The 280,306-nt window shown below is 41.5% G+C and overlaps 11 protein-coding genes and 1 pseudogene across 19 annotated transcripts; 7 read left to right on the forward strand and 5 right to left on the reverse strand.

Annotated features, from left to right (window-relative positions):
* LOC129107918 (immunoglobulin superfamily member 22-like) overlaps positions 1-6,275 on the forward strand; it is a 9,483-nt pseudogene extending 3,208 nt beyond the window's left edge.
* A 6,390-nt stretch (positions 6,276-12,665) lies between these two features.
* On the reverse strand, positions 12,666-20,545 carry tmem86a (transmembrane protein 86A). Its single transcript, XM_054620707.1, has 3 exons — positions 20,433-20,545; positions 13,978-14,242; positions 12,666-13,488 (listed from the first exon to the last, which is right to left on the reverse strand). Exons 1-3 carry the CDS (start codon positions 20,451-20,453, stop codon positions 13,061-13,063), a joined length of 714 nt encoding a protein of 237 aa, XP_054476682.1. The 5' UTR covers positions 20,454-20,545; the 3' UTR covers positions 12,666-13,060.
* Positions 20,546-22,275: 1,730 nt separating this feature from the next.
* Positions 22,276-27,448, forward strand: spty2d1 (SPT2 chromatin protein domain containing 1). Its single transcript, XM_054620173.1, has 6 exons — positions 22,276-22,831; positions 23,185-23,299; positions 23,387-25,006; positions 26,309-26,468; positions 26,562-26,639; positions 26,759-27,448. Exons 1-6 carry the CDS (start codon positions 22,769-22,771, stop codon positions 26,850-26,852), a joined length of 2,130 nt encoding a protein of 709 aa, XP_054476148.1. The 5' UTR covers positions 22,276-22,768; the 3' UTR covers positions 26,853-27,448.
* A 234-nt stretch (positions 27,449-27,682) lies between these two features.
* Positions 27,683-32,488, forward strand: uevld (UEV and lactate/malate dehyrogenase domains). The gene is made up of 12 exons (XM_054619748.1): positions 27,683-27,885; positions 28,613-28,697; positions 28,796-28,861; positions 28,967-29,130; positions 29,229-29,370; positions 29,459-29,553; positions 29,660-29,765; positions 30,088-30,258; positions 30,365-30,529; positions 30,799-30,886; positions 31,096-31,219; positions 31,594-32,488. Exons 1-12 carry the CDS (start codon positions 27,844-27,846, stop codon positions 31,756-31,758), a joined length of 1,413 nt encoding a protein of 470 aa, XP_054475723.1. The 5' UTR covers positions 27,683-27,843; the 3' UTR covers positions 31,759-32,488.
* Positions 32,489-32,547: 59 nt separating this feature from the next.
* si:dkeyp-19e1.3 (USP6 N-terminal-like protein) lies at positions 32,548-55,307 on the reverse strand. The gene is made up of 14 exons (XM_054619747.1): positions 55,072-55,307; positions 42,875-42,948; positions 42,110-42,195; positions 41,871-41,910; positions 41,679-41,759; positions 41,260-41,361; positions 41,063-41,172; positions 39,414-39,462; positions 37,580-37,700; positions 36,953-37,047; positions 36,625-36,690; positions 36,343-36,442; positions 35,764-35,916; positions 32,548-35,637 (listed from the first exon to the last, which is right to left on the reverse strand). Exons 2-14 carry the CDS (start codon positions 42,938-42,940, stop codon positions 34,211-34,213), a joined length of 2,496 nt encoding a protein of 831 aa, XP_054475722.1. The 5' UTR covers positions 42,941-42,948; positions 55,072-55,307; the 3' UTR covers positions 32,548-34,210.
* A 69-nt stretch (positions 55,308-55,376) lies between these two features.
* On the forward strand, positions 55,377-76,431 carry cpt1ab (carnitine palmitoyltransferase 1Ab (liver)). Of its 5 annotated transcripts, XM_054620843.1 has the most exons (21): positions 55,377-55,470; positions 57,922-58,011; positions 61,424-61,588; positions 62,199-62,341; positions 63,425-63,596; positions 64,085-64,186; positions 64,633-64,770; positions 64,934-65,011; positions 65,939-66,046; positions 66,753-66,840; positions 69,103-69,298; positions 70,453-70,641; positions 70,733-70,838; positions 71,118-71,234; positions 71,993-72,157; positions 72,737-72,868; positions 72,999-73,151; positions 73,949-74,062; positions 74,363-74,455; positions 74,550-74,675; positions 75,124-76,431. In XM_054620843.1, the coding sequence occupies exons 3-20, from the start codon at positions 61,448-61,450 to the stop codon at positions 74,625-74,627; spliced, it is 2,313 nt and encodes a 770-aa protein (XP_054476818.1). In that variant the 5' UTR covers positions 55,377-55,470; positions 57,922-58,011; positions 61,424-61,447; the 3' UTR covers positions 74,628-74,675; positions 75,124-76,431. The 5 variants fall into 5 exon arrangements, with proteins under 5 accessions (XP_054476818.1, XP_054476814.1, XP_054476819.1 ...); XM_054620839.1 differs by having other exon boundaries at positions 74,550-76,431; XM_054620844.1 differs by lacking the exon at positions 66,753-66,840 and adding an exon at positions 67,334-67,418 and having other exon boundaries at positions 74,550-76,431.
* Positions 76,432-82,056: 5,625 nt separating this feature from the next.
* Positions 82,057-102,665, reverse strand: si:ch211-236l14.4 (SITS-binding protein). Its single transcript, XM_054620758.1, has 10 exons — positions 102,195-102,665; positions 100,707-100,878; positions 89,512-89,719; positions 89,148-89,298; positions 86,519-86,716; positions 85,880-86,148; positions 85,598-85,734; positions 84,364-84,485; positions 82,358-82,537; positions 82,057-82,230 (listed from the first exon to the last, which is right to left on the reverse strand). Exons 1-10 carry the CDS (start codon positions 102,663-102,665, stop codon positions 82,057-82,059), a joined length of 2,082 nt encoding a protein of 693 aa, XP_054476733.1.
* An 8,077-nt stretch (positions 102,666-110,742) lies between these two features.
* Positions 110,743-143,899, forward strand: mrpl23 (mitochondrial ribosomal protein L23). Its single transcript, XM_054620361.1, has 5 exons — positions 110,743-110,852; positions 112,358-112,480; positions 121,871-121,953; positions 126,356-126,429; positions 142,891-143,899. The coding sequence occupies exons 1-5, from the start codon at positions 110,833-110,835 to the stop codon at positions 143,053-143,055; spliced, it is 465 nt and encodes a 154-aa protein (XP_054476336.1). The 5' UTR covers positions 110,743-110,832; the 3' UTR covers positions 143,056-143,899.
* An 80,808-nt stretch (positions 143,900-224,707) lies between these two features.
* igf2b (insulin-like growth factor 2b) lies at positions 224,708-230,834 on the reverse strand. 3 transcript variants are annotated; one of them, XM_054619507.1, is made up of 4 exons: positions 230,651-230,834; positions 229,567-229,717; positions 227,874-228,055; positions 224,708-226,447 (listed from the first exon to the last, which is right to left on the reverse strand). In XM_054619507.1, the coding sequence occupies exons 1-4, from the start codon at positions 230,723-230,725 to the stop codon at positions 226,208-226,210; spliced, it is 648 nt and encodes a 215-aa protein (XP_054475482.1). In that variant the 5' UTR covers positions 230,726-230,834; the 3' UTR covers positions 224,708-226,207. The 3 variants fall into 3 exon arrangements, with proteins under 3 accessions (XP_054475482.1, XP_054475481.1, XP_054475483.1); XM_054619506.1 differs by having other exon boundaries at positions 227,874-228,051; positions 229,563-229,717; XM_054619508.1 differs by lacking the exon at positions 230,651-230,834 and adding an exon at positions 229,842-229,913 and having other exon boundaries at positions 227,874-228,051; positions 229,563-229,717.
* A 1,727-nt stretch (positions 230,835-232,561) lies between these two features.
* On the reverse strand, positions 232,562-238,976 carry th (tyrosine hydroxylase). Its single transcript, XM_054619899.1, has 13 exons — positions 238,893-238,976; positions 238,226-238,429; positions 237,023-237,188; positions 236,809-236,897; positions 236,615-236,682; positions 236,475-236,525; positions 235,832-235,977; positions 235,572-235,707; positions 234,815-234,884; positions 234,673-234,729; positions 233,645-233,740; positions 233,401-233,534; positions 232,562-232,721 (listed from the first exon to the last, which is right to left on the reverse strand). Exons 1-13 carry the CDS (start codon positions 238,974-238,976, stop codon positions 232,562-232,564), a joined length of 1,461 nt encoding a protein of 486 aa, XP_054475874.1.
* A 13,754-nt stretch (positions 238,977-252,730) lies between these two features.
* On the forward strand, positions 252,731-263,947 carry nap1l4a (nucleosome assembly protein 1-like 4a). Of its 3 annotated transcripts, none has more exons than XM_054620206.1 (14): positions 252,731-252,796; positions 253,728-253,765; positions 254,328-254,400; positions 255,231-255,375; positions 255,944-256,030; positions 256,985-257,119; positions 257,204-257,275; positions 257,374-257,513; positions 257,750-257,895; positions 259,750-259,769; positions 259,892-260,011; positions 260,174-260,209; positions 260,397-260,450; positions 262,311-263,947. In XM_054620206.1, exons 2-14 carry the CDS (start codon positions 253,750-253,752, stop codon positions 262,347-262,349), a joined length of 1,083 nt encoding a protein of 360 aa, XP_054476181.1. In that variant the 5' UTR covers positions 252,731-252,796; positions 253,728-253,749; the 3' UTR covers positions 262,350-263,947. The 3 variants fall into 3 exon arrangements, with proteins under 3 accessions (XP_054476181.1, XP_054476183.1, XP_054476182.1); XM_054620208.1 differs by lacking the exon at positions 262,311-263,947 and adding an exon at positions 261,879-261,914; XM_054620207.1 differs by lacking the exon at positions 252,731-252,796 and adding an exon at positions 253,466-253,515.
* A 9,404-nt stretch (positions 263,948-273,351) lies between these two features.
* On the forward strand, positions 273,352-274,449 carry phlda2 (pleckstrin homology-like domain, family A, member 2). The gene is made up of 2 exons (XM_054620725.1): positions 273,352-274,037; positions 274,147-274,449. Exon 1 carries the CDS (start codon positions 273,582-273,584, stop codon positions 273,996-273,998), a length of 417 nt encoding a protein of 138 aa, XP_054476700.1. The 5' UTR covers positions 273,352-273,581; the 3' UTR covers positions 273,999-274,037; positions 274,147-274,449.
* Positions 274,450-280,306: the final 5,857 nt, after the last annotated feature.

The following is a 280,306-nucleotide window of genomic DNA, read 5'->3' on the forward strand; positions in this document are numbered from 1 at the left end:
GAATAGCTTAAAATAGAGCAGAATGGAAAAGGTAAAAGTGTAATGTCACACAGCATAGCCATGGCAACGAAGGTATGTCAAGTAGCAACATTCAAGTCAACTAAAGTGAAGATGGGGGAACAAATGACATTTTGTGTGGTGTGTTTGAAATGTACAAGTGTTTGATCTTGTGATATTTTCCAGATGGTACGTGTTCTGAAGCCCCTGGAGGATACCACTTCCACAGCTGGCGCCAGCATCGCCTTTGACACCATCCTGGAACTGAAGGATCCAAACATCAGGATGCAGTGGTTTCTGGTAAAAGCGATGTGTCTGCCTGTTCTGTTTCAAAGTTATACTTGGGTGTTTCAGTTACATAAATCCCTTCCCTGAGTCCCCCCCCTCATCTATGCATTTTGTTTACGATTCAGGGCACAGAGCTGCTGCGGATCCAGTACTCTCATGGGAAATACGAAGTGAAACAGATGGGAACCAAGCACATGCTGTGCATTTCTAGCGTGGCAACTCTGCAGGTTGCAGACTAGAGACTGTCAGCCAGGCTTAACGTCATAGGCAAGTGCAAAGAGGGACTCCAGTCCTTCCACTGAGAGAGATCCTATCACCATAGACTGCTTTATCTACTCTAGGTGTCACCTTCTCTTTTTATTCTCTTGTTTTATAGTGTTTGACAGATAGGGAAACGTTTTATGTGAGTAGAATGAGCAATGTGCATGACTTTTAGCATTTATTGTCAGTTCCTTGCCCAAGCTATCATCCCTCATTCCATCTACAGGACATAAATATACAAAATTAATCTTTCCTTATTTTGGAACCAGCCAGAGACGTTTTTGTCTCTCGGGACTTTCTTAGTTGTCTAAACACCCCAGAACTGATTGACACACATCTTTGGCAGCTTACAAATTATTTGGCATGTAATCCTTTTGGTGAGGTGTCAATATGGTTTAGTCTATACACTTTAAATCACATGATTAGAATGCCTTTTTCTCTTTCAGATGAACCTCTGAAATTCCTGTCTGACTTCAAGCCCAAGAGAGTGACGGAACGCCAGACGGCCACGTTGGAGGTCCGTCTCTCCGAGAAGATCGATGCGCCACTCATCTGGGAGGTTTGTATGTGACTCAAAAAGGCACACCAAAAGGACTTAAATACACAATATCCCATCTAGGATGATATTTAGAATTTGTTTTTGGCATTTAGGTAATGAAAAAACATTCTAGGTAAACATGAACACCATGGACTTACACATGAATGAAAAGGAATATGGAAATAGTTTTCCCGTAAGTGTCTTTTATTTTGGCAGGTAAAGGGAAAGGAAGTAAAAAGAGATGAAAAGTTTTACGTGTCCTTGTCTGAGGATGGTCTGACCTACACTTTGAAGATTAAGGATGTGAAAGTCCAAGACACTGAAGACTACACCATCAGCCTCAGAGACCCCGCTGTCACCATGCCACTTTTCATTGAACGTACGGATAACAGTATTTCAAAGGCTTCACCCACATTCAAAACTTTTTGGGGTTATGCTTTGTTATGTTTTGTTTTTCCCAAAAGGGCTGTGACTTGCAGCTTTAGTGGAACTAGCATTTCCAAGAAAACAAACTTCCCCCTTCCGACTCAGTGGAGATGAGATGTTAATGCTTTATAGTGCTCCCCTGAGATTAGAGGCTCCGTTCCTTCATAGCTATGCTAAACAACATCATCTTCCCTCTATCGTCCAAATGAAGACGTATGGGTAGCATAATAAATCCTCCCTCCTAGTGCTGAGTTGAAAGTAATCCAACCAAATCCCCCCCCCTCACAACAAGCTAATTTATTACGGCTGTGTCTAACAAGATGCTTACTTGCCCAAGGTGCAAGCTGGGGCATGTAAATATCTTCACAAGGACATGTGGCTGTCCTTTGGGGTAGCAGGAACAGAAGCATAGTAATTGAGGTTGTGTTAATTACAGTTATTCATGAGAACACTCTGTATTTCTTGTTCTTTAACTTTATGTATATAATGAAGGTCTGCTGTATGTGTGGGACTGAATATGGGACTGAACAAACCTAATAATTGGAAACAAAATTAAATTCTCTTCACCCTGTAATCCTGTATTACAAGTTATGCATGCTACTAAAGGTCGAATAAACCCTAAAGTGACTCCCTTCCTTTTTATTCCTGGCCTATTTAACTTTTATCCAGGGATTCCCATCAAGTTTACCAGCCACTTTAAGAACGCCCGTGTGCAGGAGAGAGGCACGGACCGCCTGGAGTGTGAGATGAGCTCCAAGGACGTACACATTCGCTGGCGGAAAGACGGGAGAGATATCACAGCGAGTCCTCGATACATCTTCATGCGGGAGGAGAAGAGGACAGAGTTGATCATCGAGGACTGTGAACTGACAGACGAGGGAGAGTACTCGGTCATCTGCACTCGGGACGCTCACCAATATATCACTTCTGCCTCTCTGACAGTGGATGGTAATGAGTCCTTTTTTTATCAGTATCAGTGGTTAAGGTCAAACATCGGGACATTACTGAATAATACATCAGACCCAAAATAAGCATTTTTTGTGTGTTATGCCAGAGCGTTTTGCCTCTCTGAAGAGCGGTATGTCAGATGCTCAGTGTCCTACAGGGGCCCCTGCAGAGCTGTGTGTTGTCCTTGATGATGAGAAGGTGGACGGAGTGTGGCTGAAAGATGGAGTGGAGGTAAGAGATGATACGAGACCGGATGAAATTGTCTCCTTTTTAGTCCTCAAATGCTCCCTTCTTTTTTTAGTTAATGTGGTCAAATATTTTTGTTCTTTCACTCTCATACATAAATGTCATGCAAACACTCGGCAGTAGTGCAGCTCTATTTAAGGCAGTGTCGTCGGCCCACCACTTTGGTCCAGACTCAAATATCTCAACATCTACTGTGTAGTTTGGCACTAAATTCTGTAAAATTAATAATTTCCAGGATTAATCCTAATAGCTTTGGTGATCCCCTAACCTTCCATATACAGCCAGGTTGACTTTTTTTTTTTTTAAATGTCTCAACAACTATGGGATGAATTGATAGATTTTCACATAATTTGGTACCGATATCCACACTGCCTAGAGGATGAATCGTAACGAAATAAAGCCCAACAGAGCCTCCAGCATGACTGTAGATTCTTTGTTGTCTTTAAAGTGATTCACAACCCTTATGCCTGCCATAGTGAAAAAGCTTGAAACCTTTGATATCATCAGTTTTATAAGTTAAGTTCTGTTGCTGACACACACACTTACATTTTTTGTTCATTAACACATCATTTGTGTGTTATATCGACAGATTTCGGAGCAGGTGTGTGTTTGTATTTGTACTTGACATTTAAGTATGTATTCACAGGTAGGGAAGAGACTAATTAGAAGAAGCTTCCTGCCACTGTCATGGAAATAAACACTGTATTCATATTTAAATCCAGACAGTGTCTTTTTTGATGCTACCATTAGGAGGCGACAATGTTAGACAAAACCAATACTCAAAACTAATTAAAACCATAATGAAATAAAACACCCATAAAAAAATCACATCCCAAACAATAATAATAAGAAATTGATTCCTCTGTGCTGGACTTGTTGGGGGCCCGACCTATCACTGTGAAGGCAGGCCAGACCACCACCATTAAAATCCCCTTCAAAGGCAAACCGACGCCAAAGGTCACCTGGTATAAGGACGGCGTGGAAGTCACAGAGGATGAGAGGAGCAAGGTGGAGAGGACAGCTGAGGACACCTCGCTGGTGCTCAGCAGGTGGGTGAGCAGAGAAGGGCGTCATCCACTCAGATATTTTATGATCTTTGCAGAAAGGTCACACACAAATTGAATTTCAGTGAAACATTCTAAACATTTCCTCTCACTCATGCCTGATTTCTAGATGTGTGCGAAAAGACAGTGGAGCAATTATGCTCCGTCTGAAGAGTGACCTGCACCTCAATGTGATCGCTGGGTGAAGACTCATATTTGGCAAACAAGAAGTTAAATCATTTTTCCTTAATTCAGATTTTAAATACTTACAGCAGGTTTTGCCGCATTCCCCAGACCATCCAAAGCCTCCTCAAGGGAAAGTAGAGTTCCTGGAGCTATTGGGAAAGTGTATCAAGATGAAGTGGAAGGGTCCGCGGGACAATGGGGGTTAGTAGGTGACCTGCTTTGTGATTGAACGGCGGTTGGCAGGTAAGAAGTCCTGGACCAGGGTTGGTGAAGTAGACAGCAGCACCACCATCTTCAGCGATGACAAAGGGGAGGAGGGCCAGGCGTACCAGTATCGTAACCTCTAGAGACGGAGCAGGTGCACACTGGGGAGCCCATAGGTGAGAGATCATTTTATTGTATGCAGTTGTTAAAATCATGTCTCAAAACGTTGAGGTGTCTGTCCGAAAGAGAGTTAGAGAGCAGTTTTATGGCTCATCCACTAAAATGATCAAGTCTTTTTTTAAACTCACCTTCTTTACCAACTCCCTTTTGTTCAGAACTTGCGTTTGACCACACTTGTTCTGTTTGAATCAACCTACCCAGAGCCTTCAGGAACAGCGTCCCAGCCCCATGTGTCTAACATAACCAAGGACACCATGACAGTAAGCTGGACACCTCCGGCCCACGACGGGGGAGCCCCAGTTCTGGGCTACGTCCTAGAGAGGAGTAAGAAGGGGAGTAAAATGTGGTTACAGGCCCATAAAGAGCTGCTCACAGGTCAGACTACTAAGCCATCATGGCTTTTTGCTACAGATTTGACATAGTCTTTCACTCTGTTTACACATTTATAGCACAGACATTCCTGAGTAAGGATACAGAGCTTAACAAGTATCAAATCAAGTCATTGCTCTAAACGTCAAACCTGCATGGTTTTCATTTCTTTATTCACGTCACATACATCTGTCCCTTTTGGTTGCATTTTATGAACTGTATTTCTATCTGTATTTTTTTTTTCAGATACAAAATTCATGGTGGAAGGGCTGGTGGATGATGTGGAGTATGAGTTCAGGGACACCAGTATAAACAGGGCTGGAGCAGGCAGCCCCAGCACCATTTCTAATGCTGTCCTTGCCAAAGACCAAAAAAAGTGAGTCCTTCAGTACCTCCTTTATTTTCTTTCCATCCTTCTCTTTCTGTAGCCAAATTATCTAGACTATCAAAAGTATAAAAAAAATACTGTTTTTCTCATTGGAGCTCCTGGCCTGGTGAGGAACCTGTGTGTGTCTGATTCCACAAACTCCTCCATTTCTCTGAGGTGGACTCCTCTCTGGAGCCCTGAGGATGCCACAGAGTGGATGAAGGCCACCGAGATCCCCATTGCTGGTACTGCCTTCAGTGTTGGAGGACTTCAAGAGCGGAGGAAGTACTGCTTCTGTAGCCGGGGTGTTAATGAAGGAGGGCTGGGGGAGCCCATTGAGCTATTGGAGGGAGTACTGGCCATGCCTCCACCTGATATTATGACTGCTTTATCTTTTAGTCTTTTTATCTGGCTTCACCTCCCCAGTGGTAACTTGGTTCAAGGATGGCATCCCCACTACAGGAGGGGAAGTCCTCACCAAGACCAAGAATCCCTCCCAGTTTCTCATTTCCACCTCTCAGCGTTCTGACTCCGGCATCTACCGCGTACACCTGAAGAACGACTTTGGACAGGCTCACTATGAGGTCAATGTCAGGGTTACAGGTAAGTGACAAAGCATCAATATATATGTATCTAGTCTTTAATTGTATGCGTTTTTTTAAACATTATTTTATGTGAGAAGTCTGCTTCACCTACCGCCATGACAGAAGCACTTTGATTGGCCACTGACCTTCTGCTACACATAGCATCGCTTTGTTCAGATTTCAATTGATTTAATTGGGTGAAAATGCAGTTTTTTTCCCCCATCTTCCATCTACTGATTTCTCCAGTTTTGGTAATGCAACAAATAGCCACTAGATGTCAGACCTTCTTCTCCAGGAGCAGATTAATGTTGTGTTGGTGTGCTGGAGGGATTTTTACTTATTAGTCAGCTTTCTCAGCCAGAGAGGTTGTCCTTTCTCCCTTAATCACAAATGCTTTTCCCTCTATAAAAATAATTTGACTTTCATCTTTTCTTCAGGGTTTCAAGTTTTTGCCCAAATACACTTGTTTAATGAGGCTTGTTGTGTGTTGTGTGTCTGTGCATAAAGCTAATTTAATGTGCAGAGTGCATCATATCCACAAAGACATTTGTTGGTTGGTTTGAGGACAGGGACATGCACACTAACAATTACACAACTATCCAAAACCCCCCTTTTCTTTGAGGTGTCCAGTAGTTTAGCTTGTTAATAATCATAACATGCAAGACTTGGGTTTGAATCCATTCTACAACCTTTATGAAACGCTATTTTACCTGTTGTATGGGTGATTAAATACAACACACACACACACACACACACACACACACACACACACACACACACACACACACACACACACACACACACACACACACACACACAAATGCCTATAAATATACTCCAAATAAAAAATTGAAATTATTTCACCTTACCACTGTGGATTTAATGCTGCCAGTATTTATTTTGTATATCGTCTCTGTCTAGAACATTATTGGTATTCAAATGAAAAGAACAAGAGTGAGGTGCTGATTCTCAGCTTTGCAGGTGTTATCATCCACATTAAAAGTAAAAAAAAAACTGTGAAGCAGCTGTAGTCCTTTTTTAAATTAATATCAGTAATGAGTCCAGGTGACAGAAAGTAAATGGACAAGTTAACACAAACTGTCAGTCATTGACAGAAATCCTGCTGCCAATTTCAATTCTAGATTTTTTTCTGGGGCTTTTTGCATTCATTAGTGCAATCTGATCCTCAGTAAGGGAAAAACAGTTTGATTAAGGCCTTGTGATCAACTTGGAATGTCAAATGTTAGCCATTACATTAAGATGTGGGACTACATGTAACCAAAAACAAGGCCTGCAAGTGCTACACTGTTCATCCAATATTTTTTCAATACAGATTTTATTTGTGCCTTTGAGACTGAAAATCTACTTTGACCTCGCTGTAATCGTTAATTTCAACACTAAAGTGTAGAAACAAAACTAAAAGCGTTCTTTAACTTTACCACTGCAGTGTGTGATGGCTTCCCTCACGGCTAAAGAGGCCTGACAGCCTCTGTATAGGCTTTGCCTCTGAGTGGTCTGCTGCTCCTTGAAACAGTGAGCGTGATCCGGTAAGGAGCTGCCAAATAGATGGACAGAGGTCACAACCCCTCTCCGTACTGACGTCACTCTGCTGGCTCAAACAAACTCCGTTTCTAAACAGCCACCAGGGGACTGGTAAAGTCTGGTTGCCAGGCTCAAGTAAATTAGGCACAAACAGGCACTAAACCAACATCACTGGAACCTTCCGCCTCCTCACTACTCAGCTACGGCACAATAAGGTGGAAGGAGCCTGAATAGACACTCCAGGCACTTGACAGAAAGTAAAGGACGCTGCACCCAAAGGGGTCTTAATACATCTCAGATAGTTAACCCTGACATTTTATCACAGAGCATTTATATGAGTAAACCTAAGAGATACATGATGAAAATCTATACCGGGTTTCCAAGACATATCTTGAATGATGCGATATTTTAAGGAAGTAAGATAATTGTGGGGGTTTTCACATTTATTTGGAGATTAAGCATAATTTCATCATGTGTTCATAGAAGACTGGAGATCCTTGAATGGGAACTTTGGCTGCAAACGAATGATACGCATTTAGAAAGAACTGGCACCACACTATGAGATGTGTGTGTGTGTGTGTGTGTGTGTGTGTGTGTGTGTGTGTGTGTGTGTGTGTGTGTGTGTGTGTGTGTGTGTGTGTGTGTGTGTGTGTGTGTGTGTGTGTGTGTGTGTGTGTGTGTGTGTGTGTGCATGAAAAGGAGAAAAAAACAGAAAGAGTAGGCAAAAGGAAGTATTGGTAGCAGTCTGGATGAGTTCCGCAGAGTTATGGTCTGTTGAAAGCACATTTTCCACCTCGGCCAGACAAAAGAGTGCAGCAGTTACTAGAATAGAGTCCTCTGTTGTCCTCAACTCTCTAGGTGCTGAGGGCTAACGGCTTCTGTGGAAACACAAAACACTGAGCAGTCATAAAGATCAGCTGACATTTTAAATGTGGTACCTTTTGATTCTTTTTAAACAAACAGAAAAGACCAGAGGATGTAATGTTGAAGTTGCATTGCAATTGCATTTATTTTTCCTATAGATATTCACATTCAAAACAGTTTCACTACAGCAAAGAAACTATTTCATTCTCTACGGTCATGATTAAAAATAAATCACAAAGTGAAAATCGAGGACGACAAGGTCAATTATATCATAGAATTGAAATAAGAGATAAAACATTTGTTCATAATATTAACTTGGATGATGCATTGTAAGGGCTTTCAAAATAATATTTTGTGGAAAACAAACCCAGCTCTTTCCACAGTGAAAGGCAAAAATAACATTTGCGGCTGTTTTTCTGCAAATAAAAGGATACCAGTTAAAACATTTTTTATATATAATGGTTTGTAACACCTCACCATTATCATTGTCTTTTAAATAAAAATGCTGACTCCCACGCATCAATGCGTCACTTTATTGTGCTTAAATCCTCAATATCAAAACTAACTTCTTTTGTCTCTCTTAAAACAGAAATGCAACAAGTTAAAGGGAAATGGAGCTTATACTTAAAATGATACAGTACACAACAATCCTTTTGTTTTAAACACTATAGCTGCTTAAAGAGAGATTGACTGGCCTTGTTCTGTATACAGAAAACTGAAGCACACAGTAGATTCAGATTAATATTACAAAGAGAAGATGTCATAAGTTTTACACACTTAGGCTCATACTGATGGAGGACTGTCAGTCGTAGTCGTAGCTACACTTTTTCATCACTGTAGATGAGTGTTGACATGGAGGATTCATCTTAGCCTACTTGTCATGCGTAAGTAAAGATACATGAATACTACAGCTCTATGTTTTGAATGTCAGCAGCCGTGTGATTGTGGGCACAGCACATTAACAGCAAAGGCTTCGGATCAAACATCACAAGAAACGACAGCAAAAAGAAAGGGAGGGAGAAAAACTTTCAATAAAAGAAAAGTTCCAACTTATTAAAGGGGGCCGAGTGAAACCACGGGCCCTCTCTAATACAGCTACTGGTTCTGGCTCATTACTCACACCCACACTGGTCTCACACAGCTCTCTCAGATACCTTTTGTCTGCAGGCACAAAGCACAGAACAACAGGGCTGATGACAGGCTGAGGTAAAGAGATGCATCTGATGGCCGGCCATCTGTCGAGAGTAGACAGCACGGAGTCTTCCCCTGTGTGTCATATTTCACCTCCTCGCCTAATTTACAGCTACAGTATCGCTCAACAGATCCTGCATAACAAAAGGTTGTTTGGTACATGAGTAGGCTCCGATGCTCCGATGCTAACGAGATTACCTCAGTGAAATGAGTTCAGTTTTCTTTTATGCTTTCAGCTTTGGTTGATCTGCACCCAGGTCAAATAAAAATAGAAACGATGGAGGAGAAACAGAGTGAGTATTCAAACTAAATCCTCCGGATAACAACAGACGACTTTCTGACTCAAAGTGGTATCTGACTTCTTGCTTTACAGGCTACCACTCATATAACGCTCTCAGAAAACCAACCTCACTCTGCAAATTCATGGAGATGGTCCAAAGTGCGGGGTTGACAAACAAAAAATGATCTCAGAAATACTTCAAAGTAAAGCCTGTCTTCTAGCATGTATCCACTAGGAACAAAGCGCTCACATAGTAAGGATGAGTAAGACGGCTTGACTCGATCTCTTCACTCCCTCATGGTCTGACTTCAGACTGCACCCTAGGTAGTCGATCATGTTAACCAGCATCTCTGCTTGTACTCCGCTAAACCCTGATTGAAGACAGCATAAAGCAAGCCTCTGTCGGTGGATGTCTGTTCGCACAACGGCTAATATTAATTGTTGACAGAACACGTTCTGCTGGGGAGGTGGACGAGATGAGAGGAGGGAGAGAGGGACGTTTCAGCAAGGCTGGGAGGGCAAATTAAAACACTGACTGGAAGACAAGTGGTCACACACAGGGACTTATAAAAACACTTCTGACTGACGAAGCAGAAAGACTAGTGCTGACGAGCATGCTGACAGGCCAAAAGGAGTTTGAGGAACCATCCGGCAGAGCAGCGCTCAGGAGTGTCTTTCCCGGTCAAACTAAGACTTTGTGCTGCTTTTGATAAAATCTTGATGCGTGTCGAGACCGTGGTCTGCCAGCAGATTTGCCATGGTGGCTGATGTGATTCATAAACATGTTTTGATGTGTATGCTTTTTTTTTTTGTTGCATATGCAGCCTTTTTACCGACTGCTCCAGGGGTCATTGACCCTTCAGAAGGAACCCATAACATGGGTCTGTTTCTTTTCCATGCCTGTTGGTTTACTATACAGCAAAATATCTGTGGACTGAACCACTAAATAACAAAAGTTAGCTCTTTGCTATTTGTGTTAGCAATTAATACTTTTACTTTTATGGTGTAGATTTTTGATAAAATTGATTTTCTTTCCAATATACAAACTGTTAGTGGTTTTAATCATAATGCCAGTGATGTATACTAGGTAATAAGTGAGAGTCTAGTCCACCAATAAAAATGATTACTATTAAGGTCAAATTAAACCTTATGAATATATATAAACCAGTTATGAGTATGCTGTACCCAGTCAAATACTACTTTATAGTCACCCCTTAACCGACAACACATTAGGGGATGCTATAAAACACAAATCTCAAAAGGTGAAGGGAATAAAGACGGTTTTTTAGGAGCCTTGAGAGAATACATTATCCCATAGTGTTTCTCCAACCTTTGATGGTTCACAGCATTTCTGTTGGTTCTGACTTGTCACAGGTGCACACTCAACAGCCAAGTCAAGAATACACACTCCCACACATGCACACACACTCAAAACATGCACATACTGTATGTAGACATCTGAGGAAAGGGTTACAGTATACTTGAATACTTCAGTTAGACACTTAATTATAGCATTAACTGTTTGCTAAGGGGGAAACAAATGAAAAGTGAGAGGGGGGAAAAGTGGGATAGATGAAAGACAAAATATCAGCAGACCTGTCGGGGATTAGTCGCAGTGGATTTTGCCGGATTAAAGCTGATGAAATGTCCTGTGAGAAGGAATTATTGGGAATAATGGGATAACTGTTCCCTCACATGACAAGTCAGTTCCCTCATCTCCCTTTTTTTTTCAGTCAGGCTGCCCCGGGGCAACGTGTTTATGGTAATGGTGAATGGTAAATGGACTTGTACTTGTATAGCGCCTTTCTAGTCTTCCGACCACTCAAAGTGCTTTAACACTACATGTAATCCTCCCATTTGCACCAGTCCGTACACTGATGGCAGGGGCTACGATGGAAGGTTCCACCAATTATTAGGTCTAGTTAACCATTCACATCCATTAACACGCCGATGGCAAAGCCTTGAGGAGAAACTTGGGGTTAAGTGTCTTGCCCAAGGACACATCAACATGGACAAACATGCCCCTTATGTGCATGTTTGTGTGCATGAGTGCCTTCTGAGGCCCAGACACGCTCAGGAAGAGTTGATTAACAGAAAGATCCCAGCCGGTAACATAGCACTTTCTTTTCAGTCTTCGAACATGGTCTCAGGCCAATGACAGCATGGGTCAGCTGATCTAGTCCAGCAATAAGAACCCCATGGACTTTCCCTAATAAGTAAAACGGCAGGGGTCGTAGGTGTCAGGTGTGTGAGCATGTCCACATTTGCACCTTCGTTTCAGAAGAATTTGGCAGGCAAAACACAGTAAAACACCTGAAAGACATGTACAGTGTGTGAGAATGTGTAAAATGAAGGGTTCATTTTGCCGGCTATTTTAGGTTGAGACATTAGACGAAAATGCTTATTGGTTCTAGTCATCCTTCATAGTTTTAGACAACAACAACTCAAACCATTTTAGTCCAGTGCACAGTGGTCTTCTGGCATTACAATGTGTACTGTGTTCCCTTTGTGAGAGCAGGACAGTGTCAAAAACATTTCAGCTGAAAGAATCAAGATTTTCCACAAATAACTCCACCTCTTGATCTCTAAAACTACAACACAGCCATTACTGCTGTCAACTTTCCCTTCTCGCCTTTTCACCTATTTCATTTCTCTCTGTCTCTGTCATTCTTTCTCTGTACGTCTAGCTATTCAAGGACATTCTGATTCATTCATCTGGAGAAACTGGATTTTGATTTGTTTTGACACAAAGGCTGAGTGGTTTTTGTTAATGAAATGGAAGGGACTGCAGATAATAAAACAGGTGTGGATATGCTCCTGACTTTAAGAATAAAACCCTTAATTCAACAGAGCAACAGAGAGTGAAAAGCCAAACATTGGCAAAACAAATCCCTTTTCAAAAAGGTCCCAGGCAATGACAGAAAATCAGATGTTAAATTGTGTTATTGGACCACTAAGAGTAGATGTATGAGGTGGGAGACAGTGTGGTGACTGTGTGTGATGGGACTGTGAGGTAAAGAGTGTTAATCAAACACACAGACATGCACACACACACACACACACACACACACACACACACACACACACACACACACACACACACACACACACACACACACACACACAATTGCTCTCCCACACAATTGCTCTCCCACACACACTCCTTGAAGGTCCCCAGTGACATGCTCCCCTTAAATTAAAACATAACAGAGTAAAGTAATACTCTATATATGAAGCAGGTTAATATCACTACGTTTGTCTCCATGGTAGCTAGGTTGAGAGACAGCCACTCTAGGATTGGAGAAGGCAGGTAGGACTGTTGTCAAGGAGAGGTTGAATATAATACTACCGTCGTGGTAAGAAGACAAGTGTGAGACTACCATACTAGTTGGGTAATAGGGTGATAGCCATGCGTAGACTGTAGTGAACCAGTCGTCATGGTAACAATGATGAGCGCCCAATGAGATGAGGGTTGAGGGCTGGGGATCTGGCAGTGAGATGTGTCCATGATCACACGGGGGCTTTCACTGCAGACGTCGCGGCACCTCACGTTCTCTTCCTGGCCACCTCCGCGTCCTGGCACTCGACGGCCGACAGCGCTATCAGCATCTGGGCGGCGTAGTAGGTGGCCATGATGATGGCGCGCGAATGGGGCACGGGGAAGCAGAACTTGTTGACGGCGATGGTGAGGTCGGAGACCATGAAGAGCATGGAGCCCAGGCAGGCAGACAGCTTGGTCCAGGTCCACAGGTCGTTGGCCAGCTGCAGGCCCGCCATGGCTCTCCAGGCCATGAAGCCGATCAGAGCGATGTAGACGGCCACCAGGTAGGTAAAGGGGCCGGACAGGTAGGGGTATAGCAGCATGTAGCTCAGAGAAGAGACGGCAGTGATCACCAGGCCAGCGGACACGTTAATGGGCTTCATCCCGAAGGCAGATGAGTAGAGGATGTGGGTGATGGCAAACATCAGAAGGCCTGCAGGACATTAAACGTGTAAATATGATTTATATCTAAAAACAATATTACAAAGCAGCATCCTCTATATATGCAATGCAAAATTAAGTTTATATTGGTGATGATCCTTTCTGAGAACTGTGAGCACTGTGACATTGCTTCATCTCACAACTAATGGGGGTCAAAATAAGCCAACCATTTTGTCAGATTAGCGGCCTCTTTATTTAGAGATGAAACCAGAAAGTATGAAAAGGAAAAACTAAGTACAGTCGATCGAAGTAGAACAACGAGTGTTTTCAACGGATCTGCGGTTCGTCTTCATTTAGTCTTCGAAGTCGATTTATCTAAGGCGGGGGATTGTTTAAAACCCTGTATGATTATCTGAACGCACATGTCTTTTGCCCCGTTGAACACATTTCAGCAATGTCACTGTGACTTCCCAGATACAATTGTCCTATTACCAACAGCAATGATGTTCACAGCTACAGAAATTGAAATGTTTCTCCTCACCGTGGACGAAGTAGCCCTGCTCCTGCCAGATGAGAAAGGCATCGCCCAGAGCAGAAAAGATGAGGCCAGCCAAGATCTTGCGGGCGCTGGAGTGAGCACCTAGAAAGCTGAACCCATGAGCCAGTAAGAACATCCAGAGGCAGAAGATGGGTAGACATTTGATCAGTGCGCTGAACCAGGACGGGCTTGAGGTGGGCAGCCACAGGACAAAGTATACACAGGTCGCCTTGAAGAATGGCACCAGCTTTGGGCCTTCACTCTTCACCTGAAAGCAGATTGAATATTTACATTATTAATTTAGTCATAGCTGGTTGCACTGATTCTATTCAGTGAACAATGTTGACACTGTTGTCACAACTAGATTCGTCAAAAGGCCATTTGTCTCGAGGCAGACGGCTTGAACTATATCACAGGAACAGTCAGCACTGTGTGTTTAAGGAACAGTATGTCACATCTTTAAACAAGAGAACATAAGCAGCACACTATAAGTGCTTCTCCTTATTTGGCAGAGTGGTTTGGGTTAGGACTGGAACAGTCTTTAGGCTGGCTTTGTGCAGTCACTAGTTTACATCATTGTGTCAGACATGCACGTGTTTTGTGGCTGAAGCGAAACTTTACAGAAACAGCAAGCAGAAAGGGGAAATGCAAGTCTCCACGCTGTTTGACTTCCTGTAACCTTTTCTTCCCCCTCAATTTTTTGTTTCTACTCTCCTCCTTCACTTCACCTTTTTTCCCTGTATCTCATGTCCTTGAGAACTGGCGAGCAAGTCTCCATTTCCTCTTTGAAGCTGTGTTCCCAGTCATATTTCTTTCTGTCCAAATACAAGCACCCTACGGGGTAAAAAAAAAAAGGGGAAAAGAACTCCTCTGGAATGACCACCCACCTATGGCTCTGAGAATTTCTCTCTAGGCTTAAGGGAAAAGGCCACTGGCGTCAAAGTGGGAGAGGAGAGTTTTAGTTAGGAGGTAGAGGAATCGAGTGAGGGTTCACTAGATCTAAGGTCATGGGAGGAGAGATGTGGAGGATACCAGTGAGACAGGGAGGGGAGGACCAATAAGGGTTCATTGTGCAACAGGGAAAGGGTTGCAAACACTGAGCTGCCATCTGAAGTCCCAAATGACTATTTTCCTGTGGCCATTATGCATCCATCTCCTCAAACATTCTGTGGTCAAGTAAAACAATGTGAAAAGCTCTGATTGCAATATTCACAAAATAATGAGCTAGTGGGGCAGACAAGAAGACGCAGGAGAAAACATGGGGGCGTGAAGCTTTAGAGGAATGGAAAGTGAGGAAGATGGGGTTACAAGCATTCAGATGACAGCTGGATTTAAGATTTGACAAGTGAGTTTGTTGGGCAGAGGGGAGAAGCAGAGGAGGTTTGACAAAGTGAGGGGGTCACTCTAGTTCATATGGTTTTTGCTCCTGGAAGAGGGGAGGAAGGGGAAGCGCTCAATACAAATAGCAGACCAAATTATCGTACAGGATGAGACAAAGTGTTTGACCTCATGCCTGCCCTGTTTTCAGTGATATGACTAATACCACAGCAGGAAAACAATTAGACACACAAGTTCACACATAGTCACAAGCCTTTGGAGGACTTATTGCACTCGTATTAGTTGCTGCACTTACTGTATTCGTATCAGTTCGCTGCACTTATTGAATTTGTATTTGTTTACTGCACTTATCCTATTCGTAGTAGTTTGTAGCACTTACTATATTCGGATTAGTCTGTTGCAATTATTGTTTTCGTAGTAATCTGCCTCTGCACTATACTTTTGCTCTGGCTTATGCTTTGAGATGCTTGTTTAAGAAAGGAGATGCACTTATGACTTCTGGTGACTAGTAGTTCTCTTGAATACCTATGTTGAATACACTTCCTGTAAGTCGCTTTGGATAAAAGCGTCTGCTAAATGACTGTAATGTAATGTAAATGTAATGAGAAAAAAACTTCTGAGATTCAAGCTTTATATGTTGCACTCAAGCATGCCAGCATGTGATGTCTCTTCTCACATTTTAAACTCTACTGAGAAGCCACAATGCACAGAATATCTTGAAAAGTGAGGACATATCACTCCAGTTTTATCTGAACTCTCCTGGCTCTCTGTATTTATATATAAGATCTAACTGTAGCGCTTTGGAAGTTCTAAAGTGACTGAGGACCTGCCAAGAATGCAGACACCCTGTTGTTTTGTGTACCGTCACGTTCACTCAGATCTTCCACTGTGATTTTGGTACCAAGAATTGGATATTTTCTTTTCAACGAAGCTCAAACATGGTGGTTCCAATGGATCGGATTTCTCTATCTTACACAAAATAGGACAGTTTCAGTCTTTTTCTTCAAAAGTTTACTCTGTCTACCAAATTGCAAAAAAAAAAAGAGATTACGCCATTGCAAGAGCCCGGAGTGATCTGACAAGGCTAGAGATAAGTATCATAATAAGCTGCTAAAGCTCCACTTTTTCTTTTTACAAATAAAATCTTTTTTTTTTTCCTGCTTACAGTCTCTTCCAGGTGCAAGTAGCATGAGAGGAATCTTTCCTCTGAAGCAAAACTAAAACTAGGTGTACAATGTGAACTAACAGACTCCTCTTCTCTCCATTAATACTTTCAATAGTCTTTTTAAAACAAATGGATACATAAATAAGGATTAAAGCTAGTCTTTGTTTGAGTGTATGGCGAGTGCCAAAGAGATGAGAAAACTGGCCGAACTCCAAGATCAGCCAACATCATAACTCTGTTTGTAGGCCACTGGTGGCTACTTCAGCACAGTACACAGGAAAACACAACATATTTCTGTTGTACAGATAGGTTGTAACTATTATATAATAAAGTAGAATCCTTTGCTTTAGATGTGCAGCTTTAAAGCACAATGAGATTAAGGTTCAGTGATCCCTTATCACAGAATGTTGTTATTCGTCGGGGGACAAAGCACAGAGTATAGTACAGTAAGGGATTTGGAGGGTTAAAAAGGATTCCATGGGGCAAGGCGGGAGGAGGTCAGAGATTCCCATAACCTTTGGTCCTATTCATGCTGCGTTTGAGCCATACTTTACAGCTTCCCTTTCTTTGTTGTTTATGTAAACTTACCGTTTCTACACAATGAGTACACACCTATTGAACAAAGCACGCAAATCTTCCAAGAAATGTTTATCTCATTGTAGGGTTAGCTGGACTGAAACAGTGTTTAGACTTCAGTCTAAATGATGATAACTTTTGGTGAATATTAGTGTTTTTGTCAAACCACCTACCACATTACTACTGTAATAACTGATGCAATTGTTTCCCTCTAACACATTGCATCAAATTGTTACGCCAAGGAGGTCTAATTGCCAAATGGAATTCATAAAAGTGGATGTAAGGGTGTCAGTTCCCTCACGCTCAGCCTCCTGTTGAGTCTTGTACCTGAATGAGATTGCCGGATAACCAACTCTCACATTGATTGAGGCGTCGGTTTGTCTGAAGGGATCCTGAAGGGGACATTAGTGACGGCTATGAGCCCTGTGTGACAGTCAGCTGTCGCCAGCATAAAAGAACAGAGCATGCTGCCTCATTTGGGAAGTAAACGAAATGAATGATTGTGTTATCATATTGCCGTCTGAATTATCACATTATAAATGAAGGCTGTTTGCAGAAGTGCTGTAGCACAGCTGACTGGCTGCAAACACCTGCCCTTTTCCTCTGTTAAACAATGATGTAGTTAATTATTGACTGCATTTGCATGGTCACTAACAAGCAATAGTTGTTTTTTTTTTAGCTGTATAGAATACTGAGCAAAGGATTTTTTTAAATGATTGTTTATTATTTCCAACAACAGAGATGCAATGCTTCTTTAGCTTTGTTACACTAAGACTCAATGTACTTTTCAAGCTAGCAGAACTTAACAACAGCTGTCAGCCACTAATACTTCTGTACGCACAATGAACCAACAAAAGCACTTCATTGAAGCATTGAACAACATCCAGGGTTAACACCTATTCAAGTTTTCTGGGTCATACGAAACATAATACCCGTAAACATAAAAAAGAACTGTAAAGTCTTGTGTACACAATTTGGCAGGGGGGAACTGTAACATAAGTACGGTCCTGGCAGGCACAGCTGGCATGTGAGTCATATGACAGTGTTATTTCTATGTAGCATCACACAACACTGGGAAGGATCCCTCTTACGGCTGCTTTAACTCCAAGGATAACTTAAGGTCAGCTGCGGGCGAGCAGTTCAGTACAGCACAGTAAAATATATGCAGGTGCTCGTCCACAAAAAGGAATACTGATCTCAGTTGAATCATCCACCTAAGTGCTGTAAGAACATTTTGGGACAAGGTACAATACTCAAATTTGCTCGACAATTGCCAGCAAGTGCAAAGTCCACATTAGACAAGGATAGTTTGTGCTGATCTTTGCTCAGAGTGGCGGACTTAGATAGATTATTCGTTAAAAAAAAAGGAGAAAGTTGATCAACTTCCTTATTAGCACAAAAGTCAGTTCACCAGAGCTGTGGTTATTATAAAGTTATAGCAGCAGTATTTTTACCTCTGAGCAGGAATAGAGGGTGAACTCACATACCTTCAACCGACTGCTTTTTTTGTTTATCTACTTTACAATTATTAGAATGTACCCTTTTTTACATGTAAATCAAAATTACAGATCACACAACACTCAGAGACCATTGTACACAACAATAAGGGCACATTAAATGGAAAATTACGATTATCAACTGACTTTTCTTTGCAATGGTCAGTGTTAAGTTTCATGATGATCACAAAGTCGATTTGCTTGCCCATTTTTTTCTTTCCAAGTAGCAGGGAGACAAATGAAGTGAGGTGTCACCTGACATCCCCTCCCATCTAAAATACGTTTTCAAAGTTAGCACAGTATATGCGAGCTATAAGGTCAATTATTACTTGATTTGACAATGCAAACTAACATTGTTTGCCTTCAGAACACATTAAATAATCTTTCAAGTTTATTTAATGTTAAGTAATTAGGCCGCAGAGAGGGTAATTTCACAGCACGGGGTATATAACTCACCTCTTCAAGAAGTACTACCCTGAGCCTTCCTCGTAGCACTTATTGCATTCGTATTAGTTGTTGCACTTACTGTATTCGTATCAGTTCGCTGCACTTATTGAATTCGTATTTGTTTGCTGCACTTATCCTATTCGTAGTAGTTTGTAGCACTTATTATATTCGTATTAGTCTGTTGCAATTATTGTTTTCGTAGTAATTTGCCTCTGCACTATACTTTTGCTCTGGCTTATGCTTTAAGATGCTTGTTTAAGAAAGGAGATGCACTTATGACTTCTGGTGACTAGTAGTTCTCTTGAATACCTATGTTGAATACACTTCCTGTAAGTCGCTTTGGATAAAAGCGTCTGCTAAATGACTGTAATGTAATGTAATGTAATGTAATATATAAATATATATATATATATATATATATATGCTGTCTACAAGGTAAAAATGTGTCCAACAGTCTTTCGTCTCAGTACATGCCTCCACCTTCCCTTTCACTGCAATACAGGGGACAACGCTTTATGGTAAAGTTTTGCAACCTCAGGACCTTCACAGCATCATCATCACTACGGCAACCAGTTTACATGGCAGTCATTCCTTCACACAGGCACCTCTCACATGAGTCACACAGGCTACACATCAGGGTTTACTACAGGCTAAGTTGGCCAACTGCACAAAGGGGATAATATATCATAGCAGCTCTGTCAAAGTAAGAGGATGCTTAAATTATTCATGTGGCTGTCACTGTCACTGTCTTTTTTTTTTTTTTTTTTTTTTTTGGTGTCAGAATGGCCAATTTCCTGGAATGGTACTTTGATCACATGATGTAGATAATGGATTGGCAAACAGTGGAGTCGATGTAAAGCAGAGCTACAGAAAAAGGAGATGGAAAGACAGGCAGCCACAGCGGAGCTCTGCTCGGCGCATGCGTTCCTGAAGGGAAAGAAAAAAGACAAAAAAAAGTCGTCACATGACAGCTTTTTCGTTTTTGTCAGGGGCTTCTTTTGGAAATTTGTGGAAACGTCCTTCTGCCCGTGCAACATGGGGACGGAGCGGTGTGAACAGTGCGACGCTAAACCGGGTCAACATGTCAACGAATCGGCTTCACTGAACATAAAAAGTTCCTGCTTCCAGTGGCCCATTATCAAATAACGAGGAAAGATGCTTTGGACAAAAACGTCGGTGTCCAAGGGCACCGGCTGAACATTTTTCAATTCAGCAGACAGATATTAAGTGCTAATTACATTATAAACTAATGAGCATAAAACATTAAACTATTTACTACTGCATCGACAGTCGGGCGATAGAGAACATATGAGTTGATAATAGAAAAAGTCATGGCTCATTGTATTTTCGGAGGTGCATCGGTAGCTGAACTAGCTGCCATTATTCTTGTTTAGTGAATGTAAAAACACCGACGCTCGCTTGAAGCAGACACTCACCACTGTCACCGGAGAAACCATGTCTCCCCTGGGTGCTGTCCGTGTCGGGGAGGACCGTACTCAGCGTCGGTGTCAATATTCGGCTGTGGTCCTGCTGTTTATGTTATACTGTACTGAGGGATGCCGATTGTTTTGTTCTTCGCTCCGATGGGCGGTCCGACGTCCAGTAGGAAGTGAGAGACAACCCGAAATGTGGGCGGGGCGTTCTCTGTTGACCAATAGGAGCAGAGAGTGGTCGGGACCGGGGCGGGCCATGCTGTGAGGGGCGCCCGGATTGGAGGAGGAGACAGCTGTTTACATATCGGAGCAGATGGCTCTTTATTTACATTTTACAGAGATGGAGCCTTTTAGTAACATTTCTTTAGAGTGTATTATTGATGCTGCTCCAACAATCCTTTGTTAATGGTTCAGATTAGGCGTTATGAAATCTGACAAAAAGCCTGGAAAACATCTCTATGAGATCGAAATGTTGCTCTAATAAAATACCTTGATTGCTGATTGCATTGATTACATCATAAAACCTTTTGTGGCCCTCCAATCTGCTTGTCTTTGATCAATCAGACGTTAGCAAACATTTACCACTAACACCCCACATGCACATGCATATTACAAGATTGCTCTTCAATTTGGTATAATAGTGTTATTCAAAAGATGAGTTCACACTGGATTGAATGAAACTGTGTAACTTAAGTTAGTGACAATTATATTAAAAAAAGTGTATTTCTTTTCTCTCTCTCTCTCTCTCTCTCTCTCTCTCTCATTCTTAGTTATTTTTTCAATTTGTTGCTATATTTCAAATGAATGATGTGGGAGACGCTGCCTAAAATTATAGGTAAGAATCGACGGTGAAAAGTAACTATTTTACTCAAATACGGAAACCTACTTAAGTAGCATTTGTAAGGTACTTGTACTTTACTGGAGCATTTCATTTTAACGATTATTTAGACTTCGGCAATATAACATTCAAGTGGGATATAATTTAATTTACTTAATATATAGAAAAGTTTATACAAGTACAGTTTGTGAAATAGCACACAATATGTATACCCAAACAGGACACAAGGAATTTAAAATTAGAATCGACCAGCTTCAATGCTCTCTTGTGTGGGTGCTATGCTTATGTAATATGATGAGGCTATAACAGGCTATAACAGAAGAATAATCACAATGGTAGCGACATCATGTGGTCTGCAAGTGTCAAAACTCTTTTCGGACGGATATTGCGTAAAGAAACCATAGAGCCGACACATTAACTTGGAATTATTTTCTTTACGTAGCTGATCAAGGTGAAACTACAGTGAAACTTATTTTTACACGTGATTTGTTAAATATTAGCCTACCATTTTGATATTGTACTTGTGAACTGGAATGAGTATACCTCGGTGTAGGTGTTCTCGTATCATTTGTATTTTTATTTTATTTTATTTGATATATCCATCCATCCATCCATTTTCCGTTTTATTTGATATAGACCTATTAAATAAAGTTGAAATGTAAATCATAAATTATGTAATATGCAAGTATTTAAACTCCTCTGAAGCCAGCTCCTTTACACAGTATTATCGTTTATGCCAAACCCTCGTTTCGACACTAATATCACTAAACCGTCACTTAGTCAACATTAAAACGAGTGGGCTACACTTTTTAAACAAAATGTGTTTCTCTGATAGTAAGAGTACATGGTTTACTGTTTGTATCGTTGTGCTTATCAACACATTATCGATCCAAGACCAAAAGCAAAGCGAACTTGATGTATTTACTGACTCTTTGTTATCTCGCGAAGACGGATACGCGCATAAGTGAGTTCTCTCACTTCCTCTAAGTACTCTTTGGACCCTTCGCTTCGTCAGCTCTCTCTCTCTCTCCGTAGTCTCTCTCTAGTCTCTCTCTCTCCGTAGTCTCCACCAGCAGCCGTCTGGAAATCATGGCTGAGTTTTAGTCGTCTTCTCTCACTGCACTGTAATCGTATCGATACTTTGGATGGCTCTGGCTTTAGTTTTGTGTGTGAGATCAGAACAAAGGCTCGTCTTTTCTCAGGCTTCTTGGTCGGCTAACGTTAGTAAACGTATGGTTAGTTATGCTAACTTCGCTAGCATGTGCTAACGTAAGCCGATGAAGTAAAGTAGCGTTAACAGTCTGATAAACCGATTTTCCTCACATGGACTGTTTTTGATTTAGTATTTCCCTTAAAGCCATTGAAGTGCCATTTGGTTACGCTTAACCCCCGTGCCAATTGACCTGGTGTGTAAGCTAAACGCTAACGATAGCATTAGCCCTCCTGGTTGAGTCTTGGTTGATTAATTTCGAGCACCCAGCTTGTGTCACCTGCTGCCAAAATGATGGACTTTGATAATATATTGGACATCGCCACGCAAAACCGGGCCCCCAGCAATGTACAGGTAAGTGAAATACTGCCACTGGCCCTCAATTTACTCAGGCCGGACTGCAAAATGGGGATTTGTGAGCAGATTTGTGAGCACACAAGTGCCAGCTCATCTGTCAGAGGGGGATCTGATGAAGGAGCTAGCTGCTAACTTTTACCCTCGTGACTGACCCTGCATGTTATACAGAAGTTTACAAAAACTCGTGTGCTTGTCACTCTTTAATATTTCCAATGAATAGTGATCTTTAGGCCAACATATCTGATGAATAACTAAGACATTTGAGTAGTGCAAAAAAAAAAGTAAAGAGACCATGCTTCATGTTTTCCTATGCTGTAATTGTTCATGTATTATGTGTCTATTTTGAGCAGAAGAGATACAGTTTACAAGCTGCACCCCCCAAAAAGGACCCGAGGTCAAAAGGTGTCAGTGCTTCAGCTGTGCAGGCGCTTCTGAAGAAACAAAACTGTGACAACAAAAAGAAAGGTAATGAAGATTAAAGATGGATAAACAGGGATTTGATAGCCATATTAAAAACTCATTTTTATTATTAATCTTCTTTTTTTTTTTCAGAAATCCAAATGAAGAAAAAGAAAGAGGAACTACTAGCAAAGAGGGTTGAGTTGAAGTCGGACCGTAAAGCAAGAGCCATGGCTTCCAGAACGAAAGACAATTTCCGAGGCTACAACGGCATCCCAGTGGTCGAGCTTCCCAAGAAGAGAAGGACAAAACACGAGATGCAGCAAGATAGGTCGATGAACGAGGAGGGCTTTAGGAATAACTCGATTGACCCAGACGATGAGGATAATTATGAGTATGAACAGACAGATTCAGAATCGGAGGCGGAGCCAGAGCAGCGGAGACCTGTGAAAACCACAGGTTTTAGTGGAAATAGTGGTAGCAGCAGCAGCAGCATCAGCAAGCCCTCCTCTAAAAAATCCAGCGGGCCACCCAAGCCCGCTCCACCTCCCATGAACTTTGCAGAGTTACTCAAATTGGCAGAGAAGAAGCAGTTTGAGCCAGTGGAGGTAAAAACCAAGGCAGTGAAAAAAGAAGAAAGGCTCCGAACGGCTGACGAGATAAAGGAGCTGGAGCTGGAGCGCAGGGTTAAGAAACCGACCAAAGACTCTAAGCCAGACAGAGAGAGGGAAAGCAAGTCTCAGTCTAGCTCTAGCTCAATGAGAAAAAACACTTTCGAGAAGGAGCAAAAGAGCTGCAAACCACAAAAGACCTCCTCGGAAAGGCAAAGTCTCCCCAGTGGGTCAGGAAAGAAGTTGCATCCAACACTGTCGAATGATAAAGGCCAGTCTTCTTCTTCTTCTAAGCCCTCTGCCGGTGACAGAGAAAGAGAGAGACCCAAGATGTCTCACAGCGATCGAGACAGATCGAAGACAAACTCGTCAAGTTCATCTGGTGCCATAAACGGTAAAGGCACTTCGAAAGCCACATCTTCTCAGGTTTCAGCCAAACAAGGGGGGCTCAAGCCCTCATCTAGCCACAAATCCAGCACCTCAAGTGACCTTATCCTCAAAAAAGAAAGCTCATCAAGAGCCTCAGGTATTCCTGGGACCAGGGCTCCTAGTACAGCTGTGTCAGGCCAAAGATCTCAACATGGGAGCTCCCAACAGACCAGGCCCAGTCCGGGTAGCTCATCGAAGCAGGGGCCTATAGTTGGAGGCCACAAGTCTGGAAAGGGAGAACCATTAAGGCCTGGAATGAACTCTTCTGGGAAATCAAGCGGTAATTCTGTGATGAGACCTTCATCCGGCGGCCCTCCTAAGGCAGGGAGCCGGCCTCAGTCGAGGCCTGAAGCCACACTCCAGGGAAGAGCTGGTGGTGTCCCACAGGCAAGGCCCGGTGGGAGTGGCCTACAGGGTCACCCTAGAGGCGGTGGGTCCCGACCTCCAGGGATTGGACCTGGTCGGCCTGGTAGTGGAGGACCGGTACCTGGGCGACCGACTGGCAGCATTGAATCAGGACCTGGGAAACCCAAGTGCACCGTGGTGTCTGAGACCATCTCATCCAAGAATTTTGGTGGACCCAGACCAGGAGTCCCTCCTCGGCCAGGCATGCCACAGAGACCTGGGATGCCACAGAGACCTGGGATGCCACAGAGACCTGGGATGCCACCCAGACCAGGAATGCCACCCAGACCAGGAATGCCACAGAGACCTATGATGAACAGACCACCAGGTAGGAATCAGGGACGATAATGGGATGATATTACCAGTATTAAAGTACACATTTCATTAGCAATAGTAAGCTTTAGTTATATCGCACATTTAAATACAGTGTGTGAGAGTAATTACAGAAAGAGCTACTAACTGGGTGTCACATGCGACACATTTTAGCAAACTTTCTCTCTCTCTCTCTCTGTCTCTCTCTCTCTCTCTGTCTGTCTCTCTCTCTCTGTCTGTCTCTCTCTCTGTCTCTCTCTGTCTGTCTCTCTCTCTGTCTGTCTCTCTCTGTCTCTCTCTCTCTGTCTGTCTCTCTCTCTCTGTCTCTCTCTCTCTCTGTCTGTCTCTCTCTCTGTCTCTCTCTCTCTGTCTCTCTCTCTGTCTGTCTCTCTCTCTGTCTGTCTCTCTCTGTCTGTCTGTCTCTCTCTCTGTCACTCTCTGTCTGTCTCTCTTTCCTTCTTCTTCGATCTTCCGCTTCGTGAAGTATACGAACAGACATTAACGATAATGTTGATGAAACTAAAATAACATTAAGCTTAACGTATGAATGCGAGTACAATAGAGACAAAGACTGACTTAAGCAAATGTACTTTTACCAAAAGTGTTAAAATCACAGCTGTGCAGTAGATGGCGTAAAGGTTGTGGGTCACAGCATAAAAAGAGGTGTTTTGAGTTTAGTGTCTAGCTCACGCATGTTGTTGGGCACGGAAACTTTTTGTTTTAGGGAAATCACTTGATATTATCACCTTCACTATATGCTGTTCACTCTCTCTCTATATGCTCTTAGCTCTTACACAGTGCACAAAACCAATTTTATAGTAAAGTGCTATATACACAATAAAGAAAGTATTATCACTTATTTTCGGCTCATAACGCGTATACCCCATTAGCAACAAAGTACAATGAACATCGTAAAACAGTGCATGTTTTGAGGTAATTTAGTATAACAAACTGCCTCTGACATTTAGCAAACAGCCTGAAACACGCAATCAGTGATACAGGGCCAAAGGGTCTGTTTGCTGATCTGAATGAAATATGTCAGCAGCACTCAGCAGCCTTTGTCGTTCCTCCTCGGTCAGAGAGCGGCTATCTTTCCAACACATATTTTCAATGTCATTTACCTTTTTTAACCATGAAATTTGCATTTATAAACTCCAAACTTCTCAAATCTCTAGCTTGCTAGTTCAAACGTTCCGTACTTCCACGAGCAAGGCCAAATGTCTGCGTCATACAGTATGTTTTTATTTTATTTTATGTTTAGCAAATGGCCAGAAGCCATTACCCGAATTGAAAATGAATTCATGTTTTTATCATCCAGGTACAATGTTACCGCCTATAACCTCTGCATACAAGAGGAAATACGAGGAGGAGGAAGATGACTATGACTCAGAAATGGATGATTTTATCGACAATGGAGGTGATGGTCAAGACGACATCTCCAGGCACATCAAGGAAATCTTTGGCTATGATCGAAACAAGTAAGTGTTGTCCTCATACATTCTGGTTACAAGTAATTTCACTGTATTGAAAATTCTGTATAAAAAGACTGTATTTACCGTTAACCTCCTCAGGTACAAGGATGAGAGCGACTATGCACTTAAATTCATGGAGAGCAGCTGGAGAGATATGCAGAAAGAGGAGGCCAGGAGGTGAGACGGAAATAAATCTCAGTCCCTAACTATATGTGGACTTTGTGTACAGAGAGCTCTGATATTTATCGCCTTTTATTCAATGTTATTTTTCTCTATCCCGTGCTTTGCTTCTTTAGCCTGAGAATGGCTGTGCAGGAAGATCTGGAGGAGGAGAAAAGAGATCAAGAGGACCTGAACATGCAAAAGGGCAAGAGGAAAAAAAAGAACTGAAGAACATTTTGTCGTTGAGATGAATAAACAAACAATCCTGTGTCTCCTGAAAGGTGGGACAGGTGGTCTGCCATGACGATCAGTGACAGTGTCCAGCTCGACCTCTGTTGCTTTCTCTCCGCTTCTCTTAATATGATTGGACAATAACTGAGTGGCACATGGAATTGGCTCCAGAGGGAAAGAAAAAAATGTTGGTCAAAGACCAAGACCTGAAAATGTCAAAAACAAAATATGTACAATTCATTCAGGTCTGTGATGAAAAAATCTCACAAATTTGCCTGTTCTATTTATTTCCCCCACTGTGCAGTGATCTCAATTTCTTAAAAGGACCTGAGAACTTTAAATATTGAATTGTGAGAATTTGTTTTGTTTTTTTGGACTAACAATGACACACTAGGTTTATGATGAAATGCTATTTTTCAGCAGAAGCTTTTCTAAACAGACTTTGATTGATTTAGTCAATTGAATATGCAGAAAACCAAACCAAGTATTGTGTTGTGCGTTAAAAGGGAGTTGAGATAAATGATTGTTTCAAGTTTTTTTCTTTTCATTGTTTTGCATCAATGTTTTCTCAGAGTAATATATATATATATGGAGCTTGGTTATATTAACAACACCACTAGTGGAGTACATGGAAAATTGTATGATTTAGGTAAATACATATTATCTAGCAATATATAGTGGGTGATATTGTTTCTAAAAAAAAAAAGGTTTTAGTTTGTTAAAATTAATTTAGATGTTTTTGCTGGCATAGACTGGCAACAATGGGAACAAAGTTAGCTTCGCGTTTGCTGTAGGTGTGCTTGACTGTTTTTTTTTCCATCTCGGCTTGCCGTACATGACGTACCGAGTGGGCGGAACCCTGTCGTTTCGATTAGCTACTCCTGAAAGTTTGCGGAAGTTTAAGTTTATAGCTAAAGTTGGAGTCATACGTCAAGAGACTAAAACCAGAAAGAGCCTTGATATTTTTTTTTTAGTTGTACTTCAATAGATGGACCTCCGTTCAGAGAAAATACAGCGGATCCTCTCCAAGGTTAGTTACTCACCAGTGACTCTGCACAGCGTTTATACAGAAACTGTCTGCATGTCAGTGCCGGCTAGCATAGCATGCTAGTCCATATACGCTGCTGCCAGCCTTCACCAACAGGCTGAACCAGCTTGACTTATTTTACAACACAGGTATATGACACAATGGAAGACGAAAACAAACTGATACTTGGTCATTTTTTTCAAAACAAATCTGGTGATGGGGAGTCATGATGAAAACATGGGATGTTTATATCCCCAAAGAGAGTTACAGGATCACTGTGTCCATTGAAGTTCATTCGCCTTCGCTTTGATGACTGCTGCTAAAGTTGCCTTAAGTTAGAGACTGCAGTGTTGCTGGTGAGTCCTTGGTGTCTGGTCAGTGGACTGAGCAGCTCATTTGAATGTGTGATGAGAAGCAGCATACAAACACAATAAAATCCTGAATGATCTACTGGACCCCTCAAGAGTGTAGTGGCCTTGATTAATTGATGGATCTCAATTTTTATCAAAACTACTCCAAAAAAAAAGAAAAGAATCAAAGAGGTTATAACATTAATTGGAAATGGGTGGGCTGAATCTTTAAGGTTTTCCACTCGCCTGTTCACAACATAAACATTGCAAACTTTCCTGTCCAAACAGAAAATAAAAATTAGTCATGCATATACAGGAATACAAATATTCACATAGTGTAAATACACGCCTTCATCTTTCTTTTTACCTCTGGATATTAGTACAAATTCCATGATGTTGCGGTTGAGGAGCTGCAGAAGATCCATCGAATCTACCCTGGGATGCTGCCATCCACAGGCACATACAGTGAGTTTTATTTTGAGAAAAAAGTATTTCGTAGATCTCTACATACATCACATATATTTCTTGCTGATAACTGAGTGTTCCATACTGTCATTTTTCAGCATTTAGCGACAACACCCAAAAAGATCTTGTGAGATTAGTTGGTAACGTCCCAGTCAAGTATGGAGGTAAGTCTGACCTCTGACACTAGAATTGTCCAAATACTCTGTCTGGGACTATCATATCAGTGCGGAGTCATTATTGTGCACTGATGCCAGTGTCTCTATCTTAAGGTCGCTCTTACAACTTCCCCGTTCAGCTGTGGTTGATGGACTCATTCCCCTTCACTCCTCCCATATGCCTCCTGAGACCAACCCCTAGCATGGCCATCAGAGAGGGCAAACATGTTGATGGAGGAGGACGGATTCACCTGCCGGGGCTGCACAACTGGGATTATGTAAGATTTTATTCCTCGTGGATGGAATATAACTTTGTATGGAAGAGGTTCTGAGGTGATCTCATCAGTCTTGCTGTTTTGTTTTTGCTCTGTAACAGCCCAAGTCATCTGTGGTTGGTCTTCTGTCTGAGATGATGGCCAAGTTTGAGGAGGATCCTCCACTGTCCTCAAAGACCACGGGGGAAAACAAAGACCCCCACGAGCTCCTGGCTTTTGTTTCTAATCTGCAGATCAATGACGGTGCTTCATTTAATATGCAGCTTGGCTGGTGATGATCAAAAATCTGATAATTGTTTGCTATTGTTAGCTTAACTCATGTTTATTTCAGGTGGAAACAGACATCATGATCAACAAACTAACAAAGTGTCAGTTATCGGGGGAGGAGATTTAGGAATGGCATCGGTGATGAGCATTTTATCAAAGGTATATGTCTAGGAATTTACTAAACATTTCATATGTTACAATCTTGGATAAGCATGTGAAATTCAATTGTTGACAGTGAATTTTTCTTCTTCTTATATTTATCCAGTGTAAAGTGGACCAACTTGTTTTCATTGACGTCACTGAAAGCTCAACAAAGGGCGGCAGCACTGATCTGGAGATATTCCGACTGCCCCAGGTGGAAGTATCCAGAGGTATGTCTCTTTCTGCTCTGTCACACAGTCATGTCAGTAGTGCCTCTTCATTGAGTCATCACTGATGTCACATTGTTTGGAAGTTAGCATACTGACATTGTTCTTAAGGATACTTTTCTTGATGACTCTCCTCTATGACAGCAAGCAGTCAGTAAATCCCAACCAGGTGTTCTGTAGACCCTGAACTGTTCTTGTCAGAAGGATAAACAGAAAACAACGTATCCATCCGCAATTCATCAAAAAATGCTTTAAAGCTTTGCCTATTTTTCCACAAGGTTCGCTGTCAGACGTGTGTTAACTAATGATGACTCTCCTTTGTTAGATTTGGCGGCCTCTGCGGGCTCCAGGGTTGTCGTGGTGACCGCAAATGCATGGAGCAGCGAGCAGTCGTACGTGAGCGTGGTTCAGACCAATGTGGACTTGTACAGAGGGATCATCCCAAATCTTGCACGTTACAGCCCCAACGCAGTGATGCTCATCGCTTCACAACCAGGTCGGTGTCGGAGAAAAAAAAAGACACACCCTCTTAAGGAACGGACCTGTTTGCTCCTGAACCTTTTTATATCGTCAACTCTGTTGTCTTTCCTGTCAAATTCTAGTCGACATCATGACCCACGTTGCCTGGAGGCAGAGTTGCCTGCCTCCGACACGGGTGATCGGAGCAGGGTGTAACCTGGACTCAGAGCGACTCAGTCACATCCTGGATATAAACCTGAACACTCACAAACCAGCCTGGGTCATAGGGGAACTGTCAGACAGCAAAGGTGAGCCATAAAAGATCAATTTAATAGTTGCATAAAGGCCTTGTGTTGAATGAATTGTCATTACATGAATCCTCTTCATCCCCCTCGCTCTTCCTCTTTTAATTCGTGGCCATTGTTTGGATCATCTGCTTTCTTATGTGTGGTTTTGTTTTGCTTTGTATGCCACACTTCCTGCTTATCTCATACCATCTTTCCGCTCTTGAGACTTGTAAAGGCATCTTTAATAAACGACACACAAGCTTGAGCTTGCCGTTGTTTTTGTCTTGCAGTTGCTGTGATGAGTAACAGTGGGCTGAGCTCCAGCGTGCAGACACAGATCGCAGCCGAATCCAACTCTACCAAACCGTTGTTAGACAGGTACTGGCACGAATTAGTATAACCTCAGGGGAAGAATTTCAAATGTGTGTGTTCATCTGAAATTGTGGACGCAGGTACTGATGAAGACATTTTGGGGAATTAGATATGAAAATGTAGCAATGCAGGTACCTCTCCTTGAACCATGCATCACAAATGTATTATGGTTTTTGTATTTGTATTTAAAGTTGCACATTTTCCTGTGCTTGTAGGGCGTTTGAGATGATGAAGAATCGAGGCCAGCGGTCATGGTCTGTGGGTCTGTCCGTCGCTGACATCACAAACAGTGTCCTGACGGATAAAATGAAGACCCACTCAGTCACCACCCTGGCTCAGGTAGAACCACCGAGTCTCATATCAAAACAATGGCATCATTTTCACCATCAGCCTCACAATCATCACGTTACGTGTGCTGTTTTACTATTCATTATCGGCTGAAGTCGGATGCATCAGTGATTGACACTTAGGTCAATTTGTCTCATCCACAAACAAAACATTTCAGGGAAATCATCAACTTTTTAATTTAGGGTGTTAAAACAATGACACCAGTAGAGAAAATGAAAGTTAAGCTTAGTATTGCAACATCGGATGAACGGCTTTATATGTATAAAAATGATATGTATTCAGGTATTTTCATCGAAAGTACCTTTTCATTGATATTTGATTATAGAAGATGTTACAGGCTCATCTGCATTCTCTGTTTGCTTTAGGGCTGGGGTGGCATAGGTGCAGAGGTGTTCCTCAGCCTGCCGTGCATCATGGGATCAAATGGTTCCACGCGTTTGGCCGGAGTGTCACTGGGGCAGGAAGAAGACGCCAAACTGAGAGAGAGTGTCACCTCCCTTTCTAACCTCATTGGTCAGCTCAAGATATGAAGGATTTGATTGTTTTCCCAGTTTTGGTTTAATTTAACAGTTTGGGAGATAGCAGCTGCTTGTTGACTGTTGTCCAGTCAACACAAACACTCTTCAAATGGACTGTGCCTTTGCTGAATTTGAATGCAACTAACACTCACACTAGAATTTTGAAGTTATGGATATAATTATGGTCTTATATATGTATAGTTTAATCATAAGATTTGTTTATATATTCTTGTTGGATACTGTGTATAAAATATGGGTAAAAATCAGAAAAATGCATGAATGCACTGTTGTATTTTTGGAAAGCCATGAAAATTCTATGCAAAAACATCTTAAGAATAATCTTGTAGATGTGAAATATATTTTTGTCAGAAAGTTGAATTTGGCCTGAACTACATTCACAAAGATGATGTAATTATCCTTACTTTTGTACTGATCCATTCCTTACATTATTCCTTTGGAGAAAACTCAGGGTGTTGGCCTATAAAGTGTGAGGAATGTATACATTATATTCAGGCGCTTGTGTTCACTCAATGATGAAATACAGCTCGTATATTTGAATGGCCTTATTTGCTGTCTTAGTGCGGTTTCCATATTTAAAGCAATAAGCGTTTCAGTGCAATCATTTTAAATCGCCTTTGATCTTTTGTTTACTTTGTGTAAAAACACTTTGCATAGCTAGAACCAAAAATATGTACAGGAAGACGACACGATTTTGTGGGTGTGCAATAAATATCTGAAACCAGATGTGGATTGTATCTGTGGTAAAAAAGAAGACAATGGACAACTAATGTTTATCTCTTTATAAAACCCAAATAAGTAGTTGCAAAAGTGTACATGAACTTTGGTCCGAGCCCCAGCATCACTGATGTCAACCAGCTTCGTGAAAAGGAGCAGTGGTGTAAAATTGGTGGTCAGGTCACATGACTAGATACTCCAGCAAGCCAGACATACTTGTGTGCAGGTCGAGATTCAAGTTCTTGGTTAAGAATCGCAGCATGAGACCAAAGTTTATGAACAAACTGTAAAACATCGGTTAACATCACTTCCTTATAAGAAAATGATTTTTTTTTTAGCAGTAACCTGGAACTCCATCAGAAATCAACTGAATACTTACAGAGAATGGCAAAACCTCTTGGTAATGACAAAGGTCAGTGCAAAAGACAAAACCAATGTTTAGACATAGTATATAACGTAACAATATAAACATGTTTGACTATCAGGTCCTTTTACAGTATGTTATGGCTCAACTTCCATTTCTCAAGATTTTTTTCCTCTGAGCAATTCAAATAAACTGACAGCAAAGTCTCTGCAATGGCTCTAAAATATACCTGTGCATATGAATATTTATTTCCCTGCTCCGTGTAAGTACAGAGCAGTGTAATACGTGGTCTGTCCTTAAAGTCAAAGCTTAAAGTCAGCAACTGTTAATCTGTAACATTTTCTGACCACCAGATGGAGCTACTCTTTATAAATATCTTGAAAAGGGTTTTTACTTTATCTCTGTGCTGACAATATGTCATATTCATGAAATCTTCACGTTATGTCTTATAGTAACACCATATTAATATATATATATATATATATATATATATATATATATATATATATATATACACATGACACAATACATAATTGCTGTGAAGTGTCAGATAAACAGGTACACTGAAACCATTTCTTCGCAATTTTGTCATCCTCACGAGTCAATTTAAAGCATAAAAAGAAGCAAAGTACCCGCAGAGTACCCACTGCTTCCTGCCTGGGGAACAAAAATAACTGACCAGGTTTCATGTGAATGTAACCATCTTCTGTATTCACACCAGTGCCATATTGCACCATGTCTTTCCTGTTGCTGGTAGTCACAACTTCTGCAATTCTGTAAAAGTTTTCATGCAAACTGCGGTGGTACAAACTGGTTAAATAAATCCAGTATTGATCTTAAGATACAGGTTAAGATGTGTGAGCCTGCTCACAGTTTTCCATAAATGCAGTAGAAATGTATAGGCTTTGGGTGCTTCAGCAAAGATGACCTAACAAAAGCAGCCTCAAAAGCCCTTGTGCTAGAGTTGCTAGCCTCAGTGCACCGAGATCAGGTTAAGACACTTCTGTTGGAACTAAATGAAACCAACTGGAGATTTAACCAGCGGTGGAACGAGAGCAGGTGAGTAAATACACTCACTTTTTGTGCAGAAAACAGTAACATGTAACAGACAGCAGTTTTAAATACAAGTTTGAAACCTAGAAAAGTTAACTGCCCTTACAAAAAAAGGTGCAAGTATCACATGAATCTGTACATATCAATGGAAAGAGTCCTTTCACTCTCTCGCTCTCACACACACACAAACACAAACACAAACAAGGGACTGGCCTTTCACCTTCTAAATGGCTTTGAAAATGAATCAAGCATTGACAGAGAGTTTGAATCATATCGGCGTAACCAGTGACACTTGAAAAATACGTGGAAAATTTAAAAGGTCACTGATTTGGGCAGTTGCTGACCACCCGGAGGCATCCGGCAAAAGTCTGGGCTGGATCGGACCAAGGGCACTCCTACTGCTGACTGTCCTGAGGGCCTGGAGTGGCCTGGGGGAGACCCTGTGTACAACAGTGGTGCTGGGAAAGCAGAATGGTCCCTGGGGCCCCTAGAGAAAGGCTTGGAGTAACCGGGTGAGGTGGCTCTGTGTGTGTCTGAACAGCTGGCGGCACTACACTGGAAGGGAACGAGTCTGTCAGCAAAATGAGCTGGAGGAGGGGGGATGATGGTGTCCTCCACCCAGCTGTCCTCTCCTTCATATTCTGGCTCCTGAGGCAAACTGGGGAGACCGCACAGCGGGCGAGGAATAAGAGAGGGCGAAGGTGGGATGAACACAGGAGGTGGAGGCACAGGGTAGAGAGCCGGGTCATATACTCTGCCAGTGGGGTGGGGGGCATCGCTGTGCATGCTTGGTATTTCCTCAGGCGTGGAGCCCAGCAGCCTCTCCAGGTAGCGGTCGTCTTCATCGGCCTCAGAGAGGTTGTCATACTGGGAGGTGTTGGAGGGTCGTCGGTCTCCAGTGGGCACCGGGACGTAGAGAGAGACCGGGAACTTGGTTGGCTTAGGAGGAAGTCTGGGAGAGGAGGAGGAGGAGGAGGAGGAGGAGGATGTGGCGAAGGCACGGTGAGGGGAAGGCTTTGAGGGAGGAGTTTCTTTCTGTTTGAGGAGAAGAGATGTGGGCGGTTTTGGGCAAGGTTTTGGCGATAGCTTCACTTGAGTGACCCGTGGTGAGGCTGAGCGAGGAGAAGGAGAGCGCCGCGGGGTCTCTGAGCCCGTCCCAGTCCTAAGGGAGGGTGATTCACTGTCCCGACACCTTCCGTCATTCTGCTCCGTGTAAAATAAAGGTGGAGGTGGCAGATCTGGAAGGTACATGATCTCATCCTCAGTCTGCACAGCAAGAGCTTCCAAAGCAGGGGGCTCATAAGGTGGAGGCCAATCCGTCGGCTCTTCCTGGGTCTCAGGGTGTCTGGGCTGGCCCTCCTGTTGTCCGACATCTTCGGTCTGGCTAACCTCTGGAAGCGGCTCCTTCACATCTCCGTCCAATCGGACCTCAGCACACGGTTTGCTCGCTTTCGGAGGTAACGGAGCTGCTCTGCAAGGCCTCAGAGCAGAAGGTGTTCCTTGTGTGTGGACTACAACCACGTCAGGTGAAGGCAGAGGAGGTGTTCTCGAGTCCTGGGGCTCCGCAGGAGATGGGGTCTTGTGTAGGGCGATGCTGTCTGTTTGCTGGGTATCCGTGTTGGGTTGGCTGGGGGGCTGCAGATTTGCTTTGACCTCCAGAGGAGAGTCAGGTTGCAGAGGCAGGAGGAGAACTGGTCTCTCTTGACCCAGAGGTTTATTTGGATGCTCTTCTGACTTGGCTAAAAAAAGGTATTGGAAGACAGGGAATATATCATCAAAGGGAAACGTGATACTTTAGGTTCTATACGTAGCTTTGAATGTGAATGTAACTTTATAATGAGAGGAATAAAAGAAGACAACTGCACCTGGAGGAGGTAGGTCCAGCTTTTTACTGCGGAGTTCAGACATAGCAGCCTGTAAGTGTTCCACCACCCCATCATCAGGCAGGAAGAAAGAAACAGCTACCTGCTCCTGAAGAAACTCCCTCAGGTCCTCTAATGGAAACTTCTGCAGGCGCTCTGATTGGACACGCACAATGAAGACACAGAAGGTTAACTTATGGAATGGGTGATGCTAGTCTATGAGGTCACACGTCAAATTTGTGATTTGAACCATGAATAGAAATGATATTGTTAAAAGACTTCAACACAGGCCTAACTTTAAAAGACACAAAGTAAAGAAGTGGCCCGTCAGAAGAATGCAACGGTGCTGAGACGATGCTAGCGCAGGCGTCCAATGAAAAGTCAGCTTTGGATTCTTCTCCACAGCAACTGCCCACTTGCATTATGTAAGCCGGTTAGGGGGCAGCCAAGCGAGAGGCAGCATGCGATGTTACACTCGCTGGTATAGCAACAGCAGCCATGGCTGTATCTGGGCATGAAACTGGTTTGACTTGTTCAGCACAAGCACCACACGAGAGAAAATGTAATCATCCTCATACTCACTCTTGTGTAACTTGAGGGTTGTATAAGCCATGGCGCATAGCATCTTCTCTCCCTCCATTATGTAGATGTCCCATAATCGCAGGGTAAGGGTGAATGGGGTCTGTTATGTAAGCCAGACAGCAGCAGATTAAAAAAAATAATAAAACAACCCCAGATGTAGTTCCATGCTCAAAATAATATATACTGATTAATGAGATTCAATGCAGAATATGTCTGGCACTAGACATGTACAGGCAAGAAGATTCATGCTGTTTGCGTTCTTTAGGAAATCAAAATACTCACTCTATCGATGAAGCACTGCAAAAACCATTTGGTGGTGTAGATTCCTGTTGTCATCTGCTCCTTGTCCTGAGGGGCAAGAATTAATGAGGAACAGTCTCTATGGGACGTCACATCACATAATCGGTTCCCAGTTATAAATCTCACTTTCCAGTTCTAAATCTTGGACTTAGCAGTAATATTCTGAACGTGCGGCCTTTTGCAACATAAATTATTAAAAAAATGATGATAAATGACCCGAATAAACTTACAGCAGCCCATGACCTTAGCCATGCGTCTCTTGCGTGTACAAAAAAAAGCACATCTGTCCTACAGATGTACTTAAACTTACCAGGTGTTTCTTCAGCTTTGGTAGCATTTTGGAGAGGATCAGCTCATGGTGGGCCTGGAAACGATGCAGCTTGGGAAATCCTGGGATGAAGAACCCTAGCACGGTACAAAAAGACAAAAAGACAAAATCAGTTTTTTGTTTTTTTTACAAATTAAAAAGTATTTTAACTCTTACATGACTTGATCTAGGTCACTGAGAACGATTTGGTGAATTTGCTTTCAATATGAAGACAGTGGTTTTATGAAATAGGAAATTCTGTACACATGCGTTTTATTGGGTCAATATTGTAGCGATATTATACGAAAATGTGTGTTGAAAAATGTCAACTGAAATAAATCATCCAATTGAAAAGCACACATGAAGTAGAATTGAACATTTTTGTTTTCCAGCTCTTGAAGCTTAACACTTAATAATAAAGGCAAGTTCTCCCCAGGCCACACATTCTTATAGACTCCACTTACAAATACTAGCACATTTATAGTTCTGTATACATTCACAAACATAAGCACATAACTAAGTAAGTATGTGCGGATCATTTTTGTCCTTTAAGAGTTATTATATTTGATACGTCTACTATTATAAACTCTGATTCATATGTCTGTCTTCATTTCTTCCTGTGTCTCTCACCATGCATGGCATGCTTGCTGTTGGTGAGGAGCTGGGACAAAGCCCAGAAGGCATCTTCCTCATTCAGGTACATGAGCAAAATGGCAGCGATCTGACTCATCCCCTGGCAATAGCTCACCTCCTGGGGGACACAGGAGCGGAGACAGGTTCGATTAAACAGGATGGGAAATGAGAGGAATTATTTATAATTTAATAGAGCACACACACACACACACACACACACACACACACACACACACACACACACACACACACACACACACACACACACACACACACACACACACACACACACACACACACACACACACACACACACACACACACACACACACACACACACACACACACACACACACACACACAGACACACTGAGAGGGCGAGACATGAGTGCACCTGAATGTCTAATGTGGTCTGAAGCAAGACTGTGGATGTGTGTGTATAAACCACACACGAGGACCTACTGTACATGCAGCTCCAGTATTATAAACACTTTTACCAGAGATTGTTCAAATATTTACTGAAGCCCAACATACATTCTCAGTGATGTCATGTCTTCAACTTGAAATAGCGCCAATTTCACTCCACAATGATTCAATGATTTACACTAAACCAATCGCCCTTGGCAAGGACAGATACACAAAACTAGACACACACACTTGGTATTTGTCCATATTAAGGCTGATTTATTGTGCAGCCAAAAAAGGACTGTCCAAAGTATCCTTTCAAGGAAATACAGTAAATATATTCACGGTTAAACTGAGGTTAAACTAGACATTCTCTGCATTCTTCTCGATCATCGCATAGGCAAAAGGACAAACACATACACCCCCCCTCCCTCTGTCTCTCTCCCTCTCTTCTACTGACCCAGTTTCTTCAGAGCAGTGTGTGAAGTGGGGAAAAGGGAAAAACCGGAACAGCACATTCCCGTTTCCTCTGGCTCAAACACCTCCACCACACAGGAACCGACTACCGAGCCCAGTCAGAAAAACAGACCTGGACTGAGTTCATGTGTGGGGAGATGTAAAGTACTGTACGCAAAGCTGTCCTTCAATGGTAATATTTCTATCCCTACCAGACGGCAGCAATCTGTGCTTATAAGATAATTATTATATACCGATTAATCCACATGCATATGTTATGATAGACACACATGGATTTACTGTATTTTAGGAAAATATGTGTTAACACAGAGAATGTTCTCACTTAGTTGTAAAAGCTGGATTCCACCCAACAGAGACAAACTCAGGCTTGTGGTGGAGAAAGTACAGAAGGACTTTAAAGTAAATGCAAGTGATCATCATTATGTCTGACCGCAGCATCCACAACTGCATTTCAAAGTTCTTTACAGCAAAGGCTGTTAAGATTACAAATAAATGTTTTTAAACAAAAATGATGAAACTGACTGGTTTGGGCTATTATGAAAAATCAGAATTTGAGGTGGAACAAAATCTCTGATAGCAAGAAAACCAGGCTCTCTTTCCTTGCCTGGTAAATGATAATCTCAAAGGGAAACCAAGCCTGACGTTGTGAATGCTGACTATGGATGTTGGTTCACTGGTGGTCTGACTGTTACACCGTGTTGCTGTACATTCAGGCAGCAACACGCTCATAAATAAAAGATCTCACCCAAGGCTCTAAGCAAGGATGGGAACAGATGGTTTAAGAGTGCTTTGGCGTTTCCTTGCTGTATGGAATCTAGCGCACTATATGAACTGTTGCGCCACTGATGTGCTGGTTTGACTTCCCAGACAGTGTACAGAAGACTCCTCCATGTTATGTAACACACACCTAGGCATACAACTGCACTTCTGCACACACAAGCACACTTACCGTGTTGTAGACAGAGTAAGCTGCTAGTACGTGAAACAGGGCCTGCTGCCTAGAGAGGGAACAGAGAAACCACCGGTTACAATGAGGACGTGGTTCCTTAGCAACAATCGACATGTTGAAACCGTGTGTCGGAGTGGAGTGAAATTCCCAGAGGCCACACGAATAATGATTTCTCAACCACCTCATCCCCAAATTAACTCCATCAATCAGCACAGACAGCTGCAAATATGTCTGGGGAGGCTGGGGAAGCCTGGCTGCATCGTATCATCCTGGAAGTGTTTGTAAAAATGTGTGTGTGTGTGTGTGTGTGTGTGTGTGTGTGTGTGTGTGTGTGTGTGTGTGTGTGTGTGTGTGTGTGTGTGTGTGTGTGTGTGTGTGTGTGCATAGTGAGCTCTCCAGCTTTGCTTTTAAGTATTAATGAAGGGTGTGTTTGAAAGGTTTTCTGTGATCTATCAATGATGGAGTAAGAAAAAACAAAACAAACCAAAACAAATCTGACTTTATGGTTTAAGCAATTCAAAAAAGGAAAAAGGGTTTTCATCACACCATTTTGTCCAAAGTGTGCAGCTTCTATACAGTTTGTTTGATTTGGTTGCGTGCTGCGTGGTTGATTACATCTGGAGTCTCAACTGTTTCCGACAGTGAACACAAGGCAGCTATTGTGTGCGTGTGTGTGTGTGTGTGTTTCAGTTGAGATGTGGCATTAACACATAATGTAGAAGAGAGAGGATGTGTCCCATCCAGGCCTCTATAGTAAATACATGTCTCATAGACAGAGACAGGAAAAGCAGCTTGAAATAGCTGTCAGTGTCTCGGTGTGAGTGAGACAGCTGTTGACCTGCAGGGAAGGAGTGGGCAACCAAGCAGGATGGAGCGTTGTTTTGGTCTGTTTGGACTCGGTGGCTTTGAATCGAAGGGGAAGTACGTTACAAAGAGCGAGAGGAGAACACTCTGCCTTCGCTCTGTCTGAATTACACTGCCAAGGACAAACCAGTGGCTTTCAGATCACTGTTGTCTCCCATAACTCTGTTATAAAGCTCATTTAATGTATGTTTAATATATCTTTTTTAATATATTAGCATTATATCAATGTGGGCACTGTTATTATGTACATGCACACTTGATGCCGGTGCACATTTCTGTATGAATGCCATATCCTGTGTGGCTTCATACACTGACAGGAAGGCTAATAAAACATAGAGGAGGAAACCACCGCTTTGGTTGCGAGTTTTTTTTTGTGTGTGTGTGTGTGTGTGTGTGTGTGTGTGTGTGTGTGTGTGTGTGTGTGTGTGTGTGTGTGTGTGTGTGTGTGTGTGTGTGTGGGTGGGGCTACCACAAAATGTAAGCGTGAGGTCACACTCAGCTTAAGGGAAAACCTGAACATGTGAGGTGAGAAAGAAAATATAAACCTTAAAGAACTTAAAGAATGTTGAAGACATTTGTTATGAAAGCTACCTAAACTGTGTCAATTATTTTACAGGCCAAAGGTCAAAGAAGTAGTTGTATATGATCCGCAGTAACGTTAGCAGTGTGTTTGCTTATATAAACACTACAGATACTCCAAATGACTCAAGGTTTCTAATGTGACAAGATATATGAAATACAAGCCGTTCAACGTAGCTTTCTGCTAAGTGAAGCTAGGAACTCACTTGACTCCAAAGCGGTCCATGAACATGATGTGGTTCCTGAAGGTTCTGTTGACGTCCAAGTCTATCTGTTTGATCTCTGCGGAGAAGTTACGAGCCTGCAGCTTCATTCTCTGGAGGATAGAAGTTAAAAAACAAACCATCAGAATTTCATAGCGTCCATATTGAAGAGGAATTGTCATCCCTTTTAAGATTCATACCTCATATTTTCCATCTTCTTTGACTTTCTCTATGTCCAAAAGCAAGGCCCAGGCCTGGCCTCTCAGCTGCAGAGGGATGCCTTTATATACACGCTTCACCAACTGAAACACATGTGACATATGAAAAGACTTGAATGGGGACTCTCTTAACATTAAGAGACTTTATGTTCACCACAACTAGAAGTAGAGAGGCAGAGGGTCACATATGAATGCTGCTTCATGGGATGTAGCCTTGTTAGCTCTCTGGAACATCAAGGACTCATCACAGGCACTTATGTGCTTGCTTTAACTGTCTAGACCAGAGAGGAGGAAGGATAAGGGAATAAGCTGTGGTTAAAAAGAGAATGGAAAATCAACAGAAGGGGAAATAACACGGGAAGAGAGGGCTAAATTGAAACGGCATGTCAGGAGTTACACACCTTTTCACTGTTCCTGTACTTGTCCCACTTCTTCACCATCTTCAGCCATTTCTCCACTCGCTCTATCTCCTGATGCTTTTGCTGGGTAGAGGAAAGACAAACATACATGTGGTCCATATGTGAAAGGGCGTAAATATATCACATGCAAGGTCAAAATCTGAACTTGCTACGCAGGTAAAAAAAAATGTATACCTTCTCTTCAAGCGCACTGGGTGTTGGCAGCGCTTCCTCACTGTAGAAAAAAAAGCAGGGATACACAGCATGCATTAAAAGTATGGATATTGAGAGCATAATCTGAGTTTGGCACAAACATAATATATCAGCATAATGTGAAAAAGATAAGATAAGAGAAAGGGAGGAACAGGGACAGATGTAATCTGTATATTATCAAAGGTGTTCTCCTGGTCCGGGCATTAAGTCGGGTAACTTACTGCAGGAAGCCGAAGCGGTCGGTGACTTTATAGATGCTGTAGTCAGCATCCTCCCATGGGTCAATGTTGACACCCTCCTGTCTGCCCTGAAACAACCACATACCATAACTCCTATTATGCAAAATAAACAGTTTAGAGATGACTAACATTGGTGCTCATGTGCAAAGCAAACAAATAAACTGTTATACACAACAAGAAGAATAAATTAAAACAGCCAAGTCTTTCATCAAAACTCTACTAAACACTGTTTTTTTGTCTTCTCTTTGACACGTATTTCTCTTTTTCTTTTCTTAATGGGTCACTTGAAAGTGTTTTAACCCTATTTTGTAAACTAAAGTTGCTGTCCTAAATTGATCATTCATAGTCATCCCATTTCCACTCCCTGTTGGTAATGAATCTACTCTGGGTTCACACATTGCAGGCACCACTCAGACCATCAACTCCCCCGTTTTGATTTGTTACGAAGATGCACCTTAACTGCCCTTCTTGGAGGATATATTACGTTCCAAAGAATCATGAGTTCACTTGTTTACATTTTAAATTGGACCATCTTTAGAAGACGTTAATGAGCTGTGTTACGCCGTCTGAGCCTGATCTTTGGCAGTGGTTGAAATCGGTCCCAAAAAACTGCAGAGAATTGCTCCGCTGTGTAGTTTCCTCAAACTGGTCCATGACAATTGCTTGATTTTGTGCATTATATTTGATTATCATAAATATTTAAGGATTGTCATAGTAAGTTGATGGTATTCCTGTGCACACACTTACCTTGTCATATTTAGAGATGATATCAGTGCGTTCCTCTGCTATGATTGTGTCTATGTCCTTCTTCATGTCAAAATCTAGAAGGAGGCAAACAAAAATGGCATTCATAAGGATCAGGATTGGCATAAACCATATCAATGTGACAGAGTATTTGCGTTTATAAGATATTCTAGCTTGCTGATTTACTGCTGGTTGTTGGTGTGGATTATGGAGACATGATCGTGTACTTGACTAATAACAGTAGCAAAACCTTGTTAGGGTTTGTGTAGAAGAACATTTTATATCTTTAACTTGTATTAACTGTATTCTTTTGGATTGATTTGTATTCCTGCCCGTTCTGTCTCAGTAACAGTAACCTCTGTCCAGAACAGAAACTATTTTACATTAATTAACAACCCTCTGTTAGTAAAACCTTTTGATGCAATGTGAAGATTGCTCAGCGTGTATTGTGCCTATGTTAATCCACTACTACAGACTACAGACTGAATACATCTTGGGTGCCGATTGATCAAAGTTCCTTCCTTCCTGAGAAGCTTAGCCCAACCCACACCATCTGATACCATCTTTCCTGTAACACTGTATATAATCTTGACCAGAACCTACTGTAGTCAGAGAGAATTCTACAAGCATACTGTGGAGTTCTGTCTCCACTGCACAGTGAATAAAGCTCATCTGAACCAGCCTTAAAGAAACTTTTCTTCCACATTTGCTTATGACTGGACATTTTCTGACTGAACTTCTTGTTTTAAGCTAGCTGAGTTTATAAAAATGAGAACAACAAATCATCAGTTCAAGCTGAGGTCAGAGTGCAGATCAACTACAGATCAGTGCTAAGCTGACAGGAGCTCTGACCTACAGATGTGAATACCTCATGCTAGTGGTGGGTACACAGAACAGCCATCATTTGAGGTGGCGTTATCTTATATCCTAAGATGAAAACGACCACACAATGCTCTGCTTTCCATACCTCTCACTATGAAATCAGCTCATTATTACATTACATTACATTACAGTCATTTAGCAGACGCTTTTATCCAAAGCGACTTACAGGAAGTGTATTCAACATAGGTATTCAAGAGAACTACTAGTCACCAGAAGTCATAAGTGCATCTCCTTTCTTAAACAAGCATCTTAAAGCATAAACCAGGGCAAAAGTATAGTGCAGAGGCAAATTACTACGAAAACAATAATTGCAACAGGCTAATCCGAATATAGTAAGTGCTACAAACTACTACGAATAGGATAAGTGCAGTAAACAAATACGAATTCAATAAGTGCAGCGAACTGATACAAATACAGTAAGTGCAACAACTAATACGAGTGCAATAAGTGCTACGAGGAAGGCTCAGGGTAGTACTTCTTGAAGAGGTGAGTTTTTTACTAACTAACTCTCTTAATCACTTATCCATCACCATACCCTAAAAAAGTAAAGAAACACGTCCGACAAATCATACAAATTGTTGCTCTTTAAAAATAAGCATTGCACAGAGCATGATGGAGTCTGGCACAGCCACAAGGACATTAGCAACTTCCTGTTAGTGCGCCCAGAGCTTCAGCTGACGCAAAGCTAGGCCTCAGCTCGAGGTCGATGATTCTCAGCGTGAAGTTATAATTAGTGACATACTGAACATTATTCTGCTATTCTTTTATATCTTTTTTTTATAGTTAGTTGTCAGTGTATTGGGTGCCCTTTACAATTATGCAGACTTTGAGTCACATGGTTAGCAGGCAGTTTATTTAAAAATAAAAAAAGAAAGAAAAGTTTATACAATTCTTATAAAGCATAACACTTACAACCTAATGTTGACCTGATTCTGTAGAAGATATGTGATGTGACTGTCACTGACTGTTTAGGGATTTAAAAAATAGTCTGTTCCTCTTCTTCCAAATTTGTCTAAATTTAAGATGTAAAGTTAATCTTTTTTTTTCATCTCAGGTCAGAATAAAACTGAACGGTTTAGATTGAACTTCTCAAAATATCAAAAATAATCTAAACCTTTTTCCCAATCTTGATCTTGAAATGCAAAAGTACTGTGTAAAACAACCCAATAATCCCCTGGTGCGTTTCCAGACTCAGACAGGTTTATTACTTTTTGATTATTAATTACCTTTAACCTAAATTAATGGAAAAAGTACATTTAGAGAGATAATGAAAGCATGTTTATATGGATATGTGTGTTATTCCAAGGCTATTTGAGCACTAATCTCAAGCAGCCAGAGTAGGCAAGTGGCTCATGTATAAAGTGTGACAGTCATGGCCATGGGACTTTGTAAAATAATACAATACAGAGGCAAGAAAGCAACAGACTGACCAGAGCCCATGAGGAAAGAAACAGAGACATTGGTGAGACCAGAACTCTGATGGTCCCCCCCCCCTTCTTCTCACTGTATCACCCCTCCCTGACCCCAGTCTGGCCCTCTAATCCTGCCTCAAGCTTTCTGGGGTTGATGAGCTCTGGCAGCGGACTCGGCTGTTTAGCAGTTGTCAGGGCTGAATAATCTCCCAAGCAAGAACAGCCTCACCTCTCATTTGCCAGACCAGTATCTCAGAGTGATGTTTGGATATGAAGAATATGCCAGTTATGCAAAGTGGACATGAAAGAAACGGATACAAAAGCCAGGCCAGTCGCACCCTTTTGAATGTACTGTAGGCTGGAAAGCATCTTGGTAAAGAACCATCTGCTATGGAGCAACCAGAGCCTTTGTCATCAGGCTAAAACCATTAAATGCTGTCATGGGACGGATGCCCAAGCTAAGACAATTTAAATGAAAGTAAAATTTGTAGGATTGTCTAAAACACGTGAAAAAGAATATAATCAGCAAAATTAACTGCCAGTAATGACACTCCAAAATCAACATGATTTAGTTCAGAACCATTCAGTAACTTTAGTTTAAGAAGGTCACAGGCTAGAAGGTAAACACTACAGAAGAGCCCAAGGCAACAAATGCCATGACTGAGGAGTCCTTTCACTGACGTTTGACAACATGTGTAGCCAGCTGAGGCCTCAGGCATAGCGCCTGAGGCCTCAGCTGGCTACACATGTCTGAAATGCCTCGCAGCGACAGGTGTGTGGCACCTGCCACCTCACAGAGAGACCCTTTAACGTTTCCCCACAGACCCTTATGCCTTGTGCTGACCATTCACATTGCATGTGAAACAATGTGAAATTTCCACCACATAATTCACACTTTGATGCAAGAACAGTGGGCCAACTGACATCAGTTAAAAGGGGCAGCTCATTGGGCATCAAATTTCAAGATGCAGTTTGTTTAAAATCATCAATGTTTTGGTTCAGAAAGATGTGATGGCTCTATAACACTCTCTCTCTCTCTCTTTACCTAAACTGCAGGTAGGAATTTCATTTCTACAAAGGTGTGAAGAAGAAAAGAGAGTGCACAGGACAGGGAGAAAGTGGAACTGAAGCTATATTTTATGCTTTTCATGAGGTACCAAGCATCCAGTCTTCTCCATCAAAACAACAGCTGAGTCTCTTGTCTAACAGGTGGCTAGTGAAACCAGAACACTGAACAAATGGCCTCTGCTTTTCCATGCTTTCCTTTTTACAATTCCCGTTGTCTTGTTCATCTCAGGTCAAACTATTTCAGGTTTTTCTAGGCGTCAGCATATTTTTCTGGACAGCTGAGAAAACAGTCTGCAAAGTGGTGCCATCAACACACGAACGAAAGTCTGTCTAGTAGTACTTTACATAGACAAGTCTGCCCTCACACAGCTTGCCCTCACAATTAGGTAAATATCAAGCGAGATTGGATGCTGTCTGTATATTGTTGCCCTCTCAAGGGGTTGAAGCGTGAAGTATCAAAGTGATGTCTGAACAACAGAAACGTTGTACATCAGAATAGATGTAAAAAGTTGTGTGTTGAACTGACTTGTAAATACTTCTAAAGACCAAAACAATAATAAGTGCCGTGTTTATGCTGCTTGTCATCATTATCATAAAATAACCTCTTATTTTCTTTCCATGGCTAAAATTCTCATTTCAAAGATGAATCATTTTACCAATTCAAGGCATGGCCACACATGACTAGCAAGAGCTGTGAGACATATCCTTAGAAACGCATGACTAACTTGAAGGCTTCGGAGGGGCCTTGAAGTGATTCATGTTAGTCTGAAAGAGAGGTTTTTTTATTCAAGCTGCACGTGGGGCTTTGTGAACCGTTTTCAATCACTAGTGCTCGTGAGGTAAATTGATGTTAAAAGACTGTTGTGCTTCATCTTCGGGCTCCAGCTGCTCACTTCCTGTGCTGAGTCTCCAGACTGCTGATAGTATTGTGTTGGGATCAGGAAGAAAAGGAAACCAGTGACCGCCACTCCTTTAACAACAGGTTCAATAAGAACTGCGACAAGAGTGGGACAACAAGATTGGTCTTACTCCAACCAAGGAAAACCCTTTTACAGACAAAGCTTCAAATGATCCAGAATTGGTGTTTGGAGTCAACAAGAAAGACGTCAGGAATGCCAAAAAGTGGTCAGTTCACATAAACATTACTGGTCTTTTGCTTGTGACTCACAAACACAGCTGAGGCCCTCCTCAATGGGCGAGCCATCAAGGACATTACAGCTTGTGCTTGGCTCTTTTCAAGTGGGTGCTACAAAAGGTGGCTAGTTGCGGTGGGGATCAGGGTGTCAAACAGATGGAAGTTGGAGGGGAAAAAAAGTGAGTAAGCAGCAGAGAAGGTTACTGAGTGGGAGAGAGATCTTGCTAATACAGTTAAACATCACACCTGGGGGAGAGGAGGATATTCAAATATAGCGAGAAAGAGATTCATTTTAGATGTAAATTATTAACAGCTTTTAAGTAGTACAGATAGATAGATAGATAGATAGATAGATAGATAGATAGATAGATAGATAGATAGATAGATAGATAGATAGATAGATAGATAGATAGATAGATAGATAGATAGATAGATAGTTAGTTTTTTATTTTCGTGTCATGCACAGAACATGCCCAACCCTCATGGGTTTACAAGACACCAACAATACAGTACACAAGCTGAACAAATATAGGTAAAAAGTCTAAAAACAATGCAAGTATTCACATATTCTATATTAAAATATAGCAATCCTTTCACGTGTCTTGAAATGTAGGCGGAGTGAGGCAGAGGTGGTGAGAAAGTAGATTGTGGGCCAGAGTTGCAGATGGCTAATGCACAATGAATATGCAGTGAAAAACCACTATGGCTAAATTTTGACAACCTGCTTGCTTACAGGATACAACACTTTGAGCCTGGGGCCTAGGTGACATCACTTCCTGTTATGACATAGAGCTCTAAATCTAGCTTGCATAAATAAGTTCTCAGTGCACTGTTGTAACCACAAACAGCTTGCACAGCACTGTGAATCACATCTTTCCATGGTGTTCAGCAGAGATGAGGCAGTCAAAACTTCCATTACTGAGTTATCTGAGAAAAAACATAAATACTGAATAATTAGGACAAGTACTTTTAAAGCAGTAAAGTAAATCTGTTGGCTGGTCTCCGCATGGAAACCCCAAAGCCCGTCTATTCCTGTTTGAGAGCCTAGTTAGACCAGCTGAGGGTGCAAAAAATTGAAGAAAGAGAAAATGATACTCAAATCTGCATTGCATTGTCAACATATACTCATTAGCAGAACTGTTGACATTCAATTCAAAAAAGTATGTTACATAAACATTCAACTGTACTTGCTTACTCTCTACCCAATTTCACTGTGATAATAAAGCGCATGTCGTCTTTTACATAAACTTCCACATTTCCTTGTTCCATAATCATCTCTCTTTTGGCACATGATCAATCTTAATCTGAGCGGCAGTCAGAGGATTATACAAGAGCAAACTAAGAATGACAGCCTGAGATTAGGAAGAGTCTGGCTGTAGCCAACTATCTGTAGGAGCATGGAAACTCTGAGTACAGTGAGCTCCACTGGACTGATAGTGAGGGGTGTGTATTTGTATCAGTGGGCAGACACCTTGAGCTGAAACCATTAAAAGAAACTACATCAGGGTGTGGAAAATGTAACCGAAATAAATCCTGGTCTTCATCTTACTTATAGGTATTGCATTAAAACCCCAAGGAACCGATTTATTTATGCAATTTTGATATTTGATCAAATTCTTGATAGAGAATCTTTGTGGTTGGCACGCCAACCCGCTTCCCAGACTGCTGATGGCGTGACGAAGGAGAACATGACAGATGTTTGGTTCATTTTACCACTGAATGATTAGTCAATGCTGCGTGGCCAGCCAAAGGACGCTCTGGCTCTGAGATCAGGCCATGCACTCATTCAACCTGGTTAACCTCACAGAGCATGAACTACTCCAATACCGTGCCTCTCCCATCATGCATCTGTGTCATTTATCACTAAAGTATTGCTGTCCTTCACGTGCTGAGATTAACTGAAATTACCACCCGGCAATATATCTTTTTTATTTTTTTTTTAACCCGCCAATATATCATAGGCAACTACGAAAGTGACCATCTTATTTTGATTATTCATAAATGAGTGACCTTTAAAACTATTGTCTTTGTATTCAAATTTTTACAAATCTAAAACGGAAAATGTTAAATAAAGGGTCCCATAGTGCTACATCAAAGGGTTTCTTGTAGGCTAACAGACAACAAACAGAAAACCTTATCACATGTCCCTCATTTGCGTAATTCAGTCTTTTTCTGTCTGACTACAGTATACCTAAATCCCATGACATCCATGTTTCCGAATGTGTTTGCACATGGTCACATGGTCTTGTGGTGTCCCTACAAGACCATCTTAAGATATCATGAAACACATTAAATGTAGTACCTTTGCAACTATGTTGGTTGTTAATCATTTCAGTAATTATTTCAGTAATTACCCAGTTCAGAGCAATGAACTTCAAAGGATGTATTGTAATGCCCTCTGTGTTATCATCCCAGTCATTACATTAGCTTAATACTTCAGGCTCGTGGTGATTGTGGAGAACAAGCATATCATTCCAGTTCAGAAAAAGGAAGGAAATTTACAAGCTACCACATGTCTCTAATTTTCACATGAAGAGCTCTGAAGTCCCAGATGGCTTCAGAGCTCCAGTTTTCATGGGACAGAGAGAGAAGTGGGGATTGCTCAAAGAGGCGTTTTTTCTATTTCCAGCAGGGGTAAGGTAGCTATGGAAATATATATCAGAAACGTAACCAATTTCTTTGTCGTTGTTTTTGCTGTAAAGTAACTCCTGTCCTGGTTATCATACCCCAGCCACAGACTGTAGTCATGGTGACCCTCAACAGATCTTTTATTCGTTTCCTCTTAACACAATGCTGCGTCGGCAGTTGAAAACAAATTTATGTTATGAAAAGAAAGCCCCTCAGAGACTAAGAGTATAACTAAGTCGCCCCACAGGAAATCTAAGCGGGCTGGTAGGAGATGTTCAACAGCTCGCTCTTTCTTTAAAGGGAGGTATGGAGTCCAGATGGAACTTCAGAGATACAGTTAAACGGCTCAGCCTGGATCACTGTAGGCTTCGGTAACAATACGCGAATAACTGGTATAAAAAACAAATACCAGGTTTTATCTTGTTTGCCATCTTCAAGCATCTTGCCCATAATGATCTATCATTACACATACAGCGGATGACATGTGTATGTAAAAAAAATAGCACAGACACTTCAATTCCATCAGCCTCCAGACAGTAGAAGGATGCAAATGCCAAAGGCTCATGCTACCAAACATGTGTTTTGCAGGTGTGATGGTGCATGGACAATGGACAATTGTTTACCCTTACCCCTGTGGTTCCTCTGAGGAATTGTACATAGCTGCTATTGACTCACAGCAAAGCATGGCAAACAGTGTGCTAACTTGATCTACTCTTGACCGGGTTGGGGCGACCACTGAAACCTAATAAACTAGGAAACCAACTTGGGAACAGGGAGAAGAATGATACCAAATTAGGCCAATAAGAGAAAACAGCTGGGAAGCCTTGATGGCCAGTCACTAAGTCTCCTTAACAAGAGATTCCTTGTCTTTCTTGCTGTCTGAGCCTTTTTTTCCTCCGCCTCCCTCAGATTCTTTTGTACGCTGTAGGGTTTGTGTTTATGCACAGAAAATAGCAGCGACACAGAGACAGTGGGACCCAGGGGAGAAACATCCAGCGCACAGGGACGAGGGAAAAAGCACATGGCTGAGAATAGCTTTCTGTCCCCAAGGGGTTTTTCTGTCCCGCCCCACTCTGTATTACCACTGTCGCTGTGCCTTATCGTTTTTTCCAAAGCTGAGCAATTACAACACAGTTTCACCAACAGCACTCGCCATCCCAAACTACCCGACCTTTCCCCCCCATCTTAAATAAAGGAAATAACAAGTCTGAATCTGAGGACGGAGAGCTCTCTATCACCTCACCCTGCATCTGACCCGGCCTGAGAACTGCCTCTGCTGTCTCCTCTTCCCCCCCCCATTACCTGGGGGGAAGGGGGTGTCTAAATATAACAATGACCACACAAAGTTTTAGATGCTGGAGTCTCAGGCCAGCCAGAGAGGCCTTGTTTCCCAGAGTGGCAGCACATTTCCAAGGGGTGGTATGAGGAGGACAGGAATGTCAAGGGAACAGTATTCATAAACACAAAAACCGCATGACCCTGCTGAGAAAGCCAAATTCTTATAAATGGATCCTCTTTCTTGCAAAGGATTTATAGGAGTCATAATAACATCTGTGAAGCCAGAGGAAAAGCTCTTATCTAGTTTAAATAACTTGTGCTTTACATTACAAACAAGCACTATAATGTTCTACATTAATAAAACTAATTTGATTATGAAGTTTAACTAAAATGCACTGGGGATATACACCATTTAGGACAGTTATGCAGCTTCCCATTGACTCTCATGTTTTTTTTTTAATTCCAGCTTGTATGTCAAAAGCCATTAAAAAAAAATATCCTTACAAACCCCAAAAATCCTCCTGTAATACAAACCTCCTTCACTGCCCTGAGATGCAAATGCCATGGTCAACAAGCGCAAGACAATATGAGATCTGATACAACGTATGACATCAAAGCACCGGTTCATGCCATGCCAACATGATTCAATTATTCAAAAAGGTGAACACGTGGTGTGTTACCGAATGAGAAAGGCCAAACCAGGCCCAAAGCTGATCCCGAGTCAAAAGCTCAGCAGAAATGATGCCAGGTTCACTGATGCACACATTCTACTGTTGATGGGGTAATCATAGTTTTCATGTTCAGATTATGTTAACAAGCACAGAAACAGAGGATTATGGTATGTGTAAGGGGAACAGCCTTACACTGGAGGGAAATTGCAATTTCACCGTGATTCAGTAGCGGAAGGAGGTAAAGTATTTGGAGGAAAAACAAAATCTGAAGTGGCATTTAAAAGTAGACACAATAATAGAGGGGAAATTCCAAATCAGCCTAACTTAGCCTTTATACAAATGCCAAAAGAAAAACAACTATGCGGGCTGTTATCCCATAGAGCCAACACTCGTCTCCTCAGTTGTGGATCTGTCTTCAGCGTAAGTGAGCATCTTCAGTCTTCAACACTAGTGTGACCTAAATTGGGAATAGATTTGGCTTATTTATAGACAATTTCAGTTTATGAAAATGTAGCACCAGCTCTTGGGAGAGGCTCTCTCGGCAGCCCAAATCAATCACTTTGATCACTTTATGTAGCAAGTAGGGCTGCTTATACAGTCCAGTGTTAAACTGGAACTGAAAATAGCACGTAAGGTGTGAGTGTGAGGACCTGTCCCTGTGTACCCCTGACCATCACCCAGTGAAAATGCTCCAGGACCTTGTGACCATGAAAGAAATAAGCAGGGATATGGAAATGCTACACTATCAAGACATCTGGAAAGATGAAACACGTTCAGAAACTCTGAAAAGTAATTTCCTAAATCACACAGCAGGGCTAAAGCCTCTCTGTCTCGTTAATCGTTGTCAAAAGGCTTCAGTATCTGGTGCGTTTTGTGACAGCCAGCATCGGGCATTTGACGGATATCATAAAGCCCCTATTCAGGCAGACAAAAAGGCTATTGATTCCTCTCCACTGAAATAATATTATCACAATAGAATACAAAGAAGGCTGCTTATTGAAGAGTTACAAGAGAACGTTAAATTAGGTCTGATAATGCTAAAACTACTGAATCATATTGAATTTATATTTTTCATCAGTTTTGTTAACCAAAATAAACCTCAACATATCATTTGCAACACTGCTGCAAAACTTTTATCCAGGAAATAAATAGATGTCAATGCTTTTGAAGCCTCATGCAGTGATATTAGAGGCTTTTTCGCCAACTCTGAAAGTAACATAAAAAGGCTGATGCTGCTGACTGAGGTCCATCCACAGGCATAAAAACAAAATAATGGCTCACATGCTCAGCCTCACACGTGTCTCACATCCTGTTGGCATCGGAGAGGGCAGTCAGATCATTGTTCAAGAGCACATTCAAATCCCTGTAAGCTTTCAACACATAAAGCTGGACGTAGCTATTCAGAGATCCAACTTCTCCAGCAAAGCAAAACGTTTTCAAGGCTTTTCTTTGACTTGGGGGTGAAGAAATATAAATCAAGAATAATGTTATTATAAATACACTGATCCAATAAGAATTTCAGGGGAACAAATCTTGTATATAAAACCACCATTTTTGAAATGCAATAAAACGGCCATCACATTAAAACTGGTGTTTGGTTGACTCCTTGGGACTTGATTTCTTAGATATGAAATTAAACCATTTGACACCAACAAACACAGGGAGCAGAAAGGGGAAGGAGGAAAGAAGTGCTGAGGGATGGGTGGATGAGGGCCCTCTCACATGCTACGCATCAGATAAAAGTACACCAACCGTGCTGTCACCTTTCCGGTGTGGGGCTTCCTCCTCCAAACCACAAGCAGAGTGTCACACAATGTCACACACTGAAGACTGAACATAGTAACAATAAAAATAATAATTACAAAACAGTCCATGGGCTTGTCGTTATAGGCTTGTCGTTGGTGCATGTACAGCTAAGAACAAAAAAAATAAAATACTCATCGTAATACAAATATTTTCAAAAGACTAAGATTTTGCTCAGATAATTAGATCATGTGCACCCATAAGCATTCGACTAGAGACATGCATGTGTGCAAACACAAATAATATGAATCCATCTCCTTCAACTTCCCTCACATGCCCTCACAAACAATGATGATACACAAATAATTAATGACATCGCATATCTTAATGTGGGAACATGGCTAGAAATATTGTGCACTCGCATTAGCAACATTCACATCTGCTGCATTACACTGAAAACAAAAAACACAATGAGGGGGGGGGGGGTTAAAATGTCAGCACAATGACCACCAGACATCTGAGGATGAGAGCTAAATCCTGCTGGAGATCTTTCACTCAGACTGTCTGTAACCTCCCCCACTCCATGCATGAACCAGTGAGACGACCAGTTAACCTTTCAAAAGGGAGAGAACACGCATGGCATGGCATGGCATGACATACACAGACCAGTGACTAACTGGCCTACTTCTGGATGCTGGAGCATCTGTGCTCTCTGTTAGGGTAGAAATCCTGCTCGCTCCAACAATGACAACTATGTTTTTCCTGTTAGAATTGAATGAATTATCTCGATCACATGTATGGTTCCTGTTTCTGACACTTGTATAATAATACCTGCTGTGTTTAGCTTTCACAGATCAGTTCAAATGCGGAACTTAAAAGAGTGAGAATTAGATTCATACAGAAACAAACAACACACACACACACACACACACACACACACACACACACACACACACACACACACAGTTTTGTCGGAGTGGGTTAACAGAGAGGTAGATCCCATCATAATTCACATGTTTCGCAAATCCAAACCGGAGTTTTTATGCAATCTCAATTCTGGAGATCCCCCCCCTAGAGAATCGCTCGGTCACTCTTCCTACCACATACGGTCTGTTAAGCCAGCAATGCAATCTGCTCTTACAGTAAAAAATGCATCTGTTTCTCCCAGAACGAAAACACCACCAGCATAAATCTTCTATAAATCACGTGCAACATGGGAGACCAATCTAACGTCATCCAGAGCAGTGCAGCGCGGGAGTAGCCGTCACAATTAGTAACGTAACGTAACGTTAGGTATGGCTTCCGATACGGGTTTGGACTTGATTAGGAGCAAGTTGTAGAGACGCTGATATTCAGCAGTATTAAGCCGTCGTCGCTGCTCACCTTTCGGAGTGACTTCTCTTCTTTCGCTTGGCTGTACCTACAAATAGAAACAAATTCCACTATTCTCATTCTCTCCGTCTCCGTCTCCGTCTCCACAACGCTGTCTCACTGCGCTGAAGACCGTGTCCCCGACTGTCCACTAGCGTCGCTGATATCGCTGCTGGTCAAACGGACGCACCCCCTTAGTCCAGGTCCACATGCCGCCTCAAGCTGTGCTGTAGCTGTGTGTCTGTCTGGCAGGCACACACACACACACACACACACAGGGCAGTGACAGTGGCGCACATGCACGAGCAGCGGCGGGGACGAGCCGCGAGCGTGTCGCTGAGGGGAAAGTTTGAGCTTTGGGTTTCCGTGTTTGATTGATTTGTATGGTGCAGCAACTGGCATAAGAAGACGGTAGGACATCATATTTACTAGTTTACTGTACTGATACTTGCATTTTAACGATGGGGGAGTCGGACTTGTTCGTCCTCGTCTTGCATAACGTGAGCTTTGATGTTTAAAATGCAGTTTGGCCAGTGGATTAATTCCTGCAACGCATTATACGTCATTATTGTAACGTTTAAGATCCATTCATTTTATTCATGCATTTAGTAAATGCCTAAATTAGAGTTTTAAAGGAATACAAATGAAGTGTGAGCGAGTTGGAACAAACTCTCCAACAAGACATGGTCCCCCTGCGCCCTCTTTTGGATAAACACTAGACCTGCAGGTTTCATGAAAGTAAATGAAAAGAGAATTATTAAGAATCATTCTTTTGTGTAGCAAATATATGTTCTCTTTATTAAACCCATTATCTTGTAACAAACGTTAAAAGAAGGAGCAACACCTCTTATTAAGTGCAATTGCTGTAAACAAAAAACTACAGATTACAGTCCAATTTTAATACAAACTATATGTAAATATTCTTCTAATAAGTTACTGTTTTACAGTAACACCTGTACTTTTTATTCTATGACAAGTCAATATGCCTGCTGTGTAAAAGGTACAATTCCAGACTCTCTTTATTACAGCAGCTTGTTTACATGTCATTGCAAGGTAAACTCGATTCCATTTAGGTGGCCCAGGGCCAAGCTTTTGTGCATGCTAGTCAAGGGGGAACCACTGATGCTGATAAATGAAGCCAATGCAGAAGTGCATTAAACTGAAGATATTTGAATAACCAGTTAAGGCTAAAAAAAGACAAGTCCCCACAGCAGCCTGTTGTAAAATGCCCAACTTTACAGTAGAAATAGACTGGTACGAAAAAACGGTTTTGGTCTCTATAGCTAATTATCCCTTAGATGACCGTAAAGAGGGTGAATTTTTGTATAACTCATAACTTTAAATTGGATTAAGGCTTAGAGTTAGGCATAGCCTAATTAAGGGCGTGGCCGCCTTGAGTGACAGGTGGGTGCCTCACCAGGTCACTAGTTGCTGGCTGTTTGCTCTGCTTTGTCATCCGGGCCCGCCTCAGCTCCACCAACGACCCACCTCTTTGCCCATATTTTGATTAGTTGGCAGTGAAGCTGTGTCATCACTGCCAAGATGGTGATGACATGTCAAAATGTCTGCTGTTAAACAGGTGTACAGTAACAGACAAAGTGCAGCCACACACACAGGTGTCTCCCATTATTTGTGGTTGATTAGACCTTGATTAGAGGATGGCTATCCGTTCCTCAAAGACGCAGCAAAACAGAAGCCTCAAAAAGAAGTCTGTCGAACCAACTCTGGGTCACTTTTGTGGCGCTAGGCCACAGTTCTTGCAGACCATTACAGGAATCCTGGTTGGGGTTCCATTAGCGAAACCCCCCAGCTTTGGATAAAAAGAGAGATAGAAATGGAGGATGCAAAATATTCAAATATGTGAGGCTATTGCATGATAAATGTCCATTCCCTGTTTTGAAGGTAGTGCAAAGCTATCACTATGGGGTTGAAACTGATATGATACTATTGTAGGAAACTGTTTTATGACAGCGTTGGATGTTTATATGATATTTATGGTATTACATTGCTGGATTATCCAAAAACATTTACAGACATTCCCATTTGATTATTTGATTAATAATCTGTTTTAAAATCTATTTCCACAAAAGCTTCTATTTTATAGTATAAATCTAATTGAGATTATTTATTTTTTAAACATGCCATAATAGAGGTTTTTATCCTTACTCTTCACTCCTATTGGACTTCATTTAATGGTGCAGATGTTTTTAATATCGTGTCCATCGTTGTTGCTACTCAACAGTCTGGGTACGTGGAGTACTGGGTACTGGTATCCGTGATGTCATTTCCAGCATGCCATATTTTGTCCTCGTACAAGCCTTTCTGTAGCACAAGAGACCAAATAAATATATATCACAAGGGACCAAATAAATATATATCACAAGAGACCAAATAAATATATAAATATATATCACAAGAGACCAAATAAATATATAAATATATATCACAAGAGACCAAATAAATATATATCACAAGAGACCAAATAAATATATATATATATATATATAGATACAGTAACAGTCAAAAGTTTGGACATACCTTCTCATTCAACTACTTTGAAGAATCTAAAATATAAAACATATTCTGGTTTGTTGAGCATTTGTTTGTTTACCACATAATTCCATATGTGTTCCTTCATAGTTTGGATGTCTTCAATATTAATCTACAATGTAGAAAAAAAATAAAAAAAATAAATAAAGAAAAACCATTGAATGAGAAGGTGTGTCCAAACTTTTGACTGGTACTGTATAAACCACAAACCACCTGCGGGGGCGCTGTTTCTACCAGGACGTGTTTCTGTAGGCCACTTGACTAAAAAAGGGGGCAGGCTGTGAATACAAGTCTGTGCTCTCATTCATGCAGAGTTTACAGCAGTCCCCGCCGACAGCCAAGCAGTGACACCTCCTCTTCACAACAGAAAGCTCTGCTCTCCCAGACTGATAGAAAGGGTTGGTGAGTGATAATTCTCCCTTTTTCATTACGTTTCCCCGCCGTCGCTTCGGCTCTTACTCGTCAGTTTTGGAAGTAGCTGTGCAAACATGGCTGCAGTACTAAAAAAAAAAAAAAATATCGACAAGCTAAACAGAAACCTATCTGGAAGCTGTTGTTATCTCTGCGCAGTTTACGTTCATCTCAGTTTGTTGCATTTCCTTGTCGGCCCAGTGCAGAAAGCTGTCCGGTGTTTAGATGACGTACAGTAGATTTCATACCTTATAATCAACATAACCGGACGGCTGGGTGCTCCTTTAGTCTGTAGCAGTCAGAAATGAAGTTTACAGTCAAATATTCACTTGTGAAAGTCGTCACTAAACATCGAGGGAAACTGTCTACTGTACTCGCAGCCATCCGATGGATTTAAGGTTGATCTAAGGTTGATCTAAGGTTGATTTAAGGTTGTAAGGGTGATGTTAAAGAGGCCTCTACTGGATATCTGCATTAAAACATTCAACCTGTTTCGCCTTTACTTATTATGTTGAACGATACAGGTAAGGGACCAGGTTATCATTCCTGTGTCGTTCATGACATGAATGTGGGCAAAGGTCATCCATTGACCACTAAATTACCTTGCAGCTCTGTTAAATACAATCCACCTATGCGTGTTGTGTATATACAGTAATAATACCCAAAGGCTATGATATGTTTGTACTTATGATGTCTGATAGTAGTTTAGGATTAATGTCACCTGCAAGTGAAGGTCAGTCCAATCTGCTTTGCCATGGTGTCCTTGTTGTAAGAGCATCATAAAAGTAGAGATAACACACTTGGTTCATTTGCATACGAATGAAAACGCTGGTTATTTGGATTATTGTATAGAATATTGAATAGGGTGCATATTGAACCCCCCTTTCAAAGAGGCCACGTGGGCATGATACTTGATATAACACCAAAATAAATGTAACCTCCAAAACGTATGTGTAGGGAGTGAATGTGTTGTGAAGTGTTTAGTAATGACAACTGACTAAATGCTTTATGGGGTTCATGTGTGGCGTTTGCGGTCAGAAATATAATGCAGACATAAAGTGCATGAAGACTGGAGTGGGGGGGTACTTGACATGATTAATTAACGTCATTTTGCATGTGCAACTTGATATATATATTTATATATAGAGAGAGAGAAAATGGCCCAAACGCAAATGATACAATATTCAAAACAAACGACATGTTTTGTCGGTGGCTTCATTGTGACAACAATAGGATATGCTTGGTGCCATAGGAGTGTTTGTTTGTGAGTACTACGTTGCCAGTTCTGCCCGGTATCTAAGCGGAGTGCCGCTGCGACCTTTCCCCTAGTTTCTGCAGCACCGGGTGGATCATGTGATGCTGGAAAGCAGCTGGGGGAGGGGACTGGCAGCCAAAACACCGCGCTGTGGAGGGTGCTCCCTCCGAGGACTGGGAACGTAGAAACCGAGACGTGTCCTGCTTTCAAAGTGCCCTTGTTGAATGAAATAGAAATGGACACTTCGAAGCTAATAAAAAAAAAACATTGCTTTTAAAATAACAAAGATAAGCTTTTGCAGAGAAAACGTTACGTGGCTTGTAGTCTTAGCGAAAAGGAAAGTGAAAACCTAATGCATAACGAAAGCATTACTATGCGATGCCAAACATTAATGTTACTGTTAAAACATCCGTTCTGTGATCAGTGTATTCAACGGCAGATTTTTAGAGATGTCTAGTCCTTTTTAGGCATATACCTAAATGTATGCTCATGTGGCTATTGTATTTTTCGACAGCAAGTGAAGGCAACTGGATACAGCAGATTCATCACAATGCCACTACTAGAGTTACATCATTGGTTGGGCTGGTGTGGTCTGTAGCTCACACATACTGCTGGTGTCTTATACCTGCAATGGTCAAATATAGGTTTAATGCATGTTATCTGAGCCTCGAGAACCATGAAAGTTGTCGGTTACTTTGTAGGTTTAAAATGCTTGTCATATACAATACTAGGAAAAGAAAGGATTTCATATCTCATGTCGCGTCCCAGAAGAAGAATTTCTGATGAGAAAAAATCCTTAAGAAACCTCATCAGGGTGTGCATAAGCAATAATTAAATGTGACATGTATTACATATATAACCGAGACCCTTACCACACGTTCACAATCAGTTAATACAAAAAATACCAGTTAAATCTTAATTTTAGAGGCCTTATTAGTATGAGCTGTAGACCAGACTCCCCCTTTATCAAGGTTATTTACCTGAGCTCCCTTTTATTAAGAAGATTTTCTGCCAAGATCCCTTCCACTGCAGAAGGTAGTGGATAATGGCAGCGCGAAGAATAGACATGTCACCTCTGCAGACGTACATGTAGCTCACTTAAGATTTGCAAATAAAAAATAATAGGAGCTTGTAGTTTGGAATAAAATAGTTTTCCTTGTGTCAGTTCTTTTGTAGTCAAGGAGATAATGCTTCACCTGCCTAACCAGTTCAGGGACGAGTTACTGACGCATCATAGTCACCTGCCATCTCCTTTGGTGTCCTTTGGCTCCAGTTCAGTTGATATAGTTACTAGATACAAAAACCTCATCAAACTGTTGATTCATGAAGGTTATCCCTTTATTCATGATATTTACTTATAAAAGGATGTGCAGCTTTTGTAAATAATAAAATGCTAATAGTTAATTGCCGTTACTAAGCATTTTCAATGCAGGAAAAACGCAAAATGTTCGTTCGCTTTCTGAGACATAGTCAAATAATTATTTGATCTGAGAAGGAATCAAAACCAAGTATAGTTGCAAGCAAGACCAAGATGATGCAGAGACTATAAAAATTGTGTCTTGAGACTACAATATGGGCTACAGTAACTAAAAAAAGACACTTCTAGTGCTGGAACAGGTTTTCCTCCGAACCTATTTACTGTGCTTCTGAGAGTAAGCTTGTGGTGATCCATCTAACTAACTAAAGTGTTAACCTGACGTCCCGGATGCTTTCAAAGCCAATAACAATCGACTTCCACCTCCTACAAAGAGCTTAAACTGATTTAATTCCTGGAAATTAGGCAACCTGCAGCGCCGTTGTGGAGTTATGACTTCTGACTTTAAATAACTGTGACAGGAGCTGGTCAATATGAAAGATTGTTCTAATATTTGCCTGACAAGAATGATTTCACAGTTCTCCAGATATCGGGGTGTAGAGATTGTACATTGTTGTTTGTTGTGAGTCAGTATCAATGTTTTGATGAATTTACTAGATGGTAATGCCATCCACATTAACATAAAGTGAGAGAGGATTGTAGGGACAAGAGCGGAGATGTTGATGGGTCAATGTTGTTGACCTAGATCTCCCTCTACCTTTTATGTTTAATGTAAACGTTCTTGAAACTTCCTCTTCACTAACTTTATTATCTTGCTCTTTCCTTGTCCTCAGTGACCCTGTACAGTAGCAGCCACCATGGCAGAAGCTCACCAGGCGGTGGCCTTCCAGTTCACCGTCACCCCCGATGGCATCGACCTTCAGCTGTGCCACGAGGCTCTACGCCAGATCTACCTCTCTGGCCTCCACTCCTGGAAGAAAAGGTTCATTCGCTTCAAGGTGAGAGGCGTTAGACATATGGGAGAGCAAAGTCCAGCGGGTTTCTGTGCAGTATGAGCGGCACATTTTTTATGATCTTTGACTGATTTACTGTTCCTCTGTTTGTTGCCTACTATTAGTATCTCACAGCAGTTTCTGTTAATTTCACTTCTCAGTAAATATTGAGTCGGTAAACTGCATTGTAAGGGCCCCGGTGATGCAATGTTTTTCATTTATTGATTGCTGTCTTACTGTAAATCAGTTTGTTGGGTTACGCTAAATTGCCCACGCTGGAAGGTCACTGACTCTCAAACAAACAAACAAACAAACAAACAAACAGCCAGCAGTGACGGTAACCTTCCTGTCTATTCTTTGTGTTGTAGCCTTTGGCCTAGTTCACTGTCTGTTTTCACACCATCACACTGAGTCACTCAAACCCAAAACACCTGCTAGCATTTTTCTTCATTCCTCTTTGTTTATATTGATTAATGATATCTCTCATAGGTTATCAAGACCCAAAACACTGTGTTATTAAATACATGGTTGTAAAAAAACAATACCCTTAAAGATAATTTGCTCTTTATGACTTGGAAGACGTTTGCTACCTTTCATTTTGTTTACCTTTCCACAGAATGGGGTAATGACTGGTGTGTACCCGGGCAGCCCTGGTGGGTTCATGGTAGTGGTTGTGTCCTACATGTCCATAAATAAATATCAACAGCTGGATCCCTCTTTGGGCATGTTTACCAAGCTGGGTCAGCACATACCCATCAGGTAAGGCCACTGATATCATGAGGCCTTGAATGAAATTGTGTCAATGAAAAAGCCAAAAATCCTCTGTTATCAACCCACTATGGATCAACAGAGCTGTATTAATGTCTAGACAATAGCCATGCTAATTTGTTCACAAGTCGGCACAGTGCTTGAGAGGCAGCCCTGAGCATAAACACTGATGATTGGCTTAGTTCTGTTGTTTGGCTATAAAATAGATGTGGAGTAAGTTGTTAAGTATGATAAAAAAAAAAATACAGCATGTGAAATCTTGTCAATTGCATAGTAATGGCAATGGAATGTGTTTGACGCAGTGTCATCATTTTTGCACACACCTTGGGTATTTACGAGAAAACACATAGGCCTGTTTTCAGTGGCAGCTGAAGGAGGTATTGATGTAGTTACAGATTGATTTTAATTGTCCACCACACCTCAATCTTCTTGTTTGCTAACAATGTTAATCATGTTTAGGGATATTATGAAAACACTTCCTGTCCAAATAAAACTGTTAGTGCCTCTCTTATCAACAATGCTTGGGATTTTCCCTCGAGTCAAGATTATGTTTATGACTGTATTGTTAAGGTTATTATTCCAATGATAATATTTTGCCATACAAACACATCTGTTGTGTACGGTTAGAACACATGTTGGTGTTGCAAACATTGAATTTGCAGAAAAGCCATGCCAAATCATTAAAGACACTGGCTATACTGAGTAATAAAAGGTTTAGGATTTTTCCATTGACAGTTAATCATCATAAGGGTGTGTGCATGTGTTTTAATACCTGTCAAGATAAGTGACATGCACCTTTTCACCTCACATCATGTGACTTTTGACTGGGCCAAGTCTCATGACATTTATTGTCTAATTTGTCCATTGTGTTGTTGTAGTGCACTCTCTCTTAGATTCATCTGTTGGTACTAATTTTATTATATTTATTTATTACACCATATCATCTCATTGATCTTTTTTAATTTCCCATACTATGAGTAAGAAAGTGTTTTGCTAATAACAGATTTGCTAATCTTACATTGACCCCCTCTGTATTTTTCGCCTGGTCACGCCCCCCTTTGTCTCTGTCCACAGTCGATACATGTCCATTGACAGCCAGAGGATGGTTGGAGGCGTTCTGGTGGGCACAGGCCTGTGGGTCACCATAATCATGGTTATGAGGAATGTCCTAAAGTCCCTGTTGTCCTGGCATGGCTGGATGCATGCCCGCCATGGCTCTGTGTCCTTTTCTACTCGTCTGTGGATGGTGAGAGACAATGAATGGGCTCCTCTGTTCAGTTCACTTTAGAGCAGATTCAGACAGGAATGTCTCATGCAATTCTTTTCTGTAAAGAATACATTTTTGATTTTGCCACCTCATGTAGAGCCAGAGCTATGAGAGACAAGAGTTAGAACATACATTTATTTAACTTTTATTTAACTTGGCTACACATTACTAGCTGACAAGGTCTTGACTTGATTGAAGTGGATATTCTAAATTAAACAGGATTAAGTTTTTATACTGTACAGTACTGAACTGCATTTAAGTTGTGATACATCATTAAGCACCAAAGCACTTCATATTTTTTTTATATATATATATATATATATATATATATATAGTAAATATATATATAAATGTTAGATGTTTGCACTTTGCCTCATACCCTAAATGTTTCTGGATGAAACACAATGTGTAACTTTGAATTCCCTTTGCCCTCTCCCGCCTCCTCTTTATCTGTTCTTCTTGTCTAGATATTAGTGAAGGTGTTCTCTGGCAGGAAGCCAATGCTTTACAGTTTCCAGAACTCCCTGCCACGGCTACCTGTTCCCACTATTAAGAACACCTGCAGAAGGGTAATTTCCACTTGTCATGTTACCTCCTGTACAAACTGGTGCTTTGTGCTCATGAGTTTTCAATCTCAAAAAGAAAATCAGAGGCAATTAAAAATGATTCTATAATTAACCAATTGGGATAAAAGCCATTTAATACTACTGAGCTACACGTGCACGTTAAAACAGCGGCCCCTATTTTTCTTTCTAGGTATATGGGCAGGGGGCGTCCATATAGCTGTTCTTTCTGTTGACTCGCTGCAGTATTACGCTTTCTAGTTGTGCTAGTTGCGGCATTTGACATGCAGCTTTTGATGAGCGTCATATGACAGCTTAAGGCAGAGCTGCTTAACAAACTTAATGGGTACCTGTCTCCCTCTGCCTTATCTGTCAGGACGAAAACATAGATGACTGGTTATTCTGGCCTATCTGCTCTCTCCTTGTTTAAAACCGTTGACCCCTTTGCTTAGTACCTGGAGTCAGTGCGTCCACTGATGGAGGATGAGAAGTATGAACGGATGGAGGGCTTGGCTAAAGACTTTGAAAAGAATCTGGGACCCAGACTGCAGTGGTACCTCAAACTCAAGTCCTGGTGGGCCTCCAACTATGTGAGTTAGAAAGACTCTCCCTTTTCTCTGTTTCCTATCTTTTGTCAGTTTTGGACACAGTCCTGAGAATTGAATTTTGACTTTAATCTTTCAAAGAAAAGCAGCTTGTCAATAATATCACCCTCTTTCTCCAACCCCCCCTCCCTCTCTTTGTGTTGCACAGGTCAGTGACTGGTGGGAAGAGTATATTTACCTTAGAGGCCGTGGGCCCATCATGGTCAACAGCAACTATTATGCCATGGTAAGACAACTGTTGTACAGTTGTACAACAAGCTCAATTGTTAAGTTGCAGCTTAATTGTACAGTTGTAGATTCTTACAACTGAATTTCCTAAAATAAGAGCTTTTTTATTGCGTACCACTTGTCAAATCTTGTGTGTGATAGCTATGCAAAGTATGGTAGGAAATGTTTTTCTGTGTAAGGTAACACTCAGCTGGCAGTATAAACCCCATGCATCTATTACTCAGGGGAGCTCATTACAGCTACGGTCTCACAGTCTTGGGATCTTCAGCGTCTCGGCTGGCAAAGCTGCAATCACTGTATTACATTGTGTGTGTTTACCTTTACCAGTGGGCAGGGGGATTGCTCCAAATCCCTGTCAGATTTGTGATCATGGACCCAGTGAACTCACCAGGATACCTATCAAACCCTGAGGTTCTATTATTAGAGGCACTGAAAAACACCAGCGCCATATTTATGTTTCTGCCTGAATGAGTGAGAGAGTAGACTGGAGGGGCTGTTTTGTCTGTGTGCAGTTATTAAATAGATTATGTAAATTAGACGTAATGGGGATAAATGAGACACCACTATGCCAGCACAAAAATGTTTTCAGCTTACACCAAAAGGGATCCCTGCTCTTGCTTACAAAGCCATATCACAAGAACACCTCGCTCAAAGGAGGTAGACTTGGTATGGGGTCAGTGGAACAACATGCTTTAAATATCAATATCTTTAAATGTCATGATGGCTAACTTTATGTGTGCATACAGTCCTTGACCAAAATAGCAACAAAGAATCTATGGAAGGATCATTGAGACATTGTGTTCCAGCTGCTCTGTTGTTTGCATTAAAAAGTTATGTCTTATGCCCTTGTGCTTTTCAGGACAGTAGGACGTGTTGGATGAAATGTGACTATTTATTGATACTTCTCAATCCCCTTTTTTTCCAGGATTTCCTGTATGTGTTCCCCACCTCCATCCAGGCTGCCAGAGCAGGTAATGCCATCCACGCTATCATGCTCTACAGGAGAAAACTGGACCGAGCCCAGCTCAAACCAGTGAGTATAGAGCTCTTCTCTCCATGTTTCACTTCTTAAATGGTTTTGTTTAGCTTTGGTTAATCCACAGACCCTGATACAAACTACAATAGCTCATCTTTGACCATATTGATCCCAAGTAAATGTTTAACTTTCTCATTTATTATGTATTAACTTATCTCAGTGTGTTTATCTTTTAAGGTTACAATGAGAGCGGCTTATCTTTCCCAACCCTTTCTTGTGTAGTCTTAAAGTTAGTTTGTTATCTCACCAATCATTATGTAGATACTTGATAATATCCTCAGAAAACTGTGTCTAACTGACTTTGGGATGTGCCATGCACTGTGCTTTTTGCTTGTTTCAATGGAAGTAGAGCTATGATGGCCGGCAAAGCAAAATCACAAGCATTTTATTAGTGACTAAGTGAATAAGGGTTAATGAATGCTGGTGATTTTAGTGACACACATCGGTGTCGTCTTCTCCCGCTCCTCTGTCAGTCCTTTTCCTTTACCAACCAACCTGCATGATGCAAGTGCAAATTATTTTTACATTTGCACAGCCTGACATACATTCTACAACATGTTGTTATATACAAACAGACCTCTTGCATAGATCCACTGTATGCAATACACAAACTGCAATGCATGATCCCGCTCTGTTACACACTCACATTCAGTTGTCTCTGTTTTACTGTTTTGTCCCTTCGCCGTGTCGGACGCTGCGTTAGATTTACTTGCTGGCGAACAAGGTTCCTCTGTGTTCGGCTCAATGGGAGCGGATGTTTAACGCCACCCGCGTCCCTGGTTTGGAGACAGGTAAGAGGAGGGCACATCTCCGCCATGCCCTCTGAACCCCTCTCCTTTGACCCTAGCTATTGCTGCGGCAACAGCCGCTGGAAACCCTGACTTCTAGTCTCATTCTCAACAGCACAGCCCTGAAAAAATTCACTTCTGATTGGCTTTTGTTAGTTTTATCTATCTGGGAGATTTCAATATTTAAATTTGTTAAGTATAAATATGTAAAACCATCTACATTTTAGTAAAATATCTTGCTGCAGATATAAGGGCTTTGCTGGTGGCATTGAGATGGCAGACCCCTGGTTTCTGGACCCCGCTCATGTCTCTTTTCCTTGCAGCCTTCTCAGGTCCCTTGTCCTCCTTAAGACTGCTTATCAAACCAATCCTCATTGCCCTCTTCCCTTCATCCATGCTCCTCACTGTGTAGGTGTGCGTCCGCTGCACTCTCCGGGGGGATTTTAGTGAATTAGTTTGTCATCTCTGTGTTTGACTCTCCCCTTTTGCTTTTCAGCTCATGCTCCTAGGTACTATTCCCATGTGCTCAGCCCAATACGAGTCTATGTTCAACAGCAGTCGTGTCCCAGGTGTAGAAACAGGTAGAGTCTATTGCAGTGCCGCCTCCTCTGCACTACTCCTACTGTACTTCTCCTTGGGACATTTGTTGATGTGTTTGAATTAGGAATAGTCTGACCTCCATGAATAAATAATGCATGTGTGAAGGTCTAATTTGCATGTGACTAAAGTTTAGTGTTTGAGAAAGCAGAGCAGCAATAATGTTAAGATAAGACCTGGAAATGTCAAACAGTGTTAAGCTGGCCTGAATACATAAAAAGTTATATATATGTATATATATATTTACAAAGGGAATTTATTGGTAATATATCCCATACAGTTCAGTATGTGCTCTTGGAGTTTGAAGGATAATAGAATACTTTTATTACTTTTGGGTGGTGCTCATAGTTAGTTTAGCGTTGTCTAAAATGAATGAATGACCTTTGAAGGGACAGAAAGCCATTAGGCTGCAGAAATATCATGAAATGCTTTTTTAAGCACGTATAGCCCTTAAACAAGAGCTTCATATAAACTTGGGATTAAGTGCTGTTGTTCAGTCATAAAATAACTAAAATTATATGTAACATGCCTGACAGTGTGGAAAGGACTTCTTATGCATGATCTAACACAAGATAACAATAACCGACTATAACCAAGGCAAAGACCATCAGTTCAGTATGAAAGCCCAAAGCGTGAAGCCTCAGGAAAATTAAACTTTGAGCTGTGGTGACATCTAAACATTGAATACTTGAGGCCCAAACAGTTTACTTTATCTTTCTGGCTTTAGAGGACAAGAATGAATAACGATTAAATGAATCTAAATGTATCAGAAAAATGTGAATTCAGTGTAAAAAAAAATGGGAAAATTACTACTTTTGCTATAAATGTCAGCGATGCATTAACAGATTTGAATAAAACACAAAAATGATGATATGTCTTTCAAGTTCACCCGTCAGGGTTGTAAAAGTGGTAAATAGAAATAATTTCTTATTTAATTTCCAAAGCCAGTTCTTTATGTTTATCTTCGCATTGCTGGAGGTGAGGTGGTGGTTGTTCTTGGGGTTGGTCCCAGCGTGAGTATCCCCTCCTTTGTCCTGCCTGTAACGAGGTCAATGCTTGTTTGAATCCGTGAGCATCTCTAAAACAATATCCTAACACTGTATCAAAGTTGCATTGAATTCCTTGAAAATGAATTGGTTTCTCCTTGTTGTGCACAATGCTGTTCAAACAAACATTGCCTCGATTCATTGTATTCCGAACCACCACCCTGTTCTCAAATTACTTTCTCTTTTCATCTCTCTTTCCGCATGTCCCATTTCAAGCTGCTTTAGTTTTTGAACCGGATAGTAGTCCCTTTCCATTATTTTGTATCATTTTGAATTCAGAAGTTTTTTTTTGCCCCACAAAAGTAAAAGATCCACCAAAAAAAAGTCTGTCGCTCTCAACAGAAAGTGTGTTGTGGATATCGCATAATTTCACCACTGGGACCAAGAGCTGGTTACTAACACTTCAATTGTTCCCAGTAATCAAATGCTGTGACATCCACACTCCTTCAAACTGCTGCCTTCTTTTTGAGATTTTAATCATGTACAATTTAAAGATGCACCAAGATACATGTACAAACACAGAAAGCTACTCTCCCTGACATCAGGCAAAACACTCCAATGGTCTTTCTTTCTCTGTTTTCCTCTTTTCTTTTTCTCCTTACCATTGGTCCCTGTCTCCCAGACATCCTCCAGCACGTGAACGACAGCAAACACATAGCTGTGTACCACAAGGGCCGTTTCTACAAGGTGTGGATGTTTTATGACGGACGATTGCTGTTGCCACGGGAGATAGAGCAGCAGATGGAGAGGATCTTGGCCGATAAGTCTGAGCCATTGCCAGGAGAGGAGAGACTAGCCGCACTTACTGCAGGGGACAGGTGGGTGGCATTACAGAGCGAGCTGCAGCCAGTATTGATGAGGTCACACAGTTTTCACCTTGTATTGTAGTACAACAGGAAGTAAAGAAATACAGTACGCATTATAGATGAACATTTATTGCAACGATATGTTCCGACACTGATTGAGTTGAGTAGTAATTTGCATTCATCTGTTTTACAGTGTTATTATACTGAATACATACACTCATAGATTAACCGTTATGCCTCACTAAGGTTCATTTTTCTTCTTTTCAATTTTTCATTCATTTTGTCTGGGTTAATGCAATTAGCATAACATTTTCCTCCCATAATCGGTCTATAATAAACACTCAGACCCTTCAGGAGAAAACATCCCTATTAAAAGCACAATTTCTGACAGCCATTACAGCATAGAATGATTCATTCTTTTGTACCAGGCTTTCACTCTAGAGCCCTGGCTTCAAAATCGAAATGGTAGTTTTAACCATTTTCCACCAGATTGAGCCATTTTCTGATGTTTGCCCTATGGGGTGAAAACATGCTATTTTACTGGTTTCCACATTGCTGCTGTATTACGGAGCACTGTAGTGTCTCATGCAATGCATCAAAATCAATATAGTTGCTTATCGTTGAAATATCCCAGACTGAAAAATCGATCCCCCCCCTAGCATTTAGTATACGGAAACTATTTTGTGTTGTTTCATAAAAACAATAGTGACATCATGTGAACAAACTGGCATTTGAAGGTTTAAAATACAGGAATATTACATTTTATGGCAGTTTTTGACGCTGGTATTGACATCAGAGACACTTTTTTTTATTTTTTTTATTGGATGCACAAGGGTCAATAGTCAGTCATAAGAAGTTAGGAATGACCATAGCCCAACTGATATTGCATTTTTGAGTTATCAATATTTGAGAATTTCGAAAATTTTATAACAATACATTGTCTGATATTCAGCTAAAGTAAATAACAAACATTTTTCATAAGGATCTCTTATTTGATAATAAGAAATTGTAGAGAGCGGGATAAAAGTACAGTACTTCCCTCCTTCACATCACACTTTACTCACACAGAGGACCAACTTGTTTGCACCTGTTACAAGTAGGCTTGATTCCTGTATGCTTTGCATAAAGTCTTACTGAAAAAAAGACTGTTATTTGTCATTCTGCAGGACCCCATGGGCCAACGCTCGAGAAACCTACTTTGCCCGTGGTAAGAACAAGCAGTCTCTGGACGCCATTGAGAAGGCAGCCTTCTTTGTCACCCTTGATGACACTGAGCAGCGCTACGAGGAAAAGAACCCAGTCAAGTCTCTGGACAGCTATGCCAAGTCCCTCCTCCACGGAAAGTGCTACGACAGGTGGGGCAGATAAACCTGATATCATTTGTCTCAGTTTATTAAGATTCATATTTAAATATACTGAAGCTGTGTTTATTCCTTTTTCATTCAGATGGTTTGATAAATCCTTTAACCTGATCGTTTTTAAGAACGGCACCATGGGACTGAACGCAGAGCATTCCTGGGCTGATGCTCCAATCATTGGCCATCTCTGGGAGGTACAACAATGTTGTTTTATCTAATTCATTTTTTTTTTTTTTTTCATTAAAGCGTCTTATTATGTCACAAACAATTTGTACCTCAGTTGATCTTTGTGTATTATTGGAAAAAAAAACCGATTTGAGCTAATACATTGAAAAGGGAAAGAAGTATTTATGCTCTGGTTGGCATGATGGTTTTCCATCACAACTTTTAAGACAAAATTGTGAAATAAATCAATTTAATGTCATCCATTTAATTGAGTTAGTCATGTTAAGTCTTGACTCTCTGCATTGCAGCATGTTCTTTCCATGGACCCTCTTAAGTTGGGATATACTGATGAGGGTCACTGCTGTGGGGAGACCCACCCCAACCTGCCAGGTCCCATGAAGCTGTTGTGGGACATCCCTGCTGAGGTAAGGGTCGAGTTATGCTCAAAAAGCTCTGTCTGCATACGTGTGTCCTCACTTGACACTTAAATGCTACCTGCCTGATTGTATGTTGCTCGGATATATTTTTTGGTCAAAGAAGCGGCTGTAAAACAGTGGATAAGCGCTTTTTATTTCATATGAATTCTCCACAGTAATAGTTGTTTGTTGTTATTGATGCTTGGTAGACTTGTTTCAATGAAGAATGTCCGCTGACAAAAGTTCTGCTAATTCAGTGTATAAGCACATTTCATTATCTAGAAATTCCCCCTGTTATTTTCTCAATGTGAGCAAGATCTGATCTTGGAGCTAAGGGACTTGACAGTTAACCCGTCATGGAATTATCAGATGACAAAGTGACCGCGGCCATAGTTGTGTAAACAAAGAAGGTAGAAAGAGAAGTTTAACTTTCACTTTTGCTCACTTTCTCACTTCCACTGAACAATCACTGTGTGAAGTGGGAGCTGATGTAGCATACTAACCGCTCGGATGTGATATTCACAGGCCTTGGCTTCCCTCTGCTGGTAGCTTGAACTATGTGCATCAGTGTTGGTATTTTATTACTTAAATTCAAAGACGTAGAGAAAGGGCTGTGAGGGTGATGTTTATTGGAAATTCAAAGGTGACAATAACTGGTGTTAAGCCTAAAATCTACAAATGTCACTGATGTACATTCTAAAAATCTGAGCTTTCTCAATAGTTTTATCAGTATGTTGTCTAACATATGACTATGTCTCTTCCTCTAGTGCCAGGAGGTCATCCAGAGCTCTCTGACAGTAGCCAGGACTCTGGCTGATGATGTGGACTCTCACATTTTCCCCTTCAGTGAATTTGGCAAGGGTCTGATTAAGAAGTGCCGCACCAGTCCTGATGCCTTCATCCAGATCGCCCTACAGCTGGCCCATTTCAGGGTAAGTACATCTCACTGGTTTCTAAGCAATAGCAATTGTCTATTTCACTTTCATTTAGTGGCCTTAACATGTACTGCTTATAAATATAATAACCGACACAGCCAAGTGACATTCCTCTGAATTTCCAGCAGAGAGCAGTCTCAACCTGCCAATCAACGTGTCATTGAACTGTCAAACATTGTCAATTAATGATTTAGTCAAAACTTTGTTCAGCTTCACTTTGAGGCTGTTGTTTCCTGTTCGTTTTGCAGTTTATTTGATAATGCGAAACACAGCACACTCAAAAAAGCACATATGAAGGGGGCAATAATCTAAGGTATTTGTCAAGTTTTGTTGCTAATTGGCATTTAGCTTCAGACAATTGCTTGGATAGCAACCTTCGTAATAGCATTTTAGGTTTGGCATTTCCTGTATCAGTTATTTATTCAATGCCTTGTGAGTGTAAATGTAGAGGCTCATAAAAGTCGTTTTTTGTAATGATCAACTAATCAAAAATCTACCGTTCACTCGTTAAACAATTTGTAAAACGGCTTATTGTGGTTCGTCTATTTAATGCTGATCCGTACTATCTCTCAACAGGACAAGAAGAAGTTCTGCCTGACATACGAAGCCTCCATGACGCGTTTGTTCCGGGAGGGCCGGACAGAAACTGTGCGCTCCTGCACCACAGAGACTTGTGCCTTTGTCCGTGCCATGATCAGAGATGAGACAGTAAGGCTAAACAGCAGCCACACACCACACCTGTGATTACAGTGCTACTTTTAGTCACTGACTGTAAATCAGGTATGCAGATCAGGCTCTGTAATAGTTTAACTTACATCTTTTTCCTTGTCCATTTCAGAGAGAAGAGCGTCTCAAGTTGCTAAAATTGGCAGCAGAGAAGCACCAAAACATGTACCGCCTGGCAATGACAGGAGAGGGCATCGATCGCCACCTTTTCTGTCTCTATGTGGTTTCCAAATACCTCGGAGAAGACTCAGCCTTCCTCAAGGAGGTACTAGGTGTTGTTGCAAGTCGTGAAATTATTGCTCTTAAAGCTGAAACAATAGCTCTTGTAAATGTGCCGTTACTGTATTCTTATTTATTTAGAACAATACAAACAAAGTGGCTTTGGTCCAAGTGCATCTGCTCACTTCTTCATACAAATATGAAAAGCCGTTGACAGTGTTAAAAGACGGTTTCCAAGATTTAGGTCTTACGCTGCCTTCGAATGGAACTTGTGAGCTCGTGGTTACAACTTGGGAAGTTGAGTACTTGATATGCTTGGCGTTCAAGTAGAAAGTCGTGAAAACACGGCTGCTAGGCAACAACACAATGCTGTTGGCCTCTAGAAGCCACCAAGGCCAACAACTTAACATGCTCGTGAGCGGGTAAAATAGTGCAGGAAATGCAAAGGCATAATGGGAGTGGAAAAAGAATATCAACATTTTCCACAGGCATATAATACAATTCCAAAGAAAAACTTTGTACAACTAAAATAAAATATATTAACTAACCATACACCAAAAAATGTATGGTTACATTAACAAATGTTCATGTAAAGCAGTTAAATATTGTAACTAAGGCAAGAATAAAAAAAGGCACATTTCTTCACCTTCCACCTATACGTGACATGCTATATTTAAATCCAGCTCATTCCTGTGTTATAATACACATGTCTAAATCTGCTCATTATTTAATCACTTTCCACTGAGTATGAAATAAAGAAAAAACACTTCTATATCAGGCTTGAAAAACTTGTTGATTGGGCTGAGATCTGGTGAATTAAATGTATGTTCCCTCTATGTTAAGGTCCTCTCTGAGCCGTGGAGACTGTCCACCAGTCAGACACCCCTGCAGCAGGTTGAGCTGTTCGATCTTGTCAGATACCCCGAGTATGTGTCCTCCGGAGGTGGATTTGGTCCAGTAAGTTACCCATCACTTTTGACAGTTATTATTATTATTATTTATTTTTTGAAAGAAGGTTGTGGAGTACTTCTGCAGTTTGAAAACATGTAGTCATATAATGTTTGTCCTTTATGGATGGATAAATATTTGTTTCGTCTTCACTAAGAGATAGCATATGATACACCAGTTTTTTAGCTCATATTTAATTAGGGTCTGTATGTTTGTACATGTCCAAACTTTTTGGAAATATAGTTTGAAAACATTGAGACTGTTCTTGATTTAAAAAAACCTCACATTCTTTCCTCTTGTGTCCTAAAGGTGGCCGATGATGGTTATGGTGTCTCCTACATCATCGTTGGTGAGAACCTCATCAACTTCCACATCTCCAGCAAACACTCAAGTCCAGAAACTGTAAGTTCAGTTCAAAAGTCAGTTTAGATTATTTAATATCTGTTACTTAAAGAGACTTATTAAATGTTTCTTCCGCTTTTTTGCCTTACTTCAGGACTCTCACCGTTTTGGCGGCAACATCCGACAGGCCATGCTTGAAATACTGGATCTTTTCCAGCTCGGAAAGAAGTGATAAGCCCTCTCCATGGGTGGAATTAACAGAAGAAGTTGTTTTTAGCAAGTAATGTATTATTTCTGAGGATTGTACAGATCAAATATTGGATTTTGGGTTGTTTTTAAGTTAATTGATGTTACAGAAATATGAATGATTTGAGAGTTTTGTCAATTTGTTTGTGAGCCGTTTATGCGTACTGTATGTATAGGCAAGGTGAGATACTGGTGTCATTGGGTACAGGCAGTGCACAGATCAATTTTTTTATTCCCAGGACTGTTTGCATGGGTGCCTTAGTGACCCGATAATGTAAAAAGGGCAGAAAGGGAGGGGAAATTAGAGCTCTTGTCTAATATCAAGTCTGTATTACCACACTTAAAGACATGTCGGCTAAAGGATTGTTCAGTAGCATCATCCAATATTAGAATCAAGTTTTGAAGTTGAGAGATGGTGCAATATTTTTACTAGTGTCTGTCCCAACTTTTAAACATCCTATTATTTTACTTTTTTTTTTTAGGTTCCTCATTTCCAATTAAATTGCAGCACCCGGGTCATGTGTAACTGGCCAAAGCATTAAATGTGAGGTTAAATATCATCAACAAATTGCATGTTTGCATGGTGTCTATTCATTTCATATGGCTCAGTTTAAATACAGAGTCTGATTCGCTAGCCTGAACAATTTTATCCAGTAATGTTATACCAACGGAGGCCAGAAGGAGTAGAACAGATGATCTGTTATAACGAGAATTACAAATATTCAGCTTTGATCTGGAACGTGACCCTGTAACAGTGAGATCCTGGATACCAACGCAGAAGACAGATATTCAACGGATCAACAAGCTGCTTTGATCTTTTTGATTTAGTGTACAAGCACATCATGGTTGTGTTTGTGTGTTGATCATTTTCAAACTCAGGTTTTTTTTTTACTTGGCCTAGTATTCTAGGGTGCTGGCTACAGCATTGGAAGAATAATGCTTATGTTGCAGAGTACATGTGCAACAGTAGAAGATACTGATATTAATGCAGTAAAATGCCATGTGACCCTGATGAGCTGGTGGTAAGTTCAACATAAAGTCTGCTTTGGAAGTGAGAGGATTGGCAGGGCGGGGCGTGTTTCTTTTTTCTTTCTGTTTCTTGTGTTAAAAAAAAAAAGAGTGGGTTAACAGGACTTGAACTCCGTTTTGCACTCCATGACTGGTCCTTTAGTTCAAACTAACCAATTCCCAACTACCTTGGTAGCCTTTTTTCCGATCAACATGAATTGTCAACTTTTATGAGCGACAGGTTGTCGGTTACAACATAGTGGTACTTCAACTGTCAATATGGGGTGCAGAGTCGCTGACTAGGTTGTGATGTCTCCAGTGACGTATGAAATAATTTTTTTCTCTCAGAGTAATACTTAAGTTCAGATATAGAGGGGCTTTCACTTAGGAATTCATTTCTGTTATTATGTATATGTTGTCAGTTCATCATATTTATTTTTTCATGTTTAAACTTTATTCAAACAAACATGCATATTTACCAGCTGAATGTGGCGAATGATGAGCACTAAGTTAAAGCTTTGCTGATTTAAGATTTAAGAAGTGAAACAAGTCAAAATACTTATTTTTTGACATGACAGTTTTGTTCTCACAGACCTTGCCAGTATGGTGGAAGTGTATGACTTTTTTTCTCAGTAGACCTCACGTTGACACTGCTGCATGTTTTTTTTTTGAAGATGAAGCTGTATATGTTTGCCTTTTAAATCAAAGATGGTGTAAAAAGACAAACAGCTGATATACCAAAATGAGTTTTAACAATAAAGTGAATGTCAGACAGCTGTTCACCGCTGAGTAAGTGATCTCTTTTCTTACAATCTGCTCTTCTATAATTTCATAACTTAGGGAAGAAATGCACTTCATAGCCTCCTTTAATGACACATGTGATGTGTGAACAAAAAGACAATCAAATTTTAGATAAAGAAATGAGACAGTTTTGATAATTGATTAGTTGCTTCTCATGGGAAAAAAAGCCCTAACCTGATAACGGCACAATAGGAAACGTTAAGGGAACACTAAAGGTTTTACAGTTCACCATGAGGGGGACATGAACGTGTGTACCAGATTTCATGAAATCCATCATAATGTCAACTACATGGTGGCACCAGAGGAAAATTCATGATCACAAAAGTAATTAGTGTTCGCCCTCTGGGGATCATAAATCTCTTAACATAAAAGCAATCCATCTGCCACGACACTAGCATGGCTAATAATGTATTGCCGTCCTATTTTTGACCATGTTCTTCAGCCATTAGCTTATTAAATCTAACAGTGTCCATCCGTGAGAACCAATGAGGCTTGAGGTGAGTTGAAATGGGTTGTGTTTAAAGGCTGCATTACTGTCAAGTTATTTTCTAAATTTACCAGATTGTTCTAGCTCTTCTATTATTAACCTTTACCAACCTAGTCACTATATCCACATGCGGATTTATCCAAATTCTCATTGTGTCAATATTTTGAGTAAAAACATCAATAATCATCACTGCCATGTCAGTGCAATATCAATATGGAGGTAGTTGGTCGAAATTTTCGATATATCGCCCGGCCCTACTGTCAAGCACACATGGCATGGACTTTGCACAATGATAATGGTTCAGTTCTTGTTTATTTCAATGTGCAACCCTCATCAGAGAGTTGACTTGTGGTCATGCTTATGTTAATCATTTTTACGCTCTGACAACTTATTAACCTCCTAAAACCGGTCTGGTGTGAAAATGAGGTCTTTCCCTCCTTAGCTCAGTGTTTACTTAAGCAAAGGGAAGCTGTGGCATGCCATCTGGCCAGGTGGTTGAGCTCAAGTGGACGACACCCAAGGGCCAGTTCCATCTCTTGGTGTATTAATAAATCCCTTCACTTACTTACTGCTCATTGCATATTCAGATATTAACCTGAACTAAACCAAAGACGTTTAAAGACATCGCAAGGTGAGACATTTTAAAAGAGGGCGTAGGCAGGAAGTGATTACATGTGACAGTTTCCCTCTAGCTCCTGGCCACCACTTGTGCACAGTCTCTCTCCCTCTCTCACACTCCCTCACACTCACACACCCACACACACACACACACACACACCTCTACAATAGTACACCCGCACTGATGTCACCCTGCCTTTGGCTTCCGATAGCAGGCTAACATTTCAAGACTGCATTCCTGAGGTCTGCTTACTCCTCATCAACTCCGGGAACCTGCAGTCTGGCTTCTTGAGAAAAAGGTTCACTTTCATAATCAGAATTTTTTTTTTTCCTGTTTCTTATGTCTTTATCAAAAGTCAAGTGTGTCCTGGCTTTCTGTGCATTAAGAGATGTTTCATTAGTATTTACAATAAGGATAAAGGCAGTTTCTTCTCTATTTGGAGCACAAGACTACGACAGATCCATACAGCATAATCAAGAGACTTCAAGCGACTGGCTTCTGGACAACAAGTCTTTAGATTGTTCACCTAATTGGCAAGCTGGAAAACCCATTCACTAAAGAGCAGACACTGAAACCTAAAACCTTGACTTGCACTTTCTAAAAGTAGACTTTGGGAGAGATCTGCGGCCTCTGCTTGTCACCAGTTTAATTCATGAACCTCTTGCTCCACAACACTCAAGGAAAAGAGGGGAGCCAATGTTGCCCCTATGATATTATAAGTTAATCATTCACGCAGGAGCAGGGATGTTCCAATTTTGTGTGGTGGACGTCAACGGTAGCTAAATTACATTGTTCTCATTGCAGCTACTGCATGTAGATAATTTGTGTCATTCTTGATTTTGGTTTTGGCAGGACAATTTGTTTTTCCTGCACTGCTGGACAAGGCTTTATTATGCCCAAAGTAATTGGGTTGAATGTTACATGTTGAATCAGTGAATACAGGAAAAAAAAAAAAGAATAATTGTGTCCTGCTGCTTACAGTTAGTTTAAGGGTGGATGTCTTAAACCGCAAGATTTCTGGAAGGAATTGTGTTATTGTGCCTCGATTTTGCATTAAAGCAGACCTCACAAAAGGCTGTAGAGGATAAAGGATCAATACCAGACATTTGACAAACTAATTCAATGCACACAGATTAAAGGGAAATGATGTTGGAGTCTGAACATACAGTAACATTTAATCATATAAAGTAGTGAAGGTCACATAAGGCTCTCTAACCTCTGCTGTCCTCTGAAGCGGTGCTCCTCCAGGACTTTAACACTGTAACTTCATCACCTCACAAACCATGGAGCCCAACTAGTATATCTTGTGAATTTTATCTGGCTGAGAACTGCGCCCACATTTGAAAAAAAGTGCCATATGAATCTAAGTGATTAAGGCGACGGTGTAAACGGAGAGGGCTGCTTCCGAGGCTGGCCAGTTGCACCTGTCTAACTGCCCTAAAGGAGCAGGCGCTGGGGCCCCAATATGGAGCCCAGCCAAGGGGGCAGCAGGAGAGGAAGGTAAGGAAGAGAAGCTTAGCGGAGGTTGAGCTGAATGTGATTCCCCTGAAGATCTCTCCCACTGCATGCTCACCAAATCTATAAATAACTTTTATTAGGTTTAAGTGGAATTAGTGGAGATGTTAGTCGTCAGCATGTTCATGGATATATAGACATAGACTTTCTGACACAGGGAAGCGGAAGAGTGATGGGTGTTAATAATAAGAGCCTTGAATACACATATATACACTCACACAGGAGCATGCACATGTGCAAGCTGACACGGACATGGATGCAACAAACACCACAAATAAAAAAGATGATCCTCATGAATTAATTTCCCATAATTGCATATTTCTTTATAGGGTCATTGTGGGTGTTGAAGTATTTCCCACAATCCATAGCAAAGAGAGTTGAACAAACAGAGGCATATTTTGGACTGGGTAAAAGCCAGATGTTTTCTTAAATAAAGAGCTTCTCCTGCCTCTCAACTGGTCTCCCTGCTTACCTGTCCACCCTGCTGCCCTTTTGTGTTCACGGTATAGAATGGAGATGTCTTGAAATAAGAATGAACTGAATTACTCCAAGTGAAGTAAGAAAATGTAAACTTTATTGAAACTTTGTCATTCTAAGTTCTCTGATTTACAGAAAAGAAAAAAACATTTGTAATGGCACAGTCATCGTAATATGTACATTGCGGATACTGCAATAATCCAGACACGTGAGTTGTCCAGATTTAAGAGTGGCATATTAAGGCGCATGATTCGCTCAGTCTGTAGAGGGAAGGAATAACACATCAAAAGCTTTTCCTGCAACTTATACATGAACATACCACAGCATGACTTAAAAGCATTTCGAAAGGGAACTAGAAAAGCTCCTCGCATGAAGGACTTGGTTGAGAAATCACAGTTTGTCTGTTGTACATTCAGCTCTGGGAGAGATTAAGACGTTTATGTGTTCACAACATACTGCGTTGCACTAAGACATTTGGTGATTTGATAAGCTTCAGTAGACCTGAGTGTTCAAGTTGATACAGTAAACGTGTTAGATCAAAGTTACACAATTAATTTAGTGGTAAAGCATTCACTAAGGTTTCAGAGTCTGTATCATCACTGCTGGCCAGTTAAGATTGTCTGGTGAAGAGCAAATCAATAAAGAAAAGCCAACTAACTAATTAACAATACATAGAGCAATGCATCATGGGGCTAGGAGGGTTACATTTCTCCATGAGCTAGTTTTGAATATAGTCCTAAAAGAAAATCAGTTATCTCATTTACATACAATTTGCTTTAAGCAAAGTCATGGTTGAAACCAAATAAAAAAACATCTTCCACAATTAATCCCACTGAATTTAGGCAAGCGATCGACATGAATGTGGTTACAATTACTCATCAAGGTTAATGTAAAATGGCCACTACCCCTCTGTGACCTTTTATTTAATTATCAAGTATTCATTTCTGATGAATTCAAGAAGGCTGCAGTAAGATGTCTTACACATAGGAGCGTCTTATTTATCTTATTTTGTCTGAGGAGCTCTTTCCCCATGTCATCCTATTAAAGGAATAGTTCGTCATATTGGTAAATGCATTTATTTACTTTCTTGCTGAGACTCAGAAGAGAAGATTGCTAGCACTCTTGTATTTGTATGGTAAATAGAAAGTCTGCAGCCAGAAGATGGTTAACTTAGCACAAAAACTGGAAACTAGAGAAGTCACTGCTTCTGCCCAAGAAATAGTCCATCATTTAACCCTTCTTAAAGTCACAATTCATAATTTATTTTTTTGTACGGATTAAATAAACGAAATATAAAATGTATGATTTTGTTAGCTTTGGACCAGCTGTTTCCCCATGTTTCTAGTCTGTTAACTGCTGCTAAGCTAAGCAGTTCCCTGCGCTTTCTTAATATTTACCATACAAATGTGACAGAAGTATCAGTTTTCTTACCTAACTCTCTGCAAGAAAGCAAACAAGTGTGTTTCCCAACATGTCAAACTATCTATTAAAAGTCTTATTTTGAGCTGTGGCGTCGTCAACAAGGCTCTCTTCAGAGCTTAATTTGTCACTGACTTATTAAAAAGAGCATATCAACACAACATAAGACAGACTTGGTTAAAAAAGTGCAGCCCATTTAAAAGCCCTCACTACAGCAGGTTAGTTAAACTGTAGCATCTAATCTAAATTCTAGATAAAGATAAATATAGCCAGAGTTACAATTACAGTGGCTTGGCCTCAAGTTCATCATCGCCTACAGTACTAAAGGACATTCAGAAGTGTCCAACAGATATGATGAATTAAGTTGAACTCCTCTAAGAATAAGTGCTAAGGGGTGATAGTTTGTTGTGTCTAATGACTCTGTAAAGAAGTGAAAATCCATAATTTGAGGTACATTCAGAAAGAAAATAAGCCCGTTGGCCTTATAAGTTCAAGTAAAAGCCTCTCTGACGAGTGAGCAAAACATACGGTACCACGGTGCGTCAGTTATGGTACAAAGCTTTCTGTGAGCTAATTTCCTCCCAACAAGCCTTTTTTCCGTCTTTCCTTCGTTATCTTCATTTGGTCTTCTTGAGAGATTCTTTGTAAGCAACAAGGGGCTTGCTTTGTTCCTCCTTATCAAGAGAGCCAGCAGCGATTCAAAATTTAAAGACTGTAGAAATGCAGTATGTAAACGCAGAGATTTCTCCGGAACTTACATACAAAAAAAAACAGAACAGATAAAAAAAAAAAAGTCCGGAAACAAATCAGCCAAGAGGTAAAACCGATCATATTTAAAAAAAAAAAAAAAAAAAAAAAAAAAAAAAAAAAAAAAAAAAAGGAAGAATAAAATGTTCACAGAGGGAAAAAAACAAATCGTCTTGAACTATAAAGTGCAAGTATAAAAAAAAATCTTTCTACATATCATCTCAAGCCTTGAGACAGGGTCAATGGTCTTTAGTGGAAAAGTGCAAGTTGAGAACAGCACGAGTAATTAAAAAAAAAAAAAAAGAATTTGATTCAAAACAGTAACAGGATAAGTCATGGGACTCAGCTTCTCCGTAAGAAGACAGCCACATCCTCCAATGGCACAGGGTAGTCCTGTAGGAACGTCCCCCCATCAAACACCTGAGCATTCCGGCTGTCCTGCCACTGGAAGCCCCCATCAGGTAAATAAATATCCCTCTGCACTGCCCCCTTCTCCAACACCGGTGCCACCAGGACCTGGAAACACATCAGCAGCTTGGTAAAAACACATTCAGATGTCAGGCAGATTGTGCACGTAATTAACAAGACGGATGCCAAGTACATTGTAACTCGATTCCTTCCCATTAGAGCATCATTAAGTCACCTCGTCTCCGATGAGGAACTGGTCATCAATGGTGAAAGTCATTGGGTCACTGGGACTGAGCCACCACATCGGCCGGTAGATGGGGTATCCCGTCGTCTGCCACTCCTCTGCATACTTTTCTATCAGTGGGACCACATCACTCTGGTGCTTTGCTATGTAGGCCCGTGTCAGGTTTAGCACCTATGGGAAACCAATGGAAAGAGCAGAAATAACATAATGAGGATTACAGTAAAAGTATTTTTGTATAATCATGCATTTTCATAATTAGGAGGCCAAAGTTCGCTCAGGAAGACATCTATTTAGAGTCTTTGCATGCCCTGTTGGAGAGCCTTATTTTCACTCAGAACCACTTGTGTTTTTTATAACTATTCAGTCAAATATATTCTAAAGAAATCTATAGCAACGAACTGAAACAAAAGAAAATCCCTTTCCCTAGCTAAATCATCTGCCTGGAGGATTCAGGACAAGAATAATGTTGACAATGCGCTCTGCTAAAGCCATTTGTGCCATCTCTACACCCAGACATGCAGACAGAATTTAAGAGCAGCTCACTGTTGACTTAGTGGTTTAACACTGTCCAAGTCTTTCTCCTGTCTCTCTCTGTCTAAACTACTTCAGCATTCCTGGAAGGGTCACATCCTCGTCAGTGTCCCATGACAAAAACAAAACTTGACCACATATATAAAAAATATTTTTATGAGTTGGGATTGCGTACATTTGGGTTTGAGTGGATCTTTCTCTAATTGAGAAGTTGTGTGTTGCCTGTGTGTGGGTTTGAGGTTTCATTGCTATTTGACTCCGATGCGGTCGCTGCTGTGACCTGTCTATGACTGAAGTATCACACATTCTGGAAATAAAGGTGCATCAAATTTAGACCTCACCCATTTAGAACTAAAAGACTCATTCATCATTTTCAATGCAGCAGTCTAGTCTCCTCTAAAATTTCTTTCAGTCTCACTTTATCCAAGTTTGTGAATTGAAGGGCAACGCAAGAGACCAAAATGAAAAACATTGCTGCTGTCAAATGTCTTGCTGTCCAAAAGTCCTATTTTTATCTTTGTCACGCAACACAAGTCACAACCAATATATTTTGCTGCCTCCGTCCTCTCCTAAGAGGAAAAAAAAGCATTCAATCACTCCCACTCCGTCACACTTGTCAATTACTCATGGAAATCTTAATTGCCACAATAAAGTATTTTTCCAAGACTTGTCCTCAAATTCATTATCATTCCGGCTCTTGAGAGTGAGAGTGAGCCATAAATCTCGAGGAGTGATTGTAATTCAGACCAGATGGACTCTTAACCACAGGTGATGTTGGGAGGGAGCCTGGCAGTCGCTCCTATTGAGGAAAGAAGGCAAGGGCAGGGGAGCGGGAAAAATAGACTGAATCCTCTTGATGTTCGTGAACCTGAGCCAATAAAAGTCACCCATATCTGTCACCGGACTCTCTGAGATGCTATGATGTGTTTTCTTGCCATGCACGGTGAACAGTTCATTCCTGATTTCCAGCGGAGAAGGACAGGGTTTAGTCCTGTCTCTTCTGCTGCCAGGTCTGAGTTTTGATAGACCAGGTCCCAGCAGTCCTCATGCTTCTCTGCAAACACACCGGTGGGAACTTCTCCGCACTGACCCTCGAAACAGAGGAGAGGCTGCTGGGTCAATAAACTATCCCTCTCTCGCCTCTCTTTATAAGCAATCTTAACCACTCTGCAAGGCTGAAGGATAATCCAGCATTCCCACATCTCTTGACTTTATCTCTCCACTGCAAATCTTTATTTATTAAGTCGGGAAAAGAATGCGCACCTATTTTGTTATTGCTATTGTAATCATATCTAATGTGGATGAGGCTGATGTAATGACAGCGCCTCAGCCTGGGGCTGCGGGGTGGGCCAAAGTGCAGTCAAGAGGAAAGAGTTGCTGGGTTGGATCGGCTACACGAGGGGCTATAACTGCTGTGTAATGTGTTTTTGGTTGTAGTTTTTCAAAATAGAATTCTAGTTTTATACCCGGTCCTCTCCGCAGACCCAGGGTGGCGTGTGGAAGCTGATAACAGGGAGAAAAGCTGTGATCTCCAGCCAACGAATGAACAACTCCTCATCTGTGACCAGGTCTTCAGACAGAGAGCCACCTGAGGGGAGAGGCAGAGAAAAATTAGGTTTCCTTTGGTTTTAACAATTGATCCTGTATTCACTTTTAAAATCCTAGTATGAGGTGGGTGATTTGCAAGAAGTGGGAAGTCCAAATTTTTCTTTAGTAATGCACAAAGAGAAGCTTAGGAAAAGACTGGACAAACCACATGTTAGTATTGTTTCCACCAACTTGAACAGATATTTTAGTCTTTGCAATGAGGAAAGAGCATAAACCTTACGAGTGAGTAATTACACTAGACAACACTCTGAATGACTGGTATCTAAGTAAGACTGAGTATATTCACTTACGGCTTGAGAACTACCTTTTTAAAGGTGTACCATAATTTTCTTGCAAGCCAATTCAAGCAGACTTGGCTTTTTGGGAGGGGGGCTTAAAGAACCTGCCCTAAAACAGAACGTTTCAGACAGAGGGTGAATACAGGTATATTCAGACACAGTATGAGAAACATATATTTTTTTTAACATTAAAGCTTGTGTTCTAGTAGAAACCAAACCTAAAAAATGGAATAATGTAACCTTTCAAAAATCTTTATGAGAGCGACTGGCAGCTACCGGATCTGAAGACTTCAGATTAGAGTATTTACATATCACACTTAATGATTTTATCTGCTGGCAGTCAACACCAGCAGACCCCGGAACGGACCCAGTCCAATCACGAGTCTTTGCAGTATTCATTTAAAATGTTTATGTAGCATTCTGTATCTGTCTTGTATTAATTGGGGTGATTTTTAAGCCAACGTAGGCTGGCCTTACACGACAATAAGAATTTATTAATTGATACATTGATAAAGGAAGATAGTGGTTGAGTGGGAAAGTTGCAAGAATCTAAAATTAACATGTTTCATGACAGTCTGAATGCAACTCTCTCAGGTCATCTTATCTGTCTGTAGCACTTACACTTCTTCAAAGTAAACAGTTTTCTGACAGAGAATGCAGGAATTTTGAATGATACAGCAATTAACCTTATTTTTGTGTCAATACCAAGAAGATCAGATGCTATCTTTGTCTTGTTTTTTTTGTTTTCATGAAACATAAGTCCAATAATGTACTATTAGAGGTGAGAAAGTTGACCCATAGGCTGTGGTATTACCTACTGCATCAGGAATGAGGAAGTTGTATCCCAGCAGAGTGTGGTGCAGCAGGGAGGGAATGATGCCCTTCAGGCCCATCGGGCTCCAGTCGGACTGCATGGGGGTCATCCTCACAAACAGAGGCTTGTGGTTCGACCTGAGACACAAACAGCACCATAATTATCAGACGCAATTTAAAAAATGTTAATCATCCCTCTCTATAAACAGTGGCAGTTGGTATTGTGTAAAAAAATAACCGTCGATGGAGCATACAAACAAGATAAGATGCTTGAGGGCGTTACCGTGTCCCTGCCGTCACTATGGTGGAGTCTCCTATCCTTGTGGCCAGGTCGGCCAGCAGGCTGATGTACTTGTCTCCGGCGAGAGTCTGCGGCGGCCTCAGGGCTTGCTCCTCAAATAGATTCCCTTCGCCCCCCTCCAGCATGACATACTCCATCCCCAGATGGATCTGCAGGGCTCCCACCCGGTCCAGGAACCAGCTCACCGCTCCTGGGTTGGTGATGTTCAGCTTTACACAGAACTTTCCTCGCCACTGACTCATCACAGGGATCTCAAGGACAGAAGTAGAGTTCATTATACACAACTATGTTTTTCTATTTAGGTCATTGATTATTAACCAGAGTGCTTCTGCTGTTGCAATGATAGATTTTCTGGATTAGTCCATGTTCACTCTGCTCTGCTTTTTATCAAACTGCAACTAGTGAATGGAGAACGGCTGCAGGGCAGATGGAAAGCAACTACTTTGGAAAAAGGCTTTTTTAAGTTTAAGTTTTTTAGATGTGGAATACGTTTCTTGTGATTGGACCAATCACAATGCAGAGGAAATTGACTTTCATATGTAGGAAGGCAACTTTTTACCACAAGAAAACCCTGGGTAAAAGCTAACATGCAGAGGACTTTGAACACCACTCAGGTCTCACCAGCTGTCCCTGAGGGGCTGAGGGGAGACTGAGCCAGTAGTCCTCAGTGCCGTCCATGAGGGAGGTATGGAACTGCGTGGTGTCCACGCCCAGGAAAGGGGACAGGGTGATGGAAATGTTAAGAAGCTTGACAAGTGGGAGGTCCCTGGTCAGTCTCTTGGACATCCCCCTTTTCCTGCTGTTGAGGTATTCATGGTCCTGAAGAGAGACAGAGAGATACACTGATCATAAAATATTAAACTTTGCTTTAGTGAGGAAGTTTAATACCAGCATCACTTAACAGTGATTCTATCAATAATTGCTTATGTTGCATATAACTAATTATAATACAATATGCTACACTAATGTAATAGTTAAAATGTTTATGACAAATATCTTTGTATTAAGAACACTAGCTTTAAACTTGGCTCACTGATGCGGCACAGTGCTTTGTAAACTATATGACCTCTGTCAGAACAATTTAACATATATTATGATCCTTTGGAATTTACAGGGTAAAGTCAAACAGAGATTTCAGGTTACATAACTATGGAACAAAACCTTTTAAGAACACAAAGATTGACCCCAGGAGGTTAACCAGCTGTGGGAAGAATGGGTAGATTAGCACTTATTATGTAAGTTCTTGGAAAGCTTTTCTTTCTGATCTTTCATTTTTTTTCTGCTTCTTAACTGAAATTGAATTCTACATAAAAATGAAAAAAAAAAAGACCAAAACATAAGCTAGCATCTGGTCTTTATTTGTCTGCAAAAAGCTGCATTATTTAGTGTCTTGGTAATAACTTTAAAAAATGCAAAGGCAAACTTATTAATAACCCAAATGTTCCACTCCTTGCAATTCCAAACTAATATGGAAACTGGAAAAAAAATGGTTACAGTGTGACTGATAATTTATGAACGCTTGTAAAACTGGAGTGAAAGAGAAGCCTAGTTTAAAAAAAAAAAGTTTTACAGAGGATCATTGTTGCCTGTTACACCTCTGTAGAGCCTCACATTTCACGGACTACAAGTTCCATGAGTTTCCATGCAGCACTGATTCTATATGGCTTTTATGGAGGGGAACTGGGTGACCAAAAAACTGGCCTGATATCTTTGATGTACCAGAACACATGAGATTGTGGGTAAGGGAAACTCTTGTTCACCAAATGACCTCCATCAACTGACATGTGTTATTCCTCCCATTTCCACCCCCTCTTTTTAACCCTTTCACACCTTTTGAACTGGTAATAGGAACGTACTGTTAGCATAATAAACAATGAACAGTTGGGATGAAACTCCTCCACCTCCTCGTCTGTTGCTGCAGCATCAAGCTAGTGTCAGGATCACTTACTCAAGTTAGTCTTGGCAGACATCCCTTCTAACCTCAACACACCCAATTCTTTGCCATTCAGCGGTTACCACACTCAGAGCAACCTGAGATCAGCCAGGAGAGTCTCTGTTTGTCCTCTCTTGGCTATATTTGTTTTGTAATGGAATATCACTGGACATTAACTCAGATCCACTTGACAGTGTTCCTGCTGGTCTTGTTAGCAGGCTGTTCCCAACAACTTTCAAGGACTTTTTAAGTAACCACCTACAATTTTTTTTACCAGATATGGACTAAACCATGAGGTTTAAAATACCTGAAACATATAACATGAGCATGATATATCACATTAAGGTTTATGGCATAACTCAAAAAGTGGCCTGCAGGTAGTGTGGTCTGGGAAACACATTTTTCAACATGAAGGCATAAAGCCCAAACATTCTCTTTTTCTACGTTGTGACATTTCTGTGAACCCGTCCTCCCTCATTTGCTCCCTGCCGGTCTCCAGCGCTCTGGAGATCCACTTAAGAAAACTCTTTCATCTTTTTCCTTGACGTGTTTTGAGCTGCTGACCGGTGATAAACCTGTAGCAGCCTCACAGCCCAGACTGAAGAGGAGGATTACAGGAATCTACAGCTACACGGCTGAATGAAGAGAGGATGAATAAAAGAACACGTCTACCAGCTACTGTATTGTACATCTTCCTGTGTATACCAATACTAAAGAGGTTCCCAGGGTATAACAGAAGGTTAAACATTAAATATTTGCAGATACAATTTTTTGGGGGGGAAAACAGCTCCTCTTTAGGTACATGTATAAATTAAAATGAGCAAATCCAAGGAAATACTGTTCTTCAAAGTGACAGATAATTAACAAATCTGAATACAGAAGAAACAATTTGGTCTCAAAATATAATGTGAAAGGCCCCCCGAAATGATACCTTCCTTCCTTTCCTTTTTCCTTCCTTTTCGAGTTTTAATATACTATTGAAATTGGGCATAACTAACAGGATATAACTTAGGGAGAGACACAGTTCTTTTGATTTAATGAAAAATGCCATTTAAAGACACACATTTAAAGAAAGTCGAAGATGGGATGCTACATAGTCACAACCTCTTTTTCATGTGCTAGGATGAACATTAAGCTTTGTGTTATTAGCTACATGACTGCCATCTTCACTCTGCATCCATTTAACATAAAACTATGATTCTTTGGCTCTGCCTCTTTGAGGTTTAACTTTTTTTGTGCATCCAGAGCAGGTCTGCTAAAGACTTTGAGGCTGGTGGTATGCAGACGGTACGGTGAGGCACAGTGATGAGCATGTACCATGTCGGAGAGGAGGGTGGTGGAATGTTCATTGAGGCTGATGACTCCCTCCCCTAGCTGGTGTCTCCTCAGACGATTAGAGAAGGTCCTCAGCTCCCTCTCCACCTTCGGCCCTGAATCCACGTTGGTGAGCAGCTTCCAGAAAGGCAGCCTATAGCACACACACAGGGATCATCAAACCCTGCTGATCTCAGGAACCTGGATGGATTATAGTTTATGACTCCTTAAATACCCACAGAATTTCAGTCAGTACTCACTGGACCCACAGATGCACCACTGTTTGATTTATTGCAAATAGCGCAAAACAGACGTTCCCCGTCTGACAAGGAAATCACCGCTAATTTTAAATCTAAATTGAACTAACCACAGTGTATTCATGTTGGGCAGCTCCCTGCTGTGTTGGGAGATTTGTTGCACTGCTTCCTGGTGAGCAGCTTTCACATTGTGGGCCACACACACGGTGTACTGCAGAGGGAGACGCTCCATACTGGGCAGCGACTGCAGGCAGAACTGCTGTCTGCTGTCCAACCCCAGCTGCAGGGGAATATCAGGAGACACAAGCACTGCAACACCTGTGTGGTTGGGAAGCAGACAGGAGAGGGCAGAGGATGTTAGTTTGTTGGAATTTCATGAATTGTTGTCTCAGAGAATCGGATGATATAATGTCTCCCTTTAAACATAAATCAGTTGGGCCTTGATGTAAAGCAATCAAAAGCAGGGTAAGCATGAGACGGTCCATTGCAGATTCCTCTTATATGACATAATGATACTGAGACGAGGGCGAGTGTTACTGATGGAGTATGGGGAGGTAGAGTGTGAACTGTGTCAGCTGATATTGCTCCACTCAGTGGTGAGAAAAACACTCCCTAGAATGAGATATAGCAGTATGCGGTTAGATGAGTTTACACCGGGACTGCTGGCAACTTTTATGTAGGTAGGTTACACTGTACACCAACTAGAGACGGCTGGGATATATATCCAAAGTCACATTGAAGACAAATACTTTGTTTACCTTCAGGGTTTTACTCCTGAGCATATCTCTTATTCACCCTCAGTGTGTTCACCAGCATTTTCTCTATTCTGAATGTATATGCAGCCTTCCAGAGGCTGTGTAAAATTATGAGATTATGCGAAGCAGATAATTGGGTCTGCAGATGTAGCTGCCCTGCAAGGAATGCCCTGTCCCTCTCAGGTTACCCCTACCCCCTATCCTCACCACTTTTCACCCGTCGTGACTCCCACCTTCTCCCTCCCAGCTTTAACCACCTTCCTCTCGTCCTCGCTCTGCTCCACTCTGGTTCCATCCCACCTCGGGTCAGCAGAACCGAGGCCAGTATCGATCAGAGCCTCCAACCCAGACTCTGACCCTCGGCTTTGCCTCGCTCTGCACAATCTGCTGAACAATTTGCTCCAAGTAGCCACACTGGGATTTGGGAGCTGATCAATGAACAGATTAGTGTGCAAGACCTGTTTTCAATGCAGGCTAACAGTCTGAGAACCGGGTCTGAGAGCTTGGCTCTCTTCAGCCGCCCTCTCTAGTTTCAATGGACTCACTGTTTTCCTGCAGGCAGGGACCAGGAGCAGGCAGCACACTCATGTACCGGTCCATAATCGGGTTAACAGTTTCAGAGATCAGTATTAAAGTGCTGCATAAAGCCTAGTGAAGAGCCTTCAACCATAGGGTAATTATCACGTGTGTGCAACGGATAATGTCAAAGAGATACTGGTAACTCCTCAGCTGCCCCTCACAAGGTATTAGGTCACCTCCCAACTGCTTGTTATAGATTCATAATGGCAGATAAATGTAGATTTTTGCTGAAAACACAGTTTCATATTCAAACAGCAGGGGATAAAACTGCTGTTTTTAATAAACTAAAGGTGTCGTGAAATTGTGTATGTCAATAATGTACTAATGTACTAGTAGAAAATGAGTCAGTGGTGAAAATGTTATAGCTTTATGGAAGGATGGAAGTGGAATGCAGGCAGTGGAAATAGAGGCGACCAGAGTACACCAGACACCGAGCAGCATCGTAGAATGATGTGCAGATACAGCAGGCAGCAAACAGTGCGTTTTACAAAAGTGCACACGGGGTGGAAAGTGGAGTTTAAGTTTGCAAGCATGACTTTTTGAGTCATATTTAATTTTTTATGGGAAATGACAATGCAGGGAACAAGGAAATGAGACGATCTGGTCCAAAACAGCTGTACCTTTCATTCCATCTTTGACTAAACATGCAGTTTAGCATGGTAAATATACTAAATCCTGTCTCTTGTGTTTATACAGTTCTACTCAAGGCACTTTACATGTACCGGCATGCATTTTCAATATGGGAGGAACTTCTGATAGAAAATGAATTTCTAACGTCAAAGTTCAGTGCTCTGTACAACACAGACAAACATCTTTGACCGAACACTATCTCAAGATGCATGTACCATACAGGAGCAGGAATCAATAAGTGTTATTTAAAGAAAGTGAAGCAGGTTTGAAGCCTTGAGTTACAACCAATGTGGGGTGCACAGGAGTTAAAGGAGAAGCGAGGGGAAGGATCCTATTTTTAGAACAATTCCTTAAACACTCTAAGCTTCCCCCGAAATATTTTCCACTAGCTCTCAAAAGCCAAATTATATGCCTGACCAACCGTATCTGCTCACCTTCAAAGCAGCAGATACCCAAAGGTAAATAGAATGAAAGTTTATTGAACAGATTTGAAGGATTTGACACACACATGCCTCAATTTTTACAGCTGTTGAACGAACACACAAATCAAGCAACCTTGGGTCGCCTCTTCACACATGTACGTAGGTTCTCACACGCACATAATTTAATGGGAAACTGTAGCCTTCCAAGAAAAACAGAGCAGGACTTATAGGACCATAAAGGTTCAGCACTTCCTCTGGCTCAGCCGGTTTGGAGGTGGTGCGGAGGTGACCCCATGCACCTTCTGATGGATCAGGAAGGTTTTAATGTGGCGTCTAAGCCCTCAGAGAGTGACTGGTCCGGGTGGAAAACGCTGCCGCCTGACTCCCTGCTGCTGTGGGCCAGATGGGCTACACTCTTTTACCTGTCATATTTATACTGTTATTTATGACACCTGTGCACATTTACTGACCTGACTGGGGTTATAAAAAGGTGCATTCAAACGCTAACTATGTGTGTGCGCGTGCAAGTGTGTGTGTGTGTGTGTGTGTGTGTGTGTGTGTGTGTGTGTGTGTGTGTGTGTGTGTGTGTGTGTGTGTGTGTTTAGGCATGCCTTTTCTTAACAATGGAAACTTAGTTTCTGTGCCCAACCTCAAGAAATTGATGGCCACAAAACTGGGATCTTGCCATGGTAGTAAATTTCCAATTCCACTTATTGAAAAAATAATGAAACACTAAAGAGACTTTCTCTGCTTCAATTCCTATCATCAATCAGTTTTATTGTTTCAAGTGTGAGACGCTGTGTTCTGCACAAATATAACAAGAAGAAATGTAAAATTAGATCCGATAAAAATATCTCACATTTGAATACTTTGATGTTGTACTAAGTATTTCTTTTCATTTACTTAAGTCTCAGCTGGTGAAGTAAGCGTCCTGTTAAAGTAGTTCAGTTCTTCTTCATTACTAGATTTTGGTTTATTTTAATTTAAAATTTTTTAAACCAAATTGGTAAAGAGGTATTTAACAAAGTAAACAGAGCTGACTTAAGCAACCACAGACTGATCATGTGTTGTGTTTATGTAGACGTTTTTTAACAAGCTGATACATACTGTAATTACATCAGTGGATAAAAAAGTCTCTCTGCTGTCTCTTGCTTGTTAGGAGTTTGACAGTGGAAAATACTGCGGGATGATTTTCATTTATGCAGTAGGCCTCTCGTACAGGAGATGACAGCTTGCTTTTCACAAAGCTTGAATTGGCTAAGTGAGTCATTGTTAAAGTGTTTCACCTCTTGCTCGTCCTGAAAGAGTCAAGGTTCCGGGGCAGCTGCCCAGGGACCTTCTGGTGACCTGTTGAGTAACACATGGGCAGCTCGTTTTCCTTCTACATGCACGCTGGATTTTTTTGAGAATTTATTTCTGTCTCCACCTAACACCTCTCCCCCCATTCACACCTCTGCTGGGGTCTCTGCTCCCCCTCCCATCTACACCTCTGCCACCTCCCCCTCTCTCAGCAGACTGTTAGGACCAGAGGATGCCCCCGACTCACCCACTAGCCCTCTTCAGACCAACATCTCCACAGATGTGGACCAGGACAGCCCATCACTCCCCCCATCCCCCCCTACAACTGTTCACCCACGGCCAGGAGCTCACAGCTCCCTTCAAACCCCCTCACCACCCAGCCCCACCTTCACCACCATCCAGGTACAGCATCAGCTCTCCAGGCTTCAGATAAGCAAAGCCAGTGGACCTGATGACATCAGCCCTAGGTTGCTGAAAGTGTGTGCTGGACAGCTGGCAGCTCCTCTCAGGCACCTCTTCAATCTCTCCCTGAGGTTGAAGAAGGTGCCCACAATCTGGAAGACGTCCTGCATTGTCCCGGTGCCGAAGAAGAGTCGTCCCAGCGGTCTTAATGACTACAGACCTGTGGCCCTGACATCACATGTCATGAAGACCCTGGAGAGACTGGTTCTGTGGCACCTGAGGACCCAGCTTACAGCTTTCCTGGACCCACTACAGTTCGCCTATCTGCCACACATCGGGGTGGAGGACTCCATCATCTACCTGACACACAAGGCCCTCTCTCACCTGGAGAAGCTGGGAAGCACTGTGAGAGTCATGTTCTTTGACTTCTCCAGTGCTTTCAACACCATCCAGCCCTCCCTACTGAGAGAGAAGCTGCTGGAGATGAACCTGCACCCCGACACCACTTCCTGGATCACTGACTACCTCACAGGCCGGCCACAGTACGTCAGGGTGGATGGCTGTGTCTCTGAGTCTGTGATCAGCAACACCCGCGCACCCCAAGGAACTGTACTGGCACCGTTCCTCTTCACTCTCTACACCTCGGACTTCCGCTTCAACTCTGGTTCCTGCCACCTCCAAAAGTTTTCCGATGACTCCTCCATTGTTGGATGTATCACCAGGGACAACGAGGAGGAGTACAGAGGACTGATTGAGAGCTTCATCACATGGTGCAGCAACAACCACCTGAAGCTCAACATCAGCAAGACCAAGGAGCTTGTGGTGGACTACCAGAGGAACAGAAGCCCCCCTGTCCCTGTTTTCATTCAGGGAGGGGAAGTGGAGAGGGTTGAGTCCTACAAGTACCTTGGGGTGCAGATAAACAATAAACTGGACTGGACACACAACACTGACGCCCTATACAGGAAAGGACAGAGCAGGCTGTTCTTCCTGAGGAGGCTGAGGTCCTTCAATGTGTGCAATAAACTGCTCAAGGCATTCTACCAGTCTGTGGTAGCCAGCGCCCTCTTCTTTGCTGTGGTGTGCTGGGGTGGTGGCATCAGGACTGGAGATGCCAACAAGCTCAACAAGCTGGTGAGGAAAGCCAGCTCTGTGGTGGGTCTGGAGCTGGACAGTCTGGAGTCAGTGGGTGAGAGGAGGATGAAGGCCAAACTCAGAGCCATCCTGGACAATCCCTCTCACCCTCTCCATGAGGAACTGTGGCAGCTGGGCAGCTCTTTCAGCCATCGGCTGATTCTGCCAAAGAGCAGGACTGAGCGCTTCAGACGCTCATTTGTGCCCACTGCCATCAGACTGTACAACAACAGCGGAGACCACAGTCTGTCATCATGCTGACCAGCCCCCCCCCCCCCCCCCATGTGGATATACTGTACATTTTTTATTTGTATTCTTATTTTTTATTTTATTCTATTTTTATTTTATTGTATAATATGTGTATTTATTATCTGTTTCTGTGTAGTTGAGCTGCTGCAACACCCGAATTTCCCCCATGGGGATCAATAAAGGAATATAATAATAATAATAATATACCTGTGACTCAGTGATCTTAGGTTGGAATAAAGAAAAGAATAAAAGGAAAATGCTAAGGAAATACTCAACCATGAGAAAAACAACAGAAGACAACAAGCTTTGACTTCACCTGTGTTGTCAGTTTTTATTTGGTACTTAATTGCTTAAGTGAGTCGCCTCAATTAGATTTTAGGAGGAAGTGTCGGATGTAGTCCACCACGCATCAGCTATGTGCATTCAAACAGCCTAAAAGAGAAACTGCTAGGAAATTTGACTCAAGGTCCACTTAACTTACCATGCAAAAAATATAAAGTAACAGCTGAAATTATTGCTTTTTTAGGACATCATTTCTGTGGATATTGTGTAATAGTCACATTTTCTGTGGTTATCTTGCTTCCTTCCCTATTGCTCACCGATACGCACCAAAATGGAAATGCGCTTTTACTTATTGCTCTCATCCTTGTTGTTATAAGGTTCTGCTGCATCAAATAAAGCTGATTAAGTACCACTATCTGAAAGGAAAAAAAAGAACTACATGACGGTTACATAACTGTTAGGGATATCTGTGTGTTGTGGTCGGCCGGTTCCTTCTGAGAGAGACAGAACAACATTTGAGCAGGAAAAGTAAAGTTTCATTTCTTTGGATCCTGAACGGAAAGACTGAGTCAGAGATAGAAATAAAGGAAAAGCGGTTTGGAGATAGTGATACGAAGGGGAGAAATAAAAATGATTCTAAAATGATCAATGGAGACACCAGAAACATAAAGAGAGAGGAAGAAAGTGGAAATGTGTATCCACATCCACATATGGACTTGTGCATGTGTGTGTAGGAGGTGGTCTATTATCTTAATGTCTGGCAGAAATTATATTTGATTTTAATCTCTGATGCTCACTTCATGAAGGCCAGCATGGAAAAAGCAGATATGAAGAGACAGTAGATAAATTACTTTTATTGGAAACTAAAAAAAGCTAGGTGATGTCTAAGTTAGAGCTATCACACTCTCATTTATCATACAGCCTGCTGTGAAAACAAAAAGTATCTCTCCAAGCCCTTATTTGTAATGATGAGTTGTGGAAACTTTGATGAGAGAAAAGGTATTTGTCTGATGTAAACATACAGTAACTGTATCTGCATGTGAATGGGGCCCTCTGAGTATGAATAACTCCCATATTAAAGGAATAAGAGGAATGTTCCACTCACATATTTTTTACCTTCAAATATGAAAATAGATTTTGGGGTAAAAAAAGCAACAAAAAAAAGTTTGCTAATACCCAAATAGGATGATACAGAACAGAATATAAGCATTCAAATTACAACGATCATATCTGTGTGTGTGTGTGTGTGTGTGTGTGTGTGTGTGTGTGTGTGTGTGTGTGTGTGTGTGTGTGTGTGTGTGTTTGTGTGTGATAAAATAGTAATAAAGTAGCCAGAACTAAAGCTCAACTTGACACTAAATATATAAATATATAGTACGATAATAAACAACAAAAACGTTCATTTTTATTTATGTATTTAGACTTACTGAATTCAAATTAAAGGGTTACAAATAGACTAGCTATGATTTAATGAATAAGATAACTGAAATAAATTTCATTGTTAATATTTGTATATGTAAATTAAATTATTCAAATATCTTTTTTATTTCAAATACTGACCTGACCCTATATGGACACTTTAGAGCAGTAATGAAGGTAACTACATGAAGTAACAAAATAAACTTTGAGTGTGTCTACAGCCAACAGGCAGCACCTGGTTACTGTCATGTGATTTGACCAAGTGCACTCTTTTTTTCCCCAAAGTATAGCTACCTACCATATATCTATACTTTTTCTGCTTACATTTGCTCACTGAAACCTCTTGTACATTGTATCCTTAAGACCTCCAGTTGAGTAAATGGATGTATAAGCCCCCAAAGCTTTGGGGCAACTTAGTCCCCTCTTATATTTTTAATGCAGGATGTAGCTTCAGTGATATCTAATCTGTTCTTAGTAGACCAGTTGTTTTTGTATGGATAAAGACAGGTGGGGCTATGACAAGTTCCTCCAGTTGGCAACAATCTCAAATGTCACTCCACCGCACAGCTGCATATATCTTTACCCCTTGACTCTCCGCTTTACATTGCTACTTCTTCTTTATTTTGCTACTTTTTGCTCTCTTTTCTTAATTCGGTTTAATATAAACTATTACAGTAGAGTATGCATTCATTCTGTTGCTCTGTGGCTCTATGTTTCAGTCCGTTTGTCTTGATCTTTAACCGTCCCCAGGAGTCCCCTAAGCTTAGTCAGTCACAGCTCCATGTTGCCCACCACATTCATAATGTGCTCCAATGCCTAACTAGAGTCAGTGAAGACAGGTCCCATGCACACACACACACACACGCACACACGCACGCGCACACACACATGCACGCACGCACGCATACACACACACAGCAGTGTCAGTGGGGTTACACAGCTGTTAATATTGCAGTAAAATGCTGTTTGTTTTTCACAGTGCAGATTTAAAAAATAAGGCGGCATCATTAAGATTTATGCCGAAACACAGATTTGTCAGTCCATTGATAATATATGCCTTTCACTAAAATGATTAAGACATGTGGTGACTCTTTTATTACCACTGGAGTGCTGCCTTTCATGAATCTGTTTTGAGCAAAACAAACATACCACAGTTCTCTTTTCATCCAATAGAAACTGAAGCCGCACACCTGCAACTCATTTAGAAATGGGGCGAAATTATGATCATAAATGAAAATTGGCTTTGTTAGTGTCAAACATGGTCAATCCAGCTTCTCTCATTTGATTGAAAGAAGATGAGATATGATTGAATGAGAAGTGTAAACTCACATAAATGTATACAGTGAATGTTTTAAGTTTAATACACTTTTGTGTACAGTCACTGTGTGTCAATGAAATACAAATGTTTTTTTTAAATTACATTCAGTCTTCATTAAAAAAAAAAAGAATAGTTTTGGACGTTTTCTTTATTTAACGTGCTGTAAGTGATTTTTACTCTGCATTCAATTAGATTTGGTCGGCTAACATGCAAAAATAATAATAAAGTTTCACTGCCAAAACTAGGAAAAAGTCAATAATCTGATTAAGCCTTCACACAGTTGCATAAACCCACAGTTTCCCATAATGACCCTGTTTACTATCTTCACATAACGGTGGATTGTTTTTCTCCACAAAAGCTGCTGTAATTGTTTCCTGTCCCACAACAATAACACAGTTATGACTCTACCACATCATGCTATTTGTCGCATATTGCAGTTTAAAATGAGATGCTGCAGTTATTACTTTTGTCAGAGCTGTTGGAAAAAAGAGGATGGCAAGTGCAGATGTTGCACACTGACATTCTGATGTTTACAGATGAAGGTAAGGAGAGGTAATGGTGGTCAAACCAGTCCGATGTGCACACGAGCACAGATACGTGTGGTTATTTTGCAGGAGGCTGGAGCTGCGTATACAGGATTTCATCAATGATGAATTCAAGGTAACCAGCGGATCTGATGTGTGATATTTCAATGCGCATAACACAAAAAAGAGACTGTAAATAGACCATGTAACTACACCTGAAATGAGGGGCTCAATCAATCCCCATACAGGATACAAACTGTTGTGGATGCCAGTAATTATCAGACAACTGAAACTGTGTTTTGTATTCTTGTTCTACAAAATGAAAATGAAACATGCAGTATATAAAAACTATTTGTCGGACTATGAAAGGTGCCCAAGCAGCACAAGTATGTTTTGGTGTCGGTCTTAATGTTACATCAAAGTAACATCATTGGATTGTACAGCAGTAGATATATTGTGCTTATCCTCCCACAGGGGCTTATAGTGAATCACACCAAGATACCAAGTTTATGTCACTGCAGTTAAAAATAAATAGCACTTTTGTAACCGCAACACAAGTCTGATGGTTAAACCCTTAGTTTGGGTGATGAAATGTTCTTGACACGTTAGCTAAATCTGAGGCACAACAGTCTACATTGTTGATCTCTTAAATACATTTAACTCATAAGCTGCATGCATGAGAGAAGAAGGACAGTCCAAATGAATTAAGAAGATTTATCAATAGTCATTTTCACTGATCCAAGGAACAGGAAAGCAGCCAAGTAAAAATTGCAATACGTCTTCAGTTGTGAAAAACAATTCTCATGAGGCACATTATGTAAATCTAAGAAGTAAACAAAAACATCCTTGACCTTTAAAGCAAGATATCATGTTAAATAAACCTTTAATGATCCCATAGGCATCGCTGTCATTGCTGAGCATCAGTTTCTCGATTTGGGGTTATGTTCAGTGTGTGTCTGTGAGTGGTTACTTGGCAACGTTCAAACAGTTGTTCTCATCGGGATCCCACCTCATCTGTGTTTTTTTTTTTTCTCTGTTCAAAGCTAAACGGAGAAACAAAGGGTTATAGGGTCCTGGTCATTACTGCCGTCCTCTCACAAGGTGGAAAAGGGATTTAAGTCATGTGACTCTCTTGTTAATCCTGCCACTGTGTTACATAACATCCCCAAATGTGTATGGGTGCACGTGCGTGTGCATGTTTGCATTTGTTTCTGTCAGTATGTGAATGTATGTGTGCGTGAGACTGCTGCAAACAATCAACAAAGTGATAATAGGCGATTGTTTTTTGTCACCTCATTGGCTGATGTCTCACCCATTTGCCCTGATCGCTGTTTGGCACTTTAACTTGGTAGCTACACTTTGCACACACACGTACAAACATGCACAGGATTCCTTAAAAAATAACATGTTGCAATGTGCATGTCTGTAACACGAGATTTGAAAATGTCTGATTGTAAAAAAAATAGTTTTCTTTTCATCTGAAATCATTCAAGATGAAGAAGCTCAGTAAGCAAACTCAACACAAACACAACTTGATAGCAAAGTCCCTAGAGGTTACAGTAACGCTATACCCGCTACCAACCAACACACATGTACACACACACCACACGTTCCTCATCAGTCACATTAACCATTCACATCCAACAGTGGTCCCTGCCCCCTACCGCCCCCAGGATAAAATCTAACACCCTCAAAATAACCTGATGCGTTATAAGAGTCAGCAGGGCCATCATCCAACCTGCCCCTTTAATAAAAACAAAAGGCAATTACCCCGGTATCCCTAAGAGTTAATTTAAGATGCTGAAGGTGGTTTGTCTCCCTTTGTAGTCTAATCTCTAAATTAATAAAGTGAGATGCCACAGATAGTATCGTGTTGCATTCTTTTAGCGGGATGGACGTCCTGTCCGGTCAGTGGTGTGTGTTTTTTGGGGATGCTCTTTCTAGAGGGGGTCGGACAATTTTTCTCAGCTCAAACACAAACAAACACGTCCATGAGGGGGGTGGTAAGAAAACACTACAGAATCCACAGGGCTTCCCTCACGCCCTGGGATTCACGCCACACATCGTACACCCGCTGATGAGGGGTCAGATTTCCAAAGCCCTTGTGCTAACCCTGCACCAATGGCAAGTGTGGAATAACAGCTGACAATGTGTCATCTGACAGATTTAAAAAAGGTCTTTCTTATTGTAACAGACCAAGGTGTGAAGAGGAACTTACTGCTAATGACATAGCCTCCACCAGCAGTAAATCTCAGCTGATGCAAATGATTCGTTCCGACATGGACCTCTCACCTGAAGAGCCCAGGAAGTAGCGTTCAAGGGCAGAGCCAAAACCAGAGGGATTGTCCTTAAGATCGCTCACAATGAAGGGCTGCGTGGTGGCGTTCTGATTGTTGATCGGCCATGTCTGACCCCGGACACTGGCGCCGCCGTACCAGGACACGTTGGTCATGGAGAAGCAGTCCTGAAAGGATGCACAAAAACAAAAAAACTGTGTGAAAAAGAAACTTTTCAAATCATGAAGACAGCAACTAAACATATCAAATGAATGCTGACTGGATAAAAGAAATGTGTGGGAGGGTTGAAAATTTAAAAAGATGATAGAAGATAGTGCAGGTTTAATTTGTTTAAAAAGATAATGCAAATGCTTTAAGCAGACTTAATAAATAATTACCATAAATTCCATTTATGAGTGGATATAAGGTGAATTTCACTGTATTGTGTTTCCAGGGTCTGATGTCTTGGATAATTTAGGAAAAATGTCCCCAGGAGGGATTGAAGGATGAAAACGTGCCCTTCCTCAGAGCGCCTTTACGCATGGGGGACAAATGCGCAAACCGGCAGCTCATTTATTTCACAATCAGCAAATATGGGCTCTGCTAAGGAGCTTCAAAACAGGTGCCAACTGGTCACCTGAGAAGCGCCGGGCAGGATTTGGGAAATTGAAAAAAATAAATAAAGGCGTCTTTAGTTTGGAAAGATTTTCTGTGAGCAGTCGCGCCACATGACAGGGAGTTATGGAGAGGAATGTTCCAGTGGGGACAGATTAACCTCCCCAAACAACCCAATAGTTAAATGCATTTGCTAATTAAGCTGCGGGGGAAAGTACAGTAAGTACTGTGCATGTGAAAAAAAGCATAACAACTGTGACGAAGCAGATTTAACACGAATGTCCACTCAGTTCCGTTCAATCGAGGGCTATAAAGAGGAGAAGGACATGTCAGATCAAATGAGTCAATCAAGCGTCGTGATTGTATTTTATTTTGAATAATTTAATAGGATGTCGTAGTTTCTTCAGAAATGTAATTTCTACAAATCCAACAAAAATGAAATTGACCTTACATCATTGCAGGCTTATTTATTCATTTGAATCAAAAATGAGCCAACATATTTATGAATTTAGATTAAACACCGTCTGCTTTTTAGACGGTTATTTGATTTCATTTGAATGTAGTCTCTAGTGATTTAAAAATGAACAATTCGGTAGTGGCTGAAATCAGGGACATTTATGTAAAATGTGTAACTGATTTATATGAGGGGCAAAAAGCCTGATATCATGTTTTTTTTTAAAAGTGAACAAGGGCCTTCTGCAAATATATGTTTTGTGCATTAATATGAAGACAATCATGCACGGTCACAAGACAATGGATACTGAGTAAACAGTCATTTGAGGCATGAAAGCTCCAAGTGCAAAACTGCTTTTTTTTGCACATAGCATTGTGCGTAAAATGGCATTTGATTAAGACTGACCGTGTTTAGTGCGATTTAGAGAAACCCTACCTTCAGCTCCACATGACAGTGAACCGGCGTCCAAGTCATACTGTAGCACTCCGTCTCCGTCTCCTCATCCACCTCCAGCGAGATCTTAACCTCGGCCACCGAGTCCCACGTATAGCAGAACTCCGTCTTATTCAGCCAGCACAGGTTCCTCACGAAGGGAACCTCGACGTCGGGGTTCCCCACGTTCCCGACGTCTATCTCCACATAGGTCTTGTCCTCCGTTAGGGTCTGTATGACCAGCGAGTGGGTTCTTCTCTCCCAGATCAGTCCGCTAAAAGTCCCCCTAAGGATCCAGTTCTTGTTGGGCTGGTCCACCACCTGCCAATATATGATCCCGATGGTCATGACAAAGAAGACGGCCACCCCGAGACAGGCAATAGCTCCTTTCCAGGTCTCGTTCATCTCCTTCAATCCGGTGTCCCATGTTACCTCTGGGATGGGGCTGGGGTTCCTATTTCGAGCGTGGGGCATGTTGTCTTTGAGATCAACAAAGAATCAAACACAAAAAAATCTGCAGAAATCTCTGTGCGTCAAAAATGTCTGTTGCTTCATCATGTCATGGTGTTTTCAGTGAGGCTACAGTGTAAACCAAGCCTACTCTTTATCTTTACACCGCTTACACTGTTGTTGTTTTTGCGCAATTGTGCCTGCAACAGTGACCTGCCATGTGAAGAAAGCTGTGAGAAAAAAAAAAAAATCCAAGCGAGGAAATAAAACAGTATGAATGAATAAGTGACTTACCACATACTGCTGCTGTTTTAAAAGAGTTGCATTTTGCAAGTTGCATTGGCTGCAGTGAGCTCGTGAGCAGCCCCAAGCCGGGTTTGGCAGCAGTGCCTACGAATAGCTCCTAAGACGCTGTCTTGCTTGCCCTGCACTTTCTGACGTAACGCCGGGTTGTTTCTTCAGAGGAAAGGTAGAGAGAGGGAAGTGGGGGATCAGGAGGGTTTGGCTGAGCCTTGGAACTGCCCGCCGGGGCGAGGAGGCCACGGACAGCCTGAAAGGGAGGGATCCCCATGCGTGCTTGCAAACTCTCCGTGCGTAAAGACTGAGGAGACTTGACATCCAGTGATTTGGTAGACGGGCAGGGCGTCATTTGCCTTGCCCTTATCCAAATTTGATCATGTGGTGTTTCATATTTTAATGGTGAGCAAAGAGTGAAGGTCTGAAACTGATTTCGAAATCACAAGTATCTTAACATTGGAAAAGTTAAGTCTAAGCGAAGTCCTCATGCCATGTGTGTGTTTAAATGAATTGGCTACATCTAAGGGCTTATTGATCAAACTGGCCAAGAGGTAAATAAAACATTTCCAGTGTTTATTAATTGTTTTACTAGTCCCAAGAATTAGAGAATTTAGTTGGTTATGAAGATTTGGTTTGCATGTTGAGGTTAAAATGGCTTTGAGACAGTTTACTTTGACAGTTCTGCTAGGTTGACAGTGTGATGAACCACCTGTCATTCAGCAAACTACCCCGCTGAAGCTCCACGGCCAGTACTCTCTACTCACCATGACCATGTATCTATAACCATAACTTAGTATTCAATTATTTCATTTTAGATTACTTTAATTTGCTTTTACTATATCATTTTAATCTCACAAAAAATTGTTTTACAGTGTTATCACAATTTCAGGATATGTTATGCAAATATTTATGGTTTGTTAACAGCCTTAAATAACAGAAATCAGCGTCTCAACATGTTGCAAGTGACACAGTCTTGACATAATTTGCAGCAATAGTTTAGCCAAACTACACTGAGAATCAAATATGTTGTATGTAATTGCTTGTGCTTTAGGAGAATCACATACAACAAAAAACTAAATGTAAAGCAATTCAAGAATCTTCAGGGAGTGTTGTGATCAATATTTATATCAACATTATAGACTTTGTGAGGTTTCATTTACTGTGTGGCTCATGGGGAGTGAGCCACACAGGCAGGCATGTTGTTTATGAGTGCCTCAAGGCTAGCTGGGAATGGTCTGATTGGTCGAAGGCGGCATACATTTGCGTTTGGATTGTCAACATCCTTTGTGACTGGAGTTATACTGTCAGCATAGTATGGATGGGCTACTGTTTGACTCTAGATGTGCTGAGTCAATGTATTGATGTAAATTACAAACCATTGCTCGACTCTTAGGTCTTCGTGTTCATCATGTTGACTCATTTTAATCCAGTGTCCCTATCCATTTATCTCAACACAGTTCTAACTGTAACGCAGTCATGGCTCTATTGGTATCCAACAACAACTTTATCAGACCCAATAATAAGACAAGAAGAATCATGGCTTGAACAATGTTGTTATGTTTGTAGGTTAAGGTCTCTTCCGCTGTGCTGTGCAAAAGATATCCCAGTGCCGAGTGTCGGCTGACATACCTTTAAGATCAGTTGCCCCCGTCCCCGTTTATGTATGTCAGCCCCCCCAAACCCCAATCCATCACATAACTCTGGCAGGGGCAGGGACATTGGATAAGGCTGTGGGAACCTGTGTGAGCTCTCTACCTAATCTGCCCACTCTGACTGCAGTTGATTTAAAAAAATCTCTTGAAATCAGCGTGTAATTGTGTGTGACTTTGAGGCGTTTTAATGGCAAACTTTCAGGATAGAAGGAGACGGATGATACTGTTTTTACTTTGATTCTTGCAGGAAACAAACTGTCCTTCTTTCTGCGCACCACCTAGTTTGAAAATTTCAGTTAATGTGTCAGTTGTCATATTATAAGAAGTACTATTTTGATGACATATTTATACAGCTATTTGCCCCAATTGTTTCCTGGGTTGCATTTGTGTGCATATACATGTACTCTACTAGATGAATAAATGTTTGCATGTGTTCCTGCATGCTTGAATTCGGACCCCTGAAATTCAAGTTCACATGGGCTTGTGGCAGCCAGGCTCCTGGGTCAGAGGTCAGGCCTATGACATCAACGGAACATCCAGGGGGGAGGGTCTAAATTTACCCGCCATCCAGATTGCCCCTGACTCCATCCCTTGCGGCTATTAATAGACAGAGGACTTCTGCGTGGCATGCAAACGCTCACTCTGGGAGCTTGCACATGGCACATGTAAAAACAGAGGAATCTGACCTGAACTGGCCACTACCTCCGACCACTCATCTAGTGTTGATGGCAGAGGGGCAAGGGTTTAATTAGGTGTGTGGTAGAGCAGCTAATGGTTTATGTTTTAGTGTATCAAGTGGACTGCTTTATTAAGCCAAGATAAAGTTTAAAGTTGCATAAATTGAAAACCTCTTGGAATTAATTAGTTTGGCGTGTTACCATGCTAATATTTGGTAATTGGTACAAAACATTAAATACAGCTGAGGCAGATGAGAATGGCATTATCTTGAAAAGATGATAGTTTTAAGGGTTCTATTTATGACCATTAATATAGAAACAAACAACTTTTTGCTACGTAAAGATATAGTGGAGTAATGTTAACCTGAGCAGAGAATGAAGTCGCTCCCCCTCTGTGTGCGTTGTTATCAGAACTTCTCTGTGCTATGTTTACATAGCTGGGCTGGACGTGCATGCATTTCAGTGCATGTGAGTCTCTCTGGCTAAAGGCCGACACTCTGCACTCAGCGTTGTTGTGGAAGCGTAGCGCCCACCCTTTGGTTCCCCCCCTAGGTAAACACTGTTAGCTCTGACAGCAATGTTGTCATTGCTTGCACTGTTAGCACTGTTTGCACCATTAGCTGCGAGATGACAGCTCAGCCGCCGCCATGTTGTGAGCAGTTGAGAGGCAGCAGAAATGCTTGCCGAAAAGCACCGTTAAATGAAAAATCAGGGTATCACAATGTCTGTACAAAAAAGTTGCCAATTCAATTGGTAGATGTTTAGATATTTCACTGGATAAATGAAAACTTTCAAAGTCAGGAAATCAACATAGTCTACAGATTAAATCTCAGATTAAAATGTCGGTTCCAAAATTCATGCCGATCCATCCAATACTTGTAGAGATTTTCCAGTCAGGACTAAAGCGATGGACCGATAAAGCCATGCCATAAGGATAGCTAAACATGTGATTATAGATCGACTGACTTGTTCAGTGAACTTTGATGGATAACAAGCCTGAGGCCGTGTGAGTCTTGCATCTATGAAACATCTGCTACAGATTGTCATCGGGGGATGAGAATGGTTTCATAAACAACTCCTGCCAAAAATGATAATTGGCTCCCCCGACACAGTTCTGTTCCTCATCCCTGACTGTGGTACATAACAAACATAACATACTGTAGCCCAAGCCTACCGAGCCTCGCCTGTGACCACCGCGGACGTTAACAGGCCACTGTTGAATCGGATCGGGAGTCTCACTAATTGCCCTCTTTGTCTTCGATAATGGTCCTGTACCTGCTCTTCTCATCCACTTCTCTGTAGTTCTATGCAATCAGTTAAGGTGCTACTGCTGCTGCTGACACACTTTGGATAAGGTGTCTTGCGTATAAAAACTCAAGTGATCATTATCACATATCTTAGCTGAGAAACTATTTAGGGAAATGATTCAAGGCGTCAATATGGCCCGTTCCTCATGGAAGGATGAAGTGGATTCACAAGGAAACACTTTAATAGTCCCTTTACATGCAGAACTATTCACTTCAACTGACAAACTTTTCCATCTTCACGTCTGGATCTTCAATTTACTGTTTCCCTTTTTTCTTTTCTTGGATATTCAATACCGACAACTTCTCCTCCGGCTGCCTGAGAGTCGGAGGGAGAAAGTTTCCATGCGGCCCCAGCACGCGCTCTTGGCGGGACAATCCCGCTGTAGACCGAACAGTTTCCGTCTATCCACCTCTGCTGTTAGAGCACTCCCTCCTCCTCTCTTACTTTCTCCCTTTTTTCTACCGTGACACACACAACCACTTTCCACTGCCCCAGACCTGAACCTTCATTCCAGTTCTCTCTCTAACTCTCTCTCTCTCTCTCTCACACTGACACACAAGCGGTGTGAGTTAGGTCTCAATTAGTTGGAAGGATACTGAGTGCATCGATGAGTGTCTGAAAAAAAAGGAATAATTGATTGCTGATGGAACTAAACATTAACCTTACATGTCCAACCGAGTATAGGTGTAACATAAGTGCTTGCATGCATATACACACGTGTGTGAGAGGCTTTGTGTATGTGTGGGTCTTTGCATGTGTATGACACTTACGACTGTAACTATAAAGGCAATGCAGTTAAATGTCCAAGCCATTAACCAGAATATGACTCCTGCAAAACAGAATCATATGCAAAAAAAATGAAAAATAAAAGAAACAAAATTCACAGAGAGAAAAAATAACAAGAGCAGCAAAGCTCTAAAAGGCTTTTGCCCCGGTCATTTGAAAAGCAATAAAACTTCACTTATCGGGTTTGTATTCTTATGGAAACCAGTGAAATTAGATAATGTAGTTAACTTTTATTTTCCACCAAAGAGCCCAACTGTATGCATTAACAAACAGGCTTGAATCACATCTATAAATGGCAGAGTTGGATAACAGTGTGAGACCGGACTTTTGGCTGAAGGTTGCACTGGTTCATGTTGCTTGCCCCCTTCCGCTCCCCTTAGACCTGGCCTGGACTGCACTGGCTATAGCCTTGCTAAACATTGGCACCCTGACAGAGGTAATGAGTGCAGCTACTGCTACTGCACCCACAGCAGTGCCAGGCTTGTGGCCAAGGTAGCGAAAAGAGTCATAAGAACATGGAACTCAACCATACACTTAATTGTGTAGTTAAAAAAAAAAAAAAATCTTATTCTAACTGATCATTCTCCAAGGTAAAGGCGTTACATCATGTTCGGCTGTTTCCTAATGCATCTATCAATGTATGGATGCTTTATAAAGGCCCATTTTCACAAATCATGTCTTTACAACACAAAGACACGATGACATAGTCACAGTGGGATTGACCATCTAGTAAACCCCGAGGCAATAAATAAGCTGTGGGTCCCTATGAACCCTAGTGCACCCCAACATATTTTATTTGTTTATTCAAGAGTGTTGACACATAATATCAACTGGAATATTAAAGCTTTTAGGTCACACAAAGGTCACCTCAACAAGACAGGGTGTCAAGATTAGTAACTTGTGCAGGAGGGTGCCCTAGTAGCCTGGGGGTTTAAAGTGCCAACCATCCCAACATCCCCCCTTCAAATCTAGCCTGGCTTGTTGCATGTTTTTCATTTTATCTCTCTACTGTCAACTGTATAATAATGGCTCAAAATTCCTAAAACACACAGTTGGAATTAAGGCTCTTTTCATTTTACATTAGCTATATTGATCAATTAATACAATTACCATATATTTATTGCCACGCAGTGAGCCTTGGGCATTTTTATTACGTCTAAGAGTTTGGGGCATTGGGGCAGTTGCCTTATGTCCCGTGTTGATAATACAGCCTTGTATTCATTATGTATCAAGTGTATTTCCTCAAAGTCAAGTTAATTAATCAGTACTGTACATAGACTGTATTTAAGAAGTGGACGTAGTCACTGTGACATCACCCATTGGTTTGTAGACTGTCATTTTAAAGCCTTGGGTTCGACATTTTGGCCATCCCTATCTTGGTTTTTGTCCGTCACCATCCTGGCTTTTGGTAACCAAATGTGACACTAGAGGGTGGAGCTAAGCACAAGCATATGCTGAATAAGGTATTTTTAGGCTACCATAATGTTACAATTAACGTTCATGAACTGAAAACACACTCTGAAAGGGTTAAAGTTGTAAGATGGAAACGCGGACAACACCCAGACTAGCAAAGCCGGAAGCGGCCTGTCAATCACAAGGTAGCCACACCCTAAAGCATACCCTGCTTTATGATCTAATTCAATCTAAATGGGAAAATGTTTTGCAAAATAAACATAATGCTGTATTGAATAATACTTGAAACAAGTGATTAAGACCATAAACTAATGTTTACAATGTTTACTTAAGTAATAAATCAAGTGAGAAGTATGGTCATACAAGCTGATCGCTGTGTAGTTGCCCCCTTCTGGCCATCAGAAAAAATGCACGTTTAAGGCACTTGAGCCTTTGGCTTCAATTGTCAGACCCAGAGGTTGAAAACGTGTATTGTATTGGTGTAGGCTTACTATGTTACTATGTTTCACACCGTCTCAGGTACAGCATGCACAGACAATAATCCCGAAAGAAAGGGAAAGGATATTTCTTGTTGATCCAGCAAACAACAAGTCATAAATTACTACTCTTATGTCATGCATAAATTATACGTTACTGGAACAGCTTTACCATTATCGGTGGCACTCTCGTAAACACTCTATATGAATATCGAATCATCGATTTTACAGTTAATCAAATTCAATATAACTTAATAATGAATTTAATTGAACAATCTAACATTAAAATGCATAACATGCAGTGGCCAGCACACATTACAGTAGTTTTGCAAGTAACCTCCACACTTACGCCTCACCAACTTTATGAATCTCCAGAACCGTATGCTCTCATATCAGCTGTCAGATGAACCAATTCCACAGGAAGAAACAAGTAAACAATCAAGGAACTGATGACAGTGAACATTTATTTTTCTCAAGGCAAAAAACTTAAAAATTAAACTGGATTACTGTAGGGATGACAGGACACTCTGATACTGTGTGATAAATACCTGATCCAACTGGTAAACATTACAACAACTGCATAATGATCAAATGACTGCCCCCCAGCATCATCCACGCACACATACACACACTCTATGGCATTTTAACTGATGGAAACTTCCCTTCCTGGCATAGTGTGGGCTGTCAGTGTGGTCCATTTGCTGCCAGGTCTGAACCAGCTGAGCCAGGGACTCATGTTCCACTCAGGGGGCCTTCAATCACTCTTACCCCCGGCCCCCGTTGCAGACACGTCAGACGGCGGGGCAAAGGGACTGAAAGAGAGATGGGACGAGGTCTCCCTCTGCTGCTGTCTCATCACATGTGCCCTGAGAAAGGGAAACCCATTCTTAAAAAGATTATGAACTCCGCTGTTATCAAACAAGGAGATTAAAGTAGTTGGTCCAAATGGGTCAATTGAATATTTTGCATACTAAGGCACTAATTTAGTTTCATTATTACTTTTTAAATGATCATTTAAGGATACCTCTGTATCTTTCCAACTGTAATGAATTAACACGGGACATGTGCATGTATGATTTTTAAAAATGTGATAAAATAAAACATGCTTTGATATAATTTATAAAACACTTTTTGCATGTTTGTATATCTTAAATGGCAAGATCATATTAAAATGGAAGAGTTATTATTCAAGGTGTGCCAAAATGTGAAGGATTAATAGATTTGTGAAACATTCAGCAGAATTTACTTAATTGATATTAGATTGACTCGTCAGCACTGCATCAACAGGTTTGGCTTTAATAACAAAACATCTTCTCACTGGGTTATCATTATTGTAACTATTTATTGTGTGTGCTATAAATACCCAGAGTGTACTTTAAATTCGTATTTCAAAGCTGCAGGCTATGGATACATCCATGCTACAGTCCTATGAAGTTTTCTTTCAGGGCTTAGTGCACATCCAATGCGCATGCGCTGTCCGAGTGCCCCCGGAAGTATATCCATACACGTGTAGATTTTGACAACCTTGAAAAGACTACAAAACAACTACCTGGCAGCTGTTTTGGAACAAACCTTTCCAGTGATGCCAGTAACAAGACTACTGTAAGTGTCCAGTTTTTCCTCCTAATTTCTAGGCGTTAATACGCAAAAGGACGGCCTGGATAGAGAGTAAATCTCTGCTCGTCCGCTTGACTGTCAGATTGGTAAACTAGCAAACCCAGCTAACGTTAGCGTGTCTTTGGGCTTCAAGCTGCCCTCCACCCCCCACCCTCCACCCCGTATGCCTGAAAGCAGCTTTTTGCACACGTTTTCATTTATGTTAAACATCGTCGGCATGCTTAAACGAGTTATCTAAGTTCTCGCTGTCTGTTAGAATGACTATAGGCAACAATAACGTATCCAGCATTAGCCTGCTATGCTAAAAACATACTGCCGGAAACATGTAGCTCATGTCGTAGTAACGTAGCAGTAACTGTTCTGGTTACCATGACATCCAGGTCGTTTAATGACCTTTGGAAAGTGAAGTAACTTACCTAACGCTATGTCTTTACTTATATTGCTGACTCGGGGCAATGATGTAATTGTAATTGATTGAGTCATGTTTGACTAAAACTTGATTTGATTTCCCATAAATGTAATTAAATGGCTGGTTTGATAATATTGTATTCTCCATGTCTAGAGTTTGTTTTTACGTCAACATTATCCCTCTACGTCAGTGGCTGTTTTGTTTTTTTCATGTCTTGAACTCTTGGGAGATGGTGTGACATGGTTCTTACAGCTTAGTAGGCTAGACACAGGTTTAAATTATAACTGTTATGATTTTTTTTTGTAGTTATGACTATCATTTTTGTTTGTAAGGAGAACATTGTACTCCCCAAATTAATTGTTCATTTCCAGTGGGAAAACTGCAGCTACAGTAAAGTCTAAAATATCTAAACCATTTCTTTTTTAGGGTAAAACTGAAACTAGGCGACGTATCTGTAATGTTGGTAAATCCTAATTGTAGTTTGGCCATTACCTTGCCATTACCTTTATTGTCTTTAAAGACACATTTGTAATTGAGGACAAATGTTAGGAAAGACATAACCTATGCTATGTACAGCTGCCCAAAAATGTAAACATGCCATTTTGTGCCATTTTCATGTGAGCTGGGCATTGGCATGAAGATATTTAAAATGTTCTAGCTGATTTTAGGGAAAACGTTCAGCCAAATCCTCTCTACACCGCCTGCCCAGCACCAAACAGCAGACAAAGTTTTTGACCAGCTGCTGAACATAGTGGAGTGTTAAACAGCTAAAGAGCCAAGTATTGCCATACATCATAACATACATCACATCAAGGCACAGCATGTGGTTTGTGCGATTTGGATGGCAAACCACAAACAATGATCACATCCTGTGGGTTTTCTTTACAGAGCTCTCACTTTTTTAAAATTTTATTCTGCTTTTATCAACTTTTGACATCAAGAGGCTATAGAACATTTTCCCACACAATACTACATGATTACGTGTGCAGCTCTAATATCCTCCCAGTTGTTAGTGGGATTGTATCAACTACAGGTTGTCTGTAAGATACTGGAGATGATGCAAGTCTGCCTTTCCCCTCAGATACCCTCTCTACCAGTTGGGAAACCCTCAGCTGAGGATCTTCAGACCCAGCTGGTTCTTGACTCTGGTGAGGCCGGGAAAAGAGCAGCCTCCTGACACTGTCCAGTTTCGCATCCCAATGGAGTAAGTCTTTTGTTATAGATCTTCCTTGTCATTGCACAGATATTCATTAACTATATGGTGTAGTGGTTGAATTATATTATGTTTGAGTCATCTATTTGGAGGGTGGATTGTACTACTGTACATATAATACCACCAGAAAGCTGTGATTGTCCAACATAAATGTGGCTAATGTGTGTCTGTGCAGTATCAAACTGGTTGCCTGACTAAAATAAAAAAACTGGACACTGATGCCAAACTTTGACACTTCTTAAGTGTACAGCAAGTTCTTACACAAAGGTTAATAGATGTTTATTTTCTCTAATTGGAAAACCTAAATACAAAAACTGATGGTTTGCAGATCATTTTAGTCAGTCTGCAATCCCTAGTGCTTCCTACTATTTAAATGACACTATTTATGTCCCTGGAGAAGCTGCACAATTAGTGTATTGCTTGTTTGTTATATAATATTACATTACTACTACTGGGATGAAATGGAGATAAGCAATATTGTAAGTGTTGATGTACATGTATAGAAGAAACGTTAAATAATCACATCATTCGGTTCTCCTGTTATTGCCTAATCCTATTTTATTTAATGTGTTCTTACTTTGCCATGGAATTTCACTTGCAAATTGCCACTATCAGCTTCTAATAACCTCTGTTTTTAATTTCCAGTGTGCATTTCTTACTATTGATTGATAATGTCCATTGTTATAAATTATTACTTATTTACGCAAATATCAAATCTGATTGGAAGCATATGATCTAATGCAACTTTATATAATGTACACTTTCATTCTTAGTATCTTTCTCAAGTCTCCATATAGCCATACTATACATACTACGGTACATTTATTCATCTGAAACTGCTACTTGTCACAATCAGAGCTCCTTATGTTTGAAGCTTATAAATTGTTCCAAAGGTGAGTTTGTAGACCTGCATCAAGCCAAAGGCTTGAACATATTACTTGTACATATTTGGCCTGAACCTGAACCTTGAGGATGAAGTAACTTTACCAACTCTTTCAGCATAATTTATGTTGCTTCTTAATAATAAAAATATACCAAGCTGATTCCCTGTGTTGGCTGTACAATTTACTATTATGAGGCTACAAAATCAGTTATTTAATCTGGCATTAAAGTTATTTCAGGCTATTACTTTTGCTTGAGTATAGTGTACTTATGTTTCACGTTTAAGGCTACATTCATTTGTTTTTACTGGCACTGTAGCAGCTTAGCTGGACCAGTTATATGTAGCTGGAGTTGGGCATCATGACCACCAGGTGGTGTGACAGGCTCAAGAACAGGAAACAGTGGCTGACTCCATAACAGTAAAGGCAGCTTTTATCACCTTACGGCTGTCTCTTCAATGAGCTCAGTTGCAATGGTGAGGTGAGGTCAATAGAGCTTTTATTTGGTGGTTTGAGCCATGTTGTAAACAGCAAGACGTCAAACGTTAGTCATCTAGAGGAGCCATTATTAATATCGACACAGAAAATAAGAGCAAAATGTTCTTGATCGTTTTCCAAAACTTGTGTCCAATAGGGTTTACTAAATACCACTTTACTGCCTTCCCAATTACGGCATAAATGTTCCTTTGCTTTACATATATTGCATATACTGTGTTTGTGTGTGTCTGTGTGTGTGTGTTTGTGGATGACCACTTTATTAGGTACACCTGTTCAACTGCTTGTTAAAGCAAATATCTAATCAGCTAATCACCTGGCAACCACTCAATGCATTTAGGCGTGTAGACGTGGATGGTAGTCAAGATGAACTGCTGAAGATCAAGACAAAGCATCAGAATGGGGAAGAAAGATGTTCTAAGTGACTTTGAACTTGGCTTGTTTGTTTTTTGTTGCCAGACATACTGGTTTAGGTATTTAAAAAACTGCTGATCAACTAGGATTTTCACACACAACCATCTCAAAGGTTTACAAAGAATAATCCAAAAAAGAGAAAATATGCAGTGAGCAGTAGTTCTCTTGGCAAAAATGCCTTGTTTATGGCAAACGTCAGAGGAGAATAGCCAGACTGGTTTGAGCAGATATAAAGGCAAATAACTCGAATAAGAAACCTTAACATCAGGAAAATGAGGCTACAATTGGCACTGGCTCTCCACAATTGGGCAATAGATGATTGCAAAACATTGCCTGCTCTGATGAGTCTTGATTTCTCTTGCGATATTCATTCGTTATTTAAACACCGCAGCCCACCCCGAGTATTCAAGCCCATCCCTTTATGAGCAAAGCTTTCACATCTTTGGCTACTTCCAGCAGGATAACGCATCACGTCTCAAAGCTCAAAGCATCTCAAACTGGTGTCTTGAACATGACAGTGAGTGACTAAAAGCCTCGTCGTTTAAGTCTTATCTTAGTCTGCGAACCATAACTTTTCAGTCAATCGAGTCCAGACAAAATACATCCTGTTGTTTTTCATTGTTAACTTGACCTTAAGTAAGTAACTCAGAGTCCTCATGACTATAATAATAAATATTTTGTTTCCTCTTTTTTGTCATTTTAAAAAAAAAAGAAAGATTTTTGTTTTTTAGAACCAAGATTTTAGTCTTGTCTTTTCTCGTTGACAACATCAACATGGAATATTGTTAACAGTTAGTGTGTTATGATGTCTGTGCAGCCTGGTCATCGTCTCATCTTAGTAACTTGGGGAAAAAAGGCAGTTGACGAACATATTTAGTCATAGTTTTTTGTTAACGAAATGAACACTGGTTCGTACAACACAAATTCTGTCATGAGACTCAACAGGAGGTCGTTACCAGTCAGTACAAAGCAGTGATGAGCTTATTTCGACTACCTCTGTGGGCCAAGGTCACTGAGGTTAGCAGTGCTCCTCAGGTGATGAGAGCGCCAGAGCCCACACTGTGAGGAAAAATTGAAGTTTGAGGCAGATCATCTATGTGTCTCTGGTGGGGTTTAGACCATAATCTGTTCATCCAGGTGCCTGGCCTCCCACTCTGATTCTTGCCTCCTCTCTGCCAAACTCCTAGGGTGCTTATGTAATTGTGTGTGTGTGTGTGTGTGTGTGTGTGTGTGTGTGTGTGTGTGTGTGTGTGTGTGTGTGTGTGTGTGTGTGTGTGTGTGTGTGTGTGTGTGTGTGTGTGTGTGTGTGTGTCTGTGTGCTTGGCTGTGTCTTAGTCAGTTTGTGAAAATGGTGTGTGTCTTTGTGTATATATGCACAAAAGTGGGTAAGTGCAGGGTGCGTGTGTGTTTATAAGGGTGTGTAAGGTTTCTTCCTCGCAGTCTTTGATGCCTGGGAGAGGTGCATGGCTGATTGATATGCTGCTGGGTCCTCGGTGTGTACTTGAAACACTGTTATTTTTTTTAACTTTTCATACACACAATGAAGTAAATGGACACCGATTGGAGAGACGGTGACACAGACCAAATCTCACTCCCACTCCCAGCTTATTGATGAGTCTTGAGTCATTACGGCAGTGAAAGCTGTTATAGTTATGACTCTCGAGGGTAGGCGGTGTTGGCGTGGAGAAGTTGTATTGCAGAGCAGCTGTTAATGAGAAGTGGTAATGTTGGCGTTCTCGAGACAATAACGCATAGTGGCCTTTATCTCATTAACACCTGGTAGCTAGATATATACGTGGTTGTTTTTCTTGGTCTGTTTTCTTGCTTGTTTGCTCAATCACTCACTTGCTATCATCTGCGCATGTCTTTCTCTGTCCCACCCTGGACTCTGCTGTTTATTGTGCTTTTCTTGAACACTTTGCAACGCATCCAAAACCAATCCCTCTTTGGCACACCTTTGAGACACCTGGACTGTGTTCTCTCCTACTTCTCTTTCTACCTGCTGCAGGGACATATTTGTTTGTCTTTTCGATTGTTCTCGAACCTTTTGTGCTATGTTAGTATTTCCTCTCCGCGCTTGAAGGAACATCATCAAGTTTCTTGGGTTAACACCCACACACACACCTCTCGTGCCTCTTGTGCTGACACACAAAGAAAAGAACACGCTGAACGTTGTATTCGGTCAACTACTCAGTCACATTTCATGCTACTATGCTGTCTAATAACTATGAAACCAGACCGTGCTGCGGTTTCTCACTGTAATCGGACTTGAACAAAGTGACCCTGCTACACAACAGCTCACGTTGTCTTTCCACTCTGCCAAGTGTAGAGTACCTGTTGGATCCAACGATGTTATGATCGCTGTGGTAATCGCAGTGTTATTGCTCGCCCGCTCCAATTCATCTACACAAGCTCAAGTTGGAAACCGGGTTATTTTTCACGCTAATTAAACTTGGTTTATGTCGTAGGAAGTTATTTAGCGAGTCAGTAGAGGAGTGTAACTCACTGTCGAGTCTTTACTGTCCTGTCTCTCTGTAAGTAGTGAAGTGACTTCTGGTGACCTGTTCTTTGATCTATTTCTTTTCCATTGTCAGACCAAAACCCAAACAATAAATCTAATCCTTCACACGCTGCTCTTATACTCTCAATTTCTCAACTGTCTCTTCTCTCCCTAAGTCTCAGGTTCCTTAATGGCTTTCCCTCTAAACAAAGTATGCTATTATGATCTTGATACTTAGTGTTGAGCAACTTCTGTGCATGTATTGTCTCCTTAGATGGGAGGGTTAAAGTAGTGAGTGTGTGTATCTCGACCCAAACCCGACAATGGAGCAGGCTGACAATAAGGGGCGGCTTTCTTTTGCCTTTCATCTGCGCGGAAAACAACTCTCCTGTTTCATTCTCACCACTAAGCCGCTCAGACACAATGTACTTTGATGTGTGTGTGTGTGTGTGTGTGTGTGTGTGTGTGTGTGTGTGTGTGTGTGTGTGTGTGTGTGTGTGTGTGTGTGTGTGTGTGTGTGTGTGTGTGTGTGTGTGTGTGTGTGTGTGTGTGTGGACTGGTTGGTGTACCTTGGATGTTCGCTGTACGGTGTGTAAATAAAGGATACACATTAAATGAAGTCTGAGAGGCTTATTAGAAAAACACAGCGTTACCAAATCATAGGAACGATTCAGCATTTAGTTAAAATTCGGTCAACAAATTATAAAAATAACATTTGTGTCAAGCTTGATGGCGGTCCGGCAGTCACCATTTCTAAAAATGAATTTGAAGGGTCACGTGAGGCAACTTAAATGCGGAAAAAGAAGCCACATAGTTGATGACGTTTTGAAGGATTAAGACTCCTCCAAACTGACGTAAGCGCCTGACGCCCTGCAACTCTGCATCACCTGTGTGTGGCTGCAACCTCTTCTTTTCCATTCCCTTGTAATACTTAAAGTTCATCTGCTGACCAAAAAGCCCCCATAAAAAGCCCAAATGTAGATGCAGCCCAGTTTGAATCAAACAAGGAACCACATTTAAAGATTTCAGTGGTTTTGCCAAGTCAAATTGCAAAAACAAGAAACTTTTCCAAAGAGGATTCGTGGTAGCCACAAGAAGCATGATGGTCACTGAATCATCCCTATACAAAGTCATGTTCAACCTAAAACAAGAAAGACATGTCAACAGCATTCTTTGGAACAAATGTTGTTATAGCGATCACTAATTTACAAGGACTGTGGCACGGCATTCAGTTTATACAGACAAGTACACACACTATTTTTAAAACATGACTCGCCATGATGACCAAGATGAAACTGAAGTACCAGATAAAAATAATTAACACATTCAATTTCTTTCAGTTACCCACTTTACCACCGCTGAACCAACTGTTTGTTGTTGGCCTGAAAAAAGGGTCTACATCAGTATATCAGTTTATATATTATATGTTATTATGCGTCATATATGGAGTAAAGCATATGGGCTAACATGTTTGTATTATACATAAAAATCTGATAACGTTATCAAATATAAGGGGACTGAAAGATTGAACCTGTCTTTATTATTTTTGTGGATAATGCGCACAGGTAAAGAAACGCCATGATTGAGTATTTTGCCAATAAGTCACAATTGACAGACCTTTTCTCCTTTTGTGGATTCTATCAACCTGTTTAGGTCATAATTATTTACTTTCCAGTTTTGTACCTTTTTTAAAGTTTAGTCTCATGAACTTGTAAGTAGTAACTTTGATGGAATACAGTGTTGAAGCTGGGTCTGTTCTAAACTCAAATCCAATACTTTTTTGAAACATTATGAAATATTTCGCTATTTTCAATCCATTCCACCATCTTTTGAGTCAAACAGTACATGTACATTAGAGTGATTTACTCTATAAACGGTCAGTACAAGTATTAATCCATCTTTACTGATATATATTCCGTACCTTTTTATCTATCTATACTTATTTGAATCTATCTACATTCAACTGAGTTGATGAATGCAGCATTTTTTAAATAGTGCTAAGGACCTTACAATACCCCAAAACTTATTTTGGCTTTATTTTTGGCTTTAATTGATAGTTTGCCTTTGAGACAGACAGGAAACATGGTGAGAGAGGGGATTGACAAGCAACAAAGGTACTTGTATCCATCCAGGTTAGGTGCTGCGTCTTAGAACACTGGGACATCCCAATTTCATGTTTTCTTTAACGTCGGTAATAACGAGAGATTTCAGCCTCTACAAATATTATTCAGCGAAAACAATCCATTTCTGCACAACTTTAGTAATTCAGTCAATATTGTGTATTATTTGTCAGTGGGTGGCTGTATAGGACGTCCTTTGTGTACAAGAGAAACGCCACCCATTCACTTGGCAGATGTTCTTTTAGCACCAGCGCATTAAAAGACAAGTGGCATGCAGTGGTCTCTGAGCTTTCAGAATACATTCACTATCCTTATTGTCAAACTCTGTCAAAGCTGCCTCTGTAGTGTCTTGCACTTTTTCAACTGTGCCCTTTCACCTACTTCTCTCATGTGCTTTTGGGCCACAGGTGTAAATTAGTTTAAACTACTGGAACTGATACTCACAATCTCCTTGGCTCAGTGTGAGTTAGCCCACATTTGAGAATAGGAAAAATCCAGGGGCATGTAGATTAATTACAGAGGAAGGATTACATTTGAGAGCAGCTGATGGAGGTGTGCGGGTTAAATCTGCTATATTGTCAGAAACAAACAACCATGTCACAGCGGGCCAAACAAAGGCATCAGGTTAACCCTGTTGCTTCATCTGTGCCTTTATCCCTATTTCTTTGAGCAATACTTGATATCAGATTTAGGTCTTTCATCTCTCCTTGACACCTCCCCCTGAACAATGCAGAACAATATAACTTTTTGAATCGTTTTCTAACAATGATGCCAGTGTTCTTGTTTTAAACCTGCTTGGCAACAACACACCATAATTGAACTTAATCCATCGTCTGCGTCATCAGATACCCTTCTAGGTTTTGCTTTTGGAGTTCTTTCATCATCTTGGCCGAGGAATCTTTGTAGCATGTGTGTTTGCGTATAAATATACACCAGTTGCTGAGGGACGATGCCTTTTAGCCCTGGCAGTTGCTAGAGGCAGGTTTTCATTCTTCCTGTTAGGCAGAGGTGTGAAAGGTTAGCTTGTGGAGTCAGATGGGTGTTTATACTGGGATGATGATCAGATGCTGCCTGCATCACTAGTGGAGACACCACACCCTTTGTCTAAGTTTAGCCTTGTTTATATACCCACTAAACTTGACATTTTCTCCTCAACTTTCACCCCAAGGCTTTGTCTCCGACTGGATTCCAGTTTAAGATGAAAAGGGATTCATGTTATGACTGTGTTTGTTTGTGGATTTATTCCTATATAAATTAGTAGCCGATACGTACGTATGTCTGTTCTCAGTTTTCTTTTTCTTTATCTTTGTGTCGTGTACATCAGTTCATTCAGCATATACGTACATGCAAAGGCATCTTGTGCAGAGTAACATGACCGTGCATATTTCATCTCTGTGTTTGTGGTGCGTGGATCATTTTCGTGGTGAAAGCAGTAGGATTTAGATTCTCCCCATTAATCAGGATCAGTGTTCCCTCTGCTAATGATCCGGACGAGACTTTGCAGTCCCCGAGCCACTTTCCTTTCCTCCAGTTCCCCGCCCCTGCTTTCTAGGAAAACCCCGTCTCTCAGCGCTATCACTCTCTCTTTCTTCCTCTCTTGATCTCAAGTACCCCCGGTCAGGCCGCTCCGCTTCACTGCCCTCCAGCACACACGCTGTGAGGTTGGGGGAGGGGGGGGGGGGTGCAAATGGAGCAGAAAGGCACATCTGCATGCCACATCAGAAACACATTTCTCTCTTCTCGACTGGGTAAAGGAGGGAAAAATAGGCCTAATGGGACCTTAACCAGTTTGCTTTAACCTTTCTTCACACAGCGATGCCGAAACTCCTTCATCCCAACATCCCCAGTAGTCCTAGACCAGAACTGGGTCTGATAGGGAGAGCTCAGTGACTGCTTACTTCTCTTGTCTCTCAAAAGCAGCTGCCTGAAGTGGGTGTTTGGTAGAAAAACCTTACAATACTCAAGAGTCACCCCATCAAAAAGCCCTGCTTCTGTAAAGATGAAATCAAATGTGGAAATATTCAATCAAGTATCGTAAATATCAGCCTAGCTCGCCAGATAAACACAACTTGGCGGGTAAAAGGGAAGTTTTCTAGGTCTACATCAGTGTAGCCTTTGCCAACATTAAGCGTATTTTAGAGGACAAGGAAATTGTTTGTACAGCATGGAAATATATATTACATCATTCAAAAGGTACAAAGAGTCTTTGTGTTCACAGATGGAATTTTTCTCAGGCAAATGTTTGCTACACCTAATATTGTTACAGCCGCTCAAGGTATTGTGCCGTTTCCTCTGAAAAAAAAATGGAGAATATTACATTATTCTATCAAAGAAACAAATGAGGTGATAGAAGACGCCATATCCAAGGCACTCATGTCAGACCACAGCGTCGCTATTAAGCACTTTGTCAGACGCATTTGGGAAGTGCTCTCTACCAGGCTAATCCAATTGGATAGATTGATTAGCAGTTAAAAGCCTTTCTTCCTCTGTTCAAAGCAATCCATTCCACATGCTGCCCAGTGGGCTAGCTTCAGCTGAGCTGGCCCACCGGATCAGTCGGTGCCAGGCCCACTTCCTGTGTAGGGTTTCACCGGGCGCGATCGATACATGCAGACAGCTAATTGGATGAACACTGACACTCACATTTCTCTTCTCTCCACTTTATGGTCCAGAGAATAAAAGCTGAATATGGGTTTATACCGTAGGGGAGTGTCCTGTCAGTTACAGTAGGTTATATAACAGCAGTGCTTATGGGAATGCAGTTTGGAAATAGGCTGTATAATTCCTATTTAGGTGTCAACTTATTGAATGCGGTGTAATTTGATGGACAGTGATCCGGCATGTAACCTTACACACACTCAAACCCCATGCAAACACTGATGCTGGATACCTTGTTTAACCCCTGTTCTCCTTTCCTCTTCTTATTTGAGTGTTTTTCTCTTCTTTGTTTGCCCTGTACATGTCTGGACAGAATGACCAAGTGTGACATAAAGAACTACCTGGAGAAGATCTATAACGTCCCTGTAGGAGCAGTCCGCACCAGGATACAGTTTGGTGAGTGTCCTCACTGCTTTGCACATTCAGAGAGCTATTTCATTTACAGAACTTAAAGTGGTGGACACTACCTCCTGAAAGTATGTCTCAAAGACTTATTGATGGTAAGAGTACTATTGGACATTTTTTTTTCCACTCGCCCCACCAACAGTTAGTATTTACACTAACTCAGGCTATGGATCCTCACAGCTTGCCATGGTAGCAGATGGGTGAATGATATGTAATGATATGTAATATACCTTGCATGGCTAAATGACTCTAATGTAATGTAATGATGGATCCTCACAGGTCCATTCCGGTCTTAACTAACTGAGACCCCACCTGTGACCCGAGTGGCCAGGTCCAAATTAAAATGTAATCTAAGCCAATATTTCTCATACCAGAATGCATCAAGTGGACTCATAACCACAGGATGCTGACCCATCAGCTATAGGTCTGACGAATACTAAGCCTCAAATCAAGTCTAAATTCATCTTATATTTATTCCTGTAAGGCCAATTGTGTGCAGCAATTGTTCTGGTTCTCTCAGGCCTTAAGTGATAAACCCTCACCGTGGGTGGATCAACTGGCATAAACATTACCCCTGTAGAGGTCTGTGCCATCACATGGATTTGGCTCTTTTTCCCAGCATAGAATGTATTTCATTGTTGGATCACATTAAGGCGACTGGAGGAAAAAAAAAAAAAAAAAAAGACACATAGGAATTATATCCTGAGCCACTGACCTTATGACTGGGAAAGCTAGGGGCTGAAGAACGTTACACACATCATGACATGTATATCTATGTAGAGACATGGAGCCCGTACAAACTGGTGAGAGAGGGTGTTAAGGCGTTGGTGAAAACACTTGATTCATGCTATGCAATACAAAGCCGCAAATATTTCATCCAAATTAAAATCCTAAAGTTGTACTGCAGCTGTTGTACACACACACACACACACACACACACACACACACACACACACACACACACACACACACACACACACACACACACACACACACACACACACACACACACACAGTCTCCGTGTGCTGAGCTCTTAACATCCACCATGTACTAAACTTTGCCTCCTCAAACACTGTTATGTACATCCATAGTTGATTTGATATTTAAGTGAAAAAAGGGTAACTGTCAAGCAACTTCCTGCAATAAATTATTATTATCCGATACATTTATATATAGATCCAATTATGTTGGAGTTTGATTTGAAACAATTTTATACAGTGATATACTAGACTACTAACCACAGCCCAATATTAAATATACTGTTAAACAAGTGTTTCATTAATCTGTACAGCCCTGTCTTTCATTAAAATGTGTCTTTGAAGTATCATAGATTCACTTTTTGTAGCCATGAATGTTGGCTGTTTGACGTTATAAGAATCTGTGGTCAACTTTAATTCATTCAACAGTGGATTACGGCAATGAAAACATTTCACAGTAGAAAATGGTATCAAAGCATCAATTCAAATATCTCAAACTTCTCTAGCAGCATAATCCCCCTATCACTATCAATCCACATGCTCCGTGACACTTGTTATCTCACAAAAGTATTGCTGAATACAATTGTATCGCTATTATTTCGACATCTTTTGTTTTTGATTCATTTAGTTTTTTGTATATTTATATACATTCTTTAAGAAAACAATACAAAGTTCAGGGTCCGAAAGTCTTTTGTTGAATGTAAAAAATGCAAGAACTTAACTCTTCTGAAGCTATTTTTTGTTGAGTTATTGGTGTGAAAACTTACTGGATGGAACTTACAGAAAGATGTGTTTTTTTGTTTTAGGAAGCATAAAGTCAAATTGATTATGTTTCGGAGACTTTGGCGATTAGCAATTTTCAGTTTGCGATGTACAATGTCTTCCCATTGACATGCAGCAGCGGGAGTGTTTTCCAGCGGCTAGTTGCGGTAGTTGTTAGCGTGCCTGGCTCTCCTTTCCCCCTAACACACACAGCTGCTTATCTGACAATCTGCTGCAGCAGCATTCCAGCCTCCAGCTGTCCCAGGACACTCCACGCTCCCTCCACACAAAAACACACTATTCACTTACAAACTTGCAGTTTCAGAGCCATAAGTGCCTCTTCCCCTCCACACACATCCCAACCCCTAGCCCCCCTCGTCAAGGATGATCATAGAGCCAACAGTGTTATATCATTGACTTAATATTACTTGTTACTTTTTTGGGGGAGAGGAAACTGCTTAAGTTTGCATGGACTGATTTTGGGGTCCCTTCTAGTCAAGGAATTTGCAAGTTCATGGAATAACAGATATAGAGTACATATAGGTGGCTTGAAGTTGGAGGCGTCGATGGATGTGCTGAGAAGAGTAGGCACAAGTTCCTTCTGTGCTGCGCCTAAAGGGCCACGAGGAGCCCCCTCTACCTCTGGAGGAGAGACTGGGAAGGAAAGGGAGGGAGGAGGAGAAAAGAGGCGCCTAGCTTAGCCTAGCCTACAGTTTGGAGGACCCATTAACGCTGTTTATTACGTTTGTCTCATTAAAAGCTAAAAGCATTAAAAGGAAAAGGAAAGCCCCTCAGGAGGGTGGGTGGAAGGAAAGCAGTGAACTGTTGGGGGACGGAGAAGAAAGGGCGGCTCGGAGGCCCCGGTGTTCCAGAGGTGCGTCAGAGAAGGTATCCCTGTCTGCGTCAGGAGTTCCACTCCATTGGCAGCATAAAGACGGCGGCAGGCAGAGGAGAGCGAGGGGCGCAAACGACCCTTCTTTCCCCTCCATGGGCGGCAGGGGTATTTTGGAAGGAGTTGCCATGGTTACCCCTCCGGCCTGGGATTTGTAATGTGATAGCTGGCTGCCAAACCGCAATCTCAAAGTGGGAGAAATTGTGCTTGCGTTTGCGAGTGTTGCATGAAAGCTCTGTCTGTGTGTCTGTACGTGTGGGGAAAGGCCTATCATGTGAATTAAGAGAAACACTTTGTATGTTTCTAGTGTGTGTGTGTGTGTGTGTGTGTGTGTGTGTGTGTGTGTGTGTGTGTGTGTGTGTGTGTGTGTGTGTGTGTGTGTGTGTGTGTGTGTGTGTGTGTGTGTGTGTGTGTTTCTTGTGTGTTTATGGAGGGACAGGTCAGTGTCTTACCTTGCTCTTTCAAAGGTTGTAGCGGTCCCCTGTGGATTTCCTCAGAAATGAGGACACACACACACACACACACACACACACACACACACACACACACACACACACACACACACACACACACACACACACATAGGCACACACTCTTCGTTACCTTTGTCTCCCACCCGCACATGGGCCTCCTGTTAGCCACGGGGGAGTGGAAGGGGTGTTTTACAACCCTGCTCAGGGCTTTCCCTGAGCAGTGGGCTGCCTCGCTTGTGATTACTAGCTACATATACGACACACACACACAACACACACACAAATGACTCATTACAGCGGTATGTTTCCCTTGTTTTTCATGTCATAAACTGTTACCATGGCAATGGCAGTTACACAGAGGGCCTGCTGACTTGACCATCAGGGTCTCATTGAGATTAGAGTTCTAAGGCAGAGATGAAACGTTTGATGCTGTGGTCAGTATCCATCCTTGATGGTAGAGTTTTAGTTGTAACGTAAAGATTGAGGTAACTGTGTAAATTGCCTTTAAGTTTAGTAAAGTTACCTTTTTGATTTATTTTGAGCCAGACTCCTAGCCTCCCAGAGTCCCCTGTCTTCCAGAAGCTCCCAGAGTCCCCTGTCTTCCAGACATGTAGAGGTCTGACAGGAGAAAGGATTATGTCATCATCATCTCCAGCTGGGGAAGAGGTTAACCTGCAGTCAACAAGATCAAGCTCTGCTTTACCACACATACTCACAATAGTATCTGTTCTACAGGGAAATCAACAAAAATGTATAGTAAAATATCTGTGGTTCAGATTGGAATCAAACATGGTGTGATAATTGCACAGATAAATAGATGTCAGGGTAGTGCTTTAGTCATTTTGCCTAGCAGACGACTTCAATGTGACAATTATCTTCTCCTTTAATTGATATTTAATTTGGGCTTAAAAACATTGGAAAAGAATGACAAATCACCATAACCTAGAGTTCTAGATGTCATCATCAAATGTCTTGTTTTATTCAACCAAAAGTTCAAAACTCCACCACCCAAAATATTCCGTTACCATTAATGATAGGACAATACAACTAGAGATTGTATAGGGCAAGCCACCTCAGTAGAATCATTATAGCAGTAAAGCTCCAGTTGACAAATTTCCATCGTCTTCACATTATATTGTCATATTGCCCAGACCAACTCTCACCATATTCATAAATGTCACCATCATCACTTTGTCCCACTGTCTGCTGTCTCACAACCAGGATTTGCTCATGTTTAGTCATTCCTGTTTACCAACAAATGCAATACCTGCTGTTCTCTGTTTCTCAGGCTCCAACAAGAAGAGGAATCATCTCAACCAGAAGGTTAAGCAGCCTGACTATAAAGTAGCCTACGTTCAGCTGGTGAGAAAACACAAACACACACCCACACACACACGTACACTCATCCTCCCACTCCCAGTCTTTTCTGGTTGGTGTGTTGTTTGAGTAGAGTTAGCTCAGTGACTCCTGTTCTGTACACAGTGGGAGGTGGAGACCCCTCCACAATAACTTTCTCTCTCTCTCTCTCTCTCTCTCTCTCTCTCTTTCTTACACACCCAACCATCTATGTTTTTTTCTTATTGTGGGGGTGGCATTATTAAACACAACACCCAGGGGGAAAGGGCATTTTAGCTATTTTTTGAAAAGGGGGGACTCGCCGGGTGAGAGAGGTGAGACGGGTTAGTTGATGTTCCCCTACGGAGCCCTAAGGGGCCCGGCGGCCTATGAATGTGAGCTCTAAAACTCAATCTCAGACAAATGCAGGTATGAACAGACAAAGAACAAAAAAATCAGTGTGCACACATGCCCCATAATTTCTTTCATACAAGCACTGTTCCTTCACCTTCCATTTCAAATGTTCTAATGAGGGAATCCTCTCATGCACACACAGCCCTGCCTTTGCATCTCGCTCCCGTGTGGTTCACACACTCTGGGTGCCCCCTTGAGAAAGCTTCAGTCTGGGTTCTTGCAGGGCCTCTGGGTGAAAGGTCGTCTTTGGTCACATGCCAGACTTATGACAGGAAATATTGAGATATGTTTATCATCTGGTGTAGCTCTCCTTTCTGTGCTTTTGTGCCATAGAAGGAATGTGCACTTAGAGAGTGTGTGTTTGTGTTTTGAAGGGACACTCCTGATGTCAACCCAGACTCCCTCATTGCATCACAGCTGTTGCCTTCACACCTGTGTTTGAGGTGAGCGTTGGGTCAGGGAAGGTCTATTCCCCGCACGTCTTGCCAATGTTTGAAGTCTGCTAGTCTTTGAAATCAAACAAACCTCTCTCCGAAATGTCAAGAAAAAGTCACTGTTTTAATGCGCCTTTGATGCAGACGTGAAAAGCAAGGGGCCTTTTGTTATGTGCCTGCCGTTTTTGATCTTGCCCAGACAAATCAACAGCGGTGTAGACGCTTGTTTACGCCGCGCCGCCCACCCCGACTGGGAGCCATCAATCTTGAAACGGATGAATAATGAAAATTGTCTAAACACGACAATTTGAAAGAGGATACATAATTGAAGCAGCCATGAATCTTTAAACGGGGGGTGAGACTTCCTCTTGTCTGACACCAAGGAAGTGGCCTGTGATTTTGTGTGCGTCTGGAATTCCATGCGGAGTCAGTAGTGATGCTTCCGTCTCACCAGTCGCACACGACAATGATAGGTGTGAGGATGCAAAACGACGCACACACACATCTGTGACATGTGTGCATCATTCATGCATGCACAGCCCCAGAGGACTTAATGTTTTTCCTGGAGTGTCATTCGCTCTGTAGTCACAATCACGTCGTGGTTTTCTGAAGTCATGCTCATTTGATGGTGAACAGTGGGCAGAAATACTCCAACGCAGGCTCTCTTTGTGCTTAAAATGGCTTGATATAAAACCGAATATCCGGCCTATTTCTCTGGCAGGTTTTTGGAAAAAACATTCCCTCTCTCAACTCTCTTTCCTACCTCACTCTCACTCTTGTGTACGCACTCACACAAACTCACACACACACACACACACACACACACACACACACACACACACACACACACACACACACACACACACACACACACACACACACACACACACACACACACACAGAGCCCCAGAAAAACCCTCCTTTCTTATGCAGCGGTGGGTAGAAAACAAGATTGTTCCTAATTGACTCCACATGTGGGAGAGTGCTCTGTGGGTCGATGCTCACACCGCGGTCCCCCGTTCTACCCTCATCCTCCCCCTCTCTTCCCCCCTGCTCCCTCCATCAGCTAATATTGCAGCAGTAATACTCTCCCTCCCTCTTTCCTTACTCTTTGTTTGTGGTTGAGGGGAGGCCTCCCGTTTGCGGGGTTCCGTGACAGCCATTTTCCTCAGGCTTAGGGGGACCCCAGTAACGGGGGGGGGAATAGCGTCTGCATGTGTGAAATGTGTGTGTGTGAGGGGATCACACGGGGGGACTAAGGGTATGATGGAGTCATGCCAGAGCAGGGAGAGCGATCAGTGGGAGGGGGAAGAGGATGTGTGCGTGTGTGTTGGTTTGTGTGTGTATCTGTGTGTCTGTATGTGTTTGTGTAGGGGGGGGTTGACAAAAACAGCAGTACAAAATGAAAAAATCTTGAGTCTATCAGACTGCTTTCAGGTCTGGCTGCACATCAATGGGGCTGGTGTGTAAAGAGTCAGACTGCTTTCATGCACCGCTAGGACTAGCCGAGTCTAAAAGGGCTAACTCTAACCGCTACGCTCAGGGTAACACTTATTTCCGATTTTCGCAGTCAACTCATACTGTTCCATCTATTTGATGCTGTAAAGGGCTGATGTGGGAAAATCCAATTCTGCATTGCACTCTCTGTTGTAGACATTACTTTGTGTACAGTAGGTGTAATTAAGTTTCTCGCCTGGTTCACTATGCCTTTGTGTAATAGTGTCCTCAGGTTTTTTAGGAATATTCTAATATGTACAAAGCAAGTCATATCACTTTAATGTTCAGAAAAACCTGCACATTTTTGCAGCAAAACATCTTTCAAAGTTGACTTGTGCCTGGTAGAGAAGAAGGCTTTTTTGCAGCTGATCATGTTCATACAATGTCAGACCCAGTGGCTTACCCTCATTAAATTATCTTGGCCCATCTCACAGCTGAAGTGCAACGTGCCACTATTTTCAGTTAAACTTTGCTTCCATTTGAAACCAACGAAACCAAATCCGGTGCTTTGCATCACAGAGAAAGCAATGCACTTCTGAAATTATAGTCATTTTTAAATGTTTTCAGTCATTATTATCAGTGAAACATTTACGATGAAGTACTTTCTGCCTGGCATGCAAATGAGAAGGCTGTGGTGAGTTTTGGTCAGAGGAGGAGTTATTTTCTGTCTTTGGAGTGGCTGCTAGTTTGCAAGCGAGCTTTGCTGGCTGGTGCCAGCTGCAGCACTTCAGTGGGCTGAGTGCTCAGAGTGCATGTTGAAAGCTCCCAGAGGGTGACGCTGTGAATATATGAATGGGATGCCGACCAGTCTCAGCTTTTCTGAATGATCCAGTTTATGATCCAGTGCCACATTGTGCTGTAAATGCAAAAATGCATGCTGTAAAAGTAACAATGTCCAATCAGCAGATTGTCTACAGCAGGTCAAATCTGACAACATACTGCATTTTCACATTGTTTGCAGGATTTGCAAAAAAAACACCTTTGATTTTATTTATTTACTTAAATTTGTATTAGCATTTCTGTGGTGGAATCCCCCTTGCATTACAGGGAGTAGTTTTCAAAATTATATTTGGAACATATTCCTTATTTATTTTATAATTGAACAGAAGTGGTTTGTTAGCTGGTAAGTGATGCTTCTCCATCATTTCCTGAAAGACTGTGATGGTATCCGTGTAAAGAGAGGAATCTCAGACATTTTCCCCAAGTTGTTTTCTGAAGAGGTCAGAGGGGAGGAGCAGCAGTTTGTTTTCTTTGTGTGTTGAGCACTGCATGGCACGTCCAGGCACCTGTGGAATGCTCGCCACCATTTATTATATAAATATCCACGCTAGTTAACTGTTGTTTGACAGTCTGTGTACACCTCGCTGGGAGTCTGTAAGCATCTTCGTACGTCCGCCTTTTTGTCGGGTGTGGTTGCGCAAATCCAACTCAAGCTCCTTTCAACAGAGTTTGTCTGTGCACAAAAGCTCTCTTCGTGCTGTCAGAGGAGAGTCTGCATAAGGGCGAAAGTAGTGAAAGTAGATGAGTGAAAACTTCGCAGCAGAAGGGAGAGCAGGCACACAGATGGTCCAAGGTATTGTCACGATGCAGACCTTTAGTTGTCATGAAGTGAGCAGCCAGTTTTGTTTGCACATAAACCAATGACGTCATTATTTTGATAGTGGTCACGATCTAGTTCTCCACATTTTAGGACAGCCTTGATCCATTTACACATCTCTTAAATGCTGTAAGTTATCATTTATATAACATTAAATTATTATGATCTGTGTGGTTTTAGATTGTTTTGGTCTGGAAGTCACATCAATGTATTCTTATACATTTTAAGAGGTTGGATTAATTTACCTAAATTACAAAACAAACTTAAACTCTATCATTTTTTGCATTTTATGTTCTTGTGAAGACTTATTTAGCCACTAGTGGCTCTTTATTATTATTTGTGTATCTAAACCTCAAGTTTTCATAAAAATAGTAAATAATGTGTCAAGATTTCTCTCTAGAGCCCTGGCCACTGACAGCAATGTAACAAACCAGTTGCACCAGTCGGATTGCTCTGCGCCCCAAAGCAGCGTCCCGACCTGACGACCGCAGAACAAAACAAGATATGGGGCTGGACCAACAGTTGTAGAATAAGTGGTAGCTTCATTCAAATTGCTCATTTCCCGTGTTTCTTTCTGTTTCTCTCTCCACCCCTGTTCCATCCACAGAGAAGGCATCACTTTAAGTGAAAGAGAACGGGGAGTGACAGAAAGAGAGAGAGAGAGAAACAAACAAACAGAGGGAGAGACTGAGTGGCAAAACATGGAGGAGTTGTGACACAGCTGAAAAGGGGGGAGAGCGGGAGAGAGAAAGAAACAGCTGTATTGAGAGTGATTATGTGAGGGACTCTGTGGCTGAGTCTGGCTCTCCTCTCTGTTTGACTGACACTAGATGGCAACGTTTTGCTGTACAGCTTCTCCCTCTAGCCTTCCCTCATCTCCTATCTGTTATTGACTCCTCTTTGCTTAACAATAGACCTTCCAGGGTTGTGTGTATATGTGTGACTGGTTGTCCGTCTGGCTAGGCTGAGGGGGGGTGGTGGAGAGGGGGACAGGATAGGGGGGTTCTCCACTTTGAGCGAGCCCCAGCTCTCTGGAGCTGGAGGTGCTGAATCAGGCGGTCGGGCCGAGGGTGAAAATCTTGCTTATCTGTGTGGAATTTTTATTATTTTCAACTATATGGATCTTGATGGCTCCCCCTTTCCTTCCCTCCCTCTTCCTCCTTTCCACAGGGTTTCCTCACAACAGCATTTTCTGTCATGTCTGCCGCTCGGCTTCCTTCCCTTCCCTGTGCTGCCTCACCCTTGCTTATCACGGCAATTAACATTTTTAACTTCTGCCACATTTCCCCCAGTGCTTTTTATTCTCCTCTCACTGACTCACTTTTGTCTTCTACATAGTGCTTGTGACATGCATGACAGTTAATCATGTGAAATTTACTATTTCATTTCATACCACCAGTAATTCCCACACGATAATGTTTCTCCTGTATGCAAGGATGCTTGTCAGTAGTAAATTTCAGTATTACATTTGAAACTCTACTTTTCACAGCAAAGGGCATCCTCTTATATATTCCTTGTAGTTATAGCAGTTTAAAACAATTATAATGTAACTATTAATAACTATTGATAACCTCAGTTATCCTCTTCAAATAACTTGTGTCATGTTCGTTTTGACAAACCGCTCTGAATTGTCGGAGACGTGAACCTGTACAAGGGAGGGCTGAAACAGAAAAACATCTTATGTAAAAGGGGGACATTGCAGCAGTAATCATGGTAAAAAAAAACACACAGCATTGAATTAGCACAAAAAATAAAATTAGTCTGGTAACAATAAAACCATTCAAAGAAAATGTATCTAACCCCAGCTAGGACAAAAACTGTGCTCATACTTGTCATATTCTGTTTTTCCAACATTTAATGATAGAAAGACGATGAGTCAAAAGCAAATACTGCACATCGAAAGCAATGTCCTGCTCCTCAGTGAATCCCGCATATTTAAACAATCAATTGAAATATCACCACAAAATACAATGTGCTGAAGCTATCAAGGCCAAGTAAATTTTGCCAGAAGATCTAACAGAAACTGCGCAAACTAAAGCTTTATTTGTTGAGTGACAGTTGCAACATTTTTATTTCATGTTGGGAGAGAAAATTGAAGCATGAGTTCTAAGTGAGAAAATCATGGTCTCCTTTTATCCAAAGTCATGCAGCCCTACTTTCACTTGAATATATCTGTCAGCATTCTAGGCGTATAAATCTTTGGAAGGAAGGAATGGGCTGATAGCCTAATAAAAGGAGAAGCTTTTCCTGACAATCCCCCAACCACAACCACCCTCCATCTCCCTCTATGTCTGCTGATTTGGAAAACTCACTCCTAAGTAAAATCCTGTGTGTGGCTGTGTGAGAGTGTATGTGTAGGTTTCATAAGAGCTCAGTGGAGAGAGAACATGAATTATAGAGAGCAGAGCGGGGTCCTAACCATCCCGTTTGGAATCTCACACGCAAACCTTTTTTGAAAGGACAGAGCTCTGTTGTTTCTTTCTCACATGTTTCCTCCTAATGCTCAATTCATTTCAAATGGTCCAAGGTTTAATGACAAATGACTTTGTCGTTTTCGATTGATTCATACTTTATCTATCTGCAGCATCTTTTCTCATCACCCTCATTTCCTCCCACGTTTCCTCCAGGTTCCCCCTCTATTTAGATAGCCATGGCAACACACACGCATTCCAACATGCACACACACAAACGTGCACGAGTGCACGCTCATAACCTTTCTTGATTACCCCTGACCTCTTGACCTGTAATGACACAGCTGCCACTTTGATCAGCCAATCACCATGCGGCGCCACCCAGGTTCTAAGCTAGCTGCCACTGGCCTGATAAAGCCCTCTGATAGGCCCCTGCTGATGCATTTCCTGTTTTGTATGCTTCTTCATTTTTTTTCTTTTTCTCCACCAGCTGGTCCCCGCATTCCTCAGTCGAAAAAGGGGGCAGGGGCAATGCGTGGATGTTTATGTTTCATGTGGATGTAGGGGTGAACGTATGTGTTTTTGTGCAAAAGGTCTAACTGTGTGTGTGTGTGTGTGTGTGTGTGTGTGTGTGTGTGTGTGTGTGTGTGTGTGTGTGTGTGTGTGTGTGTGTGTGTGTGTGTGTGTGTGTGTGTGTGTGTGTGTGTGTGTGTGTGTGTGTGTGTGTGTGGTAGCCTAGATAGTTGGGTCTGGGGATGAGAGGGGGCAGGGTAGGTGGAGGAGATGCTTGAAATTGGGGGGAGGGTACGTGAGGGTTGTTTACGTGTATTGGCGAGAGAGAAATCGGGTTCATTGGGGGTGGGGGGGGATGACATAGATGGAGGGGATAATGATAGTGAACAGCTGTTTATGTGTGTGTAATGGGGGTGGGTGGTTGAGACGGGCGAGAATTAGGTGTGATTTAAGGTACAGAGGTTGTGTTGGCGTCGAAAGGCAGAAGGCGTTATGATTCACCGTTTGGTATTATTGTTAATATGAACAGATTTGGTCGTGCTATTCTTGTCTATTGCTGTTGTTGTTATCATCAGTGTCCAGTTCAAGACTAGATAGATGTAAACGTCTTTGTGGGTGGCTGGGTGTGTTTTTAGATGCTGATGATCTTTTCCTGAGAGCTCTGTTACCAGGGTCCAATGTCTCTAGTAGCAGACTGGGAGCAGACATGCCCAGACATGAAAACTACCACACACACATAAACACACACAAACACTTTCTCCCTCACGCCCTCTGTTTGTCTCTGGGCAGAAGTATGTACGTATGTATCACTGGACTCCCTGCACTAGTATGTAAGAGGGTCCCTTCAAAATAACCTAAAGTATTTTCCAGTTGACACCAGAGCCGTCGTTCGCCCACCTGTCTGACTCCTGCTCCTGTTTTTTGTCCCAAAATCACGTACACACTAAGGCTGAGGATCTTTCGGTACCACACAATTAGTTATGTGTTTTTCTACATCTTGATGCATATGAGGTTAAGTAATTTTTCTCATTGTATCACCACATTAAGAAAACGCATAATAATGGCTAATGCTTAACTCCAATCCAATTCGGTACTTTATTTAAAAATAAATTGCACTAATGCTTTCCCGCATGGACACTTTTCCAATGTGTAAGACTGTAACTAAACATCCCTTCTATGCAAAAAGCGGACACCAACAGTTCATGCAGTTTGATATTGTTAATCCACAAAACAGGCCTGAAAATGAAGAAAACCTGAAAAGATTGAATGAGAGTCTAATGCCGTGTTCACACCAAAAGCGAAGCGAATTTTTCATGCGTTTAGTTTACATGTAAAGTCAATACACAGACGCGAATATACGCGAGTAGACGCAAACTCGAGCCTGGCGGCGCGAATGAGGCGAAATCGCGAAATTCGCCTCATTCGCTTCATTCGCAGAGCTGGATCTTTGTTGGTCCCTGGTCAGAGCTTACCGAATCTCAATATGATTGGTCAGTCTGCGTTTGAGGGCAAGACTTCGTAAAGGGTTGATAATGTGTCATTAATAACAGATTAGTTTACTGTTGATATCTTTACATTGAAGCAAAGCTGTATTGATGCAAAGCAAATGGAACCTTTTACCGCAGCTACTTCACAGTAAAAGCATTCAACTTGCAAAATACTTAGTACACAATACTTCATAAAATGTATCCAAGTAGGTCCATTTGGATGGGTAGAAAATTCAAATGATGTATTTGTCAGGATTAGTTATTTAAATGTGTTTAGACTAAGAAAATATCTATTAGCAGAAGGACTCTAAGACTTTGATATTTACTCACAAAATCTAATGTCATGGTGGTATATGAGTCAGTGATTATTTAACCATCTCTTGGCGTTGGGATTAAACATCTGAATTCTGATTAATAAGTTTTATGCATCAATGCTGAATCGAGAATCACACGGCAAGCGATTTATTTCCCCATGTGCACATATAGATCTATGCACACAAAAATACTTTGTCCAAAATATTGTCTGTCTTCCTCATGTGGACCAAAGGCCATTAATGTGAATGACATGGAGACACACCGAAACATACACTGCTGCAAGCCAAATCTGACCAAGTTATGTAGCTGTTGCCGAGCTGTGGAGGAGATGTCATTGTAATTGGAGGGAGGACCGGGGTCATGACCCTGAACGAAACCCACGGCAGGATGCTATTGGTTAGTGGCCTACTCTCTCTGCCACTTATCTGTCTTCTACAGAGGGAGATGATTTGCCTCTTCACTCAGCTGTTATTTTGCTAAATGCCTTTCAGGCTCTCATGTGAACTCAACAGTTTGACTTCTTCCACAAAGTATTTTAAAATTATTTTTTTCATTGTATCCTCTTACATCTACCCATTGAATCATTCTCACATCCCTGCCTTTCCTGAGGGAAAAACAGTCCAGTTTGATATCTATCTTTTAGTATTGACTTTTTTTAAACTCTTCACCCTCCCTTCCCCTAACTCTATCTCCATCTTAGCCTCTTCTCTTTTACTGGAATGGTTTGTACCAGGAGGTCTGGACAGAGGCACAATGGGGCAGAGTTGTGTGTGTGTGTGTGTGTGTGTGTGTGTGTGTGTGTGTGTGTGTGTGTGTGTGTGTGTGTGTGTGTGTGTGTGTGTGTGTGTGTGTGTGTGTGTGTGTGTGTGTGTGTGTGTGTGTGTGTGTGTGTGTGTGTGTGTGTGTGTGTGTGTCAGTGAGATAAAGTGAGAGTGAATGTGTGGCCCACCCAGGGGCCTGGCAGAGGGAGCTGTTTACAGTCATCAGACTAGTCATCATCTCTTCTCTTCTGCCCTCTTCCATCGTCTTTCCTGCCTCTCCCAGTTTGCTTAAACTATTTATTCTCAGTGATTGCAGATAGAAAAAACCAGAGATTATGCAATATTAAGCTAAGAAACTGTAGAGGTAGAGATCAACAATATGAGCACAGAATTCTCTGTAGGTTTGGGTATCTGACCTAAGATCAATAGTTGGACTGTGTTGGAATGGACTGATATGGTTGATCTCAGAAGTAATTTTTTGGTGGCTTTGCAGATTTGGCTTCAATACTTGAGTTCAAATCTCGGTCTCTGTCTTTTAGCCTTTCAGAAAGGGAGTTATTACTGTGTGTTTGTTAGTATGCAAGACTGAAGACCTCGTTATAAGACTGCACTGAGTTTGTGCTTTTACACATCACCAAACATACCTAACCTTTTGGAAAAGCTCTCTTGGTTCGTTTGTTAATCTCATCAGTATAATTCATAACAAACCTGGTAGGTCCACTTTCAAGTGAACTGAGGTACAGTGTGTAAGAACAGAGAATATAATGTGAATTTACTACAAGAAACAGCCTGAAAAAACATTCTCATGGACATGTTGTCCATTGTTTGGGCATTGATTCATATGATTTTATGGGTACAAGGAGACGGATGTTGATATCGGATAGCCAGCAGTTACTCATGCTTGGAAAGGCCAGCATAACAAAGTGAACCAAGGGCAAACCACAGCCTGTACTGATCACTGTATTCAGCTATTTCCTTCTTATCTTGTATGAAGACCAGAGATGGTAAATTATGTCAAAAAAGTGCAGACAAGTTCCAAATGCTTAGGTAGACCTAAAGGAACTGGAATCAAATGAGGTTTTTCCCCCCTTGCTCCTTGGCTGCCAAAATCTGTAATCTTGCAGGATGACAGGTTGCCAAAACTCTGTCCAATAAACAAGCTACTTGTGAGTCCATCTGACTTTCGTTAACAAGCCCCGGTTCACTTGTAATTGGGCAGTGTGAACTTAAATGAACAGAAAAATGCACAGCATTTTCATCTGTGGTTAAGACCAAAGAAAACAGACTCACAAAGGTGTGATCACACCTTTTAAAATCCACAGTCTGGCTGCTCGGGCCTGTTTGGAAAGACTGGTCAAGTGGAGCTGGTTACTGGCCAACAGTAGGAAAATGGTGGCTGTTTTAATGAGCTGCTCACAGCTTCTGGTGACGATGTGTACAACTGCATGGGTTGCTGAAAAAGAGCATGATGCATGCTGCTGTCAACATTTCCCTAGTTAAATTGGGTTTTTACACACTCGCATTCAAACACCCACACACATGTATATCCCACACACTCAGCATGGGGTTGCCCTCAGCTCTAATCCTGGTAACCTCCGCTAGTGGTCTGCCCCTCTGTAGTCTGCAAGGTTCGCCTATCGTGTTGCGGTCAAAATAGAATCTACCACAATGTGAACACCTCTCGGTCTCTTTTTTTACCCCCCCACACACACACACACACACACACACACACACACACACACACACACACACACACACACACACACACACACACACACACACACACTCTCTCACTCACTACTACTTAAGATGACTCGGAGCTTTGCCACGCTTTATACCACCGCACTGCCACCGCAGCCACATGAGCCACAGCCTCACGAGATTTCTCACCGCGTCGTCAACAGCTCTCCGTTTCAGTGTGCGGTCCAGTTTTTGGCCGTACCCTCACGGCCCCCCCAACATCTGGTTGATTTTTATTGACTGCTTTGTGAATGGCTCTATCTCCTGATACCTTATGGATTGTCCATCATCAATAAAAGGGATATTTACGGTCTCTTAGGGCCGGTGTGAATGTCTCAGTTTCATGTTTTCAAACCACTTAAAACCTTTTCGGTCTCTGGGACCAAATTGGGAGCTCCTCAGTCAAGTGTGGTCATCCAAGAAGTCAGAATACTTGGCCCTTGCCCCTCAGTCACATCTTATTACGCACCACAATAACTCTAGGTGCTCAAGATCTCGAGAGAGCACGAAAGAAAGACTGATGTCAGGTCGTAAAGGGGTGGTTCGAATGTTTTCTTTCTGATGGATTACATTTTTTGGTTGAATAGATTATCTGAATGGAAGTCACCATTTGACCTCAAGATTAGGTTTACGGCTGTTAAACAGTCTTCAAAGTAATAAAATGTTGCTCCAAACCTTTTCCATTCCAGAGGACATAAAATCTGATACCATGGGGGCTGTCCTGTGGATTGAGGATATTGGAATATTTAGTCCAAAACTACTACAATGGGGTTGAGTAATCATCTTTGAAAGCCTCCTTTTGTTATTGTTTTTTTTATGTTCAGATTTGTAGCATAGTTCTTACTCTGTGCTTACTCTGCAGCCCATTCAGAGGCATTGAAATGCTGATGTGTATCTCATCTGTCACATGGCGATGTCTGGTCCTGGTCCAGTCTGGTCCAGTCATGTCCCGTATATTTTAACTCTCGGAGCAGCAGGTTGAATCAGCCTTTTGTGTCTTCAGCTGCCGACTGCAATAATGATCTATTCAGCTCCAGGTCCGAAAAGCACCGGCACTTTCCTGTTTTCATCAAAGACATTTGAACACATCAAGCCAGAACAACTAAGGCTTTCATATTTCATACTTAAATCTAAGCTTATGAATAATAAAAGAGTCACCCCCTCCACATTTCCCTGTATTGATTTCACATGCATTCCAAGGTTACCGGACACATTCGTCCATTCTTTCAACATTCTTCAATTTTTTTCTTCTTCTTCTTTTAAGAAAAGAAGCACCCCGCGGCTGTTTTTGAGTTACAATTGTGTGCTTAGCTTGTTACAGATCAGAAGCAAAGGTCAATCGGATGGAATACAGTTGCCCTTTGTGAGTCTTTTTCCACCTCTTGCCTGGTCTTCTCTCTTTTCACTCGCCTCTTTCCCCCCTTACCCTCTGGGGCTGCAAACAGGATTACTTAGTGCTTGTGCATGCCTCTGTTGTATCCACATAAACACACACAAAAGCAGGTTTGATTTAGGGACATTGCACTGTATTACATTTGTACCATATAGGCTTCCACCAACTATAAGCGAGCAATACATACCAATTAAGACACAAAGCATTTTCTGAATGTAGCTGCTGTGAAAAAAAATACAGGGACACCGATTGTTGCTTCTGATTTGACAGATGTCCCCAATCATCTGGTTAAAAAGTCCGACAGTGGTCCCCAAATGACACAGCCCAGACCGACAGCCTAAATACACACTTCCTGGAACAGAGCAAGACATTAAATTAGAGCTTAATAAGGAAACATACACATACACACAGATGGGGAAAGTGAGAAAGGTTGGTAGTGAGTCAATGACAACATTTGCTTTCCCCTCTTAACCCCACCAGTGTTTCCCCTTCTTTTCCCATTGAGAGGGAAACTGGGTGTAATGGGTGGTTCATGTGCGTAAGAGAAGTATGTTTACATCACGAGCAGTGTGGGGCCTCGTGTCAATATTCCTGGAGAGCAGCTTGATTCAATTGAGAGCATGGTGAAGATGATGGCGGAGTGAGGGGAAAATGTCCAATCCTTCAATTTGTCCTGTAGGACGCAAAGAAGGTAACAGAAAGAAACCCTTGGAGATACATAATGCCTTACTGTTTTTTCTCCACTTTTGTCCTTTTTGGCCAAGCCCTCGTTCTTCCTCCATAAATCACTCAATATGCACTCATACACAAACACACACACAAACACAAACACACAAGTAGAGAGAGGCAGACAGACACACAGAAAAGAGCGTTTTGGCTTTGAGCACACGGAGGCCGACTGGACGTTGGCTTTGCCTCTGCTTTGGTGCGATGTATATATTTCAAACAAAACTAGGAAGGCCCTCTGCCAGCACTTTCTCTCACTGCGGAAATGTGTCCAGCATACTCTTGACACACACACATAGACACACACAGGGCGCGGCCCGCTGCCAACAATAAGACTTGTTTAACGAGTCTCGGCGCTTTGTTGATTCCAATCTCAAGGCTTTGTTGTTTTTGTGAATCGCCGCTCACTAAGGCCGATATTAATCTTCGCCATGTGTATACACAAGGTGTCCAGTGCTACGCTGTGTAACTGGGAACTGTCATGCGACAACGTTTGGTTCAAATTGGGTGAAGTCTTGTTTGGCTTACTGGTTCATTGTTTCCCCCCCGTTGCCAGGTCGGCTGTTTATAGTGCTGTGGTAGATCCTTTCCTCCATCACCCCCTACTTTCCTTATCCTCCTCCCCAGTCACGTCCTCGCATCATTCTTCTCCCCCCCTCCTCGTACTCCTGCGGCAAACTTCCCTTGGCCTGGTCCAGTGTTTGTGTTCAGGGTTACGCGTTCCTCGATGGCAGTGTGTGCGAGTGCAGAGAGACACAAGGGGCCTTGGAAAGGGCGGTCGTTTTCCAGGTGCTTCTCTGGTGTTTGGCAGCTCTCTGCCTGTGTCTGACTTACTCCTCTACTCCTCACTGGGTTTGTCTGTCTTCCTGCGTTACTGCGTTCACTAGAAAAACCTCCTGTAGTTTGCAATACAGGCGTTCTCTTTTGATTGAAGGTTGTGCATGTTTGGCTCCAGCTGCTCCTCAAAGCTGGTATCAGAGAGTTTACGCTCAAATGGCCAAATTTTAGAGAGTAACATGAATTAAAGTCTGTGTAAAGTATAATTCCAAAATAGTAATTTCTCATAATAGTTGTGTTTTGGATGGTTGTATGTAGTTAGATGCTCAGTCATGCCAGTATTGTCAGAGTGGACAGGCTTGATTTTAGTTCACACACATAAAGACTGGGTTGTGGTTAATATCTTAATGCACTGACCTCTGGCTCTTTGCAGGCTCAGACCCAGCCAGTCTCTCCCACCAGGGTGTATTGTTTTTCACTGAAAAGCTCTAATTAGGATTAGTAAGTAAGTAAGAAACATGGTGGAAGGTAGACTGCAGCGTCTCAACAAATACAAAGAAAATAAACTGTGGTTTATTGAGGCTCATTGTTCTTGCCTTTTATAGAACATAGAACTGTTTATTGTTTTTTATTATGTACTTAAAGGGGCTCATGCATATGTCCCGCAGCTCATTTGCATTTCCTTCCCATTTAACTATTCACTTCATGTTATTAGAAGCATATTATATGCTATCAGTTTCACATGAAGCCTCTGCTGCTATCAGTGTCCTCTAGCCACAGCAAACTACACATTGTGGATGCAGTGTGATGCATGGGGACATAAAACTAAAGAATAAAACATGTTTTTAAGTGAGAGTTTAAAGGTTTAAAACCAGTCTGCTGCTTCTAAAAATCGGAGAAAAAGAAATCTGGGAAACTATGACCTTTACCTAAACCAAATTTGGTGCGGGCTCCATTCTGTGCTTATTAGTCTTGTTGGAAGTATGGAGCATGTCATAACTTGTGCTTGTGTGTTTGTGTATGTGTTATAAAGCTCTGACCACCAAGTATCTATTCCTTATTTTACTTGTCTGTTATTTTGTTTTATAGGGATGTTATTATATTCTTACCTGGTCGTAACAAAACATAAAATAACATAACATAACGTAACAAAACACATCAACATGCACTTGAACGCACACATTTATACATGTACAAGTCTAAACATACAATAATGGTCCCTAAGACTCCTGCTGTAGGTTGTCTCAGTCGAGCACGTTTCAGAGTAGACGAGGCCTGCTCCATTCTGTATCTTTGGCTGAGTGAGCTTCATGTTGTCCCCTCCTTTGGGAATTAAACCATGCTATGTGGTAATTATATGCATGTTTTTCTTGGTATTTTGGGGGTTGGAGACAGACAAAGTAACATTCACATCAGAGCCAGACCATTCCATAACGCCTACACACTGACCCCTAAACAAAATATTTCACATATTTAAACAGAATAGTTGATTGACAATTGTGTTCATGGAAGCAATTCTTTATGGTGGGATGTCCTTTTTTGAATTAATTTAGAAGTGGATAAGTCACATTATGACATTTGAGGTGAGGATTAGCAGTTTTGCTCAAAATCCAAACAGAGTGATAAAAATGACACATATAAGTGCAGTTTCATCATCAAAAGTAGAGTAATTTAAGGACAGCAATGACTTGGCTCCAGTTGAGACTGATAACAGGGAATTCTTTTTGCCAGGTGCGCATGGGAGAGGCTGAGAGGGATAGGCTATGGGTATGTGTGCACGCCTGCACCTACTGACCTGTGTGTGTGTGTGTGTGTGTGCGTGTGTGTGCGTGCGTGTGTGTGTGTGTGTGTGTGTGTGTGTGTGTGTGTGTGTGTGTGTGTGTGTGTGTGTGTGTGTGTGTGTGTGTGTGTGTGTGTGTGTGTATACACACACTGTACACACTGTACTCTACGGCGGCCTGACACAGACTACGGTTGGGCTACTGATGCATTAGCCATGGCCAGAGATGGGTTGGTATGGAATAAATAATGGATACCATCCTTTCCCCCTGAATAAATCAAGACCAGAGAAATGGAGAGAGATGAGAGATTGAATGTGGGGGAGAGTTGGAGAAATAGAATGCCAGAGAGAAAGACAGCGTTTGTATAACTGGAAATATGGATATCAAAGAAGAAACAGCGTCCTGAATTCCAAATCTGTATTTCACTTCTCTTCCGCAAAGGAACGGAAATGGTTTAAGGAAAATGCAGTGTGACGTGTTTTTCAATATGGTTTGTGAAATGATTTTAAGTAGAAAATAAACAACACATTTTTCTTTAATAATGAAGAAAAGAAAAAAGATATATTTAAAAAAAAAAAATGATGCCTACTAATGGGTAGAATAAATTTTCTTTTTCTTTTCTTTTTTTTTTTTTTTCCACAGGCCCAGAGCCAGACGTTCAACTTCCCAGACATCTTCCCAGAAAAGGAGCAGACGCCCGCGGAGGGCTCCATGGAGGAGATGCAGGAGAAGTTCATAGAGGACGAGAAGCAGAGGCAGAAACTCGACCCCAGGAGAGGAGGGGTCACGGAGTGGTTCGGACTGTGAGACAGCCCACTGACCGGGAACTCTGTGCTCATATGGTGCGGTGTGGGTGTTTCTTTGGGAGCACCATGTATTGACTTACGCCACTGTTGTGATGTCACTTCTATTTCTGTAAGAAAAAGTCACAAGTGTGTAGTGAAGAGTGAGCAACTGTGGGTGGGAGACTGGAGTTGTGTATGTATGTGTGTGTGTTTGTAAGGCTTGGGTCCAGTAACCCGAGCCAGAACAGAATCGCAGGAGGAGGAGAGTGGCCCGGCTCCATCTTTCAAGAAACCAGCCCACAGTACAGAATCGCCATCACCTCAGATGACCTCCTCTCCTTCCTCCTCCCACCCTTCCTGTTCCACCTCCTTCTCCAATATACCCCTCCTGTTTGACACTAGTACCTCCGCACCTCTTCTGTCTTTGTCTCGTCTCCTTGGGAGTGTCCTTTCCTTCCTTGTATGTCTCCTCTGCTGTCCCTCCTTCTCCTTGTCCCTCTCCTACGCTCCTCTTCCTCTACCACGCTGGGTAGGGGTATATTGTGGCATCCCTAGTAGCCCTGACTCTCAGCCAGTTGGATCCGACTACCTGGACAACCCACATCCTTTCCTCTTTTATGAGTTTGCCTTGGATTAATTGACCACTTTAGGTAAACAACAATTGAGATGTTGTTTCAGCAAAGCAACGACAAGGAATTTGCTGGAGTGTTTTATTATTTTGCGGTAGCACCTCTTGCCATAACTCCTGAGCGATTGTACCCAGTGTTTGTGTGTGTTTGCTTAGCGTGCAGGACTTGCCAGTGAATCTGTCTAATTGTAAGAGCTGTTGGAATAAGAACTAATAAATGGTCACTTGTCCAAAAGTGCTGCGCTTACTTTTTCTTGTGTTTGCCTCGCCTCATCTCCCACGGCCCCTTCGCTCAACAGCTGGCACTTCGAGACGCTGTTTTGCCGCACAAGCTGGCCTTCGTTGGTGCCAACGTGGTCTGGTAGCTGTTTTGACAAAGTAATGATCTGTGTTTGAATCGGGCCACTGGAGGACGGAGCTCTCTTACGGTAATCAGGCCCATAAAGGGGAGGGACCTCTCCCGGGCAAGCTCAGACCCTCCATTATGCTGAAAGGCCAAGGTTACAGTAAGTGTCCCCCAGCCGTGACCACTAATGCTGGCTGGCTAATACAAAGGTCCAGTCCCTGACCTCACCCAGCCAACTCGGCTATCACTAAGGAGAATGTCAATATTGATCCTGTTAGCCTATTGTCTGCTGCCTGGAACCACTCACCCCCTGCGTCGCTATAAAGCAATCTGATTCAGAACTAAACAAGCCTCCTGTTACACAGCCCTTCCATTTCTTTTCCGTCTGCCTCACTCACTTTCTCGCTTTTCTTCATTCTCTCTCTGTAGCTCAGTCCGGACCTCTAGAGAAACAGCTGCTTAACCAACAGAGAGGAATACATTCCTGTTCTCACTCTCCCCCGGCCTGAAGAGGCCCCACATTAAAGTTGAGAAATCAAGTTCTGGTGTTTGCCAAGCAATAATCTGTCCCTGTTCTCCTCCTGCTCCTTGTCACAGGAACACTGTGTGTCTCCTAAAGTCAGAGCCACACACTTGTACATACTTACTGTGGACTGGCATTGATGGGCTGTTTAGTGAGTTGGACATTTTGGATTATGCTAGAACATAGACAGACACTGAGACACACTTGGTTAATGAGCTCATCTGTTGCTCATGTAGATAAATGTGTCTTAGTCATTTGAGTTCTTCATGAAAAACAAGTAAACAGGAACAACTGATTAAAAAAGAAAACCATTTCAAGGTTGAAGGTGTAAAACAACAAATGAAGTCATAGATTGAGACATGCAATGTAACATGATATTCTCTTGACAGATACAATTCTTGGTAATTCAAGATTTATGTGGAAGAACTGTTTCTCAATCATTTATATTATACAGAAAATAAATTTAAGCATTTAATATTACCCATAATGATCATTTTGCTGACAAGATAATCTATCTTATTATTCTAATCATTAACAATTTTACATTAGTAACATGAGGATAGACTTTATAAGTGATAACATCTGTGGAGGACCTGCCAAAATTGCGTAGTGTTTGGACGTGAATAAAAGGGATGATTTCTTTCCAGAAAATAATTCTGCTCTACCCCAAAATGCAACATTTACATTAAAGATTTCTGAGGCGGGATGAATGCCAAATCACAGTCCATAAGATTTAGACAGGATATGGTTTCTAGTTGTGCTTAAAGAGTGACCAGAGGTCTTGTATTCCAGATTATATGCAGCGCGGGCTGCTGGACCTCGCTACAGGGAGAGCCAGCTGACCCCCATCTCACTGCATACATCAGCAGGAAGCTCCTTAATTACAAGGTGAGGTGATTAGTGTCTCCCCTTTACGTGAGCTGTGCAGAATACGGTCCCTCTGGAGGCAGATCATGCATCATCCTGGCTGCAGAACATGATGAAAGACTTAAACTTGAGGGCCGTCAGGTGTCTCCTCATGAAGCAGCCCTTTGACTTTGAGATATTTTACCATAACGATGTGAGAACTGTGTGGCAGACTCCACAGAGGTAAAAAAAATAAAATAAAAAAGTAATAAAGATACTTAAACATATTTATTTAATCACATTTGAAGTGATTTGCTACTCTGCCTCTGAAATGCCCTTGACTGATCTATGCGATCCAGAAAGACGCAAACCAGACCCAGATTATTCCTACTTTGGAGGTGATATGGTAGATATGAGAGGTATTGTAACTCTTCTTAAGGGGAAAATAATTTTTGGTTATATTTTTCTTGCATTCTTTTACAGAGAGGCGATTGGAAATGTAGAGGTTTTTAAGCACTCGTGAATAGAAATACATACTTAATGTACCGTGATGAATGATGAATAACCATATTAAACTATTAAGAAATAGATCAATAATGTCAGTAATACAATGAATTTACTTAAGGAGGAGCTACAGTTTATGTAAGCAGGTGTTTGGTGCTCCTGTAAGAGCAGATCAGACCGGTCCTTGCTGGCAGAGACCGGTCGCCGCTGTCTCCTGCAAAGGGCTCAAACCTGAGGTCACAAAGCTACATCTTTCCTTGTGTAAGTCTATTCTCCTTCCTTCAGTAGAGCCAAACCTGTCTACTCTGAAAATATCCTGCACCAACTCCACAGCTGTAAAAAATAATGACCACTTCAAAGGAAGTTTTATTTGTGTGTGTGCCTGAGCAATACACTCCTCTCCATGTTCCTCCCATACCTCTCCCTTCTCTTCATACCCAATAAAAAGCTGCAAGCACAACATGTCCGCGCCCCCCCACCCCCCTTGTCCAGCCTTGTCAATGCAGCTGGCAGCCTTTTTCCCTGTTTGTTAACACAGTGTTCTCCCTGCTTGTCAGATGATGCTGCGGGACTGGAGAGTGAAGGAACGGGAGGATGGAGAGGCATGCAGCGAAAGCAGCCAGCCCCACATATCCTATTCCAGCTGAACTCGGGATGACTGCAGGTAGCTCCAGATTTATAGGGATCCATGTGTGCCGAACAGGATGCATCGTATATTGTAATGCAGCACACGTCGAGTAAGTGCAGAGAAGGGGGGGAGTCAAACATGTGCGTGCAAGACGAAGAGAGCCCTGGAAGGATGGAGAGGGAGAGCAGATGGAGGTGAGGCAGAAAGTGAAGAGGCTGAAGTGAGAGTGAAAAAGAGATGACATCACTGAGAAAATGCTGAGCTGGATTCAAGGGCTACTGGATGAAAGAGGTCTACTCCCACAGTGCACCATCTCTCTCTCTCCCTCTTTTTTTTTTCTCTCTCATGAGATGTACAGTGCAGGCCGTGTTCCCATCCCTACACGGTCAGTTAATGGAAGGGGGGTTGAATATTTTAAGCAGCCCTTCACTCTCCTCCTTTTCCCCTCCTTACTCCTCTCTCCCTGCCTTTTTTTTCTTGTCAGGTTGTGCATTAGTCAAGTGCACACATGACCCTGTTTCTGCTACTGCAGTCCACACTTGGAATCTGTATGACATCATGCTGTATTTTAGGGATTAGTGGGATGAGTGGCGCTATAGTGAACGTCCTCCCTCACTCTCTACTGCCTCCCTAGGGGGGCAGATCTCCTCCTTGCTGGCTGTAGTAACTGCCCGCTTGCAAAAATCAACTCTTCACCAACAGATCCTTCACTGCATCCTGTAAGTTAATGAATATAAAATCAAGTATCTTACAGTAACGCTCGTGATGAGGTACTTCATCTCATCATAATGTGGTCATTGTTCCCACCTTATGGCTGTGCTTGAATGTATGCTTGAAAGAAAGAAAGGAAGAGCTTCATATAGATTGTTGTCTGCTTCAACTATGAACAAAAGGTTTGGATTGAAGGCTTTCTCGCATGGATTCACACAAGTCATCGCCAACTGTAAAATCACACACACACACACTCATATAGTTACTAAATTACCCCTACCAGCCTCTTGTGCAGACGCACACACTCCCACACACTCACACTTGTGTTCACTAAGACAACCGGGGTTGCCTGCTGAGGATTCTGACGGCCTCTCTTGGACCAGCGCCATACACATTCCTCCTTCCCCAGGTTGCCATTGGTTCATCTGAGCTCAGCCAATGCACTCTTTCACCCCATAAGTGTGTGTATGTTTCAGTGTGAGTCCGTGTACTGTATGCACCCTTACTAAAAAAAAAAGTTAGCATCCTCTGTTTTTCCAAGAATTTACTACAAACGCACACAGAAACACACATGATGTTCATGCTCATTGTGAACACTCACACACACGTTAAGTGTACCCTGATGTGGCCCCTCGGTGTGTGTGTACAAGCGGTCATACTGTACTCACATCTATACGCTTGTTGGCTCAGGGCCAGGAGCAACAACTGAAGGAGGACGCTGTAGAAAACATGTGGACCGGCTGTTTATTGTTGCTTAGATTACAGAGAATCCGAATGCTTCACTATCAAACAAGGCTCTTCTGATATTAAGAAGGACTGACAGATGATTTTCTGTTGTCTGTATATATAAAGCACACATTGATTTATGTGCACAATTTTGTGAACAAACAAAATCAAGTCTAGTGTTTCTACACTGCAATTACACATGTTGACTGTCAATAAACTGCATTAATTGACAGGATTGAAAACAATGGGATTTAAGTATATTTGGAGATATATTTGTTTTCGTTATTTAAATTAAAGTTCATTTCAATTTTGAGGTACTTGTACTTTTCTTTAGTAAAGTGGTGCGGGAAGTATTCAGAAGTAAATATATATGATAATATACATTTAGTTTTCTTGATTATTATTAGTATTGATGCATTAACATCTAAAAAGATTTTTAATTCTGTAGCTGTAATATTGTGTACTGTTGGGTTATTATATCAATACAAATGCATTTTATTTTATAAGATGATCACATATATCGTTCGTCTTTAATGTAACTAGTAATTATGAAGTAACTGTCAGATAAATGAAGGAAAGTACAAAGTGAAATATTTGACACTGTAATGTAGTGTAATATAAGAATAAAGAATAAAATAATATTACTATTGCCAGATTTCTTGAATTACTCCACCACTTTTAAGAGGGAAATATTGTACTTCTACATTTCTTTAACAGCTACTTGTTGCTTTGCAGATAATAATAATTGTATTTATAAAATAATGTGTAACATTTGATGGATTTATTAAAATAAATCTCAAGATATAAAGTAGTTAAAACCAGCTCCATTTCAACCAGCTGCACCAATACAATTCTCCTTACATGTAATGCATCAATAGAAAAATATTGTATGATAAAATGACACTGCTGAATGGGGAAATTCTGTGGTAATCTATCATTTTATTTTCATATTTCTACTTAAGTTAAAGATCTGAATGGTTCTCACTCCACAGTTTGTAGGATTTGTCAACATCTTGTCCTGGTCTGGTTTGTGCTTAGCATCTTATTGCTTCAATGCGCGTCCACACAAAGGATCAATCAGTTAAGGCAGCCTTGTCTTATTCTGGTTTCTTCAGCAGTGCTGCTGCTTAATAAAAGCTGAATGCTGTTTTCCAACTTTACGCTCCTCCAGAGACCCTTCCCCTCATCGCCTGTCACAACATCAATTAGGATCAATTAGAAGCCCTGATAATAGAAGATGGCACATGCCAGCCTTCATCACTAAAAGGTTGGTGGCGAGGTCTTTGATCTGTGTTTGTGCGGAATGATTTGTTTGTGGTGACCAAGAGGGGGAGGAGCCATCGGGCATTGTTTTTTTGTGGCACAGTGTTTGTGAGGCTTACGCACAGACGTCTATCTGAAAGAGGGGAAGAATTTCTCCTGACACTCCGTTCCAGCTTATCTGCTATCAACACAATGCTCCTCTGCCGGTTGGGTGGTCCCTGCAAGCTGTTCAACCACACATACATTAGCATTTTAAACAACTTAATAATAGTGAAGCATATGTAAGAAGAGCAAAGGAGGGCAGGGAGTTGGTTTGGTGCATTCAGGGTTATTGTTAGAGAAAGAGAGGGATTCTGCAGTTCATATGAGTTCAATTGTCATAACAGAGTAACAGAAATCAACTTGGGCCTGGCCACCCATCTGGACTACACAGCACTGAGCCCTGGTCTACACACACACACTTACACACACATATGTGCACTGGTGCAGTCAGCCAACCCCTCGCTTGGTGGAATCGTACTGGCTGGAGGCTGTGCCAAGTCAATAACACACACTGATCCCCGATGCTGAACTTCCTGGAAGTCCCGGCTGGTCTCAGCGCTTCATGTACCTGCTCAGCGCTCCTGATGCAGCCTGGCTGCACAGTAGGCTGGCTGGGGATCAATGGGTCTATCGCTGCTCTACGCCTGCCCGCAGGTCACTCCGACTTGAAACACGCTTCAGAGGAGAGGAGAGACCATGGGAACAATGAGCCTCGGAGATTGGGTGAGTTCATTTCCTCCAAGCAACGAGATCTTGTGTACTTTAACACAAGTCTCCTCTCATCACGCACAATCAAACCAGGGTCGCTAATCTCTTTATATCACCCAGGGAGCAGAACCTCGAGGTTAATGAGTGTAACATGGTGGGTGTGGTGGTGGTGGTGTGTGTATGTGAGTGTATAGGGCTTACTCAGTACATGCTAATAAGATATCCCAAAAGGGAGATTCTTTAAGGTCTGAGAATGTTGTGGTTAACAGTACAACACAAATCTGAGGCCCCGCCTTAGCTCTCATTGTTAAACAGACACAAGTGGAGCAGCTGCAAAAATGCTGCCCGGGTTTTAGTACCCCTATTGTTTACACACAAACACAGTTACACAAACACATTCTCAGACGTCGATCTTGGTCGCTCGCACTGAGCACATTCGTGACTGATGTTCAAGAGAGGTGTGAGAGAAGGGTGAAAGTGTGGTAAAGCGGAATGCGGTTAGGAAGAGTAGTTAGGAAAATATTTGGGAAGGTGAACTGGTGAGAGACAGATGGACAGAGAGAAAAATAGAGAGAGTTTAGAGGCTATATGTTTGGTTTGGGGGATCGGGAGGGAGGGATGGATGACGTAAGACAACTCGCCTAACTCATCTTTGGTCTAAATGGCTGTTGGCCACTGGATGGCTCTTAAAGCGTCTTCTCTTCTGTCTTACATCTCATTTCACTGCCAGCCCTCAGTTACGCAGTGCTAACGTCAGAGAATCCCACTTTTAGGCAACACTTAGCCAACATAATGACAGAACAGCTCACCCAGCCAGAGATAGATCAGCCTTTTCTGGCGTGATTTCAACCAACGCTGCTGGACTTTTGTGGCCTGGATTCACTCGATTGGGGCTCGACTTTCCCGGCCTAGGTTTGACCATCAGGGTTTGATTAGAGTGGCCTGGGTTGAGTAGACACTGAGCTTGAAGAGTATGTTCTCATTGGCTCAGTTTCAACAAAGGGTACTCAACTAGTGCGACCTGGATTTGACTGTCTGGCTGCCACTAATGTGGCCCGGGTTCAGTAGACAGAGCTTGACTTGTATGGCCTGAGTTCATCAGATGGAGTCCAACTTTTCTGGCCTGAGCTTGTCAGACGCGGCTCAACTAGTGTGGCCTTGGCGGATAAAGGCCCTGAGTGATTAAGGATGTGTTTGTTTCCCAGGCAGCAAGCAGGCAAGGTGGCGGCATGGCTCCTGTACAGCCAAGGACTTGGTGTGGGGGCTGAGAGAGCCAAAACAAACTACTGTGATTTCCTCCCATGTGCCCTCCTGACCTCTGCGTTTCAATTGCCAGGCAAAGAGGAGGAAAAGGTTGAGGTTTTGAGATTGGGGGAGGGGGCTCATGTGTCTGCGTGTCCATGTGCATGGTAAACACATTAAACATGAAAACATGATCTCTATCTATCTATCTATCTATCTATCTATCTATCTATCTATCTATCTATCTATCTATCTATCTATCTATCTATCTATCTATCTATCTATCTATCTATCTATCTATCTATCTATCTATCTATTTACCTAAAAATCTTATATTATTATTATTGTTGATGATGAAATTATAATTGTTGATAGCAGGCTCAGAGAGACAGAGAGAAAGAAAGGCAAAGAAGAGCAAAAAAGAAAGAAAAGGAAAGAAATAAATAAAGGGGGAAATGGACAGGGAATGAGAGAAAGGGAGTCTTGTCGTCTGAGAGGTGGTGTGGTTCGGGTTAGGTTGTGGTCGAAGCCTTGAGAGAGACGGGAGGGGAGAGAGAAGGAGGTGCAGGGGGCGAGCAAGGCAGCGCATACCCGCAGCATTCAAATGGAGCTCCCATTGGGAGGTTTTACGCTTCAAAATGGTTTCCTGTGACGTGGATTGTGTGTTTGATTTGAGCTTTGAGGGGTTTGTGTTATTCTCGGGAGGGGAGAATCTAGCACGCTCTCATTTCCGCACTACCAACAGCCAGCAGAAAGTTGGCAGGGCGAAACAGGGGGATTGTAAAGACAGATTTTTCTCTCCCTCCTCGTAAGAACCACATTTTTTTTCTGTTTTCACTTTTTTTTGCCATGTTTTTCTGCTGAGCCTGCTCCAGGACTTGCACTGCATATTGATGGATTGTTCTTAATAATTTGACCTGCTCAGACCCGTGTCCGTCCATGGTTTTCCCAGGCTGCCTCATATTCTGCTGACCTTAAAATGTGCACAAAAAGAATGTGTTTATGCTCAAATGTGTGCACAAATTTGCACTCTGACACAGATGTGCATGCCTGCAAAAATGTACAAGCAAGTTTGCACGTATACAAGTAGGCATGCTGTCAAACACATGCTTCGGAACTAATTGCAAACAATGGATGCCAGCTGGGCAGTAGGTGTAGCAAGCAGCACAACTGGGCCCAGGTTGATTGTTTTTTCAACTGTGTCGGAGGGGAGGGAAAGAGAAGAAATGGCAGACGTGTGAACGAGGAAAAGTGCGGAAGAGAGGTTAGGGTCACCGCAGAGGGAGGGAAGGGGCATACGCTGAGGCAGCGGGAGGCCACCTCTAAGACCATGACAGCCAGTCATACAAACCATCAGAGAGCTTACTGTTCTGCCAACTACTGTACTTCACAGAGCCAAGAAAATGACAAAAATCAACATTGGATGTGTTTTTGTTGGGGGAATATCTGTGATACCCCACTCTCTTTCCTGATCAGCAGTTTTCTCTTTCTCTCTGTCTCTCTCTCACTTTCCCTCGCTCTCCCTTTTTCCTCTCTCCCCCTCACCATCCCTCTAGTCTCTATTTTCTCACTGTAAATACTGTACTGTAAATGCCCTCTGCTCGTGCAAGAGGACAATTATCGTAACAGCGCCTCTACTGTATGGCGCACATGGAAAAGCTGACTGCTACGGGACAATTTTCAACATGGAGTTATGTAAATAGTTTTTCATGGAATGAGTGGGCTTTCCCCAGTATTTGGGGGCAAAGCCGGGTCTGAGGGGTTCCACTGCCTTCTTAATCCCCACTGCGACATCAGTAACCCCTTTGTCAACCGTGCTAGCAGAAAGCTTGTGCTTACCGTAGTAATCCCTACAGTTACGTATCCACACAATAACCTGTTGCAGTGCAAGGCCACCAATTAGATACTTATGGGACTGTAACTGTCTTAAAGAGCCTATTGATACCTGTGCTTCTGTTAGAAGTTTAGGCGCATGTATGTCTACCACAGCGTTCGGTGCAAGGCTTAAAGTTTACCATGTCTTATGAAACAAACAATTACAGCCTATGTCAGGGGTGGCCAACTAGTCAGACACTAACAGTTCAACACACACCAGCTGTGTAAGGTAGTGCCAGCACATGAACATAGTGTCTGTACAATGAAACTTTTTACTCACTGCCCATCTTGATCAGCAGTTAGATATATATTGGGGCCTTTCCAGTTAGATAATAAATAAATAAATTAAGATACATGTGGATTGATGCCAGAAGCGGCATATAGCCAGAAGAAGGACTTACAATATCATGTCCCAGCCTGAGGAACATGCTTTTTTTTGGATAGTTGAAGTGTGTAGGTGCCGGTGTGATGTCCTTAAGAGCAAACGAACATCTTGCACACACGTTCAAGTGCACCCAAACATGCACATTATGTTTGTGTAGTTCATGCTTATCTTATCTTCATCCTAAGCATCTAGGAGCAGTGGGCTGTTCTCAAGCGACCAAGGAGCAACTAAACTCGCTCAAGGACGCCTCGACATGTAGACAGGAGCCGGAGATTGAACCGCAAGCTGTGTGGTTTAAGGACAACCAGCTCTAGCCACTGAGCTACAGCTGTCACAAATGCAAACAAGAATCCATAATAATCCACATATGAAAGAATGAAAACAGAGGATATAAATTCATGCTGACTGTGGTTGACCTCCAGAGTGTTCTCATCAGATTTGTCCATAGTGTAATATTTCCATTGATGCTGTATGCTTGTCCATTGTTTCCAGCTAACAACTATTGCATGTCTGTCAGTCTTGGAAGAAGGACCCCTACTCTGTTCCTCTTCCTGTGGTCTTTTTTTTTTTCTTGTTAAACGTCTTTCAAGTTATCCAAATCAAGGGTCTAAGGATAGAGTGTGCCATATGCCGTACAAATGCCCTATGAGCTAAATTTTGGGCTATTTAAGTATATTGACACATCATTTTGGAGCTTTAATTAGACCTATACTTATGACATGTCGCTCTAATGACATGATATCAAACTGTGACCTTAAAAAGTCAACAAACTTTGAGCTTTTTTTGCATCATTATACGTTTCTGTTGATGTACACATTATGTGTGTTTGGTGTATTTCATGTCTATTTAGTCCGTCTGTGTATTCCCTAGACATTTATTTTTTTATGTTTTCGACCACAATGATCTAACCTACATGTTGGATGGCCTCTAACATCTCCATGTTGCCTCTTGTGGTGGCCAATGACACACAAGAGGAGTTGAGCAGATATGGATGCCTAACAGTGACAGAGACCCGGCACTCAGGGACTGACAAAGAAAAAAGAACAGTCTCTGGCTGATCTCCCATCTCACCCCTTAGCAAATTGGTTGTTGATTGTCCACAGACATCATTGCTGGTGCTCCCCTGTACCAATAAAGCCCTGCGTAGAGCAGAGCAGGGGCCCTCCAGGTCTTGTTATTGCAACAGGAGTCCGTTTTGGCTGGGACTCCTGTTCTCAGCACGAAAAACAACAATAACAACATCAGCCCACAGCCCTGGGAGCTGGACCCGAGTCAGAGGCAGTCCGAGGGGGGGGGTGAATGCCTGTTAATGTTGCACGCCGTGGTTCCACTCTGACACTTCATCTGTGGTTCTGAAGTGACTGCTCTTGGCGCCTTACTCAACGCTTAAGTGTACAGTTAGCGTAACACTCTGGCCCGTCTCGCACCTCAAAAGGGCAGCCCAACAGAGCTGGGTAAATCTGCCTTTTCCTTTCACTCCCCACAAGCTAGCGAACTCAACTTAAAATCTTTATGCTCTCTGTTTTAAAAAGATTTTAAAATATGTTTTTACTTGCCTATTTTACCTTCTGATTCCACTATGTTTTGTGTCTGTTTTTCATTGTGATGTTATCAGTCCACGTTTGTACTTGTATTTTCTTGGTGATATTATCTGTCCATGTTTGTCCCTGAAACATTTTACTCGCTGCCAATCTTGACAAGGACTCCCTGGCAGAAGAGATATTGGGGCCTATCTGGTTAAATAAAGGATAAATAAAAACAGTTTAGGATGCATTTGCACTGGGATTAAAGCACTGACCCGCCTTCCCTCTCTCTGTCTCTCTTTCCTGTATACAAAGTGGTACTGGCCCTCTTCACAGAGAGATTTTCCTGGGTCTCCTAAAGACAAACAAAAGGGAAGGAATCCACGCAAGTCCCAAAACAAAATATTGAGGGAGACCACACAACAACATCACAGTGGTCTAATCTTTTTGTAATTTAAAAGTTTGCTCTGCGATGTCCTCATCCAGACAACAACAGATCCGTCTTGCCTTGTTATGATCGTGGCCTGCTTTTTATTTTTTCCTCCTTTACCCTTCTGTTCTCGGTTGTTGTTCCTGTAACACAATATCTGTTTGTGTGTGTGTGAAAGATCCCTCCGTTGTGTTGATGACATTTTGAGAAGGCATCCCATGGCCCGCTAAGTGACTCATAAAAGAGGGACTTGTTTGTATTTCTAACCCCTTTCTCTGTTAGTCTCCAAGTGTTTTAACCATACACCAAATACCAGCACTATCTAGGCAAAATTACAAAAGATCCCGGCTTGTATTTCAATGTATATCTCCACTATAAACATCTCTGGCCCATTTAACGATGGCACATTACATGAAAGCAGATTCTCCTGTTGGTTACATTATGGATCCATTACAGTTTGTACATTTGCAATAAAAAAAAAGTCTTCCCCCCCCCTTTTTTTTGGCTCAGTTTTTCTGTACTCTGCGGTTACCTCCAAAGGCAGAGAGAAAAAGATGTAGAGAAAGAAAGAAGACAAAAAAGAAAGATGGAGAGATAGATGGAGAGAGCCGGAGGGAGGGAGGCGGGCTCAGGTGACTCAGCTTTCCCCCTGGAAGCAGATTGAGGGGAGCTGTGGGTTTGAGCCCCCCCAACGTTTTACTAGAACACAGGCTTTTTAACAGGAGGGAAAAACAATGTTATAGCTGCTTCCTGCACCACCGAGTGTTCCCCACCAGTAAATATAACAGGGATTGGGTCATAATGTTATGGTCTGGCATCAGGTGAATACAGCAGCCTCGCCACCTCCACCCCCCTCTTCTGCTCTTTTCCATGTGGAGGAATAGGCTCCAGTGTTAAAGAAATATCAGTCATCGGCGTTGTTATTGCGCACTCACTTGCTCCATCTGCAACACTGGTGCTCAAACACACTCTTTGTCCGAGTGAACATGGTGGCAGCTCTCCCTCTCTCTCCATTTCATTTTGTTAAATGCTGCTATTATTTCCCAACGAGGCCGACTGGAGGAAACTCTGATGTAAAGAAACAAGCTTAACTTCTTACTGTCAGTGTGTGCGTTTCAGTGTGTGTGTGTGTGTGTGTGTGTGTGTGTGTGTGTGTGTGTGTGTGTGTGTGTGTGTGTGTGTGTGTGTGTGTGTGTGTGTGCTTGAGAAGATGCCTTTGTTAGCTGTCATTAATGCATGAGTATGTACATTTCCATAAGTTCAGGTAAAGGTGTGCTTTCGTGTGTTTGTGTGTGTGTGTGTGTGTGTGTGTGTGTGTGTGTGTGTGTGTGTGTGTGTGTGTGTGTGTGTGTGTGTGTGTGTGTGTGTGTGTGTGTGTGTGTGTGTGTGTGTGTGTGCACTGCGCACAGCTTGTGTGCCAGTTTTATGATACAAAGGAGCTCTGTCAGGTTCGGCAGTATGAATCAGGTTGCAGGGCAGCTGAATGTTTGACAGTAGCAGTAAAAACAAACAGAAGTTCTCCACTCTGGAAAAATCTAACGCTATGAAAATGGCAACTATGGCAATGATGGGAACCAATCCATGTTGAGTTTCCAAACTGTGTTGCGTTTGGCCGGGGAGGGAAATGGCAAAGGGGTAAAATAACATGGGTATATCTGTAATGGGATACTTGCATACGTAGGTCTATACAGTATGTGCGGGATTAAGAAACACATGTGCTTGTGTGTATTCTCACAGTGCATACTGTAGCTAAAACTTGCAATGCACTGTGGGCCTACATGTGTGCATTGTATCCTTTTGTGTGTGTGTGTATGGTGGCTGAGGAACGGGGATCCATCTGAGGTGAAATCCAATCTATTCTTGAGATCTTAGCAGTAACTCTGTAGTGTACAGCATTCCAAAATATCTTGACATGCAAGTCCTCCTCTGCATTAATTATGGATATGTCTTCTCGTTAAGTGTTATGTATGTGGAAACTGCTTTTCCTTGGCGTAACACCAGTATTCCAGTGCTCTTAATGGGATCCACTTTCATCAGTCTTTCCTCCGTCTACGCATATATAAAACCTTTGTAGCAGACATCAAACATTACACAATACTGTGACGGCCCATTAGCCTGCAGATATATGACTTGTTTTGTAGGTGGGTGACAGGATTTAGTTTCCTGATTAACCACAGAAAAACAGCTAAGTAAATGAATGGATGGCATGTGTACATTTCTTCTCGACCATATGCACCGGATCACCCGCACGCATTTTGTGATTATGCCATGGAGTTTTTTTTTGTGTACTTTTGTGTTTGTGTCAGTTGTATGTGTGAGAGAAAGTATGTATGTGCGCCCTGGAGTAAGAAACAGGAATCAGCCCAGGGGGTCGTTTTTCCTTTTGGTCAGGCAGACAGTCATCATTGGATCCATGTTATCTCATGTCTGGAGCTTCCAGATGAGAGTTGAGCAGGCAGCAAACACATTCTGCTGGCCTGAGTCATACAGTGTGTGTGCGTGTTAGTGAGAGAGAGATAGAGATAGCAAGAGTGAGAGTTGTCTGTGTGCATGTTTTCTGTGCGTATTTGCTGTGTATGTCTGTGGAAAGTGTGTATGTGTGTGTGTGTGTTTATTTCAGTTACTAAAATTCCAGCACATCCCTTGCCTTAAACACGCTGACCTCATCCACAGAGAGGTCTAATAAATTCCCTGCAGGTGATGAGTGCAGGACTGCACTCTAAAACAGCAAGCCTTAAAAAACAACTTTGCCATTTGGTTTCATTGCGTAGGTATGTTGTTAAGACTGATGGATTAACGGGTAGATTTTTTTCAAATATCAAACGTAATCTCCCACTGAGGAACCCTGTATGGTTCAGACCGTAATCGTTTCTCAACTAAAAACAGACGCTCCTACAGTGCATTTAGCGATTAATCTGTAAATGCATGATGCTATCTGAGCTATGTCAGCGAAATAGTGTCCCTTTTTTGACCTGGACAAAAGAGTTGCATGCTGGAACGGAGGTGTGAACATTCAGGAATTTTAGGAACAGCAGGCTCCTGTCACGATAGTCTAATTCCAAAGAAGATCACAACCTTCCCACAGCCTTTCTCAGCAAGTGACCTCATCTCGGTCTATCTCTGTTTTTCAGAGCAGATTTTCTTATCGATGCCGACGTGGCCAGAACATACTACATTACAAGAGGGCCAGCACAATAGTGAATGAGAGGGAACTTCGTTACAGGAACCGGTTACTGTAAGGACAGACCAACAAAGACTGTCCAAACGCTTGTCCTGTTCCTTTTTCTATTTAACTTGGCTCCTCTTGAGTATTCATTGCTGTTTGGGGGGCAGATGAGATTAACTGACTGGTTGGGCCCTCATTGGTCAGTCCAGCATCACACAGTTTATGTATTCCCCGAGGTTTTGTGCTCGTGTGAAATCAGTCTGAAGACTGAAAAGGTATGTCAAGAAGGCATCAAAGAGGGTTAGTCTGATCAACAACAAAAAAAGGAACAAAATTTAAATTTGGTGATAGACAAAGTCCTGGTTATAACTGCAGTGACAGATTTTTGGCCACTAGGTTTGAGTGTGATGTCTCTTGAGGCCAAAGGAGTTCAGAGCACACAATGGTGATCGGGTGCAAGAAAGGCAATATACTTTTTTATACTCCCAAATGAAAGTGTAAGCGACATCTATTTAATAACATGAAATCTCAAAGTATTTTGCTTGTAATTGTGTTAACGCTTTGTATGTACTATTTTTACAGAAAATAAACAAAGATCGATCTCTGCAGCAGTCGCATACTGCAACGGTAAGTCCTGAGGGGTCAGTCACCACCCACATGATTTAAACTTTATCACACAGTACTGAGTTTGTAACACAGTACAAGGTTGTAATATTTCCATTTATATGGCTGGCAGTTAGTTTGGTAAAAGCTTAAACAGGCCCTATTATGCTATTTTCTGGGTGCATATTTTTATCTCAAGTTACAGTTACAACATGTTTACATGCGTTAATGCTCATAATCCGCCTTTTTTTCTCCTCCTGGCTGTCCTGCAGCACCTCTTCTCACCCTCTCTCTGAAATGCTCCTGTAGCGCTTGCTCCTCCCTCCAGAAAGCAAAGTCTACTCTGATTGGTCAGCTAGCCCGCTCTGTTGTGATTGGTCAACGTTTCACATTTCAAAAAACTCTCCCTCCAGAGAATGACAAATGAACAGCTCACAGCAGGGTTTGATCCCAGGTTTCCTGGGTGACAGACTGCTGTCTTATCCACTACACCATGATACATATAAACTTTAACTTTATCCTTTTATTTTATTTTTGAGTGAGGGCCAAACTACCCGGAGAGTTTTACGTGACTTCCGTTACATGGTGACCTCATAAAGTTACGAAAATGAAGGAGAGAATTCAATCGAGGCGTTTCAGGCAGCTCAGGAGCAGTGATTCTGAGGGGGAGGGTAATTCCTTTTAGGTGTGGACTTCAGGTTTTACACTCTACGGACCTTTTACATGTAAAAATATATATATAACACACTAAAGAAGAAGGAAAAAGTGGAAAAGCATAATAGGGCCCCTTTAACAACAAAGTCCAGTAGTAGCTAAGAGCTTTTTCTCAGTATGGAATTATATAACTATTTCCTGGAGGAAGTAGACCTACACACTGGTACAGACTTGGTACATCAAACTAGTGAAAGTGCAAGTAGAAAATAATTGTTTGGGCATTTTAGGCCAGCATTACACTAAAGGGATACAGACATACAGTTTTATATCCCTTTAAAGTTGTTCTGTTTAATATGTTAGCAAACTGTTGTCAACTTACATATCTATTAGTCAACTATGCGCAACTATGATTTCCCAGTCATGTTTCTGGTCACCTTGACAAATCCTCGAAGATTCACTGGCCCCTTTGCTCTATTTTGGTTTTCACCAACCCTGAATTTCTAGGTCTTTAGGTACTAGATGTTTGACTTCCTGCAAAAACAAATCCCACTTTGTCTGCGATTACACAGGCAGGGAGTTGGTTAAATTATCTTAAATCATCATTGTTGTTTGATAATTCCTATCCCTAATATCGGCTTGTTAACAACGGTTACCTATCTGCAGGGTTGGAAGTAACTAATTACATTTACTAACGTTACTGTAACAGTCTTTTTTTGCGTACTTTTTCTTCAGTACTACATATCGTAGAGTAAAAACAAAAGTGACATGAAAAAGTCCTGATAAACTGTGTGAGAAAGGAACAGAAGAAAGGAGAAGAATCAGCAGCTGCAGCAGCAGAGAGGAAGCTGCAGTTGTGACTACGGCCACAGGAGGGCAGAGCTCCGGGCAGGAGGCGCTCTGCACAGAAATGATACGGTAGAAATGGTTGCGTTCACGGGCCGAGTTCACGGCCTGGGATAACACGTCAAGCACAATCACATTGACGACCATATATGGGGTGTGATATTAATTAGCATTATTCTTCTTCGACATAGTTAAAGAAAATGTTGCATCCATCTTAACTGTGGACTGATTGAAATGCACCACTCGGCAAGCACTCTTAAGTGACGCATCCACAATAATGTGCCATGTAAGATAGGGGCATGCTAAATGCTAACATGCTAGTGGTGGACTGTCCAGCATTCACTGAGGAACGTCTACTCTCAGTGAGGTGTTTGAGGACCGAAGACTGTAGGACTGTCTGCTGTTTGAGACGGCTAATATCGGATGTCATTCAGCTTTACGCGTTTTTTAATTTGAAAGTGGCACCAGAAAGGGCCCAGCGTACTGGTTATACTGGGATTGACAGGCTGAGTGGACTGGTTATGCTTGAAATGAGGAGTAGAGGACTTGGCGGTGCTCAAGACTCTCAGGGTGCCGTCCAACAACACACTGCTGAACCCGACACATGAGAACGACAACAACCACTTCTTTGCCGCAACGATGTTGCCTAGCAACGTAATTGTGTATGTGTGCGCTCTACGCTGCGTGTAAAAAACGCGCAGTTTCTCATAATATGTAACGTGTGTGTTTTCGGCTGCAGGTGTTGATTACGTGTCCACATTGTCTGTTTCTGGTGGTTGATTCTAAAAAGAAGTTTCAGTCGTCATTGTGTCCATATCTTTTTTTTATGTTTTGTCTATCACTTTTGTTTAAGTGTCTGAGTTTTGTCTCTTTCTTTATTGTGAGGTTACGCTAGTTGAATATTTATAATTAAGATATGAGTTGAGAGTGTGCTCATCTGTTGGTTTGGACATATGGTTTCTTGTTGCTGATCTTGTTCCACTTATAAGTATAAGTTTACATCTAATGCAATCTATTTTGTAGCCTACTTTTTAATTTAACAGTAGTATTATACATCATCACCCCTTACCCTTCTAAAATGTAATGCACTTAAGTTTACTAAGAGTAGATTTTAACTGACCTACTTATTACTTTTACTTGCATACATTTTTACAAAGGTACCTTTACTTTATCATCAGTAAAAAGTCCTCAGAGTATCAGTTCTAATACTCAAGTACAATGTGATAGTACTCTTTCCATCTCTGCATATCAGTTGTTCTTGAGCGCCTCACACATGCAATTGGCAAGTCTTATGGAGGAACCCATGTGTAGACAAGCGGTGTCAGAGCTGTGTCCATCACAGTCCATAGTTATTTGATTCCATATTGATACAAAAACAGTACAGCTATGGAGGAAAAACATAATTTGAAATAATCTATGCCTTTGGTTACAGTAGAGGAAATAATGACAACAAGTAGATAAAGTCAGTTTAAATAACTTCTCGCCCTGGGCACCACACAATCAGACCAACCACTATTTATAGACTGATGTCTGGGCTCCTCCAGGCCTCCTACACCATGGCAGCCAGGTTGTATTCTGTTTGTGTGTAGGTGTGTATGTAGGTGTGTGTGTGTGCGCGTGTGTGCGTGTGTGTGAGTCTACAAGAGTGTGTTCGGCTAAGTTGTGGGAAGCCCTGGCAGAGAGGAGCTGAGTGTTTGGGAAGTTGCCATTAAGACACAAAGCAGAGACGTCCGAGGTGGGCTAATGACCTTACATGGATCTGTGTTTGGCAGAGCCTTCCGAAATGCGGGGTGGAACACACACATATACACACACAATTCCTCAAACAGATCTTTGACAGAGTTTATAGAGGAGTTGGGGGACTCTTTGGGGCTGCTGTGTTTGGTTTTAGGCCTTGGTCAGCCCGTGTCCCCATCTAAACTCGGTTGTAGTGTGGACCAGCGCTCAGTGGGCTTCCATTTATCAAGTAAAATACTAACACATTTTCACAGAGCATTTTTAATGTATGCAATGAAACACATTTCAGCTGCAAGGTTGCTTTGAATTGAGAGGTTGATGAAAACATTTGGCACATGCTTCATTTATTAAAAAAAGTTTTTTGGCCCAGATTTTCTTATGGCCCCATGTTTTACACACAGGGTATCCTTGATTAATGCGGCGAGAGGAGCTGGATTATTAGCCTTTGTATATGTTCTAATACCTTTGTATATGAGAGTGAATGTGTTTGCGTGATATAGAGCAAATGGATAGTCTGTGGATAAGGAGAGCATTAGTGGGGTGGATACCGCCATCTGGGTAAAAGTTAAATCCCCAGTTACGCTCCGTCCTTCCTAGAGATTTGTGTACGTGTGGTTTCTTACTGTATTTATCTGGCTGATGACCCAACTCTTCATCAGTACTGGCTCGGTGTTTCTTTTACGTGTCTCATCACTGACAGCATGTGTATGAGTCTATTCCAGCTGTCCTCTGGACATTGAACTGAAAATGGACCTCCTCTCCATCCCTTCCAACACGGAGGCAACTGATGGGGTTCAGCAACCGAGGTGAAAATAGGGCCTATCACACACTGCAGACGATGGGCTTGACTATTAGATTGTTTTTTTTGAAGGTTATATCATTTTGAGGTGAAACAGAACCTCCTGTTCAGGCAATATTCTCAACTTCCAGACTGCAGAAATAGCACTTTTTATAGAGTGTACTATAAATTGGCCTTTAGGGTGCATTTAGTCCAACAATAGCACCATGGCAACACAATGCAAGGGGCTGAATTGTTTTGGACGTGTTGCAACAGGGTATGGTAAAGGATATAAATTATGCAATTGCCTTGAACATATGAATGACACAACAAAATTGTTTATACTCAGGATATTTTGTTTATACTCAGGGTATATATATATATATTAATTAAGGATTGAACAACTCTAGAGAGTTGTTTCAGCAGCAGCAATTTACTCATCTTTCTCAATGCTAGAAAGTTAAAAAAAAGGAGCACAACAAAGATGCTACTAGATATTTTCCCTGCCATATGCACTTGCATGTTTCTGGTTTACTAATGTAAGACGTTACTTGATGATTTTACATTTTCTTTTGACGTAAGTACCCAGAGAGCAGGATCTCTCCCTCTGCAGCGGCACCCAAGCTATGCAAATACAGTGGTCACAATGAAATGAATTAGAAAGCCCATATGGTTGTTTGTTGCCGTGCCATTGTCACTCTGAAAGAGCTCATCTCGCATGCAGGCTTGGGCTATTTTTTTTTTTTTTTTTTTTTTTTTTTTTTGAAAGTCTGATTTCCCGTAGCTATTAAAGAGGATTTCCGCTTCACAGACATCTCTTTGGTAAAGTGTGGCCCAGAGGTTAGAGGCCCACCTTTAGGCCCAGCTGCGTCCTTCTCTCCCTCCCTGAGCATTCTCTCCAGGATGCCAACCCTGACACCAACCTGTTTGTTGTTCGGGATGTACCTTTAACAGCTGCTCAGTCAGTGAGGTTTAAATATGACACAGGATGTGTTTTTGTCTCTTTTAAAAAAAAAAATGAAGCTTTTTTTTGGCTCCAGTCTGTTGATTGGCTTTCCAGGAGTGTTTTTTTTCTTCGAATATAGATCTATTGTGAGGAGAGCTCTTGAGTTTTCCAACAGGATGTTTTTACTTGTTCATGGCTCTGGATTGTCACGTAATTACAGAAGTGGCAGCTGTGAGACCAAACACCACTGCCAAAACGAAAATTATTTTTGTGACTTTCTGGCATGCCCCTGTGTTCCCTGTTCAGAGCAGGGTCACAGGTTGAATGGAAAATCACGGGTTTGCTGAGTTCATGTTGCTACTATTGAGCACTTAGCTTCCACTTCCTTGCAGCGCCCTGGTCACCTTCCCCCGGCCTTGACAAATTCTCCCTCCTGATTCCCAAATATTTGGAATGACCTTCAAAATGTATTGAGAGCTACAGAGTCACACCCAATCCTCCAGCAGGAGCTGAAACCTCATCTCTGCAATGGAGAACACCAATATCAATCCATTGAATTCTGCCTGTATCCACATTACATTTCCCCTGGTCATTTTACAGTTCATCCAGTAAGCACTTCCAGTAAAATATAGATTAAAAACATAATTCCACACTGAAATAATTTGACTCACAATTAAAAGGGCATACTACACAAACTTGACCAAATCAAACAAAGGGAATCTGATGGATTATCTAGCTTGGGCCATTTTCATGATTGTGATAGTTGTTTTTCATACAACAATAAATAAACGTCAGCAAAAGTGCATTTGTTATTTGTAAACATGTCGAACTCTTAACTTAAAATAAAATCCCTATTACACATACATGTATTCATTAAAACGTGCCTTTCAAACATGTATTACTATACAAGAGCACAATTATATTCAATGCATCTGTTCTCCAGATAATGTGGGTAAACTCTCCCGCTGTCTTTGTACAGTAGCTTGTTAGTTCCAGTTTGTACCTCTTATTTATTATCACTATATTCGAGTCACATAACTAAGCATCCGGTTTCTGAAAAATAAAAACCAGGTGATCCTTGTTATGAAGGTATTTCCAGAATCTTCAAAGACTCTTGTGAGCATTTGTATGAAAAATATGTTGCCCAATAAAAAAACATGTAAACCCTTTTTCCAAGTTGCAACTTCCTCCATGACAGTCCTCCGAAATATTAGCATGCAGTCTGACCTCAATTTGCAGGATGACATAATTTGTTTGTGCCTCCCAAGACCATTTAAAATCACTTGTGAAAAAGAAATCTGTTTTATCATGTGACAATGCTGCAAACAATGTTGCAATATCATGGTTACAATAATAAACACTTGGTGAAGGTTATGAAATGATTGAAAACAACATTGATTTTCAGTTTAAAACAGGAAACTAACATCAGTCCTCTGTGTTACACTGATGTTTGGTTGACCTACCCATCTACTCGTCCTGATGCAGACTCTGTCGCTCTATAACGACGTCACTTACATTACATTACATTACAGTCATTTAGCAGACGCTTTTATCCAAAGCGACTTACAGTCAGTAGTATGTCACATATCATTCACCCATTCACACACTGATGACAGGCTACCATCAAGGTGCCACCATCAGACTCTAACTAACATTCATCATCCAGTCCACACCGATGGCAAGCCTTCGGGAGCAACTTGGGGTTAAGTGTCTTGCCCAAGGACACATCGACTGCCGAAGCCGGGTATCGAACCACCGACCCTCTGATTGGAGAACTACCTTGCTCTCCACTACGCCACAGCCGCCCCAAGTCACTTGACTTACCACTTTGCTTCCATTATAATTACTAGAGGGCTTGGTCTTTTGAACGTAATCATTTTGTTGGGGAACTCGCTAAAACAACTGCTGGCAAGTGACATTGCTTTTATGTCAAGAGATGGCATAATCAGCAATATTTGGCTTTATTTATTTGTTTTTCTATCACAATTTATTTTCTTACAAACTAAGTCTATAATTTATTTTGTGCCACACAAAACGATCAAGGAGATATGTCATCTTAGGCTACCTGGGTAGGAAATAGAGTCCAGGAAACTTTTTAAATATATTTTGATCATGTAGCGTATTTGAGGATTCTTGTAATACCTTCAGAATTCAATTCAACGTTCAGAGCATTTGTATTGCAGCAAACAACTACGTGTTGCATCTTCCCTCAGCTTCCCCCTCAGGTTAATACTTTTTGACTTTTTACTGTTAGCACTTTACGTTGTGAATCGCCTGCTCAGCCGTTGCCATGTTGAGAGCCGTTTAGAGACAATAGGGAGCTCTCAATCTCGTATTTAGCACCTTTAGATTACTTTCTTTGCTTGTAATGCTTTCAGTGAAGAGGCAGACGTTTTTTCATTCTGTTCCAACCCCTGTGACATCCCTTCATGAACAGAGCATCAACTAAAGGACAAAAATGAAAATGTTTGTTCAGTTATCATCCTGGTGGGTCTGTTGGCCCACGTAGGACCTGTTTTGCATGCTATCCCCCTCATTTCCAGTCAGTCCTGTCTTTCCATAAAGGATCAAGAACAAAAGGAAAAATCAAAACCATAACGTAAACGTTTAGACTTCTCCATTTAATTGCTACGTTGGACAAGACTGGCTCAAAACCTTGTCCTAGACACGGCACCCCTCACTGACTGAGTCTCATCTAAATCAATAACAGCAGTGTTGTGGTGTCGACCTTGACACCAAAATAATGAACAGCCCCGGTCTTTTTTTGCGCACGCACTCAAACACACAGCCTCACTCACGCATACATCATACCCATGGGGGACACCCTCAGGAAAAAACACATCTTTCGCTCCCTGACGTTTGGGCCGTGTGACGGGATAGTGGCAGGGGTTCATGGGGGTGGGGGGTTGTTTTCACAGGAACCACATGTTCCGGGGATGACTGGTGACTGTTGAGTATCTGTTAACATAGCTCCCTTCTGACAGCAGCCTCCAGTTGCCACATCAGGATTCAGTGACTTGTACTTTCCCTGATAAAGTCTTGCTTGTTTTTTCGGGGAAGCTGATGGAATTTAGGCTTTTTTTTTTTTTTTTTTTTTCCAGCAGTGAGCTGTGAGAGCCAAGCTGTACCTCTCTCTCCTTCATATAAGTTCCCAATAACTCTTAAATACTTTCATGGGACCCCATAAGCCGTGTATTACCAGAAGATCCTACAGAACAATGTAAGCATGTGTATGAACTTTGTAGAGCCCACAGTTTCTCTTCTTATGGAGACTGTTCATGTTTATTGTGGCTTTAATTTAAAAATCAGAGAAATCATGGCTTTTGTTGATCTGTTGTCAATTAAATCTATATAAAAATAAAAAATAAAAAAAATAAACAACTTGTTACAATTTATTCGGAACAATATATTCACAAGCTCAATTCACTTTTATTTGATTTTATGAAAACTTTTATATCTTAGAACCATATGAAGCTTGTTTTTTTAAATGTAAGACTGAATGTAAGTGATATAAAGCCTTTTTGATTGCCGACAAACACTGGAAATACAATGTTTTCCTTTCACATGTAATCAATGTCACAACATATGCTTGCAGGTTATAATGGCTGTTTCTTTTAATGTATTTTTTCTCTTTCTTTTTTTTGCTTTTTTACATTTTATGTATTTTATGTAAAAAAAAAATGCTACATTTACCTAATTTATTCTTATTATTATTACTACCACCATCCATATGCTTTAAATTTAACAACTCCTGACCCATTTTGTTTTTCATTCTCTATTGTTGTACTATACATGGGCCAGTGTGTTTCTCCAGATAGAGCTGCTGTGGTTATCAGGTAGGAGGGCTTATGACCCCCACTCCAACTCACCCGTATCACCCTGTACCCAGCAGGCCTTCCCCGGTGGCCCTCCCCCAGCTCTCCACCTTCCCCAGGGGCTCTCCGTTAGGCACTGGCGGGCTACTGTTGGTGGATACGGTATCTATGGATGGCAGGCCCTGGAAAACATGTCTCAGTGAGACAGATGGGGAGAGGATGATGAGAGCGAGAAAAATAAAAAAGAAGGGGAAGAGAATGAGAAAGATTTAGGACATAAGAGTGAGAGAAAAGAGAGGGAAAAATCACAGAAGGGAGGGAGGGAGGTTCATTCAGGGGAAGATAAAGTTCTTTCCCTTTTTCCCCTCTTATTTTTGACAGGCCAGTTGATGTTTTTACTTTCCCTTTCCCTCTTTTTTTGATAGTTGAGACTGGATCACCCGAGTGAAACCACCTGGTGTGTTGCCCTCTCTTCCTACCCCCTTTTCCTCCCATAAATGCACTCAGTGACCATCTCCATCCCTGGCTGCATGCCAGGTCACCTTGGCAACCCCTCCCCATTAGAATGTGAGAGGAAATATTTTGCCCATTTTTATTATCTCTTTATTTGCTGCTGACGCTGTCCTTTTTAATAAAGTCTATTTGCTTGTGTGTGTGTTGGTGCGTGCGTGCATGTGTCTATTTTTCTAAACTCTCCTTATATCCCTTTTTCAAGGCAGGAGCATTACCATACTGCGTATTCCCCTTTTCAGCACAGCGCGGGAGAGCAGAGAGAATGTGCAGCTTGCTTTAAGTGGAACTTTAAGAGTCACACAACATGCAGCTGGTCTTTATTACTTCCCCTTTGGTTCATTGAAGCATAATTACATTCTGACTTCATCCCAACCTTAGTATGACCTCTGCTCTCCTGTCAGACACACTGGCAGCCCCACGCACACACGCTCACATATATACGCATGCCCGCCGCCGCACATGTAGACGTAGAGATCGCACATGCACATTTTGCATGCATGCATGCACACATGCACATAAATGCAGGCACATTCACTCACTTACACACAGAAACCCCAAATCCCACCTACAAACAGACAGACACAGACATTTAGCCTCAGTCTGAGCTGAGATCATGCTGGACCAATATAATAGTGTAAGTGAGCCCAAACACAAATTGGGCTCCTGCTGGAAAACTCTGCTCCATGCAAGTTCTGTGTGTGTGTGTGTGTGTGTGTGTGTGTGTGTGTGTGTGTGTGTGTGTGTGTGTGTGTGTGTGTGTGTGTGTGTGTGTGTGTGTGTGTGTGTGTGTGTGTGTGTGTGTGTGTGTGTGTGTGTGTGTGTGTGTGTGTGTTTGTTTGAGGCTTGCCGGATGGAAATGAACCCCACTGACCCCGCCCCTCCCTCCCTCTGGTTTTCCTGTCCTCTTCTGTTCTAATTGAAAACGTTTGCTAATCAGTCACAAATTATGACCCTTTACTGTCCCTTTCCATCCTCCAACTCTTCGAATCGGCTCTTTCACGAAGATGTGTCCACTTTCTCCCTTTCTCACTTTGTAAGGGGTGATGTAATGGGTCTTCCAGTCAGTTGTTTTTCTTCTTTTATAATTATCAGACAGGGTTTCCCCACATCAAAACAGCTGAGCTAAATGCGCTGGTAGGTCAACGCTGAACAACACCTCACCTGGAGCCCGGTGAAAGGTGGCCACGTCAAAATGAGGTTACAAAAGCTTGCGCAGGCCCGAGTGTCTGTTTTTGTTACCTTAAAGCAACATGGAGGACGGCCAGGTTAAGTGGGAGTTTGGTCCTATTGTACTCCAAGGTACTAAGGGTATATAAGGGTTGTTTATGGGGTGATACTGGACTGGGTGGGCTTGTTAAACATCATTAAGGCCTCCTGACGTCACCAGCCTGATGTTTGGGAAACACAAAATGTCTCTGTGATGTGCCGATGCCATGCTACTCAACTCACAGCAAATATTTACCAGCACAAAAGCCGCACCGCTGGCAAGGCCAAGGCAGTATAGAGCCAAGTAATCTGCTTGATTACTCTTGGTTTATTCCAAGACAGTCATTACAAAGATGTTCCTTCCTTCATCATATAGTTTAATTAAAGCAGCCATGATGCATCTATACTGCACTGTAAATACAGTGAGACATATGCATAGGAGCACTGCAATGAAATCCTTGCTTAGATCCATCAATGTCATGTGATTAGTGGATTAACTGGCCCCAAAAAGGGCGCAATGGAGTCATAAAATGACATCATGTGGCATCCCTTTTGCCAAGTCTCATATCAGTCAGTGTTATGAGATTATTATCATGCATGACAGAGACGTTGGGGTGCCCTGCCACTGTATTGTATTCCAAAGTATCCATCCGGCTTTCCCTCAATTTAGAAATGAGATCATTTTCATATGGCAACATGATTCTAACTTTAAACCAGGTTTGGTCCACTGTTTCCCACTCCACCCTTCAACCACACGAGGAATATCACTCACTCGCCCTGTCTGAGAGCACTTACTGTGTGTGAGTGTGCGTGAGTGTGCACGTGTTTGTGTGATTGCACATTACGGTATAAAAGAGTGAGTGTGTGGAAGTAAAATAGAGTGCGAGGCTATCACACTCTCCAAATAAAACAGCGCTCAGATTTTGAAATGGAAAAGCCTCGGTGAGTGATGTCAGACAGATTTTTACGCAGGATTCAGCTGTAAGGTCACTGATTTAGTCATGGAACAGAGCTCATCACACTTAAAACAATTTCAGTGGCTCTTCCACCCTCCTCATATTTCTATCACCACATTAAAAACAGCCGAGCATGGACCATATATCAATTTTCACATCATTTTCGTCACTTTGAATGTGAGTGTTTTTGTGAGGTCCGTACTGGGTTTACAAGGATTAATATTCATGATGTTCACTGCATGCTCCTCTACCTGACGTCTTCGTGAAGATGCTTCTCAATGTGTCAGTGTCCACCGCACGCATGTCCAAATTTAGCCACCTGCTACGGTTGGCTGATAATTTTTGATGGTGCTTTGTTCCTGACGGCGGGTTACTATGAGAGTGAAGAGCCGCTACCTTGGATGGGTAAATGCATCTGTAACTGTGTGTTTGCCTTCTCATCCTCGTCTTACTCCTCTTCTCTTTGTTTCTTTTCTTTCCTTATTCTATTTCGAGCCTCTTACCGCAGCCTGGGCCCGCTACTGGGAGAGAAACACAGGATGAGTGTGAAGCCGTATATATGCGTCTCTGTCAGGGCGTTGCAGAGGCTACATGAGAGAAATGCTGCTGGAGCTGATGTACTACACCTCCTTAAACAATTTACCTACATGTAGCGAGCAACGAAGATACCGTGTAGTGACCACAAATTTTGTGATTGGTAAACTAAGGCTGTTTTTCAAGGCTGAGTTTACTAATCATCTGCCACTTTGATAACATAATTACATTTTGTGATATAAATAACAATGACTTGATCATCGTTCTCTATCACAAAGTGGGGGAAAACATTAAATCCCATTCACCTCATCTAAATACAGATTTCATAGCTCAGTCTCTTTTTCATCGGCTAGAAAAATGTGTATGTTATGATTCAGTGGAATTTCCAGAGCAAATCCACTGTTCCCTCATCATGTTGCTCATTATCACAGGGCACAGCGGGCGTGGTTTCCTCACCAAATGCCACTCATGTCAACCCCAATCGATGACTGTGTGGCATGTAAACAAACTGCCACGTGTAGCAACGTCTTTCTTAAACAATACAGACTAATAAACGCATCATTTACGTGGCTTGTTTGTGGCTTAATCCAAATTAAAAAAGGGAATGCCTCTTTCAACACTTGAAATCTATGAAAATATTCAACTAAAGTTATGGTAAATATAGTAAATATATATTGAATGCACATCATGACCTGATAATTTGCAACGCATCCCCCTAGTACCATGGTCCAATATGTACATGGGTATGTGTGGGTGTGAAGCAAAGCCTGCTGGTTTGAAAGGAGTGACGTCATCCTGTGTGAGAACATGATCTAAACTATACCCTTTTAGATATTTCCCTTGCTGCAGTAGTCACCACAACTAAATTACGCGTTGGCGTACGCTCCCTCTGCTAAGTTCAGCAGCATGAGTCTACAGTAAGTCACATGGTCCATAACATGCTCTGTGTATGTCGGAATTTCTCCACACCTTCAGGACAATTTAGAGTCTGTGCTAATTTCCATTTCTGAATACATTTATTTTACATGTACTTCCTCATGTTTTTCTCAAAATGATAATGCATCATATTGAACAGTAAATATAAAGTATCCACATGTTAATATGTGAGAAACCGTATAAGGGCATAGACCTGAGTGAGCGTATGGGTGTCTGCCTGTTAGTCTGCATGTCCAGGGGCCTTGAAGGGAGCTGCAGTTCAGTCAAAATGAATGGGGGTATTATGTTAGAGCTTACAACATCGAGAAATTATGTAAATGGCTCAGTTGCTATACAACAATGCTCCTCCTGTCAAAACATAAACAACATTGTACAAATGGCCAAATGTTCACAACGTTGGAATATGATGAAATCCGCCCCAGGGGTGGTATACATGATTGTACACAAGGGAAGATTGGCCGAGTTCACAAAAGGCTCCTCTTTGAAAATGTATGAATCATGGTTTGCTCCCATGAGCGCTGAACTTCAATGAAATTAACTTTTTGGCCGGCACCCACAAGACTTTCATGGAACACGTTAAGAATGATGTGTTGTGATGATTTATAAAGGGCTCAAGTAGTTCCTAAGTGTTTGAAAAAGGGCTTGATATAGGATTATGAGTAGCTGGTCTCCTCAGGTCATCTCTTATGCTGTGACGTGGGGAGGTCCAGCTGTGAGCCATCGTCAAACACAGTGCTGTCCCACCTCATGCACCCTTTATGCGTCACTAGCTGTTTGAACTTCCCTGGCTGTTTTTATTTGGTTATGCATCTAAATCATCAGGGGTCAAGTAAACAGCTCTGGTGGAGGTAAACAGCCTGAGGGATAGGCTTTCCTCTGGGGCCTTCAGCAGCTGAACTTCACACACACAGACATACAAACATGCACACACGTACGCCCTCAAATCTAAGTGCAGAACACACTGCCCCCTCCTATTTTGCACTTATCATTGCTGGTTCAGCTCCGGGCTTTTTTCGGCGCTGAAAGATCCCGAGGTGCCGTACGGGTGCCAATGGCTGTTGCAGTCGACGAGATGGTGTTTCCAAGGATTCACAGTGAACTCTGCTTCTCATTGCATACTCACAGACACACACAACCACCTCCTCACCAGCTCAGGGTAAGCAAGAGAGAAAGAGGGGCAGAGAGGATCAAAGCCAGTGAGTGGGATGGATTCTCTGAAATGAATAGTGCTCGGGGATATTGCTTTAACCTTTGTCCAAAGCGCTGTGCTCAGGGACCTCCCTGTTTGTTTTAACAGCTCCGAGTTAGCAAGGGTCTCTCTAGCCGCAGAAGGAATCTAGGCGAACAAGACATATTCACTACATTTAAGCCAGTGTTTCATGTCACAAGATGTTGTTGATCTACAGACTGTCCTGTCTGCGTCTTCTACTATGGACAACAGTAGAAGACGAGATCTTCGTGAAGATCCAAAAACTGAAAAAAAGGCATTTTTTTGTGGTCAGCATGATATGTTTGGCATTTAGTCAACATCAAGGGGTTTTGATCATTCGCTGAGGCAGATGTACAGTAGTGTTTTATTTCAGGGGTAGATCAAAAGTCTCCTCATGCTGTGTCTAACCAAAACTAGGATTATATTAGGATTTATTTGTTTTGGGCCTATCTGCTTCACAGGGAGGCCATCAACAGCTCTTCTCCACCACTCCCTGTTTTGATCAAAATCTCACAAGACTGTAGATGTATGTGAATGCACGTCAAACTGCTCATGTCTATTGCATATGCACTTATCACTGCGGGGGCAGCTCCACTCTCGTTTTTTGCGCTGAAAGGTCCTACAGTGCTGGATCGGAGCAGACCACTGGATGATGTTGGGGAGTTGGGGTGGGACCCCTTCTCTCCTTTCATCACCGTCTGTGTCATCACCCTCCCCACCCATCCCTAAGGGGACCAGTAGAAGGCTGTTTTTACACACATTATAGAGCATAGGGAGAAGAGGGCCTATTGTCATCTGGTGGACCAGCAGCTATGAGACTGTGTGTGTGGTACAAGCGTGTTGAGTATTTGCATGTATTGAATGAGACATTCAGTGAGAGTTTGGGATATTTCATCTGCCTGTTACTACTTCAGTACCTTCCGCCTTGAAGGATCGTCTGCTTGCATGCTATACTAATCATCATAAAACATGAAGGTCTTATTAAATATTTCCCCACATGTGCGGCTTCCAGTGGAGCTCTGTGGGTGAATCACAAAACTATTTCTTGAAAATAACATTCTCGTTTCATGTCATACACAGCAGCTGACCTTCTTAGGGTAAAATAATCGAGGCGGGGGACGGGATGGGTTGCACAAAGGAGAGTGAGGGGGGGTCTGAGGACGCTAGTGGGAGTGGGTGGTTGGAATAACAAAATGTGAACGCAAACACTCTCTCCTTGTAGTGGACTAAATTGGCCTCTCCGACTCACCCTGTCCCACTTGAAATGCTATGGGACATATTGAAGCCCTTAGTTCTCTCTCGCTCTTACTAATAATCAGCCTGTTCCCTGCCCCTCTCTTCTGGGCCTCCCTCCATCACTGCTCACGCACAGCTGCACTGCAGCACACATTATGGGAAGAGGCAGAGGGGGGAAATGAGGAGAGCATAAAATCTTTAGATGCATAGATAGATATGTCGCAGAATAGGAAGATCTAGGGATTGATAGAAAGGAGGAGAAATTGAATGCTGCACATTTATGACAAAGAGAGGAAACACTGCTATTGATGACAAGGCAAGCTGCCTCTTTGACTTACGATCAGTAATTATGTTGTATAAGCATTGATATGGAGGGGTTTGCAGTTCATATGCAGAGTCTTTCACACCTCCTCCCTCTTTTCTGCAGCCCTCAGAGGATACTGCTCATGCCTGTGGTCATGGCTTCGGTGACTTTGGTTTCTGAACGCTAGACAGTTCATTGACTTGCCCCGTGTACATCTGCCTGGGTGGGAAACGATTTGTGGCCGATGACATGTTCCTTGCGTTAATTTGCACACATTCGGCACACGTACACACGCCTGCCGGATTTACATATCAACTTTATTCATCTTATCCCCGCCACATAACATCTCAATCTCATTATTATACTACAAGTGCTTTAACCCAACATATGAAGAATGTGGGACTTTATGGTTCCATATAAATTTATCATCAACCTTGGTCTCAGAGGTTAGACAGGGTGAGAGGCCTGGGTAAAAACTCACCGAGGTCTCACACTCCTCTGAAAACAGCACAACAAGCCCCACATCAAGGGAGCTTTGAGAAGGAAATGAGCAAAGAAAGAAAAGCACACAGCAGGAGCCGTAGGAGCCACATTTCCAAATTATTAATAATGTTTTTCAAAGTAATCCAAACACTCTCGGGGGATTAGGGGAAGGGAGCAGAGAGAGCGAGAAGGAACCAGGTAGATTATCTGTCCCTGCGCAATTTTTTGGTTCAACTGAACTGTCAACATTTGAGAGGAAAAGAGAGAAAAAAGTCAGTAGTGGCCTTGGTTATATAAAGACTGAAAGCTGAATGAAACACTATCTTTATGGCAGGGTTACAGCAAGAACTGGAACTGGAGCTTTGGCTGTAGCTAAAAAAACATCCTCAGCTCTGAGCTTGTCGTTTTCATTCAGACTCTTGTTTTCTTTCAGCTAAAAGCAAGCTCCCCTGCCCAGAGAGCTGGCTAGCACTGGACACACAGTCACACAATGTGTTCATCGTTCTCCCACTGCCAAGCTCCACTCTGCTCGGGCTTCAAATAGCCAGAACCAGACACATGCCGCCATGGTACTGTACTAATGGTCATAACATTAGCCGACGAAGGAAAAGACGGGGCTCAAACGCAATGCAAATAATGTAACGCAGGAGGGGAGGCTGATGTGGTAGTAAATAGCAGCCTGGCGTTGTTTCAACAATAACAGCCCTCTGAAATCAGAGGGATATTAACAAACCCCCTAGATTTCCCTCTCTGAGGGGATGTTTTTCTCCCCGGTCCGTTGGGAAACACTGTTGTATTGATGGGATAAGTTGTCACATTAAGCCAGTTGTGTACAACGTGGAGGTCCATCTTGCTTCAATTAAAAGCTCCAACGCGTCTGGCTTTGATTAGGGGTCCTGGCAAAACCAAGGTGATTCCTTTCTTAATTAAAACCACCAGAGAGGCTGAGCAGTGCTAAAAACTGGTTAACAAAGAATAATAGCTGAACGGGGAAGGTATCTCGCTCTCATCCTCCTTCCCCTGCCGTTTCCTTCCTTTTGGCCTATATAGTCCACATACCAGATGGACAGACCTAAGCTTGGAAGGGTTGCACAGGGTGCTGGGGTAGGGGGTAAAGGGTTTATGAAATCAATCCCTCTCCCCTAACACGTCTTTATCCATTTTATTCCGGCATTTTTTTTCTAGCTCCCTGCTTGCTCGTTCACCCCACGCTCCTTTCCCATCCCTTTGCTCCTTGAGGATTTTTGTGAATCTGGCCTGTCTTGGCAGAAGCGGACTCATGTTTCCACTCTGAGGGGCTGAAGGTTTACTCCACAGCGGAGGCCTGTTTGCTGTGATTTGACGTTGAACCATGCCCCCCCCCCCGGCCGCACAGTCACCAGTCACCTCATCCCTCATCTTGAGACCAATGGTATTTATTATTTACAAGCGCACTACATCTTATCTTGCGACCTTGTCACTCTGTAAGTTCAAATTCCAGATAGATTGTAACCACAGATGCTGACTTAAAAACAATTAGTGTTGCTCATATTGGATGTGACACTGCTCCTCAGCCCGGAGCATCAGTAGTGGGGAGAGAGGAGCGGGGTGACTGACAGTGACAGTGAATTGTTCATGCCTCTAAACTGCCCTCGACGTCACAGAATGCTTCAGTAGCCACAAGTGCGTCTCCCATTCTGTGACTTGGCCTGTGTGAAGCTCATGAAAATGTGATGGTCACCCAGAGTGCAGGGACGCATAAAGTGAGAGGAGCCAAATGCAGAGAGACAATTTGGATGGGAAAGACACACAACACGCTATCTTCTCATAACTCTGGGCGTTTCTGAGAATGTGGTCTGATCTAATGAGCGATTCAGCTAGTGACGCAGCGTTTACCTCCTTTCATCTTTTCATCTCTTTTATTTTCTTATCTTTGATTGTCCCTCATTCCTTCCTCTCTGTGATCAGGTCCTCTATGGGGCAGCATATCTGTGTCTCATCCCTCCTCTCCCCTGCCTCAAAGGAGAGGAAGCCCTGAGGAGACAGGGCAGTGAAATATAACGATGACAAATACACAGACAGGCTCCATCTGATAAAGAGTATTTCCTGAAGATGTGCATTAGTTTTGTGTAAAAGACAGAAGTGGAAAGATGTATCTTACAAATAAATAGTTTTAATAGCACGCAGAAGGGAAACAACATGGACACACGGGACAGTCAATGGGGGAAAGAAAGACTTTTTTTATTTTTTATTCAAAGCTTCTATTGATGTTTTCGAATGAAGCTGGGAATGTCTGTTAGTACAGGAACTTATCTACCTTTGCATGCGCCACTGCAAGCAGGAGAGCAAACAGTGTTTTCGATATTATTATTATTTTTTACAAATATGAATATTGGATTAAAGACTGAGACAATCACAGAGACAAGGACACACTGCAGTGCCCGCTGTGTACGAGAGAGAGAGTAAAGGAGGTGAAAGGTTAACTGTCACTATTGCACTCAAATTTTCTGTAAGTGTCCATATTGCATTTTTCTGAACGAAAAAGTGCTGGCAGGGCGCCTGGGAGAGTTTCAATTAGAAGCCCTGGGAGCGTACAAAGAAGTCAGAGTTATCTCACTTTGAAAAAAATACGCTGGGTCTCAGAAAAAACAATATAAGAACACTCCACTATCTACAGTATGAATGAAGATTTTAACTATTCAGTAAAAGCCATATAACAATATACCTGCCCTCTAGAGGTCAAAAATCACATAGTGCAGTTAAACTAAAAATATTACTATAAATCTTCTCCTAAATACCCGTCTGGCACATTATCCAAAACTCTCCCACTTTTTTGAGCTGTGGGAAACACAGACACACAGCCAGTAAGATTTCATAATAATTAGGAAGAAGCCAATGGAGGTTGTTTTTGCATCAAGTGAAATATGCCTGCTGACATTTTACTTCCACCCGCCTGTCATGAAGTTTTCTGCCTGCTGCCAAAACCAAACAGCAATTTCCAACTGTTAGATGTTTTTCCTAAATACATAAATATAATAAATATAATGTTCTCTCGATCTGTCAGTAAATAGAATAACGTTTATTTCACAGAATGGGTGAAAAGTGGCATCCCTTTTGTGGTAGTACTGGGTAAATCCATATTTCACATAACTCTTTGTTAGGGTGCCTTCTTTCAATTTTAAAATTGGTTAGACTTTTCCTAAGACTCATGGCTGTGTATTTGTGTGCATTTGCTTTCTATCACACGAAGTATAAAAACACATTTTTCTGCAAAAATGTTTGCTTCATAATCACTTAACCTACAGTACCAGTCAAAACTTTGGACACACCTTCTCATTCAATGGTTTTTCTTTATTTTTATTTTTATTTTTTTCTACATTGTAGATTATTATTGAAGACATCCAAACTATGAAGGAACACATATGGAATTATGTGGTAAACAAACAAATGCTCAAAAAACAGAATATGTTTTATATTTTTAGAAACTTTTGACTGGTACTGTATATATTTATCCAAAGCAAGACTAGTGTACAGTACTTGAACAGTACAAACAGTGTGTAATGATATATTAAGTTACATTATATGAGATTTGTACATGAGAAAATAGATTTTGGGGAATATTTAATAATAAATAATAACCAGAAGACAGTATTCTGGGTGAAATTTCAGATTTAAGCCATAACTTCTCCTTAATGGAGCAATAATTATCAAAACTGCCCCAAAATAGAAGTTGGGAGAACCATGTTGACTTTGACTTACCTATGGTGGATACTACTTAGTCAGAATCAGGCCAGCTTTTAGACAGGGCGCTGTTCTTGACACATTCACGTTCACGTGCTTACAATTGCAGAAAGGGTGGGGAAAACCGTAAAGAAACTATGCTTTGTGGGAGTATTGTGCATTGACTCTGAATTTTCCTTCCATTTCTAATGTTAGCTCCTCTTCCTCCAGTGAATGGTTGTTGCTCCAAGAGCCTCTCCATACTTTTCCCACCTTTGGGAGATGTGCAGCATTTTAGAGATGCACTTAGATATTGTGTTCACACAGATATCAAATACTGGTTGAGTTGCATTGCACATCCAGTCTCTCATTGCTGTCTTGACCAATCACAATGGCACCACCGCTCCATCCATTAAACTGGAATGGTATGAATCCCGATTGCATGAAGCACACCAGGCTCACTGTGCCTGTTTACTAACCGAAATTTTCATTGCTAAAAGACCAAACATAAATCCTGACCAGTTTATCTCACTGTCAAGGCACCACAACCAAAACGCTGTGGGAAGCCCAGGGGAAATGAATTATCAGGACACATAGTTAGTAAAAGTATGCAAATGGGTTTTTGGAGCTTCCTTTATTTCCTGCCGGTAGACGAGTGACAGCTGTTTTGAAGTGAAGGAATAAAGAATTGAAGCTGAATGCAGGGGAAGGCCGCTGGGCTCCAGGGGACAGGAGAAAGGTTCCTTATGAAATATTGAAGGAGATTGGAGATGCGGCCAGAGCAAGTCTGCCCTTCCTCCTCAGCTCCTCCACCAGCAAACAATGTGTTCGCTCTGGACGGGATCTCACAGTCATGCCAGCTAAGGTGAGTGGGTTCCTGTGAGTGTGTCCAATTCAGTGTCTATGTATGTATGACTGGTTATCTATATATCTAAAAGCAGGTCTGAGTGTGCATGTGGGATTGTGTGTGACCCAGAGTGAGTTGCTTCACTTGGATTTCACTCCCCTGAAATAGCAGTAGAGGTTGGACAACCAGTGAGCAGAAAACCTGATTTCATTCCAATACAGAAAAGATACATGGAAGGAAAAGAGTGAGCGGCAGATCCTAAGAGACTGAGGCAAGCTGACACATTGCATACCAGCAAGCTACAGTATTTTGACATAATGGTTTCATGTCTTGCCAACACTGCTGGCAATAGTGCAGCTGCAGGTATTTCTTGCTCACTGAGATGTATGCTATATGCTTTGACAGAAAATATGTGATTTTAACAGCCGTTTATCAAATCAAAGTGCTACTTATCCATTTAATCATCAATTTTGAATAAGCCTTGTGAAATAATACTAGTTATGCCCTCCAGACAATAGCCAGTGTTGCCAACTTGTGCTTGCTGAGGTTCAACAACATGATTATCTTTTCTTATGTGGTGCCTGGAGTATAAATCCGTTAATTTTTCATGTATAATGATAATCAAAATAAATCAAAATAATATTACTAACAAACACAATTGTATAAAAAATAAAAATAAAGGTGGAATTGGCTAATGGGAAATGTAAGCTTTCCACCATAGGTCAAATATGTATGCATTTTTTCTTTTATATAATCTTGGAATGTTGAATGTAGTGATTTTATTGATGATGATATAGTTATGAATTATGATGGTTTACATCAAGGACCACAATGGAAATAACTCTCCGATCTTGTTGTGTTATCCTTGACATTGCCATAGTTATGCATGATCCTTCCTCTTGTTGAGCCACATAATATCCATAAATAATATAAATAGACTTTAAGTCATTTCCATAGAAAACTCTGACTGATGCAACATGAGTTATTTTGGCACTACACAAAGTACTTAAGAGAAATAAAGACGTTGTCTGAGGAGGAATTCCTTGTCAATTCCAGATGGGATTTGTGTTGTTTTCATTATCAGCTACAGTATTCCCATAGTAACTTGTCTAGACATGCTGCAATTTGGCAGCGTCTAAGGCAGAGTGATGTGACAGCACAGGACACTAATGCTGGAAATATCTCTCCTGTTAATGATTAAAGCAACTGATGTTACTTGATTAATATATCATTAAAACATGTAAAGTCTCTCAATGTGTGAGAAATTATAAAAAAAACAAAAAAAGAATTAACTCAAATAAAATTCAAATATAAAAAAATAATTTGTATTTCATAATTGCTTCTTCTTGGTATTTGTGAGACACTAGGTCTCGCACACACCTTGGGACACTCAGAGTCACATGCACTAAATATCGTCTGGTATTCTCATGCTTGGATGCTAGCGCAAACACAATTTTAAAAAAAACCCATCTCATTCAAATGGAGCAAGCCTGACAACCATAATTGTCCCTAATTGCTCATAAACATCCCATATCAACACTGGCACATGTAAGGGCATGAACAGGGAGAAATGAATCAATAGCAGTAAACAGCAGGCAGATGAAGCACACAGGGATAGAGGATGTATTTGTTTGGGTCATTAGGAACTCGTGGTGACCCAGTGAGCCGCAACATTACAGCAGCAGCAAGGCCAAGGCTCTTCCTTGCTGTGCTAGCTGTGCGTGTCTGTGCAGAGGCAATTGGCCTGCACTGATATCCCCCGTTTGCATGCTCCAAAACACCAAATAGGAGGCAGAGTGAAGGCAGTTAGATACTGGTAACTGTAATTGGTGATTTGTGTGCTCATAGCAAAAGTAGTTTTCGTAAAATAACCTAAAAATGTCTGGACTTTGTAAACTGTCATCATCGCATTCTTGTGGAGGGCAAAATTAAAAGGTTGCTGCAGCTTTTGTAGTTTGTTTACAAGGTCATGGGGGAACCTAGGTGTGAATAACAACGTGTTTGTCTTTTACAGCAAACAGACCTTGTGAGGCCATTATCTTTACCAACGAAAATGCAGCATTGGACATATTGTTTCCTAAAGGCACTTTTTTCACATGTCACTTGAACTCAAATGAGTCACAGGGAATACCTTATGTTCTCCCTGAAGTGTGTATATGTTAATGGGGTGTGTTCCAGCGAGCTCTGATTCTGAATAAACATAGGGAAGGGAAAAAGTAAATAATTTAAGTACAAGGGAGTTCAAGAGAGGAGATGCATATGTAGAAGAGCACTTTATCTCGCTGTGTTGCAGAGGATCTAAAGCCTGCGGGAGCTCATCAGTCGAAGGTCATTGGAGCTTTCAAGGTTAGACTGGAAGGCTCATCGGCCCCGTTGCCAAATCCTCGAAAGAGTAGAGGAATTAAACAGACAGGATGAGTAGGCGGATGAGGAGTAAACAAGGCGTTTTGCAATCCTGTTTCACATTTTTGGACGGATACACTATTCCCTTGCAGCTGCACTGCCTTATAAACACACGCACTATTGTTATTCGGCTACGTCAGGTCGTTGTTGACTGTGAAAGTGGCCTCTGTTTAACCATTGAGGCCTTATACAAGAGAATGAGGCCTTAATAATAGTGTGAAAACTGAGTACAGAGAGATGGAGCCTAGCTGACGGAAACCCTACACCTACAACTCAGCGGTAGCACTTTGACATAGGAGGTCGGTGCCGAGTCAGATAAAGCTTATTTAAGTTTTTTTATGTTTTTCTATTACTCCCTTTCATCGATGTCCACGGCACAGCAGATAGTATCCCAACTTTGCTTATTTACTCAGAGAGCCCTACCTCTGGACAGCTCTCATTCAGCACTTAATGTCCATAACGCCTTGGGTAATTGTTATTTTCCTTTGCCCCTGAAATCTCACCGCTTCACATGACTAAGCTCCTCTGTTCTCTTGTTTATTTTCAAAGGCCTCAACCAGGACAAATACCCTCAGGTCAACTTCAACAGGCTAGCGGCCTTGTGTGCGCCTCAAAAGTGCCCTGAAAATCTGTTGAGCTGACATAAATGTGTTCCAGTTGGATGAAGGAGCAGGAAGAATGTGGATGGGTATGAGGGAGAAGGAAGAGTCCCGGTAGCGGGACTGACTCAGGTCTTACCTAGACTGGGGCCTACAGCAGGGATCACTCAGCTTCGGTCAGCTCTTCCCCTCTTCAAAGGGCTGGGAGGAGAGGTTCTGTGAAATCATACAATAACAGCGAATATAACCACCCTTTCAAAACACAACTGGACTAAACTGGATAGGTGGGAACGATACAGTAGGAAGGGATGGAGTTTCACTGCTGTTCCAAGGAAAGATAGAGACGTATTACTTCTGTGCTGTGGGAACATATGTAGCGGATGCACAAATATTCTCACTCGACGATTAAAGATGACAATAAAGAACTATATTTGTCTGAGACAAGTTTGGCTGATCGTGCATACCCTTTATTAACAACGCCCTGCATCACATTTACACATATTTTTACATGGGACCTGCCCAGTTAAACCTCACTCTCTTACCATCTGAGCAGAGGAGTAAATTTAGGCTGAGGTTATTTCTGAAGGGCACCTCAACAGTAGCTTTTAAATGACAAGTCTGATGATATTCTATGTTTCTCCACAGTCCACAATGAATTGATCCTACTATCAAGTCCTGTCTGTGTATCCAAAGCCCCACAGCTGCACTGGGTGTTCCTTTGTTATGAAGAACATGGGCATTGTAGTAGTTGTCAATCCCACATCTGGCACCATCCTCCTGTTGGACGAATACTAGTGTACCAACATTTTGTGTAGCTGAAAATGGTCCTCAACAAATCCTCTTTTTACTCCTAACAAAGTCTAACAAACTGTTGATTTTGGGGGGTTTGTTGACAGTAAAGAAAAATGTAATATTACCAGGCTTATTGTTTGTATGAGAGAACATTTTCAGATTTTCTGAAAAAGTATTAAATTGTTTGAAGAAGTAACCACTGGGCTGTGTCAAATCAAAATGACAACCCAAGAGAGAGAGACAATTTTGAGTAATGCTGTTTAGTATGATTGCAGAAGTGTAGACAGACTTGTATGGTCCACAGCAATATTGTGTTTCCCACTGGGGTAACCCATACTAAAAGCGCATGACCTCATCTCACTGAATGGTTTATGGTTTCTTTTTCTATGGTGGCTTTTATGCTGGAGACATTTTGGGGGATGCCACTGTGTCAGGTTGCCCTTCCTCTCCCATTGGAAAAGGTAATTCTCACCACAGATACACAACACATGGAAGCCATCAGCCTGGACTGGAAGCTTGTGGTGTGCAGACTGTTAGCAGGAGCCTGCAGACTCATACACACATATAAAGTATATGGATAAATCAAACTTTTACAGAGGAAACATAGTGCACAAATAACAGTGTGTGCTTGTGCGGGTGGGTGTGAACGTCTGCGTCACAGTTTGAACTGTGTTTGATGTGTGTGAGACGTGCTCCTGTTATTCTCTCTCTGACAGCTAAATCACCCCCCAACCCCCCACCCCATCCACTCTTCCCTGTACGTAACCTCAGAAGATGATTAGTTCATATTTTCCCCCAATTGTATGGACTAGTCCCTGGTGGCAGATCTGTAATGTCTTTTATAGATATGCTACAAGTCACCCCGTAAATAGGTCAGCTGTCTGAAGTGTGATGTGTCATGTGGTCCTTTCCAGCTCTGAAATGTCTTCTCTAATGAGCCCTAGTGATTTTGGAGAGGAAAACACCACAGCCCTTTTTCCAATAAAGCCTCTCTCTGCCTCTCCGAGCCTCGCATGACAGAAACAAAAGCTGTTTGTCCTTTTGGGGATTTATGTGTGTGTGTGTGTGTGTGTGTGTGTGTGTGTGTGTGTGTGTGTGTGTGTGTGTGTGTGTGTGTGTGTGTGTGTGTGTGTGTGTGTGTGTGTGTGTGTGTGTGTGTGTGTGTGTTTGACTGTGTGGAGTGTGTTTGTGTGTACTGTATGTTACATTCTTTCTTTTAATTTGTGCTCTCCTTAATCTTTTATCTCTGTGTTCGCTCAATAAAAAGTTTCCTCATGACGTGGTACTTTTAGCACTGGAGGGGGAGACTGCGAGAACCTGCTCTGGTCGGGGTCATATTATTGTCACAGCAGGCCATCTTACCCTTTAGTTTGGATTGGATGTATCGTCTAAAAAATATTGAAAGTCATTCTAAAAGTTATTTTGAATACTGGCCAATACTCCAACAATTCTCAGCCGATTTTGTAGCCTCTTTATTACTGTATCCACCATTCATCTATTCTTATACCCAGTGAGAGTTTGTGGTAAATCGTATTACAAACTGGTTTAGACAGATTGAGAGGACGTTAAACTAAGAAATACAAAGATGGTAATAAGGATCATAAAGGGCAGCAGATTTCTTCTTGCAGGCAAGCTCTATTACGAAGAACAGAGAATAGGAAAGCACAAACAAATATTTCTGGGGTCTTGCATAGTTGAACTAGTGGGGCACTGAGAGTATCATGAAGACGGCATGCCTTTTCGAGCCGTCAAGAAAATGTAGGCCTTGTACACTGTAATGTAAACTTGGCCACATAGCCACCTTACATGCAGCATGTTTCTACTTCATTCACAGACTGGACTGTGAGGATTTAAGTAATCAAAGCACAGTCCTGATTATCACCACGCTCTCTTTGTTGATGAGTAACATTTTCTTCTCTCTTTTCACCCTCTGTGCCTGCCTTCACCTCAGCCATGGATTCATAGGGCCCCATTCCCTATCTCTGCACCCGACACAGCCTGGGAGGGCACAAAGGGGGCACAGTATCACTCCAGCCCATCACTATATCAGAGGGAACACATTTACCACAATTTATGTGACTCTGCATGCGCTATGCTCTCTCTCCGAACAGATTTTGGCATTCAAATTATAACTCATTATCATCGCCGGTATCATGGCTGTTTACTTGTAGCCCACATGTGATAGTACATGACTATCAGTGTCCACTGGTGCTTCTGTATCAAACGTGGTGTCGACCCTGAATCCTGACTACTGGATTTACCACAGGACTTACTTCCCAGAACTCTTACCATTGGCCTGTGACAGAGAGGACGATGATGGGAAATCTTTGTTTTCCTTTTGATAATCGGTATTTTCGTTTTTCCTCTGCCTTACTTTTTTGTGGGAAAGCCTGCAGTATTAATCAGTGACACACATGTGAGCAGGGCTCCCTGGAGCCTTTAGTTCAATAGTCTTAGCAAAAATATTCCACATTCCGTTATGATTTGAATGGAATTTTAGATGAAAACAATCTATTACTGTTACAAGATTAGTCAAACTCTGTTATCTTCATTTTGAATAAAACACTTCTGAACGCCTGAGTGGCCCTTTGGGGTTCCTCCTCTCTCTTACATAATGCAGCCAATCGTTGAAAACGATGTGAAGATATGAATTCCTCATTATCTGATAAAGAAAACAATGTGTATCATAACTGATTAATTACAACATTTTGCACGTTGAAATAACACATGATCTCAAGGATTTGTCATTAGTCAGAACTCTATCTGTTTCTACAACTTATTCTTTTACACCAAGTTTGAAAGACATGTCATAAACAATGGAGCTCAAGGAATGGACCTGAATAGGGCTCGGTTCTGCATGATCGAGTCAGAGGAACGTGTTTGAAGTTCATGTTGGGTCATTATGATGTGGAAGATAATAAGGACCCTTCCTCTGTCATAATGACCCACTAGATCAATGGGCACATAAAGCTTTTAAGCTTTTTTTTAAGCTATTAAGCGCTGCCCACAATATGAGATGGGTGCCAGGCCAGTCAAGCATCACCCCTCTGCCAGCCTCTGAATCATGTAAAGAACGGAGATGATTGGAACTGAGTATACGTTGTGTGTCCTAGCCTAAAGGTCACAAAGGCACTGCCTGCATTTACAAAGAGGGCACAGCCGTGGTTCATTAACCCTTTCATCCTGTCATCCTTTCATTCACTCATCTCATTCGCATCACTCTTCAACCCGAAGTCTAATCATCTGGAGTGAGACAAAAGCCTGAAGTTTGATCACGGTTCATCATCCTTCAGGATGGAGCACACAAGGCCGTAACGCTCCACTCCATCCCTGGCGCACGGCCATATTTCGGAGTTAGGGCATGCCAGTGTCCTGGGGTTCTCACCTCACAGCACCATAGAGCTACGCACATTCAGTTCATTCACTGACACATTAACCTCTAAATGAGCTCTGCCGTGGGGTCTTTGGCCACACAGACACTTTAATTCCCTCACACGCGCACACACACAAACCCACACACACAGACTCTATGAAGGGGAGCGGAGGGGTCAAGGGGCAAGGTTTGACCGTTAGTGCTGCCGACACTGAACTCATTTAACTCCAAGCTGAATGATGTGTGCATTGTGTGTTTGTCTGCACGTATGTGTGTGTGTTTGTGATTACCTGTGTGCCAGAGAGAGGAGGAAATGGGGAGAGGAGGAGAGGAGAGGAGAGTTGAGGATAGGAGAGGAGAGGAGAGAGAGCACTTTTATATGGGTGGGGAATTCACATGTATAAGATGCTGGCAGCTCCCATAGTGTTGCAGTCAATGGAATTTTTGGTTAATCCTCATTGAAACTGGGAGCTCCTTTCATGTTAGGACGCCAAAGTGACCCACCGTGACCTTTTGTCCTCTCTCTTTGAGGCCTCGCTTTAACAATTAGCCCACGCTCACAATGCCGACGCATGGAGAGGAGGCGACCAGTGTTCCTACGGCTCCAATACCCCTCCAGGGTCTGCGGAGCTCCATCCTCACCACCCAAACTGGCACATCCTGAATCAAAACAGGGTGCAAGAAGAAGAAAGAGCGAGAAAAAGCGAGAGGGAAATCACAGAAAAGGGGGGAAAAAAACAAGTGAATAATAAAGGAAATCCTTGAGACCGGTGATGGAGGGAAAAGAGGAAGGAGGAAGGGAAAGAAAGAATGAGAAACAGAAAAAATACCAGAGTAGCAGTCAGCATGGCGGATAAAAGCCACTCTTAAGATAAGGTTGGCACAAATATGTTTTTGATCGTGTTGCGGGGTCCACAGCAAACTTTGGAGAGGTTGCCAACTCACAACTCCAGACGTCCGCAGATGTTTGAGATATTAATGTTCACAAAAAACACACATATAGGATGGGTGAATTACCTTACATGGTTGTGTGTCTGGCAGAAGTCTGCAACTGTGTGGGCTAATAACCCCCCCCTCACACACACACACACACACACACACACACACATTCACTCACACAAATGAATCAGACGATATCAGCGTCCTGATCAACCTATCGAACAATCTTTGACCTTTCTATTCAGAGATTACAGTGGCGGGCTCAAAAATCAAGACAAATTGCCCTCAGTGTTTGTGTTTGTTTGTTGAATTCAGTGTGTGCTAAGGTACGTGTAAAGCACATGGACAAAGAGAGAATGTGTGTGAAAGTGAGTGTGTGTCATTGTGCAGACGCTAACACACAGGCATTCATTATTCATGAATGTGTGTGAATGCTTGCCAAAAACATATCGTTCAAACAAAGGCCATTTCTCAGTGTGTGGGTGTCTGTGTGTGTACACTTCAAAAACACACACTCACTGAACTCCCGTCATACCCTTCCAACATATGCTATGAGTTTGGCCTGGGTCCCGAGGAGCACTGCCACATGACTGAAAGCCCAGACAGCCCCGAACAATCAAACAATCCAAACGCTGAATTGCACTCAAGCACTGGAGTCATTTGAAATGTGATACGGGGAGTATAGAATTCAAACATATAGCCGCAGATTTTTAGATTTGAAATAGCTCTCCGGTCCGATAGCTTTTCATCCTTGTAGCTTCGAATGCCAGGAGCATATTTCAGACCTCGGTGAAAGAAACCTCAACTTCTCCCCGGTATCAATCGCATTTTCTCTGACTACTAAATCTTTCCAAGAGGCCCTGAGGATGCTTCCAAGTAGTAGTGCACAGGGTTACATTGTTTTACCATTTTAGACAAATATACAGTCTTCAAACATTGCTTTCTCTTCTTGCCATTGGTGAATCGGTGTTAAAAGACAGACTGTTGCATACACTCACACACACTGTGTGCACATACTGTAAGCACAGAAATACACGCAGCAAGAAAACTGCTTGAAATACCTCGGCATCCTACTTATCCTCACAGTTAGTCTTTTACTCGATAATTATTTCCATTTTTTCTTCAATTTCAGTAATTTGACAATTAAGGAATTTTCTCAGAATATCCGTCTCAAAACAAGACAAACCACAAGTGAGATTCAAGGTTCAAAGTTGGTTGCAGAAGCTGGCATTATCTCAGCCCATTGGCAGTTTGTTCAAATGTCAAGACTTAAGCTTAGAGTTGATGATGAATTGACTTTTTAGAGTGTATGGTTATTATTTTTTTTGCACTGAGCACACATTGGATTGAGTTAATGAGGCAGGTCTCAGTACAGTGTCTCTTTGCACTCCCAGTCCAGATACTTGATACTTGTTTTTGTCAGGAGAAACAATGAAAGTATTTTGTCAGATGTCACGCAGGGTGAGTTTGTCTCTTTCGCAATTCAAACCTTTGTTCATCATGACTTTCTCGCTCAATGCATTGCACACACACACACACACATATACACACACACACACACACTCACACACACACGCAAGCACATGGGCACACGCATACACACACACACTGCACCTTCCCTTGGTAGCTGGGCTCTCTGAGTCAGTGCTCTCTGTGTGTTTTCAATTACGCGCCCTCTGAACGCCCTCTCCTCCGCTGCAGATCTCCGTCTGTATCCTTGCTAACGGATATGCAGCCATATTATAGGTGGATAGAGGAAGGGAAGGATTAGAGAGGGGCTGTATGGTAATAAGGCCTGCCAAAAAGCTCTCTCTCCCTCTCTCTCTCTCTACCTTGCATTAATCCACATGTGCACAAAGGAGCTGTTGTTTCCCTGAAGTATGGTGTTGCAGGTTGTCATAATGCTGCTAATACCAATACAGCTGCGTGTGTGTCACATTTTTCTGACATAACATCAAACAGGCACATGAATGCGTGCACACTCGGAATGAGGTGAATGGGACCTAAAATGCACCTCAATGCACTTCCCCCATTCACCATTCATACCTTTCTTTCGTTCTATTGTTTTCTTTGATAGCTTGTGAATTGGTGTATATCTGTCTCACTCGCACTGGGATAAGGTTTCACTGTTTGTGTATCTCGTCTGAGACTTCAAAGATCTCAGCACGCCAAATCTCCTGTAATCGCGGCTGAGGAGCCATTGTGTTGATGATATGGTTATGACATTTAAGATAAATCTCATCAACGCCAAAGACAGTTAAGACTAATCCACTGAGCACACACGCTCGGCAGCATCACTTAACTCCCTCAACAGCTTAACAAAGCGTGGCCTGTCTCACTTTGCCTGTGTTTTCTAGCCTTAATGAAGGGTTTCTGGTGCATCAAGGAGGCCTGCGCGTGTGTTTTTGCGTGCACACACGCACGGAAATAGAGGCAAGCATGCGCACAAGTTCTGATCTGCATTTCTGTGAATGAACCTGATAAATGTGCTTTGTTCAGTTCTTGGATGTTAATCAACAGCTATTATCTGAGCCGGTACAGTTTGTCTGAGAAGGAAAAAATGTAAAAATGTTGACTGAGCCATTTAACAACGTTTAGAAAAGTAATCTTCTTAGCCAAGTTAAATATATCTGTTCACATATTCAGACAATAAGATTCAGCTTCGGTTTGGAGAGGCTCTCTAGAAATACATGGGCAGGAAAACATGTTGTTTTCATCTACCCCTCTGCTGATTCCTATGAGTACTTATCTGTGCAGCAGCCACTCTGGCTGACTCCATTGTACTCTGTTGTACTCCCCCTAATCCTCAAAAACCAAGTTGAGGAGTTGTAATCTGGAGGAACACCTCATTCTGCCTCATTCACAGACCCATGTAATGAAACCCCCCTTAAGATGATTAAGTCTATTAGAAATCTCTATTTATGGTAAGTTATTCAAAAGAAGCTTAGGGGGTTGAAAGGATGACTTGTTCTTAAAAGCACACACTGTACTGGGTGTTTAATAGCCAGGCCCCCCATCTCCCCTGTTGCCCCCACCCCCCTTTGCTTTTCTGTCCTCCTCATTCCTCCTCCATTATTTTTTTTTTGACTGTCGTCATGACCTCCCTCAGCCTGTCTCTTCCCTCTCCCTGTTTGTCCTCCTCTTATCTAACTCTTGCCCCAGCAACATTGCCAAGTGAGAGCACCAAAACTGATTTATGCAGTCGCCATCACAAGACAGCAACCATTCTTGACTGTGGCCGCAGAGAGATAAAACCACACCCCAAAGACAGCATTGTTCCCAGTCCTGAAAACAGCCACAAGCGGGATAAATGGTGCTGCCTTTTTTCACGGCTTCCTCAAGGACTTGCATCTGAGTGGGCTTGTGATTGATCTTCCTAAAATTTCATGGAGACAGCTGACTGAGGAACCATCTCTGTGAGCAGTCACAATGATGCATTGGTCTGTACAAACGCGGGCAGTACCTTTTATAAAAAAATATTAGAACAATGCAATAACGACATGATCTGCTCCTTTATCCTGGCCTGTATTTTTATCAATTATACTTCTGTATCTCTTGCCAGGTGAGAGCAGGGTGAACAGACTGTGGCTGGGGTTGGTGTTGTCCTTAATGTGATTTGGGCTCTTCGCAGGCACCTCTTGTCACCGAAATCACTGTTCAAAGCCCCAAAAAAGACAAAGGACAAGAGGCGAAAAACATAATTTAAAAAACACTATGTTGACTACAGTAAGCATAATCCATATTTCCACAGTATTAAATCCATCAATGAAACAACATACTCATGTCTTTCATCGCGTCTTGTAGTCTCTTTTTTAACACAGAATTGTTTTCACACACTTTTTTTCATTAAGACATTACTTTGCTATTCATATTTTAAAATAAAATCCCCCTGAGAAAGGGAAGTAATTGTGGGTCCCAATTGGCGGTTTTAGGATTTTTTAACTGGGGTGGCCCAGGAGTGACAATGAGATGTCTAGATGTGGTCAGTCTGTTATGAATGGCCATACTTGAAGGCAGTGCAAAAAACATGCATTCATAGCCTCTTCCTGTCTGAAACTCTCTTTATGTGTCTTTAACTTGTCTTTGTAGTCTTGACATGACTTTGTTGTCTATCCCTACCAGGTGTGTCTGTATCAACCACTGATGTAATGTTTGATTGAATGAATACAAACCACAATTATCTAACCTCCACACCGTTTCTATTGTCAGAATAAGGGTTTCAGACACTGTTAGGCTTTGCATAAGCCTTTCGTTTTAAAATGTAATGAGGCCTTAAGTAGTATGTGACAAAAAAAATGATTTAATGGTCTCTGTAAAATGACAATTGCAGTTTAAATAGGGGAAGCTCGTTTTCCCTTTGCCTCAGGGAGTGGCCTTCTGGGAAATTGACAATGGCAATGAAACTGCCATACCAACATTGTACTTTTGGATTACACAATGCAGATTTATAGATTAATCTCCATTTACTAAACAGACAATTGCATCTCTATCTGAAAATGAACAGCACAAACAGTAGCTTACAAAGTGAAATACTGCTTAAATGCCTGGTGTCTAGATTGAGTTGAGTTGAGAATGACTGGGCTGCCTGTGTGTCCGCTCATCAGCTGATTAAGGTTCATAATGATGACACCTTGGAGATCTGCCATGCATGTAAAGATAATGGCTGAATTTTTTTTTTTCAGATATTACCAACAAAAAATGGTTTTACCTTTGTTACGATGTGTTATTTGTAGCCGGGATGATTGTTTTTCCTCTGTCTTGGTTACATCTTGTTGTCTCTGCTTACTTTTGGAGGTGTGGTCAGAAACGGTCAGTTCCGGGTTGGTCAGTTGTGTGGTGTTAATCAGACCTCATAGAGGCTGCAAAGGTAGACAACAGATGCTGGTAGGAGTGAATCACTCGGCACTGAATATACCACATGTCTGGAATACAATGACCACTCCGTCCAGACACAATACCCACACATAAACATGGCAAATGCGCCAACTCACTGGCGACACTGGCATAAAACACACTCTGGTGGCTGATCGAACGCACACACCATGTACACACAAACAAACAACAGAGGAAAAAATAGGGGGGTTGCCCCATCATCTCATTGTGATTATGACATTCCCAGATACTAAACATGTGTTAGTTTCTCTGAATCATATTACACAATGCCAACTATGTCATTCTTTCTTTCCATCTTTTTCTATCCCTCACTCTCTTGTGTTCCTGGAAGCTAATTTGGACTCACAGCCAGACAGAAGTGAATCAGTGAGACACTAAGCCATAAGATAAATTCCAACCCATAGTGGTGTTTTCGTTGGTCAAATGTTGCTCTTGCAGGATGGGTTGGGTGTTAGGCGGTTGGGGTGTCATCACATTGATGTCTGCCAACAAGGAAAATACTGTTAACATCATCGAGGGGGCTCTAAGTCATTTCCAGCCCCACTAGGAACATTTCACACATTGGTTTAAAAGGGCAAAGTCACTTGCACACTAATGGAGACACACAAACACAATTCCTAACATCTTGCATCTCTCCCCCTACCACAACCCCTCCCTTACACACACATAAAGACTTACAAGCACACACACAAACAGACACATGTGCACACGCTCACAGACGACAGCCTAATTATACACAGAAGTTGCTAAGGCCATTTCCAAGAGGCTATTTACACTTGTATTTATTTGTCTTTTTTTAAAATTCGATTTATGTCTCAGACTTACTGGAAGCGCATGCTGGAAAGTGCCAGGGAAAGCATTTGGGTCCACTTTAAAAATGATATGAGGCCAGACAGACTGGGAGATGAAAGAAATCACAGGAAACAAACAAAACACAATGAATTGCCATAATACAGATCAGAACGGGGAGGGAATACACGGGAAGAAGAGATGAAGAAAAAAGGGGAGGAAGGAACAATTTGTTGTAAACTTCTTTGGTAGTAAATCGCAACCAAATGGTTTGAGAATGAGTGGCGCAACGGTGAAAGTGCTGAGAGATCCTTTGCTGTGATGGCTGCATGGATGGATGAGAGGGAGCTGTGTAAGATAATAAACTGTAAAAAGCTTGCCCATTGCTTTCCAGGAATTAGAGCATTCAACAGTCGGCACAGTTAATACGATCCCTGCCAGGGATGGCTGGCTAAGGGAAGGACAGTCATTTGATACGCTTGAATTTAGCTCACTATGTTGAAAGGGAATACGTGCATGTGCGTGTGTTTGTTTTATCCCATGTCCAAGCCACCACTACTAACTGCGTGTACTGTGCATACTGTGTGCTTGTGTTCTGTGCGCTGAGTGTCTTCAGCAGCGAGTCAGGCGAGTTCCGTGGCAAAGTCTCTCCCCCTGAGCTTGGCAGCATACACACTCACACTCACAGGGGAGGTTCAACAGTGGCTGGAGGAGGGCAAAATCCAGCAGCATTTTCTTATTTATGGGCTATAAAATCCCATGTAATTTGGTGGTTAACTTTAATGGGTAATGGGTGAAATCCCTCTTTGTCTTCCTCTTTAATCGTTTCCACATTAAATGGGGCAACTGTCAAAATAAGATGATGTCATCATTATGTCACCACTTGTTGCCACCGTTCAACACTTGACTTTTAAGAACTTATACAGTGTGTGGCTTTTTGGGAAAGAAAGTGAGATTTTGCCATTTCTTTGAGGGATAAGTTTTACAGGTAGTTTTCAACATACAAGCTGTGGCTTTATAGTTCACTGCCAGATTGAATGATAGAAAGGGCTTCAGTTTTCCAACTGTAAAATAAAGACTGACATATGCAGCTTACAGTAGCCTGTCTGCTGTGGCATTATGGCTGTTGATGTTATTTTTCTCCATCAAACGGGGATGAGAGAGGTCCTCGGTTCTATAATGGTTACTTTTATGTGGCCAGCATTCCAGTCTGGTGCAATGGTAATGTGGTGGACAATTTTATTCATAGAGACATTCAGGAAATACTTGTGCGCAGAATTTAGTTGCTCCATCTGCAAATGGACTTTAGAATAATGCTGCAAGCCCCATAAAAAAACATCTGAGTGCTCTCTCCAGTTTACCTTCATCCTGTTACGTGGATCAAATGGCACATGCTCAGACAGGTCTAATGATGATTGTGTGGACAGAGCTATTGTATTAGACTATTGTACAATCGTCAGTTTCTGTGCATCAGTCAACCAATACTATGGTATTGACAGCCAGGTCTGACTTTCAATCTGTAAAGTTGAATTAGTATGCTCATCAAGGTGACCCTATAGGGACACTATAGATGTTCAAGCTCCATCATTCAATATTCTTATATAACAATAAATTACTTCTTGTTAAGTCAAGTGGGTACCATCTTATTTATTTTTAAACTGGAAAATCTCTTCTACCTTTTTTTTGAATAATCTCTGGCTTTTTTTTTGCTAAATCAGACTTAATTCTTGAGAGAGCATTACAAACATCAACCATGAGCCCAGTTTTAAACAAGCCCAGCTCAACTATTACTACCTACTATTTGTAGGGAAACATGCATGAAGGCAAACATTTAAGTCTATTAGTTCTTTAAAACTACATTCTTACATGCTTTCTCACTGAATGAATTCTGCTTAACTGTTTGTGTGTTATGGCACTCTGCTCTGACATAATAAATCTGTCGGACATACAATGGCAGAGGGTGGTAACATTATAATTGAGGTCATCCAGCTCCACGTAACCTACACTTGACCTTCGTGGCAGCCACGAGGAGGCATGCGTGACCAGTCCTGGGTGTGTTTGTGCCCATTGTTCCAAGGCACGTCAACGGAGCAGGTTTTAATTTTTTGGGCTCTCTCAAGTCTACATCTGAGAAAGAGTTTTTTATGAAAACTGGTTCTTATAAGGGCTGAATTCATCTCATCCAATGATCACAGAGGCAGAGTTCACTGTGAATCATTATATTGACCTACTGCAGATGCATTCCAAACTACAGACGCTTGATGTGGTCTGTGGGCAATTAGGCTGGACAACGGCTCCCTACTCACCATTCACTATTCACCATTCAATAGTGACAGGACACTTCTCATTAGGCAAAAAATCTGCAAAACATCCCTATGTTCTGACGTCACACATATTAGCATGTGGTGGAGGTTTCAAACAAAGATGTAGACACATTTTATGAATCATGTGATAACAGAAGAAAAGGTTTGTTAAAAATGTAGTCATGATTACTGTTTGCTCTATTTGGGTCAAAGTTCACCCCATGTTTTTAACCGGTTCTGTCCCGTGTGGACGACTGTGGATGTCAGCATACCAATGTGGCCTTTGAAATCAAGGAGGTAATTCTCAAAAAGTCTCCAAGCATGCATCAACAGGAATACCATTAATGGGTTTCTAGTATACCACTCTAACACATCACATAGTCTATACTTTTACAAGTTAATGTACTACTTTTATTGCTGCTGCTGCTGCCTGTAGAACTCCCACAACACTTCATGTCACTATGACCCAGACGAAATCCCCAGAGGCAGCCAAAGAAGACACAGTCTGCATGGAAATCCTTTGGAGCTGGCACTAGTGTTGAAACATCAGAGCTGGTGGTAGGAAATTCTGTCACATTTCATAGTAAGATGAAATCCACTCTCACGTGCTTACAAAAACCTCTTTTGTGGCATATTCTTGTTATGATGATGGCGAGGATGATTACCATTGCCTCAACGCCAACCAGCCTCAGGAATGTCTGGGCATCGTACAGGTGATAGCAATTATGTCATCCGAGCCGCTTGAGGTCATATCCTGCGTGACATCATGATATCATGATCCTTTGGCTGAACAAATATCTTCAGGTATTACAGGGGGAAAGGATGACTTCATCTTTAAATATTGTTGTAATACACTTCGTAAAAGAATGAGGGCATCCATGGCCTGTGAATGCCACAAAACCACAGGTGACTATTGGCTTTTACTCTCTTCATGCAGCTGAGGTCTGTTGAGGATTATTTTTATTAGAGAGAAATTCGACTTCTTTGAGTTCTCCCTGAAACAAACAGTAATCTGATTTGAAATATGACATTTCCAAAAAGAACTTCCCATTATATGGTTGTAAAGTCTGCAGGGATTGCCAGCAACAACCTTGGCAATAAATAGAAATGACAACAACTTCTTTAATTGTTGTTTTTTATTTAAAGCACAGTGAAAGTAAAGTGACATCATGATGAAAAAGTTTATTGATCCATGTAATTTAAGAACATTTCTTTCCCAGGCCATCTCTGAACCTAAGGTCCAAAATCTAGCAAATCAAACAGAGTTATCTGCTCAAGGGCAACCTGTGCTAAGCAAAGTTTTTTGCTCCCTGCCTGGAAGTATAATTCACATGAAAGTGTCTGTTTGCAGTGGAAAAGTGTGTGCACACGGTGTGCTAGTGCATGTACGAGTGTGTCATGTGCAGGTATTCTAGGTTGTTTTTTTGAGCTTATGTATGAGTGTATGTGTTTTTTTGCTAATTAGACTTAGACTGAGAGCAGAGAGAGAGGTAGAGACAGTTCAGAACAGACACCCCACTGAGAATCAGTTTCCTTTTTCAGTGTCATGCGGGTTTCGCCATCCCTTTTGCAGACTTGCGACAGGTCTTGAATCGATTAACTCCAATGGGAGAAGGGACTGTGAACCCAGATTATGACTGAGTCTTTCAGTCCATAGTCACAAAAGTAATATTGGCCCATAGCCACATATCTTCCACACATTCTGGCTCTAAAACAACATTTTTCAGACTGACAAATCGAGTGAAAATTAACTTTGTTTGAGACCTTTCTCAGGCTCAGCACACACCCACAGGGGTTCTGGCAACTAACACTTACAAACGCCCTACATTACTTATTTTTGCAATGCTAAAGATGGCTGTTAGCTGTGTAAATATGCCATTTTAGCAAAAGAAAACTTTAATGCAAAAATGACTTATCTGCTGTCATCCTTCCACACGATGTCCACAACACTATCAAACAAGGCGTGGGGATGGCGGTAAGAGGCAAACAAGTCATGACCACGGCCACTTAGGAGAGAGGAAGTGTATACAGTTTCCAACTATCGTCGGAGCTTGTAATCCGGCTACTTTGTTGGAGGAAGAGGAGGGACAAATACATGAAAAAATCCCACACATTGACCCACAATAAAGTGAGTTCAATCAATTGTATTTACTTAATTATCAATGTTGCTAAGACCTTTATTAGATAAAATGAATATTGAATTTGCCCCGATAAACGTCTGAGGACCGAAACACAGTTACAAGTGATTCATAGTCAGTGCTTTTGATCTGATGCAAAATATGAATGATAAGGTGCACTAACAAAAGTTTACATTTCGAAACCTTCCGTAAAACAAATGTTTTCCCATATTTTTTGAGAAAAAATAAGACAGGCACTTTGCAGTGTTGTGCAAGTTCACACTTTACAATCGGTAGCTCAAAGCTCAGGTCACACTCGATCTAGACCCTCCCTATTCACTTGCAACTATAACAGTCACATTCAATAGTTGCAGAATGCATGTTACATGATTGCTCTTTTTAGCTTGTTGATGCACAACACTGGCACTCTTTGTTACTATAGCTCACTGTCAAATCGGCAATGATATTGATTTATGAATGATTTGGGATTATCAATCTGAAAGAGAATGTAACTGTTATTACAAAAGTTAGTCTTAATGTACAGCTTTGTTCTTTTGTTATGGGACACTTTTGTGGTCAAATTTGTTTAGATCTTGTAGATTTTGTATCTCTTTTCCATGTATTGAAAGTGAAATTTTAAAATAATTAATGATATTTATAACATTTATAGCAAAGACCTTACTTCCTAAGATTTTTTTTTCTTATTTTTATCAATGAACTTCTACTAAGTTTATGAATGAAGGCTTTGGAAGATCTGATGAAAGACGTAAGTCCGTGCCCATTGATAGGAAAGGTTGGACAGTGAAGTGTGGGGTTCATGGAGTCCATGACCGCGTCCTATACTCTCTGCACCAATCATAGTCAGGGTGGAGTTTGGCTTTTCCCTCTTCTGATTGGTTCTCTGTTAATCATCAGCCCCATAGACAGCATTTCTGTGTTTGAGCTTCCTCTGCTGCTCTGCTCTGCAACACGTCCTGTTCCACCACACGTCTTGTTCCCAGGAATAATAGCCAGGTTTCTGGTGTCGACCTCAGAAGCATGAATAAAGAACTGTTAATGTGTGCCATGAGCTGCAAGGGCAGATCTACTCATTATTTTAGCACAGGGCCAAAGAACGTTGCTGAGCAGCAAATATGGAGATGAAACGGTGCAACATCTATCAAGTCTAAACATGTTAGACATGCTTAAGATTTTCCGTTAGATTCCAAATGAGTTTCACAAAGGTGTGGATTGGTTTAATTAGTTTTTTGTGGTTGCCTACAGAAAACCAAAAGTATTTAGTGGTTATGTAGGTATTTATACTTTACATTTTGGTCTTGGCTTTCTTAAAACTACCAACATGCCCATTTGTACAGAGAGTTATTGCCCCTAATGTCCATCCTCCCCATGATTTAGATTGTAATCATCTTAAGAAGAGACCTCATTACGGTCACCACGGACGGGAAAAACAGTTGAATCAAAAAATAACTCTTTCATTGTATATATGGATATTGTTTTGAGACAGACCTGGAAAAATGTAAACCTATCCTTTAAGCATTTTTTATAAACCTCTCCCCATTCATTAAAAAAATAGGAAGTTGTGGTACTGATTTAGTTTACAAAAAGTGTCACTATGTTTGTTGATCATCAGCCCCAGCATTTTTAATTATGTAGTCAAATGTTTAAACGTGATCAGGCAACACCTCTTTGTCCAGTAATCACAGAAGCCACCCTCTCTTTTTTTTCTGTGCAACATGCATGTTCTGATTTTGCAGAATTTCCTCATGATACCAGGTACCATTCATATACTGGTAAAGGTTATTGTGTAAGAGGGGGAGAGCGATGGTCAGGTAGCACATCTCACAAAGCAAGAGAGAACAGGATCAATCAATCAACCATCCACTTCTGCGAAAAGGAAGGTTGCTGCTGAAGCATTGGTGTTTCATAATGCTGTGCGAGTGTCAATGATCTCCCCTTGTGTTTGACACAAGAGGCCTTATCAGCTCAGCCAACAGATCTTATCAAGACTATAGTTAATCAGTGATCAGCCACAGCAAGTTGGAGCTTGTGATATCGGAAGGGTCACTTCTGAGAGTTTTTATTCCCCTTAACGATGTTCTTGAAGAACCCCGGATATCGGCTTAATTCAGAGAGGGCTCTGAATGGTGAAGGTTAAGAGGAAGTGTTTGGTTGTTCCTGAGAAAATCATGTGAGCGTGTGAACAGTATGTGCCTCTATCTGAGCTGAGAACACATCAAGCTTATTGAGCCTAAACACAAACTGAGCTTCTGCTGACTCCGTGTCTCATGTTTCCTCTAGTGTGTAAATTGTGTGGCTGTGCATGTGTTTAAATGTGTTTGACACTGAAGGAACAAGGGGAGGGTAGAGACATGTAAAGATTGAGGATGGTGTCCATAACATTCGACAGTAGATTTTAGGGACGAACCGGTGGCTTCCTGTTCTCCAAACATACTATATCTTCCCTTAACATCATCACACAGTAGATCTCTACAGAGTCGACTGTTGTGGTTTAACTTACGTGATAGGAGGATCAGAAGAAAAATGTTACAGAAATAAACTGAATATAAGAAGTGGACATGTTAACGTGACGTCATACATTGACATGTGGACTACCGTTTGAAGACTCAAGTCTTTTTTTGGAGCCACAAGTGACGTATATGCCCGAATAGGTGCAGCTATGGAAGACTGATGACCAGGTACCATTAGCATAACAAATGCCAAGATACCATCTAGCAGTACCTAGCTAGCTTGGTTAGCCCGGTGCATCCATAATTCATGTGATTCTCTGATATTAATTGGGATGCTAATTTTGGCAAGCGAAAAACAGGTTTGTTTGACTTCTTGGACAGTCTGTTTTGAACAATTAACTTTACAGCAAGCTGGCCGTCTACTATTCGCATGCAAAATTCCACAAAAGGCCCCAACACCACAAACACAGCTGAGCTAGCGCCTATCCTAAAACAGCACCCACCCAGTAACTCAAAGTGGCCATGCCTTTTAATATGCATAACTTTAAGCATAATATAAATAAAACGGTAGTTATAGAATTAGTAAAATAGTAAAATTGACATGCATGATGGTCTATGGGGACTGACTCACTTTTGGAGCCGGTCTCAAGTGGTCATTTGAGGAACTGCCATTTTCGGCACTTCCGCTTTGGCTTCATTTCTCAGCACCAGGGGTTGCTGCTTGGTTACAACCTTAACCTTCGTTCAAGTTTTTTTTTTTATTAATGATGTCAATGAGTGACTGGTGTCCAGACTGTCTGCCTGGGAGCTACACAGGCAGACAGTTTGGTGAGTTTAATTGAGTTTTTGGCAAGATTTGAGCCGATTGCCTGCAATCATTGCTGCTTGATTTTGAGATTTAATGACGTGTTTTATGAAGCCTTACAGGCCATAGGTGTTTAAATGGGGGTTAACCATTCAATCACACACTACTCCAGTGGATGTTTCAGACACACATTGCAGAGTTCTGCTCTCTACTGAGTGCACCTTTCTAGTTGAGATTTTATTCATGTCCCACTTCCAACTCAATCAGCAGACTGAGGGTGATGACACTTCACTTTGGCCAATCAGATTTTTTTTTTGACTCGGCTGTCTAACATGTCCTTCCAATGAGCTCATCAGGAATCTTGCTCCACATCACATCCATCGGGATCTTTAGCTAGGCCATTATCCACTGGACAATATTGCTGAATAAAAAATAAAACAGTTTTCTAATTTTACTCTGATGTTGTTAAGGTTTGGTTAGGTTTAGTCATAAAAACAGCCTTTTTTAGGTTAGGGAAAAGCCCTGGTTTGACTTAAAATTACTACTTTGTTAAGGTTAAGGTTCCTTTGTTGTCATAATTAGAATAATAGGAAAGGCCGGGGTCATGGTTAAAATAAAAATAAACTTAAATGTCAGTAGGGAACCTTTATCAACCCATGCATTCACCACGACCTCCTCTGGACTTTGTGACTATAAAAATGTAACTGTTCTTTCCCTTTGTTCCCAACAGACAAGAGTCATAACTCTTATGGCCACTAGAGGGCTTCGTCACTTGAACGTAAACATAGGTTGTTTTTGCACATTCGCTGAAATGACTGATGCTCTCGCTTCTGAAGAGCTTTTGTTTCTGTTTGCATTTGCACCGCAGATAGGAAAGTTGAAGTGACATAAGACGCCCGGCGACACTCATACGTCTACAGCTAGGACATTGGCTAGCTTGCTACGTTCCACAAGTTCTCTTTTTTTTTTTGTCATAGAATAATAATTAATCACGCCGCGATCATATAAACACAAGAAAAATAAGCCTCACAAAAGTACCTTTAGCGATATTAGTTTGAATCGGCTATTGTTTTTCGGCTCAGTGGGTGTGCTTTGTGCTACTGGGTTATGGCATCTCTCACTTCTTCTTTAACTCAGTTGTCGTGTGGTCATGAACGGGTTAATTTTGGATCTGTAGGTTTTCTTTTTTTCTAACAGATTCTCCAACAGTAGTTATTAGCATAGCATAAAGTAAAACAAAGATCATTGAGTATGTGTTAGACATGAGGAGTGAGTTTGAGTGAGGTGGATATTATTAGGGTGGAAGGTCAGGAGCTCACAGCAGGATCTTTCTGGGTTTATGGTCTGTGGCTTGAGGTGAGTAAGACACATACGCACATCCGCAGCAAGTCACAGGCTCCCTGTTTACATCAGCACTCTGTAAAAACTGTGAAAAATTTGTCTCATTAACGGATCCAGTTTAACGTCTTGGTTTTTATCAGCATAGTCTGTACCCCTTAGCTCATATTTGTATTAGTCACAGTGACTGGCAAGATGACTTATTTACAGCATATATATTATCTTTCAGAAAGCAGGATGTTTCGTAGATTCAAACATTTCCTGTTGTTGTGTATACTGAGGACGTTTCCTCATACATTATGTGAGTGAACGCCATTTGAGGTGAGTGCTCTGTTCTTCCCGGCACACTTACTTCTTTGACATCTCCTGAGAGCTAAAGAGACAGTAAAAACAAAGGAGGATGGCATGCTCAGGCGAAAGAAAAGGACAGAAGACAGTTGGAAGCTGCGGCAGATAGTGATGTGAACAGATAGCTCTGTTTACATTGGACGATTAACTTTTAGTAGTTTTAAAAAAAAATTACGAGATTTGAAGTGAATATGCACATCTTTGCTCTCAAGTACAATAGCCATGTCACAGCAAGTATGTATCTCTCACTTTGAAGTGTCAGATGTAAATAAGTGACACGTTTATTTACAGCAGTATAATTCTGTGTTTAAGACATCAGTAAAATCTGAAAGACTTGCAAATAAGGCCATTCAACCCAATTTTTCGGGTGCAAACAAATACATTTACAGATGGCTAACTGCTCCTTTCTTAAACTTAACTTCTGTTTCGGTGGCATGTTGATAAAATGTCTGGTCAGGCTCTTCTACTTGCTCTAGGTCTAGGGGTGTAGAAGAGTGGTTCAGGACCATGGACAGAGGCTCAGACAAGTGCACAGTCTGTTATTGGATGTTCTGCTGCTGGAGCCTCCGTCTTCCTCTTATCATCATCATCATTAATGTCACAATAGGTGATTAGATTTAATAACAGCAAACTCTAAATCTGCTGGAAAGTTTGATTGGATTGTATAGAATATGACCAGAGTCCAAAGTTGTATGCTGGCCTTCACAGTTAGTGTGGGTCACGGCGCCAGGGAGAGTAATGTTCACATTTTCCCAGACAGTCAGGCAGACAGACAGTTTAAAAGTGGAACAGACTTAGATAAGATATTTTTTCTGAACCCCGGTCTGCCTAGTCATTTTATTTGATAAGCACTACACCGGGCCAAGGTTTGTGCCCCAACATTTTTGCTTTTTGATTTCATTCAGACACTTTGCTGGTTAGCTTGATTTTCAGAAGTTGGATAAAAAAAAGATATGTTCTTACTAAAGCAGCAATGGATTGCTACACAACAAGAAGGACAGGATTTGTTCTACTGAATTTAATTCTCTCAAATGATGAATCACTGGATGACACTGACATTATCTTTAGCTTGATCACTTGCACCAGTGCGGGGATGAGTTTACAGCCTTTGGGGAAGTGAAAACACTTTCAAATGGCCCCCTCAATAGTTACCCAATAGTTTCACCTTCCTGAGGAAATCCTGCAAGAATTTTGCTGATCTCACAGTTAAAAACTGCAGTTGCAAAGTGAAAAAGAGGATATATATATATATATACTTGGAAAAACAAAGTCATGTCTCATGTGCAGCCAGTAAACTATGATGATTTTCAGGACTTTAACAAAAGAGTTATGGTATTTTATCTTATCTACCTTAACTCTTTTTACATACATAATAGTGTGAGAAAATGTTTGCAGACGTGTAAAAAGGTAGGTTTCCTGACGTGATCTTTGAACCCTAAAGCCCGATACTAGCTGATTGGGTAAGACAAGGCTCCAACAGCAGTTGACCAATGTTCACTCAATCCACCGTGGTGTGGACTGCATCTGTCCATAGGGAACGAGTATAAAGTCACAACAAACTCTCAAAGGATTTATTCCTTTTAGCATTGTCTGTCTTTCTTTTTTCAGTTTCCCCTCACTCCTACTCTTGCCTCTCTCATTTATCTGTGGACTATTACTCATAACAAACCCTTCCCTAGCTCTAACAGGGGAAAATGAAATGATAATTAATAGCTCTAGTATTACGCTAAAATCCTAGACAGACTCAATATACAAGATTTCATTGATGCAAACCAAGGAAACTAGGCTGTACACAATTTGCAAACACATCACTAAGGCTTATATCGTTAACATTAAGGCTACTCACAAACAAAAAATACAAAACGCAACATATAATTTGTCCAAAGGGGGTCCAATTAGGCCCACAACAGACGTAAAAACAGGTTTTGTGAAACCTGTTGCTGCTCTGGCTGGATGTGACATTTACAGCTGAAAATCATCTCACACACTCACTATTCATATTTGTAATTAATTGTTTTGCATCTAAAATAATGAAAACTGCAGGGCATTAGCAAGCTTTTAAAATACATTTTAACTACAACAGCAAGTGACAAAAATAATTGTTTTATGATTTTTAAGGTCCCACAAAAGCTGTCAAGGCTTTCAGGGGTCTGAAGTGTCAATAAATAATTCCACCGTCCTTGCCCACTGCGTCAGACCATTCATTTATATATAAAGTTGTCTAATCCACATACACACCAGGATCCACATGAAGTTATTACAGCAGAATATGTAGTTACACAGCTCCACTGACAGCTCACAGGTGACTGTCAACAAGAAGTTCTGCACCTGCGAAAGACCCTTCAACTCCTCATCTCCCCTAGTCCTTAAACAAAAGACTCATCTCATTCAGTTCATAAATTTCACTCTTTATCTCTCTCTTTCTCTCTTCTTCCATGTCTGGGCACAGCACAGCCCTCTGTTCATCACTGTGTAGTCAGTGCCAGAGCCACTGCTCATTACAGCCCCACATCTGCACCCAATAACAGGCCACACTCTGCATGAATAACAGCAGTGTTGCAGACATGAGCGAAATGTCAGTGGAAGGCTTTATTACTGGTGGGCAGAGAAGTGTGTGTGTGTGTGTGTGTGTGTGTGTGTGTGTGTGTGTGTGTGTGTGTGTGTGTGTGTGTGTGTGTGTGTGTGTGTGTGTGTGTGTGTGTGTGTGTGTGTGTGTGTGTGTGTATCTGTGTTTGTGTGTCTGGTAGGCCTCTCTAGGTCCTCCCTGCTCTAGTGCAAAGGCTGGGGGTAACCTAGCTTAACCTCTGACCCTGCTCTTCCCCCTGTGTGACCCTGCCCCTTGCCCCTGCCTGAACCCCCATTTACCCCCTGTGCCCCCTCAGCTTCTGGCAGAGATGGATGAGAAGGAGGCCGACAAGAGATCACACACATTCTGCACCCCTCCTCAATGAAAACAAAGCGTGTGACATTTAAGGAAGACTGGGAGACCAAGGCTTTAATCTGACAGGCTGACAGGCCACAGTGGCCTCAGACAGACCTGGGGAACAGCTGAAGAACACAGCAGTGCCACACACAGAGGGGAAAGAGGAAGGTGGGGGTGAGAAACCTCTGATAGAGACGTTCCTCTGCATTCCTCCAAGTGAGCCGTAAATATTTGCCAACGACCCACAAAATGCCTTTACCTTTCTCTAGCGTTTACCTTTCCCTACTGTTTCCGTAGGATGAACCACATATAAGAGATGCTTGTCTAACCATCATGACCTGCAGTTTGTCAGGTGGTAGCCTTTTTTTTTGTTGCAGTGTTTGGTTTCCCCAAAAGCCCCTCCGGTTGCTTGTTTGCCCTTCAAGAAAATAAGTAAAACATGGCCTTTCACTTTTACAACATGAAGTTGTGGGAATAATGGAACAGAGGCGGAGGAGGATGTGGAGTGGTGACCCGCCTGTCAGGACGTCTAAACAAAGAGGGAGTGGAGGGTCAATCAGACAGACGCGACCTGATAAGCCTGGTCCAGGGCTCCGTTAGCCACTGTTTACTTTGTAGACATACCACTGACCCACAGTCACTTCCTTCCAAGTTGGTCTCAGAGATGGAAAGGGATGAAAGGGAGAAGCGACGTGAAAGGAGGCGCTGGTGTTGGACACAGATTGCACTGGAGAAAACTGTGAATCTCAAGAATATAACAAAGCAGGAAAGTATCAGGATTTATTGCTATGATTTAAGAAACTGCTTTGGGTGTTACCAGGGTCATAAGTCAAAAAAAAGGAATGAAATTTTATGAATTAAACCGAAAATGTCTATAAACAAAAAGGAGATGGAGAGAGAAGTACAAAAAAGGAAACAAAATGAGGTGAATTCAGGAGCCGCTGAGCGTCAATTTCACTGGTGGGATCTGGAAAGGTGATGTAATTTAGAGAGAATGGTTGCGGTTGCCAGTACAGAGAGAGGTTTACTGGCCCCAGGCTGGCCGTCTAGAGGGCACACACATCTCTGTGCAGACACTGGGAAACACAGGGTCATAAAACCCAACGAGCTCATGTGTAGAGCACCTCATAAATTAGGCCAAATAGCTGTGAAATAATACCCCAAAACATCTATATTAGAGAGAAATCCGTAAACATCTTTTATGTTACTTCGAGTAAGAACATGTCGGCCTCTTTACTTTATCAGCTTGCTAAAATTCTTGTTGTCGGCAAGAAGAAGGGGGGAAAACAATTTAATTCTCATCTCACTTGCTTTTGATCACCACCAATTGAGTCTCCTCATTCTGTTTTAATGATTACCACCGCGCACATAAACCAGCAAACCATTTGTCACTAAAGGAGACATCTCACTTAAAAGGTATTTCGTCAGATACATTTTCTTCTCTCATCGTGGGGTGGGATGGAGGCTGCTCTCATCCCTGATAACATATTATCTATTGGCTTAAGACGTTGACAGGAAACAAATTCCCAGGGATGACAAAAGCTTGGAATGCGCTACAAGGAGGTTGTCTCCCACACTCCCTCAGAGAAACCCCCCAGCACTCCCCCATCCCCTTCCCTCTGAAGGATGTTTTTGTTTGGTAATTAATGCAAAGGTGCTATTGATAAGAAAGAATGAAAGATCAAACCACCTCACAGAGCCAGTAGACAGGTTGGGGGGGTGCATGGTTGAATCAAACGTTTTGAAAACACCACCAAAGGGAGGATTAATCAGTCTTTCTTCCCCGTTTCTGTTCTCACGTTTTCTGTTTTCCTTCCCTTTAACCCATCCTCCGTCAATGTCTTTTTCATCACTGCATGTGTGTGTGAATGTGTGTGTGTGTGTGTGTGTGTGTGTGTGTGTGTGTGTGTGTGTGTGTGTGTGTGTGTGTGTGTGTGTGTGTGTGTGTGTGTGTGTGTGTGTGTGTGTGTGTGTGTGTGTGTGTGTGTGTGTGTGTGTGGGTGGGTGCACCATCAAGACCTCAGAAATGTTTTGAAAATGAGCACAAAGTCTGTAATCTAAATTACGTATTGCAGACAGTGTATTTCTCTAACACAAATTAGAATATGTAGCAGATGCAGTGCAGATTTGACATCTTGTGTTCATCACATTTATGGTTACCTAATTAAGTTTAATGTGAGGTATAGGCTGTCAAAGGTTTGGTTAACGTTAAGAAATTGAAACTATACCCTGTATGGTTTAAGTTTATGGTTGTGGTTTGGGTTTTAAAGCCTTTGGTCATGGTTAAAAAAAAAACTCACCACAACACAATTTTTGCATCCACCTTGTGTCTGTTTCTAGTTATGCCTCTGTTATTTCATCTTTTAATGCTTGCTATTCCTTTTTTGCTCATTTACTAACTTTTCAGGAGAAACATTTCTGTGTTTGGTTGGTGTATGATAGTGAGTGAGACAAAAGCCTCTCACTAATAGAGGAGGTCTAAAACAGCCGAACCGTTCAAATCGTTCCACCTGAACTTTTTAAGCCCCATGGTGGACAGACTTTGGCCTCTTTGCTGCTGACTGATGTCATAGGTTGAATTCCTGTGCAGAAGTAGGCCAGGGACTTGTATGATAGCAGATTGCTGACTAATCATAGAGAACATGCCGGGTAGGAGACAAAGCTCAAGCTCAAAGGAGCTTTGTATTAGCGACTCCCCGAGCGCCTCGATGCTGCTGGGGCCTCAGCGACAAATGCTCCCTGTCCCGAGAGGTTGGTGCTGTTTTAAGGCAGCCTACGAGTGGCTTTATCAACAACTGTGTTTGACAGAAAGGGAGAGTGTGTGTGTGTGTGTGTGTGTGTGTGTGTGTGTGTGTGTGTGTGTGTGTGTGTGTGTGTGTGTGTGTGTGTGTGTGTGTGTGTGTGTGTGTGTGTGTGTGTGTGTGTGATTCACTATTCCTGCTGGAGCTTGCATGTCTGTGCCTTATCTAGTCCTTGTATCTAAGAATCATTAGCAGACTAAAGTCCAAGGTAGGCGCAGAACGTAGCCAGTATAGATCCTGTTTATTGTTTCGCTACTGAGCAGATCTCTCACTGTGGCCCCTTAGAGAGTGGAGATGCCTTTCCATTGTGAGAGGGGTAGAAGAGAAAACAACAACAAAGGGAAGGGGGTAGGGGACTGTCTGCTTATTGTGTGTGTGTGTGTGTGTGTGTGTGTGTGTGTGTGTGTGTGTGTGTGTGTGTGTGTGTGTGTGTGTGTGTGTGTGTGTGTGTGTGTGTGTGTGTGTGTGTGTGTGTGTGTGTGTGTGTGTGTGTGTGTGTGTGTTCCAGACATGTTGTGTAAGGTTGAAGTTGCCCAGAGGGGGATTTGGGCTCGTCTTCTCTAAGGGCTGGGCATGTTCCTCGAATGCCGACCCCTGGAATTCCACGGCCCGGGGTCGGGACTTTTATTTGTAGTCCCACCTTACACTATTCCCCAAACACACACATCACTGATCTTCTGCTGGCCAGAGGAGGGAAATAGCTTCTGTAGCTCAGGTATTTGTTCATTTGCTAAGGCTAGTTAAAAAGAATTTGCTGCCAGCAACAACTTCTCCGTCATTCGTACACACTGATGCCGCACTATCAGATAAAGCAGCACAAGTTCTCTCATGCAAATGATGGTGCCGAGGGTCATTTTGCATGAAAAAATTTGAAAAATGTGGATTTTTCAGATTCCATTGATTGCATTGCCTCAAGGCTGAAAACCCTTGGTGATGTCTGCTGCAAACTTCAGACTGAGGTTGGCAGTTAAACCTGAAAGCAGTAAATGTAGTTGTGTTTTCCACATGATTAGATATGTGGCTTTGCACGCAGGCTGGCCTTCTGAACTTTTGACAGCATCATTTATCTTCTGCTAATACACCAGCACCTGCAACTAGAGGTGCAACAATACACATATTTGTAATGAACCATTCGGTAAGAGGCTTTTTGTTGGAATAACACTACTGCATTTGGAAAATAAAATAACAGCTTAAATTGTATGAAATCTAATGTTCTCGTTGGTACATTACATTACATTACAGTCATTTAGCAGACGCTTTTATCCAAAGCGACTTACAATCAGTAGTATTACATATCATTCACCCATTCACACACTGATGACAGGCTACCATGCAAGGTGCCACCATCAGACTCTAACTAACATTCATGCAACATCCAGTCCACACCGATGGCAAGCCTTCGGGAGCAACTTGGGGTTAAGTGTCTTGCCCAAGGACACATCGACTGCCGAAGCCGGGTATCAAACCACCGACCCTCTGATTGGAGAACTACCTTGCTCTCCACTACGCCACAGCCGCCCCTGGTACCTTTTATAGCCACGGATGTGAGACCACTACAGAGTGGATGTGAGTCCACTCTGTAGTGGAGAACGCAGGCTTCACAAACATGCGTAATGTTATTGAGCCCGGCACATTACCTCACCACTGAATGGGAAATGAAGAGTCACAGCAGCGAGGATTTGGCCCAAGAGATGACAGCAGTAGTGGAAGTTGGAGCGAGCTAATGTAACTATTCCTGTGACTACTGACAATGCCAGGAATATAGTTAATGCAACACATAGGTGATTTGCCCATGTCTTTGCCCATGTCATTCATGAAGCATCTCAGAAAGCAATGCCAGTGCAGCAGATCTCTGGCCTCCCAGCAAAGATCAGAGAGATTGTGACCTTCTTTCACAGAAAACACAACTGCACCCCATGTGTTGAAGACAAAGCAGGAGTTGCTGCAGCTTCCTGTACAAAAATGAATTCATCATTGTTCAAAGTAAAAAAGAACATACTTTATGATGTTAGTTTTAATATATATTTAATATATATTATTTTCAAATCAAGGACATTTCTCTGGCATATATACTTTTTGCTGTATTGAAACGAACCGAGCTGTGGCACCAGTGTGTCGTATTGAACCGAACCGTGAATTTTGTGAACCGTAACACCCCTACCTGCAACTGGTCATTAATGTGATGTGAACAGTTGAAGTCCATGCACCTCCTTACGGTTGATTTTTTCTTTTAGTATACTGTTTTCTTACTGAACAAATTTAAAATATATAATGTTTACTTATTTTTATATCTGGTTCTAAGGACCTTAAAGGCTGTTTCTGCTCCGACTGACTTGCAAGCTCCTCCAGCATGTAGCAGTGAGGAAACTGGCATTTAAAGCACTGATTTCGACATTTCGGAGATGTCAAACTATTCCAAATTTGATTTAGTTTTGAGTATAATGTCAGCCTAAATCTAAAGCAGATAAACAAAATGAAACATTCCCCCACCGACCCTCAGGCTGTTTGACCTGTTCAGCTGCTTAGTATAAACTAGTTCATCATTGATGTCTTGGTTGTTGTTGCACAGTTCCACTGTTACATCTGGTGCGATGTATATCTTTAGTGCATGTGCTGTGAATCACTGTCAGATGAGAGGCTATTATAGATGTCAGCTATAGGGCGGCCAGCTGTACCGCTGTCTGTGTCGGAAAGCTTTTTGGGAACCACATTGGAAGTGAAACTCTCAGTAAACTGTGCCGGGGGTCAGGCCAGCCACATGAGGACAGCCAAGGGTACATAAGGAGACGTACAGCATCATGTGGAAAACAACTGACAATGTTGACATAATTGCTTCTCTAGCTAGAACCATGCATTTAATGATGTTGGGACGACCTGGCTTTGAGGCTGTAAAAATTGTGTTTATTATATGATCTGGTGCATGAGAAAGAGTGTGTCTCAGCGTATAACTATGTCTTGTATATGAAACAAGACTTGCCAAATGTGTCAGTGCACATTATGATCTTATTAACCGTAAGTCCACAAAACCTTTGGGATAAAGTCTCACTCTGTTATGGATTATATTCTATGCAATATTCAGACTCAATGTTCCTGAACTTTATGTTGCATACGGACAATATATCTTTATTACCTCAGTGACCCAGGGAAATACAATAACTTAATGATTATGTGTGGAAGAACAGGTAATAGGATGGGATTGAAGTGATATACGAGGAGGTAGGAAATAAGTTCATGCAAAGCTTTCTGGATGAGAACAGCTGTAGGGTACCTTCTAAAGTTACTTGGGACATAGACATAGGCAGCAGCTAGCACACTGCATATTGCCTGGATACTTGAAAGAAAAGGCCCACACACAGTATTTACAATACATGACATTCCAACACGCCGCTGCACCACAGTGAGAATGTTTTGAAAGGATATGCTGGCTTTCACTGCTCCTCTGAATAACATATTTTCACCGCAAAACATGCAAGGCCCAAGATTTATGTCACACTCCACAGAGACAGCAGCGAAATGAGATATATGATCTATCTGCGCATCGAGCCAAACAAATGGTTAATCCGCGACAGTCTGAGCATCGGTCTCATGTGTTACTGTCAGTGATGTTATGCTGACAATGTTGACAACCGAACCTCAAAATCTGTGCAGGGAACACTTTCCATACCTCCTACTATTTCCCAGGATTTTTTGTTTAAGCAAAGCAACCATGGTCCAGCACAGAGACACAAACACACAGACACACACTCATATGCGTTGTAGCCTAATGAACATAGCAGAGCAGCAAGTCATTACACATACCTCATTCATTTCCCCGTACTGTTTTCGTTCATTGCACACGTACAGCTGCAGACACTTCAACACTCACACACACACACACACATATACACATATGCATCCTCTCAGGCACACTATCAGATGCACAGTGCATAACATCACACATAGTCACAAACTCGCACAGCCTCGCTCAAACTTACGCACCGTCCCATTTTTTGTTTGTGACACTGTGTTAGCGGGAAGCCCGGCTGTGAGCTAACCCCACCATGTTTTTCTCGTCTGCTCTGTTATGTTTGGCACCTGTTGTGTGCTCAGAATGTACGCACACACACATTGATCTCACACACAGTCCCACACGCTACTTCTTTGCCATGTGCTATTAATAAATTAAAAAAATCTAAATTCTTTCCATTCCTGTCTTAAAGACCAAAGCCAGTTTTTGGACATAAGTTCTTTGTCATTTATGATCATTCCTCAGGTTATGTTTTTACCACATTTTTCCTTTATGAGAATTTTTGCCACTTATTAGCTCCCACTGTCTCCATAAAGTACCTAAAACTTTGGGAAAACACTGCCAATTCACTCTAAAGTCTCACAATAATGAAGATGCCGTGCTGAAAGGGAAGTGGCACATGTTTCTTGATATTTCTTCAGTGAACTTCTTGCCAGAAAACAAATGGTCTTTTTTTCCTCCAAAGTGTTGTTTTTCTTGGGGTCTGGCTCGGCTCATTTTCACACGCAGAATGGACATAGTAAAAATTATAAAAAATTGTTATTGTGGGCTTTAATCTCCCTGTTTTTCTGCTGTTGTCCCCCCCCTAACCCTTCCCCCACTCCACAAAACTCTGCGCTGATGACACATGGGAGCTGAGCTGGCAGACACATCATCCCTTATTATCAGACGGACCCTCTGGACTCTCCCTGTACGGGACACAGATGAGCAGGTCATACTGCTGGAATGTGGACTGGGACAGGTGGAGGGGGACATTTAGGGGAAAAAGGGCCCTGTGGCGTCATCCCGGTCCCCTCTGCTGCACAGTTTCTTTCATAAGCGTCTGCTGGCAAACCTCCGACAACAACTTTGGATCCTGTGCCGTGTTTTGTTTGGCCACAGTGATTATTTTCATAGAAAGAACATCTTTATTGATAAAACTTTGTCTGTTGTCCGGGGCTGTTTTGCTTGCTGTTTTGTTTGGTTTGCCAGTCTGCAGCTAGAACTCTGTCTCCCTCCTGACTTATGAAAGATACATAATATTAAGAATTATATCTTTGTTTTTGAAGAAAATAATGTTTGTTTTTAAATAAGTAATTATCGGAACTGAGAAAGAAAAGCAAAAAAAATGAAATACCACAGGATGTTCCCAGTTTCAGTTTTGAAATTATTATTATTTTAATTTTTTTTTTACATATTTTGAAGATCTTTATTTGGCCCTTTTTCTTAAATTTTATCTTTCTCATGAAATAGAATATACGGGAAAGAAATGGGAAAAAAAGCCTTAATGTTTTCTGCTTCCTGAAATGACCTTCAAAAGGAATTCAAATAAATGAATATGATATATTTGGCATGAGTCAATTTAATTGTGTCTTCGTAGTCTAGTAGCCTTATTTTACTATCAGCAGTTTAAGTATTGGTTGTGTGTCAGTTGTCTGATTTTGTATTGTTTTATCTGCAACAGTTTGTGCTGCGATCTTGGCCAGTTCTCCTTTGCCAAAGAGGTTTTCCAGTCTCATTGGGACCTCCCTCAGGTGCTCAATACAGTCATCGTACAGCTAAGCAGCTGTCAGAGCAGTTATAGGTGTTGAAAAGAGTCCAGCGCTGATGCACAGGTACAGTTTGTCACATACAAAAACTCACAGGTGGAGAGGCTGCAGGTCGCCCAACCTACGAGGCTAATAACTGACATTATTAAAAACACGGCATAGTGCTGCAGGAGAGAGATATCTGACACTATCAACAGAACCTTTTATTTTCAAATTAAAAATATTTTTTTTAGCATGGAGGTGAAATAAAGACAAATTGTTATTTGCAGTGATGGCCTGGTAGTAATTGCTACTAGGCAGCAGTTGATTCACTGAGCACACGTGGGACAAACAGAAGGCTTGTAAGCATCAGTTTGTCTGGAGGAACAAGCTCCCTGTTCGACCTGGCCTCAGACGGCGAGCTAACTCTCGCTTTAATGATAATAATAAGGCTAACATGGTAAACCTCTCTCCCTCCGAGCCCTCAATTACTAGCCTGGCACACTGCATACGCACTCAGTCTGTCTGGGGAGCAAGCCACTGGATAATTCCTGGTTACCTGTCACAGGCACTTCTCACAAACAAAGTTAACATACACAAATCAAGAAAAAAAAATTAGTTATGAACACACAGGCACAGACATGCGCTCAGGAACATGTACATAGGAATTATTACGACATGTACAGGGAGCAAATTTTCCTGCTAATTTTCCTGCCCTAACCAGAAATTTCTAGTTAGGGTGGAACCGCTGAAGCTACCTCATCTCAAGCGGTCACTCACACCCCCAGGGGGTATCTGCAATGAGTGAGTAACAGGAAATTACTGTTGATGTTCTATGCTAATTGACAATAAAACGAAGGCAATTTTGGGGTGTTTCTGTAGCATTGTGTTTTTAGCAATGTTACTCCCTTGTAATGTTTAATAGAGACCGCTGACTGTGACCACTAAAGCCCTGGCTCTCCCACATCCAGTGGTGGGTAGGCTAGTGGTTGATTGTTGCTCTCAGAAGTGACTGAATATCAGGTTTATCACTTTTTAGTTAAGAACCTATGTTTAAAGTTTTATTCATTTTTAATCCCACTAAAACCTTTAAAAAGCCAGTTGAATAATCTCACAGTTACCTAGTTTAATTTTTTTCTGTCAATGAAAAGTTGACTTTTAGTAGATAATGTGGTTTTCACAGGAAACTGAGAGTATGTAGCTTGATTTGATATTTCCTCTAATTCTTTATGGAAACATTCTGCATGCGCCTGCACAGTGACGGGGTCAAAACACCAAAACTTATCTTGTAATCACGTGAGCGTTTGTCCTCAGTACCACCAAAAGGCTACAAATCCACATCATTATCTCACTCTCTGTCACTTTTATGGCTCAGTCATATCCGCTAATTTAGCATTATCTGGCTAAACATTAATCAGGCCAGTCGTCACTGAACACTTGCCCTCTTTATCTCAGACCATCTCTTTGCTTTTCTCCACACAACAGCCGGTGGAAGTGATTTTTAACTACTGGGTAGAGCAGATTTAAATATTGAACCATGGACTGGTGTCCAGTGAGGTGGCTTGTCGTGTGCCGTTAACCCTCAGCGCTCACTAACACAATGTGGGCAGACCCAGGGAGGGCAGGCTGCACACAGACACATGAGAAACCAAAAAAGAAAAAGAAATGCACCCATGCTATTTAAAAATACAAACATATATATATATGTGTGTCTGTAGAGAAAGAGAGAGAGAGATATACATTTTATTTTCTTGTTTAATATAAAATAGATTAATATTCAACTGGGAGGCACTTCTCTTCAGAGTAACTGAGATTTAATGCAGCTGCGTAATATGCCCCAAATAATAAAACAATAATTTACAATAAATTTATATCATTGCCATTGGAAAGTTTTGTTCAAGTTGAGAATAGCACTAAAATTATAAAGTCCTTTCACTATCCATTTCAAAATTGACACAAGTGGTTAATAGGATGGGTACAGAACCTTATGCAAATGTTTATAATAAAAATGTTATTTACTTCTTGTTGTTTATATCTATACTGCGTATCTGCTTTATAACAACAGTTTAAAAACCTTCAACAGAAGTTGAATACAATTTTATGCTGAGGTTTTCCTCCCTCTTTTCATTTTTAAACTGTTTTATTTGACCTTCATGAAAAAACCCTCTATTAAGATAAAACGAAATCGCCTTTTTAGAAAGAAGTTGCAAACTGATCCAAGTTGCCTAATTTTTTTGTGAGAATATTAATTCAGCATAGTAATCCAAATTCACACACACACACACACACACACACACACACACACACACACACACACACACACACACACACACACACACACACACACACAGTTCCATATACTTGTACGTGCTTTGAACTCTGAAACACAGGCCATGATGGTCAAAAGTGTGACCAGCCCTTCTGAATGTCAACTGGCCTCTTTGATCCCTCCTGCAGTAAAGATCAGAATGATGAGTGCTGGCCGGTCATAATATCATCTTTTTCTTTTCCATCATGTCTTGCATCATTGTGCATATGGTGTTCACTGTGGCACAGTTTAGTGGTCTCCCATAGGCAGACCATTAATTGCTTGGCGCCTCTCAAGAAAAAAAAACCCTAGAAAAAAGCAAACAAAGAAACAGTTTTGTTAATAGCCCGCTGCTGTTGGCTGCTGATTTGGCCCAAGTAGTAATGCCAATTCTTTTGGAACACACACAAACATCATAATGCCACCCATCATTAGCAGGGCTCCGTGAACACAAATGTGTGTGTGTGTCTGTGTCTGTGTGTGTCTGTAGGTGCATGTGTTTGTATTTAAATGTGTGTAAATGTGCATGCACGTGTTAATGTATGCATGTGGATGCTTTCATGTATATTTGTGTATTTATGACTGTTTGTTTATTTTTGTGTACGTGTGAGTATACGTGTGGGTTTTCACAGAGAAACCTTTGTCATCACTTGTGTGCCAGACTGGTGGCACTGCCATTATATTTAAGTGCACACACACACACACACACACACACACACACACACACACACACACACACACACACACACACACACACACACACACACACACACACACACACACACACACACACACACACACACACACACACACACACACACACATACATAGTCTTTCAGTTGTGGCATTTCTGGATAAGTTCCCATCCGCATTACTGAAGCATGAGAATGAAATTGACAGTCTTGGGCTGAAGGATGGCACAGCAGACACAAACAACTTCTGCCAGCTTCCATGGCAAGTCTCAACAAACAATGGTTTGGGGCAGCCAAATGGCACATTTGCAATGTCCTTCTCGAGCAATTTCCTCACAAATATTTGCACTCTTCTGTCGTGTTTTTGTCTCAGTGTGTGTTTGCGTGCGTGGACTTAATATCTGAAATTTAGTTTTAGCATTCTTAGAAAAGGTAGCTGTTTTCACAATATAAGAGAAATGTAATAATGACAATTTTTCACACTGAATTATCAAGGGAGTCTGATGAAAGTTTTATTATGAGCCAGCCATGATTTTGCACACTGCCATCCTGCAAAATCCTTACACAGAAAACAGAAGTTGCAGAAAAAGAAGAAGGAAAACGGTCAAGGAGGGGAAGAGAAAGAGAGCGAAGAGGGAAAGAACTCCGTAACCCCTGGACCCTGGCGAGGGCCAAAGAAATGGAGCTTATCTTGTTTATGTGGGGAAGATAACTAGAATGCTCATCTGGCCAGAGAGAGAGGAACCTCCACCATAGCTGTATGCTGACACTGTTCACTGGAGACTGTGTTGTGTGTGTGTGTGTGTGTGTGTGTGTGTGTGTGTGTGTGTGTGTGTGTGTGTGTGTGTGTGTGTGTGTGTGTGTGTGTGTGTGTGTGTGTGTGTGTGTGTGTGTGTGTGTGTGTGTGTGTGTGTGAGAGTATGACAGCTGGACACACACACTGGCCCTTGCTCAACTGTTGCACAAAAGTCTAACTCAACACTTGTCATTCATTCAAAAGCACGTAATAACATCCACAGGGATCCATTTATGAAAATGAAAAAACATGCAGAGGCTGAGTATGTGGTTTGTCCCACATTGTTTTGTTTTCTTTTAGAACAATCAAGTATTACAATTTTTATAGTTCAAGCAACTAGAAAGAACTAAGAATCTTTTTGTGAAAAGAAAATTTCCTGCTGAATTTCCTGTTGAGTTTAGCTGATGGCACTGCTTGTGTTGTTTATCTCTACCTGAACAAAATAATATTGCCAGCCACTCCAACACAGAGTTATTTGAAGTGACGGATAGGTATGGATCATGGCCTGCCTTGTAATTAAGAGAGATTGCTATTTTCCCCTCAGAATGGGCTCTCCTATCCTGATCTGTAATTATATGTTGTTCAAACATAGAGGGGAGTGTCCCTGGTTATTGTGCTGCCTGCTTTACCACCACAACAAGTGCCAGGATCACTGATTGTCTGCCTTTGGTTTTAAAGTTTCAAATCTTTTTTAGTTTTTCATTAACAACAACGTGTGCATATTCAACAGATCCGTTTATCTGACACATATTTGCAGCTTTCACTGTCTTGCCTCTAATGTCCAAAATGGATCATGGGAGAAAGGCAGTGCATTTGTGTGTGTTTGTGTGTGTGTGTTTGTGCGTTCGTGCATGTGTGTGTGTGTGTGTGTGTGTGTGTGTGTGTGTGTGTGTGTGTGTGTGTGTGTGTGTGTGTGCATGTGTGTGTGTGTGTGTGTGTGTGTGTGTGTGTGTGTGTGTGTGTGTGTGTGTGTGTGTGTGTGTGTGTGTGTGTTGTCCCAGGTAGTGCCCCGGTGACCTCCGCATAGCGACACTGACGTGCAACAATGATGAATGCCCTGATAGAGTGAAGTATAAGGACACACCTGGATAATGTTAGAGTGAAAAACTCAGAAACCTTAAACGTTACAAGATGCTGACCTCCTTGTTTAATTAAGTGCAGCATTCTGCTTTAAAACATTTACTGCCACCCACTTCACTCTTCCTGCAACACCTTCAATTAAATTTAGCCTTTAACAAATGCATGAATATTTCAGAAAGGAAAAAGTGAAAAAGGTACCCCTTTTTTAGAAAATGCATCTACTGTGGGCTGATATTTAAAATCGTCTTTGGAAGAAAACATGGACAATTTTAAATCTTGACGCTGAGTTGCCACAGAGTGTAGCATTTGACCCCTGTGAATAAGTATAGCCCAGGCGGTCTCTGCACCACACACAGAGTATATTTCAGTGTAAAGCTGTGACCCCCTTGTTTTCCAGTAAGAGGAAATTGTCATGCAATGACCCAGTGACCACACTGGAAACCACTTCCCCCTTTGTTATGATTTTCTATGGCTTAACCACTTCATTTCCCATGTTCTTGCCCTCCAGATCACAGTCTACCCCACACATTTGTCACATCCACATTGCTGTGAATGTGTTGCATTGACCTTTCAGTGGTGTGTGACAAAAACACCAAAAGCCTCAAAATTGCAAAACTTCTACAAATATGGCATCCACAGTGCTCCATGTTTAGAGTCAGAGTGGGTGGTATGGATCCTTCTCGTGCCTTTCAGAAGCCGATCAGACATAGACCAAAGACAAACACCGACATTGTTCAGTGGTTTTTGTGTGCCCAAATAGTTTGTTTTTGTCCCATCCTCATGCTCTTAAAGTCAGATCTTGTATTTTACACTTCATAAACTTTGAGACAAATAGTTAAGCCATGTAACAACATTGATTTGATCAAGAAGAAAATTACTTTTCTCTTCACGTCACACAGTTTTACGTTGTGCAAAATCCACTAAAACTTCCCCTTCATTGTTAATGTGTCAGAACCTACGGTTACATAATTAGGAAAGCCTCCTCACAGCTCCTGGTTGATTAGGAATCAACAATTAGATAGTTTTGTGGGGCGCTGAAGAAAAACAATCCCCTCTTTATACTCTGGCTTTGCTGTAACCACCTCAGAGCCAATGCAAGGATGCAGATTGAATTATGGTTTATATCATGAAATTAAGCTCTTTGGAGTAAATTAGCCAAATGGTTACGTTTCGTTGTAATTAATGAGTGAGAGAGAGAGCATGCTGGATGTTCGAGCCCATACACACTGCACACAGGAGTTTTCACTATTCCAGGGGCCCAGTACAGTTTGTCCTGGCCATAGAGGTTCTGTGGTATGACCCCTTTCCCTCAGATTCTCCCTCTCTCTGTCTCTTTCTCTCAATCTCCTATTCCCCTCTCTCATCCCTCTTTTCAGTCCACAGCAATTAGAGAGGCAAAGTGGGAAAAGAGGAATGTGTGAGCACGCTTTATGAGGATTGGGAGAAAGAGAGAGGGAGTGCAAGGGAGAAAATGAGAGATAAAGAGAGAGGGAGAGATGAGAGAGACACAGAGGAGGGGAGGAGAAGAAAGGAGAGTAGAAGGCCCGTCTTAATTGGCCTGTGTGGCCACGCTGGGCTGTGATGGTCTGGGCTTGCCAAACCCTGTGCCTCAATAGTTGGCCTGGCCTTACATGCATCCCGTGCATCCGGCCAACCACAACTAACTCTAGTGTGCTCTTTGGCAGTTTCCAATGTCAGGCCTGGGAGAGTTGTGCCACCCACATCTACACTCCGCTCCACAGTTCAGGAGGCCTCTCTTATGGGGATGGATGCGTGGGTTTGGGTTTATGGTTTATTTGGCTCCACCAGTTTAGGTTGAGGTGGCATTTCTGTGCTTCTTCTATCCCATTTACTTATTTAGGATAATGTTATAGTGATTGTATGCCTACGTTCGGATTTAGATGCCGATGTAAATTTAAATTTGACAGCAAGTTAAAAATGCTCCTATCCAAATTACATGCATACCTTGGACACAAAAAAAATTTGTTTGCCCTTTCACATTGTTCAGTCCTTGGCATACCTAAGTCATTAATACACTGTAATCCAGACAACAAATAAGAATGTCTAACTGCATTGATCTTTTCTTTTTTTTTAAGACTATGTCACACAACTGTGGCATATGCTTTAATGATCTTGACAAGCTCCATCCTTCAAACTCAACAATAAGGAAAACAAGTATGTGTCTTGGTGCACTGAGGACCGGTTTGGCTTGTTTTGGTTGACTGATGTTGTGCCAGACGCTGCTCCGTCAGGCACAGAGGTGACGTGACGATCCCTGAGGACTAGAGAGTCCCTGATCTCATTACCAAGCTCTAGAGAGTCATACTTTGTACAAACACCTGCAGGGAACAGGCTAAGTCCCAGAGTGGCTGCAGGAGAACACGCACAGACACACACACACAGACACACACACCTGCCAGTGGGTCACAAAAGTCAATGATAGTAAAGTGTTTTACTGGGAATGACACTTTAAAAACACTGAACTACTAATGCATGTATCAATAAAGGGATGGACTAATGGTGCAGAATTTACTTTCTGAAAGAGGTGAAAAGTACATGTGTTTGCATGCAAGTTCATTTTTTTATGTATGATTATGTGTGAACTTGTGCAGCCTTCGGCAATCCTTCAGAAATGAACAAAAATGTTTTTGACAGCATGCACTTCCAGCTGAGTGCTTTTCCTTCATTCTGCAGGATGGTGGACTTTTTTGCAGGGTAATAAGGTTTCATGAGACAGGCAAAGGTGATTTTATTGAGCGATTTATGACCATGCAACACAGAACGCGAGCTCCTCTTCTATGATAGCCAACCAGCTTCTCCACTTTCCCAGAAGCAGCACATGTGCATCTCATCACTGTAAGGCAGGACTGTAAGAGATTTGTGCCTGTCCTGACTGTAAAGTTCAAACTCTTTGATGCCAACCTAAAACAGAACAGAGAGCTACAGCAGCAACTCTGCTGCACCAAGATTACCCAAAGTTCCCGAAACTGTTCCATTCTGGGAGCAAAGATACTGTACTGTAAATCTGCCCGGTAACAGACATCCCATGGGCGGGTATATGCATGCATGTCAACAATGAAAGGTTGTGCCATTTTCAAAATATACATGTGATAATTTGAGACATGTCGGTTACTAAACTTAGCCACTGAAGTGGAGCTTGCTCCAGTAGTTAGCAAGCCGCTGGAGGACGGAGGGATGGATGTAGAGATGGGTGTGTCAGAGGCAGTGAGAACAGGTCAGGTTAAGTGTGGCATGCAGCAGAGGAAGGACTGAGGAGTTGTGGCCGGCATGTTTGGCACTCTGTGAGTGCTGAATTCCACTTTGGCACACTTTGCCCTATTCGGAGCAAGAGACAGACTGACAGACAGAGATGGACAGACATGGACTCAGAAATGGAGAGAGGGAGAGAAAGGAGGAAAGGGGGAGGGTTGGCGAGAGGAAGAGAGAGGGTGCTAAAAGCAGCTGGAGATTCTCTGCAAGGCCTTAAGATGTAATAAATCATTTACAGGGTACATATGGTTTAATTGAGGTAAAAACAGATCAAAAATGTCTCTCAAGCCTAACACACCGAAAAGTGTAAACACACGCCCGAGACAGGCAAGTACACTGAACAGAGCAGTAAATATTTTAGACGTTGTATGTTTGATAAAATGTTTTTTTTATTGATATTAAAAATGAAAGTACATGAATTGTGCATTTCGGACGTTCTAGCGTGCAGAGGTTAAATCAATAAAATACACACAGGCTGAGTGAGCTACTGACACAGAAAAAGTTGCCATTGCTCGGCAAGGTATCTCTTCATATTCAGCGAAAAGAAGTGGTTGTCTTTAACGCCATTCTTAAGAACACTAGAGTAGCCTGTTTGAACATTACAATAGTGAATGAATGCAGTCCCAGCAGGAAAATATAGAATAAAATAGAAAATATAATAATAATATTATAATAATAATAATAATAATAATAATAATAATAATAATAATAATAATAATAATAATAATAATAATAATAATAATTGCACTGCCTGCTTTGTTGCACAACTGAAGTAGAATATAATTAGAGACAGGACGCAGCCTTGATAATTGAGATCTCTCTGACAGAAAGGAGATATAAAGTATTGGCTTGAGTATCCATTAAGTCTCCAGTTCATGGGTGATGCATGACACAATAGAGGAGGAAACTATAATGTGGCACAGAGTGACCTTGTTTCTGACATGGGCTTCAGTGGTTTGTCACAGAGAGCTGTATCATTGTGGCCAGGTACGGGTATCAACCTCAGCTGCCCTTCCACAACAAGATTATCACGGACACTCAGAAACTACTGCACTTCTCCATCGGAGAGCATAGATTGTTTTTTTTCCTGAGTGCTTCAGAAATGGTTCAGCGTGATAGCCCTTCAACAAATGCATAATGGATGGATGATTGGAAGATTGTTGAGGGCTGAATGGCAGACTTACAACCCCCCTCGCCATGCAAATACAGAGACATACTGTTGATGCACACGATCAGGGGCATTGTCTTTTACGAACAGAGAAGACAAGACAGATAGACGGACAGACTGTGAGGTGTGGAGCGATGATTTGCTCTCTCCTTAATAGACAATGACCTTTAGGTGACCTTTGATGGTTACTAGCATCATAGCAACATCATTACCTCCAATTAAGGCCTCAACACAATGACTTGTGTAAGTCACGTGTAAGCAAAACTCTAAAATCTAAAACTGACCGCGCATTTATGGCCTCATGACCCAAACTAACACGCGACAACATCAGTGGCACTGGCACATGGCAGGATGCTCCATAGAAGATCATATAGGACACCATGCACAATTACAAAGACATGATTTAATGAAGAACTGATCATTCCCCTGCCAGCAATACTAAAGTGGCTTCAAAACATAGTGGGTTTGAGTACAATCAATGTTGAACAGTTATTTTTCCAATAATAATGTCACTCATTGATGCTATCCTTTTCACAGAAACCCCTGACAGGCTTCTGGAAATCCATGCAGACCAACGTATTCAGAGTATGTGCCTATTTCTGTGACATAACATGCCTAAGCAATCCAGGCTATGCTGCTGTTAAAATATTAATTTAAAGTAACTATGGCAAACGAAAAAAAAGGAAAGAAAAGACATTATTTTTGGTACAAAGCATCTACAAAAAAGCCTTACAACTCCAATTGGAAAACAGAGAGCATACAAAATAAATCCGTCAGTTGAGCATCAGTGCTACGTATATTATTTGGACCAATTTTTCAAATATATTTTATAACAAAATAAATAATGCCTTTATACAGTGCCCTTATTTGTATTTCAACAAACAAACAAAAAAGCTTGGCGGCTCATTACGCAAGATACAGCTCAGACTAAAGGAAAATAACACAACGTCCCTGGAAACTAATTATATATCTATATTTATATATTTATATATTTATATATATATATATATATATATATATATATATATATATATATATATATATATATATATATATATATATATATATATATATATATATATATAGATGTATATATATATATTCAAGTATTTGTTTTCAGGCAAAAGCATGTGAATACTACTGATATACAATAAAAATAAAATGTTAGTTGACATTATTGCTGTTTTTTTTCCCTTTGAATTTAAATTTTGTGCCTTTCTTTAGAACTGTAAAATAACATCATAACAATAACCATGGAAACAAAAATAAAAGCCTAACTTGGACAAACAGGAATGTCACGGTACCAGAAACTGACGGGGTTTTCCTTTTTTTTCATTAAAACATTGATATGAAAAGAAAACAGAAAAAGACAAAATAAAATATAATCATTATCCCACTTGCTCTTTGTCCATGCCATGTTACTTCCTGTCAGAGCAGTCTGCAAAGCCATGGCAAACAGGAAGTAAAGTCCCAGAACTGTAGTACTGTCTCAATCCAGGCGGTCCACTGTGTCCCATATGTGTCCTCACACTGCTCCCTGTGTCTGGCAGGGACAGGAGGAACAGGGACTGGGTCTCAGGTCCCCCTTGCCGCTATATGCTGGCAAGCTATTGACGAGCAGCCGCTAGCACTCGCTGTGAGACGCAGACACAGCCCATGTCTACTCTCAGTGACACTTCCCCCTTGACATTGCCACTGCCAGGAGCTCCCCCATATCGTTTATCTTCCTTTTTTCAAAAGTCACACTTTCCTTAAAACGGAAAGTTTTAATATTCATTCAAAGAAAAAAAACGTGCTTTTCAACCTCTTCTTTGAGTCCATTCCCAAAGCTAGCACCATGACATTTTTTTAAGCTACACGTTCATTGTTCATAAAAAAATAGTGCCATTTTTTTCTTTACTTTGACGTAATCCGTGGCAATGTGCAATTTTGCAGACTCTTTTCTGCTTTTTGTTTGTGATCAAAAGGTGCTGGAACAGGAATCTAATTTTACAAAATAATTCCTTACAGTGTGGAAGTCCCTTTATAGGTAGAGGTGCAAACTAATAAGAAAAAGAACTAACAGAGATTTTCTTTTTGCCTCAGGAAAAAAATGATGTGGAATGGATTCTTTCATGCAAGCTGCTCTTCACTTTCAGTTGTCTTCCACAAGGACAAAAAAACATTCCGCTGGGTGTCCTCTTGACACTTGCAAACCACAGATCTCTTTCATCTTCTTTTCTCCCTTCCCTTTTCTCTTTTGCTTAAGGATCCACCTGAATTGCATTCAGCCGAATTGTTAACTTTTTGTTCATCGTTTGTGTTTGTGCCTTTTGTGTCAGTGACTGAAAGAGAGAGGGAGCGAAAGAGTTCAGACAGGAAGAATGTGAAGGCATGTTTGTGTGCCTGAGGAGGGTGGGTAGGTGGGGTTGGGGGGGGGGGGGCATTAGAGAAGGGCCACGGGGTCAAGAAGTAGTGGATGAGAGCAGGGGGAGGGATTGGTGGGCTCGGACAGGGCAGGGGAGGTCAAAGAGGACTGCCACAGAAATGACGTCAGAGACAAAGCTATAATCCCCTAGTCTTTTTTTCTCCCTCCAAACTCTTGTCTGTGCAAAGGGCTGGCAGCGGGCTCATTTGTGGTTGACATAGTTGTCCGTGGTGAGCAAGACAGGAGGCAGTTTGCTGGGCAGGCTGATGAGGGGCCTGTGGAAGACTGCCTGCTCCTGGGCTTTGATCTTCTCCGCCTGCTTCCGAAACTTTTTGGCCCTCAGGATGGCGGGGACACCCCTCCGGAGCCGCTGGGCCGCCTTCCTCTGCCACACCTCGTATTTGGAATACTTCACGGTCACATGCTTATTCCTTGGGACTTCCTATTGTGGCGTGAAGGCAAAAAAAAAAGAGGAAAATGGAAAAAGGAGGGAGTCAGTTCATTAGTTGTGATAACATGCTGTGAAAGTGCTTATTACAATGGAGGAAAGCCTTGTTTATTTTTGCAAAAACATTCTGTCATTGTTTGGCCACTCAAATGGAAATCAAATGTCATTCTTATAGAGCAGAGCGTCATAACAGACTCGCCTTGCCTCCAACTTGCCCTTGTTTTGGTTTCCTTGACTGAGAGAAGCTGTCAACAAGTGCTTAGTACAGCCTCTTTAGCATACTGTCTAAGGGAAGGGCGGCCACTCGCCTCATATACATACGAGGAGCACGTCATCGTTCACCCAACGACCCGCTGAACTGTCTAACCTCCATAGACGGAATGAAACGCCACACAAACACATGGTCATTTTTAAAACCTCTATTTTACGCAGCAAACTCTTTTTAAACAGAGTTAGGTGTTGTGCTGAGCACCACAGATTGAGACAAAGTGGGAGTGGTAGCAGGGAGGCTGGAATTTATGCGTGAGTAGCCAGTGCTCCATCTGAATGGCTTGTTTTGGTCCTGCCACTTGAGCAGTGTTTATCCCCCCTTCATTCACTCCAGGCCTGCTCAATAGCCAGAGAACAGCTGGCCCTCAGAGCAAGCTGTACCCATCAACTCTCCCTGCCCACACAGAGGAGGGACATGTCCCAACTAATTCCCTTGCAGCCTCCTTTTTTTGCATTTCATAAGAAGGGTTAATTTCTTTCCTCTGGATATTTGCAGTGTTTATTGTATTTTTGTTTGTTAAAATCACTAGCGATCACTCGGTACTGATAGTGATTTTCTAACAAGTAAAAGCAGAAACTTTATAAAAATCTTTCCAGCCTTGTTTGAAGGGAATTGAAGAGACCTGGAAAGCAGCCACTGCTCTGTCTTGTGATCGCAGTGAAAAGACCCTGAAATGCTTTGATGATTCCCTGCATGTCTGTGACATATTTCAGAGGACTCTGCCGGCCAGGTCAGGTGTTTTTGACAAGATCAAAATGCGTGCCAGTTTCGGGGAGTTTGGTGTTCCGTGACTAATAATCACCCACTGTTTTGTTAAAGAACAGAAGTCTCTAACATCTCACCGACTCTCTCTCTCACTCTCTCCAACAAACATTCTCTTTCACACACACAAGTCTGTGAGTATGACTCTCGCTTTTTTTCGGAATATGATGTTCTGTGACTATCTTGATGTTTTCCATGATGCTCAGCATTTTGCATGGAGGCTAACTGCTTACCAATGACCATTTAAACAAGATAAACCTGTCTCTGTGTGGGTTTCTGTCTGTCAGGTACATAGGGGTGAGGCTCAGAAGTAAATGGAGAAAAGATAAAGACTAGGATTAGGATTGTTTCCCATACTGGCGTGTTGTTGTTGTTGTTGAAACGTACCTGTTTTAGTGCGGGCATCATGGGTATGACCTGCAGAGAGGTGGCCGACACGTCCCTTTCGGACTTGGCGGGTTTGGCACAGTACTGCTCCAGCAGGTTGAGGTCACAGCTACGGAAACAACACTCCTCTACGATCCCACGGTTCTGGTTGCGCCGGTTGTTACCCCTGCTGGTTGGCCTACCTGAGGAGAAACGCAACATAGGGTGAGGAAAGGCCGTGAGGAGGGTGAGGAAAGGCCTGAGAACATTGGCATCAGTAATGAATGAGGGTTGTTTTTGCAGGATTACTTAAACAATCATAGCAGTCCATGGAGCAAAGAGGATAAAAGGAAATCTATGACCAACTGCAACAAATCTTTTTGTTTGTAGGGGATAATCTGATTAGGGCTATCTGGAAGTCCTTTAATGAGTGAATACACAAGTAAACACCCTGTGCTGTAGACACCAAAGGAGTGTGATGGAGACAGACAACTAAGCTCTCAGACAGACCTTTGAGTGAGCAAATACATAAAATGGAAACTCTTCTGTGACCTTGTCCTTTGTCAAGTCAGCATAGATAAAGAGGATGAGGAGGGAGAGGAGGGGCAGAGAGGTAGAGAAAATGGGAGAAAGGGGATCAGTGCAGGAAGACAGAGTGAGGGTCAAAACAGAGGACAAAATGAAAAACAAAAGAAGGAGAGTGAAGACGTTGGAGAAAAAGGTAGACACTATCCCGACCAATAAAGGCCTTGTTTGAAGCCCTGCGCCCAAATCTCATGAGAGGGAAGGCTAGGAGGAGGAGGGAGCACATCTATGTCGGCCTAAACTGGATAACGATCTTTCTGATTGGGGAGAAGCTTCTGTGGCAGTCAGCACACAAAGAAACAGCCTGTCTGTCAAAGGTGAAATGCAGGGGGCGGGACAATATCATTATGGGGGGCGGGGGTCTCTCTGCTGTAGATACACCAGAGGAAGGTGAACTCATGTATGTCACAAACACTGTGCAAACAGAAGCTTATCCATTTGAGGATTAACAACCACCACAATGCACAAACCGTAATGCTTTACGGCTATTCCCCATCATCACTACAATGGAAGCAATAATCAGAATTGATGTTAATGATCCGTCCTCTTAACCTGACGTCGAAAACAGCCCCCCCACCCCACCACCCTCTCCTCTGAATCATCTGTGTGGTCGCCTGGCCTGGGAACACTGGTGCTGAGGTGACTGGTATGCCTCTTGGGGTGCTATTACTTTACTGGTAAACAAGCGGCCCATTGTGTCGCGCCTTGTCGTGTGTGCCTTCACAGCTCGCCGGCCTTTCATATGCAATGAGAGGTAAAGGCTGTAAGCAGAATGCGCACACTCAGCAGAGCAGCCCGGACGAGGTCTTGAGACACACAGCTGGCTATAGCCTCTCTCTCTCTCTCTCTCTCTCTCTCTCTATCTGGCTCTCAGTCAGTGAGTGTGTGTATGTGTGTGTGTGTGTGTGTGTGTGTGTGTGTGTGTGTGTGTGTGTGTGTGTGTGTGTGTACGCGTGTGCTGAGTGCGTGAGAAAGAAAAATACCAAACACGCATACCACACAGCCACAGACGGTGCTACAGCCTCAGCTATCCAAACAGATGTGCGCGAATGAACAACAGAGAGATTAAACGGAGGTACATAAACCGTGCAGCCCGTTGTGCAAACTAGCATTCGGTTTGAAAACCTACTGAAATAGAAGCCTCTGTCTTCACAGACAAACTGCAGCGCATCCACCAGCTCCCCCCCACACAGCGTCTCCGCCGAGGCTATTTCCACAGCGTAGAGCGCGAGAGCCAGTGCAAACAGCAGCGCGCGACTGGACGAAGACATCTTCTTGACCTGCAGACAAATAAAAAATAAAATAAAACACACACATTGTAGAATAATAAAGCACCGGATCAACAAATGCAACCAAACATTTTCACAAGTGATGACATACAAAAAAAAAAAAATCTCAGCTGACAGCCAGATGTTGCCTTTCAGTGTGATGTAAGAGGATCCACTTTTACGCGTTCACATTTGGATGCGTTTACCAGATGTACGACTTCCATTGTGTTTTTTCTTTTCTTTGTTAGTTACTTAGTTGACCTACAAACTCAGAAAAAAAAGCATCATTGCGTGCGACAAATGATGCCAAATGTGCAACCCCCCCCCCAACCCCCCTCCCCCTGAAAACTGTTATCAGTCGCTGTCACTGTGTTGCACCTGAGAGAATTGCTTATTCTGGAGGAAAAAAGTAGACGTTATCTCTGTCGTTCACACTCTTACACAACTCCCCAGAAGTTGCAAGACCGGCTGCTCGATAGTTAACTATCTGAAAAGCCAGACTCAGCATATATTTTCCCCTTGCTCACCCTTTGGTGAGCTCACTGACCCTCAGTCCTACCGCCCCCTATCTGCCGACAGAAAGACCAGCTGTTTGCTCCGAGTTGAGTTGACGGCGTACCATCCAGACGAGAGAAGAATAAAATACCTCTCAACTCATTTTTTCCTCTATCATAGCAGGCGACCTGTTGCAAAAATGCTTCAGAGAATCAGGCGCACTCCATGTCATTTGCGCATCTTGAACTTTCTTTGTTGCATGCAAATTAAGAGATGTCCGGTTGCTCATATTGCACAAGAAAAAAAAAATGATGCGATCAATGCATCTGGTCAGCCCGAAGCGGTTTTCTTTATAAAGCCAACAAAACATGGTTATAACCCTTGCTGATGTCTTTCAATACCCGCGCAGCACAAGCGGAGAGCATGAAACTATTTGTTCCCTCTGGTTACCTTCATTCTGCTGGTCTCCGTTCTACGGCAGGTGTGGCAAAGTGAGTGGTGTCCTTGTCTTTGTTGGGTCTCCATGTCAGTTGGCAGTAGTCAAAACGTTGTGGCTTATTTGGTTGCAGAGGTTGCAGGTGAGTTAGTTTCCCAGTTGGTGCGGCTATTGAGATGATGTGTGAGAGGCTGTCCCAAAGACTAGGCGACAGGCAAAACTTCTCAGGGAGAAGTATTATATACCAAACACGCCCCTTACACCCACACCCCACCCCCTCGCTCCTCCTCTTCACGACTGGTAAAAAAAAAAAGAAAAAAGAAATGGTCCAGAGACGTTTTGTGGAAAAGTGCTTAAAGGGAGAAAAAGCAAAAAGGGTGAAAGAGAGGGAGAGAGTGAGAGTCACAAAATATGGAACAATTCCATAGGCATTTTCCACGTTTACGCACCGTAACCTACAATCACAATGTTTACACACAGGACGCAGACTGAACAAGAATAGACGTAATTCCTCAGACTCCAAGGAAAATGTCAATGTCTCCGCCCTGCTGTAATTAAGAGTAACATTCAGAGTGTAAGAAGTGAGGCCAGGGTCTGCGGCTTTCCTCTGACTCAGGTGTAAATGTAACCTTTAGTCACCGGGGGTCGAATGTGTTTGATTGAAGCTTGATCTACCTGAAGGCAGGAGGAGGATGCAGATGAGACTGACTGATGCAAAAGTGTCAAAGTGTTTGGTCACTCTAAATGCTAAGGACATATATGATGCTTAACCAACAAAAACATAGTATTTAAAAAAAAAAAAAAAAAAGCCAATCAATTCGTCACTCCCATTGTGTTCAATGTCCAGTAGGAGAACTTCATACAGATGTTGCACAGATGCTCCACGAAAGACAAAAGTGGCTGCATAGCCCACATCGAGCTACACAGTTGTGATTTTAAATATGAGCATGTTCTTTTTCCTCTTTTTAAAACATTTTGAGGGTTCCCTTATATAAGTGTGGCTTCTGCAGAAGGTAAGGATCTGGACATGTCTTCAGCCTTAGACTGACACCCAGTGGTCCGTGTAGTGAACACCCGTTTGTTTGTCTTGTCGCTCTCAGCAGGTTTGTGGGCATCTCTGCAGGCAGGTACAACCTGCTGGACTGCCCCCTCTTGTGGCAGACAAATGTCAACTCTTGTGTAGCCAAGCATCATTAATTGTAAGTCTGAAGCATGTGAGATGAACAGATTATCATGAAATATGTGTATATTATATATATATATAAAACGTTGCAGGACCATAACATTTATGACATCAGTGAACATAACAGCAAAAACGTTCATTTGTTTGATAGATTATTTTTACTTAAGCAGATATCAACAGTACATTACATTGAAAGTATGTTTTGATATTTCTTTCATTATGCATATAACCTGCAAGACAAAAACAGCATTAAACCAGACGACTTTAGAAGTAGACCAATACTCAAATACTGAATTCACAGATCTGGAAAATAAAGCGTTTAACACAGCATATATATATTTTTCTAAATATAATAAATATAATTTAAATATTCATATTAATCTTTATTTTTACCATTATGTTTCTTTCTTTCTTTTCATTTATTTTTATTTAAATACATTCATTATATCACATGTTGCTTTAAAAGCATTAATGGCCCAGTCGGTAAAACCCAATCATTTCACCCAGCGAGGTGTTTAACATGTTGAAAAACTTTACCTGCACTGCGTATTGAGGTTTTAATGGTTGCAATCTTGTCAGCCAACTAGCCAGCGACAGCAAACAACAACTCATCAGAAACAGCATCATACTGGAGGTACAGCACAGAAAGATGAACACATTGGTATTGATCACACGTCGGACGTCTCTGAGCGCAGCAGAGAGGAAGCAGACAACAGCAGGGAAGCCACAGACAGGGGCGTCATCATGACAAAACACTGAGGGCATCTGTCAGTATCTTAAGCTCGTCTTTCACGCCTTCGAGGCCTCCCTGGATCTTCAGCGGGTTGTCCAGCACCTCAACGCTGCTGGTATACGGGTCGAACTTCACAGAGAAGGGACGCTTGATACCGGCCACGTACCCCCTTGTCAAAGATTTAAAACAGCAAAGTAAGACCTAAATAAGTCAACGTCATCTTAAAGCTCTTCATGAGGGAATGCATTACATTATAGCCGCCCCGTCTGAGAATTTTAAACTAAAACGTTTTACTCGACTAGTGGAAACTACCCTTTAACTGAACCAGAAAACTTTCACCCAGTTATAGTGTGTCCTGTTGTGTATGTATACACGTAATAAAGACTGGCATATACTGCTTGTATAAGCACCACATTTAGACATACACTACGCACAGATTCATAACATGCTCTGTTTTATATTTACCATGCTTTTACAATCATTCCCATGTTGATATATTCTCATCTAACGTGGCAGGGATGTCATGTGCTGTACTCTACCAGTGTCCAAATGCTATCAAAACACTCACCAAAGCTACTTGTTTTGCAGAGAAACATTTGATCTTTTTGCCAACTAAAACTTTAGCGTTTAGCCTTGGTAAGAAAAAATGCATTGGTAACAGCTGTCTTCTGGCTGCTATGGCTGACCTACAAAAGTTTGTGCCCTCAGGGGTTGACTGGCTGTTCTCTGACCTTGTCCTTATGTAACCCCCTCTCTCTTTTTGCTTTTTTTCATCTTCTCTTTGTCACTGTGTGTTCCTGTGTATTTGCATAGGGGTCCACACAAGAAAGCAAGATATGGTTCAGTACCTGAACTTCTCCTTGGCATCTGAAAAACTCTCAGAAACAAAGTAGACAGGCTGGTACGTCTGGTCTTGATAGGGCTGCACTGCTGCAGCCTCTGGTTCAAACTGCCTTGTCTCTGGTTCATCAGACAGTGAGTGCTGGATTCAAATTATAGGAAAAGATTGAGAATTAGCTGACAGCTCAGTTGGCTGTGATTGTTGCATTTTTTTCAATAAGGAAAGGATTCAATTTAAAAGCATAAACGCACCACAAGCTCTCCATAAGAGGAGAGCAGTCCAGCTCCGTAAGCCCTCACCTCACCATTCTGTTTACATAAGCCATACTCGACAGTGAACCAGTACAGCTGATGGGAAAAACAGAAAGAGAGTGACAGAGCAAAATAAGGATATTGGGGTGGACAATCAATTATTTATTTATAATATTTGGATGTTATTTAGATAAGGCAGAAGAGACTGTACAAGTGATCAGGGAGGGAGGTGGAGTCGGAGAAGGGGGAGGGTGATGTATTTTGTTTTCTGGCTGAAGGGAGGGTAGTCAGATTGTTTTGTGAGAGCTTCGGGGGAGGGTCTGTAGTTTTTTCTTGTCCCAGACTTATGTTTCATTGAAAATATTTTGTCCAGAAAATGGATAATAATTAATTAGCCGTATGTAGAGGACAATCATGTCTCTATATCGTGGAGACATTTTACACTTTATTTAATCATCTAGTACAGGGATGTCAAACATGCGGCAGAGGGCCTGAGCCAATCCGTGCCCTCTGCAAGGAATGCACTTCTTTACGCTAAAAGGCAAACATTTGGAGGTGTTGTTATTTATAGGTTATCATAAATGTTTTATGGTTCGGCCCACTTGAGATCAAATGGGGCTGTATGTGGCCCCAGAACCAAAGTGAGTTTGACAACCCATATCTAGTAGCTGAAAGATCAATAATTTCAGTTTTGAGAAACAGTAGTAATCTCTAAAGTGATGCCCCTTTTAGCAAGAGTCAGCAAAAATGAAGAGCAGCAGGAGCACTTTGTGAGCATAACGCCCCACATCTTATGTTTTTCATAATTTGGGCAATTGTTTTTTGCCATTATATTATTAAATTAGGTTTGAAAATTGAGGCTGAGTTGAGATATAAGTGATAGTTTTTTTCTAATTTGAAGTTGATATTAATAACACTGGGGAGGATCTTGCTTTCTTAAACAAACATAAGGGCCAGCCCCTCTCTCCACCTCAATCATTCTAGTACAGTTCCTAAGTTCTGTAAGTGTTGGAGGACGAGTGTTTTACTGTGGAGAGTTTCTCAATATCTTCATCCGAAGCCCCGAGTGATGCCAGGCCAAGGTTCTGCAGCAAATAATCAATACATTTGTTACCAAAACCTAAAAACACAGCATGGGAAATATGTCTGCTTGGCCCTCCTCCCACTTACCTGTGAAAACTGGGCAAAAGTGCGGTCGGCCAGCATGGGGACGTGGCCCAGCAGTTCATGGACACAGTCACTAAGAGAAAGAGAAAAAGATACAGATTCAACTGGGACCATATTTAATCCACATTAGGAAAAAAACCTCTACCCAGATAAATTTTACTTAATACAGACTTTGAGATCCCGATCTGGTAATTGAATCTGGTTGCATTACAACACAATGTTTACAGAGTGAAAAAAAATGATATGCAAACAACAAGGGGAAGATAGAATTCTGTTTTCTTACAGAATGAACAGAAACTGAATAGCATTAAATATCCAGACTTTCCTCTTTTTCCTTCAAAATGTGAGCTCATTTATACAAAAAAAACAGAGAACCGGAAGATAAATATCATTTTAATTCATATATATATTAAAATTAATTGATTTTATCTTTAATTCTTTTTCTAAATCAACATTTGGGTTGTTTCATTCTGTGTGCTTTGTATTTTTTGCTTTTATTTTCACAAGTTCATTGTATTTGTCAGTTTGTTTGTGTGCATCATTTGGCAACATGGTATTGATCAAAATGACATTCCATTATAGTTTTATTAAGCTGAATTAAGAGACAGAGCAAGGAAAAGGCCAAGGAACAAAAGTGACTAAAGGATGGGACGCTTATGGAGGTCCATCGTTATTGTATAGATTATGATGGCAAAATGCCAAAATATGTGATGGGATGTGATGCGATGAGCAGGAGGAGAGGAGTCGCGGTTGTACTCACGGTTCTGGGGAGTGCATGGGGGAGGAGGAGTGACGGATGTACTGGGTGCACTGGAACACCCGGAATGCCAAACTGGCCAGGAAATCTCTGGCTGAGAGCAGACCAGCCACTGGACGCAGCAGGAACCCTGTACGCTCTGTGTGAGTGTGTGTGTGTTCAAGCGGTGGGAGAAAAAGAGACATAGAGAGAGAATTAAACCCTTAGTTGATGGGAAGTGTATTGACTTAACAATTCTTCATCGTTTGGTATCCCATTTTTACCTTTGAGGAAGCATGACACGTCTTCCAGCTGGGGAATGTTGTCTGGACTATACCCACAATGCCTTTCCAGCAGACGGAGGGCCTCGAGGTATTCACTGCAGGCATGGGTGATATACAGGTCCCTCAGGGTTGAGTACACTTCCCTCCTGATTGGGGATAAAATAACAAAATTCTGATTTTTTTTTTCTTCAAACAAAAATGGAAGAAAACTAAAAATGATATCTATCATACATGTATTAATATTTATGGATGTTTTTTTAATGGAGTCATAAATCTTTATGAATTACTTTACTTATGGCTTTTGTCAAATCCCATGTTCTCAGCCCCCTGATACATTTTGTACACAAACAAGCTCAAGCCGGTTCATCTAGACTGCTTGGATAGCGCCCTCCACCCGTAAATAATTCACCCAAAATACCCATGAAAGATAAATTTGTCAGATGCAGCTGTCTGAAAAACGAGATGATACTGACTCAGTGGGTGGTGGATGGACACAACATTGCTCTGATATTGAAACAGCAGGGAGGTCAAACTGCCCATTTAAAAAACAAGCATTGATTTGTATTCAGTGTAAATTTTGATTGCATGCTTGGTGGTTTAAGTTTTACATCTTGACTGTAATTTTAAATGAGCATGCCCTTACCATGTGCCGATCTCCTCCTCTGTGTATTCCACTCTGGTAATAGTCTGCCCACTGTGGACAAAAACATGTATCAGGAATAATCAACTTGTTTTTTTTAATGGATGGTCTGTGCAGCGTTCGGGTAAAAGACTGTATCTCACTGTCTGTATCTGAAGGCGATGTCTCCAATCATTTTCCTCCTCTGTCTGTAAGCAGGGTCTGTGTAGCCCTGTTCAAATCAAATATATCAAAGACTGATCACATTTTCTGCGTCATGACATATTGTTCCAACAACATAACCAGACTAATAATGACAATTCCCCTCAAACACGCTACTGAAAAAGTCATTACTTACAGGATGGTCTTGGTCCAAGTCTGGATCAAATTTTGTGACCAGATGATGACATTTGTCCAAATCTGCTATCTTCTTTGGGAACCAATGAACTACAGTGAAAAAGAAGCAGATGGCTACGTTCAGTTCAGTGTTGTTTCTTTTTTTTTTTGCTTACTTCTGCAGATATTGAATATGTTCAAAATGTTGTTTTCTGAAAGCAGCAATAGGCTGTTACATTTGACTTCTTTGGTGGTTTTAACATCCTCGGCATTCCTCTTGATGGAGCTGATGAGAGTACTAACGTCTGAAAGGTGGACCTCACAGCGAACAAAGTACTCCAGGCCGTCCTTGAGCTTACGACATGGTCGCGTCTCCAAATGTTGAATCTTAGCTTCGAATGTCTGAAATACAGTTATCACACTAAAAGGTAACTCCTGGAGCGGTACTGAATGTGAATGATGCGGCACAGTATTTTAGACAAGCATATCCATATTAAATGTTGAACAGTCTTTATGAAATTTGCACGGAGATACCTCTGACATGGTTATTAGCCGAAAGACAAAGTAAAAATATGCACAAAATGTCTATAATGGTAAGCTAAACCAAAACAAAAACGATTGTTTTAACACATACAATAGTAGTACTGAAATATCTAACTTTTGGATTTGAAAATAAGAAAAATCAATTTGGCTATGCTTGCTTATATAGTCAATAGGTTATACTTTTTTGCATTCTGTATAAACAGACCATAATACCATCAGCCTTAAATCGAATTGAGCATTTTGGTAACACTATCTAATAAGGCATGCTTTATAAAGGAACTATCCCTTTGACTTCTTACCTCATGCAAAAAAGGCTGCAGAACATCTGAACATCTTAATTTATTAACATTTATGACTAGAGACTTGATCGCTTATCAGAGAGTTAGAAACCCATACGCAGATTAAAATATGAATTTGTAACTGCATTTTCAGTTAACAGTTCAATTATTTTCACAAAGTACAGCAACTAAAATATAGGTCCAATGGATGATCCCATTAACTGAGCTTTGAGCATTAGTAATGTTTTATTAACCATTAATTCAGTTATAAGTTACACTTTATAAACCCTTATAAAGCGTGCTTAGAGACTGATACCCTCTAACCCCCTTTTTGCCAAATTGTTGCTCTCAAAGGGGTAGGACTAGATAAGTTTTTTTACTTCCTCCTACCCCCTTTCGAGCATGTAGAAAGTTTTTTTTTTTAAATTTTACTTCTTTTGTGTGTTCTTTTGTTGTCTCTTTTATTTTTTATTTCATCTATTAATAATCAATTGATAATCATTAATTGATTAATAATCATGTTTTTTTATTGCTTGCATGTTCGAAATAAAGACAATCAATCAATCAATCAAATAAACAAATACATTAGTTTAACCTAACAAGCAAAAATATCAATACCTCGAAAACCTTGAGTGTCCGCGACAGTGCAGGTGTCTTGGAGCTTCTCAGAGTGAAGAAGAGGTTGAGCAGCGCTTTACCATCGTCCTCCTCAAACACTATCTGCTCACTGACCTCTGCAGCCTCCGCCGCTGCAGCCGCGGCTTCCCTCTCCTTGCGCGCGTCTTCGATCAAGCTTTGCCGTCGACCGAGGAATCTTGGAGACTGTTCCAAAAGACAAACCAAAGTCTTGCATATATACTGCATATGTTTTAATTAACTGTCAGAGCACCCAGACCTCAGATCTCTTACCTTTTGGATATCTCTTTGGATATTTGATGGGAGCGCCTTACATCTCCAAAATGCCCATTATAACAGCAATGCAGTCAAGGTAAACCTACGACACAGCTAAGACTGAGTAGCTGCCGTATCACACATAATAGCTGATGTTAGCTGGTAATTGTAACATGTTTTTTTTCTTTTTTTAGTTTAGTGCCCATCAGGCATCGACGCTGCGTAATGGTCAACTCAACAAGCACTTTGCGCGCAATATGCGAGTTTTTTTGTTGGCCCCTAGATATCATTTAGACATATCACCTGTAACACAATTTTGGATTGTTGATTATAACTGAATCTAAAAGTACGTCGGATTTATAACTATCATTTTAAGTTTTGTTTTATTTCTTACCGTGATGGAGTCGGACCTCTCCAACTCGGATGCTGCTCTGCGGATGCTCTTTGTGGAGGATGTGGAGCTGCTTGAAAGGGGCATCTTCAGGCTCAGAAGTCTTCTAAATGGTATTTGTTTGCGTCTCGGAGTGTGACTGAGGTGGCGGTGTAGTTGTGGCGATCTCTAGACCTCTCAGGCTGTGCTGCGCGACCAATGCTTTTCCCCTTTTTTTTCAGACAGGGTCCCTCTTTTTATTGGGTCATTTGTTTGCAGTTTCTGACGTCAAACACGCAAATCCCGCTGTAGCCTAATCAATCATTGCACGGAATCTATCAGACACATCTCAACCTGGAGCCATCTATATACAGTTAACCTTATGTAAAGCCTACAGACACACACAAACACACACACATTTAATAGGTTTAATAAGTTAAAGCATTTTCCTCTTGTTTGTCAAAGTCAATTGTCTTCAAAAAAAAAGGCAATGAGTGCTGAATTTACAATATTTGTAATTAACAACCTCAAGTATATTATGATTTTTATATATTTTATTATTTTCAATAAAAAATTCAGTTCACCTGCATAAGTTCTTGATACTGTTTGGTATAGATTAAATAATGACTTTTTTTTAAAAAATTCATGTTATGAAATTGTATATGATTAACAATTACATAATTAAGGTGAAGTTTGATACACTAGTCTCTTCAGACAATAATTACAGCTTTGACCTCAGGGCTTTACATAAAGGTTAGAGCAGAGAAAAGTCAGCTGTGGTAAATTAAGTCACTTTATCAGCTCAATCCAATCTCCACAGCTCTTCACAAATTAGATTTGAAAGTGGAAAACACACACACACACACACACACACACACACACACACACACACACACACACACACACAAGGAACGAAAGAGCTCTCCATTGTTTTGTTGTTTGGGCCACTTTGTGTCTTACTTCAGCAACAACCACATCAAGTGAATTTGTTGTTTGGCTCAGGACTTGATCTACGGTGCCCACCGGCGAGCAGAGATAAAATAATTATCTGTCGATTTCTGGTGCCATGCAGCCACATTGAGATCACGCTGCCACAGCACCGATCTTGATGGGTGCAGAGAAGGCGAATGGGCCCCAGACTCTTCCACCAGCAGGAACACATGGTCTGAAAATGCTAAAGAGCACTGATGTAGCCCCGGGCACAGACAATGATGGCTCCGTTTTTTATTGGGGGACGACAGAGTGAGTATGAAGAAAGAATGATAAAGCAAACCGACAATGAGATAGAAACAACCTTTTCACCTTGTTTAAGCCTGTTTTCTGCATGGAAACCGAGTAAATTGGTATATCTTTAGAAATGAAGCATGGTTGTGTTTTTTTTTTTTTAAATCTTGCCCTTTTAATGAAAGTGGTGTGACATAAAAGAACATCAGGCAGAAGCTTGACATTTATTTAGAGGAACAATTATTAATTTTATGGTTTGTTCCATCTATGTCTTTCAAACGGTTTAATCTCTTTTTAAAGCAATTTTTTACAAATGACTCCTTTGGTTGATGAAGTTGTTGAATTTGCTGCGATGATAATTTACGAAATGATTAAAGTTCCCTCATTGGGACACTTTGAAACAGCCAGAAAACACTAGCCATATAAAATGCAAATGTAACTTAAAACAACAGACAGATAACATATTTGTTAAAAAATGTAACATCTAATAAGTGATTCAAGGAAAAAAAGAATACATCAAACCACAAGATACTTAAAGATTGTACACAACACAGTGTGATCCAACTTCAACCAGATTTAGTCTGTCTAAGGGAGGACATGCAGAACTACAGGCTGAATCACGATCAAGATAAACATATGCCACTCGTTCTCCTTCCTCCAAATGTCTGCTTTTCTGTGTCAGCCCAGTTTATTGCTGGTCAGTGGAAATTGCTCAGAGAGAAAGCTTTCCTGATCTTCTTTGCCCTTCACCTCTTTTGCTATAACTTCCAAAGAAAGCCTAGGTCAAATGTACAGCATGTAGTATTTCAGACCTTTAAATATAAAGAGCAGAGGTGCAGTCTAGTGTCGTGTGTCAGTGCATGTCTCCCACAAAATTTTGAGTATAAAAACACTTCATTTCCTGCATTCTGTTGTATTTTTTTGCATCGATTTGTGGTGTAAAAGTCTTTATTTATGTAAAGGAAAACACAAAATTCAGGTGACAATTCCAAATATTTGTTCTTTGGTGAAACCTGGACTCATGTCAGTGATGGACTGGCGGTCATCAGGTGTTTCAGTACTTAACATCAGACAACGTCACTAAGGCGACCCAGATGACTGTGATCCGCTATCAGATCTGCATACTTGGCTGTCTTCCTTTCTTGCGCATCCTCCAGCCGATCTTCCCACTCAAACCAGCAGTGCTATTTGTGACTATGCTAGTGAGTCATAACTAAGGACCTTTTTAATTGTAAAAGATATACTCAAATCTCAAACCAAATTCCACTCAATATTTCACTCTAATTATTTTATATAACTCTAAACTTGCTGGTATTCTTGAAACTATTTCTTTCTAACCATGATCTGGTGTCAAAAAAAAATCATTGTTTTCTAAAGTTTATAGGGTCGTTAAAGATCACTGTCTCACTGTTGAATATATAACAGCACATTGATTAAAAAGTCACAGTAAGATTCATAATTAGGCGTGTAACAATCCCTGAACTTTATGCGATACAATTGACTTGAGTGGGGTTGTTCTTGGAGATGACTACCAGTTTATGTTCCTCTGATATTGGGGTTTTGATGAAAGCTGCTCTGAAAATGAAGATGTACTTGAGGCCACTAATGATCATGAATACTTTTTTGTTTCATTTTTGAATCAGATAATAAGCAGAACTAAAGAATGAGAATGACAAAACTAGCTCAGACAACATGAGCTTTGAATAGGACAATGTTTAAGATACGATCCAAGTAGAGAAGTAAGGACTTATGAGGAAACTTCTTAGCTTCCTCGGCCTCTCTATGATCGAGTAGTTCTACCACTACCCTACATTTGAAATTTAAATGTTAGATTATTGGAAATTATAATGTTCCATTTTGTAGGGGCCATATAGAAAATAATGTTGGTCATGTATGTACATATAAAGCAGGACACCATACTTCTTAAGGGGCCTTGAAAGGACTTGAAATTTTTACATTCATAAATGCTTTGACTTTAAGGTTTAGCAGAATGGGACATGACCCTCTCCTACTTGACTCTTGGTGTGGTTTACAGTACATTGGATGTAAATTTCCCCGCTGCGGGACTAATAAAGGATTATCTTATCTTATCTTATCTTATGCAGAGGGGTTTCAAAGTATTTTCTGGCCACATGTATTCAGGCTGACTCATCAACACCAAGTCGACCCCCATCATTGCTCATACGAAGTATCGGGGCTACCTTTTGTTAGCAATGATGCAGTTGAAGAGGCGATATCGCTCTGCCATTCAACCCTCTGTGTTTTTCCAATTCAATCTTCTTTTCTGCAAGTGTCGGACGTGTCCACAAATGACACCAGGATGATAATTATTACAATTATGTATTGATTCAGCGGCAGCATTGTGGCATTGTGAGTGTCAGCTTTTCCCTGCATAATTGTGGGACTTCAGAAGGGCTAATTGCAGCTAACGCGCCCAGCTGGGCTATTATTCATCATCCTCCACATTTCTTTTCTCTCTCCCGCTGCTGAACAATGCTGGTCACCTTTGTGGGGGTCATTAGACTCATCCAGTTGATGAAGAGAAGAGGAAACAGAAAATAAATGTCCTATTAATCACAATGATGTTGGATAAACAGCTTCCAAATGAGCATATCAGCTTGTAGTGATTTGTACATGACTAGTATACTCTCATGAACTTGTGTGCTTGAGTATGTGAGTGTGTGTGTAGGCTTTATGACCGTTAAAATTTAAAATATTAAATGCTAAAGAAAAGGGGAACTTTGGTGATTCTTGACCTAACATTAATATGCCTGATTAATTGTGATTGATTGTCACTTGTGATTAAGATCAAACCGTACTGCGCTCTTAATATTGATCTACACACATGTAGAGGGAGACTGAGAGATTTCTTGTTTGCTTTGCAAGTCAGAATTTATTTATTTGCACAGTTTACAGCTTAATCAGATTGAAACAAAGACACTAAGAATGACAAGCCACAGAACATACCCTCTAGGTAACTAGCCAAAACACTTTATGTGAGGCCTTACTAATCTGTTGAATTGATTACCATTTTTATAAAACATATGCAAAGACAATTTTTTACATTATGACACCTGCATCATTTACGCTTTGCTGCATTTCTTAGTGTATTACAGCAGCATGTTGATCAGTGGAGGGGTGTGGACGGGACGAACAGACTGGGGACCCAAAGATTTGTTCTATAGGGTTTTGAACGACCCCAACTTTCAAATTTTACCTTTAAATGCTGTGTATGCTTTGTGCTATATAAACAGATGACAGAATTGATGCACATGTCTCATTCTATAAAGGGTCACTGAAAATCCGAAACAGGTTTTATGCCAAGTAGGATTTACAAGGAATATGTCTTGGTATTTTGGAGCATAAAAAATAAACATGCTATGCCTCAGAGTCAACAGAAACACCATTTCTACACCATTTGGAGATTTTTGGCAGACATGTTAGACAATCTTCTCCAACAGCAGGGTTCTTATATCACCCATCTGTAGCTGGTTGGTGTTTGTAAAACCAAAATTGTGCTGTATTTATGAATGGAAGGACATTATTTGATCAAATGTTAACTCCAAACCAAGGTGTGATAATTTTCTATAAAAAAAATAGGAAAGTATGAGATGTCCTGGCCAAAAAGATATATTATTCAGTGAAGATTTGAATCTTAAAGTGCTCAAACACAGTACAACTTGATTGTTTCAGGTATTTTCAGGTATTTTCAATCCATAGATTTCTCCTGCCCTCTGTCTCTCTTTTTGACAGAGCATCTGAGCATCTGTAACTGGCGATGACTGTGATTGTTTTTGCATGTGTCAAAATACAGCTGCCAAGTGGAATGACTAATCACACAGAGTGCTCTTCCAATGCCTCTGGCTGCATGTGCAATTTGACAGCAGTGGTGTAAAGTGCTCCTGGGGTGGGCGAGTGGTTGAGGGACTGATGCTCAATGGTCCATGTTGACTGCCATCATCACGCCGCTGCCACGGTGACCTGTAACTACAGCTGTGGACGTAACTCGACAGCAACACATTACCAACATTACCGCCACGCTGCTGTGACCCCATCATGGTTAAGACTGGCAATACTAGGAACCAAAATAGAGTCTTCCCATTCATACTTTAAATCAACCTGGTTTTCACCCTGTGTCCTCAGCTGGGCTTGGATGTGGGTATTATCCCGCACACAGACGTTTAAACTGGCACACCATGTGCAAATGTAATTTAACATTATGACTGCAGAGAGCAGGTTGATTGAATATTTCTAAATTGAGGACTATGACTAAACTGATCTTTTTCCTCTTGAGAAAAACAAACCATTCCTGTCAATTGCTGCACTTTGGCCTATTTAGAACCACCAGTTCATCACAAGTGCATTTAAAGGGAAGCAGCAGCTTAAACTTTTTAGGCCATTTGATGCTTCCCTACCGTATTAAGTGCTTTAGGCTACATGTGTTGCGCCTCTCTCTTGCTCTTTGTTTCTCGAGCAGCCTGTGCTTTTCTAAATGTCATATCTGATAAGTCTGATTGTGGTCCGGATGCAACCACATATCTACTGTGTGTGTCATGTCGGATATGCCCAGCAGGATAAAAATTCACTTCAGGAGTTATAAGTCATTCAACAATGATTTCCATCAATCACCATAAGTGGTCTGAGAACTAACTGGTCACAAATAGCACAATTAAGTTTATTTCTGGCGTACAGGCTGGAAGGAATGATGGAGACAAATCGGATTTAATGTCAGGATAAGAAACTATTTGTATGTTTTCTTTAAAAACATTGTCAATCTTCAGACATACACACACTGATTTGTTACACGGTCCACTCTTACAACAATTTTTATATCTGACCTGCCCGATTGTCCAAAAACATAATCCTGCTTAAACATAAGTAGTCGATTCAACCGTTTGCTCAGTGCCGGGGTCACAGAAGCAGCTTTATGATGTTGTAGCATTGGCCATTCCCCCTCAAGCAGTGGCACAGAGCTCTGTGGCTGAAGAGACTCGTAATCAGATTAACCTTTCCTTAATGGGCCCCTGTCATCCAGCAGCCTGAAGGGCCAAGCTACTGCAGCTCATGATGAAAATCAAGCAGCTGGAGTCACAGATAAACCCCACCTGTAGTGTTGCTACTGCTTGTTCTGCCATATAACTGTGATCTGCCTGTTGAAAGCACTTACATGTGTGCAAAAACTGACATCTGATCATGATTATCATGTTTACATGATTGTTCTGAGCTAGATGTGTCTGGGGTTGGCTGCTAATAATTTATATATATATTTATTATATACAGTTGCAATCAGAAATATTCAACCCCCCAAAGATTTTAAGGATTTATCAATTAAAGTTTTTTCAAAGAGCAAGATTCTGCTTCAGATGACTTCTTTATGAGTTGAGTGATACATAAAATCAACACAAAAAATGCATGATGTAGTATTTGTGTGTAACAGTATATTTTGTTAAGATAGCCATGTCACAATTATTCAACCCCTATATAATATTGTTGTTTTTAAAGCTGTCTGACAGTTTTTATGGCCTAAAGTGGAGTTGAAACATAATTAAGCCTTTAGGAACTCTATAATGATCCTTCATTTGCTTTAGCTGTGATGCATATATAAACCCCACCCATGAAGGTATTCAAGGTGAGTTGCAAACATGGGAAAGACAAAGGAGCTTCCACAAAAGCTGAGAGAGGAGATTATTTCATCACACCTGAAGGGCCTTGGGTATAAGAAGATTTCCCAAAAATGTAATATTCCAAGAGACACCATTGGGAGTATTATAAGGAAGTTTAATACTTATGGAACAGCTGCAAATCTGCCTGGCCATGGAAGAAAGCCCAACATTTCATCAAGGGTCCTTAGCAATTTAGTCAGAACATCTAAGAGAAACCCCCGTGTGACTGCAAGACACCTACAGGATGACCTGATGAAGGCTGGTACAAGTGCTTCAGTGGCAACTATAAGACGTGCACTGAATAAACAAGGACTTCATGGCCGGACTCCAAGACGCACTCCACTCTTGACCACAAGGAACATCAAAAGTCGACTAGAATATGCCAGGAGGAATTTGGATAAGACTACAGAGTTTTGGGAGACAGTTCTATGGACTGATGAAACCAAACTGGAACTGTTTGGAAATATGGACCAGCGGTATGTCTGGCGTGCGAAAGGCCAGGCTTATGACCAGAAGAATACCATCCCCACGGTCAAGCATGAAGGCGGGTCATTGATGATGTGGGGCTGTTTTTCTGCAGCAGGAACTGGCAATCTTGATCGTGTACCTGGCATCATGGATTCCCAGAAATACCAGGCCATTTTAAAGAGGAATGTGATGCCTTCTGTTGGCAAATTAAACCTTTGTGATCATTGGACTCTCCAGCAAGACAATGATCCCAAGCACACCTCCAAGTCAACCAAAGCTAGGTTGAGAAAAATATCCTGGAACGTCCTGGAGTGGCCTTTTCAGTCACCAGATTTAAATCCGATTGAAAATCTTTGGTGGGATTTAAAGATGGCAGTTGCAGCACAGAAGCCATCAAACATCACTGAGCTAGAGGCTTTTGCACGTGAAGAATGGGCAAAGATTCCGATCGAGAGGTGTAAGAAGCTTGTTAGCACTTACCAAAAACGTTTGTTAGAAGTTATAAAAGCTAAAGGATGCGCCACAAAGTACTGAAGCTGGGGGTTGAATAATACTGCACATGCACATGTGCTAAAAGAGTTACATTTTTCATTTGAACTTCAAAGTTAAGTCAACTTCTGTTGTCAAAATAACTCAAATATGTATCAATAAATATTTTTTGTTGTTTAATGAGGTTTTTTGTCATTTATTGTCATTATCTTTCATCCACATCACTATAATGTCTTTTGAGGTGAGGGGGTTGAATATTTCTGATTGCAACTGTATATATAAGGTCCAATAGACCCAATATTCACCAAAACACAGAACAAGTACCTCACATCACCTTTGCAACATGTGAGCTGCACAGGAAACAAAATACTAAACGATTGAATGCATCATATGTCGTGGTGCTACAAAAGATCGTCTTTATGCAAGTACTAAATTAGAGGCTCTACAAGGGCGTAGCGATGTGCATTGTTTTCTGCCACAGACAACAATGCCACAGGAGAATGAAGCAGATCTCTGCCCACTGGACAAAATGTTTGGTACTGCCAAGTCTATGGACCTAACCTGAAAGCATGTGTAGGCCTAAAAAATGTACAATGTAATGTAATTTTATCTGCCATTTGACAAAATATTTTAGCATTATATGGTATGAAGTCCCAACAATTCAGAAATATATGTTTTATAATCTTTTGAGAGCAAGACAATTAAAAGTGAGCAGAAGTCTGGGACGCCACAGAGGACGTCTAATGACTTTCAGGTTACTTCTCTTAAGGAATAGATCTAGTTTTGCAATTTATTTTATGAAGTCGTTGCCATCTGTGCCGAGTGCCCAGGATCCAGTTCACCTCATCTTGGCACTTTATAAACATCCATCTGAGGTTATGCATCTTCCTGGATTGCATAACTGAGCATGGAAGATGTCTTTGTCACAATGTCACAACAACAGCAGCATGTGTGCAGCATATGATTTCTACAGAGAACAATCCTGCATTGTTATGCTAAAGTCGCAAGAATTTAACTGTATGACATTCTAAGGAGGAAAATAAAACTTGATTAACTCTCGATCTTGAGGTTAATGAATAAATCTGACGTGGGTAAGCTGCTGGGTAGAGATGCAGATGATTTGATAGCAACAATGATAACAACTTTTGTTCCCGATATGCAGATCTTGTTACCAAAAGATAAAAAAGTTCTGGACTTCAGGGGCTTCTCAGAAGTGTGACCCACCACTGCTCCATAAATTCAGCCGAGAGGAAACTCTAATCTCAAGCACATGCAATTTATCAATGCTGTTATAGTTAAAAGCAGAATGAAAAGAATTTGGTGGTTGCAGTTTGTGAATTCAACATTCAAAGTTGTCCCTTCCTGCCTGACACCAAAAGCACGCCTTGGTTAGGGCTTAGGATGCTCATCAGCAGGTGAAAGGCAACCCCAGATTCTTTCATGCTTTGTAACGAGTTTCATTCGCTTGGCGTTTAACCTTGCTCTATTTGCTTGTTTTTTTCCGGTGCTGTGCCTGCCATTTTCTTAACTTCCTCTTGAATGCTTACGATCTGGCACCTTGTCGCTACGTTTATTATAGAGGTGGACGCCCCTTAACTTCTCGAATACAGCAAAATAAGAGAAAACAGGCTACAGGGCAGTATCCTTGCAGATACAGACACTGTCACACACTTCCATGTCATAAGTATAATAATAGGTTTATATTATAAGTACAATAATATAATACTAATTCAATTCATAATAAAAGCAATGAAAGTATGTGTGCCCTTGACAGAAAATCCTTAACTGTCAGAATTTGAATGTACCCTGTTTTGTTGTCCAAAATGTTGATGCTGAAATTATAGGGGAAAAAAACTAGTCAATTACATTTTGTCAACACACAAACTCTCGTTTGTGTGTCTGCGCGTGTGATAGGTGTTATGGCCGTTGTTGTTTTTTCGGTGGCTAAAAGGTTTAGCCGTCGTTGCAGAATCAGGAAGAAGGAGAACGCAGAGGACAACAAACAGAAAAACACAACAAGATGTCATGATTGAAATTGCTTATCGGTGCAGATGAAAGTGAATTGCACTCAAATTGCGTAAAGCGTGAGCAGAGAACCCAGCCTGCCATAAGTTGGATCGATGGCTCCGGTGAATTTGTTACACATGCGGGGCCTTATGATGCAGCCACCTCAGAGGAGATGTAGTAGTTCCGCTTGCCATTTTTCATCCCTTGCCCCCACCCAAGACCTCCTCCTGTGGATAATGGCTGCAGCTGTGTCAATGTGGCTGGTGGCCGTGTGTGCGCTTGTTTGTGTGTCTTATTTTGATGGCTTTTTACAGTCAGTGTGTATGTGTGTGTCTGTCTGATTATGGTGTACAGATAGGCCATTACCAATGCGTTAGAAGGCGAGGGGCTTAATGGACGACAGAGGATGCAGGGGCAGGGTGGCTCGTAACTGCTGCCCTGTCCGCCCGGACATATCAATACTGCCATCTGGGAGTTTGACCACTTCATTCACAAAACCAATACCCCAGTGGGATTAGATGGACGTAGACGCTGTTGCTACGTGTTCAATCAAAGGGAAAAGTCTAGGGCTATCATGACATCCACTTACAGGAGGATGTCAATTCTTTTCTTCTCTTTTGTTGTGTGTGCAAGCAAGAAAAGTGAGAAACAAGGACACAAAAGAAAGACAGAGAACAATAGATTACAAGAGGTGCATTGACTAGACCACCTTGACATCCAGACCACTCTTATTCCAGACCGTGACAAATATAGGCAACAACATGTGCACTTTCTTTTCAAAGGTAATTATATTGATTAGAAAGCTGAAAAAAAATGATGTACAGATTTTTCTCTTGGTCTGTCTGTGCCATACATTACCACATTCAGTCAATCAATGCTGAGAAATTGACTAATCAATGTATGAAAATGTGAAGGCAATTACAAACAAAAGTTCAATCATTCATTTGCTGTTTTTACTGACTCATATCTATGCATGGTCACAGGACCTGGAGCCAATCTAAGCATGCATGTGGCAGAGGGTAAGGAGATCATGTCATCATGTCACCAGATGGATACATAAAAACTGACAAAAACATTCACACTTGTTGATCATTTCGACTCTCTGTTCCGTTAATACATGTTAGGGAACAAACCAAAACAACCAAAAAGAAATGATGGGAGGAACAGGCAACTTAGAAATAATCAGGATTCAAGACTGTATGGGCTGAACATTGATAAAATGTACCATGTGTATTTTTTTTTTTTTAGATACACCAGTAAAAGTCAGCCTGCAATGGAGACAGAGAGAAAGTCAGAGATAAAACTGATTACAAAGAGCAAATAAAGACAGGATTCAAAACCTGCAGGTTATCACAAATTCTTCTCAGAGAATTTCACAAATTGAACAACATCTATCAAACTTCACAAGAAACCCTGTCAAAGGAAAAACGATGTAAAAGGCAAGGACTCTTCCAGGACGTATAGGTGGCCCATGTACTAAGGAGATAGACATAAAAAACATATAACATTGAGTAAATATTAAAGAGTAGCAAAATCTAAGCTAGTAAGGACAACTTGAACTCATATTGTTCTAGCTATGGATGTGTACTGTAGCGTAGTTGCAAAGTAGGAAAGAGAAGATGAGAAAGAAAGACTAAGAGAGAGCAGACAGTCTATGCTACACTTATTAACAGATAACATGCATTTGACCAATACAGGTCAGGGAGAAGTCACATTAACCTTTGGGCTACACTTAGTATTACATAATCAAGTAAGTGGATCATGTAAGTTGCAACCTCTGCTGTAATGTTTTCTGCCATCCAGCCTCATAGAATCTGATATTCAAGACAAAGAGTGATTTACGATGAGAACATGGATCTGTGCATTTTTTTTGTCCACTGACATGATATCAATTATATATACAGTGCTTGAGAGAGACAATCTTAAAGAATGCACACAAGTAATTAGAGTTGTCGAGCATCCTCTATATGTGCAGGGAAAACCCTTCCACTATTACACAACTAAAAGTGTGTACACACAGCTGGGCAAAGCTGAGATGAGAAGATGCATCAGCATACATATGATTTAAACAGCCAGGTGTGTGCTTCTACCCACTCTGTGGGGCAAGGTACAAAAGAGTGAGAGGGGGTGTTTTTTGCGGGCTGAAGCTGTAAGGTCAGGATTAAGTACAGCTTTGTGCGAGAGCTGCAGGTGTCACTATTGTCTTAACAATATCACAATCACTTCAACATCTGCAGTGGGTTGCAAAACTTTTAAAAGCTTTCAAATGACTGCTTTTAAAGTAATTCTTGTTCTTTGATTTATTAGCAGCAACTCAAAGACTTTGAGGGATGCTGAGCAATTCAGCCACAGTATACATTTCAAAAAACACTACAATGACCCCACATTTCCAAAAAATAGCAATTACTGTACACTTGTTTCTAGATCCCAGGCTCATCCCAAATGCTACCAAATCACATTTGATTTTTTCCCCACTGGTAAATGTCACAGTGTGACAGGCACAAAGCCTGGTCTCTACAATCGTACCCTGAGGGGCCCTGGTGCTGTCACTTCCTCTCAAGTGTGTAAAGTATGCAGTAGTTGATAGCAAACAGAAGGAAGGCTGGATTTTAGTGGTTTTATGTCTGTAACCCAGTGGGCTATTTCAGCAAAAAAAAGCACATTTCCAAAAGAATATGGTGGAAAATGGACAGATGAGCACATGTTGACCATTTGTAAAATAAACCCCATATTTCCAAATAGCTATGATGTGAAAAGGCTCTGGATTTTGTCATTTGAGATGTAGAATGGAGATGGAGAATGTTTTTCATTAACCTTAGTTTTCCATTTTGTTTTTATTTGTTTAGAGATTTGTACTTCATTCATTCCAATCATCAACCAGTCTGACTGACCATGTCTTACAGCCAAGTCAATAATACACAAAGAGTTAGGTCAACTCACCTAAATATATACATTTTATTTGTTTCCTGTTCAATAGTATGTTTTTGTGTGCTAAAACATACTATTTTTTTCTGCAGACTTGGAAAAAGAAAAAACTCTCAGGGTTTGTTAAATGTGTCTGTAAGAGTGAAAACAAGCACAGGTGCTGGTGGGAATACAATTCATGAAAAACACAAAAATACACACAACACCCACATATATTTATATGTTTTACATACATTTATACAATACAAGAGCCTCTTATAGACACAGATAGAGACATCATCTCCTATGAAATATGGTTATACAAAGCCCTCTTGTGGTCTAAACATAATCTGTGTGATTCTCAAGGCTTTGGATAAAAGCATCTGCCAAATGTATAAATGTAAGTGTAATTAATCTGGATAAGCACTGACAGCAAGTCAAGATGTTTGTAGTTTGAATCTCATACAAAAAAAATCTACATTTCTTTTCTTATTTAAAGAGTCATCCTCAGGCTCAGGAAAAAGCTTTTAGATGCTGTAGGATAAAAAATGTTATCCTTATCATTGTACTTCCTCTAAATTCATAGAGACTTTGTAGATCTGCAGCTTTGACATAAAGTCAGAGGGTATAACAGGGAGCTTGTCAGTGATAGGCTACAGTACAGCTATTGTTCTCAGGGGTGTAGACTACATCATCTCACCCTTTCCCCGTGGTCTGCATGCTCTCTGTCTGCACTTTCATTTCACATACACATAGTCACAGTGACAAGCATTACATACATATCTGATTTTCTTACATACAAACCTCATTTGTACTTTTGTAGTTCACATATTTAATCAAAGCACTTACATGTACGTGTTTTCTCTATTAAGAGATTTTTTTAATCTTTATTTTTTATTTGATTGCTGCAAAGTCTTATATTTGTGTAAACACTGTTTGTTTATCCTTCATTTTTTTCTGTTTATTTGAGAGACACAGATGATTGAGTAATACTTTTATGGCATACAGGAGTGAGATTTTCGCAACGAAGCACTTGAACGCAGCACCATGCCCTCCTTCACCAGATGTCCAATCAGAGGCCAGGATGCTGGAGCGCGTGTGCGTTGCTCGCGCGTGGGGGTTGAAGCGAAGACGCGTGAGCGAGGCGACAGCTAGAACTCCGCTCAGCTAGAGGTAAGGTTGCTAAAGCAGCTAGTGAACACAGACGTTTCCTTAACACGAGCATTTGCGACCATGTTAGGATGCGAGTCCGTAACGAGCTAACACGCTAATGTGACGGGCCGCCGCTGCACGGTCTAAAAGACACTTTGCTCTGACACTTGTGCTTTTATAAACCCCGGGAGCTAACGAGAGCTAGCGTTAGCTGCTATTAGCTTGTTGGTGCAGCTAGCAGGAGGCTAGTAGCCGTGACTGCTGGTGTGGACGGGCAGCTTTCTCTACATTATAGAAAGCCACAGCAGTGTGTCCTCGGCTATTCACACAGTATCCTACCTGCTGTGTGAGAATAGCTGACACAGGGTGATTTGAGCCGTACAGCGGTAACCTTCGCACTTGTTGTGTTGGCTGAAGCATTGTCCACAGCACGTTGGCTAGGCGGTTCTAGCTAACCGGGCTAGCTAGCTAGCTAGCCCGGTTAGCTGCTGTCAGATTTGTGGCACCGCCCATACAAGGTGGTTATCGGTGTGTGCCCGATGTAAGCATGTGGACTCATTTGATATCGCTTCATCATGACTCATCTGTGACTGTCAGAGTCGGTGATCGGCATTTCTGCTGATTGTAGAAGGAGAGATGCTAACTGTGGCTGTCACAGCCGAGCCCAGCTGCCATTAGCGTGTCGGTGCGTCATCGGGCAGCGCTTGCTCAACACCAGTGTTGCTGTTGATCAGCGGCAGGTCTGTCTGTCGATGCAACCAGCTGGCACTTGTCTCAGCTTCTTGAGACTTGACGAGATTTTGTGGTTATGTTATGATGGAAATGTGCTCACATGTAGAAGAATGCGGGTGAAAACCAATTGACCCTCCTTCACTCTGTTTCCAGTCAACTCTATCACTGTCTGTGACTCATCATCAGTATGTATCTAACATAATTGATCTGTTTTTATTAGAGGAAGGAGCTGCCACTTGGTAATGGACGCCAATAAAGGTAAAGACAAACGTGTTTTAAATGAACTTAACATACTAAATTAGATATCCAGTGTAGGAAAAGTGAGTTCATCTGTTTTGATTCAGGGTTTAATATACAGTACCAGTCAAACGTTTTTTTTTCTACATTGTAGATTAATATTGAAGACATCCAAACTATGAAGGAACACATATGGAATTATGTGGTAAACAAACAAATGCTCAACAAACCAGAATATGTTTTATATTTTAGATTCTTCAAAGTAGTTGAATGAGAAGGTGTGTCCAAACTTTTGACTGGTACTGTACGCTGATATTTGTGTTCATTTGTATTTATCAAAGACTAGTACAATCCAAGTTAAACTTCAAATAAAAGTTCAGCATCTAGAAGTCTCGATTAAAAACACAACGTAACAAGTACCACAAAGTATTTGTTTGAGTGCTAATGTATTGAATTGTTTAATATTGTTGAGTGTGTGGTGAGCCACAATCAAACAGCATTATGAATTAATTATTGTCATTAGAAAAAGCTATTTGTGTAATGATGAGTAACCTGCAACAATGTTCTGTGTTGGTTTTGTCAGGTAAAGGGGAACAAGGGATGCAAAACCCAGGTGGGCAGATTGAAAAACCTGTCAGCATCCACTTTTTGGAAAGGTAGGTGCGGATGTTTTATGCCAAGTATTCATAAAGAGAGCAAAACTTTTGCACTCCAAGTATTCATGACATAATCTGTTCACAGCAGTTATTTAAAACTTATCTAAACAACAATTATTAGCATTAAACGTTCATGTCTGTATGTTCCTTGGACACTTCTACATTATTTACTCCCTGTGCAGATATATCAGCTATTTATGAAAGCAAAAGTTTTGGTCACAATTGACAGTTGCGTATTAATGTAATTGGCACACACCAGTCAAACGATTGCAGTTACAGTAAATTCCTCATGACTTAAACATGGTGTTCTATTACCTAAAATGGTATTGTGGTGAGGTGTACTCATGATTTGATGGTGAATGTTATCATTCAGGATTGTGACCTCCATGTCATCAGATACTAAATGAAATACTATAAAATCAAATTGATGCCAAACCATGTACACAATTATCCAATTGAGGTTCAATACATTAAACTATTCTTCTGTCGTATATAACATTATACAAAACTTTTCACATCTGTGTTAGATAATTTTCTATTATTTTCTGTGATTAAAAGTTGTTGAATGAGACTATAGAAATATTGTTGGTAAAGGAAACGGCATCACACTACCACTCCCAAGCACAAACAAAAGCATTCTCATAAAACATCTTGAGATCCTCTGGTGGTTCCCAACACCCAAACTTGAGGACTAACCAGTTTACCGGATTAAAGATCGTGTAAGAATCGGTTCAGGGTAACGGCTTTACTTCTAAGTGATAGATCATGTTTTTCTTTTTCTATAAATGAAATCAATCCACATCAATTCTCATGTTTCTCTTCTCTCATAGCATGCTTCCCAAAGTAGTGAAGAGGCGAGTGCATGCCTTGAAAAGGCTACAGGTGCAGTGTGCCAACATAGAGGCTAAATTCTACGAGGAGGTCCATGAGCTAGAGAGAAAGTATGCTGCCCTCTATCAGCCACTGTTTGACAAGGTACACTAAATAAAGTTTTTATAAGATAACGTTTTTCTTTACTTTACTTCACTCGACTGGAACACCAGATGTCTTGAATTTTCTTTGCTGATTGTATATGTATGCAAACCGAGCAAACACTTGGGGAAAAAAAGACAACTAACAATGATGGTTAAGAGACCAAAGTATGTAATAATCATTTGAATTGTTCCCTGCACCAATGGATGGTTAAGTGTGTCTCTCTGGTCTGATCTGATGTCAGTGAGGATGCATCCTTGGTGCTAAATTGAAAACTGCTACAACGAGTAGTCGTCTGTACTTCTGTCAGTCAAGGCTATTTCCAGAGCTAGTGACAAGAACTCAGCCATTCTTAGTCGCACTGAAGACTGACAGCTGCTGTAATGCTGCTGCACCTGTCTGTGGTGTGTGTATGTTGAGTGTGTATGTGTGCGTATCTATCTATAGCTGCTTGCTGAAATAATTCAGCCTTATCGAATTAATCTTGTATATTTAAACATACATTTCATGCTTAAATTCCCAAATGCCTCTCTAAAATGATTAACTTTGTCGTAATGAATGTGTGTCACAGAGACGAGATTTTGTCACAGGAACAGTGGAACCCACAGATGAAGAGTGTGAGTGGCACAGTGACAGAGAGGAAGAGGAGGAGCTAGCTGTAAGTACAGATTTGATTTTGTTTGTCTTAAAAGCCTGATCACTATGCCAAATCCTACCTCTTCTGGTTTCCCTCAGCAAAGGAAAAGAGATTGTTTTATAAAAATCACACAGGTTGCTTAAATCTCATCAATGATATCAAGCGTCTGCTGAAATTGTCCAACAGGAAACAGTATTGTGGGAAAATTAGGTTTTATTGGGAATCACTAGGGCTAAAAAACTTATGGCTGAATTGTAAAAGATCTTAATCCCAATAAGACTTCTGTCAGGGTTCCAGCTGATGTTTAAAGTCTTAAAGGTATTGGATTTATTAATCTAAAAATAAGGCCTTAATTGGTGAGAGGAATTCTTAAAAATTGCTCAGTCATAGGAAGTATTTTTTTATGATTAGTTTTTTTCTTACATTGACATTTAAAATCTTAAAATAATTGATAATTTGTTTTTAGATAATTTACGAATGTCTCATTAGTGTCACATAGATCAGGATAGCGGAAGCAACAACACTAAGATTTTGTTAGTGGCCGGGATGCTCGGATCAGATACACTGTTTGCAGGCTAGTGACAACATTGGGAAGTTCAAATTCAATGAAAATTGTCTATTCAGCCAAGTTTTAACAGCATGGCTGCAACTGGTACCAGTCAATGTTGTACTTTGGGCAGACCGTGTTTTAAACTCAGTGTGATGAGAATGAATGCAGGGGAATCCCACATGCAGAGTGAGGCTGGGCTGTCATATAGTTTTTTTTATTCCCTGAGTGTAATTATCCCAGCACAAATGGCTATAGGGGCACTGCAGATTCAACCAACACACAAATAAAAAAAAATGTTTCTTCAATTTTCTTCTTCTAACTGGCCTTAAGCTGTAGGAAACCTGTCTTTAAAGCTTAACTTACTAAATTGTTTAGATTTTTGGTGAATAGTGAATTATGATAAGTGCTCCACCCACTTCCTGTAGGAGGAGGTAAAGGAAAAAGCTGCTATTGAGGATGCAAAGAAAGAGGAAGCCACGCCAAGGGAAGATCCAAAAGGCATCCCAGAGTTCTGGCTCACCATATTCAAGAGTGTGGACATGCTCAGTGACATGCTACAGGTACATTTTAATGATTGATACACAAGTCAACCCATTTCTGGACAGTTTCGTGTGTCTCTGATCTGACTGCTTCTCTACCACCAGGAACACGATGAGCCCATCCTAAAGCACCTGAAAGATATTCAAGTCAAGTTTTCTGAGCCAGGACAACCAATGGTCAGTATCATCATGTTATTGTAATGAATTGATATCGGTCCAAATTAATAAACTAGATAGAGTTCAAATTGTCCGTCTATCTTGGTCTTCCCCCTCAGAGCTTCACATTAGAGTTCCACTTTGAGTCCAATGGTTACTTCAACAACGCAGTCCTCACTAAAGTCTACAGGATGAAGTCAGAGCCTGATGCCTCAGAGCCTTTCTCATTCGAGGGGCCAGAGATCATTGACTGCGAAGGGTGAGAGAAAGAGCACGTAAACATGATGGTTAATCTGTGGCTCTTACAAGAATGATGTTAAGGTTTAGGAAAAAGTAGAGATTGTGTGCTTCCTTAAACAATTCTGCTCAATATATTCATCTCTTGACTTGACATCCCACATATCAGCCTCCTCTTGGCACTTCAACCAACTTTTACCTTTTTTGGGTCTTCGCTTTCTGCCGCCTCTCACTGTTTTTTTTAACATCTCTCTCTAGCTGTCAGATAGATTGGCACAAGGCGAAGGATGTGACAGTGAAAACTATAAAGAAGAAACAGAAGCATAAAGGCCGTGGCACTGTCCGCACTGTTACCAAACAGGTCCCCAATGACTCTTTCTTCAACTTCTTTAACCCGGTGAAAGGTGAGAACACGCACAGAAATAGATGCACACAAAATGTAGTGAATTACTTTGGGCTCTAAATTTTATATTCAGAGCAATTAGTTACACTTATTTTCAACAACCATCTCTCATAGCAGTAACTGTTTAAACAAAGTCTTGCTCTGTTTACACAAACTCTTTGATTAAACCCTGACTCACTGAAACTCACACAAATACAACTGCTTGACAGTCAACATGTCAATGTTCATCTGCAAACAATGTGGCAACATGTTGGCATGCATGTCATGTGGTTTTACTAATGGTCACTGAATTATGCTGAATTCAACAGCAGGTGGCGGCAGACTCCAAAAATGTGTCAGATTGTGCAGTCACTCTGCTGTGTGTAGGCGGAACAGTCAGCATGCTCGCAGATGTTAGACTTTATATATGAAGTTGCACTAACTAGACATTTTGAACTTTTACATCAACTTTTGTTTTACTATTATTTTCTAGCTTGGAGAGTTAAGGAGCCTTTGTGGCGTTAAACAGTCAGTTAATGACTGACATAAATGATAGACTCGAGCTTTGAGGCAAAATTGCAAGAACAACAACAGTCTAACTACCAACAAACTTTTTTATTTTTTACAAATAACTGATATGTGAATAAGAAAATCATTAAGCTTTCAGTTTATATATAGCTCAAGAGTAAACATCCGAAAGAATAAATAAATTCTAAATGAAGGAAGACAAGACACAGCATCACTGTAAAAGCATTTAACAACAACAGCAGATGGAATACCAAGGTTTGTTTAAAAAAATAGAATAAAATAATACTGCCTGATTTAAGTTTATTTAAATGATCAAATAAAACATTTTAATTGTATTTCTTTAATTCATTAGGTAACCTTACTGGTGAGATCAAAGGGGATGGAGAAGTCTTATCAGTTTGAATTTAGATTTCACATATCTTGAAATGAGTCATTCTCTCTCAAAGGATCAGTAATTTCGGCAGAATACACCTTTATTTAATGACCGTATCCTCTGTCCTGTGAAGTCAACCTACCTGTCAGACATGCCTGGACTCTTTCTGACTTTGAGAAGTTAACCTGATGACTCATTGTCTCAGCAAATGTTTGTCTTACTGGTTCTGTCATGGCCTCGCTATATGACTGGTGGATGTAAATGTCTTGTTCAAGTGTGTTTAGGTGTGCAGTTCTGGTGTAGGGATGTCAATTAGTGAAGAAGCATTCCCTCACTGATCATGTGGCCAGGCACAAAACATACATGTTCCTTGACTGCTGTACAGTTGATAGTGTGTGAACAAGATGTTCTTGTTTTTTATTTGATTGGATTTAATCGTACTCTTTCTGTGTGTTTTTAGATTGATGTTAATATTTGTAAAGTAGTGGACCTTAAAGTTCGAGTACATATTGAAACACCGATGCTTACACCATACTGTAGAATGTGTACAGAATATTTTAATAGTAACAAAGCCATTTCCTCCATTACAGTATTGTTGAAAGAAGAGGAAGGATGGGATGATGTCATCTTTAGTCAGTTTATTACCAGGGGGTGGAGCACAGCTGTTTGCTATAGGTCACTTTCTGGGGATGATGTGCCCTCACGTTTGTGATGTCATTGATAATAAGCATAGTTGTTGCCTTAAATGGGCTTTTAGATGTTTGTTGAATCACAGCTAATCCAGAAGCTGCCTTATTGAAAGCTGCTAAAAAACAAGTGTAACATCCGCTTGTGACTGGTCATTTTAAATGACAGTTCCTTTTGAAATCCATCCAATGTTTCACCTTTCATCATACCTTTAATTGCCCTCTATAGTCATTGTTGAGCTTAGTTTTGACGTGCTTATACTTAAAATATATGTCCTTTCCCTTACAGCTTCACCAGATGGAGAAATGGTGAGTAAATGTAGCTTGTTCTTCATAAAATCACCACCCCATTTTATTTCTTCTTCTATTACCAGAAATCAATCTGATTTGTAGCTGTGTTAAACATGTCTTTATGTGTTCATGTTTTATAGGACGAAGACTCTGAGTTCACCCTAGCCACAGACTTTGAGATTGGGCATTTCTTCCGTGAGAGAATAGTTCCCAGAGCAGTGCTGTATTTCACTGGAGAGGCCCTGGAGGATGACGAGAGTGTGAGTGTTTTTCCTCTTACGCGCGGTTACTCTTGAACACAGAAAAAGCCACTAAATGGGAGGTTTGCAAACCGGAAAATTTTAGAGGATACATAAGCTAAACTCACATCACTGTTTGACCATTTGTGTTTTCACTCTTGATTTTTTTTTTTTTACATGCAGTTTGAAGAGGAGGAGCTGGAGGAGGGAGATGAAGAGGTTCGTAATGACACTATGAGTTTAATCAGCTACACCAGACAGCTGTTTACACAGTACTTGGGTCTGAAACGGTTCCAGCATTCACATCGCTGCTAAACCCCATAATCAAAATAGTAACAGTCTTGGTATATATTTTGTTAACCAGGGGTTCCTTTAAAATCTTACATTTTTTTTCTTTGTGTCGCAGGAACAAGATGAGGAGGGCGATGATGACGATGATGAGGGAGACTTTGACACCAAGGTCAGTATGAATTCTTTACTTTTATTTTTCTATTTTCGTTTCTTTCTTTTTTTACTTTTGTGTCAGTGAACGTGGCGCTTATCATGTAGCTCTTTGAGGTTTTTATCGGAAAAAAAAACCTGGAAAATCACAATGCTGTCCAGAAATGATGTGCTGTGATCAGAGAAGTCTTGTGGCAATGTTTCCGTGGGGGCAGTAAGTCAGCAGAGATGTGCCTTTTGTAGCTCACGTGATGAATTACAGGAAATGACACCATCCCCTTCGTCTTTGGAGTAAACATTTGAAAAGTAACAGAGGAAGAAACTAACGATAGAGCGGAAAAAATTGGCTAACGTAAGATTTCGGTTTCTAATTAAAAAAAATAATTTAAAAACAACAGTAATGGACAGACGAATACTTTGCGTCTGTTTTCTATCTGTTTTGTGATCAATATAGCCAGGCCCCTGAAAAATCAATTTTAAAACTAATGTACATTTTTTAATGAACTTTAATGAACTGCGTTTGTCATAACTGACACGAAACAGTGATGCCAGATAGCTAATGCTAACTAGCTGAAATTAGGGCGGAGACGAATGTTGTCCAAACAGCAGTTTGAATGAGATTAAGAGAGCATAAAGTTAACTCGAGACACACAGCTTCCGATGTGTAGAGTAGATTGAAGTTCAACTTTACACAGGAGTAACATTATAACGTAACGTTATGAAGTTTTTTGAATATTTCATGCCATTAGTGACATAACCAAGGTAAAGATGAAAAAAAGGAAATTAAAAGCATAGTTCAAGAAGATGAGGAAATAGTTTTGTTTTGGGATAAAACGCTTGGAGAAATACTTTTTATCAGATAAAAAATAGTTGCTAGTTGCAGCCCTAGTACAAGGTCCTGTGTTAAGTTGAAACTACATATACGAGTATATCCTCTATTTTTCACTGGAGATCAATGATGACGATGTGAGTATTCTTGAAAGTTATTTTATATCATCAAGTTTCAGCCACCAGGTCAGACATGCAATACATCCTGCGTATGGCAGACTTTTTATGAGGTGTTTCCCTTGCCTGAACTTACTCTCTACCATTGGCTTCAAATGATTATGTAATGACAGTCTGTGAAAGATCCATTTATTTTGTGGTTTAGTTTGACAGCGAAGACTGTGCTCCATTAGTAAGTGGATAGTAAGTAAGTGCATAACGTGGCCTGTAAGCAGTTTTATCAGGAGTGACCAACAATGCTGCTTTGTCTGTAAATGAGTTGAGTTTTTTACTCCTGGTACGTATTGTCAGCTCATCAGTTATTCATTTCGCTTCAGGGATTCAGTGTGCTCATTCACAAAATCCAGCAATGTTCACTGTGCTCACTTATTATTACTGACTGTGACGATTAAACTTGTGCGTGTTGTTGTCTCTCCCTTCCCTGGATTCCCCTCCATTACAGGCATAATCAATCATTCTCACCCAATGCAATTTCTAGGTAAGGGAGAAAAAAGGACGGCGTCCCACATTATTCACTAATGTCTAATCCATTGACTCTGGTCTATTATTCTGGCTGCCTCTCTCTCTTTCACTACATCCTGGAATCTTCCAGTAGTCCGAAGTATTTAGGACCCTCAACTCACATCTTGGGTAGATTCGGTTTCTATTCTCCCTCTCCTGTCTTTGCTCTGTACATCTGTTTGTTTTTCCTCCTGTAGTCCCTTCCCAGGTTTCTAACATTGTACCCTTCGCTGTAGCACACCAGGTGCTTTTTATTCTCTAACGTCTGCTTTCTCGTTAGCCTCTTCTAGTTGCTAGTTAGCGCCCAGTGGCCTCATTAGCTCTCTGCCGGCTTGTTTTCTAATCTGGTCTCTCTCTTGTCTGCTCCCAACAGAAAGAACAGCCCCAGCCTGCCGAATGCAAACAGCAGTAACCGTGGTGATCAGGGGAGGTGGTGACCTGCTGTCCGTCAAATCAGTTCTTAGCCAATCAGCAAGTCCTCCTACTCTCGCAGGCCTCGACTTTTTATGAACTCATCTGAACGCAATAGAACGCAAACCAAACTGCGTTTTTACTATGTGCATGACGTATTTTTCTTTTGTCTTGCGCCCATCTCACCCCCTATTTAATTAAACTACCATAGCATCACATGGGGACAGTCTTTTTCTTTGGTAAGGTGGAGTAGATTACTACTGCCAAGAACCTCAGAGAATCTTCATATGGAAAAAAATATAGGAAAGAAATGGATCCCAATTTAAGTTTTCATGGAAATAAATCGGTTACTCAGGGTTTTTTAATGCCAACAAGACAAGTGCGAGTTTAGCAGGAAACTGTTGAACGAGTCTGACATAATCTTTCACTGGGGTAGTGTTTTTCTTTTGTTATGGTGTTTTTTAAGAGACATTCAATGTATCATTTTGAATTTAATTTACTTTTTTAAATGTTCATTGTCATACGTCATTGGACTATTTATTCTGGTGTCAGTGGTGCATTTCGGGAGCTCTTAAGGCCCAGCCACAGTTATAGGCTGCTCCTCATTGGCTCAAATGGTATTTGGGCATAGCAGATCAACAAAACTTGAATACTGCCAGGTAATTTGTTTCAAACATTGAATAATTGTGTGATGCATTAATACTGCTCATGTCTGCCCAGGCTTATTGGGCTTGCAGGCATTTAAACTGAGCACTTAAATAGTCACGCAACACTAATTAACATCATGGACAAGCATGTGGTTATACCTCAAAACTGTCAAGAATAGCTTTTCTCTGTTTGCGCCGACACCCTTGAAATTCTCTCTTGAGCTTGTGTCATCAAAGATAATGAGCATTTTAAGAGGACAAGACATTTCTAAAGTAGCCCAGCCCAAGCATTACATTCAGTTTGGTGAATATTTCCCCTAAAATGACACATTTAAGCAGACACGGTGGTTGACCCGCAACCTTTTTTTGGTCGTTATCACTTCTAAACAAAAGTCATTTAAAGTCAGTGATGGGACAGGGTGCAGAATGTTTGGATCAAATGTAAATTCCGTTGCCAAGAAGCCGAAAGACAAAACACACCGTCCTCTTTTATTCGACTGTTTGCCAATTGTCATTAACACAGTGTAATCTAATTCAGCATTTAAACTGTTTAAGAATATATAAATATTTCTGTTTATTGTCTAATGATTCAGTAGAATGTCTGTGGAAAACAAATGGAAGAGGTTTGCCAATGTATTTTATATGCTGCATTTGGATTTTGGCCGTTTTGATTGGGACACCTTTGCCTGATCAGCATAGCAGTTGCAGCGAAAGTAATACCCACCCCTTAACTCTTTTTTAAAAAAGAACGATTGTAGATCTTGTTGAACAGATCTTTCAGAGCCACGGTTGACATCTTCAAATCTACCACATTGGACCGTGTGCTAGCAATGGCCTTAACTGGTTCTTATTCACAATTTGTTACTTGCGCAATATTTCTTTTCAATTTGTACAGAGTTAGTTAAAATATTCTATTAAAGTTGTGCGACATGGAAATGGATATTTGTGTCTTTTCATGCATGTGCGTGTGTGTGTCGGCGTGTTGGTGTGCACCATTTGTTGCCTAAGCAGTAGTTTAGCGCAGTTGTTCCCAAACATCTTGTGACCCCTTGCAACCCCTTGTCACAGGTCTAAATTGATTACCGAAAAGCCTTTTTTACGACTGACATTTTTACATGTGGCAGGAAACAGTTGGTCTAATAATTTTAACAATGTCTTGGTTCTGTTCATGTGAAGCTGTGACAGTGATCCATCAAGCACAACACCAGGATCCTGTAACTGAAAAAGCTTAACAGATTTCAGCCATTCATTTTATAATTAACTCTTCACTCAGTCACCAGTGGAGCTGCTCAATAGTCCCTGGTTATACTGGTCTTACTGGCCAGCTCACAACAGCTCTCTTGCTGATAGATTGTGTGCTCAGGTACGTTTCCCAGGGTGAATGCACATGCTGTTGACAGGATAATGTGACAACACTCATTGACACCACTATTAAGCATCAGGTGATGATTTGCAAATTATTAGCAGGAGCTTAGAACAAAGCATGGTGTCACAGCCTCAACATGAGGGACTTGGAGCGCCAGCACTGACCCTTCTCTTCCTCAAACACCATGGTGACGTAGCAGCATTGTGGTGTCCAGGCCGAAGGAATTTTGCTTACGGTCTACCCATCATCGGGCAATGCAACCAGAATGTCTGGAATCCTGTCTTGCAGATAGAGAAAGCATGTATGCTCCTCTGAGAGACCCTTAAAATGCATTGTGGGAGATAATGGCTGAGTGCTCTGAAGTTTCTGGAGGAGGATGGCCGACACGGTGTCCTAGCAACCCAAGTTTTCTGCCAAGTGCTGAAAGACCGGAGCTTTCTTATCCCGTCACTTCATCCAGCAACACTTACAACTCTGTGTGTTTATGCTTAAATCTTCATGGGAACAGAGGTGACAACGTGCGACAGTGTGAGAAAACAGAAGTTCATGACAAGGGCAAGGTCACTGTCAACACAAAGTCTGTAATGGGGGTTTTTTTGGTGATAAAATGTACGAGTGGTTTTAATGTGTTGGAGGGAATGAATAGGCAGCAGTGACTCCTGATCCTTCAGTCCAGCAGACAAACAACAAGCTGAAATCTCTCCTGTCTCTTTCTGTAATTTTGGGGGTTTTGCTTTACTGACTTGTGAACAAGACACTATTCATACTGAGGGCTGCTGTGTGGGGGTTGAGAATTGCCTCACTGTAACAAGGAGTCCAATTGTGTCTGAAAAAAACTCTTGGGTGTACTTTCTGAAACACGGCCAGCGAAATGGAACTGCACAGTGGCCTCACTGCTTACAGTTTGCACTGAAAATGGATACCTAAGGTGTCAAACTAATTTGCTATGTATACCTTTAGAATGCCAATGCTCTGTTGGAGACAAGTACAGCAATTATCCAGTAATATACTTATGAAATGCTAAACTTAAAGCTACAGTGAGGCTGTATCTTTTGTGCTCTCTTTGACATTCTCTGAACATCACTCCTCAGATGTTTGATGTTTTGTCAAATGTGCATGGATGGATGCACAGAGAAGATGTATCAACAACACATACAGAAGAAAGCAGTTTTTGTGGACTCAAAGGGAGATGATCTCTGAGCTTTGCACATGAGCAGAGCAGCTGAACAAAGGAAAGTATTCATACTGCTAGGAGTACCCTTAAATGATGCTTTCTGCTCTCATCTCATCTGCATCCAGCAGCAGTGTTTGGTTGCGGTTTTCTTTCCGACCTGACTCCCATCTGCAGCTGCACCCAATGTCCCACTCTTGGCTCCAAGGTGCTTTTGGCAGAGCTTGTACATGTACGTGAGCACACAAGAGTGTGCGTGAACGAGCTTGTCTGTTTGGGGTCTTTTGTATCGTCCCGCTCCCGGTCGGAAGTGGTGTGAGTCAGATTGAGTTCCAGAGAAAGAAGGGAACAGAGAGGCACTTTATGTTGCTGACGCCGGGTTGGTGTTCAGAACTGAATGAGTTGAAACTAAAGAGCCCATTACATCTTAGATCTGATAACGTCTCTGATGGCGTTGACACAAGAACTCACAGCTTTGATCATTCATTTAGGTTATAAGCTGGTGTATGAAGTGTCCTTGGGTGAACCGTGCACAATCTCCTCCAGGTGGGAGACCAAACAAGGATGTGACTAACACTTTCTTGTGGGTTTCACAATATCTTCTCCGTCGCCTCAAAATGAAACTCTTTCAAATCTCTCCAATTATCTTCTTCTGCACTGTTAAAATTGTTGTATGTGGGCGCCAGGTGATGAAAATATGGAGGGATCTAGACAGCTGTTGGCCGAAGCACAATCAAATCCCATTTATTTATTTATTTTTGGACTAATTTCGGGCTGGAGCATGTTTGAGTGGGATTTCTTTTGAAGAGTGTATGGGAGTGGAATCAAACTTGACTTGACCTCAATGTTACTGTTTCTCTAAACTACATTTTTCAGAAACACAATCTCTCCACAATCTGTTTCATTAAAGTGACTTCAACCAGGACTACTTTGTTCTTTTATATTTATAATTGTGTGCTTAACGTGAGCTATAAACAATGGGCAATATAACTTTGCCAATCTTATTTGCTTTACTGGATTATCACCAGTTACCTTCCTGCCTGGTATGTGTGGGAAACCAAGCTTCACACCCAATCACAGCATAGCGACAGGGCAGCACACCTCTGTCTGGATTCATGAATGGAGCAGTGAATGAACAGGGTACTAGGTGTGGCGTGTTTAACCTGAATCACACTCCTTGATTATGCTGTAAATCAGAACTGAACTGCATTACAGAGGCAGGAGAATCAGAGGCGGGGCTGGTTTGAAAATACGTTAACTTTGCATGCTGTGCGATGCTCCGCATTAAATATTTTTATATATATATATAATTCTAAAGATTTTTTTGTTTTTGTCAGCCCCAAAATATTGCATCACATATTTCTGGTTAAATCTTATGCCTGGGGGTAATTCAAGGTAACCACTAAAAGAATATGGTGACTTGATTTTGATTGATGACCTCCAGCCAGTGTCAGACTTGTTGAATCACATTAAGAAGAATTTCCTTACTTACTCGTGATCTCTTCACTTTCCATCTTGGCTTTATGTGTATTATCTGACCATGAGCCATTGTCTTAGTGTTCTACTTCAAGTCAACTTTGTTTCTGCAAACATGGTGGATAAACCGTGGTTACAACAAACCTTTAAGCTGTGGAGCAGGACAGCACAGGCCTAAAAGAGGTTAAACCATCAATCCTAAAAGTACAGGCCATGGCCCTGCTCAATGGAAAGACTCTGGGTTTATCATATAAGCTGCAGTGAAGCTTTGCAGACAGCAAAGTGAACGCTACATTCCTGGCAGAGAGAGAGGATTGACGACCTGCATACCTGCCATTCTTCTCAGAGTCAATTTGGCAAGTATGAGGTGCTGGACTCCTGGATCACTTCTCATAACTCACCGGAATCTCTTCAAGTGGCTCATGCGTGTCATGCATGTCTGTTAAGGAAGTGTACGCACTGCATAGTTTACGCACCTTTGTTATGAAGTATGTGTTAACGTTCATGGGAAACAACATTTAGTGTTTAATATGCAATGACATTTATGAGATTGTTTCCTCTGGACAGCATTCTGGAAACGCATACCAAACTATTAAGGCCAGTGAAGGAATGTAGCTGAATATATTTTTTGTGTGTACTGGAACACAATGTGCTTCTATTTCACTACATTTTAAAGGTTCTCTTTTTCAACATTCAGAGCATTGATATAGCAGTTAACAACTATTTGCTACTTATAGTAGATAATGTCTACCTGAGAATGAATTCGCTCTTCCTCTGTGTGTGTTATAAGAGCTTCTTTGTGCCTTGTTGACATAGCCGGGCCGTAGGTCATGTATGTGCATGCACGAGTGCCAGCACATGGCCGCCACACTGCAATGCTCTCATATGGCGGTTATATCTGATTGCACTGTCCCGAAAGCCGGCGTAGTCACGGAAGTGTAGCACACACCCTCTGGTTCCCCCTAAGGTTAGCGCTGTTAGCTCTGACAGGACTTTTGCTGTTGTTTGCACTGTTAGCACTGTGAGCCACATTAGCTGCAACCGCTGGCTCAGCCTCCGTTGAGAGGCAATACAATCGCGTTAAGTATCTTTGAGGAGATATATTTCTTTCTATTACTTAGAATATTAGTACTGATATTATTAGTTATTTTGTACTTTGCAGGTTAATATTCATATTCATCTAGATCAAACTACACACAAGTAAATTAAGGAGTAAATCCTCTCTTGACCAGCAACAATAATAAAATATACTCGTGTCAATGCAAAAATAATAATACTCTGTGCAGGACTTCTACTTGTAATTGAGTATTTATACATTTTTGTATTGCTACTTTGATTAAAGTTCAAGGATATTTAATAGTTCCTCCATCCCTACATAAGTCTCTGGCTGTAACATAAGGTGAGATTTGAGCCCATTGGCCATCTTTGACTACCATCAGACATTAACTGTCCAGTTCCTCATCAGATGGACTGTTTTCATTGTTCTCCAACGGTTTAATTTCAAGAATTGTGTTTGACTGAGAGCTGCCCTCATCAGCCATTTGTTCTTTTTCCCACGCTGCTGAATGCCAGTTTGGCCACAGACACACACACAGGGCTTATCAGAACAATGCCTCAAATAGCTCCGGAGGCTCATCACAAGGGCATGTCACCAAAGAGCAGCGGAGGATATGTGTGTGTGTGTGTGTCTTTGTGTGTGTGCGTGTGTGAGACAGGCAGGCCGAAGTCATAAACGTGTCACAGTATGCAGCTGTTACCTGCGAGCTCTGCTGTACTTGTCAGCGGCTCATCACAGCCAGCTCATCCATACTGCTCCCCATTGTCAGGCTGACTATGTATAGTTCACTGTCCGAGGGAGGCTTCATGATGTACATAAACATTAAGTGCATGCATACAAAAAATCCAACATCCATTTCATTGTGTAGAAATAATCATTATGCAAAAAACTGTTTCGGAAAATGTCCATTTCCGAAATACTTTTTACCTGTTTAACTATAAGTTATATACTCAATGACTGCACAACTCTCAAGAATATTCTCTAGTTTGGTTTTACAAGCCTCCAAAATCCATCATTTTTAAAAATGTAAACGAAAAGCATATTTAAAGAAGTTGTATTCAACATTCTGAACATTAATGTTGCAGCAAACATCTATTTGCCAAGTAAAGATACAGGGGAGAAATGTCTACCTGAGCAGAGAAATAAGTAATTCACCCTCTCACACCCCCTCTGTATGTGTTGTTATCAGAGCTTCTTCTTGCCTTGCCAACATAGCCGTGCGTACCCTGTAGTGCAAGTTTGTGCGTCTGAGCCCACTGGTCAGCTCATGGCCGCCACTCTGCACTGCTCTCGTAAAGCGAATAAAGCTGATAATGTCGTCCCGCCCAGCTGCATCGTTGCGGAAGCAAAGCACCCCCCCCTCTCAGGTGAGCACTGTTAGCTCTGTCAGGAGTTTCGCCATAGTTTGCATGGTTAGCTCTTTTGGCAATGTTAGCTTTGAGCACCCGGTTCACCAACGACATGTTGAGAGCTATTGAGAGGCAATCAAAAGGCTCCCAATCTCAGATCTTGCCCCTGTAAAGTTACAATTTTGATGATCTCTGTTTTGTTGTCTTTGATGGCCGCCTTGGCAATAAATGGTAATTGTAGGTGTGTTTTGGGATTTCACTTCCTACAGATCCATGTTGGGAATTCCCTAAAATGTTGCCACTAACACCCAGTTCGTAATACTGCAAATGCAAGGGGTTTCTTCATCGGACCATCGGATCAATCACCATTGTGTTGCCTCATACAGAAATAGTGACTTAACAGAAATAATTAAAATGAAAATCTTCAAGATTATTACTTTTATTACTTTCATTTTGAACATTTACTATCCTTTAAAGTAATTACCATTTAGTAGCAATGTGAGGGTATGCAAACAATTGTGCACAGACTATCAGCCGCTTACAGTGTGTTCTTGGTGTCACTGCTGGGTGTGACAGTTAATAGTCCACACCTTTATTTACAGTTTATTGCTGCTGTCCTGGCCAATTTCTCTCATTCATCACAGATCACATGATTACTTAATTTGAGTTGGGAGTAAGAATGGGTTGAAAGCACCGATAACTATTACCTGACTCTATTGTTGTTCTTCGATTTCGTTTCTTCAAACACGTTTTTTTTTGTGGTTTTGGTTCAATTGCAGGATATAGATTAACTTGTTTAGCCCAGTATCTAACAAACCTGCAAATCACCTCGAATAACATATCCAAAATGAATCAAGAATTGCTGCTCAACCATAAGGCTTATGTGCACATTTCTGGTCTCCTTTGTTAGGTAAGAAGGAAGGAAGTAAGGAATTAAAATCCACTGTACATCCACAAAAACAAGATTTGTGTCCTCATCTAGTATACAATTTAAATTTCAAAATGCAATATCACCATTATAACCAGGATCTATGGATTATGATGCAGCTACAATCGTGACTGAACATATGACGAAAATACACTGAAATACACCGGTTACATGTGTTTTAGAGTGTTTTAACTCAAAACTTTCTTTATTTCCAATAGATTATATATGAACATATGTGACTGCAGAGCTCCATACTATGCAGGCATATATTCTATAAAAAGACATCTTCCTTTGCAACTTTTTGTAACTTTGCCACAATGGTGGACTCAATACTTGGTCGATCAGGCTCAAATAGTTCATAATTTGATTTTTATTTTTATTTAAATTGGCCAATAATTAATAATAAAATAAAATCATTAAAAACGTTCACACCGTTCACATTTATAGTTACTTGTTCTCAGTGGCTGTAACAACTTATATTAATTTATCAGAGCTCTTCGGTCATGTTTTGCGTAACCTTGCGTAATGCTGTATTAATATAAGTAGATTAATCTATAACACAATGGCTGCTGACTTATTTTAAGCCTAAACAAGTGAATTCCAGCAGGGTTCAAGGACTTGACTTCTTTTGTGTTTTAGGTGTTTTGTGTGACTCACAGTAAACACTCAGCAGCTTCATGCCCCGACTTGACTACCAAGCTTTGGGCCCTTCTGGTCCTTCCACCTGCTGTCTTGTCACACCCATGTGTTCATGGCTGTGAAACTTCATCACACTGAAGTAAACAAGATTAAAAAAGAACGACAGAAATGAAGTTGTTTTGTTACCCCTGTGCTAAGCAGCTCACATTTTATCTGTTCATTTTATAATCATAACCCTCTTCACTTGTTGCAGTTGGCACATTATCTTGCTTCCTGTCCCTGTGTGTGTCTCTGGGGGATTTGTTTTGTCTATGCGGAGACGGTGAGAACCGGAGGGCACTGATTTGAATACGAGGTTGTCACAACACACCCCCTGAGATCCATGACACGTCTGACTCCCTCCAGAAAGAGTTGTACTTTTTCACAAGCTGGAAAAACAAGGAAAACAGGGACACATTGGCATTTAATCCTGTTAGAGTTGTGCAGAGCTTATTCAAGGAATATCATGTTAACCAAAACACTTATTTAAAGAAAGCTGAGGGTGTACTGACTGAATAGGGATCATGTCCTTTCTTATTATTTCTCTATCTTTAAAGAAACATGTGCAAACATTAACACCACTGCTGCGTTTATCTCCAACCCTCTTCACTTTGAAAATAAATTATGATCTGATGACATGGACGCAACATAGTCATCCACATGTGCACACACTCTGTCTCATACAAACCTGGCTCTCCTTTAGCAAGCAAACTCCTCCAAAGTAAGGCGCTCCACCAAACACTGAGTCACTGCCTGGGCATGTCTGCGAGTCTACACCGCAAACAAAAACCTATATATGAACATGTCACAGGATCACACACACATACACACACACACACTTACTGCCAAGCAACAAAGAAAAGCCCCTCAAACAAAGAAGGTGGTAAAGAGGCAGCGGTGCACCTCTTCACTCAACAGAAGCAGTCATGCTGTTGGACTCGGTACACACATGTGGTTTCTGCTTCTTTGAGATCAGAGGATTAAATTGGCTGCCACATCCCGCTCCAGTGTCAGCAATCATGCAGGGGTTACTTAGCAGACAGCTCGCCGTGCTGTTTAAAGTGATTCACCATGGCTACGCCTTTGGTGCAGTCAAATGTCTGTGTGGCCATAGTGGTGTTGATGTGTCTCATCGGTGGTTCTCTCTAACTCATGTGGGCAGATTCCAAACCTGAATATTTGCATAATTATTGGAGAACTCTGGAGAAGTGGTCTGTGTGTTTGTTGCGAGCGTGAGCCCTCTATGACATCTCACTTCCGGAGGGAAACTGGAGGGGAGATGTTTTCAAAATGTCTGAGAGAGGAGACTGATAGCGAGGCAGACAGGAGAGCCTGAAGTGGGTGCTTGATGCACGTCCGCCACTGCACAGTAAACTATCTGACACATGGGATCAAGGATATTTTTGTGTGTTGTCATTTTTTTTGTTGTTGTATCAATCCTATTGACAAGAGCATCTATACCCTAAACATTACTTTGTATTGGCAGTTTTGATAGTACCTGTACTATCTGTACTAATGTAGCACTATCACCGGGAGCAGCTTTACATAGAGCTCCTGTGTAGATTTAGCTCTAGAAAGAGAGTCGCTGCAGGTCTTTGTTTCTAAATTATTAGTTCAAATAACATGTTTTTTAAGGAGGCAGGAAAATGGTGACTCAGTTTAAAATGTTAAGCAGTGCATGACAAACCCACTTTCTTCTTGCATTATGCCATTTTTCATTTCCGTAACTGCTGAGGAAAATCTCTGTGCTTTATAAACCTTTAACCCATTCTCTTTTTGTAGCTGCTTACGCACAGTATGACCAAAACTCTGCTCACCGGATTGAAATCGGGCAGCTCCTGGACTATTTGGGTGTATTTCAGCAGCTTGATATGCACAGCCAGGAATAGCAGAGTTTATGTAATATACCACATAGGTGAAACAAGTTTCCTCCAAAGAATTCCCTTATATAAAGAATAACTAAGAGCAGGGTGGCACAGCAACTACTCATTGCACAGTGAAGGCATGAAGTGAATGTATTACCAGGCTGTCATGGAAAAAGTCTGGATCATAAACTGTATCAGGGAATTCAAAAGTTCGTCTGAAATGGATGTTGATATTAAAGGTCTACAGGGCCAGACTGGTTTTACGCATGTGCTCAGCTCACCCTGTGCACATGTGGCAATTAACCGTACTAGACTGAATCATTCACTGCAGAGTGGACAAATATTTGGACTAATCTCCGCAGTAGGATGTGGATTAGTAATTAACATGTTGGCGGTGTAATTAGGTCCACGTTAGGACTTCCTCTGCCCTCTCTCCCCCCCACCCTGCGCCACAGCTTCCGCCCACACACAGCCTTGAATTACTCCACCGGCAACTGTTGCATTCCCAACTCATCTGACGTCAAGTGGGAAGGGCTCAGGCCAGAGTAGACTATAAAAAGTCCTCTGCTACCTTGGTTCATTCACAACGACACTCTGGATTACCAACGCCCGCGTAGAGAAGCTCCTTCATCGGGCTCCTCTTCGGACAACACAGCAGGAGAAGCAGGGGGTTCACAAACCAGCCCGACGTAAACAATGAAAATGTCAGCGGCGGAGATCAGCCAGGTCCTCAAGGAGGGAGAGCTGGAGAAGAGGAGCGACAACCTGCTCCAGTTCTGGAAGAGGAAGACGTGCGTCCTGACCACGGACAGCCTCAACATTTACGCCGACACGCAGAAGCGCTCCCGGGGCAAGGAGCTCAAGCTGCAGTCCATCAAGAAGGTGGACTGCGTGGAGCGCACCGGCAAGTTCGTCTATTTCACCATCGTTACCACAGACAACAAAGAGATTGATTTCCGGTGCTCCGGGGAGGAGAACTGCTGGAACGCAGTGATCACCATGGCGCTGATCGATTATCAGAACAGAAAGGCCATCCAGGACTTTAAAACGCGACAGGACAATGAGAGCGCGTCACCCGGACAGCAGGAGAGGCGCATGGCGAGGGCGCCCTGAGCCGCTGCGGGACTCTGGCACTTACCCACTCCTAATATGGTGAGGGACACACCATGAAATATAGCTGACATTATGTTTGAAAAAGAATACACATTGGCAGTAGCTGAACACAGAAACTAATTGTGTTTTTTTTTCAATGTCCTTATAGTGTCAAAGTGGACCATATATAAATATTACGCGGACCAAAAGGAAGACGGAAGATGAGGTCATCCGGTCCAGAGATGAAGGATTGTTCGGGACTGAGCTCTCAGAGAGCGGGGGAAACTGACCTCAACCGACAGACTGAGAGACTTTCCAGAAGCTACACACAGGAATGAACTCTTGAATTTTCAAAACTATTTCAAGTTTGCTCTCCTGGGAGGAATGACTCCTGAAACCATGATGTTAATTTATTTGTTTCCAGGATATGTTGTTACTGGCAAACAGTTTTTTGTTGTTTAAATTATTTACTATTTCAAAGTGTGATGAGTGTGTATTTATTTGAATAAATATTCATGCATTTTTAACATAATTTTACCCTCTCCTCTACTTTGTCTACTTGGGGTCACTGTCTGTTAGTATCTCATTACAGCCTTACGGAGTCAGTAACAGTATATTTGACACTTGGGAACACTTTTCACCAACAGCATTTCTTAGCAAATGCCAGACATGCAACAGTAAAAAGGGAGTGGAGGACCGGAAAGTCCCTTTCCTTTCTGCTGTCAGGTGGAATGTGACTCTTTATCGTCACTTGGAGGGTTTCAGGCTTGAGTCATCACTGATAAGAGGGTTTAGTCAGCAGCACGGGACACTTAAAAGACTCAGTGGTGCCTTTGAACACACCTCAACTGCTTCCGAGGTGTGGTATGTCTATAGGTCGCCACTGTTTCTTTTAAAAATTGGTAACGTCATGAGTTCTGTTGGTAGTGTTTTGGACTATGAGCTTCACAAAAGCTGAACTCGGTTTTAAGTGATACTCAGATGACTCCTTTTCAATCTCCTAATCAGGTGCCTCTGTTCCTTATATTGCAGCGAAAACACACAGGAAGTGAACTTTACTGCCCCGTCATCATGACATAAAGGCTATTTCAATGGGTATAATATGACACCAGGTACACACCTATTTAATTACTGTTATAAACTCAGTGAGTACGGCTTTAGTCATAATCAGAAAACTTTGCAAGGCCTATAAAAGAGAGATAAAGAATGTAGGTTATAAAGTTGATGAAAGAACAAGTCATTCTAAATTAGGTGTAATTACGCTATATTATTGGCTGTATATTATCCAGATGTTGGTTAGGTATAATTAAAAAGTATGTGTTAGATTAGATACTAACGATAAACTTTAAACTCTGGGGTTGTTAGTAACATGAAACAAGAGTTAAAAGATGCCTCTCAGGTGTACATACAATAAAATAAAATAATTTATGTGAATGGGAATATAGAACTCATCTGATCTGATACTTTGGTGGATTTTGATCCACAGTATTGGAGTTTAAACAGTAGCACTGTTTTCTTGAATACTGTGTGGACATTAAAAAAAGCTGTGTCCTCTTAGACCTGAGCCCCCCTGAAAATAAATACCTCTGGTCATGGATCTTGTGGAGTGGAAGTGTGTTATGAGCACAAATGCCCAAAGGTCAAAGGTGACAGAAAGCTGAATCTCTGGCCTGCGGTAATGAAGTGTATAGTGGAGTCACACTCCTCCCGTCCCATCCCATCCGTGTGTGCAGCTTTGAAGTAGGATCGCACTACAATAAACGCATCAAAGGGTTAGACTGATCTGAGGAGCATTACCGGAGCGGACGGGCCTCTTTCTAAAAATACTGCGTCACAAATTGGCACCACTTTAATCTCACACACACATACGCACATTTGGCCGCTGAGCCACACACTTTTTTTGTCACCAATGCATGATATTATTTTCCAAACAATTTGACGCAGGAAAGTGCTTCTTGTTTAAGCATTTGAAGTGACTCTAAGCAGTGTTTCAGAAGCTGATCAAAGACGTCACAATCCACTGTACATCTGGTTGTGTTATTTACTTCCTCGCTCCTCTGGACACACACAACACCAACCATGAGGACACACACACTGTGTCTTCCTCTCTGATCTCAGGCTGTATAAACATCCTCTGACGCAGCACTAGTCACATTCAGGCCCTACTTGTAGCCTTGGCGTCATCCCTCCGTATAGGCCGTCATTATGTGGATGGATCATGGCTACGCAACAGTGAATGCATTGTTACATGCTTGAGGAAAAGATACATGCAATAAGTAGAGGATGTGAGAAAAGTGCGTGCAGGGCCATGACCTGCGTGCACATCAGTTTTTAAACCGAGCGGGACAGAATGTCTGTTTCGGAGGCGTTTATTGTAAACATCAGCTGTAGTGAGGACAAGCTGAGGCAAGGCGTATGGAGTAACAGCTGAGTAGGGTGTTGTGGGGTGAAGGTCGGTGGCCAGAAGAAACTTGTCTCACTCCCACACAAGCAGCAATAACTCATCAATATTTCAAGACATTAATCTATTGATATGCAGATATAATCTTTTATAATGTCCTCTTCATGGTGTAGTTGCCTAGATATGAAATAATTACTCAGTCCATTAGAGCACTGTGTTGTATGGAGACCAGAGCGTTGCCAGGAAGAAAAATGCTTTAATGCTTTTGTGAAGCAAATAGTGACATTACGAAAAGTCTTGTTTTATCTTGTTATGTAAACTATTTTTCTTCTTCTCATGCAGGGCCCAAAGTACAACTGTGGACACTTTGGTTATTTCCACCGGAGAAAGGGTGCTACTGTTCTTTGACAATGCTGTTGGCTGGGACGGCGTTATCAGCTGTAACCGCCATATGAGAGCAGTGCAGAGCGGCGGCTGTGAGTTCCCCAGGGGGGCACGATCACATGCACTGACATGCACTAAAAGCATGAATGGCCGACCTGACAACATATCAACAAAGCAAGGAGAAGCTCAGATAACAACACACACAGAGGGAAAGCGACTTCATATTCGGCTCAGACATTACATAGCAAATAGTTGTTGGCTGGAATATTAATGATGTGAATATTAAATTTAGCTGCTTCAATTTTGTACTCTAATTATAGACAAGTTGTGATTCACACTCTAATCATGAGATCAAATCTGAACTTGTGTGAAGTTACAGTTCATTAAGTGCATGTCGGGGCATTTCAAACAGCCGAAAGCACTTCAGGGGTTGGTAGAACAGCCTGATGATATGTTAGCACCACTTCACTTCACAGCATAATTTACGGGGTTGCTCAGGTATGCGTCATGACTTACTACACATCCTCAAGCTTCACGAGAATATCACTCTGCTTCCTGTAAGCCACTATTACGTCGGAACTTCTATCTTTGTTTCCCTTCAACCTGTTGTGTCATTTCCTCGCCCTCTTTTCCCGTCAGAGTCCAATCGGACGCCAGCAAGACACAACACCAGTGCTATGTGTAAATAAAAACCTCCAATAACCCAAACAGGAGAGGCTACCAGGATATTAGTCAAGGCCTCGGGAAATAGTCTGATTACTAACAGATCAGTGTCAGACATGATCTATTAATGATGAGCTAAAACAGTGCAGCTGTCAGCGGTGTACCTGGTCTTTAGTCTTTTTCAGGAATGGGATTATCTCAGAGAAGTGCTATTCACGGCTCGTTTTACAGGAAAGAACCTCATCAGGTATGTCACCTTGTGACGCATGGCTCAGGTGAGTGCATACCTGAGCACATACCTCAGTAAATGCAGAGACAGACATACAACCTTAGGCCATGGCTGAAACAATACAAAGTCACCAGGTATATACAGTAACCTTTTCAGTCAAAATTGGGCCCCAAAAAATGAATGCTTGATGAATGCTTGACCAAAACCCAGCTCTCCCATTTATCATTCGTCCATCTGAATAAAGGCCATCTTTTTCCCAGATCTGGTCTTGCGGATACATTTGGAAAAATTTCCCCCTTATCTTATCCACAAGGGCGTCATTCTTTTAATCATCTGTAGCCATGACAGCAGTGTTTGTTTGTAATTGGACATCCATGTCTGCCCTCTGAGTCACACAGCAAGAACTCCTCAAAACCCCAAATTCAACTCTATCTGGACTCTCTCGGGCTGTGACACAAACTGGAAACTCACCTTTAATACTCAAAAGTTAGGGGACTACTCTGAATGTATATTTAGTGTCACATACACTGAGACTGAACAACTTTCAAAACCTCTTGTTATCAGAGTTGTGACTCGTCATTGTCAGTTAGCGAGACATTCCCTTGATACAACCTAATAGCTTTGTATTTCCACACTACATCCACTACTAAGAAAGAAATATTGAAAAAGTCTACATCAACATTAAGCAATCCCAACATATTTCAGAGTAAGGCGATATTTCCCCAAATCACTCTTTGAAGGTCTGTTTTTCGATGAGAATCTTACAAATGTGGCACCTCTCATATCCAAGACATACGTGTGTATTGAATATGCACAACTTCACACACACATGCTGTATATATACACACAAAGTGTTGGCAGGGACTGCACCGCTGAGCGGGGATCATGTTGCTTAAGACCCAGCTGTCCGGAGAGAAGCCTCAGACAGAGAGAGGAGACGCTGTCAGGAATGTCTACAAGTCAGCGAGGGGGCGGACGGCTACACGTGCACTCTGTGGCCTGAGCAAAAAGGCAAATATCAGTATCAGAAGGAGTAGGAGTCAAACTTAAGACTCATGATAGTAAGGACAAGACAGCTTTGACTTGGAGTTGAATGATAACATTCAAGTATTAACGTTTTTGATGACTTGAAAATATTCAGATGCTTCGGATGTAATTTAATGGACAGCATTCAGAGTTCTGATTCACGAGTAGCTTAATTTGCACTTTCTTACTTGTGACTGAGTCATATAGTAAGAGAAGTAGTATTCATTTCAATTTCATTATATGTCTCACTTTCCCTTAGTATCATCTAGTCACATTATCCATAATGTTGGTATGGATGTACGTAAGTAAGTAAGTAAGTAAGTAAGTAAGTAAGTAAGTAAGTAAGTAAGTAAGTAAGTAAGTATGTAAGTAAGAAAATAAATAAATAAATAAATAAATAAATAAATGTATAACAATCTAAAGGCAAACAAAATATGTCAGTGCGGTAACAGACATTTGTGACTATCCGATATATGCCTTCTCTTACCAAATGTTCAGCACAGCCCAAAAACTGTCATATTACAGACAAAGAAAAAACACTGGGAAATTGGTTTAAACCCGATGATGAATCCGATTCAAGCCCGAGGGTATTTTGAGAAATTACAGCCACGCCCGGCCTGAAGGCGGCAGATCAGGACCAATCACGTTTGGGCAGAGAGCCAAAGATCTAACTTGAATGGAGAAAGTAGTCTAGAGACAATATTTTGAAAACCTGGACAAATAAGATCAAAACTATCTGTGGGGCTGGAATCCACTGGATACATATCCTTTCACAGAAATATGTGGATCACAGTGGATGATGGGACTGGGAACAATGGAGCAGAATATGCTGGGGTGCAGGAGTCTGGAGTCTGATCACAGTCTATTGTAACTGGGCTCCTGAGGCGGGGATTAGTTACGAACACCTGCCTGAGTGGGTGTGTGAACAGAAGACCAAGAACAGATTACAATAACATTACATTTCCCAACGTGGAAGTCTAATGAAAGACGTTTTTCAGAACTTGAATATTCCTCAAGATTTTTTTTCTGTTTTGGACATCTCTGCAGACTGTGTGTGTTTGTATGTGTGTGCATATGTGTGTGTGTTAGCCCACACAGTTTCATCTCAGTGCAGTACAACGTCTGGAGAGAAGTTGAACCCATATCTCTCTAGATTCTATGTTAATTCTATATAGTACAATTATGATACAATCATAAGAACCTTGAAGCTTTTATGTGTTTAACACAAGCTGATTTCATCTGAAGTGATGTCCTTTACATGTCTGGGTGCAGCAGTTTGTAAGGAATTAACAAGAAAAAAGGAATAAAGAAAAACCACAGGAAATCTCTGGGCAAAGCATGTGTTGAACTGTGTGACAGTCATGTGATTTCTTCAAGGTGCCACTTAATAGCTCCACAGCAGCTGAATGTCACTCACATGAATTATAGGAAGTTACATCAGATTATTGATGCAGCAAATAAGGCAGCAGCATGATGAACCCTCGCCTGACGTGAAACCGAAGGTGAAACGAATGGCTGTAATAACCTGTAATGATGACCCCGGGTCCAGAGCCTTTATCTGGGCGAGACGAAATTAGTATAATATTACACAAGAGCAAAGCAAGTGAAAGAGAAAGGAGAATAATG

This window comes from Anoplopoma fimbria, chromosome 19 (genome assembly GCF_027596085.1).
Source record: "Anoplopoma fimbria isolate UVic2021 breed Golden Eagle Sablefish chromosome 19, Afim_UVic_2022, whole genome shotgun sequence".
In the NCBI taxonomy this organism is placed as follows: domain Eukaryota; kingdom Metazoa; phylum Chordata; class Actinopteri; order Perciformes; family Anoplopomatidae; genus Anoplopoma; species Anoplopoma fimbria.

Bases quoted from the DNA above. Each gene is read 5' to 3' on its own strand.
- si:ch211-236l14.4 (XM_054620758.1), bottom strand. From the start codon at position 102,665: ATGCCCCACGCTCGAAATAGGAACCCCAGCCCCATCCCAGAGGTAACA. The intron at 89,299-89,511 runs GTTAGTTCAATT...TGTGTGCTATAG, and splicing joins CCCAACATGAATACACTGTG to GCTGCCTTTCTGGAAGCTGC. The intron at 86,149-86,518 runs GTGAGACCTGAG...TCTGTCCTTGAG, and splicing joins CAGCCCCTCAGGGACAGCTG to ATCCCTGTGATGAGTCAGTG.
- phlda2 (XM_054620725.1), top strand. From the start codon at position 273,582: ATGAAAATGTCAGCGGCGGAGATCAGCCAGGTCCTCAAGGAGGGAGAG.
- th (XM_054619899.1), bottom strand. From the start codon at position 238,976: ATGCCCCTTTCAAGCAGCTCCACATCCTCCACAAAGAGCATCCGCAGA. The intron at 236,683-236,808 runs GTAAGTAATGAC...TGATTTGAACAG, and splicing joins ACTTGGACCAAGACCATCCT to GGCTACACAGACCCTGCTTA. The intron at 236,526-236,614 runs GTGAGATACAGT...TTTTGTCCACAG, and splicing joins ATCGCCTTCAGATACAGACA to TGGGCAGACTATTACCAGAG.
- tmem86a (XM_054620707.1), bottom strand. From the start codon at position 20,453: ATGGTTTCTCCGGTGACAGTG. The intron at 14,243-20,432 runs GTGAGTGTCTGC...ATCTGCTTTCAG, and splicing joins TGGTTTCTCCGGTGACAGTG to GTGAAGAGTGAAGGCCCAAA. The intron at 13,489-13,977 runs GTGAGGAGAAAC...AATGTCCTGCAG, and splicing joins GCAGGGCTACTTCGTCCACG to GCCTTCTGATGTTTGCCATC.
- si:dkeyp-19e1.3 (XM_054619747.1), bottom strand. From the start codon at position 42,940: ATGAAGAAGGACATAGACACAATCATAGCAGAGGAACGCACTGATATC. The intron at 41,911-42,109 runs GTAAGTTACCCG...TTTTTTCTACAG, and splicing joins GACCGCTTCGGCTTCCTGCA to TGAGGAAGCGCTGCCAACAC. The intron at 37,701-39,413 runs GTAAGTGTGCTT...TGTGTCCCCCAG, and splicing joins CTTACTCTGTCTACAACACG to GAGGTGAGCTATTGCCAGGG.
- spty2d1 (XM_054620173.1), top strand. From the start codon at position 22,769: ATGATGGACTTTGATAATATATTGGACATCGCCACGCAAAACCGGGCC. The intron at 23,300-23,386 runs GTAATGAAGATT...TTTTTTTTTCAG, and splicing joins CTGTGACAACAAAAAGAAAG to AAATCCAAATGAAGAAAAAG. The intron at 25,007-26,308 runs GTAGGAATCAGG...TTTATCATCCAG, and splicing joins TATGATGAACAGACCACCAG to GTACAATGTTACCGCCTATA.
- igf2b (XM_054619507.1), bottom strand. From the start codon at position 230,725: ATGGAGACCCAACAAAGACAAGGACACCACTCACTTTGCCACACCTGC. The intron at 229,718-230,650 runs GTAACCAGAGGG...ATTTGTCTGCAG, and splicing joins CGGAGACCAGCAGAATGAAG to GTCAAGAAGATGTCTTCGTC. The intron at 226,448-227,873 runs GTACGTTTCAAC...ACGCCACAATAG, and splicing joins TGATGCCCGCACTAAAACAG to GAAGTCCCAAGGAATAAGCA.
- uevld (XM_054619748.1), top strand. From the start codon at position 27,844: ATGGACCTCCGTTCAGAGAAAATACAGCGGATCCTCTCCAAG. The intron at 29,766-30,087 runs GTATGTCTCTTT...CTCCTTTGTTAG, and splicing joins CCAGGTGGAAGTATCCAGAG to ATTTGGCGGCCTCTGCGGGC. The intron at 31,220-31,593 runs GTAGAACCACCG...TGTTTGCTTTAG, and splicing joins CAGTCACCACCCTGGCTCAG to GGCTGGGGTGGCATAGGTGC.
- nap1l4a (XM_054620206.1), top strand. The intron at 257,514-257,749 runs GTGAGAGAAAGA...ATCTCTCTCTAG, and splicing joins GAGATCATTGACTGCGAAGG to CTGTCAGATAGATTGGCACA. The intron at 257,896-259,749 runs GTGAGAACACGC...TTTCCCTTACAG, and splicing joins CTTCTTTAACCCGGTGAAAG to CTTCACCAGATGGAGAAATG.
- mrpl23 (XM_054620361.1), top strand. From the start codon at position 110,833: ATGCCAGTAACAAGACTACT. The intron at 110,853-112,357 runs GTAAGTGTCCAG...CTTTCCCCTCAG, and splicing joins ATGCCAGTAACAAGACTACT to ATACCCTCTCTACCAGTTGG. The intron at 121,954-126,355 runs GTGAGTGTCCTC...TCTGTTTCTCAG, and splicing joins CCGCACCAGGATACAGTTTG to GCTCCAACAAGAAGAGGAAT.
- cpt1ab (XM_054620839.1), top strand. From the start codon at position 61,448: ATGGCAGAAGCTCACCAGGCGGTGGCCTTCCAGTTCACCGTCACCCCC. The intron at 63,597-64,084 runs GTGAGAGACAAT...CTTCTTGTCTAG, and splicing joins TTTCTACTCGTCTGTGGATG to ATATTAGTGAAGGTGTTCTC. The intron at 74,456-74,549 runs GTAAGTTCAGTT...GCCTTACTTCAG, and splicing joins AACACTCAAGTCCAGAAACT to GACTCTCACCGTTTTGGCGG.